This window comes from Anomaloglossus baeobatrachus, chromosome 6 (genome assembly GCF_048569485.1).
Source record: "Anomaloglossus baeobatrachus isolate aAnoBae1 chromosome 6, aAnoBae1.hap1, whole genome shotgun sequence".
NCBI lineage: Eukaryota > Metazoa > Chordata > Amphibia > Anura > Aromobatidae > Anomaloglossus > Anomaloglossus baeobatrachus.
Genome location: NC_134358.1, coordinates 75,206,053 through 75,494,410, shown reverse-complemented (window position 1 = coordinate 75,494,410; position 288,358 = coordinate 75,206,053). Strand labels below are relative to the sequence as shown.

The 288,358-nt window shown below is 47.7% G+C and overlaps 1 protein-coding gene across 2 annotated transcripts; it reads right to left on the bottom strand.

Moving 5' to 3' along the window:
• Positions 1-88,060: 88,060 nt before the first annotated feature.
• On the bottom strand, positions 88,061-197,883 carry ESRP1 (epithelial splicing regulatory protein 1). 2 transcript variants are annotated; one of them, XM_075353047.1, is made up of 16 exons: positions 197,576-197,883; positions 197,277-197,405; positions 175,332-175,445; positions 151,903-152,017; positions 129,821-129,919; positions 124,508-124,562; positions 122,357-122,467; positions 121,613-121,745; positions 121,487-121,529; positions 119,463-119,764; positions 118,592-118,810; positions 114,341-114,539; positions 105,622-105,793; positions 97,473-97,626; positions 91,573-91,681; positions 88,061-89,830 (listed from the first exon to the last, which is right to left on the bottom strand). In XM_075353047.1, the coding sequence occupies exons 1-15, from the start codon at positions 197,708-197,710 to the stop codon at positions 91,598-91,600; spliced, it is 2,064 nt and encodes a 687-aa protein (XP_075209162.1). In that variant the 5' UTR covers positions 197,711-197,883; the 3' UTR covers positions 88,061-89,830; positions 91,573-91,597. The 2 variants fall into 2 exon arrangements, with proteins under 2 accessions (XP_075209162.1, XP_075209163.1); XM_075353048.1 differs by having other exon boundaries at positions 114,353-114,539.
• Between the last annotated feature and the right edge of the window lie 90,475 nt (positions 197,884-288,358).

The following is a 288,358-nucleotide window of genomic DNA, read 5'->3' as shown; positions in this document are numbered from 1 at the left end:
GCCGGAGGAGAAGGTTCGTGATTTGAGGGCCGCGGTGGCAGGGGTGAAAGCGGCAAAGAAGGTGCGGCTTAAGGTGGTGCAGTCCTTGCTTGGGAAATTGAATTTCGCTTGCAGGATTATGCCGATGGGGAGAGTTTTTGCGAGACGTTTGGCAACGGCGACGGCAGGTGTGCGGTCGCCGACACCTTTCGTGCGAATCACGAAGGCGATCAAGGACGATCTTTTGGTATGGGATCAATTTTTGCAGTGTTTCAATGGCCGGGCCCTGGTGATGGAGAAGGTGGCGTCTAACGGGGTGTTACAGCTGTTCACCGATGCGGCTGGGTCGGCAGGGTTTGGGGCCGTGTTTCGAGGTCACTGGTGTGTGGGTCGGTGGCCACAGGCGTGGCGGGAGAGCGGTTTGGTCAGGAATTTGGCTCTGTTGGAGCTATTTCCTATCGTGGTAGCAGTGGAGCTGTGGGGGTCGTGTTTTGCCGGGAGGAAGGTTTGCTTCCATTGTGATAACCAGGCGGTGGTGTTTGCTATTAACAACTTGTCTGCTAAGTCGGAGCCAGTGGTGGTGTATTTGCGGCATTTAGTGTTGAGATGTCTGCAGCTGAATGTACAGGTGGTGGCAAAGCACGTTCCGGGAGTTGACAATGGGGTGGCTGACGCTTTGTCTCGTTTTCAGTTCAGCAGGTTTCGGGCGCTATTGCCTTGGGCGGACGAAGTCGGAGTGGAGTGTCCCGTGGAGTTATGGAATCTGGTGAGGCGGTGATTTCAGAATTGATTCGGAATTCGGTGACTGAGGTGACTTGGTGCCGATATGCTAAGGTGTGGGCTGAATGGGAGGAGTTGCTGGGTCGGATGTTTGATGGGGTAAGCGTGGATTACTTGGTGGCATTACTGGCGTTGGTGAGTGTGGATTTCTCGGCCGGGCGATCGGCGTCGGCCGTGGCGCATCGGGTGGCGGCGGTGGCGTTTTGGTTAAAAATGAGAGGGGAGCAAGATGTTTCGCAGGATTTTCGGGTTCGACGGGCCTTGCGGGGGTTCCGCCGCGGTGTGCGGGAGAGGGACAAGAGGCGTCCCATATCGTTTGGTTTGTTGAGGCGGTTGGTGGGGGGGCCTGAGCGGCATTTGTGAGTCGGTTTACGAGACTGTTTTGTTTACAACGGCTTTCGGTCTTGCTTTTTATGGAGCTTTCCGGATTGGTGAGTTGGTAAGCCCGTCCAGGGTGACAGGCGGCGGGTTGCTGCTTGAGGATGTGCGAGTGGGCGGTGATCAGGTGGAGTGCCGGATTAGTCGGTCGAAAACGGATCAGCTGGGCCGGGGTAGGTTGGTGGTGTTATACACGGTCCCGTGGGAGGAGTTGTGCCCAGTACGTTTGGTGGAGCAATTCATGGCCGTGAGGGGGGGTTTACCGGGCCCATTTTTGCGGCACGTGGATGGGTCCTTTTTATCAAGGTTCCAGTTTGTAGCGGTTCTGCAGCGAAGTTTGCGGAACGTGGGGGAGCGCCCGGAGGATTTCGGGTCGCATTCCTTTCGGATAGGGGCAGCTACGGAGGCCGCTCGTTGGGGGCTTGGAGAGGAGGTGGTAAGGCGTATTGGTAGATGGGAATCTTCTTGTTTTCGGCGGTACGTGAGGCCGCAGCTGTTGTAGCATTATGGTAACTTTGGTCTAGGTACAGGTGGTCTGGCGGTTTGGAAGTGGTTTCTATATAAAAAAAAAAAAAAAAAAAAAGAGGGGGTAATGTACAAGTGTTAGAGGACGGAGGTAGAATGTGTTTTCTGAGAGGCGTTGATGGTGGTGATGTTATTGGTTTTTAATTTCTGTTTTCGTTGTCTTTCTTTGTTGTAGGGATGTGCCTAATCTGGATTCTGGGGCATTCCTTCGTGTTCTGGGGTGCTCGGCGGGCGGCGGTTCGCCCGAATGGTCGGCAGCTAGGGCTGGATCGTGGGCAGGCGACTGTTCGGTGGATCGGTGTTCGGGGCATGGAGTGGGGCAGGGTGGTCCCAGAATTTGGTTGTTATTGTAAGGTTGACCGGCCTCCGGATGTGCTGGTATTACACGTGGGAGGTAATGATCTGGGAGTCCGGGCGTCACGGGATCTGATCCGGGATATAAAGATTGACTTACTGCGGTTGTGGAAGCAGTACCCGGGTTTGATTGTCGTGTGGTCAGACATAGTGACCAGGTTGTCGTGGAGGGGGGCTCGGTCGGTGGAAAAGGTCAATAAGGCCAGGGCCCAGGTGAATCGGGTGGTTGCCAGGTTTGTGATCAGGAACGGTGGGATTGTGGTGAGGCACAGGGAGTTGGAGCCGGCAGATTGGCGGTTTCGGAGGGGTGACGGAGTGCACCTCAACGACATTGGAGTGGATTTATGGGCATTGGGCCTGCAGGATGGTGTTGAGCGAGCTTTTGGTGTGTGGCGGGTCCAGGCCACGTAAGGTGTCACGTGGTCTGTCCTGTGGCGGGGGGGTAGGTCTGGTCCAGAGGTTGGAAGTGACTGGTAACTGGACCGGGAGTCATTGTCTCGGTATGGTGGCTCTCGGTTCCGGGATGTGGCAGGCACGGGGTTCTGCCAAAGTGCGGGGGTGTCAATCCGGGGGTGATTGGCACCTCGTCTCTGGGTCGGTGTGTTGCGGCCAGGGGCAAGGGGTGTAGTAGTCATGGACTGGGCCTGCCCCCGGGAGGGTCATGTAATTGGCATTGTCTATTGTTATCTGTGTGTTGTTTTGGGTCGCCCGTTGGACGGCGTCCCTAAGGTGCTTAGTTTGTGAACAATAGGCAATAAAAGGCTGCTGTGGCCATTTGAACCAAGTCGCATGCAGTCCGTGTGTTTATTTATAGTATAAGGGGTTTGGTAACACAGACATCACGACCGGAGAATACTCCCTCAGCTGGTCATGCAAAAGAATTGTTCCACTGCTGTGCAGTGCCAGAAAGTGAGGGATCCTTGGAAGAGAAATGTTCAGTTGATTGTTTACTTAATTTCAACACAACTAGGAGAAGTCCTGGTCAAGTGCAGACCATTATAGCAACAAGTTATGGGAGCCAGACAGACTGGGTATATGTGAGGCCCTGGACCAGCCAGGTAGTCACAGATAGAGCCCCGCACTACACCAGTCCCCTAACAAGGTGTCATCAGCCCAGCATTAAAACCCTAGTCACCCCCCTCAGTGCTTGATGGACATGTCGCGGGCGGAGGAGGGGACGCCGCGCTCTCCCACTGCTCGGGTCCGGCTGCCGCTGCGGCTGCTGCGGCCTGCTGCTGCTCGGTGGCTCGAGCGATGGGCCGGATCCCGGGGACTCGAGCGGCGCTCCTCGCCCGTGAGTGAAAGGGGATTGGTTTTTGGGATAGTTTATTGTCCGTGACGCCACCCACGGTTGTGGTGATTTGTTGACACCACCGCTGCTCTGTATGGGGATCCCGGGGACTGATGACAGGGAGCAGCAAAGTTGTTGGTTCTCCCCTCCGTGGGTAGGGGGTAGTTGTCCCGGGGCCCAGTGATGAGGTGGGTGATGAGGGATGGCGGGGCCGGTGCAGGGCTTGGTGGGGTGCAGCGCTGTGCCTCACGGCACTGTGGTACTCACTCAGCCTGAGACAGGGACACAGTTCTCGGTAAAACACACGGCTGGAAAGACGGTTCCCACGGACGGCTGCACTTGCTGTTCCCCAGTAGTTGACGGTAACGGTCCATTTTCCTGCACCTGAGATGATGATGGTAACGATGAGTTCCCACCGGTAACCCGCTCCCCGGCTTGGATATGGGCCGGAGGAGCCCTACTTTCCCCGCAGGCGCTGGACCTGAGAAACTGGTGCCCTGGCAGTGGCGGTTTCTCTCTCCAACGGTTGGACTGTTGCCTTCAATCGGGACTTGGTTGTTGGGAGACCCAGAGGTCCCCTTCACTAACGGATTTGGCAAATTCACGGCGACTCCTAGCCTTGCCGGGATCCGAAAGGCCCCTGCCACTGGTGCTGGCTTCACTTTGTATACCGCTCCGGTACCGCCGGGCCACCACCCGTCCGCGGTCCTTTCGGCAACCTCCGGTCAGCCGCTCCTGCGGACAGTCACCGCCGTCTGCTGACCTTGCTGTCTCAGTCCGGGGCACACACCCGGACCAGCTTCAGGCTTTACAAACTGTCACTTTTTACTCCTTCTTTCAAGCTCCTCTACTACTTCTCTTCCTTCTACTTCCACTAACTTTTCTTATCTGCCTGGTTCTCCCACCTCCAGGGCTGTGAACTCCTCGGTGGGCGGAGCCAACCGCCTGGCCCACCCCTGGTGTGGACATCAGCCCCTGGAGGAAGGCAACAAGGATTTTAGGTTAGCCTTGGTGTTCCTAACTGGGGTGTAGGGTGTGGTGGTGTTATGACCTGTGACCCCTGGCTTGCCCAGGGCGTCACATTCCCCCTTAGCAAAATGCAGACCGTCCGCGGGCTGCCCGTCCAACACCGGTTTTATTTTCTGAAAAGATATAAAAAGACATGACATACAAATAGAATAACTTCATCCCACATCGGGAGGTTCATTTCTTAAACGTTGAAAAACGGTAACATTAAAACGGTTGCGGCTGCCTCTCTCTCCCACCCAAGTAACCTGGCCCTGATGCTGCCCCTAAAACCCAGGCAGCACCCCTTGACCCCAGTCCTGAACCAGTTACCCGAGCGTGATCTGTCCTTCCCCTCCAGAGGGTAGCCACCGGTTCCTGTGGTGGCTGGGCCCCAGCCTGCTCCACTGCGGGCCCTCCCTCCAACCTGCCTCTCCGGAGGCGGTGACGGTTAGCTGCAACAACAGATTTTTATATACAACCCACTTAACGTTTGTGGTTGCCCTGCAAGTTCACGGGCTTGTCCATAGAAGTTCCTATGCAAAACTTTTTGAAGGGTCCCCACGGGGACAACAGTGCCGGCAACGGCCGGTTCCCAATCACGGTAGACAATCAGGTTACTGTTCGGTAATCAATTTTTTCATTTTTGCAAAACTTTTTAAAACTTGTAAACATACTGACTGTTGGTCCCAACGGGGACAGTGCAACGGTGCTCCGCTGCCATCACTCTGAGTCCTCGACATCACCTGAGGGAGGGGGCGCGGCGCTCACACGGGACTCCTGGCTGCCCCTTAACTTAGCATCCAGCGCGAACCACCCCCTCTCCCCACAGTGCCGGGTGTACTGCACTATGTCGCCCGGCATCAGGTTACGACCGGGATGCTCCTCTGGCAGGTGAGCATTCACATCCCGCCGGGCTATAAACACTTCGGCCTCCAGGCCCGGCTCATATATAAATCCATAGCCCCGGCGGACATCAAACCGCCTCACCTGCCCTTCGTACAGCGGGCCCCGGACACGGAAAGTTGCCTGACGGAGGTTCTCTTTTTCCCGGATTGCACGGGCCACCAACTCCGCCTTCTTTCTTTCCCTCTCTTCAATCTCCAGGCCCAACGGTACCGGCTCCCTGTCCCAGTACGGCGCTGCTGCGAGCTCCGGCGCACGGTGACTTGGCCTTAGATGCTGCTTTGCATCGGCAACCCGGCGCAACCTCAGCCGAGGTGTGGGGGACGGGCACAGGGGCTTTCCGCGGTTGGGCCTTCGGCACGGAGCGGGTCATCGGCTCCGGCTCGGGGACTTTCTCGGGGGACGCCTCCGGTTCGATTTTCGGGGCTTTCCAGGGCAGCACCTCCGGTCGACTACGGGCTCCGGCTACAGGTCGGCCCGCCTGGGCGGGCATGCTGGGTATCGCTACCGGTTGCGGTGGTAGCGGGCCTAGTGGCGGGGTCACGGCTTCCGAGACGGGTGGCGAGGAGGCAGCAGGGGGAGAGGGTTTGGACCGGGTCCCGCAGCCGCGATGACCGGCCCTTCAAGAGAATCGGGGCGTGGGTCACTCACCCTCCCATCCTCCGCTTTCTCCTTGCGTCTCCGCACGGTCGCGATGACGTCCGCCATGTCGGTCTCCCACTCCTCCATGAGGAGCTGCATCTTGACCTGCAGCCTTTGGTAGAGCTGCGCGGTCCGGATCTCCACCCACGCCGCGGTTCCAGGCGCGGGGGCTACGGTGCTGCGGGACGGCATGAGCATGTTGCTGGCGGCCTCTCCCAGGAACAAGATGGCTGCAGGGTCCTGGCGTCCCTGCTTTTATAGCCGCGCTCACATGCAGCTAGCCGCCATTCCGTCTCCCTCAGCCTCTTTCCGGCCCCTCCTCTATCGGGGCGGGGTCTTGGCCTTCGCGCCTCCACTACTCGAGAAGACGCTCGAGCGGGAACTTTTCGCGCCAAAGATGGCGACGTCTGAAATTTTCTGGCCGGACACCTCCGGCGGTCACAAGGCGTACCTCTACCCAACGGCAGAGCGGTAAGATCCTGTTCGTGACGCCAAGTTGTCGCAGGCGGAGGAGGGGATGCCGCGCTCTCCCACTGCTCGGGTGCGGCTGCTGCGGCCTGCTGCTGCTGCTTGGTGGCTCGAGCGATGGGCCGGATCCCGGGGACTCGAGCGGCGCTCCTCGCCCGTGAGTGAAAGGGGATTGGTTTTTGGGATAGTTTATTGTCCGTGACGCCACCCACAGTTGTGGTGATTTGTTGACACCACCGCTGCTCTGTATGGGGATCCCGGGGACTGATGACAGGGAGCAGCAAAGTTGTTGGTTCTCCCCTCCGTTGGTAGGGGGTAGTTGTCCCGGGGCCCATTGATGAGGTGGGTGATGAGGGATGGCGGGGCCGGTGCAGGGCTTGGTGGGGTGCAGGGACGCGGGGGCAGCGCTGTGCCTTGCGGCACTGTGGTACTCACTCAGCCTGAGACAGGGACACAGTTCTCGGTAAAACACACGGCTGGAAAGACGGTTCCCACGGACGGCTGCACTTGCTGTTCCCCAGTAGTTGACGGTAACGGTCCCTTTTCCTGCACCTGAGATGATGATGGTAACGATGGGTTCCCACCGGTAACCCGCTCCCCGGCTTGGATATGGGCCGGAGGAGCCCTACTTTCCCCGCAGGCGCTGGCCCTGAGAAACTGGTGCCCTGGCGGTGGCGGTGTCTCTCTCCAACGGTTGGACTGTTGCCTTCAATCGGGACTTGGTTGTTGGGAGACCCAGAGGTCCCCTTCACTAACGGATTTGGCAAATTCACGGCGACTCCTAGCCTTGCCGGGATCCGAAAGGCCCCTGCCACTGGTGCTGGCTTCACTTTGTATACCGCTCCGGTACCGCCGGGCCACCACCCGTCCGTGGTCCTTTCGGCAACCTCCGGTCAGCCGCTCCTGCGGACAGTCACCGCCGTCTGCTGACCTTGCTGTCTCAGTCCGGGGTACCCACCCGGACCAGCTTCAGGCTTTACAAACTGTCACTTCTTACTCCTTCTCTCAAGCTCCTCTACTACTTCCCTTCCTTCTACTTCCACTAACTTTTCTTATCTGCCTGGTTCTCTCGCCTCCAGGGCTGTGAACTCCTCGGTGGGCGGAGCCAACCGCCTGGCCCACCCCTGGTGTGGACATCAGCCCCTGGAGGAAGACAACAAGGATTTTAGGTTAGCCTTGGTGTTCCTAACTGGGGTGTAGGGTGTGGTGGTGTTATGACCTGTGACCCCTGGCTTGCCCAGGGCGTCACAGACACACCAGGGGGCGGAGGCAGGTGGTTGGCCACGCCCACCGAGGAGTTCAGAGAGCCTGGGGCGGGAAAAGTAAGGAGTTTAGTTTGAGAGTTCAGTGGAGGAGGTCAGGCCGGTGTGACAGGCCTGTAGCAGACTGATAGGTGCCAGGGTTGGAGCCCGGGCACCTTTGGCTAGGAGGCATACGGAGGCCTCTGCCTGCAGGAGCCGGGAAGATGGCTCGGTGGAACCGTGGTGGACCGGGACAGGGTAGTGGCTTGCCGGTACCAACCCGGGGACCCGACTCGGAAACCGGAGCACAAAGGGTGGTACTCAGACCCTGAAGCTAGGTCCAGAAGCCACTGGGGGCTAGCTAATTAACTGATTGCGGCCAGGACTATAGGTTCTGTCCCACCCAAAGTCCCGACTGAAGACAACAGCCCAACAAGGGGGATAGAAAGCCACCGCCACGGCAGAGAGATCCCACGGGCCAGCGTCTGCGGGCAAAGGGCTCTTCCGACATCTACAAGCCGAGGAGCAGACTCCTGACGCTGCAGGCGCAGGTAGTCCACCATCACACAAACAGGTGCAGGAGAAAGGCAGAGACCACCAACCAGGTGGGGGACCAGACTGCAGCTGGCTGTGGGCACCGACCACCATCACCTTGGTTTACCAGAGACTTGTGTGTGTTTATAATCGTGAGTACACCAGTGCCCTCCGACCGCCCATCTCCCTGCACCACCAAACACCCCCAACTGGTCCCTGGGCCACCATCCCTGCCCACGGAGGGGTAAACAACTTGCTGCATAACATCTCCCCCGGGTGCCCCATAACTGCAGCGGTGGTGTCCATCTTCATCACATCCCGTGGGTGGCGTCACAAACTTAACCACAGCTCCGGCCGTACACCGACGTCCCCTAAACCGCCAGCCCCTTTCAGGTCGGAGTGACCACAGGACCACCGGGTCCAGAGACGCTCGAGCCACCCACCAGCGAGCCTGGATCCGAGCGTCTCGGCTGCGGCCAAGCACGGGGCGGTACATATATATTCAAAAACTTGTGAACAATAAGGGGTATTTACCATGTTTTTAGAGTAAAACTACTGCACCACAATTGTGAAAAAGTATACACTTTTTATTATTACAAAAAATACAAAATATTGGAATCACATGTCATGGCAGTTAGTGGTTACACATACATAGTTAAAATCCAATTAGATGAGACAGAGAGAGAGAGGTCCCAGGGAGAGAGACAGGCTACCCCTTAGCTTCTAGACGGGGAACAAGATAGTTTTATTATATCCCAGATGGACATGTAAATAACCAGAAAAAGCAATGGTATATCCCCTAAGTTAGTGGAGTAATGGAATGCCTATACATTGAAAAGTAACCAACAGGATAAGGTCCAAATCAGGGCCTGAACACAGTATGTAACACCACCAGAAAGTACATAGCATGATCTCAGACAAGAAAAAAGTCATACAATGGTGGAGATTGGCCCCTGAAGGACCTACCTGTGGTATGTATAGCACCCAAGGAGGGGAGTCTGTCAGACTTACATGTGGACCCAATCCCAACACGTGGTTCGCATGTGCTTCAAAGGGAGACCGTCAGACTGGGCAGTAGCAGTAGCAAAACATTAAAATCTGCCCCGATGCAGGTGATGCCACCACTACTGACTAACCAACCAACTTGTGCTCAGTTGAACTGAAAATTTAAAGACTGAGAGTTCACTGAAAGTACATGTGTGGTCTGAAAACTTTAAGCGCATATAAGAAAAGTGTGAAAAGAATCACTATTGCCAGTGGGACTTGAAATGAGCGGACAGGACCATGCTCAGGTGCTCGGTACACGTAACTAGTGATGAGCTAGCACTACCATGCTCAGGTACTCAGTACTCGTAACTAGTGATGAGCTAGCACTACCATGCTCAGGTGCTTGGTACTAGTAACTAGTGATGAGCTAGCACTACCATGCTCAGATGCTCAGTATTCATAACTAGTGATGAGTCGGCACTACCATGTTTTGGTGCTCGGTATTCATAACCAGCAGTTGGATGCTTGGATGGGAGGGCATGACTCAAGTACTCGAATATAATGGAAGTCAATGAGGAACCCTAACATTTTTCCAGTAACTCTTATGGAAAAATGTTTGCGTTCCCCATTGACTTCCATTACACTCGAGTACTCAAGTCACGCCCATCCAAGCATCCAACTGCTGGTTACGAATACCGAGCACCCGAGTAGGGTAGTGCTCACTCATCACTAATTACGAATACCAAGCACCTGAGCATGGTACTGCTCGTTCGCGGGCGGGGAGGACGCCACTGTGCTGCGCTCGCTAACGCTCGGGTCCGGCGCTGCTGCGATGGCTGCTCGGTGGCTCGAGCGGTGGGCCGGATCCGGGGACTCGAGCGGCGCTCCTCGCCCGTGAGTAAAAGTGGTGGTTGGTTTGGGGGATTTAGTCCGTGACGCCACCCACGGGTCGTGGTGAAGATAGGCACCACCGCTGCTGATGACGGGGATCCCAGGAGCGATGGTAAGGAGCAGCTGGGATGTTGTTTTCCCCCTCCGTGGGTAGGGGTCGATGGTCTCGGGGCCCTGTGATGTTGTGACGGGGAGGCATGGTTGGCGAGGTGCAGGGTTGCAGGGACAGCGCGGTGCGGTACCGGATGGCACGGGTGTACTCACTCAGCAAGAAAGGTACAAAGTCCTCGGTAAACTAAACGGCTGGATGGACGGGTCCCGCAGCCGGCTGTAGTGTTTCTCCCCGGACAGGTGATGGCGGCTGTCTTTCCCTGCACCTTGATGTTCTCCTTCTGACTACTATGGATTCCCAACGGTAGTCCGTTCCCCGGTGTATGGGTACCGGAGGAGCCCGTTTGCCCGCAGGCGCTGGCCCTTGGGTCTCTAGCCTTAGGCGGTAGCTGTATACCCTCACGATGTGGGCTGTTGCCTTCAATCGGGACTTTTGCTGTTGTGAAACCCCTGGGGCTCCAGTCACATTCGGATCTGACTATTGACGGCGGCTCCAAGCCTGGTCGGGGTCCGATGGCCCTGCCTGTGTGTGCTGGCTTCACTTCGCTCCCCGGTCGGTACCGGCGGACCGTCGCCCGACCCTGGTCCTACGGTTCCGAGTTGCTCCACCACTCCTGCAGAAGGCCACCACCGTCTGCCAACCTTGCTGTCAGTGCCTGGGCCACAAATCCAGACACCCAAGTGCTTACTCCTCACTCCTGAAACTCCAACTTCTAACTGTCACTTTTCCCGCCTCCAGGCCTGTGAACTCCTCGGTGGGTGGGGCCAACCGCTTGGCTCCACCCCACCTGGTGTGGACATCAGACACTGGAGGGAGGCAACAAGGATTTTTGTTTGGCTGGTGTCCCTGTCTAATGGGGGTGGGGGGGTGTTTGTATGTTATCTGTGATGACCTGGCTAGGCCAGGGCGCCACATTCCCCCTTGGTGAAATGCAGACCGTCCGCGGGCTGCCGGTCCATCACCGGTTTTATTTTTCTTTTCAAAAACTGTAGAAATATAAATAACATATAAACATTTTCAAACATAAGCATTTTTGTTAGGACACTTGAACGTTGCACATATATAAAACATTTTTAATAATAACGGACGGACGGACATCTTCCGCTCTCCCACCCAAGCAACCTAGCCCTGATGCTGCCCCTAAGAAGTGTGCAGCACCCCTTGACCACAGTCTAGCTTCAGGCTGCCCGAGCGGGAACGGGTACGGTTACTCGCACCCGGCTGTCATTTCAGGGGACCCCACGTCCTTGGGGGACCCCTGACCCCCGGAGGATGGCCACCGGTCCTGGTAGTGGCCGGGCCCCAGCCTGCTCTGCTGCAGGCCCTTCCTCCAAACTGCCTCTCCGGAGGCGGCACCGACGGAAAATCACCCCTCAACTTATTTACAAGCCCACAAGTTCGTGAGTGGCCTGCCAGTTCTCGGCCATGTCCATGAGTAGTCTCTCATGCAGGGGGGGGGGGGGGTAAAAAGCACACAGGGTCCCTCCGGGGACAACTTGCCGGCAACGGCCGGAATAATCACACAGATAATCAGATGAAAACTCGGTTTGATTTGTGTTCATTCAAAGTGCTGAGGGTCCCAACGGGGACAACTACTTTTTTTTTTTTTTTCCTCATCTTTAAACAGCAATCCCGCGGCACAGCTGCCGTTGCTGCCGCTCCCGGTGTGGAGCACCTTCTGCTTGCTCCAGTTCAGGCGGTGTGGGGGATGGGCCCAGACAGAGTCCCTCCGTGCCGGCTACGACCAGTACCTTCGATAATGAGGGACCCCGCTGTGATGTGGCCTGCTCTGCCTCCTGGCAGCTGCATCCCCGCCGTGCCTCAGCCGAGGCCCGGGGTCTGGGAGCGGTTGACGGGACTTGCGGTGCTGGCCTCTGGTCGAGGATCGCCTCCGCTGCGGCCGGGCGGACTGCCGGGGCCGTCGTCATCTCCGTCGCAGTCAGGATGGAAGCCGGGACGGGTGCCAGGGCGGTGACAAAGGTAAGGCCCAGGGGTCGCAGGTCTAGGCCCTCTCCCTCAGACGCTGCCGGCTCCGCTACCGGTGACAGGTGTAACGGGTTGGTCGGGGCGTTGGCCGCGGGCATGGGCAGTGAGGGAGGTAGCGTGGTGGAGGGCAGCAGGCCGGGCCCCTCAGCCGTATCGACCGATCCCTCGGGGACATAGGGGCGTGGGTCGCTTACCCGCTCCTCTGAGACCACCTCCACTTCGGATGTCCAAACGGTTGCGGCCAGGCCCTTAATCTCCGACGTCCACTTCGCCAGCATGAAGTGGACTTGGGCCTGGCGCTCCTGGCACATCTTACTGCTGGTTCCAGGAACGTGTTTCGGCAGAGTCCTGGCGTCCCTGCACGCTGCAGCGTTAGTTACATGCCGCCGCGGCTGCGACCGCCACTTCTCCAACGGCTCCGTCGGGCACAGACATCTTCTTCCCGTCCCCCCTTGGTTCTTTCTAGCACTTCCATTTGTTGGGGGTGGGGTTTCGCTTTCACACCTTCCCTGCTCGGAGAAGATGCTCGAGTGGGAGATTTTCGCGCCAAGATGGCGGCGCTTCAAAATTTTCGTCCGGACACCGCCAGCGGAGATCACAAGGCGCACTTCTACTGGTAAGTAGAGGGGTTCAATCCTGTTCATGACGCCAAGTTGTCGCGGGCGGGGAGGACGCCACTGCGCTGTGCTCGCTAACACTCGGGTCCGGCACTGCTGCGATGGCTGCTCGGCGGCTCGAGCGGTGGGCCGGATCCGGGGACTCGAGCGGCGCTCCTCGCCCGTGAGTGAAAGGGGTGGTTGGTTTGGGGGATTTAGTCTGTGACGCCACCCACGGGTCGTGGTGACGATAGGCACCACCGCTGCTGATGACGGGGATCCCGGGAGCGATGGTAAGGAGCAGCTGGGATGTTGTTTTCCCCCTCCGTGGGTAGGGGTCGGTGGTCCCGGGGCCCGGTGATGTTGTGACGTGGAGGTAGGGTTGGCGAGGTGCAGAGTTGCAGGGACAGCGCGGCGCGGTGCCGGATGGCACGGGTGTACTCACTCAGCAAGAAAGGTACAAAGTCCTCGGTAAACCAAACGGCTGGATGGACGGGTCCCGCAGCCGTCTGCAGTGTTTCTCCCCAGACAGGTGATGGCGGCTGTCTTTCCCTGCACCTTGATGTTCTCCTTCTGACTACTATGGATTCCCAACGGTAGTCCGCTCCCCGGTGTATGGGTACCGGAGGAGCCCGTTTGCCCGCAGGCGCTGGCCCTTGGGTCACTAGCCTTAGGCGGTAGCTGTATACCCTCACGGTGTGGGCTGTTGCCTTCAATCGGGACTTTTGCTGTTGTGAAACCCCTGGGGTATTCGGATCTGACTATTGACGGCGGCTCCAAGCCTGGTCGGGGTCCGATGGCCCTGCCTGTGTGTGCTGGCTTCACTTCGCTCCCCGGTCGGTACCGGCGGGCCGTCGCCCGACCCTGGTCCTACGGTTCCGAGTTGCTCTACCACTCCTGCAGAAGGCCACCACTGTCTGACAACCTTGCTGTCAGTGCCTGGGCCACAAACCCAGACACCCAAGTACTTACTCCTCACTCCTCAAACTCCAACTTCTAACTGTCACTTTTCCCGCCTCCAGGCCTGTGAACTCCTCGGTGGGTGGGGCCAACCGCTTGGCTCCGCCCCACCTGGTATGGACATCAGACACTGGAGGGAGGCAACAAGGATTTTTGTTTGGCTGGTGTCCCTGTCTAATGGGGGTTGGGGGGGTGTTTGTATGTTATCTGTGACGACCTGGCTAGGCCAGGGCGCCACACTCGCTCATCACTAGTTACCTGTACTGAGCAACTGAGCATGGTAGTGCTCACTCATCACTAGTTACGAGAATCGAGCAACCGAGCATTGTATTGCCCGCTCATCACTAGTTACGAGTACCGAGCACCCGAGCATGGTAGTGCTCACTCATCACTAGTTACGAGCACTGAGCACCCGAGCATGGTAGTGCTCACTCATCACTAGTTACGAGCACTGAGCACCCGAGCATGGTAGTGCCCGCTCATCACTAAGGACGACCATTTTATGTTCCTGACTCGCCCACCCCAGGGCTATGGGACACCCGGTGCCGGGCCGGACTAGTCCGTGGGTCGTCAGTGGTGGCTGGGCCCGACTCCGTGGCCCTGGTGGGTGTCAATTAAATATGGCTGGTGAATAAAGTTTATGGTTGTCGTGACACCACCTGTGGTCTGCGGCTATTAAGCCGCCGCTGCTGTATGGGGCCTCCGGGGTGATGGAATGGCAGCAATGGTGGTACTGCTCCCCACAGGTGGAGCAGTGCCCCAGGGCACAGTTGGTGCTTGTAAGAGTCTATGGTGTGATGGAAGTCTATGCAGGTGACAATAACTGAGACAACACCAGAGGGTGCAATTCCAAGGTCTTTACTCACATTTCCTGGGCTGCAGCACACTGGTGCCTTTGGGCGGCTGGAACCCACTGTCAGGGACCCCCGCCGATCCTGGGTAGATCATGGAATGAAAGCCGGTACCCTCTTCTAAAGTGTCTCTGTCTTCAGCTGTCTCCTTAAGCTTTGCCCTTGTAGGATGAACCTGGCTCGGCCTCCACTACAGCCTCCGGGCCAGGGGCTCGCCTGTCGGTGATTTACCCCCTTTCTAGAGGTTCTGCTGTGGGCTGTGGCCCGGGGAGCTTGCAGCTTTCCCTGGGCCTCGGTTTTTACTGTTGGAGATGATTTTTCACTCCTCCGGTTTCTAGGGACCGTCCCCTGTTTGCAGCTTGATCCCTCCACCAATGTTCCTGTGGAACAGGCCACCAGCTCAAAAGCTATCTGTGGCCCTGGAATCCCTTCTTTTCTCTGCTTGGTGTCACCTGGACCCTCTGAGTCCCAGGATCTTCACCAGGAAGCGTCTCTTTCTTTTTTTGCTCCTGTCTGACTAGAGCTCTATCCTCAGCTCCCTTCGCTGCCTCCCGCAGCCTCTCTCTCCTATTACTCACTACACTAGACCTCCCTTTCTCTGTCTGTCCTCTGGTGGCTCCTCCCACCTCCCCAGTTGCTAAGCTGTACCCTATAGGAGCAGGGATGGGTCTTACGGCCCCTCCCAGCATGCAGCATGGGCGGGTTGCTGCCACTGTCCCTGGTCCCAGTGTGTACCTAACAATGGGTGTAGTGTAGATTTGCCTGAGTACCGGCGTTCACTCCTTTCCTTACCCAGAACGGGACATCACACCGCTGGCTGGGGTGCAATGTTCCTGTGACGACGGAAGCCTCAGGGGCGCCACACTCCCCTTGCGTAAGACACATTGTGGTTGTTTAGGTGAATGTGTCAGAAAGTGTTCTGCTGTTCTGTGATACAAGACACTGAGCCCATATTATCCGAGAAGCTGCAAAGCCGTGTACAAAAATCCCTTTTTGCACTATTTACACTGCTGCTGCGAGTTTCAAAGCTTCTACGCCGTATATAATGTACCCCAAGTGGAAAGCACACATGGCACTCTGTATAATGATAGGTAGAATATGTTTGTCATGGAGGTGGTATACAAAGTGCTTATTGCTATGTAATATTTACCTTTCATAGGAAGCTCAAGCTGTCATCAGAATATAACCTATTGGTTAAAGGACATTTGTCATGTGAAATAATGCTATTAACCTGCAGATATAGGATTTTTCTGCCGGCACTAAGATCTGCTGCCGGCACCAAGAGCTCCACTGCCGGCACCAAGAGTTCCACTGCCGGCACCAAGAGCTCTACTGCTGGCACCTACAGTTCCACTGCTGGTACCAAGAGCTGTGCTGCTGGCACCAAGAGCTCCACTGCCAGCACCAAGAGCTCCACTGCCGGCACCACGAGCTCCACTGCCGGCACCTACAGTTCCACTGCCGGCACCTACAGTTCCACTGCTGGCACCAAGAGCTCTGCTGCTGGCACCAAGAGCTCTGCTGCTGGCACCAAGAGGTCCACTGCCAGCACCAAGAGCTCTACTGCCGGCACCAAGAGCCGGCTCCTACAGTTCCACTGCCGGCACCAAGAGCTCTGCTGCTGGCACCAAGAGCTCTGCTGCTGGCACCAAGAGGTCCACTGCCAGCACCAAGAGCTCTACTGCCGGCACAAAGAGCCGGCTCCTACAGTTCCACTGCCGGCACCAAGAGCTCTGCTGCTGGCACCAGGAGCTCCACTGCCAGCACCAAGAGCTCCACTGCTGGCTCCAAGAGCTCCACTGCCGGCACCAAGAGCTCCACTGCCGGCTCCAAGAGCTCCGCTGCGGGCACCAAGAGCTCCGCTACCGACATCAAGAGCTCCGCTACCGGACCTCTGGTGACAGGAGAAAATTAACTTTATTCCTCCCGGCAGCCTCGGTTTTTGGTCACAGGCAGCACTGGTGGCTGCAACCTCGTTCCCAGCACTGACTGGCAGCCCACTTTAATCTGATCAAATCTAAACAATAAGTCATTGTGAACTCATTGTGTTCTATTGTTTTTCTACCTACCTGCAATGCAAATTAAATAATTACGATTTTAATCGGATTAAGGCCCTATGTGCACACTATATTTTTTTCTGCATTTTTTGGTGCAATTTTGAGTGCAGTTTGTTGTCCTAAACTGCATGCATGACCTTCCCCAGCAAAGTCTATGAAAATTCAGAAAGGCTGTGCGCACGTTACTTCTTTTTTGCCTGCAGTTTTTGTTATAGAAAAAAGAAGCAGCATGTGACTTGTTTTCTGAGTTTTTCCCTACATTTTTCCATTGAATATAGTGGTTTGATTACAATAAGAAATATTTTATTTTTAACTGGAATTTTCCTGTTAAATGTTCATTAATTGTTCTGATTGTCGCATACAATATTTAACCTGTGGATATTTCCTACCTACGAGAATAGAAATTAGTCGTGTAGAAAGCTCAACATGCTCGACTTGTGCTTTCCCCATATTTGTCAGTGGAATAGACACTGTCACCCCTGTAGACGTTACATTCATCTAATGTATAGGAGGTACGGAAAGTATTCAGACCCCTTTAAATTTTTCACTCTTTGTTCCATTGCAGCCATTTGGTAACTTAAAAAAAAAAAAAAAATTTCTCATTAATGTACACTCTGCACCCCATCTTGACAGAAAAAAACAGAAATGTAGCAATTTTTGCAAATTTATTAAACAAGAAAAACTGAAATATCACATGGTCATACGTATTCAGACCCTTTGCTCAGTATTGAGTAGAAGCACCCTCCTTTTGAGCTAGTACAGCCATGAGTCTTCTTGGGAATGATGCAACAAGTTTTTCACACCTGGATTTGGGGATCCTCTGCCATTCTTCCTTGCAGATCCTCTCCAGTTCCGTCAGGTTGGATGGTGAATGTTGGTGGACGCCATTTTCAGGTCTCTCCAGAGATGCTCATTTGGGTTTAGGTCAAGGCTCTGGCTGGGTCGGTCAAGAATGGTCACCGAGTTGTTCTGAAGCCACTCCTTTGTTATTTTAGCTGTGTGCTTAGGGTCTCTTGTCTTGATGGAAGGTGAACCTTCGGCCAAGTCTGAGATCCAGAGCACTTTGGAAGAGTTTTTCTTCCAGGATATCTCTGTACTTGGCCGCATTCATCTTTCCTTCAATTGCAACCAGTAGTCCTGTTCCTGCCCCCATCACATGATGCTGCCACCACCATGTTTCACTGATGGGATTGTATTGGGCAGGTGATGAGCAGTGCCTGGTTTTCTTCACACTTACCACTTAGAATTATCACCAAAAAGTTCTATCTTCGTCTCATTAGACCAGAGAATCTTATTTCTCATAGTCTGGGAGTCCTTCATGTGTTGTTTTGCAAACTCTATGTGGGCTTTCATATGTTTTGAACTAAGGAGAGGCTTCCATTGGGCCACTCTGCCATAAAGGCCCGACTGGTGGAGGGCTGCAGTGATAGTTGACTTTGTGGAACTTTCTCCCATCTCCCTACTGCATCTCTGGAGCTCAGCCACAGTGATCTTGGGGTTCTTTACCTCTCTCAACATTCTCCTCTCCCACAATTGCTAAGTTTAGCTAGAAGCCATGTCTAGGAAGAGTTCTAGTGGTACTAAACTTCATCCATTTAAGCATTATAGAGGCCACTGTGCTCTTAGGAACCTTGAGTACTGTAGAAATTCTTTTGTAACCTTGGCCAGATCTGTGCCTTGCCACAATTCTGTCTGAGTTCTTTTTGGGCAGTTGCTTTGACCTCATGATTCTACTTTGGTTTGACATGCACTGTGAGCTGTGAGGTCTTATATAAACAGGTGTGCGCCTTTCCAAATCAAGTCCTATCAGTTTAAGTAAACACAGCTGGACTCCAATGAAGGAGTAGAATCATCTGAAGGAGGATCACAAGGAAATAGACAGCATGTGACTTAAATATGAGTGTCTGATCAAAGGGTCTGAATACTTATGACCATGTGATATTTCAGTTTTTTCTTGTTTAATTAATTTTCAAAAATTTCTACATTTCTGTTTTTTTTCTGTCAAGATGGGGTGCAGAGTGTACATTAATGAGAAAAAAATGAACTTTTTTGAATTTACCAAATGGCTGCAGTGAAACAAAGAGTGAAAAATGTAAAGGGGGTCTGAATACTTTCTGTACCCACTGTATATGGCCGCCTTTAGACCTGGTTGATTCCATAACACATACGACAATAAAATGATGACCAACCCTACTAGAAACCAAAGGCACCCTATTGTAAGTCAATGGCGTTTGTCTGGCGCTGATGGGATCCTTCATGTAACAGAGCCACTCCTGTAATTACCAATATGGAACAAAATAAGGACATTCTGATCCCTGATGTGAATCCGGCCTATAGGGTGTGTTATTCCCTTTTAGAATATTACCTTTATGAAAATACTTTTGTCTTTTTTTGGGTATAAAAGTATTTCAGGAGTGATGCTTTTCTTCACTTACAAAAAAAATTATCTTTGCAAGCTTTGAGAGCAACAGAGGCTCCTTCTTCAGGCTGGTTTACAAAATGATTTTGTAAGGCTTTGCTTGGGTTCAGTAATGTTCTGTAATGATTTTAGAGGATGAGGGAAAACCATACAGTGATGAAATTGCTTCAATAAAGGTCAGGCTCAATAATTAGTGTCAGGCAAGGTAGTGACCTAATCACTTCTCCGGCACGTGTGCTCCTCTTAAGAAGCTAGAGAAGAATCCTGACTGTAAGGGGCTTGTGACGTGACTTTGATTTGCTGCTATTACCTGAACAGTTCGGAGAAGCGTTGGCGCACACTTTACACGGCTAATGCCCCCTTCCTTCCTGTGGTCAACTTTAATACCAATCTGCTGTGATGGGTTTCAGCTCTAATTAGAAGCTACAAGCCTGCACAATTGGTCAGGAGAATTGCCAAACTCTGAACATATCTGGGATACCTCGGGGCGACCGTAGAGAGTGACAATCATGGTGGCAAATCAGAAGAATAACAGAAAAAAATAGCAAAAGCAATACCCAAGGCACAAGCCACTTAGCACTGACAAGGGATGTGAGCTTAAAAGTTTATCCTGCAGTTGATGCTATTCTTCATGCTTTAGGAATAATGAAATTCATTGGCAGAAACGTCAACACCCCCTTCCCCTTCAACGTTGAAATTACATTTTCTTGCCAGTTTCAAGTATGAAAAATATGGTTGTCCGCCAACATTTACCATTAGGAAAAACAAGGATTGGGCATATTTAATTCCAACATGCCTCATCCTACGGAGTCAATGACCAGGACAAAGCTAGTGGATAAGAAATTTCATAAGTTAAGTTGGTAGCACAAATACAAAATAACGTTTGGAACTCCATTCTATGTCTGAACTGGGTGCAAAAACCTAAAAAAAACATCACTATGGGGAGATAAGGTATGCACACCAGTGACTATGTAAGGGGAATACATGGAATAGCAGAAACTGCTGTGTGAATACTGACATGAAAAATTCAATAGCTGTATGTAAGGATGAAATGTGAAAAATGGAACCTGCATTACTGCCATGAACATATGAATCAAGAGAAATTTAGCTACTGAATTGATCAATGCAATAGAGCCCCAACACTACGCCAAAGTATTTCTCTACGTTGGGGTCCCTAGCTTGTGTGTGTCCTCTCATGCAGTTAAAAAACTTACCACGGGAAGCTGAGACCCAGGCTATATATACGATGTGGATTGGCAATAGGTGTGTATGGGGAGGGTTCACAAACGAAAAACTACTAACAAATACAAAATAACGTTTGGAACTCCATTCTATGTCTGAACTGTGTGCAAAAACCTAAAAAAAACATCACTATGGGGAGATAAGGTATGCACACCAGTGACTATGTAAGGGGAATACATGGAATAGCAGAAACTGCTGTGTGAATACTGACATGAAAAAATCAATAGCTGTATGTAAGGATGCATACAGCTATTGAATTTTTCATGTCAGTATTCACACAGCAGTTTCTGCTATTCCATGTATTCCCCTTACATAGTCACTGGTGTGCATACCTTATCTCCCCATAGTGATGTTTTTTTTTAGGTTTTTGCACCCAGTTCAGACATAGAATGGAGTTCCAAACGTTATTTTGTATTTGTTAGTAGTTTTTCGTTTGTGAACCCTCCCCATACACACCTATTGCCAATCCACATCGTATATATAGCCTGGGTCTCAGCTTCCCATACACGGTAAGTTTTTTAACTGCATGAGAGGACACACACAAGCTAGGGACCCCAACGTAGAGAAATACTTTGGCGTAGTGTTGGGGCTCTATTGCATTGATCAATTCAGTAGCTAAATTTCTCTTTATTCATATATTCATGGCAGTAATGCAGGTTCCATTTTTCACATTTCATCCTTACATACAGCTATTGAATTTTTCATGTCAGTATTCACACAGCAGTTTCTGCTATTCCATGTATTCCCCTTACATAGTCACTGGTGTGCATACCTTATCTCCCCATAATAAAGTTGGTAGCACAGAGAGGTAGAGACGGGTTTTTCATAAGCTGCGCCAATGATCACCGATCAGAAAGATAGGATTAATGTATCTTTATTTTGCACAGGTCGACGCGTTTCTGGAGGCTCAGCTCGCCTCCTCAGGACCGTCAGGCACAAGAACACATCAACATTGAGATTTGATGTTTTCTTGTGCCTGACGGTCCTGAGGAAGGGACCTGAGCCTCCAGAAACGCGTCGACCTGTGCAAAATAAAGATACATTAATCCTATCTTTCAGATCGGTGATCATTGGCGCGGCTTATGAAAAACCCATCTCTACCTCTCTCTGCTATCTGCTGCTTGGGTTGCTGCTGCCGTGATCAGGATTTTCAAGCTTGTACAGTAGCTGTGACTTTCACAACTCCATCTGGTGAGTAGTACTGCTCATTGATCGCACCCTATATATATTGGGGTAAGACCCTATTGCGCTTTTTTTCCACAGCTTCTTCACTTATAAGTTAAGTTGGGGCAATGGTGGCTTCGTATGACAGTGCCATGTTTAAAGTCACTAAGTGTTTCTGTATACACTGGCACCAAGGTTAGTTTATGAAGATCACATGGATCTCTGTAGCTTTTTGCGATGGATGCTTCTCACCCACCTATTTTAGTGGGGTGACCAAATGACCAAATACTTTTGCTTATATATGTTACTGCACTATAGATTACTCTGTTTAATGGGCACGTGTCTGAAGAAAACATGATGCTGCTGCCCATATTCCTCACAAGATACCACAGATACCACAGCTGTTGGTGCACATATATAATATCTAATATATAAAGCGCAGTGTATGTATGTGTGTGTGTATGTCCGCTAAAGGAATTTGCACCTTCACATTTACAATCATGAAATTTTGCACAGACGCCCCATGTGGCCCAAGGAACGTCATAGACTATGTTTTGACAGGAAAAATTAATCCTGCGCTTTACAGTTACTCTCAAAAATCCTGCCTCCATTAAACTGAATAGGTGGTAGCTGCAGACTATTAATAGCAACTGTCAGTGGTTGCTATAGGAACAAAATAAACTGTTAGTATAAGAAGCTTATGTGTGAGGTAATAAGATGTCGGTGGTGAGACAGATAGAAAGAGACAGAAAGAGACAGATGTCGAAAGAGACAGACAGAGACAGACCTGGAAAGAGACAGACCTAGAAAGAGACAGCCGGACAAAGAGACAGATGGGCAAAGAGACAGCCGAGACAGACAGAGACAGACCTGGAAAAAGACAGACCTGAAAAGAGACAGACCTGGAAAGAGACAGCCGGGCAAAGAGACAGCCGGGCAAAGAGACAGCCGGGCAAAGAGACAGATGGGCAAAGAGACAGCCCTGGAAAGAGACAGCCCTGGAAAGAGACAGACGGGCAAAGAGACAGACGGGCAAAGAGACAGACGGGCAAAGAGACAGCTGAGACAGACAGAGACAGACCTGGAAAAAGACAGACCTGAAAAGAGACAGACCTGGAAAGAGACAGCCGGGCAAAGAGACAGCCGGGCAAAGAGACATCCGGGCAAAGAGACATCCGGGCAAAGAGACAGCCCTGGAAAGAGACAGCCCTGGAAAGAGACAGACGGCCAAAGAGACAGACGGGCAAAGAGACAGACGGGCAAAGAGACAGACGGGCAAAGAGACAGACGGGCAAAGAGACAGACCTGGAAAGAGACAGACGGGGAAAGAAACAGACGTGGAAAGAGAGAGACAGATAGACACACACATAGAGACAGACAGAGAGATAGAGACAGACAGACACAGAGATGGCGACAGATAGACTGATACAAATACATCCAGAGAGATAGAAACAAACAGAGACATAGACACAGCAGACAAAAAAAGGCACAGACAGAGAGACAGACAGACAGTGACACACAGACAGAGACTGGGAAAGAGACAGAGAGACAGTTACTATCCTGGTCAACGCCCGGGTACTACAGCTAGTACATATATAATGTCCAGATATTGTCACAATTTTAAAGGATAATTCAAATCTCCAAGATCCTATCCCAATATGTAGTAGGTGTAATAATAATATTATTACAAATACCTCCAATTAGAAATGTAGTATAGTTCTCCTGATTCGCTGTCTCTAACCTCATGAACAGGAAATTACAGTAGCTTAGGCACCCATGGTTACGTCTACTGGCATCTAATTAACTGCCACTATATGTGAGGTCGTAACTATGGATACCTAAGCTACTGCAATGCCCTACACATGAGCGTAGAGACAGGTCTATATCTGGAGAACTACACTGTGTGCAGAATTATTATTAGACAAATGAGTATTTTGATCACATGATACTTTTTATACATGTTGTCCTACTCCAAGCTGTATAGGCTGAGAGCCAACTACCAATTAAGTAAATCAGGTGATGTGCATCTCTGTAATGATGAGGGGTGTGGGGTAATGACATCAACACCCTATATAAGGTGTGCTTAATTATTAGGCAACTTCCTTTCCTTTGGCAAAATGGATCAGAAGAGAGATTTGACAAGCTCTGAAAAGTCCAAAATTGTGAGATGTCTTGCAGAGGGATGCAGCAGTCTTGAAATTGCCAAACTTTTGAAGCGTGATCACCGAACAATCAAGCGTTTCATGGCAAATAGCCAACAGGGTCGCAAGAAGCGTGTTAGGCAAAAAAGGCGCAAAATAACTGCCCATGAATTGAGGAAAATCAAGCGTGAAGCTGCCAAGATGCAATATCCACCAGTTTGGCCATATTTCAGAGCTGCAACGTTACTGGAGTATCAAAAAGCACAAGGTGAGCCATACTCGGGGACATGGCCAAGGTAAGGAAGGCTGAAAAACGACCACCTTTGAACAAGAAACATAAGATAAAACGTCAAATATGGGCCAAAAAATATCTTAAGACTGATTTTTCAAAGGTTTTATGGACTGATGAAATGAGAGTGACTCTTGATGGGCCAGATGGATGGGCCAGAGGCTGGATCAGTAAAGGGCAGAGAGCTCCACTCCGACTCAGACGCCAGCAAGGTGGAGGTGGGGTACTGGTATTTGCTGGTATCATCAAAGATGAACTTGTGGGACTTTTCGGGTTGAGGATGGAGTGAAGCTCAACTCCCAGACCTACTGCCAGTTTCTGGAAAACAACTTCTTCAAGCAGTGGTACAGGAAGAAGTCGGTATCGTTCAAGAAAAACATGATTTTCATGCAAGACAATGCTCCATCACATGCATCCAACTACTCCACAGCGTGGCTGGCCAATAAAGGTCTACTAGATGAAAAAATAATGACATGGACCCCTTGTTCACCTGATCTGAACCCCATAGAGAACCTGTGGTCCCTCATAAAATGTGATATCTACAGGGAGCGAAAACAGTACAACTCTGGGAACAGTGTCTGGAGGCTGTGGTGGCTGCTCCATGCAATGTTGATCGTAAACAGATCAAGCAACTGACAGAATCTATGCATGGTAGGCCGTTGAGTGTCATCATAAAGAAAGGTGGCTATATTGGTCACTAATTTTTTGGGGTTTTGTTTTTGCATGTCAGAAATGTTTATTTCTAAATTTTGTGCAGTTATATTGGTTTACCTGGTGAAAATAAACAAGTGAGATGGGAATATACTCACCTACTGTATCCTCACCTATCCCTTGTAGACTGTGAGCCCCCGCGGGCAGGGACCTCGCTCCTCCTGTACCTGTTTGTGTCTTGTATTGTTTATGATTATTGTACTTGTCCCTATTATGTACACCCCTTTCACATGTAAAGCGCCATGGAAGTGATGGCGCTATAATAATAAATAATAATAATATATTTGGTTTTTATTAAGTTGCCTAATAATTCTGCACAGTAATAGTTATCTGCACAAACAGATATCCTCCTAAGCTAGCCAAATCTAAAAAAAAACCACTCCAACTTCCAAAAATATTAAGCTTTGATATTTAGGAGTCTTTTGGGTTGATTGAGAACATAGTTGTTGATCAATAATAAAAAAATCCTCTAAAATACAACTTGCCTAATAATTTTGCACACGGTGTATACTACGAATCAAAAGAACTCTGGTGGTATAATTCTTCTGATACACTATGTCACTTACCTCATGTTCAGGGCATTGTAGAACTACGCATATAGTCACAATTAGTTATTTGCTAGTGGTCATAACCATGGATACCTAAGGTAATGCCCTGCACATGAGGTAAGAGACATGGCTATATCATAAGAACTATACTACATTTCTACTAATTAGATGTATTTGATATTATTATTATTATTATTATTCCTACTGCATACTGGGATAGGATCTTGACCTCTCATCACTACAGCATTGGAAATAACAGAGCAGAGATCCTGCTTCTCTCATCTGTGACAGAGCAATCACCTCACATCACATCTACAATGGTGACACATAGAGAGTTGTTACATGTTCTTCACCCCTTATAGATAAATGAATACCGTATAATGAATACTATATATAGCATCTAATATGAGTCTATATTAGATATATACGCCATGTATGGAAGGTATATGTGTTTGTGTGTGTGTATGTATGTATGTATGTATGTATATATACAGTCATATGAAAAAGTTTGGGCACCCCTATTAATGTTAACCTTTTTTCTTTATAACAATTTGGGTTTTTGCAGCAGCTATTTCAGTTTCATATATCTAATAACTGATGGACTGAGTAATATTTCTGGATTGAAATGAGGTTTATTGTACTAACAGAAAATGTGCAATCCGCATTTAAACAAAATTTGACCGGTGCAAAAGTATGGGCACCTCAACATAAAAGTGACATTAATATTTTGTAGATCCTCCTTTTGCAAAAATCACAGCCTCTAGTCACTTCCTGTAGCTTTTAATGAGTTCCTGGATCCTGGATGAAGGTAGATTTGACCATTCCTGTTTACAAAACAATTCCAGTTCAGTTAAGTTTGATGGTCGCCGAGCATGGACAGCCCGCTTCAAATCATCCCACAGATGTTCAATGATATTCAGGTCTGGGGACTGGGATGGCCATTCCAGAACATTGTAATTGTTCTTCTGCATGAATGCCTGAGTAGATTTGGAGCGGTGTTTTGGATCATTGTCTTGCTGAAATATCCATCCCCTGCGTAACTTCAACTTCGTCACTGATTCTTGCACATTATTGTCAAGAATCTGCTGATACTGAGTTGAATCCATGCGACCCTCAACTTTAACAAGATTCCCGGTGCAGGCATTGGCCACACAGCCACAAAGCATGATGGAACCTCCACCAAATTTTACTGTGGGTAGCAAGTGCTTTTCTTGGAATGCCGTGTTTTTTTTGCCTTCATGCATAACGCCTTTTTGTATGACCAAACAACTCAATCTTTGTTTCATCAGTCCACAGGACCTTCTTCCAAAATGTAACTGGCTTGTCCAAATGTGCTTTTGCATACATCAGGCGACTCTGTTTGTGGCGTGCTTGCAGAAACGGCTTCTTTCGCATCACTCTCCCATACAGCTTCTCCTTGTGCAACGTGTGCTGTATTGTTGACCGATGCACAGTGACACCATCTGCAGCAAGATGATGCTGCAGGTCTTTGGAGGTGGTCTGTGGATTGTCCTTGACTGTTCTCACCATTCTTCTTCTCTGCCTTTCTGATATTTTTCTTGGCCTGCCACTTCTGGGCTTAACAAGAACTGTACCTGTGTTCTTCCATTTCCTTACTATGTTCCTCACAGTGGAAACTGACAGTTTAAATCTCTGAGACAACTTTTTGTATCCTTCCCCTGAACAACTATGTTGAATAATCTTTGTTTTCAGATCATTTGAGAGTTGTTTTGAGGAGCCCATGATGCCACTCTTCATAGGAGATTCAAATAGGAGAACAACTTGCAAGTGGCCACCTTAAATACCTTTTCTCATGATTGGATACACCTGCCTATGAAGTTCAAAGCTCAATGAGGTTACAAAACCAATTTAGTGCTTTAGTAAGGCTAAGTTCACACTTCCGTTGTTTTGCATCAGTCACAATCCGTAGCCTTGAGGAATTACGGTATCCTGCAAAATATTTTGCAGGAATCCTGTTTTTCCCCATAGGCTTCTATTAGTGACGGATTGTGACTGATGATGCTGCGTTGCAACCGCTGCGTCGCGGTCAGTCGTTTTTTAACTGACTTCCGGGCGGGAGCAACGCAGCCTGTAACGTTTTTTGAGCAGCGCGATCCGTAGGATTTCACTGCGCATGCGCTCTCTGGCTCCCCGCCCCCGTAACCAGGATAAATATCGGGTAACCAAGCAATGCGCTTTGGTTAGTTACCCGATATTTACAGTGGTTACGGGTGCAGGGAGCCCGCGCTAAGCTGGTATCCAAGATAAATATCGGGTAACCAAGCAAAAAGTGCTTTGCTTTTAGTTACCCGATATTTACCCTGGATACAGTGTGCAAGGAGGCCGACACTTCACCACTCGGCTCCGCCCCCTCCCGCACTCCGCATGTGTACACACACACTCACACACACACACACTCACACACACTCACTCACTTGTCCCCAGCCCTGCAGTCCCCGCGGCACTGATGTCCTCAGCTCCATGGCCCCGATCGGCTCCGCCCCCTCGCGCTCCGTCACCTCCTGCACTCCGCATGTACACACGCATGTAGACACACACACACACACATACACACACACTCACTCACCTGTCCCCAACCATGCAGACCGCGGCACTGACGTCCTCAGCTCCGCCCCCCCGAACTCCGCCCCCCGAACTCCGCCCCCCGCAAACAACGGAGTCCGACAAAGAAATTCTTTTCTTTGTCACCGTTGTCATCCGTTGTACAACGCATCAGTCACATGCGTCAAGCAACGCATGTGACTGATGCAAAACAACGGAAGTGTGAACTTAGCTTAAGTCAGTAAAAGTAGTTAGGAGTGTTCAAATCAAGAAATTGATAAGGGTGCCCATACTTTTGCACCGGTCAAATTTTGTTTAAATGCGGATTGCACATTTTCTGTTAGTACAATAAACCTCATTTCAATCCAGAAATATTACTCAGTCCATCAGGTATTAGATATATGAAACTGAAATAGCTGTTGCAAAAACCCAAATTGTTATAAAGAAAAAAGGTTAACATTAATAGTGGTGCCCAAACGTTTTCATATGACTGTGTATATATATATATATATATATATATATATATATATATACAGTTAGGTCCAGAAATATTTGGACAGTGACACAAGTTTTGTTATTTTAGCTGTTTACGAAAACATGTTCACAAAATACAATTATATATATAATATGGGCTGAAAGTGCACACTCCCAGCTGCAATATAAGAGTTTTCACATCCAAATCGGAGAAAGGGTTTAGGAATCATAGCTCTGTAATGCATAGCCTCCTCTTTTTCAAGGGACCAAAAGTAATTGGACAAGGGACTCTAAGGGCTGCAATTAACTCTGAAGGCGTCTCCCTCGTTAACCTGTAATCAATGAAGTAGTTAAAAGGTCTGGGGTTGATTACAGGTGTGTGGTTTTGCATTTGGAAGCTGTTGCTGTGACCAGACAACATGCGGTCTAAGGAACTCTCAATTGAGGTAAAGCAGAACATCCTGAGGCTGAAAAAAAAGAAAAAATCCATCAGAGAGATAGCAGACATGCTTGGAGTAGCAAAATCAACAGTCGGGTACATTCTGAGAAAAAAGGAATTGACTGGTGAGCTTGGGAACTCAAAAAGGCCTGGGCGTCCACGGATGACAACAGTGGTGGATGATCGCCGCATACTTTCTTTGGTGAAGAAGAACCCGTTCACAACATCAACTGAAGTCCAGAACACTCTCAGTGAAGTAGGTGTATCTGTCTCTAAGTCAACAGTGAGGCTGGGGCCACACGGGGACTACTGCGATCCACTTGCATGACACTCGGCTCGTGCTGGCAGTACAGCAGAGCCGAGTGTCATGCGTGTGTCCTTGCAACTGAGGTCCGTTCGTGCGAGCAGACCTTAGCTGCGGGGGGCGGGCCGGCAGTCAGGAGGGGAGGGAGGGATTTCTCTCCCTCTTTTCTGCGTAGCCGGCTATTGCCATTCTCGCACTGCACTAGCGGTACACCGGTGTACCGTGAGTGCAGTGCGATTTTTCTCTCACCCCATTATCTTGAATGGGTGCGAGAGAAAGAGACACGGCTTACAATCGCAGCATGCTGCAATTGTTTTCTCAGTCCGATTAGGGCTGAGAAAATAATCGCCCATGTGTGCTGACACACAGGCTAGAATTGGTCCGAGGGGAATGCGATGTTTTATCGCACTCCACTCGCACTGTTTTTCTCGCCGTGTGGCTTAGGCCTAAAGAGAAGACTCCATGAAAGTAAATACAAAGGGTTCACATCTAGATGCAAACCATTCATCAATTCCAAAAATAGACAGGCCAGAGTTAAATTTGCTGAAAAACACCTCATGAAGCCAGCTCAGTTCTGGAAAAGTATTCTATGGACAGATGAGACAAAGATCAACCTGTACCAGAATGATGGGAAGAAAAAAGTTTGGAGAAGAAAGGGAACGACACATGATCCAAGGCACACCACATCCTCTGTAAAACATGGTGGAGGCAACGTGATGGCATGGGCATGCATGACTTTCAATGGCACTGGGTCACTTGTGTTTATTGATGACATAACAGCAGACAAGAGTAGCCAGATGAATTCTGAAGTGTACCGGGATATACTTTCAGCCCAGATTCAGCCAAATGCCGCAAAGTTGATCAGACGGCGCTTCATAGTACAGATGGACAATGACCCCAAGCATACAGCCAAAGCTACCCAGGAGTTCATGAGTGCAAAAAAGTGGAACCTTCTGCAATGGCCAAGTCAATCACCAGATCTTAACCCAATTGAGCATGCATTTCACTTGCTCAAATCCAGACTTAAGACGGAAAGACCCACAAACAAGCAAGACCTGAAGGCTGCGGCTGTAAAGGCCTGGCAAAGCATTAAGAAGGAGGAAACCCAGCGTTTGGTGATGTCCATGGGTTCCAGACTTAAGGCAGTGATTGCCTCCAAAGGATTCGCAACAAAATATTGAAATTAAAAATATTTTGTTTGGGTTTGGTTTATTTGTCCAATTACTTTTGACCTCCTAAAATGTGGAGTGTTTGTAAAGAAATGTGTACAATTCCTACAATTTCTATCAGATATTTTTGTTCAAACCTTCAAATTAAACGTTACAATCTGCACTTGAATTCTGTTGTAGAGATTTCATTTCAAATCCAATGTGGTGGCATGCAGAGCCCAACTCGCGAAAATTGTGTCACTGTCCAAATATTTCTGGACCTAACTGTATATACATACATACATACATACTGTATAGCTGAAATAAACACTGGAGCGGCACCAAAACGTTTTAGCTCCGGAGCTGCTCCATCAACTGATAGTGGCCGAAGCCAGGTCCTGCACATCCGCATCCCATTCAAATCAACGTGCAGTACCCCGCCACAGCCAATTTTAGAAGATGCTGCCGGGTTGAGAAAGAGAGTTTAAAGAAGTTACATGCTCAATCTTTCAACAGTTTCCGCTCGGAAGCCGCCCGCTCTCAATACTCCCACATTATATGGTAATGTCGCTACTGAGATCGAAGAGAAAAGAAATGTCCAGCATCCAATTTCCTTAAAAATAATCTTCTTCTTTATTGTAAAGATTACAAAAATTCCATTTCCAAGGGTAAAAACAATGCATTGTCAGCACAGGTTCAAGTACACGTTTCGGATGTTACACATCCTTAATCTGAAACAAACGCGAAACGCGTACTTGTACCTGTGCTGACAATGCATTGTTTTTACCCTTGGAAATGGAATTTTTTTAATTTTTACAATAAAGAAGAAGATTATTTTTAAGGAAATTGGATGCTGGATATTTCTTTTCTCTTGGATCTCTACACACACTGTCTGGCTGAAGCTGTCCATGAATCCGTGCACCTTCCTGGAATAGATGGTGGTCTCCTAAGTGGCTGAGCTGGTTCAAATTTTTCCTTCCTTCTCTTCGTAAGGTCGCTACTGTCTGCAGGGACAACGGCAAAGCTAGGTCGTTTTCCTGAAGTGGCTTTGCCTGGGAAGACTCAACGGCTGCGCCATGTGCACATAGCCTTATAGCTGGGTTGATACATGAAGATGACGGCTGTGTGGTGGTTTTTTCATGGCGTCATATTACGGATATATTTTCTTCTAGATATAATGCTCCTTTTATAAAGTATTATGGATGGAGTAGAGTAATTTTCTTTTGACACTTGAGCCATGCAGAGGGTGGTGTAGTATTGTTCTCTGCGCCTCTGGCCAGGCTCCATGAGGATATACAGTTTTGTACTGTCATTATGCAGTAACTTTACACTGGAAATTGCAAATAACTATCAGTAATTTTCCTTGCATTTTGTATATAGTTTTACCTCAAGAATTTTAAAGGTCATGACCGCAGTTTTTCTAGGTACCTTGCAGCAACATCTGTTGTCCACAGTCTTTGATGTGTGCAATTATATCCTTAAGCCAGATTCCAGACACTGAAAGATATATATCCCCTCCAACAATGATGTAAACATGGGCACTCATCGGTCAGTATACCACAAAACTCTCCACGGTTTGGTATATTTTGTTATTGAGAAGATGATTATCAAAGAGGTCTCCACCTTGGTGAAGCCGCCGTACACATTAGATATCAGATGTCTCTGGAGGGTCCCACACACAGGAGCACTCCAGTGTACTCTGAGAGGGAGATGTTGCCAGACTCCTGTGTCAGTGGATTATCTCCTGGAGAAGAAAATGATCATTTGTCAGATCTCCAATATGTTGGATCCTTCTCTCCCCTGACTTCATCTGTCGGGGAAGAGTTGGGACGCCCTATACAGATTAGGTTGTTGACCAACCCAATGATATTGGTGGATTAGGAAGACTATATTCTAATGTGCATGGCAGCCTTTAGAAGGGTCTGTTGAAGAAGTGATGTGGTCTGCTAGGACCCTCAGTGATCAACTGTAACCTATGGGGAAACCTGCCAGCAGGTGGTCAGTTTCAATGCAGTACCACCATACTGCAGGACAGGCAGGGGCATAATGACCGCGGTCGCAGAGATCGCAATTGTGACCCGGCCTGGCAGGGATAGGGGTATGGCACCCACCCTGCAGAGAAGCAGCTGGCCCCACTCTATGAGAGAGGAGCTGCATTGTTCAGTGGCAGACCATTCGGCCACTATGGGGCACGTGAGTCAGGAGGGCCTGGTGCCAGCAGGCTGCATTATTATATATGAAGGGTTATGTGGAACCCACTATACCAGTCATGGCAAACCTTTTACAGGCCGAGTGCCCAAACTGTAGCCCTAAACCCAATTTTTTTTCCGAAGTGCTAACCAATCCTATTATGTAAATAATTGATTGTAACCTTACCTTTGCAGTCTTCTCTTCAGCAGGGGGCATCACACTCATGCCTGCTTACCACACAATGAAGCTGAGCCCTTTCCAGACACAGCAGTTGATCTTTCTGGAAAAAATTGCAGCATATTAGACAGAGGTTTTAGCCTGGAATGCAATCAGATGTCACCCTGTAATCCACATCTACATTTCAAAGTCTGAACATCTTGAAATCCCATAAAGATGTACGAGTTGCTCCCCTCCCCTTTCATTGTGTAGTTATGTCCCCTTCCTGGCCACTTCCTGGTAAACATGTCCCCCATCCTTATATATATTTCCTACATTCTGGTATATTTGTCCCCATCATGGCCCCATCCTGGTAAATATACCTCATCCTGGTAAATGTCCTCCATCCTGGTAAATGTACCTTATTCTGGCATGTTCCCCCATGCTGGTATATGTACCCCATCCTGACATATTGCCCAACCTTGTAAATGTTCCTCCATCCCGGCATGTACCCCATTCCTGGTAAATGTCCTCCATCCTGGTAAATGTTCCCAATCCTGGTTAATTTACCCCCATCCAGGTAAATGTACCCCCATCCAGGTAAATGTCCCCCTTCCTAGCATGTACCCCTTCCTGGTAAATGTACCCTATCGTGGCATGTTTCCTCCATCCTGGCATGCATGTTTCCTCCATCCTGGCATGCATATTTCCTCCATCCTGGCATGCATGTTTCCTCCATCCTGGCATGCATGTTTCCTCCATCCTGGCATGCATGTTTCCTCCATCCTGGCATGCATGTTTCCTCCAACCTGGCATGTATGTTTCCCCATCCTGGCATGTATGTTTTCCCCTTCCTGGCATGCATGTTTCCTCCAACCTGGCATGCATGTTTCCTCCATCCTGGCATGCATGTTTCCTCCATCCTAGCATGTATATTTTCCCCATCCTGCCATGGATGTTTCCACATCCTGGCATGTATGTTTTCCCCATCCTGGCATGCATTGTTCCCCATCCTGGCATGCATTGTTCCCCATCCTGGCATGCATTGTTCCCCATCCTGGCATGCATGTCCCCCCCCCCATGCTGACATGTGTGTTCCCCTGCATGCTGGCATGTGTGTTCCCCCTACCCCACCCCATGCTGGTGTCGCGGGCGGGGAAGGATGCCGCTGCGCTGCGCTCGCTAACGCTCGGGTCCGGCATTGATACGATGGCTGCTCAGTGGCTCGAGCGGTGGGCCGGATCCGGGGACTCGAGCGGCGCTCCTCGCCCGTGAGTGAAAGGGGGTAGTTTGGTTTGGGGATTTGGTCCGTGATGCCACCCACGGATTGTGGTGAGGTTGGGCACCACCGCTGCTGGTGACGGGGATCCCGGGAGCGATGGCAGGGAACAGCTGGGATGTTGTTTTCCCCCTCCTTGGGTAGGGGTTGGTGGTCCCGGGGCCCGGTGAGATGACGGGGAGGCAGGGTTGGATGGGTGCAGGGTCGCTTGGACTGCGCAGCGCGGTGCCAGACGGCATGGTAGTACTCACTCAGCCACAAAGATACGCAAAGTCTCTGGTAAACCAAACGGCTGGATGGACGGGTCCCGCAGCCGGCTGCTGTGGCTTCTCCTGGACGGTTAGTGGTGGCTGCCTTTCCCTGCACTTTTGTGTATGTTCGGTCCCGATGGATTCCCACCGGTAGCCCGCTCCCCAGCGTGTGTATGTGCCGGAGGAGCCCTTTTGCCCGCAGGCTCTGGCCCTTGGAACTCTAGCTGTGGCGGTAGCTGTATTTCCTTTTGCTGGTCGGACGGTTGCCTTCAATCGGGTCTTGGCTGTTAGGAAACCCCTGGAGTTCCGGTCACTGACGGATTTGACCTCTAATGGCGACTCCAAGCCTGGTCGGGGTCCGTAGGCCCTGCCTGTGTGTGCTGGCTTCACTTTGCTCCCCGGTTCGGGCCACCGCCCGTCCTCGGTCCTACGGTTCCGCGTTGATCTGCCTCTCCTGCAGACGGCCACCACCGTCTGCCAACCTTGCTCTTGGTGCCCGGGCCACACACCCGGACACAGTCAGTTTGCTCCTCTCCTACCACTTCCCTAACTCCACTCTCTACTCCTCACTCTCTGATCTCAACTGACTTCCTTTTCCCGCCTCCAGGACAGTGAACTCCTCAGTGGGTGGGGCCAACCGCCTGGCTCCACCCCACCTGGTGTGGACATCAGCCCCTGGAGGGAGGCAACAAGGATTTTGTGTCTGGCTGATGTGCCTATCTCAGGGTGGTGGATGTATGTTGTAGTACCTGTGACGACCTGGCTAGTCCAGGGAGCAACATTCCCCCTTGGTTAAATGCAGACCGTCCGTGGGCTGCCCGTCCATCACCGGTTTTATTTTTTTCTTTTCAACTGTAAAAATAATAAATACCATGTAACGGTAAACATTAAGCATACTTCAGGTCATCTTGAACGTTGCAAAAACACATATATTTACATTTTTAATAACAATGCACGGCTTCCGCTCTCCCACCCAAGCAACCTAGCCCTGATGCTGCCCCTAAGAAGTGGGCAGCACCCCTTGACCCCAGTCCAGATCCAGGCTGCCCGAGCGGGAACGGGTACGGTGCCACGCACCCGGCTGTCACTTCAGGGGACACTACGTCCATGGGGGACCCCTGACCCCCGGAGGATCGCCACCGGTTGCGGTAGTGGCAGGCCTGGGCCATTACTTTCCTCCAGACCCATCCTCCAAATCAGCCTCTCCGGAGGCAGCAACGGAAACATGCCCCAACATATTTACAATCCCACCAGTTCGTGGGTGCCCTGCTAGTTCTCAGGCATGTCCATGAAGAGTTCATCATGCCAACGGTACAAAGGGTCCCTACGGGGACAACTTGCCGGCAACGGCCGGGTCAATCACGGTGTCAATCAGGTTACTTTCTCGGTTGATTCATTCATTTACTCATTTACACATTCAACATATAACACCCCTAAATGGTAGTTTCCCTGTACCTAAGCAGGGGTCGGCCTAGGTTGGGGCGTGTGGCCCTTCGGGACCCACTGTTAGTGGGGACAGGCAGTGGGGCGGAGGAAACAACTGGTTCCTCTTCCCATCTATCGTGTGGGGCAGGCGGAGACACAGGGGAGCTGGGTACAGGTGCATCCCTGGGCACTGGTTCATTGGCGGCTACTTCCATCTCTTTTTCCTCCACAGGTTGTGGGAACAGTAGCACGGGAAGAATCACTGCGCCGTTCTGGGTAGGCCAATCTGCCGGGAAATCGCCCATCATGGTGTGGATTACCTCTTTTTCTTTCTCCCCAGCCGGTCTGGGGGCCGGAGCTTCAGTTGCCACCCTCAACGGTGGTGGGCACCTCTTCAGGTGGTCCCTGGAAACCATGGCCGAAGTCTTCCCCTGGTCACGACTGGTCTGGTAGGCCTTCCCGTTCTCCCATTCAGTGGGTTGTATAACATACGGGGTCTTCTCCCATTGGTCATCCAGCTTATGGGTTCTTCTCTTTCGCTTCAGTACTACATCCCCAGGCTGAAAGGGCCCTGCAGGGGCCTTCCTGTTGAAGCACTGTTCTTGCTGTCCCCGACTCCGGCACAAGTTCTTTTCTATGTATTCTTGGACTTGTCGGTACTGCGCCCTCCGCCGGGCGTCCCAGTCAGCAGTGGAAGGAAGGGCCTCTGGAGCCTCCAGAGACCATTTCTAGGTCCACCGGCAACCGGCCTGGTCGGGCTCTCATTAGGTACGCGGGCGTGCACTTGGTGGAGCTGCTAGGAATATTATTGTACATGTCTACCAGATCGGGCAGCTTTTCCGGCCATAAGTTCCGCTCTTCCAACAGCAGGGTCTTAAGGAGGTCCAAGACCAGATGGTTCATCTTTTCACACATGCCGTTAGTCTGGGCGTGGTACAGGGTGGTCCGGATCTTTTTACAGCCGTATAACTGGCAGAATTCCTGAAACACTTCTGCTTCGAAAGCTGGACCCTGGTCGGTCAGCACCCTCTCCGGGTACCCATGTGGTTGACAAAAGTAGGCCTGGAAGGCTCTGGCTGCAGTACGCCCGATCAGATCTTTAACTGGGACAACCACCATGAATCTCGAATAGTGGTCTACAATGGTCAGAGCGTAGGTGTACCCACTTCGGCTAGGGGTGAGCTTCACATGGTCGAGGGCGACCAGCTCCAGCGGTAGGGGGGGCCTTCTGGCTAGCTTCGTCCCTTCTTCTCAGCGTGCAGGGACCACACTCCCGGCACCAGGCCTCTACCGACTCCCGCATCCCACGCCAATAGAACCGTTCCCTTAACAGCATCTCCAGCTTCTTCCACCCAAAGTGCCCGGCACCGTCATGGTATGCTTGCAGAACAGTGGGCACATTAGCCTGGGGAACCACCATCTGGCGAACCTTCTCATGGGTCTTGGGGTTGATCAATTCCCGATACAGCTTCCCCTGGTGCAGGTACAGCCAGGCTCGTTCTCTCCACAGTCGTTGGGCCTCGGCGGGGACGGCAGGGTCTATTCCGGCAGAGCCTTGTTCCACCAGGGTCTTGACCAAGCGGACAGCAGGTGCCTGGTCCTGGGCTTCTTGACACCCTTGGCTGGGCAGCGGATCTAAGTTCACTTGTTGTTGCTGGACATGCAACTTCTCAGCTGGTGGCTGGTGGAATGCAGGCAACTCAATTTCTTCGAGGTCATCATCATCCGGCCCCTCTCCCAACAGGTGGGCCATCCGGGAGAGTGCATCTGCGTTAGCATTTTTTCGGCCGGCTCGGTACTTGATGGTGAAGTCATAGTTAGCCAACCTGGCCACCTACTGCTGCTCCAATGCACCCAGCTTAGCTGTATCCAGATGGGTTAGCGGGTTATTGTCCATATAAGCAGTGAACTTGGCTGCCACTAGGTAATGGCGGAATCACTCGGTGATGGCCCACACCAGTGCTAAGAGCTCAAGCTTGAAAGAGCTGTAGTTATCAGGGTTCCTTTCTGTAGGTCGGAGTTTCCGGCTAGCATAGGCGATCACCTTCTCCCTTCTGTCCTGGACCTGGGATAAGACTGCTCCCAAACCTACATTACTGGCATCGGTGTAGAGGATGAACGGGAGACTGTAGTCGGGGTACGCCAGGATTTCTTCCCCGGTCAAGGCCGTCTTCTGCTGACGGAAGGACTCTTCATGCTTTTCTTCCCACGCCAACGGGGTTCCAGGGGACCTGCCACCCTTGGTCTGTCCCACGAGGAGGTCTTGCATGGGGGCGGTCATCTTCGTGTACCCCTTAATGAAGCGGCGATAGTAGCCCACCAGACCCAGGAACTGTCTCACCTCTCTCACCGTGGTCGGCCTCGGCTAGTCCTGAATGGCAGTGATCTTTTCGGGGTCTGGGGCGACGCCTTCCGCGCCCACCACATGTCCGAGGTACTGCACCCTGGGCTTCAATAGATAGCACTTGGAGGGCTTCAATTTCATCCCGTACTTGGCAAGGGATGCCAACACCTCAGCTAGGTGCTCCAGGTGGGTTTCATACGTCTGTGAGTATAGAATTACATCGTCCAGGTACAGCAAGACGGTCTCAAAATTCAGATGTCCCAGACAGCATTCCATCAGCTGTTGGAAGGTTCCAGGGGCGTTGCACAGCCCGAACGGCATGCTGTTGAATTCACAGAGTCCCATGGGTGTACTCACTGGTGAGGTCCAGGGTGGAGAAGTAGTTAGCGGTTATCAGTGCGGCCAGTGACTCTTCAATACGGGGCAGAGGATAGGCATCTTTATGCGTTATCTGGTTAATCTTTCGGTAATCCACACACATCCTCATGGTGCCATCCTTTTTCTTTACCAGCACCAGTGGGGCGGCCCAGGGACTGCAGCTATCACAAATAACCCCCGCCTCCTTCATGTTCCTGAACATGTCTTTGGCGCATTGGTAGTGTGCGGGTGGGATAGGTCTGTATCTCTCTTTAATGTGGGGATGCTCGCCGGTGGGGATGTGGTGTTGGACCCCTTTAATCCACCCAAAAATCTAGTGAATGTTTGCTGAAAACCTGCTCGTACTCCTGTACCACCCGGTATACCCCTTCTTTGTGATGTGTGGGGGTAACATCAGTGCCTACATGTAACTCTTGACACCACTCATCTAACCGCTCAGTGGATGTGTAGTGACTGGCAGAAGGCGGTGAGGTCGGGGGAACGGCCTCCTGGATGGTGTGGGGGTCCAGGGTAAGCAGCTTGGCAAGGGTAGCGTACCGGGGAAGCCTGACCTCCTCCTCCCCACAGTTTAACACCCTTACGGGCACTCTCCCCTTCTTAACGTCTACTACCCCTCGGGCGGCCATTACTGTGGGCCAGTGTTCGGAGGGCATGAGCTCTACCATGGCTGGGTAATCACGCCCCTGGGGACCTACCCCTGCCCTGCACCAAATCATCATTTCACTCCTGGGGGGCACAATCAAAGGGGCCGCATCCATCACTCTCACTCCCACAATCTCCCCTCCTGTTGAGTTCACTTGCTGCCGATACAACAAGGCCCGGATCTCACGCTGCACAGCCCTCTGTCGGCCTCCTGCTGTGGTGGCGGCCAGCTGCTGCAGGAGGGTCAGCACCTCACTCATGTAGTGCTCCATCACATTAGTCCCTAGCACTACCTTCGGGTTATGGTCGCTGGGTTCCTTCATTATCACAATCATTCCCTGGTGCTGCAGTTCAGCCCGTCCCACGGTCATGGCCACTTGTTTGTATCCCACTTGGGTCAAGGGGAGCCCATCAGCTGCGATCAGTGTCATGCTACCATCTGGAGGGGCAAGTTCATCATCCCCCCAATACCGCTGATACAGTGTGTATGGTATCGTGGTTACCTGGGATCCAGTGTCCAGGAGTGCCATCAGCGGGATGCCGTCTACTGCCAGAGGGATGATGGGACAGGCTCCAATGTACCGGTCCCGCCAGTCTGGGGGGCCACTGGGTTCTACTCCTGAGGATTGGCCCTTGGCCCCAGGGGTTGCTCGTTTAACGGACACCGTCGGGAGTAGTGGCCGGGCTTGCTGCACCTGTAACAAATTGGAGGTCCATACCGTGAGTCATTGGCCCTTCTCCGCTGCATCCAGGGGACGTCCTCCGGGCTGTCGGCGAGCTGCATTCTCCCCAGGGGCTTGGATCTCGTCGGAGGCTGGAGTGCGGCGAGGATCTTGGCGAGGTCTCCATCCATGCAACGGACCTGGGCAGCCAGCTCCTCCATCATTCCACCAGGGGTTGCAGGGGCCGATGGAGCTGGGAGAGGAGGGGCTACCAAGATGGGAGCCGTCTCAGCTGTCCATGGTCAAAATTACAACATTGCACTCTCAAGAGCAAAAAATGAGGAATGAACAAGGTTTGTTCTTTGCAAAATTCTTGTAGTTTTATTTTTATTGAAATGTGACAGGGGAACGTTTCGGCCAAATAAACGGCCTTTCTCATGCCTAGTCACTTCCAGTGGGAGATTTGGCTTTTGTAAAGGAGATTCTGCAGGTGCAGGGATAAGTGAAATAGAGGTAGTCCACCAAGAATATAGCTGGGTTGAGTTCACAGTGAACAATTTCTGTTTTGTTACCCATAAAAGGGGTTGTACGTCCTTGAAGATATATGTAGAAATTAAGAGGATATTTCTTACGTTGTGCCTTAAGCTTGTTGAGAATGAAGAAATTTGTTTCTAGTGTAGCTCTAGCTATATAGCACAAGGAATTTCCATCTGTGGCTTGTTCATCAGGGGTTACAATGCAGTGGTGGACTGAGGCCTCTTGCTGCCTCCTTCCCAGGATGTGGCCGAATGCAAAGTCCATGGGGCCGCTTCAGGGACGTCGGACGCTGGGGGCTGCAGAGCTTTGATGGCCCGTTCTTTCAGCACGGCAAAGTCCACGTTAGGGTGTTCTAGGGCCCACAGCCGGAGCTGCTTGCGGTCCTCCGAGGATCCCAGCCCCTGCACGAACTGCTCGACTAACATTTTGTTGCTGTACGCATCGTTAATGGTATCCACCCGCTTCAGCGTACGGAGGGAAGTTTGCAGGCGCAAGGCATAGTCTCTACTATTATCTGCAGGACGCTGTCGACATTGATAAAACTGTATCCGCAGCTTGGCTTCGGTGCGGGTCTCGAAGGCAATCTGAAGCTTTTCAAAGTAGTGGCCACGGAGGACCGGTCCCCCTCGGTCCAGGTCTCCGTCTCCTGCTCAGTCGCGCCGGTTAGCTGCCCCAGCACTACCGCTGCACGTTGCTTATCGGTCAGAGGATACAGTTCAAGGACCGGGTTAAGCTTCTTCCGAAAGACCTGTAAAGCATCAGATTTCCCGTCGTACTGCGGCAGCCAGGTAGCTCCGGGCACATAGGGCAAGGAGAACGGCATCACCTGAGCAATGGCGGGGGCCACGGCCTCCCCTGCTCGTGCGACCGGAGCATGGGCTGGCCCATTTCCATCCACGGGTGCCGCTGCGGCTGAGACCGCCGCTCCTCCAGCGGCTTCGTCGGGCGCAGACATCTTGTTACCGCCCCCCATTGGTCTTTTCTCGGCACCTCCTCTTCAGGGGCGGGGCTTCGGCTTTCGTGCCTCCACTGCTCGAGAAGACGCTCGAGCGGGAAAATCTTCGCGCCCAAGATGGCGGATTCTGAAATTTTTCGGCCGGACACCGCCAGCAGGGCACAAGGCGCACTTTTACCAGCCGGCAGAACGGTAAGATCCTGTTTGTGACGCCAAGTTGTCGCGGGCGGGGAAGGATGCCGCTGCGCTGCGCTCGCTAGCGCTCGGGTCGGGCGCTGATGCGATGGCTGCTCGGTGGCTCGAGCGGTGGGCCGGATTCGGGGACTCGAGCGGCGCTCCTCACCCGTGAGTGAAAGGGGGTAGTTTGGTTTGGGGATTTGGTCCGTGATTCCACCCACGGGTTGTGGTGAGGTTGGGCACCACCGCTCCTGGTGACGGGGATCCCGGGAGCGATGACAGGGAGCAGCTGGGATGTTGTTTTCCCCCTCCGTGGGTAGGGGTTGGTGGTCCCGGAGCCCGGTGAGATGACGGGGAGGCAGGGTTGGATGGGTGCAGGGTCGCTTGGACTGCGCAGCGCGGTGCCAGACGGCACGGTAGTACTCACTCAGCCACAAAGGTACGCAAAGTCTCTGGTAAACCAAATGGCTGGATGGATGGGTCCCGCAGCCGGCTGCTGTGGCTTCTCCTGGACGGTTAGTGGTGGCTGCCTTTCCCTGCACCTTTGTGTATGTTCGGTCCCGATGGATTCCCACCGGTAACCCGCTCCCCAGTGTGTGTATGTGCCGGAGGAGCCCTTTTGCCCGCAGGCTCTGGCCCTTGGAACTCTAGCTGTGGCGGTAGCTGTATTTCCTTTTACTGGTCGGACGGTTGCCTTCAATCGGGTCTTGGCTGTTAGGAAACCCCTGGGGTTCCCGTCACTGATGGATTTGACCTCCAATGGCGACTCCAAGCCTGGTCGGGGTCCGTAGGTCCTGCCTGTGTGTGCTGGCTTCACTTCGCTCCCCGGTTCGGCACCGGCGGGCCACCGCCCGTCCTCGGTCCTACGGTTTCCTCGTTGATCTGCCTCTCCTGCAGACGGCCACCACCGTCTGCCAACCTTGCTCTTGGTGCCCAGGCCACACCCGGACACAGTCAGTTTGCTCCTCTCCTACCACTTCCCTAACTCCACTCTCTACTCCTCACTCTCTGATCTCAACTGACTTCCTTTTCCTGCCTCCAGGACAGTGAACTCCTCAGTGGGTGGGGCCAACCGCCTGGCTCCACCCCACCTGGTGTTGAAATCAGCCCCTGGAGGGAGGCAACAAGGATTTTGTGTCTGGCTGATGTGCCTGTCTCAGGGTGGGGGGTGTATGTTGTAGTACCTGTGATAACCTGGCTACTCCAGGGCGCCACACTGGCATGTGCGTTCCCCCACCCCATGCTGGCATGTGTGTTCCCCCTCCCCCACCCCACGCTGGCATGTGCGTTCCCCCACCCCATGCTGGCATGTGTGTTCCCCCTCCCCCACACCATGCTGGCATGTGTGTTCCCCCTCCCCCACCCCATGCTGGCATGTGCGTTCCCCCACCCCATGCTGGCATGTGTGTTCCCCCTCCCCCACCCCATGCTGGCATGTGTGTTCCCCCTCCCCCACCCCATGCTGGCATGTGCGTTCCCCCACCCCATGCTGGCATGTGCGTTCCCCCACCCCCACCCCCACGCTGGCATGTGCGTACCCCCACGCTGGCATGTGCATTCCCCCAACCCATGCTGGCGCTGGCCACCTCATCCCCACCTTGGCACAGCCGCACACGAGTTATAAAAAAAAAAAAAAAGCAACACACAATTTACCTTCCTGCACTAGCTCCCCCGCTGCGCGCCGCTGGGTTATCAGTTCCCACGCGGCCAGAAGACGTCATTACGCCAGCGCCGCTCTCTGACGCTCCTCCGTCTCCTAGGCAACACACCTGCAGCCTGGGGGAGGAGGAGTGTCAGAGCGAGGAGAAATGTCTCCTACGCTCCAACACAGCTTTGATCTGCCAGCGCAACTGCACCAGCAGATCAAACCAGCAGGATCAGGCGACAGCACGCGTGCCAGCAGAATGGGCTCTGTGTGCCCCTGGTGGCACGCGTGCCATAGGTTCGCCATCACTGCACTATACTATATGGAAGGTTATGTGGAGGCCATTATAGTATTTGTAGAGCTATATACGAGAGGAGGACAAAGATATAAGCATGGGATTGGAAAGTTTTGTGCTGAGGGAAAGAGGCTCTTTCCCATGCTCTGCTATACATCTTTGATATCATGGGAAAGCAGGGTGCTGAGGTAAAGATGAAAGCTGTGAATATAAGAGAATGAGGGCAAAATGTGACCAATAATTAAGGCATCGACAAGGACTACACCCTATTATTTGATATAAAGACAAGAGGACTATGGGAATAGTAGTCATGAGGTCATGGGAAGACCAATTCAAAATGACAACAATTACTGCTTTTTTGCAAAAATATAACAAATATTTTATTAATATAATAAATAGCAAAAAAGTGACATGACACAATAACAACAGCATTAGACAAAAATCAGGCTTCAACAAGGAGATGTCACTGACGCAAAAGGACCAGGAGTCCACCGTTCATTGGGGAAGCAGAGTCACCACGGCCCCCCGAAGAAGACATCGAAACGTGCGCGTCGGGGCACGTTTTACTCGGGTTCTACCTTCCTCATTATGGGTGAGTGCAGCACAGGGACTTTGTTTATGTTAATATGATGCATTTTTGACTAATGCTTGTCTCTGCTATAATTGCGGTGTGGTAAATGGTCCGACTTTCCGGATATTGGACCCCCTATGTATGTTATTCCCTCTTGGTGCACACTATAATAGGTGTGCGCATTGCGGACCATTGGTGTTTATTTGGGCCCATTATCCATTTGGTTTGTCTGGCCATATCCCACCTATTATTTTGGTGACTCTGCTTCCCCAATGAACGGTGGACTCCTGGTCCTTTTGCGTCAGTGACATCTCCTTGTTGAAGCCTGATTTTTGTCTAATGCTGTTGTTATTGTGTCATGTCACTTTTTTGCTATTTATTATATTAATAAAATATTTGTTATATTTTTGCAAAAAAGCAGTAATTGTTGTCATTTTGAATTGGTCATCCCATGACCTCATGACTACTATTCCCATAGTCCTCTTGTCTTTATATAAAGATGAAAGCTGTATAGCAGAGCATGGGGAAGGTGAGTGCTGAGGACAAGATGGATATCACAACTTAGGAAAGCTGGATGCTGATATAAAGAGGGATTTCAGATCATGGGAAACTTGAGTGCTGAGGGAAGGAGCCAAGTGTCCTGTACCCAAAGTGCTGGCGTCATTATCCCATACCCTGTGTGTTGGTGTATGGTTGGGGGGGCCCAGGTCCAAACTTTCCACAAGGGCCCATCAACCTTTAGTTACGCCACTGTTACTTTGCCAAGTGGTTAGGATCCTGAACTAATCACAAGCCCTGTCCCTCTCCTACTTGTCAACTCAGAAGTCTCTAAGGCTGGGGCTCTATGGCTACTTTTGCCGCTACACAGGCCAGACAGCCAAATATCACTGTAGCGATAGGTATGCATATCAACCTCTAGAGTAATGAGAACGCAAGTTGCAAAATTTTGAAGAAGTTTTACTTTTTGTAACTTGCTTGTCACACATACGGATGTACGGTACCCTAGGGGTCGCAATACCACCACATTCACCTCCATTATGCTGCGACATATAAGGAGTATAGAATGATTTTTGGCTATGATTCCAAGGTCATGGAAGACTGCAGTGCTAACCACTGAGCCACTGTGCCACCCTTTATCACATTAGAGGACACCAGGATTATAAATGATATGTGGGGTGGCTATGTTTGGCATTGGAGCTTTAGTTTACAGCTGTGGTGGTAAATTGGTCTATAGTAGCTGATGGACTGTCCACCACGTAGTTACATAATGCATGGTGTGTGCAGGCGATGTCAGATATGTGGCATCTGAGCGGGAGTTACAAGGCCCAGATCTGGAGCAGTTCACCCATGACAAACATGCCTCGGAGCCAACATTGATAATTGTCCAGTAGCTGGATGTCTGTGCCGTGCCCGGAATAGCACGTGGCCTCTTCCCCCGCATGATAGAAACAGCTTGTTTTGCTTTGTGTAGTGTTGAATCCTGGAAAACATTGAAAACTCTAAAAACTATTAAAAAGTAAAATTGTGTTTAATTTGGTGTCCCCCAATTAGAGCTTTCTGGCATTGGTGCATTCAGTATATAAATCACACATTTAGGCAGTGGTGCAGCAAGGAGCGGCAGCATTGCCGCAGAAGGAGAGATTGCTGTTATCTGCAGTTGTCAGTATTTCTGATATCTACTATGGGAAAAGGGAACATGAAGTAACTTCTAATATTTTCTTTGTAGATGCCCCAGAATGTCAATGGCAGAACGCGGTGCGCATTACATGTAACCCGCAGTAAGATCCTCAAAGACTTCACCTTCTTCTATTTCAGTTTTTGGTATTCTAAATAGATATTCTATAGTGGCCCGAATACAGATGTCATAGATATCTGCCAGTCTGGAAAGGGTTACGAGGCCACTACTAAGAGCCACAGTGACAGTCATTATCTGTAAATGGACAAAACTTGGACCTATGGTGACCCAGAGGTGGCAAGAATTTAGTTGGTGCCTCCACTTCAAAGCAGTTTGAGTAGTCGTCATATGACCAATCATTCATATGTGATTTGCACACTTACCGTGATGTGCCGACGAACTGCTCTTCCTAATTTTCTCAATGTTGAGTGGTAAACTAAGAGAAGCATGAAGAAACACCAGTTGTTATATGACCATAAGTAGGTGTGGCGCCCTGGACAAGCCAGGGGCCACAGAGAACACCACCCACACACCCCACACTCCCGGTCAGGCACACCGAAGTCAGACACAAAACCCTTGTTGCCTTCCTCCAGGGGCTGATGTCCACACCAGGGGGTGGGCCAGGCTGTTGGCCCCGCCCACCAAGGAGTTCACAGTCCTGGAGGCGGGAAAAGTAAACAGATTAGTTTTGGAGGTGAAAGTGGAAGGAGGTGAAGTGGTAGTGGAGCAACTAACTGACGGTGTCCGGGTGTGTGGCCCGGGCGGTACAGCAAGGTTGGCAGACGGTGGTGACCGTCTGCAGGAGTGACCGATCGGAGTTTACCGTAAGGACCGTGGACGGGCGGTGGCCCGGCGGTACCTGACCAGTACACAAGGTGAAGTCAGCACCATCTGGCAAGGGTTTACGGACCCTGACAAGGCTAGGAGTCGCCGTGAATTTGTCGAATCCGTCAGCGAAGGGAACCTCCTGGGTTCCCCAGCAGCCAAGTCCCGACAAAAGGCAACAGCCCAACTGTGAGAGGGAGACACCGCCACCGCCACCGCCAAGGCAATTGTTTTCCAGGGCCAGAGCCTGCGGGCAAAAAGGGGCTCCTCCAGCCCATATCCAAGCTGGGGAGCGGGTTACCGGTGGGAACTCATCGTAACCATCTACCGTACATAGGTGCAGGGAAAGGCAGTCACCATCAACCTGTCGGGAGCAGAAACCACCGCAGCCGTGTGTGGGACCCGTCCATCCAGCCGTGTGTTTTACCGAGAACTGTGTCCTCATCATTGGCTGAGTGAGTACCACCGTGCCGTGCGGCACAGCGCTGCCCCCGCGACCCTGCACCTCATCAGGCCCTGTAACCCACCTGTCATCCATCCCTACCCCCATCACCGGGCCCCGGGACAACCAACCCCCTACCCACGGAGGGGAGAACTAACAACAAAGCTGCTCCCTGTCATCGCTCCCGGGATCCCCGTCTAGAGCAGCGGTGGTGTCACCAATATCACCACAACCGTGGGTGGCGTCATGGACAATACTCAAATCCACCATCCAACCAATCAAATCCCCTTTTCACTCACGGGTGAGGAACGCCGCTCGAGTCCCCGGGATCCGGCCCACCGCTCGAGCCACTGCCGAGCAGCGGCAGCAGCAGCCGGACCCGAGCAGTGGGAGAGCACAGCGTCCCCTCCTCCGCCCGCGACAACTTGGCGTCACGAACAGGATCTTACCACTCTGCCGTCTGGTAGAGGTGCGCCTTGTTACCGCCGGAGGCGTCCGGCCGGAAAATTTGTGAAGCCGCCATCTTGGGCACGACGAATTCCCGCTCGAGCGTCTCCTCGAGTAGTGGAGGCGAAGGCCAAAACCCCGCCCCTGTAGAGGAGGAGCCCAAAAAAGACTAAGAGGGACGGAAGCAAGATGTCTGCGCCCGACGGAGCCGCTGGAGGAGCGGCGGACGCAGCCGCGGGAGCACCTGTAGATGGAAACGGGCCTGCCCAGGTCCCGGCCGCGCTGGCGGGGGGCGCCGCGGCCCCAGCTCTCGCTCAGGTGATGCCGTTCTCTTTGCCCTATGTGCCCGGAGCTGCCTGACTACCGCAGTACGATGGGAAACCTGATGCCTTGCAGGTTTTCCGGAAAAAACTCAGTCCGGTACTAGAACTGTACCCCCTGACTGATAAGCAATGTGCAGCGCTAGTGCTGGGGCATCTAACCGGCGCGGCTGAGCAGGAGGCGGAGACCTGGGCCGAGGGGGACCGGTCCTCTGTAGCCACCATATTTGAAAAACTGCAGACTGCATTTGAGACCCGTACCGAGGCCGAGTTGCGGATGCAGTTCTATCAATGCCGGCAACGGCCCGCAGATAGCATTCGGGACTATGCTCTGCGCCTGCAAACCGCACTCCGCACACTGAAGCGGGTGGACACCATCAACAGTGTGGACAGTAACAAAATGTTAAGTGAGTAGTTTGTGCAGGGGATGAGGTCCTCGGAGGAACGCAAACAGCTTCGGCTGTGGGCCCTGGAACACCCTGTGGACTTTGCCGTATTAAAGGAACGGGCCATCAAAGCTCTGCAACCCCCCGCAATTGAAGCTCCTGAGCCAGCTCCGTGGCCGGTCGAGACTGCTCCCGTCGTGGTGGCCCCTACCCCATCAGCACCTCCAGTGCCTGCAGCTCCAAGCGGAGCGATGGAAGAGCTTGCTGCTCAAGTTCGCCGCATGGATGGGGACCTCGCTAAGATTATTGCCGCACTCCAGCCTCCGACCAAATCCCAGGCCCCGGTGAAGATGCAGCTCGCCGACAGCCTGAGGACGTCCCCTGGATGCAGCAGAGAAGGGCCAATGACTCGCGGAATGGACCTCCAATCTGTTACAGGTGCAGCAAACCCGGCCACTACTTCCGACGGTGTCCGTTAAACGACCAACCCCTGGGGCCACGGGCCAATCCTCAGGAGTAGAACCCCATGGCCCCCCAGACTGGCGGGACCGGTACATCGGGGCCCGGCCCATCATCCCCGTGGCTGTGGACGGCATACCGGTGATGGCTCTCCTGGACACTGGATCACAGGTAGCCACCGTACCATACACACTGTATCAACGGTATTTGGGAAAAGACGAGCTGGCTCCCCCAGATAACAGTATAACACTGATTGCTGCTGATGGACTCCCATTGACCCAAGTAGGGTACAAACAAGTGGCCATGACTGTGGGGCGAGCTGAACTGCAACACCAGGGTATGATTTTGATAATGAATGAACCCAGTGATAATAACCCAAAGGTAGTGCTAGGGACCAACGTGATGGAGCACTGTATGAGTGATGTGCTGACCCTACTGCAGCAGCTGTCCGCCACGGCGGCGGGGAGCCGACAGAGAGCTGTGCAGCGTGAGATTCGAGCCCTGATGTACCGCCAACATGTGAGTTCGAAAGGAGGAGAGATTGGCGGGGTGAGAGTGATGGATGTGGCCCCTTTGATTGTGCCTCCCAGGAGCAAGATGATGATTTGGTGTAGGGCAGCGGTAGGGCCCCAGGGGCGTGACTACCCCGCCATGATAGAGCCCATGCCCTCTGAACACTGGCCCACAGTAATGGCCGCCCGAGGGGTGGTAGATGTAAAGAAGGGGAGAGTGCCCGTGAGGGTGCTGAACTGCGGGGAGGAAGAAGTCAGGCTTCCCCGGTACGCTACCCTTGCCAAGCTGTTCACCTTGGATCCCCACACCATCCACGAGGCCATTCCCACAACCTCACCACCTACTGCCAGCACTCACCCATCCTAAGGGGAGTTAGACGAGTGGTGCCGACAGCTACACGTAGGCACTGACGATACCCCTGCACATCACAAAGAAGGGGTATACCGGGTGGTACAGGAGTATGAGCAAGTTTTTAGCAAGCAACCCCTAGACTTTGGGCAGATTAAAGGGGTCCAACACCATATCCCCACCGGTGAGCACCCCCCTATCGAAGAAAGGTACAGGCCTATTCCCCCTGCACACTACCAATGTGCTAAGGACATGTTGAGGAACATGAAGGAGGCAGGGGTTATTAGAGACAGCTGTAGTCCCTGGGCCGCCCCATTGGTACTGGTTAAGAAGAAGGATGGCACCATGCGGATGTGTGTGGATTACCGAAAAATTAACCAGATAACACATAAAGATGCTTACCCTCTGCCCCGCATTGAGGAGTCCCTGGCTGCGCTGAGAACCGCTAACTACTTCTCCACCCTTGACCTCACCAGTGGGTACTGGCAGGTGGCTGTGGCACCAGAAGACCGAGAGAAGACTGCATTTGCTACCCCTATGGGGCTCTGTGAGTTTAATAGCATGCCGTTCGGGCTGTGCAATGCCCCTGGAACCTTCCAACGGCTGATGGAATGCTGTCTGGGGCATCTAAACTTTGAGACCGTCCTGCTGTACCTCGATGATGTGATTGTGTACTCCCAGTCATATGAAGCCCACCTGGAGCACCTAGCCGAGGTGTTCGCGTCCCTTGCCAAATATGGGATGAAGGTGAAGCCCTCAAAGTGTCATCTGCTGAAACCCAAAGTGCAGTACCTAGGGCATGTGGTCGGTGCAGAGGGTGTCGCCCCCGACCCTGATAAAATCACCGCCATTCAGGACTGGCCAAGGCCGACAACGGTGAAGGAGGTGAGGCAGTTCCTGGGCCTGGTGGGGTATTACCGTCGCTTCATCAAGGGGTACACGAAGATGGCTGCCCCCATGCAAGACCTCCTCGTGGGACAGACCAAAGGTGGTAGACCCCTAGGAGCTCCATTGGTGTGGGAAGAAAGGCATGAGGAATCCTTCCATCAGCTGAGAGCGGCCCTGACCGGAGAAGAAATCCTAGCATACCCTGACTACAACCACCCCTTCATCCTTTACACCGATGCCAGCAATGTGGGCTTAGGGTCAGTCCTATCCCAGGTCCAAGACGGGAGAGAGAAAGTGATTGCCTATGCGAGCCGAAGGCTTCGACCGACTGAGAGGAACCCCGAGAACTACAGCTCTTTCAAGCTTGAACTCCTTTCACTGGTGTGGGCTATCACCGAGCGGTTCCGCCATTACCTGGCAGCGGCTAAGTTCACCGCTTTCACGGATAATAACCCGCTGACCCACCTGGACACCGCCAAGCTGGGCGCGTTGGAACAGCGATGGGTGGCTAGGCTAGCCGACTACGATTTCACCATCAAGTATAGGGCCGGCTGTGTCAACGTTAATGCCGATGCACTCTCTCGGATGCCCCACTTGTCGAAAGAAGGGCCTGAAGACGACGACCTCGAAGAAATTGAGCTGCCCGCATTTCATCAGCCACCGACTGAGAAGGTGCATGTCTATCAACAACGGGTAAACCTGGACCCGCTGCCCAGCCAGGAGTGGCAAGAAGCTCAGGACCAGGCACCCGCTGTCCGCTTAGTCAAGATCTTGGTGGAACAGGGTGCTGCTGGGATAGACCCTGCCGCCCCAGATGAAGCCCAATGCCTATGGCATGAACGGACCCGGCTGTATCTACACCAGGGGAAGTTGTACCGTGAGCTGATTAGCCCGAAGACCCATGAGAAGATCCGCCAGTTGGTGATTCCCCAAGCTAACGTGCCCACTGTCCTGCAAGCATACCATGATGGTGCTGGGCACTTCGGATGGAAGAAGCTAGAGATGCTATTGAGAGAGCGGTTCTATTGGGGTGGAATGCGGGAATCTGTAGAGGCCTGGTGCCGAAAGTGTGGCCCTTGCGCGCTGAGAAGGAAGGATGAGGCCAGCCAGAAGGCGCCCCTACACCCAATTGTTACACACCAACCGCTGGAGCTGGTTGCCCTGGACCATGTAAAGCTCACCCCCAGCCGAAGTGGGTACACCTACGCTCTAACCATTGTAGACCACTATTCAAGGTTCATGGTGGTTGTCCCAGTCAAAGACCTAACTGGCCGTACCGCCGCTAGAGCGTTCCAGGCCTATTTCTGCCGACCACATGGGTACCCGGAGAAGGTGCTTACTGACCAAGGCCCGGCCTTTGAAGCGGAGGTATTCCATGAATTTTGTCAGTTGTACGGCTGCAAGAAAATCCGGACCACGCCTTACCATGCCCAAACCAACGGCATGTGTGAAAAGATGAACCACCTGGTCCTGGGCCTCCTCAAGACGTTACCGCTAGAAGAGCGGAACCTGTGGCCGGAGAAGCTGCCTGACTTGGTCGATATGTACAACAATATCCCTTCCAGCTCAACAAAATGCACCCCAGCATACCTGATGAGAGCACGCCCCGGTCGGCTACCGGTGGATCTGGACACGGGATTGGAGGCCCCAGAAGCGCTCCCTTCGACAACTGAATGGGACACTTGGTGGAGAGTGCAGTATCGACAGATTCAGGAGTATGTTGAGAAGAACTTGAGTCGGAGTCGGGAACAACAGGAGCAGCGCTTTAACCAGAAGGCGTCTGCTGGCCCTTTCCAGCCTAGAGACATAGTGCTGAAACGAAAGAGGAGGACCCACAAGCTGGATGATCAATGGGAGCAGACCCCATATGTCATACAGCCCACAGGATGGGAAGATGGGAAGGCCTACCAGATCAATCGTGACCAAGGGGACACTTTGGCCACGGTTTCCCGGGACCATCTAAAGAGGTGCCCACCAGCATTGAGGGCAGCAGCTGAAGCTCCGATTCCTAGACTGGCGGAGAAGGCAAAAGAGGTAATCCACACCGTGATGGGTGACTTTCCAGCGGACTGGCCTACACAGAATGGCGCGGTGATTCTTCCAGTGATACTATTCCCACAACCCGTGGATGAGGAAGTAATGGAAGTGATCAACCATGAGCCAGTGCCCAGGGATGAACCTGTACCCAGCTCCCCTATGCCCCCGCCTGCCCCACACGATAGCAGGGAAGAGGAACTGATTGTTCCCTCTGCCCCACTGCCTGCCACCACTGACACCGGGCCCCGGAGGTCCACCCGTCCCAACCTAGGTAGACCCCCACTTAGGTACAGGGAAACTGTTCTTTAAAAAAAAAAAAAAAAAAAAAAAAGGGGAAAAAGTGTGTGTGTGTTGAAAGTTTTAAAGTTTTGAGAAATAAGCAAATGATTTACCGAAAAGTCACCTGATTTACTGCTTGATTGAAACCGGTCGTTGCCGGCACCGTTGTCCCCGTGGGGACTGTCTACAAGAGTTGCATAAGGGACTCCTTATGAACAGGCCCGAGAACTAGCAGGGCAACCACAAACTAGTGGCATGTAAATAATGTTGTTGTGGCTTCTACCGTGACCGCCTCCGGAGAGGCAGATTGGAGGAAGGGCCCGCAGTGGAGCAGGCTGGGGCCCAGCCACCACCGTAACCGGTGGCAATCCTCTGGGGGTTTCAGGGGTTCCCCATGAACGTGGGTCCCCTGAAAAGGACAGAACCCGCTCTGGCAACTTGTGCTGGACTGGGGTCAAGGGGTGCTGCCTGTTTGCTTAGGGGCAGCATCTGGGCCAGGTTGCTTGGGTGGGAGAGAGCGGAAGCTGTAACCGTAACGTTAAAGTAAGAGTACCTCCCGATGTGGGAAGATGTTAATATAATTGTAATGTGTTACCGTTTTACCTTTTCTATTTTTCAGTTGTGAAAATAAAACCGGTGATGGACGGGCAGCCCGCGGACGGTCTGCATTTAACTAAGGGGGAATGTAGCGCCCTGGACAAGCCAGGGGCCACAGAGAACAACACCCACACACCCCACACTCCCGGTCAGGCACACCGAAGTCAGACACAAAACCCTTGTTGCCTTCCTCCAGGGGCTGATGTCCACACCAGGGGGTGGGCCAGGCGGTTGGCCCCACCCACCGAGGAGTTCACAGTCCTGGAGGCGGGAAAAGTAAACAGATTAGTTTTGGAGGTGAAAGTGGAAGGAGGTGAAGTGGTAGTGGAGCAACTAACTGACGGCGTCCGGGTGTGTGGCCCGGGCGGTACAGCAAGGTTGGCAGACGGTGGTGACCGTCTGCAGGAGTGACCGATCGGAGTTTGCCGTAAGGACCGTGGACTGGCGGTGGCCCGGCGGTACCGGACCGGTACACAAGGTGAAGTCAGCACCATCTGGCAGGGGTTTACGGACCCTGACAAGGCTAGGAGTCGCCGTGAATTTGTTGAATCCATCAGCGAAGGGAACCTCCTGGGTTCCCCAGCAGCCAAGTCCCGACAAAAGGCAACAGCCCAACCGTGAGAGGGAGACACCGCCACCGCCAAGGCAACCGTTTTCTAGGGCCAGAGCCTGCGGGCAAAAAGGGGCTCCTCCAGCCCATATCCAAGCTGGGGAGCGGGTTACCAGTGGGAACCCATCGTAACCATCTACCGTACATAGGTGCAGGGAAAGGCAGTGACCATCAACCTGCCGGGAGCAAAAACCACCGCAGCCGTCTGTGGGACCCATCCATCCAGCCGTGTGTTTTACCGAGAACTGTGTCCTCATCATTGGCTGAGTGAGTACCACCGTGCCGTGCGGCACAGCGCTGCCCCCGCGACCCTGCACCTCACCAGGCCCTGTAACCCGCCTGTCATCCATCCCTACCCCCATCACCGGGCCCCGGGACAACCAACCCCCTACCCACGGAGGGGAGAACTAACAACAAAGCTGCTCCCTGTCATCGCTCCCGGGATCCCCGTCAAGAGCAGCGGTGGTGTCACCAATATCACCACAACCGTGGGTGGCGTCACGGACAATACTCAAATCCACCATCCAACCAATCAAATCCCCTTTTCACTCACGGGCGAGGAACGCCGCTCGAGTCTCCAGGATCTGGCCCACCGCTCGAGCCACCGCTGAGCAGCGGCAGCAGCAGCCGGACCCGAGCAGTGGGAGAGTGCAGCGTCCCCTCCTCCGCCCGCGACATAGGAAAATCGCATATGAGTGGTCATGTGCTGACTGCTGCAACAAGTAAGCAGAGCTGAATCCTGAGTATATTACACATTGTTAAGATTGGGTATGCTACATGAATTCATTTTATAATTAAAGTGCTTATGTGCCGCCCCCATGCCAGCAGCCGGTGCTGCTCGGATCCGGACCCACTGTGTGGCTCGGGGGATCCTCTCCCGACCGGGGGTCACGCGGACACGTCGAACGAAAAGGGGGACATAGTTGTACGTCCTTGACCGTATTCGGTTTGTGACGCCACCCACGGTGTGTGCTGAAGTGGGACACCAACGCTGCTGTTTTGCGATACCCGGGGGAGATGTAATGGCAGCCGGATGTTAACCCCTCCGTGGGTAGGGATGGTTGCCCCGGGGCCCAGTGTCTCTATGCAGGGAATGGCATGCACACCCGGACGTACCAGGGGATGTTTGGTTACTCACAAGTAAATGAATCACACGAGTCTTTTGGTAAACCAATGTGCTGGTGGCCGGCCGCCTCGGCCAGTTGTACTGTGGTCCCCCACCCGGGCTGGTGGTCGCCGTCTCTTCCTCTGCACTGGTTGTGGTTGTGTGGTTGGACTTCCCGGTATGGAGCACGGGAGTCCGCTCCTGGTTTTCTGTGTGCCTGAGGAGCCGTGCCCGCTGACGCTGATCCGTGGAATCTATGGGCCCTGGCAGTCGCCCTATCCCTATCTGTGGGTGGTTGTCTGCTTTTGGGACTTTGGTTGGGACAGGACCTGTAATCCTGCCCTCAATCGGTTGATTAGCTAGGCCATTGGTTCCGGTCCTGGCTTCAGGGTCCGAGTACCCCCTCTGTGCACGGTTTCCGGTGGGGTCGCCGGTGTCGGTACCGATGGGCTCCAACCCTGTCCCGGTCCTCTTCGGATCTGCCGAGCCATCTTCCCGTCTCCTGCTGACGGAGACCACCGTCTGGCACCTAGCCAAGGTACCAGGGCTCCGACCCTGGCACAGTTCAACTTGAACTTCTCCTCCGCTGGAGCTACACCTAGCTCCAGACTCCACTCCTCTCAACTTGAACTACAACTCAATCTCTCTGTTTGCTTTCCCGCCCAGGGCTGTCTAGACCCCTAGGTGGGCATTTCCTAACCACCTGGTCCGTCCACTGGTGTGCCTGTCTTGCCCTGAGTAGGGTTTCAGGTCGGCTGTATGTGACCTAGGTGAGGGAAGGTGTTATGCGGGTGGGATACGAAGATTTCAGCCTCCAGGCCCGGCTCATATATAAAGCCCCATCCTTTCTGGGCATTAACGTGCCGGACCTGCTCTTGATAATTTGGGCCCCGCATCGGAAGGTGGCATTCCGGAGGTGATCCTTTTCAGTGTAGGTTCGGGTCAGCACCTCCGCCTTCCTCTTCTCCTGGCTTGCGATCTCCTTTCTCAGCTGGCGCCGCTGCTGCTCCCGGTACGGGGCTCCAGCCTCGCACTCCGCCTCCACCTGCGTGGGGGCCGAGCACAGCCGGACACCCTCCGTGCCGGCTACAACCGGCACCACTCGCAATGGAGGGTGCCGCTGTGTCGTGTCTCGCTCTGCTGCCCTGCAGGTGCATCCCGTCTGCGCCTCAGCTGGGACTGGGAACTGGGGAGTGGTTGGCGTCTCAGCCTCTGACGACTTCCTGTCGGGCGCCGCCTCTGCTGCGGCCGGGCGGACTGCGGTGGCCGTTTTCAGGGTTGCGGTCTGACTCGGGACCGGAGAGGACGTCTTCTGGGCTTTAGTCTGGCGTGGAGCTGGTACGGGTGCTGGGGCGGTGCTGTGCTCAAGGCCTGAGGATTCTGCTGGCGGGTCCTCACGGGCAGGTGGAACTGGTACCGCTGCCGTGACTGGTGGCAGCGGACAGAGCGGGGTGCCGGCCACAGGTACGGGCAGCGAGGGAGGCGGCGTGGCGGACGGGGGCAGACCGGGCCCCTTGGCCTGATGGGCCGTTCCCGGTGGGACATAGGGGTGTGGGTCACTTACCCGCTACTCCGAGGTCGCCTCCACTTCACGGGCCCAAACGGCTTCAGCCAGCTCTGCCATCGCTTCAGCAAGAAGGTAGCCTGAGCCTGGATCTTGCGGCACATCCGTTCGGTCTGGGCTTCCACCCAGTCGACTGTTCCGGGCACGGGTTCCTCCACTGCTGGTTTGCCAGACTGGTCTGCCATGTTTCGCGGTCGGTGTTCAGGAACAAAAAGGTAGCAGAGTCCTGGCGTCTCTGCCCTTTATCTGCTCGGGTCACATGCTGCAGACTCTTCGCCCGCCCCCCTTGGTTCTTTGCAAGCACTCCCTCATGCGGCAGGTTAGTTTCGTTTTCGGCCTCAGGGTCTTGGATCCTTCCGGCCGTGTTCTCAGGGGGCGGGGCTGCAACTTCGCGCCCTTTCTCGGGGGAGAAGATGCTGGGCTGTAGTTTTTCGTACCTACAAATGGTGGAAAAAATGGTAACTTCTGAAAACTTTTCACGGATCACCGCTGACTGTCCAATTCAAGTCGCACTTCCACCAGGTAGGTAGATGGGTTTGAATCCTGTTCGTGACCCCAAGTTTCGGGGTGTGCCGCCCCCGTGCCAGCAGCCGGTGCTGCTTGGATCTGGACCTGCTGTGTGGCTCGAGGGATCCTCCGGACTCGGGGGTCACGCGGACACGCCGAATGAAAAGGAAGACGAAGTTGTACGGCTTCGTGATGCCACCCACGGTGTGTGCTGAAGTGGGACACCACCGCTGCTGTTTTGGGATACCCGGGGGAGATGTAATGGCAGCCAGATGTTAACCCCTCCGTGGGTAGGGATGGGGGCCCAGTGTCTCTATGTAGGGTATGGCGATGGCAGGGGCCTGTGCGCCTGGACGTACCAGGGGATGTTTGGGTACTCACAAGTAAATGAATCACACGAGTCTTTTGGTAAACCAAGGTGCTGGTGACCGACCGCCGTGGCCGGTTGTACTCTGGTACCCCACCCGGGCTGGTGGTCGCCGTCTCTTCCTCTGCACTGGTTGTGGTTGTGTGTTTGGACTTCCCGGTATGGAACACGGGAGTCCGCTCCCAGCTTTCTGTGTGCCTGAGGAGCAGTGCCCACTGACGCTGACCCGTGGAATCTATGGATCCTGGCGGTCACCCTATCCCTCTCTGTGGGTGGTTGTCTGCTTTTGGGACTTTGGTTGGGACAGGACCTGTAATCCTGCCCTCAATTGGTTGATTAGCTAGGCCGTTGGTTCCGGTCCTGGCTTCAGGGTCCGAGTACCCCCTCTGAGCACGGTTTGCGGTCGGGTCTCGGTGTCAGTACCGGCGGGCTCCAACCCTGTCCTGGTCCTCCTCGGATCTGCCGAGCCATCTTCCCATCTCCTGCTGACGGAGACCACCGTCTGCCACCTAGCCAAGGTACCAGGGCTCCACTCCTCTCAACTTGAACTACAACTCAATCTCTCTGTTTGCTTTCCTGCCCCGGGCTGTCCAGACCCCTAGGTGGGCGTTTCTTAACCGCCTGGTCCTGCCCACTGGTGTGCCTGTCTTGCCCTGAGGGGGGTGACTAGGGTTTCAGGTCGGCTGTATGTGACCTAGGTGAGGGAAGGTGTTATGCGGGGGCCTATTGTGTGACTACTTGGTTTTGCCAGGGCGTCACACTTATGCAGGTTTGTGATGAAAGTCTGCAGTCGGTGTAGGCTTCTGAATCCTCACAGGGCATGCACTGCACACTTTTAGGATTCTCCTGTGTCGGTGGCAAGAGTGGACGGTCATGTAAGTACAAGTATGTGATTTGCACACTTCTGGCAATATTCCAACTAGACGGGTCCAGTGCTACTCAATTTACTTCTATTAAGTGAGGCATGTCTTATTGGTACGCGAGCGCATATATTTAAATTCCATACTTAGGCTATGTGCGCACGTTGCGTTTTGAACTGCAGCGTTTCAGTGCCAAATTGCATGCGTTCTGTTTCCCCAGCAAAGTCTATGAGAAGTCCAAAAATTCAATGCGCACGCTGCGTTTTTAAACGCAGCGTTTTGGATGCCGCAAATTGCTGCGGAAAAAACCCCATCATGTCACTTCTTTTGTGCATTGTAGCTGCGTTCTCCACCCATTGAAATCAATGATGTGGGTCAAAACGCAACCAAAATGCTCTTGGACTACATTTTTGTTGCGTTCCGCATGCTTTATTGACAAGCAAAACGCAGGTCTTTTCAGTCTCTCTCTGTCGATGTCGGTCAATCTCCCTCTGTCTGTCGGTCGGTCTCTTTCTCTGTCAGTTGGTCGCTCTGTCTGTTTCTCTCTCTGTCCGTAGGTCGGTCTCTCTCTCTGTCCCTCTCTCTATCCGTCGGTCGGTCTCTCCCCCTCTCATACTTACCGATCACTAGCACACCGCTGCACGGCTGTCACAAAGCTCCGGGCAGCTTTTCCTCTTTTGAAAATGCCGGCCGCTCATTATTCCATCTCGTATTCCCTGCTTCCCCCGCCTACCGGCGCCTATGATTGGTTGCAGTCAGACACGCCCCCACGCTGAGTGACAGCTGTCTCACTGCAACCAATCACAGCTGCCGGTGGGCGGGTCTATATCGTGCAGTAAAATAAATAATTAATAAAAAACCGCTGTGCGGTCCCCCCCAATTTTGATACCAGCCAGGGTAAAGCCACGTGGCTGAAGGCTGGTATTCTCAGGATGGGGAGCTCCACGTTATGGGGAGCCCCCGAGCCTAACAATATCAGCCAGCAGCCGCCCAGAATTGCCACATCCATTAGATGCGACAGTCCCGGGACTCTACCCGGCTCATCCCGAATTTCCCTGGTGCGGTGGCAATCGGGGTAATAAGGAGTTAATGGCAGCCCAAAGCTGCCACTAAGTCCAAGGTTAATAATGGCAGGCGTCTCCCCGAGATACCGTCCATCATTAACCTGTAAGTTAGAGAAAATATACACATACACCCGAAAAAATCTTTTATTTGAATAAAAGACAAAAAAAACACCCTCTTTCACCACTTTATTAATCTCCAAATACCCCTCCTGGTCCGACGTAATCCACACAAGGTCCCGCAACGCATCCAGCTCTGCTACGTGAAGCTGACAGGAGCGGCCACAGACCATGACCGCTCTCTGTCAGCTCCACGCAGCAACTGAAGTGAGACGCACAATCAGCGATGATGTCACTCAGGTTACCCGCGGCCGCCGCTGGATCCTCCAACTGTGACAGCAAGTCGCCCAAGTGACTGAAGTGATCAGCGGTGCCGTCACTCAGGTTACCCTCGGCTACCGCTCTCAGGAGGAGGACTCCAGCTGTGGCCGCGGGTAACCTGAGTGACGGCACCGCTGATTGCGCGGCTCACTTCAATCACTCAGGGGATTAGCGGTCACCGGTGAGTCCTTCACGGGTGACCGCTAATCAGGACGTGACACACAGACAGAGCCGGGGGATGACAATGAAGTCGGGTGAAGTTCATCCGAGTTCATTCTCATTGCGCGACTGTCTGTGTCTGCTGTCAGTGAGCAACTAAAGACACTGCTGTCAGTGGGCATGTAACAGAGCTGAATTGCCGGGGGGGAACGCACTGTCAAAAATGCTTCCAAACGCATGCAAAACGCATGGAAAATGCATCCAAAATGCATGTGTTTTGGATGCATTTTTTTCTTACAGACCCAGTGTTTACATTTTTCCAGTCTGCCAGAGAGTGCGTTCTTTTCCGCACTGCTCAGAACGCAACATGCGCACATACCCTTACAGTTTTATTACCTCCCACTCTTACCGCCGGCACCGGAAAATCCTGCCAGTGTGCAGTTCAAAAGCTGCAAGATTTACAAACTTGAACAATCATTTCAATGCTCATGATATAAATAAAAAAAGATAGTGACTCATAACTTGTCAGATGGCACAACACTTGAGTAACATAGCAATGAATCATGTAATCTTAGGATCAGAACCAATAACACAAGAGTGCATCACCAAAACCACCAGCAGTACAGAACCACAACATCAAAACCCTCATCAGTACTGAAATACATCACCAGCAGTATCAAAATACATCATTAGAAGCCCCATAAGTACAGAAATACATTACCAGAACCACCAGCTGACCAGAAATACATCATCAGAACCTTCAGTAGTACAGAAAATCATCATCAGAACCACCAGCAGTACAGAAATACATCACCAAAACCACAAGCAGTATAGAAATACATCAGTAAAACCCCCATCAGTACATAAATAAATCACCAAAACCAACAGCAGTACATAAATGCATTACTGGAACTCCCATCAGTATAGAAACCCATAACTTTCATTAGTACAGAAATAACCATAGCAAAAAGGCATGGGTAGTTACTAGACAAGGTCAAAGAAATAAATGCAAAAACACAATGCAGCAGACTCCTTTATTAAAGGAGGTAACACAGGGGCAAAATACTAATGAAACAACCACTCTCTACCTACCAGACCCTGTTATTAATTTCGCTATTCTTTTTATTTTACTTCAATACAGGAATACATCATCAGAACCAACATGGATACATGAATACATCACCAGGACCACCTTCAATACAGAAATATGTAATCAGAACCATCATCAGTACATGAACGCATAACTGAAACCACCATCAGTACAATGACACTACTTCAGGACCACCATCAGTACAGAAATACATCACCAAAACCACCATCAGTACAGAACTACATCACAAGAACCACCATCAGCCCAGGAATATAGATCACCTAGACCATGATTCCGCAATATGAAAGGAACTGGGGAAAATGGCATCTAGAGGAGAGGCACAAACCACTGCTCACCAAAAAGAACACAACAGCTCGTTTTGCATTTGACAAAAAAAAAAAATCTTATTATTGTGTGGACTGTTGAGTCAAAACTGGACTTTTTTTTACATCTCACATAAAGGTAACACTTCAATCTTACCAATAGTCAGACATAGTGGTGGTCGTGTGATGATGGGGAGTTACTTTGCTTCAACCTAATTGTTGCTGCACCCTTTGTTGAAAGAGTAAATTTGCAGTAAAATTCAGAAGCTTATACAGTATTTCCACAACAAAGAGGAGAAAAAAATATTTTAGTCATTGCATGAGCCCCTTTATGGTGAGGAAGCAGGGTTGCCAACTTGACTTGTTATTTTGTTTGGACAGCTTATCAAAAAATCATGGACAGACAATATTTTTTACAGACACGTTGTAAAAACATAATAAATCATTATAATATTTATTCACTTATATAGCACCATTAATTCCACAGCGCTTCACAAACATAAGCAAAACTGTCCCCATTGGGGCTTACAATCTAAATCTATCAGTATGTCTTTTGAGTTGTGTAGAAGCTGTAGAATTCGGAGAAAACCCTCGCAAACCGGAGAACAAACGAACTCCTTTCAACTCTTGTCCTTGGTGGGATTTGAGCCCAGGACTCCAGCGCTTTCCTCACTTATTATTTACTTTTCTGCCCCATGTGCGGATCTTTTACTTTTAAAAATATTCAAGCCTCATAGACTTCACTGATGACCTACAGATAGGTCATTAATATATTAGTCTCAGACAGCAGCTTTAATCAGCAGGCCAGATGTATGAATTAGCAGCAGGAGAGTACAGTTGCAATCAAAATGATTCACCCTCGTTGAAAATTAAATTTATTAGCAAAATACGCAATCAATCTGGTGTTCGCAATAAACCAATCAAATGAAAATATTTTAAGTAGCGCAACACAACTAATAAGATAAGCCGTTTCTCCAAATTCTACAGAAGATGTCACTTATACTGAATAGTGCAGTCTCTTCACGACAAGCATCTTTAGTACTTAGTAGAGCCCCTCTGGCTGTTATGACCTGCTGCAGATGTGATGAATAGCCTTCTTATTCTTGAGGCTTATAAGTTGCCTGCACCGTGCAGTGCACTCCCTGTATTTTCTTTCATGCAGTCTTCTCTTTATGGTAGGTTTGGATATTGATACGCCGAAATCCTGGAGAGCGTTGTTCACTTGGTTGGATGTGTCGCGCCCCTGAGGCTTCAGTTGCCACAGAGGTACTGCACCTCAGCGAGAGTTCTGGTATCCCATCCTGGGTATGGAGGAGGTCATCCACTGGTGTGCAGTCAAAACACACAACACCTCAGTTAGCAGCGCCCCACCGGGTCAGGATTAGGGCTTGGTTCCATTAATGTGTACTACTATGTTCCACTATGTATAGCCACCACTGGTGATGTTTCCTCCCTCCCCCTAATCCAACAGGGCCTGGGGGTGGAGTCTAGTGAGCTTGGACACTGTAGTGTGAGGAGTCGAGTAGGAGCAGTGGAGGAGGAAAGACCTGTGGTCTGGAGCTGGCGCAGTTCGACCAAGGCGCAAGACAGAAGGGGTCCTAGAGACTACGGGAAGTGCAGCATACTGTTGTGGCTTCGTTCCACATACAGCAATAGAGTGGAAGGGACTCTTGGCCGCAGATTGGGGACTGGTCCCTATACTAGAGAAGAAAAACCAACGTGCTCCGCTAGTAAAACCAAAGGCTGAGGACACATTTAGTACCAAAGCCAACTCCGCACACGAATATGCTGGAAGGTGACCACATGGGGCCACGGGATAGAGCTTCAACCCACCCGACAGGGCCTGTGGACAATGGCTCAGTGAACTGTGTGCGTAGGCGCGGGACAGGTGGGAGAGAAGTCAGCGCAGGAAGACGACCAGGTAAGGAACACTAGAAGGGTGCACCGGCCTTGACCTCCGAGCTACCCGGCTGGAGACCATCACAGTGAAACCCCAGCACTCCAAAGGCGGTCACTGACGTTGTGTTACCTTGGAACCTGCTACAGTGAGTAAAAACCTTGAGACTGCATCCCTGTGCCGCTCCATTATTCGCCTGCGCCTCCGGCCTGCACCCCCGCCATCAACTACTACTACCTTTATCCGCCCTGGGGCCCAACTCTGCCTGTGGGGAGCTGCACCATGTAAGCTGCGCCACCATCTTCCCCAGAGGTCCCCATCCCGCAGCGGCAGCACCTAACTTGCCGCATACCACAGGGGACGTCACTAATAACTGTCATCATCACATTTCTACTTTAACTGACACCACTGGGGTCACAGAACCGGGCCTCGGCTGCAACGTTTCAGAAAGAGAACCGCGGCCCGGTAACGAGTGCCCCACGGCCCTGGTGCAGGCGTGTCAGATGTTGTGAAGCGATTCCTCTTCACCATGGTAAATATTCTGCGATTATCCACCACTGTTATCTTCTGTGGACGTTCAGGTCTTTTTGCATTGTTAAGGTCACCGGTGCTTTCTTTTATTCTCAGGATGTACCACACTGTAGATTTAGACACTCCAATATTGTAGCAATTTCTCAGATGTTTTGTTTCTGTTTTCGCAGATGAAAGATGGCTTGTGTCACCTGCATGGAGAGCTTCTTTGACCGCAGGTTTACTTCTCAGCAAAAACTTCAAAATGCAAGAACCACACCTCTAATCAACTCCAGGCCTTTTATGTGCTTAATTGAGAATGGACTAACAAAGGAATTGCCCACAAGGCCCATGAAACAGCCGGAGAGTCAATTGTCCAATTACTTTTGGGCCCTTTAAAACCAGGGGGGCCCATGTAAAGGAGCTGAAACTCCAAAACCCTTCATCAAATTTTAATATGAATACCCTCAATGAAAGCTAAAAGTCAGGACTTTATGTCCATGTCCATTATATAACTATAACTTGAATATGTTTCAATACATTAAGAACATGTGTGATAATAAATAATATCAAAAGTACAATATATAAATAAATTGTATCTTATTTATACATAGTATATATGGAGATACAGTAGATCACAAAAGTGAGTACACCCCTCACATTTTTGGTAAATATTTTGTTATATCTTTTCATGGGACAACACTGAAGATCTGAGCCTGTGATACAATGTACAGCGTCAGTGTGCAGCTTGTATAACAGTGTAAATTTGTTGTCCTCTAAATAACAACACACAGCCATTAATGTCTAAACTGCTGGCAACAAAAGTGAGTACACCCCCTGAGTGAAAATTGTTAAATTGTGCCCAATTAGCCATTTTCCCTACCCGGTGTCATGTAACTCATTAGTGTTACAAGGTCTCAGGTGTGAATGGGGAGCAGGTGTGGTAAATTTGGTGTTATCGCTCACACACTCTCTCATACTGGTCACTGGAAGATCAGCATGGCGCCTCATGGCAAAGAATTATCTGAGGATCTGAATAAAGAATTTTTGCTCTACATAAAGATGGCCTAGGTTATAAAAAGTTTGTCACCACCCTGAAACTGAGCTGCAGAACGGTGGCCAAGACCATACAGTGGTTTAACAAAACAGGTTCCACTCAGAACAGACCTCGCCATGGTCGAACAAAGAAGTTGAGTGCACGTGCTCAGCATCATATCCAGAGGTTGTCTTTTCAAAATAGATGTATGAGTGCTGCTAGAATTGCTGCAGAGGTTACAGGGGTGGGGGGACAGCCTGTCAGTGCTCAGACCATACGCCGCACACTGCATCACATTGGTGTACATGGCTGTCATCCCAGAAGGAAACCTCTTCTAAAGATGATGCACAAGAAAGCCCGCAGTTTGCTGAAGACAAGCAGACTAAGAGCATGGATAATATGGATTACTGGAACCGTCCTGTGGGCTGATGAGACCAATATAAACTTATTTGGTTCGGATGGTGTCAAGCATGCGTGGTGGCAACAAGGTGGAGGAGGACAAAGAGAAGTGTGACATTCAGACATGGTGGTGGGAGTGTCATGTTTTGAAAAATGAATGAGTGCTGCCAGGTGTGGGGGCTACAGTTCATTGAGGAGACCATGAATACCAACATGTACTGTAAACAGAACATGATGACCTTCCTTCAAAACTAGGCCATAGGGCAGTATTCCAACGTGATAACTACCCAAACACCTCCAAAATTACCACTGCCTTGCTAAAAAAACTGATGGTAAAGGTGTTGGACCAGCCAAGTGTAGTGCCCTTGAGCCACTCAGGGCACTACTAGGAACTGCATCCTCACCAGGATGTAGGTCCTACCACCTGGGATCTGAAACACCAGTGCCAGCAACACCTAGACACACCAAAATCCTAATTACCACTCCACACCAGGGGTAATTGGCTAGTCGGACACCAGGGGATGGCCACCTAGAGGGCAGAGCCAGACCAGAGGGACTAGACAGCCTGGTGGGATAACACAGAAGTCGGTGCAGTGATGTAGTAGAGAGGGAAGTATAAAGACGTGCCTGAGAGCTGGATTGTGTAACGGTGACCTGGGGGCACAGGAGAGTGGTCGCCAGGGCAGGTACACCCGAGTACCACTGGGACCAGAGCATCGATGGAGCACAGAGCCTTAGGTCAGACGTCAGTTTCATACGGTCTGACAAATATCTGTGTGACGCCCTTAACTATCAGGTCGTCACAGGGTATTGTGCAATCTGCCCTTCTGTGCAATATCCACCTCCTCCTTGGTTATGGGTCCCCAGCTATATGGTGTTGCTTACAACAGCTAGTAAAATCCTAGGTACACTCTGCACCACACCCACAAGACACACCAGTGGACGGCCTGAGTGGAATAGGGTCGCCATCTTGGGGGGTTGGTAAGGGGAGATCAGGAGTGTTAGGAGTCAGTCAGTCAGTGAGTGAAAGAGAGTGAAGTGAGGAGGTCAGGAGCCGGGCTCCTTGGAAACAACTAGGTAGCAAATGGTGGTCTGGGCCTAGTAGGAGCTGGACCCATGGTCGCAGGGGATCATGACAAGGGGCACGGAACTGTCGAGGAGGAAAGCCGGCGGCCTTATACCATCACTGGGCTGGGGCCAGGGCACGACGGGGTACGTGGACCCTAGGTCAGGGAGTAGCTTCAGGCAACCTGACAATTTACCCGACGAGAACGGAACCTTCAAGATCCGCTCTCCACCTGCTCCAAAATCGGGATACTAGCGCAACGAGGGGGATGGGACTTTCCACAGAAACGGTCCAGAAAATCCCAAGCGTGAACCCTGAGAGCAAGCTCCCACAGTTAGCCACACTGGGGAGCGGACCCGACTAGTTCTATACTACCGGGACCAACAAAGAAGTGAACTAAGTGCCAGGAGGAAGGTCACAGATCACCAGGCAGCACCATTTGGGGACTAGCTCCCCTCAGCAGCAGCGGTGTGCAGAACTTTGGTTTATCCAGTTGTCAGTGTCAGCTTTTTGGACTGAGTGAGTACACAAGTGGCCCCTTCACACCCAACGGCACTCCCCAAACACCATCACCGAGTCCCGGAGCATTCCTCCTACCCGTGGAGGGTTCCAACACCTAGCTGCCACACTCCATCGCCCCCGGGTACTCCCAACTGCAGTGGTGGTACTCCATATTATCACACACCACGGGTGGCATCACGAACTCTAAATATACCATCCCCTGTAAATACCCCTTCACTTCTGTGGTCGCATGACCCCCGGGTCCGGACGCCCCTCGAGCCACCGCAGATCCGGATCTGAGCAGCCTGGCTGCTGACACGGGGGCGGCATATCTCAAATTCCTGGCATCACAAACAGGATACGAGCAGGACCCACTTACCTGGGTGACGTGCGCCTTGAAGACTGAAACCGCGAGTCAAAAACCCTGTTTCCTGCCAATTCCGCCATCTTCCGCCATCTTTTGGCACCAAAACGCCGTCTTCCCCACAAAAGCGCGCGAATCAGAAGCCCCAACCTTCGTCCTGAGAGTGAGGCCAGAACCGGAAGTTCCCAGAGGGCCACAGCATCGCGGAGAGTGCTGAGTGAAAACCGAAGGGGCGTGATGGCATGTAGCAGCAGCGGAAGAGAAGCAGGGATGCCAGGACTCTGCCATAACGTTCCTGGAAAGCGCAGAGGCAAGATGGCGGAGCGGAGCTGGTCACCGGAACGTGCTGTTCCCGGGACCGAAACCTGGATTGAGGAAGAGACGGAGCAGCTTTGCAGGAGAATGCGGACGTAGTTCCTGTTTATACTGGACCACTGGAGGGAAGAGATGAGGAGGCTGGCGATGGCAGTGCAAGCCCGTGAGATTGAGATCCCACGTGAAGAGAGGGAAAGCGTTTACCCAGTCCCTAATGATTACCCCAATCTGGCCGATGCGGCTGAGGAATCCGAACCCCCCCCGCTCCCGGTGAGCACTCTGCCACCACCAACCCCATCCTAGGCGAACGCCGAGCTGCCTGCTCCCACCATGGCCGCGGAACCTTCAGCCCCAGTATGTGATGATGCAGCTGCAGAACCCCCGGTACCGTCTCTCGACCCGGGCACGACAGCGGTAACCCCGAGACTGGCCAGACCAGACCCGGCCGCATCATCGGGCCCGTCCTTAGAGGCGGAGCACTCGGACTCTGCAACCCCAGCTGTGGAGCAGTCGGTACATCTACCCGATGTAGCGGAGGTGGAGCCTGAGGAGCTGCCGGTTTCACCGCCGCGCGGCATTCCATCGGCTGTTGGGGCCACAAGAGTGCACATAAAGCTTATGCCAGCTAGGGAGCCGAGGCTGGACGCTGACGCCCCCTACTGGGAACTACACCACTAGAAGTTACAGATGGAGATAATGACCCGAGAACGGTGACGACGGGAGCTTGCCACCCGTACACATCAAGAGAAGGAGCAGGTGAGGAGCGTTGCTTCCAGAGTCCGCGGGCCATGGTGCCGTGGGCTGGTGGATCGGTTTGACCCTGTGCAAGGATGGGGGTTCATCCGGGAGGCAGGCCTCACAGCCGGGGTGTTTGTGTCTCGACGTGATGTCGCACAGCACCTCCCCAGGGGACATCCCGAGCGGATTCTAGGTCCCGAGGATATGGTTACCTACACCCGTCATTGTGGAGAGTGGGGCTGGTATGCCCTGGAGGTGACCAAGCACGCGATGCTGGAAGAGGAGTTTGTGCCGGCGTCGGTAGTATGTAGTCGCAAAGAAGCATGGCTACGGGACCCGGTAGTTCAGTAAAATGTATAATGTTATAGCAGAACTGTTAGATATCTGTGTTTCGTTTATTATTTTCCTAAGTTTATTTTTCTTATAGAGAATGTTAGAAGATAAGTGTCTAATCAACAGGGTCTGAATGAAAAGAGTAAAAGTTACCTGATTTACGAGAAGATTTTTATAGTGTGTACACCCGGTACATGGACTTCGTTATATATATAGTAGTAAACATGGACCATGGTCACAGGACTGGTTGTGACCAACACAGACTTGTGTTTTTGTAAATAGTTGCACCTCCTGTGCCCACCAGAGTCGTCTATTAGAACACCTGGGACCTTAATGTGGTCACGGACCCACCATAGGTATGCAGCGGGTCAGGTTGTTTGGGTCGCGGATTAATGAGATCCGGGACATTGGGACTGGACTGTTACAGGAAGAGGCTGCAATGGAGCAGGTTGAGCCTCTGCTACTAACTAAACCGGTAGCATTCCATCGTTGGAACGATGAACTCTAAAGTTTAGCAACGTTCAAGTATCCAGCCTCCCTAATGTGGGAAGTATTTGTAAATAAAAATGTTCCTTTTTCCAGGTAAAAGAAAAAAAAACAAACCTCTGATGTCCTGTAGCTTGCGGACGAGCTACGTTTAACCAAGGGGTAATTTGACGCCCTGGACTATCAGGTCGTCACAGGGTATTGTGCAATCTGCCCTTCTGTGCAATATCCACCTCCTCCTTGGTTATGGGTCCCCAGCTATATGGTGTTGCCTACAACAGCTAGTAAAATCCTAGCTACACTCTGCACCACACCCACCAGACACACCAGTGGACGGCCTGAGTGGAATAGGGTTGCCCACTTGGGTGGTTGGTAAGGGGAGGTCAGGAGTGCCAGGAGTCAGTCAGTCAGTGAGTGAAAGAGAGAAAGTGAAGTGAGGAGGTCAGGAGCTGGGCTCCTTCGAAGCAACTAGGTAGCAGACGGTGGTCTGGGCCTAGTAGGAGCTGGACCCATGGTCGCAGGGGATCGTGACAAGGGGCACGGAACTGTCGAGGAGGAAAGCCGGCGGCCTTATACCATCACTGGGCTGGGGCCAGGGCACGATGGGGTACATGGACCCTAGGTCAGGGAGTAGCTTCAGGCAACCTGACAATTTACCACACGACAACGGAACCTTCAAGATCCGCTCTCCACCTGCTCCAAAATCGGGATACTAGCGCAACGAGGGGGATGGGATTTTCCACAAAAACGGTCCAGAAAATTCGAAGCGTGAACCCTGAGAGCAAGCTCTCACAGTTAGCCACGCTGGGGAGCAAGACCCGACTAGTTCTACACTACCGGGACCAACAAAAAAAGTGAATCTAGTGCCAGGAGGAAGGTCATGGATCACCAGGCAACACCAATGGGGACGGGACCCAAACTAGCTCCCATCAGCGGCAACAGTGTACAGAACTTTGGTTTATCCAGTTGTCGGTGTCAGCTTTATGGACCGAGTGCCCCAAATGCTCACTTTGTCTAGCAGGACCTGTGGTGAGGTCATACCCATGTGACCAGAAGGGGCAGGGCCTCAGCCACCAAAGCTGGATACCAGGTCACATGAGTATGACCTCACACAGTGCCTGCAACAGACAAAGTGACTCGTTTGTATTATACTTATGCTAATTCTAACAGGGGGAGGGGATAACTATGAATATATTATCTGCTCCAGTGCAACTGTCACTCAACAAGCAGCTCATTTTACAAACTTCTCTTTCTTGGATTTCAAAACCTAAACATCAGAGCTGATCACTACAGGTATGTATAGACTCAGCCTGATAGTGCCAGTATAGCACTGGCTTTACGTTATACACGAAAATCCTGGTGATTGGTTCCCTTTAAGGCTGTGCATGAAAATAATGGAGGCCACACAAAATATTGACATTTTGGGCACAATTTTGATTATGCCATTTTCACTTAGGGGTGTACTCACTTTTGTTGCAACCAGTTTAGACATTACTGGCTGTGTTGAGTTATTTAGAGGGCACCAAATGTACACTGTTATACACGCTGCACACTGACTACTGTACATTGTATCACAGGGTCAGATCTTCAGTGCTGGTCCCATCAAAAGATTATAAAAAATATTTACAAAAATGTGAGGGGTGTACTCACTTTTGTGACGTACTGTGTATTAAATGTAGGAGATCCCAGGATAAGACAAATGTGTGTAAAGAGAAGAAAGTAAAGAGTAAGAGTGAATTCTTGAAGAAAACAAGAATAATATTGTGAAAAAAAGTATAAAAAAAATGACCAGTGTATAGTGAAAAAGGTGTCTTGTAAGTGAAAATGAAAACTCAGAATACTTAGGTTAAAAATATAATACTAGCATATATATAGTATTGTGAATTTATATGTGTTAAAAAATTATATAAAATGTGAAAAACAGTGTGAAAATGAGGGACACAATGAAATAGAAAAGGAAAATAAAAAAGTAATAAAAAATTTAAATAAAAAAACTAATAAAATAAGAAGGGCAAAAATATAATAAATAAATGATATTAAGGAAAATTAATAGTGAAAAATATTACAAAATTATACACAAATAAAATAATTAAAAAATAAATAATAAAAAATATATAAAAAGCAAAGAAAAATAAAAAATTAACTTGAAATAAAAAAATGAAATAAAATAAAAATAAAGAATAAAATGAATAATGAAAATAAAAAATAAGTGAAAAATTAAGATAAGTAGAGAAAAATTGTATATAAAACGAAAATGAAAAAAAAAGTGAGCGAACAAATAAATGATGTAGTCATGAAAATAAAAAACAAAAAACCACCAAAACAACCAACAAAAAAAGGAAACAAAAAGATACTCCGACCACAAAAATTATAGATAATTAGAATATACACCCACAGTTTTGGATATACAGTATAGATAGAAAAAGAACACAAATATGCCAGGTCAAATACTCGAGAATTGTTATAGTGAAATAGTGACCTCTTGTGGTCAAAATAGTGCAGTGCATGATTCAAAATGTTTATTAAAAGGGGTTATCCAGGATTATGTTAAATTTTTATGATGAGCCTAAAAACTAACAGGTAGTTTGCTAACTACTAGAGTTGAGCGAGTACCTAACTATTCGTGCTCATGATACTCATAACAAGTACTATCTAATACTCACGTATTCATTCCGAATAGTGTGTGCAATGCAAGTCAATGGGGAAAACTCGCAATGTAATAAGTAATCCGAATGCCGCACTATTTGTGTGAGTAGCGAATAGTGAGTGCGGCATTTGGGTTACTCATTACATTAGGAGTATTACCCATTGACTTGCATTGCACACGCTATTCGGAACGAATATGCGAGTATTAGACAGTACTCGTCATGAGTATAGCGAATAAGTTAGGTACTGGCTCAACTCTACTAAGTACCCGCCTGTCGTACCATCGCAGATCCCTGCCAGCACAGAGCGGATACTGACACCTCCTGCCACCGATTCTGCGCCTTCTGTTGATAGGGGGAGCTGCTACTGTATTTCTGATTGACAGCATCTCCCCGCTGCATAATTACTGTCAATCAACATGACATTGGCAGTCATGACCCAACGATTGTCATGCGGTAAGAAAGTATAAAAAGGAATTGAGGCTCTTAATTTGGCCCTCAGGCTAGGCTGCGCTAGTTGTCCCTGATGTAAGAGATACCTCTGATGGTGAAGATGTCTGGGCCGCCTTTGTTATCCTGCACGTGGAAAGCCCTGATCTAATACCCCCACTCCCCCATCCCAGGGGAGGGCCAGGACAGGAGTGGTTGAACTCACAGATATGGACAAATGGGGAACCCAAAACTCTATAACACTGCAAGCACACATGGGGATATAAGACAATACGTGATAAGGAGGAAATAAAGAGCAGGAAGGAAATAATCAGATGATGAGAGGGTTTACATAGTACACAAAGCAGTATGCAGTAAATCACCAGCAACTGGAACACAACAGCACATGGACCAGATTAGCAAAAGCTATAGTTGGCATGGGAAATCAGATTCCTCCATCTTAAAAAGGCAAGGAGTAATTGTGATAGGTCTCCTGGAACATGTGATCCAAAAGGTAACCAGCAGGCTTGCAGAAATTAACTCCTGCTAGCCTGATCACTAATGAATCCTCAGCTTGTTGACGCCTGAGCCTGTCTGTGTAACTCAGAAGCACCAGAGAAAGCATAGTGTGGAGTGTCGGAGTGTCGGAGTGTCGGAGTGTCATAGTCTGTAGTCTGAACAGCATCTGATGCTGCCATCACACACATCAATAGAGCAAACTGGAAGAAGCAGGGCTGCTCTGTTGACTTGTAGCAGCTGTACCTAACTGCTGAAGCTAAGTGGTAAGCAATTACATGCCTGTTAGGCTTTTAACCCATGGTAAAAAAAATATAATTTAGCCCTGGATAACCCCTTTAACTTTTATGTTTTTGGCATCTTTTACTGCTTATTACCTATATAATTCAATACCCATATATATGTTGACATAATGAACCTTTCCGTTCCTCCCCCACCAAAAAAAAAATATTTTATGGCATTGGTTCTGCATTGATTAGATCTTGTACATTATTGAAACACTGCAGCCAATCCCTAGCTTTAGTGTTGATATTGGCATATATGGTACATGACCACTCAAGTGAGTGGCTAGTTTACTTGGTCATGTTACTCACCATGTAACTGATCCAATGCATGGACACCAGAAAGCCTTATCAGTAGTCATTTTGGATTCTATAATTACTTAAAGATATATCCTTGGTGGTCTAGAGCGGTGCGGCGGTATATTACATGTCACTTATATAGGTATGTATATATACCCTGCATTGCAATGCACACGAGCTCCTGATTAAGCTGTGCCGAGCGAAACACTCCCTTAGGTTTCTGAGACTAGGGTACGCCTTCCATTCTGTGTCCACAGGTGTAATATACTTATGTAATTTTTGAGCAGTATAGGTTTATCAGTCCTGGTGCTGTAGGTTGTGAACTGTTTATTTGATTATTTGCTACATTTGTCATGTATTTTCACCCCTCTATAAATGTTATTTCTAATGTAGTGTGTGATATCACTCACAACTCATAGAGCTCTGCTGCCATCTGCTGCTCAATGCTAGTATTGCTTACTTTTTGTTACTCTTTTCTGATATTGTATCCCTAGGTTTTATTTTGTGATAAGTTTTATTTGTGATCTTTATTTATAAAGCGGAAGTTTCTCTCTTATGTTCTTATTTGTTCATCTGTCTTGTCATTGGTACCACTCTGAATTATTGTCTGCGGAGACATGGCATTGCACTCTTCTTGAAGATCGTCCCTCAGGTCCTTGAGATTCTGAGGTATAGAGTTATGACTCAGCTAATCCCATAGGTTTTCTATGGGATTTAGGTCTGGAGAAAGTGCAGGCCACATTATTCCAGGTACCCCAGTCTCCACAAAAATGTTGCTTTAACCCCAAATGTTTCATTTTTACTAGAGTAACAGAATATAATGGACCATAGAATTTGTTGCACAATTTCTTCAGCATTCATCAATACCCCCATATGTGGTTGAAAAGTACTTTTGAGGCACAATACAAAGTGAAGCAGTGCCATATTACAGTTCAGATTTTGCTGGAATGGTTTGCAGGTCCATGTCACATTGGCAAACCTCCTCAAGCGACCACACCTTAGACATTACACCCCACTGGAAATTAATTTACGAGTGTAGTGACGATTTATTCTCTTGAAAACACCCATGAAGTCAAACATAGTGAATGTTGTGGAATTAAAAATTGCTAATAAGCTCTTGCAATGCTCAGTACATTGTAGTGCCCATATTTTGTGCCCACTTCTTGCCTCTGGAGAAACACACCCTGTAAATAATTAGGCGGGCTCGCCTCACTACAATAATGCCAAACGTGGACGTTAACTGTGGTTTAGGCACATTGTGGTACTCAGAAGTAAGGGATCATTTGGATTTAAGAGTAAAATTTCCTGCATTTCTTTTTTGGCATTTTTGGATTTTTGTTTTATAGCATTTTTTTTTTCCAGAGCATTTGTGCTACCAGTAACATTGAAGCCCCAATATTTCCGTTAACAGATGCTGGCTCTGAGTGGGTACTTGTGTTTTTGTGGGTCAAGTTGAATGTTATTGGTGGCAATTTGGGTACAGAACATTTTGGATCAGTTCACATTTGTCCAGTGCTCTAAGCTGAGCACTTACATCTGGGTTTCCAGCTTCATCTCCAAAAAGCGGAATGCATGTGAAACCCTCGATAGATCCATTCACTATAACGAGAAGGCAGCAGTGTTACTCCAGACTGCGTTTGGGCTCTGTTTAACGATAGTCTTTTCACAGGTGCACAAAATTGTTGTTGACCAAACTTTTGTGCATGTGTAAAAAGATAGACTCCACCGGACCACAGGCCAGACAGGAGTTCAACGTTACCCTGCCGCATTACTCTGAATTTTTCTTTTGGGAATTTTGTCTGAATCACGTTTTCAGAGATTTACACTTAATCCCCGATGTAAGCGCGCAGGATAAATGTGAGCAGAGCCTTACTGCGATCGTTTGGAGGCCAAATAAACAAATCAATAGCAGTGGAAGAATTGCCTTCATTATTTTATTTTATTTTTTTATGCCATTCTATTTGTGGTATAAGTGATTAGGCGGCTGTATTCCTTCAGTCAGTGCAATTCCAGGTTTATATTGCGATTAGTTTCGGCTACTATCCTACTAAAACACTTTTTTTTTTATAAATGTTTTATTGCATCACTAAATTTTGAAGGCTATAGCTTTTTTTTGTTCCTGTCAAGTCATGTGAGGGCTTTTTTTGCTGGATGATTTGGAGTTTTTATTGGTACTATTTTGAACAACAATTTTTTTTGATTGCTTTCTATTCCACTTTGAGGCAGAATCAAGGCAACAGTAATTTAGGTTTTGTTATTTTTTTTGTTTTACACTGTTCAACTGTTTTAAAAGTGATAAGATCACTTTATTCTTCAAGTCAATATGATTACGACGATAACACTTCGTTTTTATGGTGTAAATGCGGCAAAACATTGTCTATTTTATAGACAAAAAATGATTTTGCATCGCTGTATTCTGAGAGCTATAGCATTTTTAATTTTTCACTGATGGAGCTGTGTGGCAGCTTGATTTTTGTGGGATTACGTTTTCAGAGGTACTGTTTTTAATTCTATATAAATTTTTAATCACGTTTTATTCCACTTCTTTGTTAGCTGTATGATGGAGACAGTTTATTTTTTTTATGTTCACGGAAAGGGTTAACTAGTGTTACAAGAGTTGTTAGAGATACCAAATGTGTACTTTATTTTTGGACACAGAGACACACACACACACACACACACACACACACACAGTCCCTATATGAGACATCACTTGATTGCTGATCAAATGTATTGCAATGCAACTGCATTACAATACATTAGATCTGTCAGTGCAGAACTGACATAAGGCTCTGCCATGCTCCTGGCATGATCCCAGAGGCTTTCTGTAGCTGGGTGACCCAAAGGTTGTCATGACGACTTCAACACTGTATTAATCCGACCCTCGCGATATCACAGGGGCACCAATCGGAAGAGAAAGGGAGCGCACTCCCTCTCCCAGCCCTCTAAATGCTACGATCAATGGCGATCGTGACATTTACAGAGTTTAACAGCCAGAGACTGAGCGGGGACAGTCCTTAGCTGTGAGAGCTGGGGCTAATATGTCATGAAAGCTGAAGTCTCGGCGGCGATCACAGCTCCTGTGCCCGCATGGTTGCCAGGATGTACTGGGTATGTTCAAGATTGGGATGTCCCTGACATGCAAGACGTACCCAGTACTTCCAAAGCCAGGAGGGGGTTTAACACAATCAGCACAACAACAAAAAAATATATATAAATATATTTTATGATCATCTCATTATTTTATAGTTGTCTTATAGGGGCAAAAAAAATATAAATCTGACTTTCTTCACCTCTAGGAATAGAGGTACAATGCTACTTACAATGTATCTGTATGTAGCTGAATAATCTTGACCACTGAGGAAGGATTCTCCGGTCGTGATGGTTACTATACCCCCAAACTTAACCTAAAAATAACACACCGACTGCATGCGACTTGGTTAAACAAATTGGCCACAGCAGCCTTTATTACCTATTATTGACATACTAACACAAGGGGGCGCCGTCCAACGGGCGACCCCAAACACACAATAATAGGTAACACATAATAATAATAAACGGTACATGTGTAAGGGGTGGACGGTCCCCTTACAAAGAGGAGTAGTTTTCCCCCCCCTGAAGATACCCCATGCTGGGGTAGATAAAGTTGTAATGTTAATGTTAATGATAAATTGTGTTTATACTGTTTTAGTGGGTTTCCCCTAGTGGCCGGGTGGGACGGCTGTCCCCATAGAAACAGTGCAGGAGAAAGGAGGAGCCGGCAGCAGAAGGGGGAGGGAGAGAGAGTGGTAGAGAAAAAGTTTGAGTTTGTGGCAGTCGAGTCCGGGACAGGAGAGAAGGAGCAGCGGGGGCAGGGTGTGGGAGCTAGGTGAACAGCGTGAACAGTGTCCTCTATGGTGAAACAGGTTTGAGTGGGTCAGGTCTGCGGTAGCCGGAGTGGGAGCCCAGGTGAAGTAGAGTAGCCGGGCACATCCCCACGAGAGGAGACGACAAGAAGAGGTGTTCCCCCATCAGGAGTTGTGAAACGACGCTATCAGCTTACTGCCACTGTTGTGAAGATGTGTGCAATAAACGTGCCTTCTGATTCAACTGATCTTCGTCTGCAAAGTCTTTATACGTCTGACAGCGTTCTCTGTATCACCACACTCTGCCCCACCAAACAATCTCCTGTCCCAATAGTGACGGCGGAGCCGGGGGTTAGCTTGAGAGAAAAAGGGGCCACGACTACAACCCCCGAGGCACCCCTGGCACCCCGTTACACATGAAACCCTATGTAGGCCCAGTCCAGAAACCCTTTCCTACACCAAGGTCCCTGGCCGCAACACTCCGACCCAGAGATGAGGTATTAATCACCCCATGGATTGATACCCCCCAAACTTTGCAGAACCCCGTGCCTGCAATTTCCCAGAACCCAGAGACACCATACCAAGACAGTGCCTCTCGGTCCAGCTACCAATCCCTTACAACCGCTTCTGGACCAGACCTACCCCCGCCACAGGACAGGACACGTGACACCTTACGTTGCCTGGACCCGCCACACACCCAAGGCTTGCTCCACACCATCACGCAAACCCAGGGCCCATAAATCGGAACCAATGTCATTAAGATGAACCCCATCACTCCTCCTAAACTGCCACTTCGGCGATTTCAGGTCCACATGCCTCACCACCACACCGCCGTTTCTCCGCACGAAACGCGCAACCACCCTGTTCACTTGTGCCCGGGCGTGATTAATCTTCTCAACCGACCGAGCCCCCCTCCACCATAATCTGGCCACAATATCCGACCACACCACTATCAAGCCCGGATACCTTGCCCATAAACGCAATAGGTCGATCTTAATGTCCCTAATCAGATCGCGGGATGCCCGTGAACCCAGGTCATTCCCCCCCACGTGTAAAACCAACACGTTCGGAGGTCTGTCCATCCTGCAATAATATTCAAATTCCAGCACGACCCTGCTCCATTCCATGCCACGCACTCCAATCCACTTGACCGACGCCAGCGATCTGTCCACACCCAACTGCCGACCATTTGGGCGAGCGTCGGCCCGACGGGCCCCCCAGAAAACGAACGAGTGCCGCAGGATCCAGATCAGCCACACTCCTACAATAAAGGAAACAATTTTAACAAACAACACCAACATTCCAGATTGCAACAAAGAACAACAAAACCCAACGGCAGAACAAACTCTAACCAGAGCCCTCAACGAGATAATAACTGTGGGCGCACATAACCACGAAAACGAGAGGACTCCTACCGACCAATCCGTCTCACCATGTCATCTCCAAGGCCCCAACGAGAAGCCTCGGTAGCCGCCCCGATCCTGAAAGAATGGGACCCGTAATCCTCTGGGCGCTCACCCGCCCAGTGCAGGCAACTCCTCAGCACTGCCACAAACTGGTAACGAGACAACCAAGCCCCGTCCTCGTGACGTAGCAGCGGGCCCGGAAGACCGCCCCGCAGACCACAAAACTTACTCACCACCCGCACTGGGCACAAGCCATCCCCTTGCACCGCATACAACACTACTAACCTGCCTCGACCCATCTGGTCCGTCTTGGACCGCCGAAGCCGACACTCCACTCTCTGTCCCACTACCGACACATCCTCAAATAGCAAACCACCCTCACTAACCCTCGACAGGCTCACCAATTCCCCTATCCGAAAAGCCCCGAAAAAAGCTAACACAACAGCAGTTTCAAACAACACCGTCTCATACGCTGAGACACAAATCCCCCGCATATCATCCACCAAACGCCGTAACAAGTCCAACGAAATGGGCCGCCTAGTGTCCCGCACCTTCACCCCTTTCCGAAAACTTTTCAATACCTGCCTTACCCGGAAATCTCGTGAAACGTCCTGCTGACCCCTAACCTTTAACCAAAAGGCCACGGCCGCCACCCTAAGCGCCACAGCCGATGCTGACCTCCCAGCCCTAAAATCCTCACTCACCAATGCCAAGAGCGCCAATAAATAATCCACTCGCCCGTTACCAAACATCTTACCCAGCACTGCCTGCCACTCAACCCACACTTTAGCATAACGGCACCAGGTCACCTCGGTCACCGAATTCCTAAGCAAACCCGCAATCACTGCCTCACCAGGCTCCACAATTCCTCTGGGCACACCGCTCCGATCTCGTCTGCCCCCAGCAGTAACTCCCGAAACCTGTGGAACTGAAAACGAGATAAAGCATCAGCCACCCCGTTATCAACCCCCGGCACATGTTTTGCAACCACATGAATATTCCACAGCAAACACTTGAGCACCAAATGCCGCAGATATGCCACTACCGGTCCAGATTTCGCTGACAAGCTGTTTATTGCATGCACAACTGCCTGATTATCGCAATGAAAGCACACTTTGCGTCACGAAAATTGCGACCCCCACAACTCCACCGCCACCACGATTGGAAACAACTCGAGCAGGGCCAGATTTTTTACCAGGCCACCCTGCCGCCAATCCTCGGGCCACCTCCCCACACACTAATGACCCTGAAAAATGGCGCCGAAACCCGCCGACCCGGCCGCATCGGTATACAGTTCCAGCGCATCATTGGGCACCACCTTCTTCAACCACAAAGTGCGGCCATTAAAATGCCGCAAGAAGACGTCCCAAACCAACAAATCTCCCTTGATCTCCCGCGTGACCCGCACAAAATGCGCCGAGGACCGCACGCCTGCCGTAGCTGTCGCCGACCTCCTGGCGAAAACACGCCCCATCGGCATAATCCTGCATGCAAAATTCAGCTTTCCAAGCAAAGACTGTACCACCTTAAGCCGCACTTTTTTTGCTGCCAGCATTGCTGCAACTGCGCTCCGCAAATCCACAATCTTGTCCTCCAGCAACCTACATTCCATGGCCAGCGAGTCGATTTCAATCCCCAGGAACCGCATAACCGGCGCCGGCCCGTCCATTTTTTCCTGCGCCAAAGGGATCCCAAAACGATCCGCTACTCTCTGCAAGGCGAACAACAAGCCAGTGCAAACCATGGAACCCGCCGGACCAACACACAGAAAATCATCCAAATAATGAATAATGGATGACAAGCCGGACACGTCCCGCACCTCCCACTCAATAAAGGAACTAAAAGCCTCAAAATATGAACAAGAAATCGAACAGCCCATGGGCAAACAACGATCAACATAAAACTTCCCGTTCCACCAGCAACCCAGAAGGTGCTGACTCTCCGGATGCACCGGCAACAAACGAAACGCCGACTCTACATCCGCCTTTGCCATCAATGCACCGCGTCCTGCCGCCCGTACCAAGTCCAGCGCTTTGTCAAACGAGACGTAGTACACCGCCGACAAGTCCGGCGCAATGCCGTCATTCACAGACGACCCCTCCGGAAATGAAAGATGATGAATGAGCCGAAATTTATTCGGCTCCTTCTTTGGCACCACCCCCAGCGGGGACACCACCAAATTACTGCACGGAGGGCTCTCAAATGGGCCCCCCATCCTGCCCAGCTCAACCTCTTTACCCAACTTCTCACCCACAACCATAGGGTGATCCCTTGCCGACCGTAAATTGCGACAAACCGGAGGTAATGCCTCAACCGTCGACAGAATCTGAAACCCGTACAAAAAACCAAACCGCAAAAGCGACGCCGCTGCCCCATCCGGATACCTATTTAAAAACGGCGCCATCGCCTCTACTTTCACTGGCATCCTCCCTTTTACCAGACCCATCCCCGGCCTTGCCTCTCCCTTTCTTAAAACATTTTGACAAACTATGTCCCCCCCCGCAGCCGGAGCACTCATGCTTGAACCTACATGCTGCACCAAATTTGCACTGGCCTTCGTTAAATTGCCAGCACAAACCCTTTTTCTGGATCCCCGAGGGCCCGGCTCCCGTTCCCCCGACACCGCCACGAAAGGGCCGGCTCGGGGCCGCCATTAAACGCATCCATAAGGAAATGTCCTTATGATCCCACCGCATGCCGGGCCGCAACGCCTTCCGCTGCCTAAACTGCTCATCATACCGCAGCCATGCCAAGCCCCCGTACGTGCGATACGCCTCCCCGATTGCATCCATATAGCCGAATAGAGCCGAGCAGTGCTCCGGCTCCTTTTCCCCTACCACGCTAGCCAAAATTGCGAACGCCTGCAACCAATTGGAAAAGGAACGAGGAATGAGCCTATAGCGGCGTTTTTCTTCCTCCTCCTTTTCCTTCTTGGAATCGCTCGGCTTCACCTTGTCTAGGTTAAATTTTTCCAGGGGTAGTAAGGAAAATATCTCCACATACTCCCCTTTCCAAATTTTTTCCCTCACCTCTTTTTTGAGGTGCGCCCCTAGTGGTCCCTCAAAGCACACATACACCTCGCTCTTAGCCCTGTCATCCAGCCGCACCACCTCATCCTCCTTTTCCTTCTCCTTTTCTCCCGCTTTATCACCTGCAGGCTCCACTACTCCGCTACCTACACCCGCCCCCACCGGCGCCTTCTCGCCGCTAGCCGCCGCTGCGCCATCCACCGCCGACCCCGTCCAGGCCGCCGCCGGCGCTCGCGCTAAACCCTGCAAAAGCCCCAGCAACTGGCTAAGCAAAGCTGACCCCTCTGGCGCTGCCGTGCCCGCAGCCGCCTCCCCAGCACCAGCACCCCGCGCCGCAAGCAATGCCGAATCCACGGCTAGCTCACCCGACCGTGACGCGGAGATGGAATTCGATACTGCGACGTCGTCCGCCATCTGCTCCTCTGATTCATCCCCCGACCTGAGGGCTCCTTCTTCTTCCTCACTGTAGACGTCCTCCACTGTCCCAGCTCCAGAGGACGCAGCCGATGCGTCCCCTCCACCACAGCCGCCCTCCTGGGCAGCCGCGTGGGCACTGGCGGTGGGCGTTCTCTGCTTTCTGTGCGGTGACAGCCCACAAGACCGTCCTGTCCCCTGGGCCGCCGCCGACCGAGTCCTCTTCCTGGAGGAGCCTCTCCCCGAGCTCAGGGGGCTCCCCACCGCCGGGTTCCTGCCCTCCAGGGCCTCCGACCGAGACCTCCCGCTGGGTCCTCCCCCGCCCGAGGGAGACCGCGGCCGCCGGGCGCAGTGCTGATGACCTGAGGGACCTGGCGGTCCCTGCGGGGCTCCCGCCGTCCCTCCTGCTCTCCGCAGCCGTACAGGTATCCGGGTGGCGCCTGCCACCGGTCCCCCTGCTGGCTGCCTGCGCCCGGCCCCCCCACCGTCCTCGGGGGGTACTGCTGGCCTCCATCATCAGCCGGGCACGCTCCTGTACAGAAGCAGCCGCCGGGAAGTGCCCCACCGCCGGGGGCCCGGCGTCCAGAGCAGGCCCCAGGCTGGACACGCCCCCTCTCCGTGCCTCCGTTCCGGGCTGCCGCCGGCCTGCAAAATTGAGCCCGCGGCCTGGGACCAGAAGTAGGCCCCAGGCCGGGCCCACCGCTATCCAGGCCGCCGCTGGCCTCAGTCCGTCACCGTGCTCACTCCCTGCCGGGAGACGCCGCTGGGCTCCGTACTCCAGCCCAATGCCTGAGACCGGAAGAAGGCCCCGGGCTGGCCACGCCCCCTTCTCGGCCGCCGCGGCCTCGCCGGAGATTCCTCCCGGCGGCCGGAGCGGACGCAGGGAGCTGCCGCTGCCCGCCCCGCCGCGGAGGGTCCAGAGGGGGGGCTCTCACTGGGCCTCCTCGCTCCCCCCGCGCCCGGAGAGTACCTGACAGGGGGCCTGGAACGCCGCCCACGGCGAGGGGGGGAGCAAGGGGCAGGTGCCGACGGGGAAACCCAGGCAGCCCTGAAGTGAGACTGCAATGCCTGGGCCCCGTGCACCGCCATCGCCGCTCGGATCATCCGATCCAGTTCCTGGAGGTCCGCCATGAATCCTGGAGATGGCTATTCAGTCCTGGTCTTGGTCCTAGGTCCGGTCAGAATCTGTCGCCGTCCAGAGTCCAAAAGGGAGGTAAGACCCTCCCTAATCACTTATATACTCCCCCCCTCCCCTACAGGGACACTTTTTCCACCAATCCCCTATATCTTCCCATAATGCCCCTCATTATAACTTTAACCCCTCACTCCCTCCCTTCCCTCTGGTCATGTCGCCCCTCCCCCCTATGGGATCCATGGCTTTCTGATTCTGGGTTCCCTGCCTGCAGTACAGGTCAAGATAAGCGATGTGTGGACCTGCAGATATACAGGATAGGTGGGTGCAACCGGGTTTAAAAAAAAAATAATAATAATGTGTTTACCTTGCCTTGATTCCTGGAAGACCATCATGCTTTTTTTTTCCCAGAAAATGCTTGTAGTTCCCCACAGATTTCCATTATACTTGGTACACTAGTCAAGTCCATCTGACAGCTCGTTATAAGTACAAAACACCCTATTGTGGTCATGCTCGTTATCACTAATGCTCCTTCATTTTAAAGGTTTGATGGGAGGTTCCTATGAATATGCCATTGTCGCGGGCGGGGAGGGGACGCTGCGCTCACCACGCTCGGGTCCGGCGCTGCTGCTTTGCTTGCTGCTCGGTGGTGGCTCGGGCGGTGGGCCGGATCCCGGGGACTCGAGCGGCGCTCCTCGCCAGTGAGTGAAAAGGGGAATGGTTTTGGGGATTTATTGTCCGTGACGCCACCCACGGTTGTGGTGAGGTTGTGACACCACTGCTCTGGACGGGGATCCCGGAAGCGATGACAGGGAGCAGCTCGGATGTTGTCTTTCCCCTCCGTGGGTAGGGGGTTGGTTGCCCCGGGGCCCCGGTGAGGGAGGGATGGCAGGCGGGTTACGGGGCCTGGAGAGGTGCAGGGTCGCGGGGGCAGCACGGCACAGTGGTACTCACTCAGCCATTGATGAATACAAAGTCTCCGGTAAAACAAACGGCTGGATGGATGGGTCCCACAGATGGCTGCGGTGGTTCTTCTCCCGGTAGGTTGGCGGTGACTGCCTTTCCCTGCACCTGTGTTATGTTTTCGGTTCTGGTGGCTTCCCACCAGTAACCCGCTCCCCAGCTTGGATAGAGGCTGAGGGAGCCCCTTTTGCCCACAGGCTCTGGCCCTGGGAACTGTAGCCTTGGCAGTGACTATATTTCCCTTCACAGTTTGAGCTGTTGCCTTCAATCAGGTCTTGACTGCTGGGAAACCTCAGAGGTTCCCTTCGCTAAGAGATTTGACTGGTTTTACGGCGACTCCTAGCCTGGTCGGGGTCCGTAGGCCCTGCCGTATGGTGCTGGCTTCTCTTCGTTCCCCGATCCGGTACCGGCGGGCCACTGCCCGTCCCCAGTCCTTACGATTCACGTCAATCAGCCCCTCCTGCAGACGGTCACCACCGTCTGCCAACCTTGCTGTATGTGCCCGGGCCACGCACCTGGACACGGTCAGTCTCCTCCACTACCACTTCACTCCTCAAACTGATCTCCACTGAACTCCTCTCCTTTTCCCGTCTCCAGGACTGTGAACTCCTTGGTGGGTGGGGCCAACCACCTGGCTCCACCCCCTGGTGTGGACATCAGCCCCTGGAGGGAGGCAACAAGGATTTTTGTTTGACCTAGATGTGCCTAGCCGGGGTGTGTTGTTGTTGTAGTACCTGTGCCGTCCTGGCTTGTCCAGGGCGCCACACCATCACTTACTAACACAGGAATAAAGACCAGTTTCCAAATAGAATATTAAATGTGCAGTTTGTTATATGGTTCTGACATTTGGGTTGTTACATGTACTCCAATATAGCCTGCATTTAGCTTTACAGGTCTCGCACATATTTATCAGTCCAGACCAATATACAGCATGCCTCAATCTACATATGGATCACAATACCCAAACTGACTGCATGTCTCCTGCCCCAAACAGACACACAAAGCTGCAAGTCCAGGTCAGGATACCCACGGACAGTCCATACATTGTTGTCCATATACAGACCATAAAATATGCCTGTGTGAACCTGGCCTTTGACATTCCACAGCGTAATGTGGCTTCACTAGAATGGGGTATATGCTTTATTATGAAACATCATCTGCCTTAGGCTATGTGCACACGGAGTTTTTTGCACGTTTTTCAGGTGCATTTTTGGCCTCAAAACTGCATGACTTTGCTTCCCCAGCAATGTATATGAGTTTTCATTTTTTGCTGTCCACACACAACTTTTATTTTTAAGCTACATCTTTGAGCAAAAAAAAAAAAATAGACGTCATCAATTCTTTCCTGCGTTTTTCTGCATTTTCCCCCCCATGCAATGCATTGGAAAAACGCAGAGATCAAAAACGCAGCCAAAAACACACCAATACGCAGTAAAAACACGAGTTTTGCCGCGGGTACATTTGTGCGTTTTTAGCAGCCAAAACCGCACAAAACCACTGCGTCAAAAACGCAGCGTGTGCACAGCCTTACAGTGTGCTAAAATTAGAGCGCAAACTTACAGCAGAAATCAAAGCAAGTTTTGTTTCCTTTAAGCTTACACAGCCTAACAATGCACCACACGAGGAAATTTGGTTGTTAATAAATTTGAAAAGTCACAATATTCAGACATTACATCACGCCTTAGGTGTTCTACATAAAATGTATACCTCTCCTTTCAGTGGAATCCACAGACAATATTAAAGTAAGATTCTTTTTGATCATTTAGCAGGTCAGACTGTTTTTTTTTTTCCTAACAGTAAAAAACAAAACTAGACTATCCACTTTACATTTCTATAAAAAAGGGAATGGCAGCAGGGTTTTGCTTTGTAATATCAAGATATCAAAAGATAAGTGATATATGGCTAAAACTTTCAGTTATCAGGCTGTGAGGGTTTGATCACCATGTGATATCACTGCTGGACTACAGCTCACATGCCTGCTAGACAGACCACACCCATCCTGTGATAAACAGCTCATTGTCTATAGACATTGTACACATAGCCTGGTGTGGGCAGGGTAGCTATCTGAACTCTGCTACAAAGTACTCAGATTACGGCAACCAATTGTGACAATGTAAAGGCCCCGTTACACGCAACGACTTATCTAATGATATATTGGCAAGGTCACGGATTCCGTGACGCACATCCGGCACAGTTAGCGACGTCGTTGCATGTGACACGCACGAACCACCGTTAATGATGGAAAATACTCACCAAATCGTCCATCGTTGACACGTCATTTATTTTCTCTCACACAAAAAAAAAAAAAAAAAAAAAAAAAAAGCTGATTGTTGAGGGCGCAGGTTGTTAGTCGTTCCCGAGGCAGCACACATCGGTGTGTGTGACACCTCGGGAACGACGAACTACAGCTTACCTGCGGCCGCCGGCAATGCGGAAGGAAGGGGGTGGGTGGGTTGTTACCTCTGCTTCTATTCTATTGGGCATTCGCTTATTGACTCCGCACGAACCACCCCCTTAGAAAGGAGGCTGTTCGCCGGCCACAGCGACATCACTAGGCAGGTCACTAGGCAGGTAAGTCCGTGTGACGGCTTCTAACGATATTGTGCACCATGGTCAGCGATTTGCCTGTGACGCACAAACGATGGGGGCAGGTGCTTTTGTGACGCCCTGGGCAAGCCAGCGGTCACAAGTCACAACACCACACACCCCACATTCCCTGCAGGTACACACAAAGTCAAAACTAAAATCCTTGTTGCCTTCCTCCAGGGGCTAGTGTCCACACCTGGGGGTGGGCGCGGCGGTTGGCTCCACCCACCGAGGAGTTAACAGCCCTGGAGGCGGGAAAACCAGGCAGTTTAGCTCAGGCAGAGCTTGAGTGAGGAGTAAACAGTTGCAGATGAGTTTTAGGGTATGTCCGCACGTTGCTTTTTACCTGCTTTTTTGCTGCTTTTTCTTCTGCGCTGTTTAATGCCAAAATGGATGTGTTCTTCTATTCAAGCAAAGTCTATGGGAATTTGGGTTTCTTGTTCACACTATGTTGTTCAAAATGCTGCCTTTTTGTGGCAGAACTTTGGTCAAAAACTCAGCTTTGCAGTGCAAAACCCAAATGGCAAAAACAATTGACATGTTGCTTCTTTGAAAAGCTGAGGTTTTTGACCAAAGTTCTGCCACAAAAAGGCAGCATTTTGAACAACATAGTGTGAACAAGAAACCCAAATTCCCATAGACTTTGCTTGAGTAGAAGAACACATCAATTTTGGCATTAAACAGCGCAGAAGAAAGAGCAGGTAAAAAGCAGGTAAAAAGCAACGTGCGCACATACCCTCAGAGTTGAAAGTGTGAGGAGTAAACAGTGGAGTTGTAGTGAGAAAAGGAAGAAGGAGAAAGAGAAAAGTGACAGCAAGAAGCCTGAAGTTGGTCCGGGTGTGTACACCGGACTGAGACAGCAAGGTTGACAGACGGCGGTGACCGTCTGCAGGAGAGACTGCTCGGAGGTTGCCGAAAGGACCGTGGACGGGTGGTGACCCGGCGGTACCAGAGCGGTATACAAAGAACAGTCAGCACCAGGGCAGGGGCCTTTCGGATCCCGGCAAGGCTAGGAGTCGCCATAATTTGCCAAATCAGTCAGTGAAGGGGACCTCCGGGTCTCCCAGCAGCAAAGTCCCGATTGAAGGCAACCGTCCGACCGTGAAGGGGAGACACCGCCAAGGCACCAGTTTCCCAGGGCCAGCGCCTGCGGGCAAGAAAGGGGCTCCTCCGGCCCATATCCAAGCTGGGGAGCGAGTTACCGGTGGGAATCCATCGCTACCAAAGAACCGTACTTAGGTGCAGGGAAGTGACCGTCACCGCTAACTGCAGGGAACATCAGCACCGTAGCCGTCCGAGGTACCCGTCCAACCAGCCGTTTGTTTACCGTGAACTGTGTCATCATCCTTGGGCTGAGTGAGTACCTCCGTGCCGTGCGGCACAGCGCTACCCCTGCGTCCCTGCACCTCCACAGGCCCCATAACCCACCTGTCCACCATCCCAACCCCATCACTGGGCCCCGGGACCACCAAACCCCCTACCCACAGAGGGGCAAAGCAACAACTAGCTGCTCCATATCACCACTCCCGGGATCCCCAGACAGAGCAGCGGTGGTGTCCACACAATCACCACAACCGTGGGTGGCGTCACGGACAATAAACTATCCCAACAACCAAACCCCTTTCACTCACGGGCGAGGAGCGCCGCTAGAGTCCCCGGGATCCGGCCCATCGCTCGAGCCACCGAGCAGCAGCAGGCCGCAGCAGCAGCGGCAGCCGGACCCGAGCAGTGGGAGAGCGCGGCGTCCCCTCCTCCGCCCGCGACACTTTACACGCAGCGATATCGCTGCGTGTAAAGCCCCCTTAAGGCTGGAGTCATACTTGTGAGAGAATCACGCAAGTCTGACATCATCCGGCACAGCCGCACACACTCCTGACATGAGCAGGTCAGCTGCATAGAAATACATGCAGCTCACCTGCTGTTGTCAGCAGAGCGTGCAGCCCTGCCGGATGATGCGATGCGAGACTTGTGCGATTCTCTCACAAGTGCGACTCCGGCCTTTGTGATCCATCGTTGGAATCAGGGGTCAAATACAGCAAAGACCTGCTGACAGATTACCTTTAATCATCTCTTTGGTCAATAGTTGTATAGAATCTCATTGAACAAGATCACAAGGAGTGCCGAGGACCCAGGAGTATTTGGACAAGCAGAGAAAAAGCATTTTATTATTATGTGCACATGTAAACAGTTTATTCACAGACATTTTTTTTCTTATTTGTTTGCAGTTTGTTTGTGCAATACAGCATTAATAAAACAGTCATGTAATCGGTACACAGCTAACAGAAACAAAACTACTTTTTAGAGCACAAACTATGATAAACTTATCTAGACATGCAATGACACAAATTTATATATATAGTCACTTAGAATTGGTCACTTTTTTTGCCATGAAACCATCTGGTCAATGTTCTCACTGATGGTTTTGCAAAGTGGCGTAAATGTGACAAGAACATGTAAGTAAATAGCTTCCAAGTCTACAAGACGACCGCTTCAGATCAGATGTAGACACCATTGGGTTCCATTGGCTTCACACCTTGCAAGGATGCCAGAGACAGGAAATCTGCTTTGTGGCGTGTCCATGTATTCGCAAAGTCTTGGTTTGTATAGACCATCTAAATCTCAGCATCCACTAAATCATTGCTCCGTGCAAACCCAAAGAGCTCAAGTAGTGTCCTGCTTAGGGGAATAGTTACATGAAGACCATCCTGCGTAGGGGAATCTTTACATGAAGACCATCCATACAGTATTGTATATACACACCCGCCTCTCCTATATTGCTGGACCATGGTGTCTTCTTACCATGGATGTATGTGGGGAGCACGGACCATGAAAATGTTAAAGAAAAAAAAAAATTCAGAGGAAGCGCAATGGTTGTTCCGTGGATATGACTCCGCACAGAATGATCCAAATATCACATGGCCATTAATAGGTGCATGAGGGGTTTTTTTTACGGAACCCATGGAAAAATAATAATATTTGTTTTTAGACAATTATATTAATAAAAAAATTTAAGTGAATAATTAAAGCGCTAATTCATACTTAAGCAACTTTACTATAATGTTCACAAGAGGTTCTCAAAATATATACAAATATTTAATATATAAATGTAACAAATAGTGTTTGACAAAAGCAAAAATAAATGATGGGAGTGCATCATGCGAGGGCATTTGCATTCACAGGTAGAAATCTGCTTCATGTTGCCAGCACACAAAATTTTTTTTTTTTTTTATTTTTCGTATTTAACTTTTTTTTCAACTTTATTTTTTATTATCATAAACTAAAAAGGTTACATAGAATATCTCAAAGCTTTTAGAAATTTTAAATTCTAAAGTAAAAAAAAAAAAAATATAATATATGTTGCATCATATACAACACACAATGTATGCAGTTATGGAACAGCCAGCCAGTGTTATCTGAGCAGGGCAAATGGTCTTATTCTACAGAATGTGAACCTCTGGTTTCATTATTCAAACAAATAAAATATACATAAAAAATATCATCACCCGCTGTATTAACACTTTTGGGGCAGCAGTGGAATAGACTTATCGGGAAGTTCAAAAATAAAGTTTTGGGGGTTCTTTTAGGTGTAGAAATTTCTCATACTTGGTCGTTAGTGCTGCTTTTCAACGCATCAATGAGGTCAATAGAGATGTTATCCACGAGGCCATCATAAAATGTCTGATCTCATCTCGGGGTTGAACCAACTCAATGGAAGATCTGTCCACCCACTCGGTCTATGTTAAATATCCCGACATCAAATCTCACAGGAATAGGCTGGTTTTTCCAGGAGCCATTCTGCCCAAAGTTTCTTTTTTCTGGCCGGGTTTAGAAATAAAAAAAAAAATGGCCAGGTGCTTCCTGCTTAGCAAAGTGACAATGTAGAATTAAACTGGTTGAGGAAAAACCTGTAGTAGAAAAATGAAGATGGTTAAGAACATGTCAGGACAAAGGACAAAGGGATATTCATTGAGAACGTTTACCAGAGTTTACCCCCTTCTTTGGCCTTGGAATATGGGCCACTTGTCAGGACTACAAAAGTAGTACAACATACAGTAATAATTCTTGAAGCACGTCAGCCAAATGCAAAAATCTCCAACAGGTCCCCCAACTATAACATTTTTTTACCCTCCCTAAGGCATTAGGGCACAGGTGTGACTGCAATCCCTGGACACAATTACACTGAAATAATGGATGCTCCAGATGAAGCCTTGGCTAAACACATGTTGGCTGCGTTTTCTGCACAAGATGGTTTATAGATACCTGTCCATCTCTTGCACCAGATAAAGGAAGAGGACACTACATGTAATGTGAACGGGGGAAAGGGAGTAGAATTGCGTATTTATTTTTTTTATATTTGTTGGAGAAGAGCCGCAGAAGACTGATATATTACTGGAAGGGGCACAGGATGGGGGATATTATACCAGGAAAGAGACATTATACCAGGAAGAGACCAGGATGGAGACATTACAGAAAGTTGCAAGGATTGGGGACATTGTTACATGAGAAACCAAACATTTCTCCACAGGATCAAGAATTCTACAAGTGCTCATATCTGACAGACTTGAGGGTGAGAGCCCAGATCCAAATTTTGCACTAGGGCTGTGGACTCGTTAGTCCACTAGCGACAGAACTAGGGATTCCAGCCAGTCTCCCATGCTGGTACTTGCCAGGCCTCAAATTAAAGTAACTTCTGCGATCTGACGAGGCCAGGCACAATGAGTTTAGCGTGTCGACGGCCATGCTGAACTCATTGTGCCTGCCTTACTCCACTAGCGGTAGATCACAAGGCCAGTACAGGGCCTCAACTCCCAGCGTCTGGATTTCAATGGTATTTTCAAAGGTGAACTACTGCCTTCCTCCTCTGATATTTAGCTTGAACGTCTGAGGATCAATGCAGGAGCGCAATGTCGTCACCAAATCATGCCTGCCAAGTGGAGGGTCAGACCTCACGCTGCACAGAGCAAAGCATTGGGGGAACTTGGCAAAGTTGTTTATATATTTGTAAGTCATTACTTATGGAGGCCAACATTGATGACTTCCTCTAGGCAATAACCGTGGGAGGGTGCTCACTTTAGGGACATTATACTTTACATACCAACTATGAAATGTGTATCATAATGGGTGAAAAACACTAAGGAGCTTCAGTAGGGGCACAATTACTGGGAACATGCTGCAACACATGTCCATCTCCTGCGGCCAGTCTCCTCCACAGCAGCATTTACTCTTCTGAAGGCAGCTACGCTCTCATACAGGCTTTATTTCCTGCAGGTCGAAGTTTTTTTTTTCTCTTTCCCATCTTAGTGTAAGCGTGTCCTTACATATTGCTGTGGGTTTTGTCTACACGTAGCTTAGTCCAGCACTATGGTGCTTTAATGAAAAGCGTCCACTTTTGTGTGTAGGCCATGTTGTTCATTATAGTCATGCTTTGTAAATACAATTTACATTTTAATATTCCATTTGGGTATATAATCTGAGGTTACTGCGTTTTCCACACTTTGCATTTAAGGAATATTCCATGGATTTATAATTTCTAATTTCTGCCATCCTGTCGAGAAGCTTCACCACTTATGATATATAAGTGGTGAAGCTTATCGACAGGATGACCTAAATTACACACATCACAGTTTAGCCTGATGATTTAACATACCTCTTTATAAGCGCTGAGAAGGCCTCTATATACAGACCCATTCTTTTGGGTGGGTGATCAAGGTCCTGGCTTGGTCAGTGACTGGGAGTAGACCTTCCTCCGGAGAGTACTAGGGTAAAAGGAGACGTACAATTGAATATACAATTTAACATCATAAGGAAGTGGACTGGGTGATGCCACGTTCCTACCCTTGAAGGCATCAATTGGGTTATTGCATTGTCATGTAGTGTGAATTGTGTCTTGTGTAAACGTACCATGTAAACTATGATAGGCAAACTTCACATCACATTACGATATGTTGAAATTCAATGCACATGTTTATTGTAATGTGTTCATGTGTAATGTAGAGCAGGACTATATGTAATAAAGTAACAGGTTATGTATATTGTATAGCACTTGTATAGGTAGTACCACACCGTAGGGTAAGGGATAGTTAAGTGTTGGGACTAGCCCACAATGGGAGGGGTTAGCTGATGGGGGGAAAAGACTGTTCCTTCAGGAAGAGTTTATGAAGCCCAGTATGTAATGGATAGTCTGTAGATCAAGATTGTATGCAGTGGATGACTTGTAACAGGAGGAATAAGACTGGATCAGAGATGGCGCGATCCTCGATTGTTGACAGAGACACAGAGCAACATAGAGGCTAGAGAAAGACTTTGAACAGAGTGGAATCAGACAATACAGTCATGGCCAAAAGTTTTGAGAATGACAGCAAAATTATATTTTCACATTATCTGTTGCCCTCTGGTTTTTAATTGTGTTTGTCTGATGTTTACATCACATACAGAAATATAATTGCAATCATATTATGAGTACCAAAAGGTTATATTGACAGTTAGAATGAGTTAATGCAGCAAGTCAATATTTGCAGTGTTGACCCTTCTTCTTCAGGACCTCTGCAGTTCTCCCTGGCATGCTCTCAATCAACTTCTGGACCAAATCCTGACTGATATCTGTCCATTCTTGCATAAGCAATGCTTGCATTTTGCCAGAATTTGTTGGTTTTTGTTTGTCCACTCGTCTCTTGATTGCCCACAAGTTCTCAATGGGATTAAGATCTGGGGAGTTTCCAGGCCATGGACCCAAAATCTCTCTTTTGTTCCATGAGCCATTTAGTGATCACCTTTGCTTTATGGAAAGGTGCTCCATCATGCTGGAAAAGGCATTGTTGGGCGCCAAACTGCTCTTGGACAGTTGGGAGAAGTTGCTCTTGGAGGACATTCTGGTACCATTCTTTATTCATGGCTGTGTTTTTAGGCAAGACAGAGTGAGCAGATTCCCTTGGCTGAGAAGCAACCCCACACATGAATCGTTTCAGGATGCTTAACAGTTGGCATAAGACAAGACTGGTGGTAGCGCTCACCTCTTCTCCTAATAAGCTGTTTTCCAGATGTCCCAAACAATCGAAAATTCATCTGAGAAAATGACTTTACCCCAGTCCTCAGCACTCCACTCCCTGTATTTTTTTGCAGAATATCAGTTGGTCCCTGATGTTTTTTCTGGAGAGAAGTGGCTTCTTTGCCGCCCTCCTTGAAACCAGGCCTTGCTCAAGCAGTCTCCGCCTCACAGTGCGTGCAGAAGCACTCACACCAGCCTGCTGCCATTGCTGAGCTAGCTTGACACTGCTGGTAGTCCAATCCCACAGCTGAAACAGTTTTAAGATCTGGTCCTTGCATTTGCTGGTCCTTCTTGGGCGCCCAGGAGCCTTTTTGGCAACAATGGAAGCTCTCTCCTTGAAGTTCTTGATGATGCAATAGATTGTTGACTGAGGTGCAATCTTTGTAGCTGCGATACTCTTCCCTGTTAGGCCATTTTTGTGCAGAGCAATGATGGCTGCACGTGTTTTAGAGATAACCATGGTTAACTGAATAGAAACAATGATACCAAGCACCAGCCTCCTTTTAAAGTATCCAGTGGTGTCATTCTTACTTAATCATGACTGATTGATCGCCAGCCCTGTCCTCATCAACACCCACACCTGTGTTAATGGAACAATCACTTAAACAATGTTAGCTGCTCCTTTTCAGGCAGGAATGCAATGATGTTGAAATGTGTTTTGGGGGTTTAAGTTCATTTTCTTAGTCAATCTTGACTTTGCAAGTAATTGCTGTTAAGCTGATCACTCTTTATGACATTCTGGAGTATATGCAAATTGCCATTAGAAAAACTTAAGCAGTAGACTTTGTAAAAATTAATATTTGTAGCATTCTCAAAACTTTTGGCCATGACTGTACAAACAGGACAATAAGACTCGTGGTCAGGCCCCTAATCATCAAGGTAACACGTTTAAAACGTACTGGTGCGTCAACGAACTTAGCTTACTTGGCTTACTCTGGGAGATTCTTCCTAAATGTCTGAAGATAATAAGTCTCTGGTCTTGACACTAGTAACTATTCTTGTACCCCCTTCCTCGTACAAGGAGAATAAAACGAGGAGCTGTAGAAAGTGAGGAATTTGACTTATGTTAAGTTGGGCTGTGCTGGGACTCAGGACCAGCACGATCGAAAGCATTCTAGTGGGAACTGAGACTAAATATTCTTTGTACAAATGGGCCCGCTATCTGGTGTGAAGTTGCTATTGAGGAATTGTTATGCAAAGCGGCGTTGAAGACGAACTGCTGGTCTGTTTGTGGAAGAGTTGTGATTTGATTCCGGCCAGCCGACACCAACATGGAACCTGCTCGTGCGTACAGTCCACAAGATGCAAATCTACCTATACAGCCAGCCAGGACTATGTCTTGTATGTGCTTGCCAGGGTGTCCAGAGTCAATCCCTCGACCACAAACTACTGTCCTGCGCTGCTCTACAGCATCACTAATCTTGTGTCAGCCGCATAGCAGGGACTACTTTGTGGGCAGGAAATATCCCAAAATTGCTATTAAAAAAGGCTTTGCTTGACACTAAACATAAAAATCAGAGTGCAGCGCGAAACCAACAGTCAAAATGCAAAGAGGAAAAAAAAAATCCCTTGTGGCATCAATTCAGGGAAGTAGTCCGTCCTGCACGAGTCCGAAGGATTCTTTCCCTTAATATGGAGCCATTAGTGTCGCCCCAGATGAAGGCAAAACCACCATGGGGCAATGTTATCCTGTAGGTTGATCTTGATGGACTGAAGTCTACCTTCAACCTTAAAAACTTAAGCTTTTAAAATTATTCTTCTTTAACAGAGTTGGTCCCTGATCACTGGGGGCCTGACAACTTTGTCCCCAGCGATCCCAAAATCTGGGCTATGGAACTCAGGAACCTGGCTCAACGCCCTGTACTGAATGGAGCGGCATTGTGCATGCTTGATTTCCTTGGCATACATTGTGTATGGGGCTGAAGGAAATTTCATAGCACTGCTCCAGTCATTGTGTATGGGAAGTCTCAGTGCAGAGGTTAAGCACATGCAGTTCTTCTACATTAAAAGACAGCTTTGCAGAACCAGGGGTGCAGAGTTTCCTGCAGTTGGACCCTCCAGCGATCAGCAAATGATTTTTTTTTCTACAGAGAATAAATATTTCAAGATTAACCCTTTTAATACAAATATAGCATCAAATAAACATCAATAGGAAGTGAGTGACCAGCTGCGAGACCGGTCCGGAGACCTCGAGCCACAGCGAACCCAGATCCGAGCAGCTCGGCTGCTTCCACAGGGGCGATACACTTCAGTAAAAGCTCCCTGTCCTGTCTCTGGATGATTATTCCCTGCTGCGCCATCCTTACCTGAACATCCCCAGGCCCCAGTCCTAGTTGGGAGGGGGGGGGGGGCGAGGGGACATCCCTCTGGCACTGTGCATCGCCACCTAACTCCTATAGCCTCCAGCAGTGCCCGGCCATCCCGAAGCCGAACATCCCAACTGTCGTCAGGAACTGTTTATTTTTCTTTTCTCTCCCTTAATATTTTTTAACCCCATCACAAAGCCTGTCACACATCACCACTCTGTGACCCAGCTCAGAGGCCTACCAGGGGCGGCACACAGACACCGCTGGAACAGTGCCACCAGAGGTATATCTAAGTGTTTGTTTTTAAATAGGGGCAAATACTTATATTGCGAAGGTGTTGTCGAGTAGTGGACAACCCTTTTAAGCTTGATTTACATGAAACCAGAACACTCAAAGGCATTTATTGAGATCAGAAATCCACCAGATGACCACACTTATGGGATTATTGGCTCTATGCATCGAGAAAGGCCAGAAGCATCACACAGCGGTCCATGCAAGCAAAAGTGCAAAACTCATGCCTAATATACAGATGCCCAGTGGAACAACATAAGCAACCACACAATACCTACGGTAGTAGCATGTAATTATTTGTGCTGCAGTGCAAAACCTATTGCTTCACATGAAGGGTATATGCCCCTATGTTTGCAGCAATTCCAACCTGTTAGGATGCATTGAATGAATCTTCATTTGCAGAAATGTATGCATAAAGCTGCAAAAAGATTATTTTAAAAAATAGGCTCCTATTGCATTGAAAAACCATGAATAGTTGCATGTACCTGCCCTGATTTTTCAAACAATCCACAAAATTTAGGTCATCTGGGACAGAAAGGGAAGGGAGGAGAGGGCGGAGGAGGTGGGGGGAGGTTGGTGTCTTCTATAAATGTGGCGCCCTGGACAAGCCAGGACGTCACAGGAACTGCAACAACACACCCCACACCTCGGCTAGGCACGTCTAGGTCAAACAAAAATCCTTGTTGCCTCCCCTCCAGGAGCTGATGTCCACACCAGGGGGTGGAGCCAGGCGGTTGGCCCGACCCACCGAGGAGTTCACAGTCCTGGAGGCGGGAAAAGGAAGGAGCTCAGTGGAGAGTTGAGTTTGAGGAGTTGAAGAGTGAAGTGGCAGTGGAGGAGACTGACCGTGTCCGGGTGCGTGGCCCGGGCACATACAGCAAGGTTGGCGGACGGTGGTGACCGTCTGCAGGAGGGGCTGATTGACGTGAACCGTAAGGACCCGGGACGGGCGGTGGCCCGGCGGTACCGGATCAGAGACCGAAGAGAAGCCAGCACCATTCGGCAGGGCCTACGGACCCCGACCAGGCTAAGAGTCGCCGTAAAACCGGTCAAATCCGTTAGCGAAGGGAACCTCCGGGGTTTCCCAGCAGTCAAGACCAGATTGAAGGCAACAGCTCAAACCGTGAAGGGAAATACAGTCACCGCCAAGGCTACAGTTCCCAGGGCCAGAGCCTGCGGGCAAAAGGGGCTCCCTCAGCCTCCATACAAGCTGGGGAGCGGGTTACCGGTGGGAAGCCACCAGAACCGAGAACATAACACAGGTGCAGGGAAAGGCAGTCACCGCCAACCTACCGGGAGAAGAACCACCACAGCCGTCTGTGGGACCCTTCCATCCAGCCGTTTGTTTTACCGGAGACTTTGTATTCATCATTGGCTGAGTGAGTACCACTGTGCCGTGCGGCACCGCGCTGCCCCCGCGACCCTGCACCTCACCAGGCCCCGTAACCCACCTGCCATCCCTCCCTCACCAGGCCCCGGGACAACCAACCCCCCTACCCACGGAGGGGAAAAACAACATCCAAGCTGCTCCCCGACATCGGTCCCGGGATCCCCGTCCAGAGCAGCGGTGGTGTCACAACCTCACCGCAACCGTGGGTGGCGTCATGGACAATATCCCTAAACCAAACCACCCCTTTCACTCACGGGCGAGGAGCGCCGCTCGAGTCCCCGGGATCCAGCCCACCGCTCGAGCCACCGACCGAGCGAGCAGCAGCAGCCGGACCAGAGCAGTGGGTGAGCGCAGCGTCCCCTCCCCGCCCGCGACATAAAGACCACCCAGAAGTTGCTGTTACAGGAGAGAGATGGTTGCAGGTGGGTGTTAAATCATCCCTATCAGCCAGCAGAAATGGATGGAAGTATGTGGAACTAGTCAAGATATTAGTTGTCTTGCTCATTGCCGCCTACCTGATATCCTTGGAAGAAATTCAAAATCTCTTTTACGCCAGAGTTGTAGGCCAGTCCTTGCATACGCACGACCGCAGCTCCACCATGAGGGGGGATACTGCTGGCACCAGCCGTGGTCGGGAAGAACCCAAGATTGCTTGGAGAACCTGGAGGGCTGAAAAATAAAATATATCACGAGTGAAAAAAAAAAAAAAAAAAAAAAAACACCACACTCCAAAAAACCTTATTTGACATAACACTTGCATTCATTCTGTATATTCACAAATTAGAATTTGCCAGTCCTAGAGGGACAACACTGATAATTTTCCTACAAATGAATTGTGAAGGGGTCAGATAAAAAAAAAAAAAAAAAAAGGGAAGCCCCAGCGCCCATTCCTAGAATGCTGGGCTTTAAACCATATAAAGCCCTGTAAGGCCCTTGGTCATCCTGGAAATCTCAGTTACTATTCAACAGCAGCAGATCCTGATGTGCTGCCATATTCTAACAGGGAAAAAAATCCTTCGTGGCCACTAGGGGGAGCACACTGACTATGAATTTAACTACGGTATTAAATTCCGTGGTGGAGGTGCTTACTGCATAGGGACGTATATGGCCAAATGGCGGCAGCAACTAAATAGAAAGGTTATTGTGTTATTTCAGGCTGTAACCCCTATAAATAAATTTTATAATTCAATAAAAATCAAAAGCTTTGTAATTTTTTTTGCTGCTCTAATCAATTTCCATTCTAACATGAAAAAAAACCATTTTAAATCAATGATGAAGGGAATTTTGTTTACTTACCGTAAATTCCTTTTCTTCTAGCTCTAATTGGGAGACCCAGACAATTGGGTGTATAGGCTATGCCTCCGGAGGCCGCACAAAGTATTACACTTAAGTGTTAAGCCCCTCCCCTTCTGCCTATACACCCCCCGTGCTCCCACGGGCTCCTCAGTTTTGGTGCAAAAGCAAGAAGGAGGAACAGATTATAAACTGGTGTAAAGTAGATTCAATCCGAAGGAATATCGGAGAACTGAAACCAAACATGAACAACATGTGTACACAAAAAAACAGGGGCGGGTGCTGGGTCTCCCAATTAGAGCTAGAAGAAAAGGAATTTACGGTAAGTAAACAAAATTCCCTTCTTCTTTGTCGCTCTATTGGGAGACCCAGACAATTGGGATGTCCAAAAGCAATCCCTGGGTGGGTAAAATAATACCTCGTAAGAGAGCCGTAAAACGGCCTCTTCCTACAGGTGGGCAACCGCCGCCTGAAGGACTCGTCTACCTAGGCTGGCATCCGCCGAAGCATAGGTATGCACCTGATAGTGTTTCGTGAAAGTGTGCAGGCTCGACCAGGTAGCCGCCTGACACACCTGCTGACCCGTAGCCTGGTGCCTCAAAGCCCAGGACGCGCCCCCGGCTCTGGTAGAATGGGCCTAGAGCCCTGAGGGAACCGGCAGCCCGGTAAGCTTCGAGAATTGGTTCCTTGATCCACCGGGCCAGGGTTGATTTGGAAGCCTGTGACCCTTTACGCTGGCCAGCGACAAGGACAAAGAGTGCATCCGAGCGGCGCAGGGGCGCCGTACGAGAAATGTAGAGCCTGAGTGCTCTCACCAGATCTAACCAGTGCAAATCCTTTTCACATTGGTGAACTGGATGATGACAAAAAGAGGGTAAGGAGATATCCTGATTGAGATGAAAGGGGGGTACCACCCTTGGGAGAAATTCCAGAACCGGACGCAGAACCACCTTGTCCTGGTGAACACCAGGAAAGGGGCTTTGCACGACAACATTGCTAGCTCAGACACTCTCCGAAGTGAAGTGACTGCTACTAGGAAAATCACTTTCTGCGAAAGGCGTGAGAAAGAAATATCCCTTATTGGATCGAATGGTGGTTTCTGAAGAACCATCAGCACCCCGTTCAGATCCCAGGGTTCTAACGGCCGCTTGTAAGGATGAACGATGTGACAACCCCCTGCAGGAACGTGCATACCTGTGGAAGTCTGGCTAGGCGCTACTGGAAAAAACACAGAGCGCTGAGACTTGTCCCTTAAGGGAGCCGAGCGACAAACCCTTTTCCAGTCCAGATTGAAGGAAGGACAGAAAAATGGGCAAGGCAAAAGGCCAGGGAGAAAAACCTCGAGCAGAGCACCACGACAGGAAATTTTTCCACGTCCTGTGGTAGATCTTGGCGGACGTTGGTTTCCTAACCTGTCTCATAGTGGCAATGACCTCTTGAGATAATCCTGAAGACGCTAGATCTAGGACTCAATGGCCACAGTGTCAGGTTGAGAGCCGCAGAATTCAAATGGAAAAACGGCCCTTGAGACAGCAAGTCTGGACGGACTGGTAGTGCCCACGTTTGGCCTACCGTGAGATGCCACAGATCCGGGTACCACGACCTCCTCGGCCAGTCTGGAGTGACGAGGATGGCGCGGCGGCAGTCGGCCCTGATCGTGCGTAACACTCTGGGCAACAGTGCCAGCGGAGGAAACACATAAGGGAGTTGAAACTGCGACCAATTCCGAACTAAGGCGTCTGCCGCCATAGCTCTGTGATCGTGAGAGCGTGCCATGAATGCCATGACCTTGTTGTTGTGCCGGGACGCCATTAGGTCGACGTCCGGCCTCCCTCAGCGGCAACAGATCTCCTGAAACACGCCCGGGTGAAGAGACCATTCCCCTGCGTCCATGCCCTGGCGACTGAGAAAGTCTGCTTCCCAGTTTTCGACGCCCGGGATGTGAACTGCGGAGATGGTGGAGGCCGTGGCTTCCACCCACATCAAAATCCGCCGGACTTCCTGGAAGGCTTGCCGACTGCGTGTTCCGCCTTGGTGGTTGATGTAAGCCACCACTGTGGAGTTGTCCGACTGAAATCGGATCTGCTTGCCTTCCAGCCACTGCTGGAACACTTTTTAGGGCAAGATACACTGCCCTGATCTTCAGAACATTGATTTGAAGCGAGGACTCTTGCTGAGTCCACGTACCCTGAGCCCTGTGGTGGAGAAAGACTGCTCCCCACCCTGACAGACTCGCGTCCGTCGTGACCACCTCCCAGGATGGGGGTAGGAAGGATTTCCCATGCGATAATGAAGTGGGAAGAAAGCCACCCCCTAAGGGAAGCTTTGGTTGCCTGAGAGAGGGAGACGTTCCTGTCAAGGGACGTCGGTTTCCTGTCCTATTTGCGTAGGATGTCCCAATGAAGAGGACGCAGGTGAAACTGCGCGAAAGGAACTGCCTCCATTGCTGCCACCATCTTCCCCAGGAAGTGCATGAGGCCCTTCAAGGGGTGTGCTTGACCTTGAAGGAGAGATTGCACCCCTTTCTGTAGTGAACGCTTGTTGATCAGCGGAAGCTTCACTATCGCCGATAGGGTATGAAACTCCATGCCAAGATATGTCAGCGATTGGGCTGGTGTCAGATTTGACTTTGGAAAATTGATGATCCACCCGAAACTCTGGAGAGCCCCCAGAGAAGCGTCGGGGCTGTGTTGGCATGCCTCTTGAGAGGGTGCCTTGATCAGCAGATCGTCCAAGTAAGGGATCACCGAGTGACCCTGAGAGTGGAGGACCGCAACTACTGTAGCCCTGACCCTGGTGAAAACCCGTGGGGCTGTAGCCAGGCCGAACTGCAGTGCCACGAACTGCAGGTGTTCGTCTCCTATGGTGAAGCGCAAGAAGCGTTGGTGCTCTGGAGCCACCGGTACGTGGAGAAAAGCATCTTTGATATCGATCGATGCAAGGAAATCTTCTGGGGACATTGAGTCGATGACGGAGAGGAGGGTTTCCATCCGGAACCGTCTGGTCTATACGTGTTTGTTGAGCAGTTACGGGTCCAGGACAGGACGGAAAGACCCGTCCTTCTTTGTAACCACAAACAGGTTGGAGAAAAACCCGTGACCCTGTTGCTGAAGAGGAACAGGGACCACCACTCCTTCTGCCCTCAGGGTGCCCAGCGCCTGCAGAAGAGCCTCGGCTCGCTCGGGAGGCGGGGATAACCTGAAGAATCGAGTCGGGGGACGAGAGGCGAACTCTAACTTGTAACCGTGAGACAGAATGTCTCTCGCCCAACGGTCTTTTACCCTTGGCAGCCAGGAGTCGCAAAGGCGGGAAAGCCTGCCACCAACCGAGGATGCGGATTGAGGAGACCGAAAGCCATCAAGAAGCCGCTTTGGTAGCGGCACCTCCGGTGGTCTTTTTGACTTAGACCGCCATGAATCGGAGAGCCCTTGATCTATTCAGAGGCCTTTTGGACGAGGAGAATTGGGACCTGCCCGCGCCCCGAAAGAACCGAAACCTCGACTGCCCCATCCTCTGTTGGGGTATGTTCGGTTTGGGCTGGGGTAAAGATGTATCCTTTCCCTTGTATTGTTTGATGATTTCATCCAAACGTTCGCCAAACAGTCGGTCGCCAGAAATTGGCAAACTGGTTAAACGCTTTTTTGGAAGCAGAATCTGCCTTCCAGTTCCGTAGCCACAAGGCCCTGCAGAGTACCACCGAATTGGCGGTAGCAACCGCCATACGGCTCGCAGAGTCCAGGACAGCATTAATAGCGTAAGACGCAAATGCCGACGTCTGTGTGGCTGCGTCAATTTGCGCTTGACCTGCTGAGATAGCTTGTAGCACCCATACGGCTGCAAATGCTGGTGTAAAAGAAGCGCTGATAGCTTCATAGATGGATTTCAACCAGAGCTCCATCTGCCTGTGAGTGGCATCTTTGATTGATAGACGCTATAAGATCGTTCACTATGGCGTCCCCGTCAGGCGTATCAAGATTGAGAGCGGCCTCAGGATCAGAATCCTGATCAGCTGTCTCCGCTTCATCATCCAGGGATTCCCCCCGCTGAGACCCTGACCAATATGAAGATGTCGAGGGAATTTCCCAGCGAGCTCGCTTAGACGGTCAGGGGATGGGGTCTGTATCAGAGACCTCACTCTGGGATCTATGAGACACCCCGGGGAGACCTCTGGTCCAACTGAGGTGGGCCAGGGAGCAATGATTCAACAGTGCCCCTGTGCTGAGATACCGGTCTGGATTGCTCAGTGGATCCTGCCGGCAGAGGGGTCGTACATGCGGCGCAGGCAGCATAGTAAGCCTGTGGTTTGGCGCTCCTGCCTTTTATGGGCGCCATGCTGTCGACTTCCCTGAGCAACACAATATCTATACAGAATCAACTGTGCACCCTACAGTGTAAAGCATATCTTATAAACATATGATTTAAAATTACACTCCTGCACAAATGTGGCTAGCACCACAGATGCTGCATACCCCCCCGCATAAAGCGGTTGTGAGGCCACCAGGGTCCCTGCCTGGGTCTGTCAGAATTTGTCCCCCTCTGCAGCATTCAAGGAGCTGACAGGAATGGCTGCCGGCTTCTGAGGAGAGGACAGTGAGGGGGGTGGAGTATGCAAAGCATGCTCCAGCCCTCAGTGCTGCTCATCCTGTGCAGCGTCCCGCCCTTCCCCTGCTTGTCAGGGCTGTGGGCGGGAGGAAGAAAGACTAGGCCGCAAAAGCCGGGGACTCGAGTAATAAACGCGGCCGCCGTAAAAGCGCGGCCGCGCGGAAGTCCCCGGCGCACTACAAGTCCCAGCCGCGCCTCAGTGTTAAAAACATGGCGGCGGCGGGTAGTACGGTAGTCCCCCCTACATAAACACACTCAGCGACGCTGAGTGTGTAATGGCACATTAACTCGGTCAGCGCCGCGGTCCCCGGTGCACTAGCACACCCAGCAATGCTGGAGTGTTGCTGTGCGCGGTCCCCACAGGGACACAGAGTACCTTCAAGTAGCAGGGCCATGTCCCTGAACGATACCCCGGCTCCTATCCAGCAGAGTCTTAGGAGCTGTGGATGGAGCACGGTCTCAGTGCCTGGAGACCGGTAAGATCCCACTTCACCCAGAGCCCTGAGGGGGATGGGGGAAGGAAAACAGCATGTGGGCTCCAGCCTCCGTACCCGCAATGGATACCTCAACCTTAACAACACCGCCGACAAGAGTGGGGTGAGAAGGGAGCATGCTGGGGGCCCTATATGGGCCCACTTTTCTTCCATCCGACATGGTCAGCAGCTGCTGCTGACCAATCTGTGGAGCTGTGCGTGCGTGTCTGACCTCCTTTGCACAAAGCAAAAAACTGAGGAGCCCGTGGGAGCACGGGGGGTGTATAGGCAGAAGGGGAGGGGCTTAACACTTTTAAGTGTAATACTTTGTGCGGCCTCCGGAGGCATAGCCTATACACCCAATTGTCTGGGTCTCCCAATAGAGCGACAAAGAAAATTAAATTTATTTAAAAACAGTTGAGCGGTCTATATAAATTAGAGGTGTCTATACGATAATGTGCTGGGAAACGACCCTTTAAAATGCCCTGGATACAGAATATGAAATTTGGGGGCTTAACGAGTAACGCAAAAACCTACCTATCTAGGCTAAAAACAAAAAAACAAAAAAAAAAAAAAAAAAGAAGGGCAGGCTTCACTAACAAAATACACATACCAAAACACAAAAATGAGATACAAAAGGGAAAAAAAAAAGCCCTAGGACAATCTAACCTCAAAGTCAGGGCGCAAATACCACAAATATTCACAAACCAGTCCACACCACCGAGCACACAGCCAGTGATAAGTGTGAGAATGTTATTTTGCCTCCAGTCAAATGACCCATGTGCATAAAAAGGTGCAGACGAAAACAAATCTAAACCCATCGGTTGAGATTGTTTGACTGTAACGTGAATGGTGGACACAGGGGGCCTCACAAAAATATTTCGGAGAACATAAAAGAACAGGTAGATGGAATTCAATCACCAGGTCCTTCTGTTTGCTGGGGAGGTACGCCGCTGCAATGGATCTCCGAATATAGGAATGCTCGGCTATACCAAAACCATATGAGTAGGGGAAATTGGGAGCGTTAGCCGTCAGCCCAGTGATCTGCTGTCAGCTTTTTATGACAGAGGTAGGGATAACTCTGCCCAGCCTCGCAGATCTAATAGTCTCACCTCAGGTGGCAGGAGCTGATGAGTATAGCCCTTTAATACACAAAAGGTTTATTAAAATTTAGTCATCTAAAAATACTCCAATAGGATATGTGCGCACGTTGCAGAAATTTTTTTTATATCAAATCTGCACCTTCTGGGGGAAAAAAAAAAACCCACAAAAAACCACGCACCAAAAAAAAAAAAAAAAAAAATTAATTTTTTGGGTGTTTGTGCCACACTTCTTAAAATCAAGTGGTGGAAAAGTCATAAAAAGGCCGTTAAAAACAAAACAAAAAAAACTTTGACATGTTGCAGATTTTCTGCAACAGACCTGCAGAGAAAAAAAAATAAGCAACGTGTGTACAGCACTTCACAATTCTCATTTGTTTGCTAGCATAAAGATAAGCATGCACATTTGCAAATTACATAAAAAAAAAAAACAAAAAAAAAAAAAAACCACAAACATTGTGTGCACACCGCCTTAAAAGGGATTTTAGAGTTTCAGCAAAGGGTTCAATTGATATAATTTTCCAGAATTCGTCATTGTATATTTTCTGAAGTTCTCCGCTTGCTGCCACTAAACATGAGCCTTTATCGTTCACCTGTGTGCCCCACCAGAGCTGTATCTTGTAAGGAGCCTTGCAAAAAAAAAACAGTGAGCCGTCCCATATGGCAAGTATATACGGTATATTACAAAAATGTTTCAAATTCTTCATTACGCAACAAATAAGTGATTATTTGCTGAACCTGTAATACCTCTACAGAGTGCAGCACCAAATGTAAAGGTCTACCGTGTCCTGGAGGTCTACCACGCCCCAGGAGCTTGAGAAACCGTCTCCTACATAGGTAGCATTCTTCGCTCTGTACAGAAGCTGCAGACCTAAGAAACAAAGCCTGACCTTGCACACAACTATTTTAACTCCAGGGCAACAATTTGGCAGGTTGAAAGATTTCTACTCGTTACAGAAGCCTTTACTGCTAGAGATTTATTGCGGCTCACTCACCCATTAACCCTCACTGCCGCCTCGTGCCCTTGAATTTAGCCCTCCAGCGTACCTCCCACTGCCTGCACCCGGAGGCCTCTGCTACGGTGGGTGCACAGTTATGGGTTTACGCACTACCAGTCTCAGAACCGTGATTGATCAGTGGTACCCATACCCACCATGCCATCGGTGCCAGTTCTTACTGTTCCTGGCCATTAATACCTTGGGTAGTAAGCAGTGTAGTTCATGAAGAGCTGTGCGCCGGCTGGGTAATACGCTGGAGATGGTTGCAGGGCGCGTGGATTGAGGAGTAATGAAGGCTGATAAATGGCCGCTGCTTCAGTAGGAATGACGGCGGTGGTTGCTGGAAAGGTGTATGATGGTGGGGACAAACCTAGAGGAAGAGAAATGCATCAATGAGAAAAGAATCCAGACACAGGACCTCTTCATTCCTGTAGAGACGGCCCATAACATTTAAATAGTTGCCCAAGCAGATTAAAGGGAATCTTTCAGCAGGATTTGTCATGTAATCCGAGAGCAGCATAAAAGAACGGGGCTGAGACCCGATTCCAGTGATGTATCACTTACTGGGCTGCATACTGTCATTTTTATACAACTTACTCTGCTGCAGGTGTATTCAGATCTGAATGCTGAGCTCTGTACAACCCTATTCACTTCACAGCTGTCAATATACAATGTACACAAAAACCTGCCAATAAGCTGTGGGACGGGTTACACAACAGTTGACTAGGAGGCTCCTAGTGATAATCTCCTGCTGATAAAACACGGATTTATTGAAACCACAAAACAGCCTACTAAGTGACACATCGCTGGTCAATGTCCTTACATCATGCTACTCACATTTCATAGCAAAAACCTGCTGACAGATTAATTTTTTTACTTTTACACACACACACACACACACGATGTGAAGAACTTGTGAAATGTCCAAATATCTCACTGTACAATACTCTACATGGAAGCTGCTCAATTGCCTTAAAGGCTGATTATTTAAAATACATGTATATGGGGCTTAAAGAACAAACAAAAAAAAACCCCTCTGCAATTGGATTTCATTAAACATTTTGCACCATTTGACTGTTACTGGCACATTCCACTTGGATGTGGTCAATAAGATGAGGAGCTCAGAAAACGACATGAAAGCATCAAACTGTCAGACCACCATGGCGAATGATCTGATCGGCTCTCCATTAAACAATCCTACAGCCAGCAAAAAAAGACTCACAGGAGGCGATAAAAACTTTGCAATTTGGGTTTTGTTAGAAGGCAAATCTTGGAGAGGATAACCCAGTTTACATGCATATATAAAAAAAAATTAATAAAAAAAAAGTAAATTTTTGAATGTTATATTCACACTGTTTTTACGGATGTTAAAACGAAAACAGGTCTTCAGTTTTGCATCTAGTTTTTTTTTAACTTTTTTTATTCAGTTTTTAAATTTTTTTTTTTTTTTTTTTTACACACACACCAACACTTTGCAGTGGGTGAGTTAATAGGAAATTGATGTAAAGACAATGTTTGTAGGATCCCCCTGGACCTGGATGTGAGGCTGATCCTCAAAGGCAGATTATTATTGGACATGCACAGAGTTATTAAAAAATATTAGCCAGCAGTAGTCTGCTTTACCTTTTCTGGTTACAAAAATGCAACTAAGCCCACAATTATTTATTTTATTTTTTTTTTAAATAAACTATGCTAAACACCCTTTAGTGCCACCTGAAGGGCACTAAAAGGGTACAAGTATATAATATGCAGGGGATTGTGACATTTCTGCAGGATATCTTTATCTAGCCTAATGTATTTCTATAATTATCTAGCAATATCTTTGTTTTTCTGTGTCTGTATATATGTGTTTGTGTGTATTGGGACACTGCTGGTTATAGTGTTTTGAAAAAGGTGAAAGTTCTAACCATGCATGATTTTATATTATTATAACCTGTAATAATCTTGTTTATGTGATATGGGCATCTTCCCATTTGCTCTGTTGCCTGTGTTAATCAACTTTGAAACAAAAATAAGTAATAAACACCCTGCACATAAACTAAGGTGCAGAAATGCTTCAGAAATTATGCACTCAAACACTGATCGTGGGAATGTACTCAGTTTGGGCAGTTATTGCGTTTGTCTTGGGGGGGGGAGGTTTTTAAAGGCTTCCCAACATTCTAATTAAAAAAAAGGCCAAGAAAAACAAGCAGATTGCCTGAGAGGCCATTTTTTTTCCACTGACCCATAGAACTTGTCTGACGGATCCAAGTCTTGGATCAATCTCACTAAAGTGAGATACACTTTTTTTTTTTTAAATAATATACCCGCTATATACGTGGCCATCATTGAGGAAGTGAAAGAAGTTACCTCTCCTCCTCCACCTCTGAGATCTAATGGTATAAAAGTATGAAACCCACAGGGCACAAACACTGGAACCTAAGCAGGCGTCAACTTGCTTAAAAACAAATGTCAGACTTCCAGAAAACGTCCACTGCTCTGCTTAAATTTACAGTCCTACATAATTTTGAAGCCTCCAGACACAGAAGCGTATATACAGATGAGCACAAGTCCTGGAGCATCAGGGGCCATTGTCTGAGGTCACCTAGCTCAACGGCGATCAGGAAACTAATAATATAAATATAATATATATCTCCTAATATTTTAAAACTGTATTGTACAAAAAGTGTTAGTCAGTGACTCCTTATTTGTCATTGGCAAATCAACAAAATCAATCATACATTTTTCCCAAATATTCATTTAAAACATTCAGTTGCATTGGGCGTGTAAATGATAAGAAGATCTGTTACCGCTCCCCACATGTTTATTTTAGGAAATACCCAAAAACAAATCCTGGCGTATCTCCCCCCTGACCACCCCCCCCCCTTCACCACCCCATCACTCGGCTTTGTGCTATTCTTCTTATTCCTTCTGATCACTCAAACTGACCACTGAATGTTTCCATTAATTTTGTCTAATACAGATTGTACAGTGATGGGTGCACAGGGGACAACCCCCCCCTCCCCAGCTGGTAAAAAGCCAGTTGTCCACTAAATAAAAAATATTTGTAGGAGGAATAACCGGAACAGAAATCGTAAAATAAAAATAAAAAAAAAAATATTTGCGCCAAAAAATTAGTTCCTGGGAAAAAAAAAAAAAAAAAAAAAGACATTTGCTAAGATAATCATATCAGGATTAGTAGCAGATCCGTGTTTTAATTACAAAACAACAACAATGGCTATACACATTTTGGTGGCACAGCACAACTTTTCGCTCCCAAGATCAGCAATGAAGATAAGTAGAAAAAAAGTAATTTATACAAGAAAAATCAAGGATGCAGTTTTGACTCCGCTCTGGGTGAAAGCGTTAACTAAAGTGACTTAGAGGGGAACTAAATGCAAACAAAATACTACATGTAAATTGAAATAAAAAGACCACACTTAAGGGGATCCCCTGTTTATATTTAAACAGGGCACCAGGTCATAAAAATGCAATAAGAAAATTACACATAGTCAGGGTCCATCAATAAAGCAGTGTATGGTCTGCAAACGAGGGCCAGGGGTACGCGTTGACCTTTACCCCAATCTTGATGGGCTTCCAGGGAAATTCCGGGACATGAGTTTTGCCATGAATCTTTTCCATTTATTGCAGCCATGAAAAACAAATTATCGGAGGCATGTCAAGTAATTTGATTACAGTTGCCTTAGGCTAGTTTCACACTTGCGTTGTGCGGCATCAGTCACAGTGCGTTGTGTGACGGATGTAACGGATGCGTTGCATATAGTGGCAAAATTGATGCGACGGATCGTGCAAAACGGAATCCGTTTTAGCTTTTTTCAGGAATTTACTCAACTGAGCATGTGCAGTTGTGTAAAGAAGGATCAGTCACAGGAATTCGTCAAATGACGAAATCCGCCACCATAGGCTTCCATTATAAAAATGACGGACGCCGAAGGAATCCTGCACATTGTGTTTTGACACTCTGGGAAGTGCAGAAAAACGCTACATGCTGCGTTCTTTCCGCCTGGTGGGTGCAACGCAGCGTCAACCGGTGGATACAACGCAAGGCCATCCATTGCAATGAGTCATCAATACAAGTCAATGGGAAACAGTGCACATCAGTTGACGGAATACGTTGTTTCCCAAAGCGGCGGATTGTGACGGCTGCCAAACAACGCAAGTGTGAAAGTGCCCTTATTCTAAGACCCATAACTTTAGGTCAGAGCTGTATGGGGAAAACTGTAGTTTTTATTCTTACATTGTGAGGTAAATATTAACCTTTTTATTCCATTTTTTGGAAGGTGATGTGACCAGAGGGGGAGGAGGTTGGAAGTTCTAACTACAGTATTTGATTTTTTTTTTCTCCTCATTCTGGTGTTTACTATATTGTAGAAATATTGGATATATTTTGATTGGGCAATTGCGCACTCAGCCATACTGAGTTACTAAATTTTATTTTTATTCTTTCAAGCTTTTTATGCATTATAGAAAAAGGGGTAGAATTATATATATTTTTATTTATTTCTTCTTAAATATTTTTAACTCCTTTACGGGACTTGAATCAATAATTACCTATACAATGAACTGCAACACTACAGTATATTGTATTATTACTGCTCCCATATGATGCCCAGCCATAGGCTTCATAGGCATAGTAACCCTGCAGGCCAGGGCCTTATGCAGACCCCAGCTTCTATGGAAACGCATCAGGAAGCCATAATCACATCATAGGGGGGACAAGGCATCAGAAGTCACGCACGCCTCTACCCTCTTGCTTTTCCTAAACTGCTAAATGTAACTGAAAACTGACTGGGATGGGAGCGTATGGCAGACGTTACTCTGGGAGTGCCGGCTGTATATTCAACTGCACTGAATGGCATGGGATCAGCTCCATTTAGTGATTGAGCACCTCTGCCATATAGCGTGAATTGCCTAGGGGTAAAAGGGTAAGGGGTATTATGGTTCTGGCAAACATTTTATATAATTAAAAGTTAAAAATCATATTTTAATTAATTTTCAAGATCTCCACTTTTAGGCCCTGTGACCACGCTGCGGATTTTGATGCAGATTTTCAGAAATCTGCAGCAAAATCTGCATGTCCATTATGAAGACAGTAAAGTCTATGAGAATTCAGAAGTGCTGTGCCCACGTTGAGCGTTTTTCCCTTGTGTAATTGGTGCAGATTTCTTTTTCTACACCAAATCTGCAACAAATATGTAAGGGAAAAATAAGCATCGTGGGCACAGCACTTCTGAATTCTCAGACTTTGCTGGCTTCACAATGGGCATGCAGACTTTGCTGCAGATTTCAGAAAATCTGAGTTAAAATCGCGTCAAAATACACAGCGTGGGCACAGAGCCTTAGGCTATGTGCGCACTGGGCGTTTTTCGGGTGCGTTTTTTGGTCTTAAAACTGCATGACTTTTCTTCCCCAGCAAAGTCTGAGTTTTCATTATTGCTGTCCGCACAGTGCAGTTTTGTTTTAGGTGCGTTTTGGTGGTGACCAAAGATGCAACATGTCAATTATTTCTACGTTTTTGCCAGCGTTTTTCATCCATGCAATGCATTGGAAAAAACGCAGCAACGCAAAAACTGCAAAAAAATTCAGTAAAATGCGCAAAAACGCATGAGTTTTTTTACTGCTGGTGCGTTTGTGAGTTTTTTAGTGGCCAAAAACGCACAAAAAACTCTGCATCTTTGTGGTCAAAAAATGGCAACGTGTGCACATAGGCTACATTTACACGATCAGTTGCGTTTTTGACGCTGCAGAATTTCTGCGCCTTAGTTTGTCTTTTTCATGCACACTGACACTCCTGTTTGGGGTGTCATCCTTTAAAAAAGCGTTAACCTCATCTCCAAGATCCTATCCAAATATGTAGGTGTAATAATATTATAAAAAACACCCAATTAGAAATTTAGTATAGTTCTCCTGATTCACTGCCACTTATGTTTAGGGCATTACAGGACCTTAGGTATCTGTCGCGGGCGGAGGAGGGGACGCTGCGCTCTCCCACTGCTCGGGTCCGGCTGCCGCTGCGGCCTGCTGCTGCTCGGTGGCTCGAGCGAGGGGCCGGATCCTGGGGACTCGAGCGGCGCTCCTCGCCCGTGAGTGAAAGGGGTTTGGTTTTTGGGATAGTTTATTGTCCGTGACGCCACCCACGGTTGTGGTGATTGTAGGAACACCACCGCTGCTCTGTATGGGAATCCCGGGAGCGGTGACAGGGAGCAAAGTTGTTAGTTCTCCGCTCCGTGGGTAGGGGGGGTGGTTGTCCCGGGGCCCAGTGATGAGTTGGAGGATGAGGGATGGCGGGGCCGGTGCAGGGACGCGGGGGCAGCGCTGTGCCGCACGGCACTGCGGTACTCACTCAGCCTGAGACGGTGACACAGTTCTCGGTAAAACACACGGCTGGAAAGACTGTTCCCACGGACGGCTGCTGTTGCTCTTCCCCGGTAGTTGACGGTGACTGTCCCTTTTTCTGCACCTAAATCTATGTTGGTAGCGATGGGTTCCCACCGGTTACCCGCTCCCCGGCTTGGATATGTGCCAGAGGAGCCCCTCTTTGCCCGTAGGCGCTGGCCCTGAGAAACTGGTGCCTTGGCGGTGGCGGTGTCTCTCTCTAACGGTCGGACTGTTGCCTTCAAATCGGGACTTGGTTGTGGGGAGACCCGGAGGTCCCCTTCACTGACGGATTTGGCAAATTCACGGCGACTCCTAGCCTTGCCGGGATCCGAAAGGCCCCTGCCAATGGTGCTGGCTTCTCTTCGTATACCGCTCCGGTACCGCCGGGCCACCACCCGTCCACGGTCCTTTCGGCAACCTCCAAGTAGCCTCTCCTGCAGACAGTCACCGCCGTCTGCTGACCTTGCTGTTCTCAGTCCGGGGCACACACCCGGACCAACTTCAGGCTCTCTCAACTGTCACTTTCTCTGTCACTACTCTCACTGTCCTCCTTCTCCTTCCTTTCTTGCTCCTCTACCACTTCACTGTTTACTCCTTCACTTCCACTCTCTAACTCTCTCTAAACTGATCTCTATCTGCCTTTGAAATAACAGAAGGAAAAGTGCACAGCACTTCTTACCCTTTCAAGAGGTAGTGAGATGATCCCGTTTCACCACTAAGCAGTGTGGTTGTTGCTTTGTGACATCGGGCACAATCCTGAAAAAATTCCTGGTATGATGGAAGCTGCTGTCTAAACCGTGGTGCTATTGCCCAGACGAAGCCATCAATTCATAGAAAATAAAGGAGCGGGCAGCACTCTGCAGGTAGCTTCAGACAGCTTTATTTTTCGATGCTGACAGGTGTAACAGACATGAGGGAGTGGAGGGAGGGGAGCACGAGGACGTCGGTACCGTTTGGCACCTCTAGGGGCGCTTTCGGGTATGGACCCGTGAAAGCGCCCCTAGAGGTGCGAAACGGTACAGTCGTCCTCGTGCTCCCCTCCCGCCACTCCCTCATGTCTGTTACACCTGTCAGCATCGAAAAATAAAGCTGTCTGAAGCTACCTGCAGAGTGCTGCCCGCTCCTTTATTTTCTATGATCTCTATCTGCCTGGTTTTCCCGCCTCCAGGGCTGTGAACTCCTCGGTGGGCGGAGCCAACCGCCTGGCCCACCCCCTGGTGTGGACATCAGCCCCTGGAGGAAGGCAACAAGGATTTTTGTGTAGCTTTGGTGTACCTATCCGGGGTGTAGGGTGTGGTGGTGTGATGACCTGTGACCCCTGGCTTGCCCAGGGCGTCACATATCCATGAATATGATCACTAGCAACTAACTGGCTGTGACTGTGGTTGTAACCATGCATACCAAAGGTCCTGCAATGCCCTGTACATGGAGTAAGCGACATAGTTCTCCTGATTCACTATGTTGCTTACCCCATGTACAGGACATTGCAGGACCTTTAGTATCAGTGGTGACAACCACACAGTCACAGCCAGTTAGTTGCTAGTGATCATATTCATGGATAACTAAGGTCCTGTAATGCCCTAAACATGAGATAAGCGCCCGTGAATCAGGAGAACTATACCTCATTTCTAATTGAAGGCATTTACTAATGTTAGCACATCTACTACATATTAGGATAGGATCATTGAGATGGGCATACCCCTTTCAAGACAGTGTTTTTTTAAACTTCCTGATATTGACATTAGGTGCGGATTACATGGGGGGGGGGGGGGTGTGCATTTCTGCAGTGTAAACTCACCAAAAACACGTGTCTTTATATGCGGATTTTCCACATCTATTGTAAGTCTATGGGGAAAATCCGCACAGAAAAATGCAGTGTTCCCGCAAGAGAAATGAACGTGTTGCGACTTGGATAAACTGTCTAAATTTATGCAGCGTAAAAAAAAAGTGGACAAGAGATTTCAATTAATCCCATCCACTTTCCTCGTACTGTAAATGCTGCGTTTTGGATGCAGTGAAAATACTTAGCACCAAAAACGCAACTAACACTAATCATGGGAACTTAACCCCTGATAACTGGACTGTAATGCCATCAGCCATGTACAAGCATTTCTCTACATTTTTACAGTAGAAAACAATGAAAGTTCTTATTGAATGACAGCAAGTGGAGATCTTACATGTCATAGGTACAATATACGCAATAAATTATCTGAGCTTCTATTATTCCCATTATATTATTCTCCGTTGACCGACTAGAGAAGCGCAAGTGGAGGCTTCATACTTTGGAGAGTTTTGCTTTAGTTCCCCTTTAAGAAAAATACAAAAAAAAAAAAATAAGATAAAAAGATAAAAGGCTGCATAAACATCCCACTGATGCCCAAAAATCTCATTCACCAAGATATTGCAGACGTTGATTTGTTTTTCCCCCTTTTATGAACACTAAGTACAACCGGCCAAATCCCCACAAAAGAAGGAAGCAGTTCCAGCACCTACCAGCTCGAAGCGCAGAGAAGCGGCAACACCCTCAGCCCAAACTTACATGGTAACTTACATGGCGGTGGGGACAAGCCATTGCGATTTAAAGTTCCCCCCATTAAGACAAAGTTCATCTCCTCTGCAGAACACTGAAACACCTCCACATATCTGTCCTTCATGGTCTTCTTGTGACACTTCTGTGCGGCCAGAAAAGCCCTCTCTGCTGACTTCATCTGAATGAATGAGTCTCCCGATGGCCGCCCCTGGGGGGGGGGGGGGGTTAAAGAAAATAAATATTACAAGGGGCAGTAATTTATGACAATCACTTTTGCTAATGGAAATCTAACAAAGTTGGAGAGAAGGGCTTTTAACCCCTAAAATGTAACAGGCTAAAAATGATATATTATATGTACACACACACACACACACACAAAATAACATCCAATATAAATACATCTGAGTAGCAAAAGTATGTGAACCTAAAGAATTTGCAGATAATTTGAAGGTGAAATTAGAGCCTGGTGTCTTCAATCAATGGGATGACAACCAGGAGTGAGTGGGTGACCAGTTTTATTTAAAGAACAGATACATCTAAATCTGATCTTCACAAAACACAAGTATTCTATACAAGTATTACAAGTTCTCCTCTAGCTTCCCTGTTCTAAAAAGGTCTGCTGATTTAGGTGGACATGAGTAGACCTGTGCATCACCTTCCACCAATTAAAAAAAACCAAAAACACTGAAGATTGCCAAAATCGGGAGGCAACAGTGGTCCGGCCAGTTTCAGAGCAGTGCTTAAAAGCTCCATTAGAAAATGCTTGTAAGCACAGTGCACTTCAGCCAGTGCTGCTAAACTGCAATAATGGATGGTTCCCCAAGAAGTGAGAAGTAAACTTTACAAATACTCTCCGATCTTAAAGGGAAGATGTCCGCAGGTTTTTGCTAGCTCATCTGACAGCAACATAATGTAGGCAAAGAGATCCTGAATCTAACGGTGTATCACAGATTACTGGCTGAAACAGTTATGAAACGGCCAAAATTTAGATTCAGGATCACAGCAGAGCTGCCCCCGCCACACCAGGCTCTCAATAGTGATTGCGCATTGACTGAAGTGTCGATCACAGCAGGTGGCATGCTGGACTGCCAGGGGTGCCAGTTTTTAGTCTTGCAACGTTAACCACAGGGTAATAAACTGCTTTATTCCAAGCAATTGCGCGCGCGCACACACACACACTTTTTTTTTAACCATAACAGCATGTGGTCCTCAGCTTGCATAGCAAAATCCTGCTGACAGATTCCCTGCAAGAGTTGAGCGATTTTTAAATTATAGAGTAGATTGAAAAGTAAGATTGTTTTTACAAGCACTTTGTTTAGAGTGTTATTGCCTTTTACATTAATAGGTATAATGTACATTTGTGTTTTATGCCGCATATTGTAATGGAGAGTGCCACAGTCCTGGTGGGTCACAATATGCAGAGCCGGTTTCTTGACCGGTTACGGTAGCGGCCAGTGAGAATGTGGACTTTAGCGGTCAGCTACAAGTAGCTGGTGCCATACCACATTGACTTGAGGTCTCCGGCGTTGGCATCGACCTACCTAAAGTTGCAATGGGTTTATAAAGTGTGAGTAGGTTTTTCTAACCTGGAGTATATAGTTACTGGTACTTTGAGTTTATTGGAAAGATATAAGATGCCAGATTCATAAACTCAAGATATGCAGAGAATCAAGGCTGCTTTGAATGACTAGCATGCTTTGTAGGTTACAACGCAATAAAAACCCAATAAAACCTATAATTTCCTTGTAGTAACCCACAAACCTCTTCCCTTCATAAATGTGAGCAAGCTGGGGCCACATTTCCAATAAGAAGTGGTTACAATCACCCAAGAGGCGCACGTGCAGATCAATCTCTCCAAGATTTCCATCTGTCACCGCTCCTTGGAATTCAGCCAACAGGAAACCCAATCATGCATCTATGTCACAATCTACACCTTACATAACAGCACAACTGTCCGCCAGTGCAGAAACTAAAGTGTTAAGTGTGGGAGTGCGCGGAAGTAATCATTAAAAGCATTGTCATTAAGTAAATGGGAGGTGCCCAATGGGAACAGTCTCTGCTTGGTGACCTTGGATAAGTCATTATTACAGAGTGAGTGAAGAATGTCTAGATTCAGTGTATAGAAGGGAAGCCGGCTCTACACCATCATACCGCACACTGCAAGTGATCCATAAATACATAGTGATACATAAATGGACAATTAAGTGTTCGTATCGGATTCTATCATCATGCATAACATATACAATAAGATTCAATAACTTAGTTTTGCAAGCTATTTCAGCAAATTGTATTCCCTACATTCTGGTAGCAATTTTATACCATTCCTCTGTTTTCTGTGGAAATATGTGAATAAATGGAGTTTAAGCAGGTTCTTATACTCACTGTCCAATCAGAGCTGATAATCAGTAAGGACACGCCTTTTTGACAATAGGAATGCAACACCCTGTTGTCACTATATTCATAAATATCGATCAGGAATTACAAAGGAATAAGTCGGTATTTCAGGAGTGGTGACAGGTCCTGGAATTCTAGTAACAAAAAGGAGACCGTTGCATTTTGTAGTACTAAGATATGGGAATATAGAATGCTATGAAAAACATGTAAAAATGTATAGATACTTCGCAAACAAAAATGACTAGCTTTATGTGAGCCCAACAGCAAACGTCAAGGTGACCTCTTGTTGTTGAGTCACTATCAAACTAATGCCCCCGCTTTGGGTCAAAAAAACTTACAATTTATGGGTGGACAGGAACAGACAAGGCAATCAACAAAAAAAAAAAGGTTGCCTTGCCGTTGGTCAGTTTTGTGTGAGCCCAACAGCCAGGCAACCTCTTTGTTGGGTTGCCTTGCCTGTTCATGTCCACACAAATTGTAGGTTTTTTGACCCAAAGAGGCATTAGTTTGATAGTGACTCAACAAAAAGAGGTCGCCTTGACGTTGGACTCATGTAAAACTGGCCATTTTTGTGTGCGACGTATCTAAATTTTTGCACGTTTATCATAGCAGTAATGCATGTGTATTTTCCCATATATTCATTGTTCCACATCTTAGCACTACAGAGTGCGACTGTCTTTTTGTTACAATGTTTCATGTTCAGTTTGCACCTGTTCACATTAGAAAGGTAGGATGTGCCATCAGTATTTTAGATTACAAAGTCTCGGAATTCTGGCATAAATTGCATCAAACTGTTTGTGAATTTTGTTTTTTTTTTTTTAAAAACCAACTCGTAGTTCAACAAAAATCTTGCGCCTTTTCCCATTTGGTCCGCATGTTTTCGCTAAGCGAAACCGAGGACGGGTTGACCTGTCTCAGACATTACTACAACCATAATTTGCAGGAACATGTCTATAACACGTTTATGTGGAGTCATCTACACAATGCCCTTTTTGAAATGCGGCTGACAAGCACAGCACAGGAGGGAGCTGAATTGAACCATATAATGTCCATATACATAAATAATAACAGGAAACAAAGGAACTGGTTTACTTAAAGCCATCTGACATGAGCTGGCGTGTAGAAGTGGTTATACTGGTTATGTCCTTGTTTGAGCAAACACCAACCATATCGCAAATCCGACATTCAGATAAATATTTCCTGGAAATCTTTTGTTATAAATCTTCTAACTTTGCCATTTCAATGAAACCCTTGCCTACTTTATGTCACCCTGATCTTATTACAGAACTCGCAAAAAGATAATCATATAAAAATCAGAAAAAAAAGGTTATGGCTACTTTAAGAGATTTCTTTGTATGTGTTGGTTCTTGTCTTTTACCGAGTGCACCTCTAAAGTTGTGGTCACTCCGCATAAAGTCTGGCAGCATAGAAAAATATGAAATGTCACAGGATTAGGAAAGGGGCTGGTGTTAAAGCCATATACACGATCGATCAGCCGACAGCCATCTTCCCCCCCGAATACCCAATACACTCGACTACGGTCTATGTGCAAGCAGCTGCAAAAACTGGGGGCGGCTTATGGCCACAAATAAAAAAGGATCAGCCATTGGACTTTCAATCCGTCTGTCCCCGGTCATCAGCCCCCTTTATTTTCGGGTCTAAATGTTAGGACCATGGCATGAAATGAAACTTTAGTAATTCGGGTCAGGAATTTTTGGGTTCTCATCCTTACAGACCTGCAACAATGATTTCTAAAACGGTCTTCATGGTATGGTACGTCTGATACTAGTGCGGCGAGTGTTCACTTTTTTTCTCGTGAATCCAGCCTTAGAATTTTAATTTTCCCTTCAGGTTCACAGAACTTACCTGGTGGTTGAGCACCATGTGGACTCCATGTGTCCGGATATCAACCGAAAATTCACCAAGAAACTCCAAAATATCCTCTATGGTTGCAGCATATGGAAGCCCTCGAAGACGTATGCAGTCTCTGACATTGACCGGAGGAATGAACGGTTGAGGTAGTACAGGGATGATTGGGGGTGTCGGGAGTGGGATTAGAGGTGTAGACGAGTATCTGTTCAGAACCTGCAGGGACAGTATATACACTAATCAGATTAACTCAGAAAATAAAAAGCTGAAATTTAGGACAACATGAAATTGTTCTTGAAACAGAGAACCTGAAATGCCATGTTACTGAACCATTGTTCTATTTTAACTAATTATATCACTTCTTTCTACCCTTGAAAACAATTGTTGGGTTTGGCTGAAGGGCGTGAAAGGTTTCAACAATTGTGACAGGTTTTGTATGGGACGCAACATGCTGTATCTCCAGTGTGCTCAGCGTACGGCACCAAGGCTGGGAACAATGGTGCATCTGAAGGTTGAAGTCACACATTGACCGTGGTTATTCAAGGTTCCTCTATGGCTCCTGTATTATAAAGGGCACCTGCTGGGTGAAGGGGACCTCTTGTAAACTGGAGTCCAGAAGCTTCAGATTACATACAAGAAGACTGTCAGTTTGGTACTTTATTTATAAAGGTACTGGTCATATATTAGTCCACTATGTATAAAATGAAGAAAAATGGAAGAGGTGCAGAAAATAGGTACCCGGTCTTCCAATTTGTGGACCTTATATTTTGGTGCACCCCGGCCCAATGGCTTTTACAGCTCACATCATAGTAAAATCAACTCTATAGAAGCTTCAGATGCAATAAATCAGAAAATAAAGCAGACAAACCTGTTGCACCTCGGCTGCTGTGCTCCTGAACAGCTCAATATATCGCTTGCCCAGCAAGTCCTTGTGCTTCTTTAATGCATTCTGTGCATATTCCTCACAGGCAAACAACACAAATGCGTCTCCTGTCGGCCTGCCGTCAGGGTAAGTAACAAACAAAATCCCTTCTTTGCCTCCAGTGACGGGACAGTGTTGGCCAAAGAACGTCAGCACTTCCTCCGCGGTGGCAGTAAACGGCAGCCCCCTCATGCGTACAATCACCTGGTTCTCTTTGGACAGAAACTGAGCAACTTCATTGGATGTGCCTAAAGAAAGAAAAACGAGGAAGATCTTTATTAAGAAGGACTAAATGTCAGCAATTTATTTGCATCAAAGCCCTGGACGATCACCTCGATTGTTATTGATAACGATAATGGATCTCAGGCTACGCTCTGCTAGACTAAAAGCCAGTATAATATTACTTCCATACTGGTAACAGTGGATCTGGGAAGCCCCATCATGGTCATCTTATGGGAGAGCAACTGAGAAAATATAAGACATCTTAGGGGATTGTCTAACAAAAGGGCTTTCTTCCATCCCCCAGTAATCTCGCCACTCGTCAGCCAATTTTAGCAGGATAGGCAAGTTTTTATCTTAAAGAGGACAACCACCATGATTTTACTATATAAACTAAAGCCAGTGCTATACTGGCGCTATCATGCGGATTCTAAACATACCCTTAGTTGTGAGATCGGATGTATAGTTTCCGAAATACAGGCAAGTAAAATTTGTGAAATGCACCATTAATTTATGATAGGCGCAACGGAATATCTAATAGGTGGGTCGGGTTTAGCTAGTTATTCCCGCCCCCGTCTGCTGCCTGTCCTTCCTCCCCCTGTAATAACAGATGGGGAAGAAGGACAGGCAGGCAGGCAGACAGGGGCAGGAATAACCAGCAAAACCCGACCCATCTATTCAATTATGCAGCACCTATCAAGTAACAGTGCATTTCACAAACTTTACTTGCCTGTATTTCAGAAAGTATATATCCGATCACACAACTAAAAGGTATATATAGATTCAGCATGATAGCACCAGTATAGCACTGGCTTTAGTTTATATAGGAAAATCCTGCTGGCTGGTCCTCAAAGTTTACCCTAAAAAGAGGTTTAAAAAAAAAAAGAAAAAAAATTAAAGACCCCCATACATTAAAAATTAATTGGTTGGGCTTAAATATTTGGTATAAGGTTTTATTACATTTTTTTTTTTTTTTTGCATAGTTTGGCTTTTAAGCCAGTTTCCTAAGTAGTGGTTGTCACTGTCCCTCAGCCAGCCAGCAAAGTAAAAGGTAAACAGCCTTGTTAGTCAAAAATGAAAAAAAAACAAAAACAAAAACAAAACAGCAACTAAAAAAAAAAAGAATGTAGAAAGTCTCGCTGTTCACATGTTCGATCTTTTGAGAGTCTTAACCAAAAGGTAATTACATACATACATACATACATACATACATACATACATACATACATATACATACACATACATACAATGATCTAACCACTCTAAAGGTCCCGATTTGATGATTGAGGTATGTGCCCACAATCAGGACTCGCTGCGTTCAGAACGCAGCGAGTCCTGAATGGCGGGGCCACATATCTCCTCCGCAGGAGAACGCAGCTGACTGTTGCTCGATCAGGGTTCAGTGCTCTGCGGTCTCTCGCTTGTGTTCTCCCTATTTAGGACGCAAGCGATTCCGCAGCAAACAATTGACATGCTGCGGTCTGGAAAGACGCTCCTCAGGTTAGTGTTTGCTGCAGAAAAAACAAGCACAGTGGGCACGGGATTTCTAGAAATCCCATCCACTGAACACCACAGAGTTTTGGACGCAGCTGAAGCATCCTGCGATCAAAATGGTGAAAATACCGATTGTGGGCACGCACCCCTATACTTTACAATAAAAGGCAATGGAATGGCCTACACCAGTCTTTCCATCTTTGAGAATTCTGCAGTTTCGCCTTCCTGCAAAAAGTGTCTTAAAAGTGATTATTTACCTCCAGCTATTTTCAGGAAATCTTCCCCAGTTGCTTTGTACACCTAGAATAAGAAAAGTAGTTTGGAAAGGTTTAAAAAGGTTTCTATAGAAATAAATTTAGAAGAAATGAAATCTGGCGGCATACCTCAATGTATCTGTTGCCCATGTGATGTTTGTGTCTCTGCAGCGCCAGATCTCGGTGTTCCTCGCTGATGAATCTGACCAAAGCTTCGCCATTTCTTCTTCCCTGGGCATTGAGACAGAGCGCAGCTCCACCCCTATACATGCATTACACAGGAATTATACATCGGGCGCACATCCATTACAAAGACCCCCTTTGAACCGTGCAAATCTGTTAACCCATATGAGAAGTGGACGAGAATGTGGAACAATTAGCTCAAATTTGAAGACCACAGTTCACATTAAAGAAAATAGGCAACCCTCTAAATCAAAAAGATCCAACCAGCAAAAATAGTTTCACAGCAAACTAAAAAAAAAAAATGTAAGTTATTACATGCAGAGATCAAATAGATCATACCGTAGTACTGTCTACAAAATTACGCCAAAAGGAACAATAGAATAGAATTTAAAACCATACAAAACACTGCTACCAGAAAAAGTGGAGAAGGGGTGGAAAACGCACACACGCCGCTGAAATACCAGTAAGGCATCCTGTTTAGCGAAGACCATAACCTGCCTTGTAACCTGCACTAATCTTACCTTATGTAACGCAGGGTGTATACAAACCACCCATTTAAGATATGGCAATTTCCCAACTGGGAAAAACAAAAAACACAAAATAACTAAATCACATACACACAGCATAAAATACAAAAGGAATTAAGGACAGAAGTAAATGAGGAGGGAACGGAAGGTGCAAAACACTCACTTTGCGATATTTAAACCCTTGAAGAAACGGGCAATGTCCTGGTCGGATGACTGCCATGGTAAACCTCGCGCTCTGATTATGGTGTTATCATCAATTACCTCCATCTTGCTGCTGCAAAAATGGTGAAGAAAAAAAAAAAAAAAGAAAAAAGTTCAGAATCAGAGTTGCCAACTTGACTTTTTATGGACTATTTAAAAAAATAAAATAATGTTTTTTTTTTACTGACATCACATTGGAAAACCCCCCATAATAAATCATTTAATAGGTATTTACATCTCCAAGATACTATCCCAATATGTAGTAGGTGTAATATTAGCAATTACCTCCAATTAGAAATGTAGTATAGTTCTCCTGATTAGTTATGTCGCTTACCTCATGTGCAGGGAATTGCAGGACCTTAGGTGTCCAAGGTTATGACCCAAATAACTAAGGTCCTGCAATGCCCTGAACGTTAGGCAAGAGACATAGCTCATCAGGAGAGCTGTACGACATTTCTAAATTGGAGGGATTTGCATTTAAAAAAATTTAAAAAAAAATGTCCTACTACATATTGGGGTAGGATCTTTGAGATGGGAGTACCCCTTTAAGTGATCCATATCTATAGCTCAAAATTCTGATAAGATATCCGCATTCTCTGTAAAATTATGATCATTATAGTCAAAACCTGTAGGTGATCCATCAGCTTAAATAAAGATGGGGCAAAAAGTGCCCTACTCCTACAGACTGTCCAAAAACTTCTGCATGGTTGGAAAATAAATAAGCAGCCCCCATAAGCCGTCCTTATTAGCCACACAAACTTAACGACTTTCCTTGCTGCTATTACCAGACAGTTTTTAATTTTTACTAAGCGGCTTATGACATAGCAAACATAGGATTCGGGGCAATTGGTAAAAACGGATAGATTTTTGTTAGCTGGCTTTTGGATTTTAAGGCTATTGGGTCTGATTACTCAAAGCCAAAACTTCGAGGACCTGACACTTGTCATAAATATGATTTTTTTCGGTACCTGGTGCAAATGCCGCTGTTTTCCTAAACCCGGTATTGATGTTTTGTTCCTGCGCCTTCTTGTTCCCGAACTATGGCTCCCCTTTTGTTCCTGCGCCTTTTTGTTTTAGCGATAACGGCTCCCCCATTTGTTCTTGCGCCTTGTTGTTCCCGAGATGTGGTTCCCCCATTTGTTCTTGCGCCTTGTTGTTCCCGAGATGTGGTTCCCCCATTTGTTCTTGCGCCTTGTTGTTCCCGAGATGTGGTTCCCCCATTTGTTCTTGCGCCTTGTTGTTCCCGAGATGTGGTTCCCCCATTTGTTCTTGCGCCTTGTTGTTCCTGAGATGTGGTTCCCCCATTTGTTCTTGCGCCTTGTTGTTCCTGAGATGTGGCTCCCCTTTTTGTTCCGGTGCCTTGTCGTTCCCGAGATATGGCTCCCTTGTGTTCCTGCGCCTTTTTTTGTTCCAGAGATACGGCACCCCCATTTGTTCTTGCGCCTTGTTGTTCCCGAGATATGGCTTCCCCTTTTTCTATAAATTTATTATTGCTAAGCCTGTAGGTGTGGCCCTCAAGACGACATCTACAGAACAGCTGGAGATTATGTCCACTTGGCCACCAAACACTAGTTTTATATACTGGGAAGTGAAGACCATATCTCAGGAATGGAGGCACGCTTTTGCACCAAGGTAAAAAAAATAAATAAATAAAACTTCCAGCAAGGGACAGTTTCACTTTTAAAGAAAAAAAAAAAAAAAAAAAAGTCATCTAGTGCTGCTCACTTCCATTTGGAAATGTATGGTGCTGCTAACATTGTGCCAACCGCTGCCTGCACACCTGACTAGCATTGTGCACCTGGCCTGTTCCTTAGAATAGGATGTGCGCACAATACTTGTCCTCCAGGCAGGAGACCTGGCAAGAGTCCATTGATTCAATATCAGCAGCTTCTCTCATTTCACAGCGTAAAACTAAGAGGTGCTGGATAACCCCTTGAAGGATACCTCCTAAAGGCAACTTTACGTTAGGCAATTGTGCGTTAGGTAAAAAAGAATTTCTGAAATCCAATATGACAGCAGTGTTATGAGCAGCCATGTGATTTAGATATGTTTGGTTCACTAATATAAGAGTTTAATAATAAATAATATTAGTAATAATAGAATGAGGACTCACCAGGTGCCAGACTCAAATTTGTAGTTTACTCTTTCAGGGTCTGAAAATTTATGACCTAAAATTTTAAAATACACAACTCGTGAGAAAATTTGATATGAGCGAATTGAAAGAAATTACAGAAAAAGGGTTCACAAAACATTTAATGTAATTCCACCACTTTGATGAATACCAGAGAGATTTGGCAAATGAAAGAACAAGTCTTGTTTCGAAAACTCTTCTTCGATTCCCCTTTCGGGAATTTTCAGTGATTGATGTCCTCTGTTCAGGATCCTCATGCACAAAGGTTTTGGTTTAGGAGGACCCGTCATCTCCCCATGCACCAAAGATCAGCTGTCTATAATGCTCAAAAAGGATCAAGGATCTTTCAAAATCGGTCACCAGATTAGACCATCTGATCACTAATAGGGCCAGTGTACAGATCAGAGCTAGCGCAGCTCACAATGCTCATCTTAACCACCACAATAAATTAGCCAGCTATTCGGACACAGATTTTCAAATTACAAAACACCAGCCTCATCGGGTCCAAGATCTTTTTAAATGTTGTATACAATTTGTATTGTTTAATCTTGAGATGGACCCATTATAAATTTCAGCAGAGGTGCCGTAGATGTATTAGAAAGGCGGAGTTGTCAACAATAATGGTTAAAATTGCAAAGTGCTAGTAAAAACAAGCAACTTTACAATTTTAACCTTATTAAACAAGGAGAGGATTTTTAATAAGGGAGGGATAGTGCAAATCTATTAGATTACCAACCACAGCTACAGTCTATGTCTATGTGCGCACGTTGCGTACAGTCACTGCAGAAATTTCTGCAGCGATCTGAAGAGCACACGTGCGCTTCCAATCGCTGCAGAAAATGTCCATAGTGAAAAAAAAAAAAAAAAAGCCGATTCCATGCGCTCTGACTACAGCTCCTCCCGTAGACAGAGCAGGGGCTGCAGGCAAAGCGCACGGAAGAAGTGACATGTCACTTCTTAGAACGCGCGCTTCGAGCAGCAGCCGAAGCGCTGCGCTCTAAGACGCCACGTGCGCACATCTGCTGCATAATCTCCACAGATTATGCAGGAGACGCAGGACGCATGCAGTTACGCTGCGCTACAAAGCGCAGCGTAACTGCATGTAATTACGCAACATGCGCACATAGCCTATCCGTGTGGCTGAGCATGTGCAGAGCTTACACAGTGGTTTTATTCCCCAATAGTGGCCTGTAAGCCCTGATCTAAAGCGGACAGGATCATCGCAGCACATCAACTTTAGCATCCCTGCCCTATTCCAATGATTAGCACAATCCAGACTGGCGGTACAACCAGGCTATTGGTCCAAACTATAAGGCTTTGTACAAAGTTTTTTTTTTCTTGCAGATTTTCAGAAATCTGCAAGGAAATCCTGAGGCCAAAGTGTGAAAATTTTGAAGTGTTGCGCACACAGTCAGACATTTTTTTTCCTTGCAGAAGAAAAAAAAAAAAAAACGAACAAAACCAAAAAACACGTCAAAAAGGGAATACTATATAGCACGATACTCAAAAGCACCCCTCAAAGCGTCAATAATCTCTATAGCAAGAGTGGACCATTCATATTACAGCATGAAAAAATATTAAATATTAAAATATAACTTAATAGTGCTTGTTAAAAAATGATAATCTTAATAAAAATGTGAATATAAAATGAATTACTTAATCCCCAGGTCACCAAGCTCAAGCGGACCACGGAATCAGGTACGACGCAAACCACTTCCTCTCTAGGTCAGGCTTATTGCCAATATTCCCTAGTTGTCTCAGAGATAGTTATCACAGGGAACCCGCCCTCCACAATCCATCTTAGAAACTTTCCAATTTCAGAGGAAAAATAGTGAGATAACGTACCATTGCTTATACTCATGTCATTTACCACAAAATGATCATTGTAAAAAAATGGAACAATCTCACCACAAAGCGGGCTTATTCAAAATTTCATCAGACGTGGAGTACATACTGATAAACCTCCTTAGGTAGCTTATCGCTCAATCCTCCAAATAATAAACCAGGCAGACATCATGTAACTCCCAACGAGTTTCTTTTTCACTTGAAAATCATCAGGGGAGCATGTGTTACTTGGATTCTGCACGTCTGGTTAGCCACTAGTTAATTCCACATAATGGCTCATTCAGAAACAAGTGCCCATAACGGACCTAACGTGTCCACAGATATTCATATTCCTAGTGAATGTCAGTGGACACGTTATGTCCGTTATGATGTCTGCCTGGTTTATTATTTGGAGGATTGAGGTATGAGATACCCAAGGAGGTTTTTCCTCTTAAATTGTAAAGTTTCTAAGATAGATTGTGGAGGGCGGTTCCCTGTGATAACTATCTGAGACAACTAGGGAATATTGGCAATAAGCCTGACCTAGAGAGGAAGTTGTTTGTGTCGTACCTGATTCCGTGGTCCATTTCAGCTTGGTGACCTGGGGATTAGGCTACTTTCACACATCCGGCTTGAGCCCTGCGGCTCAATCCGGCTGTGCAAGCTATGCAACGGATGCGGTGAAAACACCGCATCCTTTGCATAAGTTTTTCCCATGCGGCCCGCCCGGTTTTTGCGGCATGCTACTGAGCATGCGCAGTGGCAAAAACCGCATGCGGCGGCCGAATGCGGTATTTGCCGCATCGCGCCGCATCCAGCCGCCATAGGCATGCATTGAGAGATGCGCCGCATCGGCCGAATGCGGCGCGATGCGGTTTTTTTTGCCGCACGAAAAAACGTGCCAGGCAACGTTCCATCCGGCCACCGCATCGGCTAAATCTGCCGCATGCGGCAAAAACCGGATGGAACGCAAGGCCATGCGGCACAATGCGGCACTAATTAAAGTCTATGCAGGAAAATCGCAACCGGCAGCAAAAAAAAACGGTTGCGATTTTCCTGCAAAGTGCCGGATTGTGCCGCAGAAGAAAAACCGGAGGTGTGAAAGTACCCTTAGGCAATTCATTTTATATTTACGTTTTTATTATGATCATCATCATTTATTAACAATTACTATAAAAAGTTATATTTTAATATTTTTTCATGCTGTAATATGAATGGTCCACTCTTGCTATAGAGATTATGGACGTCAAAAAAGAAGATGCCGTCACGCACAACTTGATTACCTGGTACTGTGGTTGGGGAACAAACAGAAGCTCCTGAGTAATGCAGGATCTTTGACTTGTAAGGCCGGTTTCACACATCCGGCTTTTTGCCGTTTTACCGGATCCGGCGCTCTCCCGTACAGATAATACAGTACAATGACAGCGCTGTAACTTCCGGGTCACATGCGCCGGTCACGACAGCATGTGACCGGCCCTTGTTGCTCTGTCATTGTACTGTATTAACTGTACGGGAGAGCGCCGGATCCGGTAAAACGGCAAAAAGCCGGATGTGTGAAACCGGCCTAAGGAGAAACAGTCCAGAGGTAATCCAGTGAAAGAAGAGAAGAAAAAAAAAAAAAAGCAGCTTTTTGGAGGTAATCCAGTAAAAAAAAAAAAAAAAAAAAAAAAAAAAAAAAAAAAAGAAGAATCTGCAGCACACCACTTTCTGCATTTGTACCATTGAACACAATGAGAAAAAAAAAAACCAAAAAAAAAAAACAAAACACCACACTTTCCACAAGTGTTTTTCCTGCCATTACGTGCAGATTTAGGTGCCGATTGTCTGCAATCAAATCTGTAACGTGTGCACATCGCCTTAATGTTCAACTACAGAGGCAGTGAGCGGTGTGTTCAAGATTACACCTGAGAGCAACCCTTTAAAAATAAAAAAAAAAAAAAAAAAAAAAAAAAGGGACTGTCAGCACAGAATGACTGTTCAAACCAAGTACAGACAGACACTGCGCTAAGTGGGGCCAAACATTTAAATACAATTTCCCACCTTGTTTTGCCTCCTGTCTCCACCCTTCTACGAAGAGAGACTTCTCAAAGGAATGGAAAGGGTGGAAACAGATGGAAAGCAAGAAGGTAGATTTAAAGGATGCACAGAGCACCTGTGCTTGGTTTGAACAGTCATGCTGACAGAGGGACTTTAAAATACTAGCTGCAGTATTCCTTTATTTGATTGTAGCTTATCAGTGCTTCTCCAAACAGCTGGATATCCGGTTATCAGTTTATTGACAAGCAGATTTTTAATTGTGAAAGTTGAGAACCCAGTTAAGGCTGCTTTCACACATCCGGCTTGAGCTCTGCGACTCAATCCAGCTGTGCAAGCTATGCAACGGATGCGGTGAAAACACCGCATCCTTTGCATAAGTTTTTCCCCATGCGGCCAGTCCGGTTTTTGCCGCTTGCGGCATGCTACTGAGCATGCGCAGTGGCAAAAACCACATGCGGCGGCCGGATGCGGTTATTGCCGCATCGCGCCGCATCCGGCCGCCATAGGCATGCATTGAAAAATGCGACGCATCGGCCGAATGCGGCGCAATGCGGGTTTTTTTGCCGCACGAAAAAACGTGCCAGGCAACGTTCCATCCGGCCGCCGCATCGGCTAAATCTGCCGCATGCGGCAAAAACCGGACGGAACGCAAGGCCATGCGGCACAATGCGGCACTAATTAAAGTCTATGCAGGAAAACCGCAACCGGCTGCAAAAAAAAAACGGTTGCGATCTTCCTGCAAAGTGCCGGATTGTACCGCATTGCAGAAACCGGAGGTGTGAAAGCAGCTTAGAGAACTAGTCAGAACAGAATGACTGTTCAAGCCTAGTAGAGCCACTCAGTGTACCCTTGACATGGCCACATATTTAAGTCCACCTGCTGACCTACTTAAGTCACCCCCCCCCCCCATCTTCTCCACCCTTCTACGAATGCCGAGCTGTCAAAGTGGGGAGGGTGAAGATTGAGGGAAATCAAGCAGATGGAAGTTGCACATAAATGTTTGGCACCACCATGATGCACTGAGTGACTGTACTTCGTTTGACCAGTCATTCTCTGCAGAGTCCCTTTAACTTCTAAACATTTTTATTTAACTTTTTACAATACTCCACGGCTTAAATTAACAGGCTTGCCTACAGTATCCCAAAAAAATCTCATCAACATTAGGGGAGCTACTGAGATGCATCATTGACATGGCCACCATTTTTTTGTCCGGTATCTGAGCATGTGCTCATTTGGAGCTTGTAGTTAACAAGGTGTTTGAAAAGTTAATAGAAAGAAGTTATCCTCCTGTAACAAAAAAATTCCCTTGAAATGCACTAGCAGGGAAAAGCAACTTCTAGAAATCCATGCATATGCTGCAGGAGAAACTCTACTCATATGTATGGAAGAGATTTAGAAAGACAAAATGTGAAGGCAATGTAGATCATTACTTACTGTAAGGTTGGGAGATCAGCGTCCAAATAATGTTTCCCATAGCTTCCACCTCCGAGGCTCCATGTGACAACAGCTTGTCCTCTCTTTCCAGATCAAAGTCTGAAGATATCGGGTTAAGGAGAACTAGGCAGAAAAAACTGCAATAACCTGTTATTTTATAAATCGGTGATGGGATAAGGCAAGTGGCTCCAAAGTGGGATCAATGTCTGGAGCAAAAGGAGTTGAAGTAGCCACAGTTTATGTTTCCCAGAATAAGTGATAAGTAGAGGTGAACATTATTAAAAAAGACCCACAACTGTAAAAAAGCCCTTAAGTACAATCCATAATAAGACCCCACGTAATAAGTGCCATTTATGAAACTCCCATAACAACAAGGCCTTTCGGCTCATTAAAACACGGCCAGGGCGGGGTCAGCACCAGCGCCCCCTTGCAAAACGCTGGGGCCCCCGACTGCCGCAGGGGCCCAGTCGCCGGAGTAAGCGGTGTTGATATATGCAACAGATGAGGACTTCTATGTCTGTGTGAAAGAGGACTTTATGCTGATCTAACAGTAGATGGCGATGTGTAAAGTTTCCTTACTCACTGTATTGTAAAAAGTCTCTTGTTTTTCTTGGTTTTTGTTTCTCTTCCTGATGCAATGCTGTATGACTATTTTTACCTCATATTCTGAGAAGTAAACAGCTTGTTATCCCATGTAATCTGCTCTGTGAACTTTCTTCTGCAACTGGGAAGCTAGAAGCTTTGCAACAAGCGGCAGTGATCAGCGGTCTCCGGGCCAAGTTCACCCGACCTGTATGAGGCATTCTCCAGAGCAGTATGGGCCCCCAAAGCAGTAGGAGCCCCTAGAGCAGTAATGGTACACCCCCCAGAGCAGTATGGGCCCCCAGACCAGTATGAATCACCCTCCCAGAGCGGTATGGCCCCCCCAGACCTGCATGAGCCAATCACCAGAGTAGTATGGGTCCCTAGAGCAGTATGGCCCACCACAGAGCAACATGGGTACTACCTGTGCACTCCTTGTACAGACTTCACAAACTAGTTCAAGATAAACCTTTCAGTAGAATGGTTATACAAGTTTGCAAAGGTTGTCCTTGGGCCTTTCAGCATTCTATAGTCACAGAATACAGGGATCTTAAAATTTGCAGATTGCGTTGGGGAAAAAGGTAGCAAGGAACTTTAACCACTGTCGACTGACTTAGTTTGGGCTAACGTCTTAAGGCTCTATTCACAGTACTGTCATTGCACAGTGGCTTTCAAAGAAGGAGTCAATACATATGTGGCACCCCTGAGGCTTCAGTCGCCACAGAGGTACTGCACCTCAGCCAGAGGTGTGGTATTCCATCCAGGGTATGGAAGAGGTCACCACCGGTTCACACAAAAGCATGACACACTTGTGGCGCCCCTGAAGTGTCAGGTACCACAAGGTATTGCATCTAGTAATAGGTGCAGTGCTAACTTCAGGTTCCTGGAAGACCAATGCCGGTAAAACACCAAACACACACATTCATGACCTTTTTTCCTTACAGACTGGGTAACAAGCTAGAGATGGACCTGGTGGATAGCCAGTCCAATCCGCTAGTCAGAAACCAGGGAAAGGAGAGGGGCTAGAAAGTGCAGTAGGGAATTGACGGAGGACAGCAATGGAGAAGGAAGTCTGAAGTTGCCGTGCAGACCCACAGCAAGTGTGGAGTGTGCCTGGGCGACAAGGAGACTGGTCGCTGGGAGAGTACTCACAGGACAAGGCACCGGCGGGGTGCAGAGCCCTAGTTTAGAAAGACGCTTTATGCTCATCGGATAATTCTGCCCGGTGAGGGAATCATCACTGTTCCTCACCAACTTTAGTGTCCGGAGCACAGCAGCAAAGAGGGAACCCAGGGAGCTGAGACAGAGGTCCAACCCAGAGAGGTTCAAGCTGCCTGCATATCGGCCAAGACTGAGACCAGGAGGGAACCCCAAAACACTTCAGGCTACAGGGAGCCACCAACTAGAGACGGGTGCAAGGAAGTAAAGCTCACCAGCTCACAGAACCGGCACTGGGACAAAAGGAATACCGAAACCCCATTTGGGACAGACCAGCATCGGTTGGGCTGCAGCTCACAGAACCAGTGAATAAACGAGAAGTTAAACCGCAGCGCTTGTGTGGTCTGAGTTCTACACGTACCTGTTGCACCTGTCCCTATACCACATCTACCATCATAGTTCCCCTAGGGCTCATCCCTACTTGCGGAGGGCCCATTACATCCAAGCTGCTAAAACACCATCAGCCCCAGCAGTGAGACTTTGCAGCGGCGGCCTTCCTCACCTAGCCGTATACTGCAAGTGGCGTCAAGAAAAACATTTTATTATTATTATTTTTACATTATACTTTTCCCCCTTTTTAAGTGACCCCCAGGGTCACGTAACCGGGTATCGGCCAGTAACCATGACGTGTCCCTCTGATCCCAGGGCCGAGTACCCCACGGCCCTGGGGTGAGTCACACTCACTTAGCAACACCTCACCAGACCCGAAGCCAGACAGGGGAGGGGAAGAGTCAGTTGAGTGGCAACAGAGGTGGAAATGTGGAGAAGGGAGAGTTCATTGGAAAGGAGCAGTGGAGCAGCAAAGACCCGCGGCCTAGAGCAGGTACCGCTCAGACGGACACAGACAGAAGGGGTCCTAGAGACCGTGGGAAGTGTAATGACCTGTGGCCTTGTTCAACATATAATCCACGGGTGGAAGGACTTTGTCGCACACGGGGACTGGTCCCTAGGCTAGCGAAGAAGAACCTACGTACTTCCATAGTAAAAGCATTGGCTGATGTGACGCCAAGCACCGAAGCCGCCGCCACCACCACCACCACGAATTCACCTGGAAGGTGACCGGACCAAGGGATCGAGCTTCACGCCACCCCACAGGGCTCACTGGCACGGATACGGGGGTTCAGTGAGTGGGAGTGCAAAGTAGAAGGGAGAAGCAAGTGCAGGAGATGGCCAGGAAACTGTACACTTAAGAAAGGTGCACCGGACTCTACCTCCGAACTACCCAGGATCGACTGGAGCCCATCACAGTGAAACCCCAGCACTCCGAAGGTGTACACTGGTATGTCGTGTAACCTGGAACCGGCTACAGTGAGTAAAAACCCTTGACACCCCATTCCTGTGTCGCTCAGTTATTCACCTGCGCTCCCGATCCTGCAAACCACACCATCTTTAACTACTACTCCCATCTGCCCTGGGGCCCAGCTCTACCTGTGGAGAGCTATACCAACCAAGCTGTGTCTGTGGCGCCCGAGGCTTCAGTCGCCACAGAGTATTGCAATGCTAAACTCTGATCCTGAGGAGATCAGTCCCGGTTTCATCACTTACCGTATTTTCAAACTAAAAGACGCACCCCCCCCCCCAAATGTCGGGGGAAAGTGGGGCGGTGCGTCTTATAGTCTGAATGTAGGGCTGTGGGGAAATTAGGGTGCTGCGGTGGAGCAGGTCATCGGCGGCACGAGCAGGCTGTAGCAGAGCCTACCGTGACCACGTGGGCCCACACATTTCATATGCACGCCCATCATCTCTCAGCGCTGAAGCCGGTGCTAACAGGTGGGTGGATGATGGGCGGGGGAGCCGGCCCACGTGATCATCCCTGGCAACTACAGCCTGGAGTGATCATGTGCAGCTATATTCAATGCCCCCCCACACATCATCAGCGCGGGGGGCAGAGAATAAGTATGGTATACTCACTGGTCCCTGCAGCATCGTGATGTCCTTCTGTCTGTCGGCCAGCTGATCTGTGTAGAGAGCAGCAAGCACAGCGATGATGTCATCGCTGTGCTCACTGCTAGTCCACACACACACACACACACGAGCCGGCAGACAGGAGGCCATCGCGATGCTGCAGGGGGAACGGCTCCACACAGGTCAGCGGCGCTGCTGCTGACAGAGCAAAAGATTATCGATGCTGCTGGAGTGAGGAAAAGTGAGTATAAATGTTTATTTTTTCTGTGCCATAGGGTACAAGCCATATAGCAAGATTGGGGTATATAGCAGGATGAGGGCATATACCAGGATGAGGGACATATATACAAGGATGGGGGATCATTACCAGGATGGGGTACCCTAGTAGAGAATTTGAGGACATTACCCCCATAACCGTGTCAGCAGCAGATCCTCACCCCATAACTGTCATGACCACTTTTTTTGCTTAAAATTTTTCCTATATTCCTCCTCTAAAACCAGGGTGTGTCTTATGGTCCAGTGCATCTTACAGTCCGAAAAATACGGTACACTCAAATACACAACAGGTTGCCCTGTTCCCACTGGGGACTGGGCTAGGGTCGGGTAATAAAATGGTTGCCTACAGAGTGGCACTTACAGGATGCCCTCATACAGGAGCTCCACAGTCCCACTAGCTTAGAACCTGGGAGGGGGGGGGGGGGTGCAACCAGCAGGGAGGAGTCAGGAGCCATTACAACAGTTAGGGAGTTCTCCAGCAGGAGAGCAAATTGAGCAGTCACATTTAATAGGTGCTCCGGTGGGAAGGAGGAGAAGCACAACGGTTGCTGCGAGGAGAGGGATCTCTGCTCCCCACGGAATCGACGCCACACAAGGTGCAGAACCTTCGGGAAGATTACTCTCCACGAGGTCTTCCAGAATCTGCAGGCACAGTGAGGTTTCAAGCCTCCTGTCTACAAAGAACCCAAAAGCACATTGCCAAGATATGATCCAGGGACAGCACCAGGCCCCACAGCGGACCCACGGTACCTGCAAATAAGGACAAGAGTACTAGTTGAGACGAACTGGGGTCCCCCAGTAGCTTCAAGCCACGGGGGATCCAATACACAGGCGTTAGAAGGAGGTGACCCACCGAACTTCTCTAAACTGGTTCGACGGAGCCCATCATAGCAAGTGACTGGTATTACCGGGGTGAGCACAGCACAAAGTGAGTAAACAACCTGGAACCTGTCTTTGATTGCCGGTGCTGCCCTGTGCCTCGGCACCCACCATTACTACTCCCATTATCACCCTCCCTGGGTCCCGCTCCACCTGTGGGGCGCGATACCATCCATAGCTGCTACCACCATCCTCCCCGGAGGACATGACAGCAGCGGCTGGGGATTCCTTGGCCGCATACCACAGTCATCACAATGCCACTCCAAAGCTAAAAGCACTGACCGAGCCGAACACTTCGTGTCAGATTTGTTGCCCCTGTAGATGTTCCACAGATCTGCAGAATGTAGGTGACCAAAGCTGTATTCCACCTCCATTGAGGCAGAGCGTGGGGACTCCCGACCCAATTTTAGATCCTGTGGATAGGTAGTTATATTTTGGGTGGGGTAGCCCTTGAACAATGGTGTTACATAGGACTGCAGGTAAAGCTACTACATAATCCTAATCAGGTCACAAATTCTCTGCTACATCAAAATATAAAACTCAGCAATTATATAATAAAAAAAAAAAATAAAAATTTGTGCGCAACTCGTCAGGAATGTCAATTATGAATCTAATTATTTTTAGCACTCCTTTTATCCACATTTTAGATTGAAAGTAAGAAACCAAGTAGAAGATCTGGTGGGAGTGAAGCGCCCGAGACGAGCTCTACCCAGACTTGTTCTCGGCATAACATTAGCCTGTACCCAGCCCTTCCCATTATTACCACCACGGATCTTGTCACTGCCTGCACAAGTCAAACACATCAATTGGTTTTCAGGACATTTGTTGTGCAATGATGCAGATAAACAAGTTTTTTCTATCTTCATCATCATCTGGCAGCTTAACGAAGAGCTAACAAGTTAATCTTGGCTGTGAGAATAAAAACCCAAGTGCAGCCAGAGATGCAACAGAGATTGGGGATATTCCATCCACTGAATCCGTTCTGTTCACCTGAAAGTGGTCGTTTTGGTGGTACACAGATTTACCGTTGTGCACCCTTCTGCCATGTGGCTACAGTTTATGTTGCGCTAACCTTTGACAAAGATCCTAATCTCCAGATGTGTAAGAAAAACAAAAAAAAAACTACTACTTCTAGCATGCCCTGGAAACTTACAGCACATCAGCACTCTCAGTCATGGACCACATTGCTGAACAACATTACATGGTGCAAGCGCAGAATTAAAATGCAGAAAATAGAAAAAAAGTAGTTCAGCTCACCCTTTCTAAAGTCCAGGTCAGGATCAATGTTGGTGCACGGAGCTGCCCTGGCCTCAGGCAGAACACAGACAAGGAAACTAGAGTATGATCTCCAGCACTTCAAAGAAGGTTAAAGATATTTATTGGAGGTTCTATTAAAAAAAGATCCATCGATCATGAAAACAGTGAGGGGGGACAGATTAAGAGAAATCCAACATGTTTCAGCTAGTAGAGCCTTATTCAAGGATTGCACTTGCATGTCTATTGTGCACACAGATATACTGAAAAGTTTCACTTGGAATGGAAGGGAACCTGGAAACAATTTCCAGTAATTGCTAGTAGAAAAGTATCTATAGCAAGCACCTGAAAAAATGCATGTATGAAACACCCAAGTAAAGTGAACAGGTGCATATAGGTGCGTGCACACAGACAAGAAAAAGGATGTATATAAAATAAAAAAATACCAAAAATTAGTACAGATAAAAACGAAACATATATAATACAATACAAAAAATACATTCAGTTATATTGCAAAATGAGATCCGGCCGAACATTAAGACCTAGGGGTTGGCGTGTAGCTAGTTTAAAAATCCAGTAAGATTCACGATTTAGTATAGTTCTATGATAATCTCCACCTTTGGCTGATTTGAAAACTTTCAATACCTTGAAATTTAAAAGGCAGAAATATCACCCCAGTGTACATTAATGAAATGTCTTGATACTGCTGATACATTAACAGCTTGCAGATTACAGGCATCAGATAAATGCCTTCTGATGCGCTGTTTTAGTGGACAAATAGTACATCCTACATATTGAATGTTACATTGTATACATTGTATCAAGTAAATGACTCCTGCAGTGTTACAATTAATGTAACTTTTCATAGAAAAACTCGTGTTACACAGGAATGAAATGTTTTAGATTTGATCACATATTTACAAGAGAGACATATACTGTGTCCACAATTAAAAAAACCTATGCAATTGAGCCATGTAGGTCTTTTGGGAGAAATTTCATTTCATTTGCTTGGTGCTAGTAGATTGGATAGTGTAACTGCCTTTTTGGCCACACATTTAATTGTATAAGTTTGTAAAATTTGATTCAGTTTATTGTCTTGCTGTAATAAAAGGTATTTATTAATAATACCGGTTATGAATTTGTATTGTGGAGAATATGCAGTGGAGAAAACAATATTTGTGTAGTAGATGTATACTTGGATTTATCCAGTAAAAGAGTTGGTCTATTTGTATCCAGGTTCCCTTCCATTCCAAGTGAAACTTTTCAGTATATCTGTGTGCACAATAGACATGCAAGTGCAATCCTTGAATAAGGCTCTACTAGCTGAAACATGTTGGATTTCTCTTAATGTGTCCCCCCTCACTGTTTTCATGATCGATGGATCTTTTTTAATAGAACCTCAATAAATATTTTTAATCTTCTTTGAAGTGCTGGAGATCATACTCTAGTTTCAAAGCGCAGAATTAAAGCAGCTTTACACGCTACGATTTATCAGACGATCTCTTAAACGATGTGACACGCTCAGATCGTAGTTACAATTTGCAGAGATCGCACATAGGTAGTTAATTTGCAGTCACATGCAACGATGTCACAAACGACGCAACAGCGATCAGCAATATATTGGTTGGCCAAGGCGGTCGTTTGGATGTTAGTCATTGGCAGGGTGTCAAACGTAGCAATATGTCTGCTGCGATCCAAACGACGAACAATATTTTGAAATTTAACGACGTGTCAACGATAAATGATTTTCAACCTATTTGCGATTGTTTGGAGTCACATGTAGGTGTCACACGCAACGACGTCGCTAACTATGCCGGATCTGCGTCACAAAAACCGTGACCCCGACGACATATCGTTAGATAAATCTTAGTGTGTAACGCCGCCTTTAGTTTTACATTACAAAAAAAAAGCAAAAACCTTTAGGATGGATGCAGAGATTTTAACCCAATCAGCAAACAATTTGATAATCAGATTAATTGTCCCCAAACTTTCAAAGGTATCTTTTTACAATCAGCACTGTGACCCTATGAAAGGTTAAAACGATATTAACTATAAGGACAATTGTGGAAAATTTCTCACATTTGCCTTTATAGGTATTATGTCTCTAGCTGCTGGTTGATTTCACTGAAAATCCATTAATGAGCTCGTTATGACATTTATATTTGTAATTCTCATCTTTTTTTTTCTGAGCTTTTCACACAAAATTAAAAACAAAACAAAAAAAAAAACCCACATAAGAAGTTCTGCTCAGCTTCAATGTGTATTGTCCAGAAAAAGATTAAGCATTGCAAACGCTCCTATAAAGATTGAGCTCAGATAGCAGATTCTGTAGCCAGAGCAATAGACTACTTTAAAAAAAAAAAATCTTTAAACTAAATAGGCACACACACACACACACACACACACACACACCTCAATAAATTAGATTGTAATCAAAAAGTTAATTTCAGTAATACAATAAAAGGGAAACATTAAAGTCATTACACACAGAGGGATCTATTTCAAGTGTTTATTTCAGTAATGTTTATGATTATGGCTTACAGCCAATGAAAACCCAAAAGTCATCTCAGAAAATTAGAATATATAAGACCAACTGAAAAAAAATATTATAAACTCAAATGTTGGTGCCTATTGAAAAGTCTGTACAGTAAATGCCACAATACTTGGTCGGGGCTCCTTTTGTATGAATTACTGCATGAATGCGGCATGGCATGGAAGCAATCCTATGGCACTGCTGAGGTGTTATGGAAGCCCAGGTTGCTTTGATAGCAGCCTTCAGCTCGTCTGCATTGTTGGGTCTGGTGTCTCATCTTCCTCTTGACAATAGACTCTCTATGGGGTTTAGGTCAGGTGAGTTTGCTGGCCAATCAAGCACAGCTATACTGTGGTTATTAAACCAGGTATTGGTACTTTTGGTAGTGTGGACAGGTGCAAAGTCCTGCCGGAAAATTAAATTTCCACCTCCAAAAAGCTTGTCAGCAGAGGGATGTATGAAGTGCTCTAACATTTCCTGGTAGACAGCCGCGCTGACTTTGGTCTTGATAACACATAGTGGACCTACACCAACAGATGACATGGCTCCCCAAACTATCACTGATTGTGGAAGCTTCACACTAGACCTCAAGCAGCTTGGATTGTGGCCTCTCCACTCTTCCTCCAGACTCTGGGACCGGGATTTCCAAATGAAATGCAAAATTTACTATCATCTGAAAAAACACCTTGGAACACTGAGGACAGCCCAGTTCTTTTTCTCCTTGGCCCAGGTAAGACGCTTCCGTCATTGTCTATTGGTCATGAGTGGCTTGACACAAGGAATGCGACAGTTGTAGCCCATGTCCTGGATACGTCTGTGTGTGGTGGCTCTTTAAGCCCTGTCTCCAGCAGCAGTCCACTCCTTGTCAATCTCCCCCAAAATTTTGAATGGCCTTTTCTTAACAAGGCTATCAAGGCTGCGGTTATCCCAGTTACTTTTGCACCTTCTTCTACAACACTTTATCCTTCTACTCAACTTTCCATTAATATGCTTGGATGCAGCACTCTGAACAGTTGGCTTCTTTAGCAATGACCTTTTGTGGCATACCCTCCTTGTGGAGTGTCAATGACTGCCTTCTGGATATTGTCAAGTCAGCAGTCTCCCCCCATGATTGTGTAGCCTACTGAACCAGACTAAGGGACCATTTTAAATGCTTAGGAAGCCTTTGCAGGTCTTGTGGTAAAAAAAGCAAACTGTTGGGTTTTCATTGGCTGTAAGCCATAATCATCAACATTAACAGAAATAAACACTTGACATAGATCCCTCCGTGTGTAACAACTATATAATATATGCGTTTCACATTTTGTATTGAATTAGTGAAATAAATTAACTGGGGATATTCTAATATACTGAGATACACACACACACACACACACACAGCTTTGGTCTGATGAGTCCAAATTTGAGATCTTTGGATCCAACCACCGTGTCTTTGTAGAAATGGTGAACGGATAGACTCTCTATGGCTGGTTCCCACCGTGAAGCATGGAGGAGGTGTGATGGTGTGGGGGTGCTTTGCTGGTGACACTTCAGGATTTATTAAAAATTAAAGGCATACAGAACCAGCATGGCTACCACAGCATCTTGCAGCGGCATGCTATTCTATCCGGTTTGCGTTTAGTTGGACCATTATTTTTCAACAGGACAATGACCCCAAACACATCTCCAGGCTGTAAAAGGGCTACTTGACTAAGAAGGAGAGTCATGAGGTGCTACGCCAGATGACCTGGCCTCCACAGTCACCAGACCTGAAGCCAATCAAGATGATTTGGGGTGAGCTGGACCGCAGAGTGAAGGCAAAAGGGCCAACAAGTGCTAAGCATCTCTGGGAACGCCTTCAAGACTGTTGGAAAACCATTTCCGGTGACTACCTCTTGAAGCTCATCAAGATAATGCTAAGAGTGTGCAAAGTAGTAATAAAAGCAAAAAGGTGGCTACTTTGAAGAATCTAGAATATAAGACATTTTAAGTTGTTTCACACTTTAAGTATTTCATTCCACATGTTTTAAATTCATAGTTTTAATGCCTTCAATGTGAATCTATAATTTTTAGAGTCCTGAAAATAAAGAAAACTGAATGAGGTGTGATCAAACTTTTGGTCTGTACTGTACATACATACACCTTAAAGGTTCCCATACGTTGTAAATAAGGTTATTGCATTATTTCACTGCAGATTTTTCAGAAGCAGTATTCACACCCTGGGTCCTGAAGCTTGTGGTGGACCAGAAGACTACTCTGCCATAAAAATAAAAAAAAACACATACACCTAAATAAGTGAGCTTGCAAGTGAACCTCTGCACCCCCTCCAAAATTCTCAATTAAAATCCATTAGCGGTACTAGCCATCTCCATTCAGCCAAATCTGCAGACCAGCTAACGATTATGGGGGGTTGGATGCTGTCCTAACTCCCCCCCTCTACATAGGGGAAACAAGGATTGGACAGATTGATTTCCACATGCACATACTTTTGTTCTCCAGGAGAATATAGTCATCCCCAGAGGAGTATGGTAGCGACTTCTTCCTATTGAGAACACGTACTCTGCTCTGAGCCAAGCATGTGTGTATGGATGAGGAAAGGAGGGGGGAAGGGGAAGACTAGCCACCAACAGAAAGCGTTCACTGGAAAGCCTTCTGATGTATATGGTCACCTTTAGCCTCAAAACAAGAAGCTTCAGTGGGACACCAAAAGGAGAGAAAATAATTCTCACATCTGCTGATGCTGTGAATAAATTGGGTGGATCACAGGGATCCAATTACGCACTTAGACATTTTTTTTCTTCAGGGAAAGGCGGTTGCAAGCTAGGTGGAGTGACTCTCAGGAGCAGCCAAGAAAACTCCACTCACCCCGCCACAAGGCATCTATAAACAAACCAAACTGGCTCAGCAGGCTTCACATATATAGGATCTGTCATGTTGAAGGCTGCGCTGTCCCTACCCAAGTGTCTCCAATAATAATCCATCTAACAAGAGCACCTGGAGGGGGTGCAAGAAATTTACCCCCCTTCACATAAAATGTGACACTGCATGTCAATTCTAGTACCAGAAGGATCTTGACCCTCAAAACCAGATTAGAATTGATGACCAGTTATGGCTGGATTTAAAGCACAATATGCGGCACAGAAATACACAGTACATATGTCGCGGGCGGGGAGGACGCCGCTAACGCTCGGGTCCGGCGCTGCTGCGGCAGCTGCTGGTGGCTCGAGCGGGTGGGCCGGATCCGGGGACTTGAGCGGCGCTCCTCGCCCGTGAATGAAAAGGGTGGTTGGTTTGGGGGATTTTGTCCGTGACGCCACCCACGGGTTGTGTGAAGATTGACACCACCGCTGCTGGTGACGGGGATCCCGGGAGCGATGGTAGGGAGCAGCTGGGATGTTGTTTTCCCCCATCAGTGGGTAGGGGGTCGGTGGTCCCGGGGCCCGGTGGTGGAACGGGGAGGCAGGGTTGGTGAGGTACAGGGTTGCAGGGACAGCGCGGTGCCGGATGGCACGGGTGTACTCACTCAGTAAGAGATGCACAAAGTCCTCGGTAAACCAAACAGCTGGATGGACGGGTCCCGAAGCCGGCTGCAGTGTCTCTCCCCGGAAAGGTGATGGCGGCTGTCTTTCCCTGCACCTTTGTGTACTTGTTTGACTACGATGGATCCCCAACGGTAGTCCGCTCCCTGGTGTATGGATGCCGGAGGAGCCCGTTTGCCCGCAGGCGCTGGCCCTTGGGTCTCTAGCCTTTGGCAGTGGCTGTATACCCTCACGGTGTGGGGCGGTTGCCTTCTAACGGGTCTTTGGCTGTTAGGAAACCCCTGGGGTTCCTGTCACACTCGGATTTGACTGTTGACGGCGACTCCAAGCCTAGCCGGGGTCCGATGGCCCCGCTTGTGTGTGCTGGCTTCACTTCGCTCCTCGGTCGGTACCGGCGGGGCCAACGTCCGACGCCGGTCCTACGGTTCCCGCGTTGATTCACCACTCCTGCAGACGGCCACCACCATCTGCCAACCTTGTTGTCAGTGCCTGGGCCACAAACCCAGACACACTCCACTTCACTCCTCTCACTTCAACCTCCTTCACTGTTGTCCTCCAAACACTTTTCTCGCCTCCAGGCCTGTGAACTCCTTGGTCCAACTGCTTGGCTCCGCCCCACCTGGTGTGGACATCAGACCCTGGAGGGAGGCAACAAGGGTTTTGTGTTTGGCTAATGTTACTGTCTAGTGGGGGTGAGGGAGTATGTATGTAAGGCTAGTTTCACACTACGTCTTTTTAACATCCGCTGAAAACGTTTTTTTTAGCGGAAGTACGGATCCTGCTTTTACAGCAAATAACGTATGCAAACGCATATGTTATTTTGCAGGATCCTGCACTGGATGTTTAGGGGCGGGCATTGGAGTCATGTGATCGGGAGTGAGGGGAACTAGACTGGGAGGAGGCTTCTGACAGCTGAAGACGCTGGTAACCAAGGTAAACATCGGCCTTGGATACCCGATATTTATCTTGGTTACGAGTGTCTGCAGCTGCTAGGGAGCAGGGCTGGCCTGCACGCGTAACCAACGTAAACATCGGGTAACTAAGAAGTGGTTACGCGATATTTACCTTGGTTACGAGTGTCCGCAGCTCTCAGGTGGGGGAGAGAGAGGGAGGGAGGAAGGGGGAAAGACAGATAGAGAGAGAGAGGGTGAGGGAGGGAGGAGGAGAGAGAGACAGATCACGCGAGACTGGTTCTGGGCATGCTCAGTACTTTCTGGGCATGCTCAGTACAAAAGCAGGATCCTGTCTATCAGCACGCCAGCGTTTACCTGCGTTTGCGTGCGTTATAGTCAGGATCCAGCAATTTGCAGTATTTGGACGGAGCTCAAAAACGCTACAAGTAGCGTTTTTGAAACATGTTAAAAAACTGCAAGTCACTGGATCCTCACTATAACGCAGGCAAACGCAGGTGAACGGATGTTAACGCGAGTCCATTGCAAATGCATTGAAATGAAAACGCATTTGCACTGGATCCGCTTGTCCGCTAAAAAAACGTTTTCAACGGATGTTAAAAAGACGTAGTGTGAAACCAGCCTTACCTGTGACGACCTGGCTAGTCAAGGGCGCCACACATACCCCCCTTCCATAGTTTTTGTTCCACATACTAGTACCCTGCTCACAGCAGAGCAATAAAACAGAAATGGGTTTCTTTCTTGCGGGCAAAAAGGGGCAAAAAGGGGCAAGGGAAAGACAGAAAGGAAGAAAAGAAAGCTGTAGTGGTGGTTTAACTGAAGTAGAAACACGTTGCACTATTTCTCCTGCCTTTCTGCCAGAATTTACACCCCTATACAAATATATACAAATTTATACGTCCTATACAAATTGTTTATTTATGGAGATATTTTGGTTCAGCCCTGATTTACAATCACTAGTGCCACCTTTACCCGATATTTCTTTCGATCTGCTAACATTTGCCAGGCACAACAAATATTAGAATGATCAACATTCATCTTCCTTACAGTGACACTTTTTCCACCACCTGTATAATGAAAATACAGAAGTCTGTAAGGGCCAAAGTTGAACTGCAATCACCAAACCTGAGAACATGGAAGACCTACGGTAGATGTTAAAAAAAAAAAAAAAAAAAAATAAGTTACTTGGGGATGGAGATACGATGGAAGTTTTTTCTAGGACTGACCTCTTGTAAGGTTTTCTTTTTAAAAGCAAAAAAACTTAGAGAAAAAGAAAAAGAAAAAAACAAAACACCACACCACACAACCTAAACTGTAAATGGAAACTCAAACTGAAAAACAAAAACTGTTAACATTAGGCAGGGATGACAAACGTGGAAAAATTAGATTTACTTGACGATTAACTCCGAAAAGTAAAACAGCATTGACACTGCAGCACTTTTTTTTGTGTGGAAGTCACCCGGAACATTTCTCAGCAGAACACTCACTGTGCAAACAAAGAGCCAACACATCCGGGATGTGTCAACCTAAAGCATTTATACATAAAGACACCAATAATACTCTGCACTAACGCTTCGAGTTATAGGAAGGACAATATTCATTCACAAATGCATCTCTAGTGTGAGGACAACAGGAAAGATGTGAAGGTGAAGACCTGCAAAATTACTTGGTTGAAATAACAGAAATGACTAATTTCTATACTTCTGTCTCATATGACATATCAATACCTGAAAGACAGGCCCGATCGTCTATATAGAGGCGTTAAAAAAAAAAAAAAACTGATCGGCTCCAGGGTAAATACCTGCTGCAATAACCAACTCTGCCAAGAGATAATGCAATAGAGGTAAAGCAAATATAATCTCAAGGTGTGGATTTTTCCTGCAGATTGAGCTTCTGGAAAAGAAAAAAAAAACAAAAAAAAAAACTGGGTGGATTTTCTCAACGTTCCTTCTTTCATGTGGAGGACAGATCATAATACTGATGAGCGGGCACTACCATGCTCAGGTGCTCAGTACTCGTAACTAGTGATGGCACTACCATGCTCAGGTGCTCGGAACTGTTGTATGCTTGGATGGGCATGACTCATGTACCCAAATATAAATGGAAGTCAATGGTGAATTTGAGTACCAGGAAAAATACTCAAGTTTCCCATTGACTTCAATTATACTTGTTACTCAATTTACACCCGTCCAACCGCTCATTATGAGTGCAGAGCTCATGCATCACTACACAGTCCTCTAAACGTTGACTCCCCGACCTGCATTTTATGCTCTCAGTATGATTATTTTAACGATTATTCTGTGGGCATTAAAGTGTGGTCAGCCAGATGGGGGGGGGGGGGGGGTTGGGGTTGGGAAGGTATTAAAACGACAAATTGCCAGATGTAATCGTGTATTACACGACATTTTCTGTATACAAGTATAAAATAAGTTACACTCCGGGAATTTAGGCCTTCGGCATTTCTTGAGATTACTTGATAGAAGCCCTTTAATACAGTTCGGTCCAGAAATATTTGGACAGTGACACAAGTTATTTTAGCTGTTTACAAAAACTTGTTCAGAAATACAATTCTATATATAATATGGGCTGAAAGTGCACACTCCCAGCTGCAATATGAGAGTTTTCACATCCAAATCGGAGAAAGGGTTTATGAATCATAGCTCTAATGCATAGCCTCCTCTTTTTCAAGGGACCAAAAGTAATTGGACAAGGGACTCTAAGGGCTGCAATTAACTCTGAAGGAGTCTCCCTCGTTAACCTGTAATCAATGAAGTAGTTAAAAGGTCTGGGGTTGATTACAGGTGTGTGGTTTTGCATTTGGAAGCTGTTGCTGTGACCAGACAACATGCGGTCTAAGGAACTCTCAATTGAGGTGAAGCAGAACATCCTGAGGCTGAAAAAAAAAGAAAAAATCCATCAGAGAGATAGCAGACATGCTTTGAGTAGCAAAATCAACAGTCGGGTACATTCTGAGAAAAAAGGAATTGACTGGTGAGCTTGGGAACTCAAAAAGGCATGGGCGTCCACGGATGACAACAGTGGTGGATGATCGCCGCATACTTTCTTTGGTGAAGAAGAACCCGTTCACAACATCAACTGAAGTCTAGAACACTCTCAGTGAAGTAGGTGTATCTGTCTCTAAGTCAACAGTAAAGAGAAGACTCCATGAAAGTAAATACAAAGGGTTCACATCTAGATGCAAACCATTCATCAATTCAAAAAATAGACAGGCCAGAGTTAAATTTGCTGAAAAACACCTCATGAAGCCAACTCCGTTCTGGAAAAGTATTCTATGGACAGATGAGACAAAGATCAACCTGTACCAGAATGATGGGAAGAAAAAAGTTTGGAGAAGAAACGGCACATGATCCAAGGCACACCACATCCTCTGTAAAACATGGTGGAGGCAACGTGATGGCATGGGCATGCATGGCTTTCAATGGCACTGGGTCACTTGTGTTTATTGATGACATAACAGCAGACAAGAGTAGCCGGATGAATTCTGAAGTGTACCGGGATATACTTTCAGCCAAATGCCGCAAAGTTGATAGGACGGCGCTTCATAGTACAGATGGACAATGACCCCAAGCATACAGCCAAAGCTACCCAGGAGTTCATGAGTGCTAAAAAGTGGAACATTCTGCAATGGCCAAGTCAATCACCAGATCTTAACCCAATTGAGCATGCATTTCACTTGCTCAAATCCAGACTTAAGACGGAAAGACCCACAAACAAGCAAGACCTGAAGGCTGCGGCTGTAAAGGCCTGGCAAAGCATTAAGAAGGAGGAAACCCAGCGTTTGGTGATGTCCATGGGTTCCAGACTTAAGGCAGTGATTGCCTCCAAAGGATTCGCAACAAAATATTGAAAATAAAAATATTTTGTTTGGGTTTGGTTTATTTGTCCAATTACTTTTGACCTCCTAAAATGTGGAGTGTTTGTAAAGAAATTTGTACAATTCCTACAATTTCTATCAGATATTTTTGTTCAAACCTTCAAATTAAACGTTACAATCTGCACTTGAATTCTGTTGTAGAGGTTTCATTTCAAATCCAATGTGGTGGCATGCAGAGCCCAACTTGCGAAAATTGTGTCACTGTCCAAATATTTCTGGACCTAACTGTAGTTAGGCATTCATATATTCAATATTTAATCTGCAAAGAGGAAATAATAATAATAATATTATTATTAATATGAACTCCAGGAATTGGCCAATGCTCAATGAGAACAATTGTGCAACACTTTAAAAAAAAAACAAACAAAAAACACAACAACCAAAACACTTTCCTCTACCATTTTAAAGTAGCTCATATACTGCAAACAATACAATAAAAACAATCTGAAATTACTGCACTTAGGGAATCAGGGATCCTTTAGTGATGCAAAAAAAAACAAAAACAAAAAAACATTTTCTCAGGTCAGTTGGTATTTTTGCCTCTGATGAATGACAGATTGGCTTTTTTTTTATTATTATTGTCTACAGTGTAAGGAGCCTTTACTTAAAAAGCTAATGGCAAATAGGTATAGGCAGGATTTGAGAAAAATGTGCCATAATTTCTATTTTCTCATCCAAACCATCATATATGTCAATTTATTAACAACCAAGTCACCAAGCCACTCTACCATGAGAAAATGTCAACTATTGTACTGCGTACTGCTAGGGGATCATCAGCCACTCCACCAGTAAGACTGATCACAGCTCTGGATAGCAACAATAAGATAATGAACAAAAGAAAAAGGCACGGCTGATCCCGCTACATATGTGGCGCCCCTGCGGCTTCAGGCGCCACAGGGTACTGCACCTCACCGGAGATGCAGTATTCATCTCTGATACGCAGGTAGTAACCAGTAACTACCACCAATACACCATCCAACACAAACATGGGGGGAGCTCTTCTACTGGGACCGGGCTAGGGTAGGTGCTGGGGTGGCCATCATGAGGTATGGGACCTCTTGCCCACTAGTTCAGGAACCCGGGAGGCGGGGCACCAACAGGGGAAGTTAGGAGCCATTTCACACACGTCAGTCAGAAGTTAGCTCTTGATGCAGCAAGCGTCAGGAGGGACTCAGGAACAGGCAAGCAAAGCCACGGATAGTTTGGGGCCCGTGGTCTGGAGCTGGAGGCTCGACCTGGGTTCTTAGGAAAGAAGGGGGATCCCAGGGTTCGCAGGGAGTGCAGAAGGCACCTGTGACCCATTCCATGTCCCAGAAGCTGGGGTGGAGGGAAACAGTCGAAAGGTAATGCACAGAAGTTAACACCGGACTTGACTTCCGAAGTATCCGGGATCAGCTGAAGCCCATCACAGCATAGCCCAGTGCTCCAACGAAGGTGTGCTTCCAGTTAGGAAAAGAAGATGGAGTCTCTAAATGTGTGTGTGTGTGTGTGTGTGTGTGTGTGTGTGTGTGTGTGTGTGTGTGTGTGTGTGTGTGTGTGTGTGTGTGTGTGTGTGTGTGTGTGTGTGTGTGTGTGTGTGTGTATATTTAAAATAAAGTATTTCTCTTTGTGGTGTCTTTTTTTTATCCCTTTATTGAAGATTCTTAATGGCTGGGTCAAACTTGGCCTGACATTAAGAATCTTATGCTTAATACCAGCTGGTAAAACAAAGCTGGTATTAACCCCTTATTACACACCATCCCACCCGGTACCAGGGTCGATGGAAGAGTTTGCTACAGCGACAGAAGATTGTGCTTCTATGAAAGCGCCATTTTCTGGGATGTCTGGACTGCAATTCACAGCAGTGGGGGAAAGCAGAAAGCTTGGGCCAGCCTGCACTGAAGATTTCAATCCCCAGCTGCCTCGTTGTACCTGGCTGGACCCCCCCCCCCGCTGCCAATTGCAGTTCTTAGCAGCCTCAGAAAGTGGCGCGTTCATAGAAGCGCCATCTTCCAGTGCTGTACTTTTAAACAATAGCTAATGCAGCTGTAGAAAAAAAATAAAAATAACCCACACACACTATACACCTCTGTGCAGACTCCTATCCGATCGCTCCAGGACCTGCTGGTAATTAGCTGATGCGGTCACCTGACGGCAATATGCTCGATCCGAGCATCGAGCACCCAAGCATTTTACTGCTTGCTCATCTCTACTCAGGGGATATGCGGTCATTGGTGAGTCCTTCACCTGTGATCGCAAATCAGGCCGCGGCACAGAGCTGCGCGATGACAATGAAGTTGGGTGAACCTCATCAGAGTTCATTCTGATCACGCGGCTGTCTCGCAGCCAGCCATGGTCTATGGCAGTGTTTCTCAACTCCAGTCCTCAAGACCCACCAATGGATCACGTTTTCCTTAAGGTTGCAGAGGTGATAGAATTACTCCCTGTCTAATATCGAGGAAAACCTGAAAGCATGATCTGTTGGTGGGTCTTGAGCACTGGAGTTGAGAAACACTGCTCTATGGGGATGTAGCAGACCCAAGTGGTCCTGCACTGTCAAAAGTGCATCCAAAATGGATGCTTTTTGAAACGCGTATGCAGTGACAAAACGCTGCTTTTTATTTGTCACGCCAGAACGCAACGTGCACACATGCCCTTTATTAGTTGGATCTACGAACGCTCTCCCGCACACAATACAGTATCTACACCACCAGCTCTCTATGACTGCGTGTTCACAAAATGGCCGCTTGCTTATATAGCCCCTATGATGCTGTGCGGCCAAGCCAAATCACAGTAACACAACAAAGATGGGTGAGGCGTTACTGTGAGGGCAAGCAATGTCACATGTTTTCATTGGCTGGAAAACAGGCGCCAGGAAGTCAGAAATGAAAATGAAAGTATCCGAGTGCATACGGTTTTATCTGTCGGATACCGAATTGTGGTGTATACATTCACTCATCCCTAATAAGCCCAACATTACCAGCTTGTTCTGTGTAAAAGGACATTGTGTGACGGCTCGATAGATTTTTGTTTGGTAGCCACTGGTCGCAGTAAAAGCACTGGTATGTGGAAAAACCGGACAAAAATTCTAGTTAGAGACTTAAGCTGGGGTCACACTAAGCGACAGCGACAACGACGTCGCTGTTACGTCACCATTTTCTGTGACGTAACAGCGACCTTGTAAGTCGCTGTTATGATCGCTGCTTAGCTGTCAAACACAGCAGAAGCAGCGATCATAACGTCGCTGTGCTACATGTGCAGAGAGCAGGGAGCCGCGCTTAGCGCTGGCTCCTTGCTCTCCTAGGTACAGTACACATCGGGTTAATTAACCCGATGTGTGCTGCAGCTACATGTCACACTGCAGAGAGCAGGGAGCCGCACGCACTGCTTAGCGCTGGCTCCTTGCTCTCCTTGCTACAGTATACATCGGGTTAATTACCCGATGCGTACTGCAGCCACATGGGCACAGAGCAGGAGCCGGCGCTGGCAGCAAGGGCGGAGGCTGGTAACCAAGGTAAATATCGGGTAACCAGGGAAAGGGCTTCCCTTGGTTACCCGATGTTTACGCTGGTTACAGCTTCGCAGCTGCCAGACGCCGGCTCCTGCTCGCTTCATTTCGTCGCTCTCTCGCTGTCACACACAGCGATGTGTGTGTCACAGCGGGAGAGAGTGACGACCAAAAAATGAAGGTGGACATTCAGCAACGACCTGCGACCTCACAGCAGGGGCCAGGTCGTTGCTGGATGTCACACACAGCGACAGCGACGGGACGTCGCTGCAACGTCACAGAAAATGGTGACGTAGCAGCGACGTCGTTGTCGCTGTGTGTGACACCAGCTTTAGTGATGACAGCACTGTAAATTACCCTGAAGGCAGAAATTTAGGCATAGATTTTTTGGGGGTTTTTTGCTACAAGCCAAAGGCCTAAATACCATAGATGCTGCAATAATCTGATGCTTTAAGACAAAAAGCCTGACCCTAGCGAGTCTCAATTACTTTTATTGGATGGTGAGAACCTTTGAAGGATCCACCTCTGAACGCAACACATTACTAGGAAAAAAAAAAAAAAAAGTTCAGAATTCACAGAAGGGGGCAACGAAAGTCCTCCCTTCTATACAGCCCCCTGTAATAAAAATTACATTTACTCCAATATGGCCTATGGTAGCGCTACAAAAATTAAAAAAAACTGTCCTTTAAGAAATTTACAAACTATGCCCTATATAAACGTAGCTGCGGCACATACAGCCGAGAAGTTAGAACGTTTGAACCTCGATTGTCAGAATTCCTGGTGTTTTAGGGATTTTTGCCATTATCCCCACCTTTAGGTAGCAGTCAATGGTGCAGTACTTTCATCTATTTTCGCTGGCTTACTAATATGAACCATTTCATGAATTGAAAATAAAAGTATATTATACGCACACACACACACACACACACACACACGCACGATCTGCGAAAGTAGGAAAAAAAAAAATAAGCAGTGCACCTTTGCAGGACAAAGCACACGGATATAGCACATGACAAAAATCAACAGAGGAGTGTCGGTGCTGAACTCCTGTTACAGGCTGTGAACACGGCACTAACTTTCCAGATATTCACTAAATTAGAGATTATAAGTGCAAACAGATTACTTGATAAAAACACTTGGCTACCTGTTCATTTTTTTCTGTTAAAAACTTATATGGGGCCAATATTTACGCTTTGAAGATTGAGGGTTATGGTGTAAAATCTGTGCTAGTGCCTCTTTGAATGTCCTCTGCTATGACACACAGGGGCCAGACATACACCAAATATCTGTAGTGCCCTCACGAATGTAACACCACTGTGTCCAAGGTTTTAACAGGTTAGACGTCATCAACGCATCGTCCATTTAGGACATTGTGGTTCTCTTATATGGACTATATCATAGATGGACTCTAGTTCACCAAAGCGAGAGCCTCTGCCAGTCAATGGCACAAAAAGCTGGTGGCGATGGGCAGCCATCAGATATTTGTTGCTGAAAACTGTGCTATGCCTATAGGAATAACGCTACTGTCAAACATTTTCCCTCCTTGACAGCCATCATCAAGAATAAAATCCACTATTTTCTGGGGGGGGGGGGGTTAGAACTCTACGCATAAAGAAAAGGATACAACTTTCCATTGCTGTAACATCGACTTCACTTGTTTCACCGGATCCCGGGCAGCATTTCATGAATTCTTTCCTCAAGTCAAAGAAGGAATAAAAACATTCAGGAAGAAGGATGTTCTGCAAAAGGAAGAATAGAAAAAAAACAAAAAACACAACTTTAAATAAAGTAGACTCAAATTACGCATGTCTCCACACTGCTCATTCCAGTCTCAAGACTTGTGCCATAAATTGTCCACACGAGACCAACGCAACCTAAGGCTTCTACAATAAAATGTGGAGAAGCTGTCTGAGCTATTGTTCCCAGGTAACCGCCATTTAGAGCAAAGTGTGAACAACGTCCCACGATCAACCTCCAAAGGCATGGAATGGTAAGGTCACCGTACCAAACCTTAAAAAGACCTTGCCTATCTTAGGGAAGATGAGCTGAGATCAGTCACCTATTGTCATATTGTCAGTGATTGAAAGCGTGATATTAGGACTGATTGTGTGAAAGTGCACATTACCAGGATGTTATTTATATATTTACATTCATTCATCGTATTTGTGTGTGGAGGGGGGGGGGGGGGGTAGTTTTTTTCTTTTCTATTGAGGAAAAAAAATAAAAATAAAAAAAAGATGCAGAATACTTAAGCTTTCAACTGATTATAGAAATGTAATACAGTTGGTAATTTAAAAATATTTTTTTATGTTATATGACAGACCAGTAATATTTAAGGATCACACACACACACACACACACACACACACACACACAACTTTTTTAAAACAAATTGCAAATTGACCATGTGTAGTAGATCAGCCACAATTTGTCTGTGCGCACACTGTAGGCCAACGTAGCCTCTTTCGTACATTTACATGGAATATAAATGTACTGAATGTGTGAATGTGGCCTTAGACTCCACATGTGCATGAGAGTACAGTCCATACACCGTTCTAGAAAACCGATACGCCAGTGCCTGGCTCCTTTCACATGACAGACAAAGCGCCAGTTAAGAAAAACGAGTTATAAAATGCCAAATACTCAACATTTTTAGGGAAAGTTTATTTTTCTGCCAAATCCCTCTTGATTGTGGATTAATACAGCACACCTCTGATCTTCTTCTGGCACATGTGAATTACAACAAACAAAAAAACAAAAAAAGACTGACTAACCCTGTAACACAGGTCTCTTTCTCAGCACAAGTCTATGGAGCCTCATATTTACTCTTACAGCCTTTCATTTCGAAAGCAGCAATTCCCCATACAGTAGAGGCTGGCAAAACCTAAAAGTGGTTATGCGTGTCCAAAAACCAACCAAAACTTGGAAACTATGAGATCTTTAAGTATTTTACTATACTTTGCAATATTGTTTTTCCTCCCTAATACTTGCAATGATTTTTTTTTTTAATTAGACCCTACGACTTTAACACGGGACTTGCAGATTTACATCAGGTTTCTGGATTCTTTGACAGCAAAATAGAACCGACTGCAGAGATAGAAACTCTGAACAGAAGCCGACGCAGAGTAGAGTGCACCGAGAAACAATTACATTTCTACAACTGATTGGAGAGTCACATTCAGCTGGAAAATCCTTCTATACACATCGTGTAACTATAAACCATGTTTGGCCGGATAAACTTGGCTCACATTTTCACAAGTGTCACAAAGACAAGGCAAGGTTACTGGACTCCTGGAACATGGAGGACCTGACTGAAAAGAGCAGGGGGAAAGAAGTGACATCACTTGTTTAATTTTCCATACTTCATGGAGAAAGTATACATTCAAAACGGAAGCATGTTACAGAGAGGACGTCCCGCAGAAGCAATGTTTCTAAAGAAGTCATCCTCCTGAGCCGATAGTTCCCTTTGCAAAGTTCACAATTCAAATCAAGAGTAAAATCTGCATTCAGAGAAGACAATACATTACTGAGATAGGAGATGGCAGTTGGTGCCAATAACATTCTATGCAGACAAGAGGGGCTTTGCCTCTAGCTCCTCCCCCTCTACATAGAATCTTATCAGACACTTCCTGCTCCTATAATGTAACTACACTGAATACATATTGTATCTATGAACTGGGAATGTATTATCAGTCCTGCCAGAGAAAGAAGCCGATTACGTTTATAAAGCTATATTATAAAGCTCCTTATTTTCATATGTACTATTGATCTGTAATATAAAAATGTAAACAAAGGTAACTTAAAGTGTCTTTACATCTTTCCAAATCAGAAACTAAAAATTGTACAGACCACATAAAAGTTTTGCTGCCGTGTCGAAATATACCGGTATACATTTCAATCCGTTTTGCATTAAATAATTTTTTTTTTTTTTTTTTTTAGAAGAAAAAAAAGTGTTCATTCAGTATTTTAATTTTCCATGTAATTAAATTTTAAATACAAAAAAAACAAAAACACAATGACAAACCAAACATTTGGTTACAAAAATAAATCAATCAATCTTAAGCAAATCTAAATAATATCGGAATACAGTTTGTGCTATTCAGGTGTATATGTCCTGTAGGACGCCCTGTATAAATATATGGGGGACATTTAAGATGGTACACAGGTTAAACATAATATATAATGTATTATCACTGACACCAAAATACACATTTTCCATCCATCCTTTTGATGATGATACTTTTTGTGCATCAACCTCTAAAATTAATATGTCGCATACCCCACCCCATCTCCGGTAGATTGCTCATTTGCTTCCATGCATCCTCCACCCACATTGTCCACCAGCTAGCCCTGGTCACAAGACCTTAGTATTTCACAATTTAATCTCATCTACCCAAGAAGGAAAAAAAAACAGTAATATCTTCAAATGTATTCAGGCAAGTACGGTATTATCCACTGACAGATCTGTGAATTTGAGTCACCATGTATTCCACCACACCCTACATCCCATAAAAGCTAGATAAAAGCTTTTCCACGCCTACACCTTACATTATGTGCACAGGAGAGGGAGGGAGGGGGGGGGGGGGGAAGTAATATCAAAAAGCATGTATAAAAAAAGTTACTGATTGAAACAAAAAAAAAAAAAAAAAACAAAAAAACTGTATAAAAGCTTATGGGTTACTGAAATATATAAAAAAAAAAAAAAAAAAAAAAAAAAGCTTGTTTCAGATACAGTAAGCAGCTTCTCAGCCACAAGGAAAAGGAAAAAAAGAAGAAGCTTCAGACCTAAAATTTGTTGCACAATTATTGAAAGGGGAAAACAAAAGGTTCCCTCCTAGAAAACATCACCAAACAGGAGTTGACATGCAGACAGGTCTTTCGAGTTGTCACTTAAGGGATATTCCAGCACGTGTCTAATAATTATGGAGTGTAAAGTTTAATATTGGGTTTTTCTTAGTTTTTATTGTCTTGCTCCAGGACAGCGGAATAATCAGCACAGATTGGCTGGAGTCTCCTCTGCATCAGCTACAGATATAGAACAAACCTTTTGTGTCGGTGGCGTTTTCAGGACGTAAAGCTGATTCTAACACTGCGCCAAGCAGAGAAACCAGTCATGCTTGTCAGACTCGCTCGGAACATCTCACTTTCTGATGCACCCGAGTGGCCAGAACCAGGGAAATACCGCTATGGCTTACATCCCCATGTGTGAGTCTCTGGTTACATGGACTATCCTCACCAGATGTATCTATACTTGATATTTACCAGGCTGGCAAACCGATGGGGGAGGAAGGGGCTCTGCTAAAAGGTGTGCAGAGATTTAAGTGGCTTTCAGTTGCTGGAACCTGAGGGGCCCCAAAATGCCCCTCTGTCACATGGGCAAATCCTAATTGGTGGGGGGAGGGGAAAAAAAAAAAAAAAAAAAAAAAAAAAAAGGGATTCTGTCTGTAGGTACAAAAAAAAGTTTGAAAAAGGTACCTTTCATTTTACATTTTTTATATGTTTTACATACTTTAGCATGCTGTCGATCTGTGGAGGTTCAGGTCCCCGGACCCCTATTGAAGTCCCTTTACTGATGACCACAAAAATCAAAAAAACACAAATAGCCAGCTCACCATGTCCAAACGAGCAGGAGTATCACATTGTCCACAAGGAAAGACCCAGGCACGGGTTTAATAGACTCCAAGAAGAAAGGAACAAAATCCATGAATAAGACATTACTTTTTTTTGTTGCAACGCGTTGGATCATCCATCCCGTGAGATCTGTAGGTGCCTATACCGATGTGACCATTTTTAAAATATTGGAATAAAGACGAAAAGTTTTATTTATCCTGCCTTTGTTCGCTGGATGTTCCTTTCTTCTTGGGAGTTTACTGAAGACCGTGCTCTGATGGGTTTTCTCTTGAGTGAGCCTCTGGAGAAGGGGAATGGGGTAGTGAAATCTAAAAATTGCCCAAATACACAATTTACAGAGTGGAGAAACCTCCAATTTTAGGAATATTCGTTCATGGAACCCAAAAGGAAAGCAGTCAGCATGATTTTACTACTGAAACTATATTCCCCTGTGATCAAGCAAGGCGAAGAGAGAATCAGGGCGTTCCACAATCACAGGTCTCGTATGGATATTTTGCCAAATAGTCAGGATATAGCTATTAAAATAAATAAAATCTTCAGAATTAGGTTATTACATGATAGAAAGGGCTTACTATCTACAAATACGGGTTTAATGCTCCATATGGTTAAGTTTTAGGTTGTTCGTACATGGCAACGTGTGTCTAACACCAAAATCACAGCAACACAATGCAACATTGTATTGTTGCATTTCCGGGTCACAACGCAACACTGTAGGAAATTACATATAGTCACATATTTCCAAATGTGTTTTTGGGTTGTGACAAGTGACTTTGATGCATGTCAATGTTGTGTAATGGGAATTTAGAATATTACTCATCAATAAAGAGCAATTTGTATATATTTTTGATGTCCAAATTTTTTAATTTGTTTGTTAGAATCATCCTAAAATCATTGGCTCTTTTCCTACAGGTGGTTGGACAATCATAGGTTGTCCTACTGAATCTAGTTGCATGGCTGGATAGGATATACAGCAATAATAGTCTTGTTCTTCGATGTGTCAGACTCCGTGCTGAGAAATCAAGCTCCAAAGCCACATGAAAATTAGCCTGTAAGCACCTATGAAGTGTCAATGCTGTCATGGTGCACCGACACTACCCCAATGCAAGTCTAAATTAATCTGCATGTGGCTGTAAAGCACAATTTCTCAGTAATGACCATTAGATTGCTAATAGTCAAGGATTTTTTTGTTTTACCATTGCTCTATGAACTATACTGCTATAAGACGGCTGACAGGCTGCCTTTAAAAAAAGAGTTCTCTAGATACTCCATGATGAAAGCCTATAGAAAACCCCGATAATAGGCAGAACACATTCATATACCTTTCCAAAAAAAAAAAAAAAATAAATAATTGCTAGAGCAAGGTAAATAGTTTTGCATGGAATGTGCAAAAGTATAGACCGTGTTCAGACATGAAATTATTTCTGCTGGCTACATGCATTATATATATCAAAAAGGACCTAAGGGCGAGCTCTGAGAAGGGTAAAAAGTGGAAGTGATTGACCCCTGAGTAATGCAAAGATAAAACGCAGGACAGTCGACAATCTGAGGACAGAAGGACCATAAGAAAATGAGCCTGGAGGATACAAATCAAATTGGGTGGTGTTGAGGGGTGACATCCGAAATATCCAATATCATTTATTAGATTAATCTACTAGATAGCAGCCGGTATACTGATTACAGCTCCCGTTTATATCTCTGGGCTCTTCTGCTCAGGGTCATGACCGTTCAGGTTTTAGACAGGGGAGGGGTTGCAGGGTCCCAGTGCTGCGGCACCCAAGAGGTGAATAAGTGCTGTGAGCGAAGAACAAGTATACAGTCTCCTCCGACGTCAAATGAATAAGTGTGGGTCCAGAGTTTGTTAATATAGAAGAGCCCTCTAAATATAAAAGGGAACTAATCTGAGATCAAATACCTGGGGTCTGACTTTTTTTTTTTTTGCGTGGATGATAAAAAGAGAAGTCCTTAAAGACTGGATCCAAAGTATGCATTTTTATTTATTTTATTTTGTTAAAAGCACCACTCCTTTTTGTTATTTTACCATTAGAGTGGTGCTTAAAATTTAAGTCCCCTGCCCCTGGTGTTATACTAACCCCTTTGGGTCTTCATCTGTTATTGCCATCATTCCGGTCGGTCTCCTATAATTTGTGACCTGCAGACGGCTCCAGTGTTTCATAGAGCGCGCAGGAAGTTAGAACTCAATGCAAGTCTAGGAGAGCCTCGGTCTGGCTCTCAGACTTATATTGAGAGTTTGTGGATTAACTTTTGGCTTCTGGCCAGTAAAACGTTACAGGCACAAGATGGTGCAGAGGGACTGGAGCGGTGCTGGAAAAAACCCAACACAAACGCACGCTGGAGTGGGGAGTTAATGTATTTTTGGTATAGCTAAAACCGTGATGAACGCTAGGATCATTTTTCATGCACCCCTTCCTTGGCATCCAGAAAAAAAAAAAAAAAAGGCAGGGAAGACTGCACTGCCTAAAATAGGAAGTTTAGTTTAGACCCATTTCCATGAAAACTACATACACCGGGAGTAAGCTGTGTGTTATTTGTAGCTGTAAAAGGCTCAAGTATTGAAATGGGTGGATGCTGTACATTATAGAATTTTACGCCTTGAACTCTGCTTTACTTTACAAAAAAAAAACAAAAAAAAAAAAAACACTGAAAAGTCAAGAGCTGAATGTTTATTGCTTCATGTAAAATACAGTAATTAGAAATGTTAATGATGAGAAAAAAAAAATTGGATAAAATCATCACCAATAGGATTAGATGATAAATGTAGAATTATTGAGCGACTATAAACAAAGATCATGTAACATCTCACGGGGACCGCTGCCTTGTAATAAATTATAATTAGAGATTCTATTTTAAGCATTTCATGTTGTCAAACACCTAAAAATGCCGGATTTATCCAGAGCACTGCTCTTCCAATTAACTAAACTGCTGATTCTAATAAGAAAAAAAAATAAATCTGCGCAGATCTGATAATTGTGAGACCCTGGGGAGAGTCCGATTACAGTTACTACATACTGAGGGGTAAAGCCCACCTCATCAGCTGGTCAGATTTTAAACACAATTTCACATTTGAACCTTCTGCTATACAAAGTGCATCGCAATACATTAGAATATCCTCAAATAGTTAATTTCAGTAATTCAATACAAAAAGGGAATATATTATATAGTCATTACACACAGAGGGATCTATTCCTATACATTATATAGAGTCATTACACACAGAGGGATCTATTCCTATATATTATATAGAGTCATTACACAGAGTGATATATTTCAAGTGTTTATTTCTGTTAATGTTGATGATTATGGCTTACAGCCAATAAAAACCCAAAAGTCATTATCTCAGAATATTAGAATATTATAGAAGACCAACTGAAAAAAATATTTTAAACTCAGAAACGTTGGCGTCTACTGAAAAGTCTGTACAGTAAATGCCTCAATACTTGGCCGGGGCTCATTTTGCATGAATTACTGAATCAGTGCGGTGTGGCATGGAGGCGATCAGCCTGTGGCACTGCTGAGGTGTTATGGAAGCCCAGGTTGCTTTGATAGCCGCCAATGAAGCCCAGTGATATTGTGGTTAGTAAACCAGTTATTGGTACTTTTGGCAGTGTGGACAGTTGCCAAGTCCTATTGGGAAAATTAAATTTCCATCTCCAAAAAGCTTGTCGGCAGAGGGAAGCATGAAGTGCTCTAAAATTTCCTGGTAGACGGCTGCGCTGACTTTGGCCTTGATAAAACACAGTAGAGCTACACTAGCAGATGACATGGATACGCAAACCATCAATGATTGTGGAAGCTTCACACTAGACCTCAAGCAGCTTGGATTGTGGCCTCTCCACTCTTCCTCCAGACTCTGGGACCGCGATTTCTAAATGAAATGCAAAATTTACTTTTCATCTGAAAACAACACCTTGGACCACTGAGGACAGCCCAGTTCTTTTTCTCCTTGGCCCAGGTGAGACACTTCCGTCATTGTCTATTGGTCATGAGTGGCTTGACACAAGGAATGTGACAGTTGTAGCCCATGTCTTGAATACGTCTGTGTGTGGTGGCTCTTGAAGCACTGTCTCCAGCAGCAGTCCACTCCTTGTGAATCTCCACCAAAATTTTTGAATGGCCTTTTCTTAAGAATCCTATCAAGGCTGCAGTTATCCCGGTTGCCTGTGCACCTTTTTGTCCACACAACTTTCTATTAATATGCTTGGATACAGTACTCTGAACAGCCAGCTTCTGTCAATGACTGTCATCTAGACACCTGTCGAGTCAGCAGTGTTCCCCATGATTGTGTAGCCTACTGAAAGACTAAGGGACCATTTTAAATGTTTATGAAGCCTTTGCAGGCGTTTTGTGTTAATTATTCTAATTTTGTGAGATTACTTTAGGGTTTTCATTGGCTGTAAGCCATAAATCAACAAAAATAAACACTTGAAATAGATCACTGTGTAATGTTATACAATATATGCATTTCAACTTTTGAAATTAATTACTGAAATAAATTAACTATATTCTAATTTATTGACATGCACTAGTGTCGCGGGCGCAGGAGGGGACGCTGCGCTCTCCCACTGCTCAGGTCCGGCTGCTGCTGCTCGGTGGTGGCTCGAGCGATTGGCGTATCCCGGGGACTCAAGCGGCGTTCCTCGCCCGTGAGTGAAAAGGGGGGGGGAATTTGATTGTGGGGATTTGATATTGTCCGTGACGCCACCCACGGTTGTGGTGAGATTGGTGACACCACCGCTGCTCTGGACGGGGATCCCGGAAGAGATGACAGGGAGCAGCCTGGATGTTAGTTCTCCCCTCCGTGGGTAGGGAGTTGGTTGTCCCGGGGCCCAGTGAGGGGGTAGGGATGGATTGCTGGTGGGTTACGGGGCCTGGTGAGGTGCAGGGTCGCGGGGGCAGCGCTGTGCCGCACGGCACGGTGGTACTCACTCAGCCAATGATGAATGCAAAGTCTCCGGTAAAACAAACGGCTGGATGGACGGGTCCCACTGACGGCTGCGGTGTTTCTCCTCCCGGCAGGTTGATGGTGACTGCCTTTCCCTGCACCCAAGTAGTGTGTACGGTTCCAATGGGTTCCCACCGGTAACCTGCTCCCCAGCTTGGATATGTGCTGAAGGAGCCCCTTTTGCCCGCAGGCTCTGGCCCTGGGAACTTTAGCCTTGGCGGTGACTGCGTTTCCCTCTCTCGGTTGGACTGTTGCCTTCTGTCGGGACTTGGCTGCTGGGAAACCCAGGAGGTTCCCTTCGCTAACGGATTTGACAAATTGCACGGCGACTCCTAGCCTTGTCAGGGTCCGTAAGCCCCTGCCGGATGGTGCTGGCTTCTCTTTGCGTACACCGGTCCAGTACCGCCGGGCCACCGCCCGTCCACGGTCCTTATGGCTAGCTCCAATAGGCCTCTTCTGCAGACGGTCACCACCGTCTGCCAACCTTGCTGATCCGTCCGGGCCACACACCCGGACCAACTTCAGGCTCCTAACTGCCACTTCGCTCCTCTCACTTTCACTTCAAAACTCTCTGCCTGCTTTTCCCGCCTCCAGGACTATGAACTCCTCGGTGGGCGGGACCAACCGCCTGGCCCACCCCCTGGTGTGAACATCAGCCCCTGGAGGAAGGAAACAAAGGTTTTTGTCTCACTTTGGTGTGCCTGACCGGGAGTGTGGGGTGTTGGTGTAGTGCTTGTGACAACCTGGCTTGCCACTAGTATGTCATGACATCCTAGAAGGTCAACACACACACACCTTAATCATTTGCTTCCTAAATGCAAAACTACACAAATTTCTTAGTCTTCATTAAGGCATTTCTAGTGTTTTGTTGTTAGAGGATCTACAAGTTATCTAGCTTAGTGATCTGTAAAAAATGTTTGGAGTCCATTAGATCCCAAGCTCCTGGTTCTGACCATAACTCTCCACTTCAATTGTTGGAGACTGCAGCAGGGATAAGTGGTACTTTGGGTTTGCAGAGCATAAAAAAAAAAAAAAAAAAAAAAAAAAAAGAAGTGCAGGATAGAAGCTGTGTTAATACTTCCTTGTTACACAGAGCTCATATCCAGCCTATATTACAGGGAGGGACACTCCTACAAGAGAAAACTACGAAACCCGGATCAAACTGCTTATCAGGGTATCTGAAAATGAATGACTGAAACTTGTGGACAAACTTCATGCAGATTTAATATAACAAATGTAAAATTTTTCCTGAAGGTGTCCACATCCTTTAAAGCTAACCCATCACCAAGATTTTCCTATATAAACTAAAGCCAGTGCTATACTGGTGCTATCATGCCGATTCTATACATACCTTAAGTTGTCAGATTGGATGTATAATTTTTGAAATACAGGCAAGTTACAGAAATGTGCAGCTTTTTGATTGGCAGCAGCTGCCGAATACCTAAAATGTGGGTGGGGTTTTGCTATCTATACCCGCCTGTCTGCTGCCTCACCTCCGTAGATGCTAGACTGTATGGGCTCCTTTTAGGTAGGAGTCATTTCTGGCACGTGATAGGGGAGTGTTAGAAATGCAGCCCATACAACATCTACAGAGGCCAGGCAGCAGACAAAGGTAGGAATAGATAGCAAAACCCGACCCACATATTAGCTATTCGGCAGCTGCTGCCAATCAAAAAGCTGTACATATCTAACTTTACTTGCCTGTATTTCAAAGAAGGGAATTTTGTTTACTTACCGTAAATTCCTTTTCTTCTAGCTCCAATTGGGAGACCCAGACAATTGGGTGTATAGGCTATGCCTCCGGAGGCCGCACAAAGTATTACACTTAAGTGTTAAGCCCCTCCCCTTCTGCCTATACACCCCCCGTGCTCCCACGGGCTCCTCAGTTTTGGTGCAAAAGCAAGAAGGAGGAAAAGAATTAAAAACTGGTTTAAAGTAACTTCAATCCGAAGGAATATCGGAGAACTGAAACCATTCAACATGAACAACATGTGTACACAAAAAAACAGGGGCGGGCGCTGGGTCTCCCAATTGGAGCTAGAAGAAAAGGAATTTACGGTAAGTAAACAAAATTCCCTTCTTTGTCGCTCCATTGGGAGACCCAGACAATTGGGACGTCCAAAAGCAGTCCCTGGGTGGGTAAAATAATACCTTGTAAGAGAGCCGTAAAACGGCCTCTTCCTACAGGTGGGCAACCGCCGCCTGAAGGACTAGTCTACCTAGGCTGGCATCCGCCGAAGCATAGGTATGCACCTGATAGTGTTTCGTGAAAGTGTGCAGGCTCGACCAGGTAGCCGCCTGACACACCTGCTGAGCCGCAGCCTGGTGCCTCAAAGCCCAGGACGCGCCCACGGCTCTGGTAGAATGGGCCTTCAGCCCTGAGGGAACCGGAAGCCCAGCCGAACGGTAGGCTTCGAGAATTGGCTCCTTGATCCACCGAGCCAAGGTTGATTTGGAAGCCTGTGACCCTTTACGCTGGCCAGCGACAAGGACAAAGAGTGCATCCGAGCGGCGCAGAGGCGCCGTACGAGAAATGTAGAGTCTGAGTGCTCTCACCAGATCTAACAAGTGCAAATCCTTTTCACATTGGTGAACTGGATGAGGACAAAAAGAAGGTAAGGAGATATCCTGATTGAGATGAAAGGGGGATACCACCTTAGGGAGAAATTCCGGAACCGGACGCAGAACCACCTTGTCCTGGTGAAAAACCAGGAAAGGGGCTTTGCATAACAGCGCTGCTAGCTCAGACACTCTCCGAAGTGAAGTGACTGCTACTAGAAAAACCACTTTCTGCGAAAGGCGTGAGAGAGAAATATCTCTCATTGGCTCGAATGGTGGTTTCTGAAGAACCAGCAGCACCCTGTTCAGATCCCAGGGTTCTAACGGCCGCTTGTAAGGAGGAACGATGTGACAAACCCCCTGCAGGAACGTGCGTACCTGTGGAAGTCTGGCTAGGCGCTTCTGGAAAAACACAGAGCGCTGAGACTTGTCCCTTAAGGGAGCCGAGCGACAAACCCTTTTCCAGTCCAGATTGAAGGAAGGACAGAAAAGTGGGCAAGGCAAAAGGCCAGGGAGAAAAACCCTGAGCAGAGCACCACGACAGGAAAATTTTCCACGTCCTGTGGTAGATCTTGGCGGACGTTGGTTTCCTAGCCTGTCTCATAGTGGCAATGACGTCTTGAGATAACCCTGAAGACGCTAGGATCCAGGACTCAACGGCCACACAGTTAGGTTGAGGGCCGCAGAATTCAGATGGAAAAACGGCCCTTGAGATAGCAAGTCTGGTCGGTCTGGTAGTGCCCACGGTTGGCCGACCGTGAGATGCCACAGATCCGGGTACCACGACCGCCTCGGCCAGTCTGGAGCGACGAGGATGACGCGGCGGCAGTCGGCCCTGATCTTGCGTAACACTCTGGGCAACAGTGCCAGCGGAGGAAACACATAAGGGAGCTGAAACTGCGACCAATCCTGAACTAAGGCGTCTGCCGCCAGAGCTCTGGGATCTTGAGACCGTGCCATGAACACCGGTACCTTGTTGTTGTGCCAGGACGCCATGAGGTCGACGTCCGGCACCCCCCAGCGGCAACAGATCTCCTGAAACATGTCCGGGTGAAGGGACCATTCCCCTGCGTCCATGCCCTGGCGACTGAGAAAGTCTGCTTCCCAGTTTTCTACGCCTGGAATGTGAACTGCAGAGATGGTGGAGGCCGTGGCTTCCACCCACATCAAATCCGCCGGACTTCCTGGAAGGCTTGCCGACTGCGTGTGCCGCCTTGGTGATTGATGTATGCCACCGCTGTGGAATTGTCCGACTGAATTCTGATCTGCTTGCCTTCCAGCCACTGCTGGAACGCCTTCAGGGCAAGATACACTGCCCGTATTTCCAGAACATTGATCTGAAGCGAGGACTCTTGCTGGGTCCACGTACCCTGAGCCCTGTGGTGGAGAAAAACCGCTCCCCACCCTGACAGACTCGCGTCCGTCGTGACCACCTCCCAGGATGGGGGTAGGAAGGATTTCCCCTTCGATAATTAAGTGGGAAGAAGCCACCACCGAAGGGAAGCTTTGGTTGCCTGAGAGAGGGAGACGTTCCTGTCGAGGGACGTCGGCTTCCTGTCCCATTTGCGTAGGATGTCCCATTGAAGTGGACGCAGGTGAAACTGCGCGAACGGAACTGCCTCCATTGCTGCCACCATCTTCCCCAGGAAGTGCATGAGGCGCCTCAAGGGGTGTGACTGGCCTTGAAGGAGAGATTGTACCCCTGTCTGTAGTGACCGCTGCTTGATCAGTGGAAGCTTCACTATCGCTGAGAGGGTATGAAACTCCATGCCAAGATATGTCAGCGATTGGGCCGGTGTCAGATTTGACTTTGGAAAATTGATGATCCACCCGAAACTCTGGAGAGTCTCCAGGGTAGCGTCGAGGCTGTGTTGGCATGCCTCTAGAGAGGGTGCCTTGATCAACAGATCGTCCAAGTACGGGATCACCGAGTGACCCTGAGAGTGGAGGACCGCTACTACAGTAGCCATCACCTTGGTGAAAACCCGTGGGGCTGTTGCCAGGCCGAACGGCAGTGGCACGAACTGCAGGTGTTCGTTTTCTATGGCGAAGCGCAAGAAGCGCTGGTGCTCTGGAGCAATCGGTACGTGGAGATATGCATCCTTGATATCGATCGATGCAAGGAAATCTCCTTGGGACATTGAGGCGATGACGGAGCGGATGGATTCCATCCGGAACCGCCTGGTCTTTACGTGTTTGTTGAGAAGTTTCAGGTCCAGGACAGGACGGAAAGACCCGTCCTTCTTTGGGACCACAAACAAGTTGGAGTAAAAACCGTGACCCTGTTGCTGAATAGGAACAGGGACCACCACTCCTTCTGCCTTCAGAGTGCCCAGCGCCTGCAGAAGAGCCTCGGCTCGCTCGGGAGGCGGGGATGACCTGAAGAATCGAGTTGGGGGACGAGAGGTGAACTCTATCTTGTAACCGTGAGACAGAATGTCTCTCACCCAACGGTCTTTTACCCGTGGCAGCCAGGTGTCGCAAAAGCGGGAGAGCCTGCCACTGACCGAAGATGCGGAGTGGGGAGGCCGAAAGTCATGAGGAAGCCGCTTTGGTAGCGGCACCTCCGGTGGCCTTTTTAGGACGTGACTTAGACCGCCATGCATCAGAGTTCCTTTGATCTTTCTGAGGCCTTGTGGACGAGGAGAATTGGGACCTGTCCGCGCCCCGAAAGGACCGAAAACTCGACTGCCCCCTCCTCTGTTGGGATATTTTCGGTTTGGGCTGGGGTAAGGATGTATCCTTTCCCTTGGATTGTTTGATGATTTCATCCAAACGCTCGCCAAACAATCGGTTGGCAGAAATTGGCAAACTGGTTAAGCGCTTTTTGGAAACAGAATCTGCCTTCCATTCCCGTGGCCACAAGGCCCTGCGGAGTACCACCGAATTGGCGGCTGCAACCGCCGTACGGCTCGCAGAGTCCAGAACAGCATTAATAGCGTAAGACGCAAATGCCGAAGTCTCTGTGGTTATGGACGCCACCTGTGGCGCGGACGTGCGTGTGGCTGCGTCGATTTGCGCTTGACCTGCTGAGATAGCTTGCAGCGCCCATACGGCTGCGAATGCTGGGGCAAAAGAAGCGCCGATAGCTTCATAGATGGATTTCAACCAGAGCTCCATCTGCCTGTCAGTGGCATCTTTGAGTGAAGCCCCGTCTTCCACTGCAAGTATGGATCTAGCTGCCAGTCTGGAGATTGGAGGATCCACTTTGGGACACTGAGCCCAACTTTTGACCACGTCAGGGGGAAAGGGATAACGTGTATCCTTAAGGCGCTTAGAAAAACGCTTATCTAGACAAGCATGGTGATTCTGGACTGCCTCTCTGAAATCAGAGTGGTCCAGAAACATACTCTGTGTACGCTTGGGAAACCTGAAACGGAATTTCTCCTGCTGTGAAGCCGACTCCTCCACCGGAGGAGCTGAGGGAGAAATATCCAACATACGATTGATGGACGCAATAAGGTCGTTCACTATGGCGTCCCCGTCCGGAGTATCAAGATTGAGAGCGGCCTCAGGATCAGAATCCTGATCAGCTGTGTCCGCATCATCAACTAGAGTTTCCCCCCGCTGAGACCCTGAACAATATGAGGATGTCAAGGGAATTGTCAAGCGAGCTCGCTTAGTCGGTCTGGGGCCGGGGTCTGTGTCAGAACCCTCAGCCTGGGATCCATGAGACACCCCAGGAGGACATTGTTGGTCCAACTGAGGTGGGCCAGGGGACAAAGATTCAACAGAGTCCCTGTGCCGAGATACCGGCCTGGACTGCAAGGCTTCTAGTATCTTAGCCATAGTCTCAGAGAGTTTTGCAAACTCTGTCCCCGTCACCTGAACAGTGTCAGCAGGTGGCTCCCCCTGGGCCCCCCTTAGCAGAGGCTCTAGCTGAGTAAGTGCCACAGGGGCCGAACAGTGCTCACAATGAGGGTCAGTGGAACCTGCCGGTAGCGGGGTCATACATGCGGCGCAGGCAGCATAATAAGCCTGTGTTTTGGCACCCCTGCCTTTCGTGGGCGCCATGCTATTATCTTCCCTGAGTAACACAATAGGGTATATAGCCAGAAATCAACTGTGCACCATACAGTGTAAAATATGTATACCATAAACATAATGTTACACTACTGCACAATGGGGCTAGCACCACAGGTGCTGCTTACCACCCGCTTAAAGCGGTTGTGAGGCCACCAGAGTCCCTGCCTGAGTCTCCCAGACTTTGTCCCCCTCTGTAGCGTCCAAGGAGCTGACAGGAATGGCTGCCGGCGTCCTGAGGAGAGGTGGGAGCCGTGGGCGTGGCTCAGAAAGTGCGGGAGCTGGTGCCTGCACTGTGCACAGTGAGGGGAGTGGAGTATGCAAAGCATGCTCCAGCCCTCAGTGCTGCTCGTTCTGTGCAGCGTCCCGCCCTTCCCCTGCCTGTCAGGGCTGTGGGCGGGAGGAAAGGAAACTAGGCCGCAAAAAGCCGGGGACTCTAGTAATAAACGCGGCCGCCGTAAAAGCGCGGCCGGCGCGAAAGTCCCCGGCGCACTACAAGTCCCAGCCGCGCCGCAGTGTTTCCCTGGCAGCGGCGGTTAGTGCGGCAGTCCCTATACATAAACACACTCAGCAGCGCTGAGTGTGTAATGGCACATATTAACCCGGTCATTGCCGCGGTCCCCGGTGCACTAGCACACCCAGCAATGCTGGAGTGTTGCTGTGCGCGGTCCCCACGGGGACACAGAGTACCTCCAAGTAGCAGGGCCATGTCCCTGAACGATACCCGGCTCCTATCCAGCAGTCTCCCAGGAGTTGTGGATGAAGCACGGTCTCAGTGCCTGGAGACCGATAGGATCCCACTTCACCAGAGCCCTGAGGGGGATGGGGAAGGAAAGCAGCATGTGGGCTCCAGCCTCCGTACCCGCAATGGATACCTCAACCTTAACTACACCGCCAAGAGTGGGGTGAGAAGGGAGCATGCTGGGGGCCCTATATGGGCCCACTTTTCTTCCATCCGATATAGTCAGCAGCTGCTGCTGACCAATCTGTGGAGCTGTGCGTGCGTGTCTGACCTCCTTCGCACAAAGCAAAAAACTGAGGAGCCCGTGGGAGCACGGGGGGTGTATAGGCAGAAGGGGAGGGGCTTAACACTTTTAAGTGTAATACTTTGTGCGGCCTCCGGAGGCATAGCCTATACACCCAATTGTCTGGGTCTCCCAATGGAGCGACAAAGAAAACTATACATCCAAAACCACCTCTAAAAGGTATGTATAGAATCAGCCAGAAAGTGGCAGTATAGTACTGGTTTTAGTTTTTAATTGGTAAATCTTGGTAATTGGTGCACTTTAAGTCTGCACAGAACCCAAGACTTAAATTTGGGTAACTTGTCCATGTCTCCCGTGGGTCCAGGATTTCAGGTGCTGTGCTGCTATATGCATCTGGTGCACCAACATGTAGCACCCCCTTGCCACACAACCTTCTAGAGCCCCCCTTCCTACATACAGTCTCTCTAAATGACATCCTTACAATCAGAATTTGATAAGCTTGACAACAGCACTTTGCAAGGTCTGTGTCTCCTCAAGACATGAAGCCCTTGCTTACAAGCTAGCCTTACCGAGCCCTCTTTTTTGTAATAGGCTTGATGCCATATAAATATATTTATGATTGTTTAAATCAAAACAAGGGTGGACATATCATTGGTACAGCCGCACAGAAGCCCAAGAGTTTAGGAGGCCAATTTCTAACTCCAACGCAGATGGAATTGTGCATTTCGATGAGTTTTGTGCAAGAACAATATATCAGACCTTTTTCAGCCTGTGTCCACCAGTGACCAGAGATATATGTATAGGTGATAAGCAAGTTATATTTGGAGGGGGGGAGGGGGGACAAAAACTAAAGAAAAAACACTAGCATCTTGTTTCAAGGTAGCATTCTATGCGTTACTCCCAATCATGGATAGAAATTATAAAAGTGTAAAATTATCTATATAGCGATTTTCAAGAATATATCAAAAGTAGTTTCTACTCTTTTACACAATCTCTTTTCAATCAACAGATAATAAATAATTGTATTCATTTATATAGCGCTGTTAATTCCACAACACTTTACATACATTGGCAACACTGTCCCCATTGGGCTCACAATCTAGAGTCCCTATCTGTACGTCTGGAGTGTGAGAGGAAACCGGAGAACCCGGAGGGGAAACATGCAGACATGGGGAGAACATACAAACTCCTTGCAGATGGTGTCCACTGAGCCACCGTGCTGAGGCATATGCACAATGAGTGTGTCTATGGGGTAAAGTACTCCCCATCCCTCACAAAGTGTGAGACTAGTTGTACATTCACAAATATCCTTTTCAGAATTGTACTAAATGTTAGGTCAGATACATCGATGATATCCTCATTTGAGAATCTGATGCATCTGACATACAATCATTTACAGATTACATCAACCAAAAATTTACATTTAATCAAATGACTACTATTGAGTTCCCCATACTGGAGGTTATTTGCTATTAATGTTCCCATTCACACAGGTTCTTTCAGAAAGGCCATGGTGGGGAACACCATCTTACAGGCAAATAGTCATCACCCTTCATACACTTTCAAGGCCATAACAGCAGCTGAATTCAATAGGGCAAACATATCTGTAAGGTTGTGTGCACGTGGAGTATTTGGTGCAGAAATTTTCTGCAACACATCTGCATTTTCTGGCGTAAAGACGCACCAAAATTAGGTGCATTTTTACAGTGGATTTTTTTACCGTGATTTGTTCATAATGAAATTAACGGGTGGAAGAGTTGAAACCCAAAGGGGGTAGCTAAAAAAAAAAAAAAAATAAATATCACACCAAGAATTAAGCTGCAGATTTTTTTTGCAGATTTGATGTAGAAAATAAACTCAAGAAACACAAAATAAGCAACGTGAGCATAACATTTCAGAATTCTCATCGACTTTGCTGGCATAAAGGATAGGCATGCAGTTTTGTGACAAAACTGCACCAAAAATAAAAAAATAAAACAAAAAACCTGCACCAATATCGAGAAGTCTTATCAAAATAAAATTAAATAGGAATCAGACTCAGGATATCAGAATTGGATATTAAAGTGAGCTGAAGTGGTGGTAGAATAAAAAAAAAAAAAAAACAAAAAACCCACTAGTTTTGAAATTTGACAAAAATACATTTGAAAAAGAAAAAAGAAAAACTGATCCTACAACATTGGTGTATAGTAACCAGTATTCCGCCATTTTTTTTTTGAAAAAAAACTGTCCATTCTCAGAACAAATTCCAATATTGTTGACAGACGCAGTCATGTGTAGAGAAAAGCTCCAACATTAGGACAGACCCTGTCCTCTTGTTCTACAGCATAAGGCTTTGTCTGTACTTTGCCTTTTACCTGCTTTTTTTGCTGCTTTTTCAACTGCAGCATTTAATGCCAAAATGGATGTGTTCTGCTTTTCAAGCAAAGTCTATGGGAATTTGGGTTTCTAGACCGCACTATGCAGTTCAAACTGCAGCCTTTTTGTGGCAGAAATTTGGGCAAAAACTCTGCTTTTAAGTGCAAAACCCAAATGGCAAAAACAATTGACATGTTGCTTCTTTGAAAAGCAGAGTTTTTGCCCAAATTTGTGCCACAAAAAGGCAGCATTTTGAACAGCATAGTGCGGACAAGAAACCCAAATTCCCATAGACTATGCTTGAAAAGCAGAACACATCCATTTTGGCATTAAACACTGCAGTTGAAAAAGCCGCAAAAAAGCAGGTAAAAAGCAAAGTGCGGACATAGCCTAAAACACACAAAAATAAAAATTTAGCAAGAACTGGCTCCCAATTCAGTGATTTCACAAATGTGGCCAATCATGTAATGTTTACCCCCATTACAAATGAATGCAATTTCTTGAACAGCACAAAATTAAAACAAAAAAAAAAAGCACATTTAAAATTTCTGAATTGCAATTCTAATGCTATCTATTAAATATAGAAAATGTAAAAATGTGGGCAGCACGGTCCATTTAAAACTAGAATTAAAGAACACATTTACATTTGGTGACCTCTAGATAACTCAAAGCCATTGACCCCTTCAATACCCAGTGATTTTCCATTTTGCTCTACCTTCCCTTCTTTCAAGAGCTATAACTTATCTCCCCCCCCCCCCCCTCTCCATTGACAGACATATCATTGCTTTTTTTTTGTGTACTTTTGAAACAAACCATGACTTTTTACCTTATAGCACACTGGAAAAAGGGGGAAATTACAATTGTGGCAAAATTGCAAAAGTGCAATTCCACAAAATGTTTTTACTTACCATGTTCACTATATGGTAAAGCTGATCTGGCAGGATGATTCCCCCAGGCCAGTACAAGTTCATAGATATCCAATATGTATAGTTTTTTTATGCAATTGAAGGGAAAAAAAAAATAAAAAAACCAAAAACAAAAAACACACCACAAGAAGAAAGCTTATTTTTTTTTCTATTTGTCCCCTTCGAGGACTTGAAGCTGCAATCTTCTGATTGCATGTGCTGTACAGAGCAGTGCATCAGCACCGCTCTGTGCAGCAGCTGGCATTCACAGGAGGATAGTAATGACAGACAGGGGTCATCAGCTAAACCCCGACTGTCATGACAACTGGTCGGCACCCCGTAATTACGTCACTGGGCCACCAATGAGAGCAGAGAATGGCGTGCTCCCCATCGCCATGCATGAAATTTCACTATCAAAAATTGATAGTGGGATTTAACTAAAAGGGGATCCACCCGGGCTTGTTAGAGGCACATGTTGGCTGATCAGATCGCCATGCTAGCACGCATGAGAGGGAGTTTGAGATCTAAACTGTTGGCAACAAAAGTGAGTGCACTCCAAAATGGCCATATTGTGCCCAAAGTGTCAATATTTCATGTGGCCATCGTTTTTTTCAAGCAGTGTCTTAACTCTTTTGGCCCTGAAGTTCAATAGTGCCACGGATCCTCTTCCATGAGGATATCACGGAGTTGGTGCATGTTAGACACCTTGCACTCCACCTTCTGTTTGGGGAGGCCCCACAGATACTCAGGGTTTAGGTATGGAGACATGCTTAGCTGGTCCAGCACCTTTACCCTCAGTTTCTTTAGCAAGGCAGTGGTCATCTTGGAGGTGTCTTTGGGCTAGCAATGTTGGAGTAATGTTTCCGAAGGAAGGGCGATCCTGCTCGGCTTCATTATGTCACAGTACATGTTGGCATTCATGGTTCCCTCAATGAACGGTAGCTCCACACAGCTGGCAGCACTCATGCAGCCCCAAACCATGACACTTCCACCACCATGCTTCACTGTAGGCAAGACATTAGTCTTTGTCCTCCTCATCTGACACACACACACACACACACACACACACACACACACACACACAGACAGAGGTATCTAGATCTCAGACCACACGGCATGGTTCAAGTAAACCTGCTCGTTTTTTTAGCAAACTGTTTCCAGGCTTTGTTGTGCATTATCTTTAGAAAAGGCTTCAACCATGGAGACTAATTTGATGCAGTGTGTGGAGTATGGTCTGAGTACTGACCGGCTGACCCACCCCCCACCACTGTAACCTCTACAGCACTCATGTCCATTTTGAGAAGAACCTCTGGCTAGGACACTGAGCACGTGTACTCAGCATCTTTGGTCAACCATGGTGGGGCCTGTTCAGAGTGGTCTTGTTAAACCATTGTATGGTCTTGGCCACTGTTCTACAGCTCAGTTTCAGGGTGCTGTCAATCTTATAGCCTAGTCTCTATCTCTATCTCTATCTCTTTTAACACTAAGGCATCACATGACACCAAGGAGGGAAAATGTCTAATTGGGCACAATTTGTCCATTTTCATTTAGGGGTGTACTCATTTTTGGTTGTCAGTTTAGACATTAATGGCTGTGTTGAATTATTTAGAGGGCACCAAATTTACACTGTTATACAAGCTGCACACTGACTACTGTACATTGCATCAAAGTGTCAGATCTTCAGCGTTGTCCGTGAAAAGAAAATATTTACAAAATGTGAAGGGTGTACTCACTTTTGTGGTGCACTGTATGACATTAAAAACAACAATGGAAGCATGTCACAGGCATCTCAAAATTGTATGAAATCATAAAAGGAAGCAAGTCAGTCATATGTGTATAGATAGAGAGTCCTGGTGGATACCATTTAAAAATTAGACACCAGAACACAGATGGGTCCCAATCTAAGAAAGGATATAATGCTGCATTATTTTTTGTTATGGATTCTGATATTAGGGAAACTGTAAACTAGAATATATTTATCATTGCTTTGATTCTGGGCATTTTTATCTTCTAGTACTGCACATACTCTCTTTAGTCTTTACACCATTTTTCGTGCACTTTAGTTTTCCATGGAAAACTAGTGTTTATGCAACATTTATACAAGATTATTCTGCTCTTTTGGGGATTGTATTGAATTGGAGAGTTCTTTATGTCTTGACTATGTGCTGGCCGTGTTCATATAGGTAGCAAAATTTTTAGTTTAATTGGATCACATGAATAAATGGTTAAAGCAGATTATTTACGTTATCATGACTAAGGGTGGCTCTCACAAGAAACTTTTAGATCTATAATGTTTTGTCTATGATTTATTTATGGATTTGCACGTCTGGATTTTAAACTTGATGGATTGTTTAACAAAATAAAAATAACCTTAGTTCATAGAGCTGGAATTTCTTCATTTGCATCTGGTTTCATATACACTACAGTGCAAAAGTTTAGGGTCACTTTGCTTTTTTTTTTCAAAAATAAGGATTTTTTTCAATTAAGTTAACAGTAAATTAAACAAATACACTATACATTGTTAAAGTGGTAAATGACTATTCTAGTTGCAAACGTTTGGATTTTAATGAAATATCTACATAGGTGTATAGAGGCCAGTTTCCAACAACCACCACTCCAGTATTCTAATAGTACATTGTGTTTGCTAATTGTTAGAAGGCTAATTGATGTTTAGAAATCCCTTGTGCAAGTATGTTAGCACAGCTGAAAACAGTTTTGCTGATTAGAGAAGCTATAAAACTGACCTTCCTTTGAGCTAGGAGATGTGTTTTTTTGGTGGGTAGACCAGGTTAAGCCACCATAATATGGACAGTAAAGAGATTAGCTAAATATAAAGTAGTATTTCTATTAGAGGTGGGCGAGCACTAAAATGCTTGGATGCTCATTAATTGAGCAGATCAGATGCTTTGAAAGGGCTCAACTGGAGTAACTAGTCTTAGGGAAGTCACTGATTGGGCAATTCTGCTCTCCACCCACATACAGCCATATACAGAGCATTTCGAGGGGAGGAAAGGCAGGGTTTTTGTTTTTCTCGGCGCACTACATCCAAAACTCTCTTTTTACCCCCGGGAGATCTATTCCAACTCTCCAAATAAGGCCAGAATCACACGTGAGAGACTCGCGCTAGTCTCGCATCGCCCGGCATGGCCGCACACTCCCCAGACAGGAGCGGGATGGCAGCATGTATTTCTATGCATCTGAGAAGTTCCTGTCCGGAGAGCATCAGGCCATGCCAGGTGATGCGATGCGAGACTTGCGCGAGTCTCTCACAAGTGTGACTCCAGCCTAAGTCTCACGAGGTACCGGCTCCCATCATTCAGTGAAGGGTGCCGGCTCTTTGTGTTCTTGTTTCACAGATGACACACCCGAGAACCTGCGATACTCGGCCAAGCACCGCAAGTACCCAAGCACCCCAACGCTCGATCGAACAGTGGCGAGCATGCTGACTCATCAATAGTTTTTATGATTGTTATTAGTGTGGGATCAGCTGCATAAAGATGTAATTATAGACTGTGGAGTTGGAAATCACACCTGGATACCAGGGATGTCTAAAGCAGATAATATATTTATTGTGGATATAAAATATGTACACAAATTAATAAAAACATACGGATGTACAGAAAGTGCAGATTACCTTTTTGGAGGCCTCGGGGTGTAACACTTGTCTGATGTGGAGCTGTCCATCAGTGCACAAGCAGAAAGAAGTCCCCACACCAATGTTGATCTCGTTTCCTACTGACTGGTTGAACTGAAAGGCAAGAAGAGCAAACGTTATATCCAGTAATTGAAAACTACAGGTAACAAGAACATTTTACTAATCGCAAAGTACCTACACTTTGTACTCACAGTCAGCTCCGACAAGGTGGGACTCCAATAGCTGGAAATCTACAATTTCCTGATGGCTCATGACCAGATTTGTAGTTTTGCAGCTGGAGAGCCACTTTACTAGAGACACATATTGGAGGACTATAATAAATAGTAGCATGTAGGATCAAGGTCATACTGAATATTAACAGTGGATGACCCCATTCTCAATCTTTAAGAAAACCATTCAAAATATGTTTATAAAGCATCGTAATTTAATGGTTCTACAAGGTCCATAGCCACCATCACAAGCGCAGACCTCCCCATTCTTCTATACACTTAGTTTGGCCATGCAGACATATGTTCTTCATTCGTTTTCCCTTGAAATGTAACTGATCAAGTGTTGAATTTCAACATCTCAATCCTTCTTTCCGACATCAGATTGGGGAGGTCTTCATTCACATAAAATTGGCAATTAGTCCAAGGGTTTAGCCGTCCTTTCCTACATATATGAGCAGCACCAGCAAGTCTGTATATAATACCAAAATCAATTAAATGCATCTCAGGTATCCCTGAAAGTGAAGTTGTAAAGTTATTACAGTCGAATTAATGTGACTTCATATGCAGAAGATTTGTTGCATAACTTATTGTACAAAACGCTATGCTATTCATATCTACGAAAACCCAATTTTTATGCCGAAACGTTTGAAATTTGCAACCAGTGAATACAACTTCAGATTGTAGAATATTACAACTTATCGCCGCATCTAAATGCAGCTTACAGCAGTATCCTCAGTCATATTAGCCTTGGTTGATTGGCAAGAGCTCCATAATTACGGCAACCTTGTCAGAAGAATGTGGAACGAATGTGTTTAGGGGTCATGGCCTTAATGTATATTTTGAGCATAAAGAAAAAAAAAAAACCAAAAAAAAAAACACCCAAAAACCTGTCTTATTCTTTAAAAAGGTTATGTTACACGTAAACACAAACGCTATTTCTATAAAATATGCCATATATAACCCCAACCTGTAATAAGATTTTCCGATCAGGTTTAAAAATCAAAATTACTCTGATCATTAATATAAAATATGCAGATTGTAGCATTTATTCACTACAAATACATTTAACCTAGATTCACTAAAGTGTTTACCCACCATGATGCATCTGAGACACCTGAACTAAGCATGTGGATGCCACCAATGTTATTACCGTCTGACCACTTAGACAAGCATGTACAAGCCAAGAAGCAAAAAGACCAGAAGCCTCCTAACGGTGCTGTTCCACTTGCGATTTTCATGTGCGATCCGATAACACATCGGATTGCACTCGCACCAGTGCAAAACTATGGGGCAGCATCCATCTGCGATTGATTTCTCATGCCACAGCAGCATGCTACGTTTGGCAGCGCGTCTCGGCTCCCAAGAATATGGGCACGTGTGAAACATTTCACTCATGTCATGCGACTGCAGTGGAATACACACAAAAACATGACAGCGGAGGAAATGGCGAGAAAGTGCTCCCTCCCTCTTCTGCACAACTGTGACCCGATCGCATCACAGTCGCATGACCCTCAGCTGATGCACACAGCAGAGGGTGATTAGCATATCACTTCTGATGCTCTCGCATCGGAAGTGGTACGCAAGTGGAGCCATACCCCGAGAGAGAGTAAATGAAACCCGTGTTAGAAAATTAAGAGTCTGGACAAACATACACAGAATTATCATTACCATTTTCATAATGGGTGCCACTTATTTACTGCATATATGAACAAGTGTACCATTGGAGGGTATAGATTTATAGTTTGGAGAGGGGGAAAGAAAAATAAAAAATGAAATATCTAACGTCAGAGACGAGTGCATGAGGGCCGGACTGGCCATCTAGCAATTCTGGCTAATGCAAGAAAGGCTGGCCTGGTCATAGACTACCTTGTCTGTTATGCTGTCAACAGTATCGGCACCCTCTGTTGTGATGAAGCCCAGAGACACCGCCTTCCCATTTGTGGCCTGTCGGCACCAAGCTGCAGATGTCAGTGGTATGATGACTTCACTGCAAGACAGGCTAGAAGAGGAAACTGACACTGGAGGGAGAGGAGTCTGTACTAGGTAAGCATTTTCTACTTTTGGGGTCTGTGAGATGGACATCATACTGTTCAAGGGTCTGTGGTGCACCGCATACTGTATATTGGGGGGCTGTGGTGACTATCTTATGGTGTTTGGTGGTATGGGGTCATCAAACTCTGGGCAACACAGTAAGACCACTTAGGGTCTTTAGCAGGGGCAAAATAACTAGTGCTACAATACATATCCTTGTCAGTTTCTTAAAATGTTTGGAGATATGCCCTTTGACTTGCGTGATAAAAATTTTTATGAGGCGCCTGTTAGTTCTATGTATGCCCCTTCTCAAGAGTCTTATTACAATTAAGCACCCAGGGTCAGCAATAAAAAAATAAAAAAAAATAAATAAAAAAAAAAGCACAAAGATTGTTATAGGAAAAGCAAGGAGAGGTATTACAAGGCAGCACAGGGGGCATTTTCTGCTTTATTATAAGGGGTCGGGGTGTTATTAAAAGGAGGCACAGGTGAGTTATATTATAAGACGGCACAAATTGTGGTCTGTAGATGTGGTGGAATGTCAGGAGAGTTCTTAAAAAAAAAAAATATATATATAAAAAAAAAAAAAAAAAAAAAAAGGCGCAGTAAGGCTACTTTCACACATCCGGTTTTTGCTCTGCGGCACAATACGGCGCTCTGCGAAAAACCGCAACCTTTTTTTGCCACCGGTTGTGGTTTTTTTTGCATAGACTTACATTAGTGCCGTATTGTGCCGCATGGGCGTGCGTTCGGTCCGGTTTTTGCCGCATGCGGCAGATTTAGCTGATGCCGCAGCCGGATGGAATGTTGCCTGCAACGTTTTTGCTCCGGCAAAAACGCATCGCGCCGCATCCGGCCGCTGCGGCGCATTTTTCAATGCGTGCGCATGGACGCCGGATGCAGCGCGATGCGGAAAAAACGCATCCGGCCGCCGCATGCGGTTTCTTCCACTGCGCATGCTCAGTAGAGTGCCGCAACCGGAAAAAAACGGACGGGCCGCATGTAAAAACTTATGCAAAGGATGCGGTGTTTTCGCCGCATCCGTTGCATAGGTTTCACAGCTGGATTGAGCCGCACTGCTCAAACCGGATGTGTGAAAGTAGCCTAAGAGTAAAGGAAAGATCACTGTGTGCTACATTTTGCAGTGATGAGCCCTGGATGGAAGAAGAGGTCAAGGAGGCCTGGGCCGAAAGAAAAAATGAATGACTTTGATTATCGAGTATGTCACTGGTGGGAAACTACACAGGACACACACACACACATGGTCTGCAGAGCACTGGTCTAAAACTGATATTACGATTATATGGTGCCAATATCAGTCTTGGTACAGTGGTCTTGGTTAAAGTTGTAGTGCATGCTTGAAGTTAGGCTGCAGGCTTCTGAATCCTCAGTGCTCGCACGCTGTGAGTATTCTCCGGTGGCGGCACTGGGAGTTTGTGATCATGCAATTTTAATACATGCTGACTAAAGATGCACTGGACAGCTTCACTCAATACAAGTGAATTCAGCAAAGCTGGGTGCGTTTAGTCACAATGTGGAAATTGTGTACGTGCGGTCAAATGACAGTGCGCTGCCCCATTCCATCACCCCCGGGTCCTCAACTGCAGCGGTGGTACTCCTAATTACCACATACCATGGGTGGAGTCACGAACTCTATAAAATCCCTTGTAAATACCCCCCTTCATTTGAGTGGCCGCACGACCCCCGGGTCCGGAGACCATCGAGCCACTGAGAACCCGGATCAGAGCAGCTCGGCTGCTGGCACGGGGGCGGCACTCATCATGCCCACAGGCTTCAGAAGGAGGATGAAGATGGCCGAAAGGAGGCGCTGGCACCAGACAACGGACACCCCCATATGACCCAACTCCACCGCAGCGACCGTTTGAGTATTATAAAGCGATTTTTATGTTCTACACAGCGGCCTGGGTTCTTCATGTTAGAATGCTGTATATAAGAACCCACTGGTGGTGGCCTCAACTTATAGGCCCGAGATCTGCTGACAGGTTCCCTTTAACCTCAACCTTTAATCATTAGTATGGTAATATTATCACTACTGTATATGCTGGTAATAGGGTTTGGTTATGGTTTGTTGATATCTGTCTGGTAAATTGCAATATTATTGAATCTTATATAGTGGTATTGGTATTTTTAGAAATATTGGTCTTGTAGTAAATCTTGATTTCCTCCAGGCTAGGTAATATTAGTAATAGACAGCCCCATCTGGGGCTCCGGGACGGCATGGGCCTGTGTGCTTCCAAATGCCAGGACTGAATGTCAGTTCCAGCCCGTCCCTGGTCTATATAACAAAGTAGAAAAGCAAGAGAAGAGAAGAGAAGTGCTGAATAAAAGTTGTTCTGATACATAAACAAATGAAACTTCAGCACCCTGGATACCCATAGAAATCATTTCCAGAGTGTATTGCTGGGAGAGACTCACTAATGAGAAAAACCTTACACTTTAAAGCAAACTGAAAACTATTAGGGGGTATGAAAAAGGAAAGAATGAAGATTTTGGACAAACTTTAGGCAATTTTTTTTTTTTTTTTTTTAAACGCAAAAGGAAACCTATTGCAAAACTACAAAGCAAAACGCCTTAGGAAAGACGGCAGACTTCTTCCTTTGCCTTGTAAAGCCTCAGTGGATCTTCCAGCATTTAAAGAGTCAGTTGACCATACTGGTCATGCAAATCTAGGTAATAAAAGTAAGAAAAAGTAGCCATAATAAAAAGGGAATGTTTGCACAGACATGTCTCTTGGGGGTTTAATTATTGTACAATACATTAACATGTCAACAATTCAGAGGGGGTCACACTGTGCGTTGCATTGTTAGAAAGTAAACGCTAATGACTTCCCTATTGTTCATGGCCTCTAACAGTAAGCAATCCAAAAGCAATGACTTTCTAACGACACAACGTAAAGCCACCCTATACCCAACCATAATAAGACTGATCTCGCTCAGCAGTGCACGTCACGTTAGGACTAACCGCCGCATTATACATTGTCAAAAGCACATCGGCCGTCCAACACCACATCTGTACCTTCTGATTGTTGAGCAACTTGCTCCAAAAGGGAGGACAAAATATGTTATAATAGCAGAATATTCTTATTTATATAAACCTCCAAAAGACAATCATGAACAATACTTAGCAGCAAGGTTTTGATTACAAAAATCTCCTAGGAGACACTAATATAAAACTTAACATTTAATAAAGACTGTATTAAAAAGTGAACAGGGGAGAGAAAATGCATACATCTAGTGTTTGATCACAGCCTTACAGAAACCATCGCAAAAGTGTATGATCTATGCAATAACACAGTCTCTGGCTCCGGCTACTCAGGGATCAACACCAATGTATGTGACACAAACATTGCCCATGTAATTGTAACTGGGTGCCGGGGGTGCCTCGGGGGTTGTAGTCGTGGCCCCTTTTGGCGACAGGCTAACCCCCGGCCCAGCCGTCACTATCGGGACAGGGGATTGTTTTGTGGGGCAGAGTGTGGATGAAGGGAGCACGCTGACAGACGCAGGAAAATTCCGCAGGCAGGCATCAGTTGAATCAAAAGGCATTTTATTGCACGTATCTTCACAACAGAGGCACAACTCTTGTAACGTCAATTCACAACTCCTGCTGGGGAAAACTGTTCCTGTCTTCTCTTCTCAGGGGGCCTTACCCGGCTACTCTAGTCTCCTTCACCCGGGCTCCCGCTCCGGCTACCGCAGACTTGACCCACACAACTCTGTTTCACCGATTAGGACACTTTCTTTTTCCTTTCTTTCGCTATCTGCCACCATAGCTCCCACACTGCCCCCGTTGCTCCTTCTCCCCGGTCCCGGAATCAACTGCCTCAAACTAAAACCTTTCTTTCCTACAGCACTCTCTCCCCCTCCCCCTAGACTGTCCGGCTCCTCCTCTCTCCCATACTGTTCCTATGGGGACAGCCGCCCCCTCTGACATCTAGGGAAAACCCATTAATAATATAAAAGCACAAAAACATTAACAACTTTAGCTACCCCCGGCGGGGCACCTTCAGGGGGAACTGCGCCTCTGTGTAAGGGGTCCGTCCACCCCTTACATAATGATGAAGTGACCAGCCAGGGAGGCCTCTGGCTGTGTAGTCGTGGCAGCACGGTGTTCAAGGCACATCCCTGGCTTTGGTACTTCTTTAATGTTGAGAAAGTGTGTGTCGGTATCTTCATCGGCCGATGCACAAAGAGTCTGCAGGCAAAAGTCCAGATGCAATAAAAACGACATTTATTCACAAAGATAAAACACTCCGGTCAGCAGATTCCGGCAATATTAGTGGAGCTGGGGACAACCTGCCCAAACGCACCCTCTGGTGGGGATATGCCCTAGATACTCTTCTTCTCCGGGCTCCCACTCTCCGGCCAAGCACGCACTGGACCCACACCAGCGGAATAGACCCTGAGGTTGCGTCCACCTCCTGTTCTCCGGTGTCCCTTGATGGTCCGCTCACACACACACACTTGCCGCCGCAGATGTTCACTGTCTGCTGTCCCGGATCCTCTCTCTCACACACCAGCAGACTTTGCCTAGATATCCGGCCGACTCCTCCTCCCCGGTGGCAACAGCCGTCCCACCCGGCCACTAGGGGGTGCCCTAACACATCACATAAAAATATTAAAACACTTTTAATAATAACTTTTCCGGGACTATCAGTAGGGGTTATGGCCACCCACTACAATGACATGGACAAAGAGACCCAGAACCTCTTGTTTAACAGCTCAAGAAACCACCCTCCTCACCAAGGGGTGCCACTGAAAAAAGGAAAGGTCTCACCAACTCTAGGCGGGCTATATTCATGCAGCAAACCTGGAATATCAATCCTCATATCTAGTATGCTTGCTTCCTCGGTTCACTTAATCATTACAGATGTATAACTTCCGACGCCTTTCATTATATTCTTCAGGGAAGTCAGTAATACTAATATTAGGGGTATTCCACATTCATAGGGGCAAACATCCCCAGTGGAAACCCAGTGCTGGACAAAAAAAACCAAGTCATCTAAGTCCTGGTGCTAGGCCACATTAAATGCCCATTTCCGGACGCACACAAGACACGTCCTCCATATGTGTATTCAATTTAAAATGTGCCGCGCATTTATTAAAATGTTAAGTTTTATATTACTGTCTCCTAGGAGATTTTTGTAATCAAAACCTTGCTGCTAAGTATTGAGGACAAAATATGGAATTGTTACGCTTTGCTGCTTCTCCACATTTCGTTCACAGAAAAGCTTCACACCATGATCAATCAGCAAGATCAGACATCTATATTGAGAACCATTTCCACTGGTCCTGGCCACATCAAAAGGGGCTGACCCAGATTATTCTTGGCACTACGCATTTTAGGAGGAGGTTTATCTTGGCATTCTCCAGATTTGTCTGTCAGATGAAGAAGCAGGTCTATAGAAGTATACTTACACTTGAGTCCAATCATGCAGATACTGGGCATGGAGATCTCAGGCTTGTATACAGCTGCCTGTCCTAGGAGACCTCATCCATGAGCCTCTTGACAAAGCTTAGTATGAAGCTCCGCGGTAGCACTAGGCTGCATGCACATATCTGTGTCTGACGGTCTGTGTTTGGACCACGACTTATTGACCAGGCACGGGTCTGCGAACACAAATATTCTCATTACTCGATTCGAGCTGGTCAGACACTAGGAGGAGGTTGACACAAGTAACAAGCATTATGTAAAGTCAATGGATTGTGCAGTTTAGGTCCCTGGCCATATAGAGACAGCCATATAGACAGCATTTCCAACAGGAGGGAGAATTATTTTTTAATTTTATTTTGGGAAGGGGCAGGGGTCAAACTACATCTGATAATATTGTTTTGTCCCCCATGAGAGCCAATCAGAGACGAACCACATTCTGTCAGTTCATGGAAATCGAACCACATAGAATGTCATCCAAAAGTGGTCCAATTTTTACCACAGATCTTTTGCCTTGCATATCCAAGTGTGATCTAATTTACAGAGGCAGATCTATATGGTGTCAATATATTTTTCCTTTGACAGATGCCATCCAAACAGAAGGAGAAAAAAAAACAAAAACAAAAACCATGACTTAGAACACCCATAGAGCATTGGTCCAAGTGTGTTCCGATGTTTTGTTGGATGGCACCTGGACCAAAAATACATTGATCCGTGAGCCCTTCACTCACTCCATTCATATGTATATCTTTGGAGATAACACATATGCATGTTTTTATTCACCTGTTAAACTGGGTAAGGCCAATTAAACAAACTAAAGGACAAGACCATATACATGAACGGCCCCGTACACATTAGGATTGAAGTTGGCCAAACGCTTGCTTGTTCTCCAGCTAGATAAGGGACCAACAGCAGCTTTCTCGCCTTCCTTCTATGAAATCGCATGAAGGTTTGGCAGAGAACAGGTGTTTATATGTATGGACCAGTCAGGAGAGAAAGCCAAACAAGGGTTTTACCAAGTGCAAATGTACCGCCCCCGTGTCAGCGGCTGAGCCGCTCGAATCCGGAACCGCGGTGGCTCGTGGGGGTCTCCGGACCCAGGGAGGGGTCGTGCGGACACTCGAATTTAAAAAGGGGGGATATGTACAGGGGGTGGCGGTGGTATGGCAGCAAGGTGTTTAACCCCGAAGGGGTGCCATTGGGGAGGAAAGGGTTTTCTGCGTACTCAGTCCAAGAAATTCTGACACTGACAACTTGTAAACCGGAATTCTGAGGGCCTCTGCAGCAGGGAGGGAGCACGCGTGGATCCGTGCCCCTTTGTGTTGCTTGTTGGCCTGTGACCTTTTCCGTGGCACTTTCTTCACTATTTGGACCCTGTAGTGTGGAACTAGTTGGGTCCCAGTCACCCGTATGGCTAACTGAGTGAGCTTGCTCTCAGGGTTCATGCTTGGGATTTTCTGGACTATGTTTGGGAAAGTCCTATCCCATCGTTGCACTAGTACCCCCAATTTTGGAGCGGGTGGAGAATGAATCTTGAAGACTTCACCCTTGTCGGGTAAATTACCAGGATGCATGAAGCTACTTCCCGGCCTAGGGTCCACATACCCAGTCGTGCCCTGGCCCCTGCCCGGAGATTGCTCAAGGCCGCCGGCTGCCCTCCTCGGCAGATCCGTGCCCCTTGACACGATCCCCTGCGACTGGGTTCCAGCTCCTACCAGGCCCAGACCAACGTCTCCCACCTAGTATTTACAGGGAGCCCAGCTCCTGACCACCTCTCTCCTGCTCCGCACACTTCTCACTCTCCCCTACCAACCCCCCAAGTGGGTGGCCCTATTCCCTTCAGGCCCTCCAATAGTGTGTCTGGTGGGTGTGGTGCAGTGTTCCTAGGGTTTTGACTAGCTCTGCTCTTAGCAACACCAAATGACCATAACCAAGGAGAATTTGGATTAGTGATGGGCAGTCCGGCTTTTTGGTGATCCGGTTCCCATGGCTCCATTCACCAAAAAGAGCCGGATCTTTCAGCTCGTTCTCGGCTCCTTATTAAATATGTGTTCACCCCAGGTGAACACATTTAAGATTATAGTGATGCTGTGAAAGCCCCGCCCACCCGCGGCTAAGCCCCACCCACTTACAAGCGACCAATTATATTGCCGAGTAGGCGGAGTTTAGTCGTGGGTGGGTGGGGTTTTGACGGCGAAAAGAGCCGTTTAGATATTTCAGCGGCTCACACAGATGATCCGGCTCCTGTCGTTCACAGCAGGGAGCCGGATCTTTGTGTCGGATCGTTCGCGACCGACATCACTAATTTGGATACCGTGCAGAAGGACAGATTGCATAATACCCTGTGACGACCTGATAGTCCAGGGTGTCACACAAAGGCCTTATGTAACTCCCTTTATTGTAATATTGTAAGGAGGGTAAAAATTAATGTGAACACAAAATGGAGAATGAGGGGGGGGGGGATAATGAGAGATTTGAGGACAGCATGGGGAGTGAGGGTGGGGTTGGGTGCAGACAGTATGGGTAACGAAGAGGGCATGTGTGAGGGGGGAACAAAGTGGACAAAATATGATGAGCTGGGGAGGGAAGAGGGAAATGTGTGAGGTGAATCATACAAAGAGTGTGTGTGTGTGGGGGGGGGGGGGGGAAGTGAAAGAGCAGAGAATAGAGACGGCAGATGTTAAGGATTCTCTGATGCCAGCGGTGGAAGGTCACTAAACTGCACATATGCAACTTGCATACATGTCGTCATGTGCAGACTAGACATGTGACTCGCCCACCCCAGGGCCTTAGGTGACTCGGTGTCGGGCCGGACTAGTCCGGGGTAGTCAGCGGTGGCGGGGCCCGACTCCGTGACCCTGGTGGAGTCTTTAAAATGTGGTGGTATGGGGGAGATGATAATACAGTTTACATAAGATTCGTGACGGCACCTGTGGTAATTTGCAGCTATGGAGCCGCAGCTGCTGGAAGGGACCTCCGGGGCTGATGTTATGGCAGCTGAGGTGTTTCTTACTCTCCACAGGTAGAGCGGGTACCCCGGAGCAACCTTTGGTGCTTGGTAAAGTCTATGGTGTTTGTGGACGAGGTGCAGGACAAAACAGACGAGACGGGGCTTGCAGTTAAGATGTTTACTCACTGTTCAATGTACAGTGTGGTAGCTAACCGGTTACCCACGGAATGCCAGGATCCGCTGTCAGGGACCTCCGCCGATCCTGAATAGTTCAAGGGTCAGTACCGGTGCACCCCTCTATGTGTCCTTTCTGACTGTCTCTTTAGCGCCAAACTGTGCTATGCTGTCTTGCGCCTCCACCACAGGGCCTGTACAAAGGTGGCTGACCTCAGTCGTATCTTGCTCATCTTTACCGGTGATGTGTGGTGGGTGGTGGCCCTGGGCGCCTGCAACGATCTCACAGGCCTTCCGTTTTACTGAAAAAAAAAAAAAAAATGTCTTTCTTTCAGTCTAGGGACCGTCCCTGTATTGCAGCCAGATCCCTCCACCCGATCTAGTGGAACAGGTCACGGGACAATTGCCCTTCCGTGGCCCTGGAATCCTTTCGTTCGGTGTCACCTGGGCATAACAAGACCCCAGGATCTCCACCAGGAACCTCCTTCTGTCTCCTTTCTGTCTGCTGTCCTCTCCTAACAGCGCACCTCCGCTCCTCACTATCTCTGACAGACTGCCTGAACTTGAATTTCCTGATTCCTCTTTCTACCAGCTGACTCCTCCCACACTCCCTCTGACTAGGCCCCACCCCTCACCATTGGGACCAGTGGATGGGACTTACGGCCCCATGACCAGATCATCTATGGGGGTTACTGCCACTATCCCTGACCCGGGTTTATGCCTACAAATTGGTGTGTGCAGGTTTTGTCTGTGAACCAGTAGATGACCCCATTCTTACCCGGGATGGGATACCACACCTCTGGCTGAGGTGCAATATCTCTGTGGCGACAGAAGCCTCACGGGTGCCACACATGCATGGCCTAGCACAGCACAAGTGAATTGAACAAGACTGAACACGTCTAGTTTGATTGTGTCCGGAAGTATATGTGGCGCCCCTGAGGCTCCATTCACCACAGAGTATTGCACCTCAATTAAGGTGTGGTATTCACCTCGGGTAAGGAGGGGGTTAATCACCGGTGTTCTACATTCACATTTTACATACAGCTTAGGAGCCTTCTCACTGGGGAGCTGTGCTAGGGTAGGCAAGAGGGGATTAGCCAACACAAAGCGTTGGACTTCCCAGTCACTAGGACAACCACCTGGGGAGGAAGGAGGGGGGGGGGGGGGCAAGTTCCACTTGGGGTAGAATTAGGAACAAACTCACAATCACCAGTCTACCCAGGGTTTCAGTTCTGGAAAACGACACCATCTTCTCTTCATGTTTTTCTTCCACGGGGCCTAGGCTTGGAGCGGAACGCTCAGCCTGGGTTTTTCACTACTGGAGATGCAACTGTGACGCCCTGGGCAAGCCAGGGGTCACAGGTCATGACACCACCACACCCTACACCCCAGATAGGTACACCAAAGCCAAACCAAAAATCCTTGTTGCCTTCCTCCAGGGGCTGATGTCCACACCAGGGGGTGGGCCAGGCGGTTGGCTCCGCCCACCGAGGAGTTCACAGCCCTGGAGGCGGGAAAACCAGCAATGAGAAGTTAGAGTTCAGAGTAGTGAGAGCTGAAGTGGAAGTGAAGTGGTAGAGGAGTAAAGTGGAAGAGACAGTGACAGTTAAGGAAGCCTGAAGTTGGTCCGGGTGTGTGCCCCGGACTGAGACAGCAAGGTCAGCAGACGGCGGTGACCGTCTGCAGGAGAGGCTGCTTGGAGGTTGCCGAAAGGACCGTGGACGGGTGGTGGCCCGGCGGTACCGGAGCGGTATACGAAGAGCAGTCAGCACCTTTGGCAGGGGCCTTTTCGGATCCCGGCAAGGCTAGGAGTCGCCGTGAATTTGCCAAATCCATCAGTGAAGGGGACCTCTGGGTCTCCCAACAACCAAGTCCCGATTGAAGGCAACAGTCCGACCGTTAGAGAGAGACACCGCCACCGCCAGGGCACCAGTTTCTCAGGGCCAGCGCCTGCGGGCAAAGAGGGGCTCCTCCGGCACATATCCAAGCCGGGGAGCGGGTTACCGGTGGGAACCCATCGCTACCAACATCATCTTAGGTGCAGGAAAAGGGACAGTCACCGTCAACTACTGGGGAAAAGCAACAGCAGCCGTCCGTGGGAACCGTCTTTCCAGCCGTGTGTTTTACCGAGAACTGTGTCCCCGTCTCAGGCTGAGTGAGTACCACAGTGCCGTGAGGCACAGTGCTGCCCCTGCGTCCCTGCACCCCACCAAGCCCTGCACCGGCCCCGCCATCCCTCATCACTGGGCCCCGGGACAACTACCCCCTACCCACGGAGGGGAGAACCAACAACTTTGCTGCTCCCTGTCACCGCTCCCGGGATCCCCATACAGAGCAGCGGTGGTGTCCACACAAATCACCACAACCGTGGGTGGCGTCACGGACAACAATCCCAAAAACCAAACCCCTTTCACTCACTGGCGAGGAGCGCCGCTCGAGTCCCCGGGATCCGGCCCATCGCTCGAGCCACTGAGCAGCAGCAGGCCGCAGCGGCAGCCGGACCCGAGCAGTGGGAGAGCGCAGCGTCCCCTCTGCCCGCGACAACTTGGCGTCACGAACAGGATCTTACCGCTCTGCCGTTGGGTAGAGGTGCGCCTTGTGACTGCCGGAGGTGTCCGGCCGGAAAATTTTGGAAGTCGCCATCTTTGGCGCGAAAAGTTCCCGCTCGAGCGTCTTCTCGAGTAGTGGAGGCGCGAAGGCCAAAACCCCGCCCCTATAGAGGAGGGGCCGGAAAGAGGCTGAGGGGGACGAAATGGCGGCTGGCCGCATGTGAGCGCGGCTATGGAAGCAGGGACGCCAGGACCCTGCGGCCATTTACTGGTTCCTGGAAGAGACCGCTGCTAAAGATGCTGAGTCCGACCGACAACACCGTGGTCCCCGCGCCTGGCACTGCAGCGTGGGTGGAAGTCCGGACCGTCCAGCTAAGCAGCCGTCTGCAGGTCCGCATGCAGCTCCTCCTGGAGGAGTGGGAGGCCGACATGGCGGAAGTGGTGGCGGCCATACGGAGACGCGAGGTGGAGGGAGTCTTTGAAGGGAGGGTAAGTGACCCACGCCCCTGTATCCCTAGTGGGTCGGTCATCGCGGCTGAGGGACCCGGTCCATACCCGCTCGCCCTGCTACCTCCCCTGCTACCCGTGTTGGCTGCTGCTGCCCCGCCACTAGGCCCGCTACCACCACCACCGGTAGCGGTACCCTGCCAATCCGCTCTGGCAGACCGACCTGCAGCAGAAGCTTGTGACCTCCCTGATCCGCTTCCGTGGAAGAAGCCGAAGGCGGAGGCAGTCAGCAAAGATGCACCGGAGGCACGGCGGGGATGCAGCTGCCAGGAGGCAGAGCAGGCCATGTCACAGCGGGGTCCCTCACTACTGAAGGTGCCGGTCGTAGCCGACACGGAGGGACTCTGGCTGGGTCCGTCCCCCGCACACGCTGAACCGGAGCAAACAGAAAGTGCTCCAGACTGGGAGCGGCGGCAACAGCAGCTGCGCAGGAAGATCGATGCCCGAGAGGGGTGTAGAGCGGATGTGCATGCCTGCATGAATATGGAGGAGGATGACCCGCAGCGAGCTACCATCGGGATCCACAGCGGTGCACCATGTGAAGGTGACACTAGAGCCCCGCGATTCAGGATGGACTATTAAGCCGGCGGTCCTCCGCCTAAAAGTTGTCCCCGTTGGGACCACCTGTGTGTGTTTAAAAGTTGTACAAGTTTAGTGTTTTAAAAGTTTGAAAAGTTGTGAAAATGAGAATAACCACCGAAGATTGACCTGATTAGCCATATGATTGAAACCGGTCGTTGCCGGCACCGTTGTCCCCGTGGGGACCATCTAGCTGCATAGGAACTTCTATGAACAAGCCCGAGAACTTGCAGGGCAACCACAAACGTTAGTGGCTTGTAAATAAAACTTGTTGTTGCAGCTAACCGTTACCGCCTCCGGAGAGGCAGGTTGGAGGGAGGGCCCGCAGTGGAGCAGGCTGGGGCCCAGCCACCACAGGAACCGGTGGCTACCCTCTGGAGGGGAAGGACATCCCGCTCGGGTAACTGGTTCAGGACTGGGGTCAAGGGGTGCTGCCTGTTTCTTAGAGGCAGCATCAGGGCCAGGTTACTTGGGTGGGAGAGAGCGGCAGCCGCAACAGTTTGAAATGTTACGTAACGTTTAAGAAATTAACCTCCCGATGTGGGATGAAGTTATTTTATTTGTATGTCATGTTTTTATATCTTTTCAGAAAAATAAAACCGGTGTTGGACGGGCAGCCCGCGGACGGTCTGCATTTTGCTAAGGGGGAATGTGACGCCCTGGGCAAGCCAGGGGTCACAGGTCATGACACCACCACACCCTACACCCCAGATAGGTACACCAAAGCTAAACCAAAAATCCTTGTTGCCTTCCTCCAGGGGCTGATGTCCACACCAGGGGGTGGGCCAGGCGGTTGGGCTCCGCCCACCGAGGAGTTCACAGCCCGGGAGGCGGGAAAACCAGCAGTGAGAAGTTAGAGTTCAGAGTAGTGAGAGCTGAAGTGGAAGTGAAGTGGTAGAGGAGTAAAGTGGAAGAGACAGTGACAGTTAAGGAAGCCTGAAGTTGGTCCGGGTGTGTGCCCCGGACTGAGACAGCAAGGTCAGCAGACGGCGGTGACCGTCTGCAGGAGAGGCTGCTTGGAGGTTGCCGAAAGGACCGTGGACGGGTGAAGTCCCGATTGAAGGCAACAGTCCAACCGTTAGAGACACCGCCACCGCCAAGGCACCAGTTTCTCAGGGCCAGCGCCTGCAGGCAAAGAGGGGCTCCTCCGGCACATATCCAAGCCGGGGAGCGGGTTACCGGTGGGAACCCATCGCTACCAACATCTTAGGTGCAGGAAAAGGGACAGTCACCGTCAACTACTGGGGAAAAGCAACAGCAGCCGTCCGTGGGAACCGTCTTTCCAGCCGTGTGTTTTACCGAGAACTGTGTCCCCGTCTCAGGCTGAGTGAGTACCACAGTGCCGTGAGGCACAACACTGCCCCCGCGTCCCTGCACCCCACCAAGCCCTGCACTGGCCCCACCATCCCTCATCACTGGGCCCCGGGACAACTACCCCCTACCCACGGAGGGGAGAACAAACAACTTTGCTGCTCCCTGTCACCGCTCCCGGGATCCCCATACAGAGCAGCGGTGGTGTCCACACAATCACCACAACCGTGGGTGGTGTCACGGACAATAAACAATCCCAAAGACCAATCCCTTTTCACTCACGGGCGAGGAGCGCCGCTCGAGTCCCCGGGATCCGGCCCATCGCTCGAGCCACAGAGCAGCAGCAGGCCGCAGCAGCAGCCGGACCCGAGCAGTGGGAGAGCGCAGCGTCCCCTCCTCCGCCCGCGACACAACTCTTAAAAATGGACACTTTCCAAACACCGGTGGCTTCTTCTAACTTATCTGAGGTTGACGGAGGCCATCACAGCGGTGACCAGTGCTACTGCAGCAGCAACTGGGCTACTTAAAGAACTGAGTAAAGACACCTGGAACCAAAGCAGCCGACTCGGACTCTTATTACCGGCGCCCCGTGCCTTGGCGCCAGACAGCTACCGCCGCCACTAATACTCCCCTCATCATCCTCCCCGGGGACAGCACCACCTGTGGGGAGCGACACCATCTCTGCTGCTTTTACCATCCGGCCTGGAGGACAGCGACAGCAGCGGCGGCTAATTCCTGGCTGCAAACCACAAATGGCGTCACGACAATCATCACCTCCTATCCCCTTTTATTGGTGTAGATCTCGGGGCATAAAACCGGGCAGGCCACCGTGACATCTCAGACCTCTGCACTGGCCCAGTGACAAGTGAAAACAGGTACAAGACCCGACCTGGACCCCCTGGGTGTAAGGCCTTCTTCACACACTGCGGTTTTACCCGCAGTTTTGCTGCAGAAGTTTCTGCAGAAAATGGTTGTAACCATTCTGCAGACATTCCCCAGCAAAACCTATGGAGGGGTGGGGGAAGGGGGGGGGGGGACAAAAAAAAAAAAAAAAAGCAGTTTTTTTTCTCAATAACATTGTTCCAACCTGCGGAAAAAACGCATTAAAAAAACGCACAAAACTGTGGTAAAAATGCATGTGGTTTTCAGTGTGGTATTGGTGCAGTTTTTGACCGCAAGTGCGGAAATCTTTCAGACAAGAAATTTGAGAAAAATCCTTTCTAGTGTGAACAAAGCCTCACATATGCAAGTCGCATTCTACACTACCATGACCGTCCACTCTTGCAGCCAGCATTGGAAATCAGAAAAGTGCAGTGCAGGCTCTGAGAAATCAGAACTTTGCAGTCATCCAGAGTGACTGCAGACTTCATAAATCTGGAAGAGTTCTTTAGTTATAAAATTAAGCACTATAGCATACCCAATATTAACAGTGTGTAATATACTCACTGTCAGGATTCAGCTGTTTCAAGTAGTCACTACATTTCCACTTACAAGTAGGTGACCTGTAGCTTTCCTTCCTGCTGTTCTCAATGAACCAGGAGCTGTGGTTTTCCAATGAACATAAAGAATTAGGACGAGCAGCTTGTTGGCACGTGACTAAGGCCTCACTCACATGAACGTATGAATCCAATGAGTGTAATGTGAGAAAATCACGTAAGATAAACAGCAAACAGATTCTGCAAAACTCAATTTTTCAAAACGAACAAAAAAAAAAAAAAAGTTGCTTACAGAATTTTTTTGCTGCCAAATCAGTTTGGACGGATGACTACTGGATATCTGAACTCAGCCCAATATGAATAGAACTAGTTAGGATTTATAACTATATATTATACACTTACACATATACAGTAATGACACCTGAATTCAGTCTTAATCAATATGCCAGATATAAGCCAATACTACGAGTGACACTTCAATCACCCGCACCTCTACACGGGCTTTATAAAATATCCATCAAAAAGGTAATTCTAAACACGCAGAGGTTTGACATTTCTCTTGCCTATAATCCCACAAAGAGTTAACATATCAGAAGTATTGAATACAATGAGACCAGGTAGAGTTACATGTTGGATGCCAGGTAGTTGCTCAGCACAACGTACAGTGTACCAAACAAAATACTGAGCACGTGCCCCAAACCCTTTCCTCTATGACCTCTTAACCATTTATATACATGGTAGATTCTCCGCATTTCTTGGCAGGGAAAAGGCAGCGCAAAAAATGGGCGTTTGAGGTGTTTCTCATTGCTTTAAAAAAATGAAAGATTCAGGCAAAAATGCAGAGAATTGACATGCTGCAGAATTATTTTCTGCACTATACAAGTTTCTCATCGACTTTGCTGGCATAAGTATTTGCAGTTTTGACACAAAACTGCAGGCAACAAAAAAAAAAAAAAAAAACACACTGAACGCAGCCTAAAAGGAAATTCAGAAGACGCCCTGATCAACCAAACCAGTTCCCTATGTAAAAAAAAAAAATAAAAAATTGTGATTCATTCTGCTTTCAACAGGAATGTTTATGGAAAGCATGTTCTCAGTACTGTCCGTATTGAGGGGGGCTGGCTGCTCGTTTCAATATCTTACCCAGCCTTATTCTCTGTCTACCCATTGCCTGTGACAGGAGGGGCTGGCAGAGCTACTGAGATAAGCCCCAGGCACCCTAGTGCCAAAGCATAGAAGAGCTCAAAATGAACGGTCCAGCCAGCCCCCTTCACAGAGCACAAAGCACCGCAGCCCTCCTGCATGGGACAACAAATATCAGGGATCAATGAAGCTCTGGCAATATAAGTGAATCAGCAAGAGCAACATATACATTTTTAATTTTTTTAAAAAATTTTTGCCCACTAATGAATTGCAAACTAAATGTCCTTTAGAAGCTGCCATAAATATAAACATAAATAGTGACTGTAGTGGGGACGAACAGTCTGCCAACAGGCAGTTGCAGTAGAAATTGGAATAGCCAGATGTTTTTGCATCCATATACACCTACAAGCCAATGATTACACAGATTTTTGCCTCCCCTCCCAAAAAAACCCCCACACAAATTGAACTGAAATTTGCTTGTGAATGTCAGAAGGATGCTTAGTCTGACTCACGATTTCTGAACGTCCTATTGATGATCCACATAAGAAAGCGGATGTCCATTTTGTGTTTAAAGGGAATCTGTCACCAGGTTTTGGCCACCTAATCTGAGTAGCACAATGTAGAGATGGAGACCCTGATTCCAGCAATGTATCACTTACTGAGCGGCTTAGTGTAGTTTTGGTAAAATTACCGTTTAAATCAGCAGTAGATCATCATTACAGGACTACTTGGCGTGCTGCAGGTAGTCCAACATATTCATGAGCTATGTATAACTGCTAGATCTGCAGCAGAGGAAACATTGATTTTTTCAAAATGACAGCAAACAGCTCAATAAGTGACACATCGCTGGAGTCAGGGTCTCTGTCTCTACATTATGCTGCTCTCAGATAAGAGCAAAAACCTGGTGACAGATTCCCTTTAAAGAAAACGGTAAACCGGGTGTTTTGCGGTGCATTTGTTTCCTATAAAAAGGAGCAAATTTATTTTGTAGGTTTTTTACATTTTTTTTGTTTTAAAGATTGCGAAGAAAAAATAAATAAAAACCTTAATATCTGCATCAAAAATACATCAAATAAAAAGGGGAAATGTGCAAAAAAAAAATTGTTAGTATGTATTTTGGTGCGAACACCTATAGAACATGTGCTGATAAACAGCATTTCATAGTAATTAAACTTGTAAAACGTGAATACATCCTTATCCCTGACCTGCAGACTGAACATAAAGGGCTGATTTTCATAGTGGTATTATATATCCAGTCCCTTGGAAAAGTCTTATGATAACAATGGATGACAGTTGTGAAAAAGATATATGTTTCTTGTCCTTTGTGCTTAAAGACACAAAAGGTAGAAGAGCAAATGGCGAGTGATCCGGCAGTCTATAAATGCAAAATGTTTTTTTTTAAATTGGAATTCCGTAAAATCGTGGTTAAAAACAAAATGCTTGAGGTCTGGTTAGAGGTAGTAGATATGGAGTGAATATATATTCTACAAACTGTAAATATATATGTATATTGTGCCATATTGTCGCACTAGAATACAAAGGATAACCCCCGGCGTGCCTCGGCGCCCACTACGAGAGAATAAAACCTCTGGAGACGTCGCTTCCCAGAGGTGTGACATTGTGATCCAGAATAATCCGTCCCACCTCCAGGAGAGGCACCGCCCGGATCTCTGCCCTTGTGCGATTACGAGCCACCAACAGACGGATTATGGGCGGACAACGCCACAGCTGTAGTTGTGCAAAGCCACCTGTTTAGTTAATGACTTTCTGTGGGTGGAATGACACTAAAGCAGGGAAAAAATAAAAAAAAATAAAAAAACCTGTTCAGTTGAGTGAAAAAACTGAGGGTGAGCGCTTCCTGATGTTAACTCTATAGCTAAAGTGAGGGGGAGGGGAGTCTGGGTTGGGGACACAATCCTATCTTCAGCCGTTAAAGAGTTAATTGCGAAGCACGAGTAGCAGACGGCCGCCATGTTCACGAGCTAACCTGCGCGTAGTCACAGCCTTCCAGCAGGGACAGGGTTAACGTGAGCACACAAAACGGGCTCACGCATTTCACTCACTAACAAGGAAGTTCTGACAACCGCCACGACCATGACATGCTGGATATACTGGGGTAGTAACAGTATAAAAAACGCCACATTGCCTGAAATGGACGCTTTTGTTAGTTACTGTGATGGGTTGGGGGGAACCCAAAAATAATGACGCTAAATTTGGCGCAAACCTCAAATTTGTCTGGCCATAAAAAAGAAAAAAAGTGTTGCATAAAAGCAAAACCATGGCAATATTTGGTGGCAAGAAAAAAAAAAAAAAAACAAAAAACCAAAAAAAACACCCAACACGTGTAAAATACCGCACTCATGGGCTGATGTGACTGAATTTTCACTTTTCGCCCTTTTCTTGTGAGCAGGCAGCAAACCTCAAAGTTTGGCGCAATACTACAAAAATCACAACACCGCCATATGTTTCATTTGGTAGATTCATGACCACTAACGATGATATGACCCGTCCGCCATCGCTGAGGACTTTACCTCAGGCTCTCTACAATGGAAAGAAGGGGGGCGCACGCATTTCATCTTTCTCCTCAAAGAACAATATTAAAACACTGTTTAACCACAACATGATAAAACCCCCATAAAATGTAATTCATTATGGGGGTCTTTATTTTATCCAAAGTCCTATATAGAAGCCCCTGTTAAATCACCCCAATAAAAAAAAAAAAGAAAAAAAAAAAAAAAACCACAACCAAAAAAAGAACCCCACACAAACCACAACAAAAAACCTATTTTGGCATAAGGGCCTCATTCAGACGTTATGTCTTTTGTGACGTTTTACATCCATTTTTGGGGGGCAGAAAAGGGAAAAAAAAAAATAAATAAAAACAGCACAGGTTCATTGATTTGAAGAGCGGGTTGGACTAGTGTCAAATAATTTTTCCCCGCCTTTGATCATTCTGAAACCCACAAAAAAATAAAATTAAAAATACAAAAAAAAAAGCTGAACTGCCCCCAAAAAAACAGCTGAACTGTCCCATAGGATTTAATGGGTACATTTTCTAACTGGAGAAAACTTGCACAAGAAGCACAGGCATGAGTCTGCATTAATGACAGGCGTTCCCAAAAAAATGGGGCAGTTTCCAAGGCTGGTGCCTGCAATGGCGGGTGCCTTTATTTTCTGGAGCCTCCAGGTTGATACATTGTATATATGGCGGATGCCTTTAATTTTCTGGTGCCCGCTATGGCTTGTGCCTGCTATGGCTTGTGCCTGCTATGGCTTGTGCCTGCTATGGCTTGTGCCTGCTATGGCTTGTGCCTGCTATGGCTTGTGCCTTCATTTTCTGGAGCCTCCAGGTGGATACATTGTATTGTATATATGGCTTGTGCCTGCTATGACGGGTGCCTTCATTTTCTGGAGCCTGCTATGGCGGGTGCCTGCTATGGCGGGTGCCTGCTATGGCGGGTGCCTGCTATGGCGGGTGCCTGCTATGGCGGGTGCCTTCATTTTCTGGAGCCTCCAGGTTGATAGTGTGTACATGGGGCAGATACAATGGAGCTGCCTGTGTGTCAGGACTGGGGACTCCTCACCTGCTGCAGGGCTTGCTCCAGCTGCGGGGCCAGGTACAGGCTCTCGGCCTCCAGCTTTGTGGCCTCCTTGCACTCCTCGGTCAGGTCCAGGTGCTCGGGGCGGACCGTCACGTCGTGCAGCTCTCCCACCTGTAAGAAAGCAGCACAGAGGGCTTCAGCAGAGCTCAGCCCGCACCAAGTATGGGCAGCAGGTCTGCCGGTGCATTGTGTCTCCAGCCTCCATTTTGCAGGTTTGGTGCCCCTCTCAGGTGTCCTTCCACCCCCTCCACCATGCACAGGACTCGGGGGGCTCCACTCACCTTCCTGTTGGCCAAATCTATGACTTTCCACAGCAGCTGGATGACCTCCTTCTCGTCGGAGCCCAGCTTGTCACAGTTGGCCCCCGCAGTGGTGGTGTACAGAATCACCAGGTAATCCGGGGAAGCCGCGGTCATGATGATTAACAAGTGGCAAAACAATTATGTACAAAAAATCTATATAAAAAAACATAAACTTTCACCTTCCCCCCAAAAGAAAGTGAAAGAAAAGCCCCCCAAATGCAGCACCACCCTACACCTTGAATCACCTCCACCTATAGATATGGAAGAGGACACCCTGGGGACCTGCACTCACTCTGCAGGAGGATCCAGGTGGGGGGGAGGGGAGGGAGAGGCCGGTTTTGCCTCTTTTTTGTTTTGCACTACTGGAAAGGAACCAATACAATGCAGGCTGCGCCCCCCGCAGGCGCCCAGCACTGGCTGCTGACTTGTCATTGGGATGGGTCGGCGCCGCCCCCTGCCCACGTGGTCTCAGGTAAGAGATACCTGGCCAGGTCGCTTCGGCTATTTCCGTGCATTGCACTCGGCTGTTCTCGGCCACAGTCTCTCTGGCTCCCCCTACAGGCACAGAGAATAATGGTTCTGCTGCCAATGTGAATAGTACACGTAAGACTAATGGCCATTGTGCAAAGGAGGATGAAGAAGAGGCTCTAATTATATTTATAGAGCAAGGTCCTATACATAATGTGCTGGTATCTGTGACTATAACCATCATTAGACATGAAGGGAAGTAGTCAGCAGTAAAAACAGTGTAATATTGGCCACTGGAGAATGGCATGGTATTATTTCTCTATTGAGTTTAATAAAATAAAGGTGCTATTGAAAAATTGTAAACTTAGGGAGTAACTAAACAATTACTCCCAAAAATTTTCGATTTTGTTCTATCCCTTTAAGTGCATTGAGGGTCCAGGTCCTTAGACTCCCCGGAGCCGCCCGATAGACCACCGGATAAGGGCGTAGCTCAGGAGACAGGGTCACCAGGGACGGATATATCATTAATGCAGCCTGTGCAGCCGCATAGGGGTCCATGAGCACCTCCAAAACAGTTGAAACTGTGCATTTTCATGAGCTCCTGGGACACAAAAGGCCCATATATTATTCTTTCACAGAAGCCCTTTTCTCTCTGAGTGCGCCCATGTCTGAGTGAGTATGGATTCAATAGAAAGCACAGATCACATCTGCAGGCACTTACAGGGACAGGAAAGTGTTAAATGTTTGTTAAATCGGATTGGACGTGCGCCGATCATTGTGATGTAAATTGGCCGATCAGGGGCGGACATATTTTTGCAACCTGTGCCCAAGAGGTAAGAGGGCCACTCCTACCCCCAAAGAAGGAGGATTTGTGCATTATGATGAGCTCTTGGGCTGCCAAGGGTCCATATATTGTTCTTGCATAGGGGTCGTTTTTTTCTGTGTCCACTACTGCGGCCAACTATCCATAAAGTCCTTAAAAATAGAGATTTTTTTTCATTGTCCAAAATAATAATAATAATAATAATGTGATTTTTGTGAAGCTGGAGGATCTGACACAGATTATTGTGATTGTAATGATCAAGTTTTTGCACTTTATATAGTAAGAGAAACAAATGTCGTACAGTCATGGGCATAAGTGTTGTCACCCTCCTTGAAATTGGTCCAGAAAATGAAGTATTTCTCCCGGAAAATTATTGTAATTACATATTTTGTTATACACATGTTTATTTCCTTTGTTTGTATTAGATCAACACAAAAAAAATACAGGGAAGAAAGGAAAATTTAACAACATTTCACACAAATCCCCAATAATGGACCGTGCAAAATTGTTTGCACCCTCAACTTAATATTTGATAGCACCCTCTTTGGAATAAATAACTGAAATCTATCGCTTCCTATAACCATTCTCAAGCTTCTTACACCTCAACTGGAATCTGGCAACTTTGGTAATTTTGCAAACTGTTCCCGATCTCTCATATTTGTTCTCCCAACAGCAATTTTAAGATTTATATCCGGACTCATTGCTGCCCCTTCAGAGCTCTCCAGAGCTTTGTTTCCATCCATTTCTGGGGGCTTCTTGAAGTATGTTTGGGGTCATTTTCCTGCTGGAAGACCCATGACCTAGGACACAAACCCAGCTTTCTCACACTGGACACTACATTGCAACCCAAAATCCTTTGGTAGTCTTCAGATTTCATGATACCTTGCACACACTCAAGGCACCCATTGCGAGAGGCAAAAAAACAACCCCAAAACATCTATAAGGCTCCACCATATTTGACTATAGGTGCTGTGTTCTTTTCTTTGCAGACCTTGTTACATTTTCGATACACAGTAGAATGATGTGATTTACCAAAAATCTCTATCTTGGTCTCATTTGTTCACAAAATACTTTTACAGATTTTGGCTTAAGCCTGCTTTACATGGTACGATCGATTGTGCGATTTCACAATCGATCGTACCCGCCCCCGTCCTTTCTGCGTCACGGGCAAATCGCTGCCCGTGTCGCACAAAGTCAGTAACCCCCGTCACACATACTTACCTCTCGTGCGACCTCGCTGTGGGCGGCGAACGTCCACTTCCTGAAGTGGGAGGGACGTTCGGCGTCACAGCGACGTCACACGGCCGCCGGCCAATAGAAGCGGAGGGGCGGAGATGAGCAGGATGTAAACATTCCACCCACCTCCTTCCTTCCACATAGAGCCGGCGGCGGCCGCGGGAGGCAGGTGAGCTGGTCATCGTTCCCGTGGTGTCACATGGAGCGGCGTGTGCTACCACGGAAACGATGATCAACCAAATTAAACGATATTATGGAACCTAACGAGCAGTACCCGACTCACGATTTGTGAGCGATACTGCGTCGCTAGGAGGTGTCACACAGGCCGGCATCGCCAGCGATGCCGGAGGTGCGTCACAAAAACCGTGACCCCGACGATCTATCGCACGATAGATTGTCTGGTGTAAAGCAGCCTTTACTCTTGAACATTTTGGCAACCTGCAGTCTAGCTTATTTATGTCTCTGTGTCAAAAGTGGGGTCCTCCTAGGTGCCAACACTTCTGGCCATGACTGTATATGTATGTAATCCTCTATGATTTATTGAGGTTTTTCTGTAAAAATTAATACTTGGTCATGATTTTTTTTATATCACTATATATATACAGTCATATGAAAAAGTTTGGGCACCCCTATTAATGTTAACCTTTTCTCTTTATAACAAATTGGGTTTTTGCAACAGCTATTTCTGTTTCATATATCTAATAACTGATGGACTGAGTAATATTTCTGGATTAAAATGAGGTTTATTGTACTACAAGAAAATGTGCAATCCGCATTTAAACAAAATTTGACCGGTGCAAAAGTATGGGCACCCTTATCAATGTCTTGATTTGAACACTCCTAACTACTTTTTACTGACTTACTAAAGCACTAAATTGGTTTTGTAAAAGTTGTCTCAGAGATTTAAACTGTCAGTTTCCACTGTGAGGAACATAGTAAGGAAATGGAAGAACACAGGTACAGTTCTTGTTAAGCCCAGAAGTGGCAGGCCAAGAAAAATATCAGAAAGGCAGAGAAGAATGGTGAGAACAGTCAAGGACAATCCACAGACCACCTCCAAAGACCTGCAGCATCATCTTGCTGCAGATGGTGTCAATGTGCATCGGTCAACAATACAGCGCACGTTGCACAAGGAGAAGCTGTATGGGGGAGTGATGCGAAAGAAGCCGTTTCTGCAAGCACGCCACAAACAGAGTCATCTGAGGTATGCAAAAGCACATTTGGACAAGCCAGTTACATTTTGGAAGAAGGTCCTGTGGACTGATGAAACAAACATTGAGTTGTTTGGTCATACAAAAAGGCGTTATGCATGGAGGCAAAAAAATATGGCATTACAAGAAAAGCACTTGCAGCCCACAGTAAAATTTGGTGGAGGTTCCATCATGCTTTGGGGCTGTGTGGCCAATGCCGGCACCGGGAATCTTGTTAAAGTTGAGGGTCGCATGGATTCAACTCAGTATCAGCAAATTCTTGACAATAATGTGCAAGAATCAGTGACGAAATTTAAGTTACGCAGGGAATGGATATTTCAGCAAGACAATGATCCAAAACACCGCTCCAAATCTACTCAGGCATTCATGCAGAGGAACAATTACAATGTTCTGGAATGGCCATCCCAGTCCCCAGACCTGAATATCATTGAAAATCTGTGGGATGATTTGAAGCGGCTGTCCATGCTCGGCGACCATCAAACGTAACTGAACTGGAATTGTTTTGTAAACAGGAATGGTCAAATATACCTTCATCCAGGATCCAGGAACTCAGTAAAAGCTACAGGAAGCGACTAGAGACTGTTATTTTTGCAAAAGGAGGATCTACAAAATATTAATGTCACTTTTATGTTGAGGTGCCCATACTTTTGCACCGGTCAAATTTTGTTTAAATGCAGATTGCACATTTTCTGTTAGTACAATAAACCTCATTTCAATCCAGAAATATTACTCAGTCCATCAGTTATTAGATAGATGAAACTGAAATAGCTGTTGCAAAACCCAATTTGTTATAAAGAAAAAAGGTTAACATTAATAGGGGTGCCCAAACTTTTTCATATGACTGTATATATATATATATATATATATATATATATATATATATATATATATATATATATATACACATATATATATATATATATATCTAATATATAAAGCTGAGTGTATGTATGTATGTCTGCTAAAGGAATCTGCACCGTTGCATTTACAATCACGAAATTTTGCACAGACGCCCCATGTGACTCAGGGAACGTCATAGACTATGTTTTGAAGGGAAAATTTAACCCAGCGCTTTTCAGTTACTCACCAAAATCCTGCCTCCATTAAACTGAATAAAGGTGGGAGCTACAGGCTATTAATAGCAACTGTCAGTGGTTGCTATAGGAACAAAATAAACTGTTAGTATAAGAAGCTTATGTGTGAGGTAATAAGATGTCGGTGGTGAGACGGATAGAGAGAGACAGAAAAAGACAGACAGACAGAGACACAAACAGGGACAGACGTGGAAAGAGACAGAGAGATAGAGACAGACAGAGACAGACGTGGAAAGAGACAGACCTGGAAAGAGACAGACAGTGAAAGAGACAGCCCTGGAAAGAGACAGACGGGAAAAGAGACAGACCTGGAAAGAGACAGATGGGCAAAGAGACAGACCTGGAAAGAGACAGCCCTGGAAAGAGACAGACAGACAAAGAGACAGACAGGGAAAGAGACAGCCCAGGAAAGAGACAGCCGAGCAAAAAGACAGCCAGGAAATGAGACAGCCGGGCAAAGAGACAGTCAGGAAAAGAGACAGCCAGGAAAAGAGACAGCCAGGAAAAGAGACAGCCGGGCAAAGAGACAGCCCTGAAAAGAGACAGCCCTGGAAAGAGACAGATGGTCAAAGAGACAGACAGGCAAAGAGACAGACCTGGAAAGAGACAGACGGGCAAAGAGACAGCCCTGGAAAGAGACAGCCGGGCAAAGAGACATCCAGACAAAGAGACAGCCGGGCAAAGAGACAGCCGGGTAAAGAGACATCCCTGGAAAGAGACAGCCCTGGAAAGAGACAGCCCGGGCAAAGAGACAGCCCAGGCAAAGAGACAGCTGGGCAAAGAAACAGACCTGGAAAGAGACAGACCTGGAAAGAGACAGACGGGGAAAGAGACAGACGGGGAAGGAAACAGACGGGAAAGAGACAGACGGGGAAAGACAGAGACAGACAGACACACACATAGAGACAGACACAGAGATACAGAGAGACAGACAGACACAAAGATGGAGACAGACTGATACAAATACAGACAGAGAGATAGAAACAGGCAGACAGAGACATAGACACAGACAGACAAGGAAAGAGATAGACAGAAAGCCAGACAGACAGCGACACACAGGCAGAGACTGGGAGAGAGACAGAGAGACAGTTACTATCCCGGGCACCGCCTGGGTACTACAGCTAGTATACATCTAATATATAAAGCTGAATGTGTGTATGTATGTGTGTGTGTATGTCCGGGATTGGCATCTGCACCGTCGCAGCTACAGCCACAAAATTTTGCACACTCACACTTCTGGACCCACGAGAGCGTCATAGGCTATGTTTTGAGGGGAAATTTTAACCCTGCTCTTTACAGTTATTCACCAAAAAACCTGCCTCCATTAAAGCGAATGGAGCTGGGAGCCACAGTGCAGCCAGAACTTCAGAACAATGCGCAGCCACGCCCTTATATGGAATGTTGGCGTGTCACAATGCAGCCAGGGAAAGAGACAGACACAGACAGGGAAAGAGGCAGACACAGACAGGGTAAAAAAACAGACATAGACAGGGTAAGAGACAGACACAAAGAGACAGACACAGACAAAGAAACAGACTGACAGGGAAAGAGACAGACAGGGAAAGAGAGGGAAAGAGACAGACAGGGAAAGAGAGGGAAAGAGACAGACAGGGAAAGAGAGGGAAAGAGACAGACAGGGAAAGAGACAGACAGGGAAAGTGACAGAGATAGATAGACAGATAGGGAAAGAGATTGAGACAGATGGAGAAAGAGACAGAGACAGACAGGGAAAGAGACAGACAGACAAAGAGATAGAGAGAGAGACAGAGAGATATATGCAGAGGGGGAGACAGACAGAGAATGGGAGAGAAACAGAGAGACAGTTACTATCCCGGGCAGCGCTGGGTGCTATGTTGTGAGACGAAATTTTAACCCCGCGCGTTCCAATTTACCAATCAATTTTGCCCCTATCTACATAATGGGGAAAAAGTGAAACGAAAAGTGTTGGGGGCAAATTGACAGCTGCCAGATGTGAACAAGGAGGACTTAAAGAATGAGAGCGATGGCGCCAAAGAGTATATACCGTACAGTTGCTAAGGTGGGGCCCCGACATGGGATTCTCACCACACTCGGGGATATGAACACACACACAAAATGCGCCACACACTAACACGTACTTGAACACATATAACACCCTCAGCACACATCTCACCACACATACACCAACCTCACCACATAATCGCCCTAAAACACACACAAGTCTGGTATTATCCTTCAAAAATAAAAATCTGATTAATAAGCAGCCAAACTACAAGAACAACAAATGTACCACATAGGAAATACGGCAGCTGTCAGTCACATGACCTGTCTATATGTGTATGTGTGAGCTAATGTATACTGTCAAGGGGGAGGGCTTTCTGTTGCCTGGAGATTTATCAGGCTGCCAATAGCAACCAATCACAGCTTAGCTTCTATTTTGCTACAGTTAATTAATCTGAGCTCTGATTGGTTAATATAGGCAACAATTTAATAATTACATTTCTATCTATTTGTTTTGTGGTTTTTGTGTGCAGATTACATTTTTGTTAATACATTCTATTTTGTTAAAAGCAGTTATTAACCCGGGCGAAGCCGGGTAGTACAGCTAGTATATATATAAAGCTGAGTGTATGTGTGTGTGTGTGTGTATGTATGTATGTATGTCCGCTAAAGGAATCCGCACCGTCGCATTTAAAATCACGAAATTTTGCGCAGACACTCTATGTGACTCAGGGAACGTCATAGACTATGTTTGGGCGGGAACATTTTTAGAGAGTTTTCCCATGGTTTTTGTGAAGTCTTTTTTTGCTGTCATTTTCAAGTTGTTGTGTTTTGGGGTTTTTTACTCCTTTGAATAATGGCAAAACGCTTCAAAAATGTCTGGTTATCTACTGAGTATCTTTTCAGTTTTCCCATTAACTTGCATTGTAACGTAGAGTACATTCTGAGCTGAAAACGCCAGAAGACAAAACATGTCACTTCTTTGTAACTCCTTGGCATTTTTAAAAACCTGAATGGGTTAAAAGGCTTATGTTCATTCTTTTGAACATTTTTGATAGTTTTTTTTCCTGTGGCGGTATTGGCCTGAAAAGGACTTTGTGTACACATAGCAAGCATTTTTTAAGGAGGACTTTAGAGCAGATTTATTTAAAAAAATTCTTCAAAAAACTCATTGTGAACATAGACTTGGGCGGGCTTTGCACGCTGCGACATCGGTAACAATGTGTTACCGATGCTGCAGCGATAGTCCCGCCCCCGTCGCACGTGCAATATCTAGTGAAAGCTGCTGTACCGATTATTATCGCTACGGCAGTTTCACACGCACATACCTGCCGTGCGACGTCCCTCTGGCCGGCGACCCGCCTCCTTCCTAAGGGGGCGGGTCGTGCGGCGTCACAGCGACGTCACACGGCAGGCGGCCAATTGAAGTGGAGGGGCGGAGATGAGCAGGATGTAAACATCCCGCCCACCTCCGTCCTTCTCATTGCAGCCGGGAGGCAGGTAAGGTGATGTTCCTCGCTCCTGCGGCTTCATACACAGCGATGTGTGCTGCCGCAGGAGCGAGGAACAACATCGCACTTGTCGCTGCACCGGCATTATGGAAATGTCGGAGGCTGCAGCGATGATACGATAACGACGCTTTTGCGCTCGTTCATCGTATCAAAAAGGATTTACACGTTGCGATATCGACTGCGACGCCGGATGTGCGTCACTTTCGATTTGACCCCATCGACATCGCACGTGCAATGTCGCAAAGTGCAAAGCCGCCCTTAGGCTATCAATGGAGTGGAGGCCGAGCATACGCACTACTGCTCCATTCTAATGAGGATAAAAGTGCTCCTCTCTGACCATCAGTGGTGGTTCCTGTGTTCTTTCCTTGGACTATGTTCACAAGGAGTTTTATAATGAGTTTTTAGAAGTGGATTTATAAAACACTTTGAAAAATCTTTGGGTATGTGCACCCAATGTCTTCTTTCAGGCAGATTCCGCATGAAACCTGTCGGAAAAAGCTCTTAAAAACTGCTAAAAAGAATTAACATATGCACAACAATATCAAAATGACTTGCAGTGCCCACGCTCAGTCTTTTTCAGCTTCTTTTAACCACTTCAGGCTTCGAAAACCATCAAGCGGTTAAGATAGATATCTGGCCATTCTTCAGGCAACCTCTGTTTGGAAGCCACTCACTAGTTTATATACACAGTTGAAAAAAAAAGTTGCTGACAACAAAGCCACGCATAAACGTTGGTAGTAAAGATGGTTGAGGAATAATAACACCGCTGCCCTTTTCCTAAAGCATCTGCTTCAAAAGCTCAGTACGTCAGGGTAGTGTTTTTAGAGTTTTTTCCCTAAGGTTTTAAAAATAGTCTGGTGGAGAAAAAAGTGCATGTCACTTCTTTGAAGTGGATTCTGATGGAGTCCATTCCCAATAATGTACCGTCCAATGAAATGGCTGAAAAAAAATACACCTCAGTAGAAGAGAAACGACCTCAAAAACTCTTCAAAAAAGAAGTTTCCTAAAGTGTGGTTAATATAAAGGACTGGCACATGACTTATTTCTTCCAAAGACAATACTGAGGACCAGGGGGCACTCACTGCGGGTGAAAGGAAAGCGATTCTGGCAGCTAAATAGGAAAAGGTCCTTTACAGTTAGAGCAGTCAGACTGTGGAATGCCCTACCACAAGAGGTAGTAATGGTGATACTATAGAAACTTTTATAAAAGGCCTGGATGATTTCCTCAGTACACACAACATTGTTGTCTGTATAATTGGTGGAGGAAGGTTGAACTAGATGGACCGAGGTCTTTTTTCAACCTATGTGACTATGAAGCAGCTTCCACTTGAAAAACTTGTTTTTGAACATCTCAGAAGGTTCCATGTGAACATATCCTTGCAGTGTAACTTCAGTGATACTGTGTCGCCCAGGGTTATGGGGTACTCGGTGTGTACCTGGGAGAATGTCACCGTTGCCCGGTTCCGTTCCCTGGGTACTTTTTAAAAGGGGTATATTTATAGGGGAATTCAATGAAAGTTTATCACGTGATGCCACTTGCGGGTTGCGGCTATGTGGATGGAGCCGCTGCTGCACAGTTCTCACTACTGGGGCTGGTGTTAGTGGCAGCTGGGATTTTAGGCCCTCCGCAAACAGGGCCAGGCCCCAGAGGATAGGTGAAGTAGATGGGTGTTGAAAGAAGATAGGCCACACAAGGGGTTGCAGTGTAACTGGTTCCTTTACTCACGGCAAAATGTAAACTGGTCACCCGAGGAAGGCTGGTGTTGACTGCAGGTCCCTTTAGTCCCAGTGCCGGTTTAGTGACCTGGTGGCTTCTTTCCCCTGCACCTCTCTTTGGTTGGTGCGTCCCCGTGGCTTAAAGCAGCTGGGGGTCCCCTTCTGGTAGTCTCTTAACGGCAATCCGTATGAAGGTAGCATGAACCCTGTGGGGTTGGAGCCTCTGGTCCTGTTCCCCGGTTCTCCTGTTGCTACTGAGTCCCGAACTTCAAGGCCAGTGAGGTCCTTGATGGTCCCCCCACTGTGCAGATTTTATCAGGTCTGCTTAGAGCATTTGCCTGACCTAGGATTTTGTACCCCGTCGGTGCTATGGTTCCAGGAGCACTCCACCGTACTCCACAGGCATCCAACCGCCTGGGCCCTCAGGTCACTGTCACACTCCTGTCAGTGCGTCTGCTCGCTTCCTCTCTCTGCCAGTGACTCCTGCAGACTGACTGTCTGACTGTCCACTGTCTGGCCCTCCCACCTGGTCGTCTAGAGTACTGGATCGGCTCCACCTCTAAGTGGCCATCCATTGGTCCAACCTAGTCAGGTACCAGTCTGATGGGGAATTTGAGGAGAAACAGGGATTAACTGGAATGTTTTTGTTGTTGTTCTTCTGGGTTCCTGAGGGGTAGGCTCTGCATCCTGTGGGGATGCAGTACCTTGTATCTCCCTTATGGCTTCAGGGGCACTACAAACTCTGCCAACATATCTGACAGTGGATGTGGAAAAATGCATGTGCGTGCTGGGCAGGACAGTCTGTATAACGTCACTACGTGGTTCGAAAACAGTGTATGTCAGCATGTACTAGTCCAGCAGAAGCCGAAAGTGCACATTTCTGGCCTCCAGCACTCGAATGGCAGCTGCTGTAGTGTTTACCAACCACAATGAGAAGACCTCAGCTACGTACAGCTTTAGGCCACATATTCAGTATTTGGTGAGTATTTACCTCAGTATTTGTAGCTGTGACGCCCCTGCGGTAACTAGGTGTCACAAAACAAGGTAATATCACTGTAACAGCTTGGGTCCTACATGACTGTGCCAGTCAGTACACACACTAGCACACAAGAATATTTACACTCACAACCAGGGTGGGAGACCCCCCTTAGAATCAGGTAACAGAGTTGGGCACTGTGAGCTAACAGGCAGCCAACTGGAAAGGGAGGGACCAGACCTGGAGGAGGAGCGAGTGACATTGGAAGTGTGGCTAGTCAGTGGAAGAGAGAGAGAAAGGAGTTGAAGGAGAAAGGAGTTGAGAGTTGAGGAGAGGAGTGAGAAGTGAGCGGTAGTAAAAGGACAGGTGTCAAGACAGACAACGGAATCTTGAGACACAGTGAAAGTAGCAAAGACCCCGCAAAGACCTGAGTAGAAAGATCGGCCACTCCGAGGAGAAAGTATCTGGAAAGCGAGAGAGCAAGCTCCAAGGACAGAGGGATCCTGTGGGGTGAACATCCAGGGCTCCCAGTACTTTGCACGCACGGGGTGCAGATCCCAGAACAGACCAGGACTTCAAGCCATCTGTTAACTCTGCCAGGCGGGTGGGTTTTCAGGACTCATCTGCCACCACTAATGTCCGAGGCAACAGCAGCAAAGGGAGGACCGGGACATATTCCCTTAAATAGTCCAAGCTGCCTGCGGCAGGATCCAGACACCAGACGGACCTCCAGGAGCTCCACGCCAGGGAGGACCGACAAATATACCAGAGTGCATCGGTGGGAGAGTGGCACCAGGTTGGCTGGCACAGCTATAGTGGACTCGGGCGCACCTGGGATCCAGCACGTCTCCAGGGTGCGAACCCAGTAGTAAGTAAAGGCAACTAAACTGCACTCACCTGTCTAGACTGATTTATTGCCCTGCACCTCCACGTTAACACTCACCTACCCCTGGGGAAAAGCCCTGCTCACGGAGGGCTCCACCATTCACGCTGCCCCCATCCATCATCCCCAGTGGGAACCCGCAGCGGCGGCCCTACCATCCCTGGCCGCACACAGCGAGTGGCGTAGTCAGACTATATCTTTCTTTTTCATATCTTTTTCTTTAAAACTGGTCGACGGTGCCCCCAGATCCGGAACCCCTCGAGCCACTGACCGTCCGATCCGAGCAGCCCGGCTGCCCCGGGGCGCTACATAGCCAAAACGAAGAGTGGGACAATCTGAGAAAAAGTATAATAGAAACACGAGCACCACTTCTGGATTTATCACCCACTCCTGGTTTTGGCTACAAATACTGAGGTAAAAAACCTCACCAAATACTCATCGTGTGCTCGTGGCCTTTGTAGCAGTGTTATGTACAGGAGTGATCCATAATCTCTGAGACCCATCACTTCCCTGGAGTTGGGTGTGGGCATTTTCCATGTATTGTAGTCAGATGTTCCTGACACGACTTTCATTCTCACTTTCGCTGGGCTCATTAAGTGCTTATGCCGATGAGCGGTACAATTGCTTTGAAAGGCTTTAGAGTTTCACAGTCTCCTGATAGAAGATGATGCTAATCATAGGGCTGGGCCCCATTACATTACCATTTTATTAAAGCCAGCATTGTAGTATATATTCTTGACGTGTCACCAGCATCAAATTGCTAAAGATCCAGTTGCTGGTGCGCCATTCATCAAGACCAACAGGTTCCTGGCCATCATTTACATTGGAGAGGTTTGGCGTATGAGGCTCCCTTTTCAATTAATATGAGGCCCATGTTTTGTGTGGAGATTCCAGACTACAACTAATTGTACAAGTTCACAAAAAGCTTATTGTGGGCATTTATATGGGATTCATAAACTGAAGGTGCCCACTGCAGTAAAAGTACAATGGAGGAAACTTATCAAAAGCGCTGCCAAGCAACAGTAGTTTGACCATCCGTGTGGCCATTCGTGTGTACGTACTGTACTGTATGTGTCATCCTTCTGTCATCCGTGTGCCATTCGTGTGTACGTATGTGCCGTCTGTGTGACATCCGTGTGACATGTACCAGAAAAAAACTCATTACACTGAAATGAATGGCTTTTATGCGTTAACTCCTTCCCAACATTGGATGTACCAGTGTGCCGGCCCCACGCATGTAGCAGCCGGGCTGCTCGGATCTGGACCCACTGTGTGGCTCGAGGGATCCTCCGGACCCGGGGGTCACGGGGACACGCCAAATGAAAAGGGGGAAGTAGTTGTACGGGCTTGGCCGTATTCAGTTCGTGACGCCACCCACGGTGTGTGGTGAAGTGGGACACCACCGCTGCTGTTGTGGGACACCCGGGGGAGATGTAGTGGCAGCTGGATGTTAACCCCTCCGTGGGTAGGGATGGTTGCCCCGGGACCCATTGTCTCTGTGCAGGGTATGGCGATGGCAGGGGCTTGCGCACCCGGACGTACCAGGGGGTGTTTGTTTACTCACAATTAAATGAATCACACGAGTCTTTTGGTAAACCAAGGTGCTGGTGGCCGGCCTCCACGGCCGGTTGTCTTTTCCTCTGCACTAGTTCTGTTGTTTGTTTAGACTTCCCGGCATGGAACACGGGAGTCCGCTCCCGGCTTTTTGTGTACCTGAGGAGCCGTGCCCGCTGACGCTGACCCGTGGGATCTATGGGCCCTGGCAGTTGCCCTATTCCTCTCTGTGGGTGGTTGTCTGCTTTTGGGACTTTTGTTGGGACAGGACCTATAATCTTGCCCTCAATCGGTTGATTAGCTAGGCCGTTGGTTCCGATCCTGGCTTCAGGGTCCAAGTTCCCCCTCTGTGCACGGTTTCTGGGTCGGTTCTCCGGTGTCGGTACCGGCGGGCTCCAACCCTGTTCCGGTCCACCTTGGATCAGCCGAGCCGTCTTTCTGTCTCCTGCTGACGGAGACCACCGTCTGCCACCTAGCCAAGGTACCAGGGCTCCGAACCTGGCACCTGTCAACTTGGCACCTCCAACTTGCACTTGAACGTTAACTAATCTGCCTTGGACTACTGTTTTACCCGCCCCGGGCTGTCTAGACCCCTAGGTGGGCGTTCCCTAACCGCCTGGTCCCGCCCACTGGTGTGCCTGTCTTGCCCTGAGGGGGGTGACTAGGGTTTCAGGTCGGCTGTATGTAACCCTGTGAGGGAAGGTGTTATGCGGGGGCCTATTGTGTGACTACCTGGTTTTGCCAGGGCGTCACACCAGTATGTCCTATTTTGCAGTGCGTTCCCGCAAATGGACATACCTGTACAGCTTGGTTATCGTGCGGGCAAGGAAGAAGTGCCCGCGCGATCGCCGCCTGGAGCTCGGCTTACATGACAGTCAAAACAGGGCAGGACGTGCTCGATCAGGTATAGGCAGGAACAGGACTGGAACCAGGTACCAACAGGGTAGGACGGGGTGCAACCAGGTATAGGCAGGAACAGGACAGGACCGGGCAAAAAGCACAGGACAGGCAGGTGACCTGACAACTAACTAGACACAATACAACTGAGGTTGTTGATCAGGCACCTCCCCTAGTGGGAGTGTGCCTTAAGTACCCAGTGCCTCACAGCGATAGGATGAGAGGCATTTCCTTTAAGCAAAGGGCAGCAGCGTGCTCACATGCCCTGGGAGACTCCTGGAGGCCCTGTGCTGCATGCATAGGCCCCAGGAGGTGGGAGGAGGAGGCACCCACGTGGAGGAGCGCAGGAACGTCGGGCAGCATGGAGGGAGCTGGCTGCGGCGTTTACTGACAGGTCGTCCCTGCAGGATGAGAGAGCAAGGAGTGCAGGGTCGCATTACACATTATTTTATAAAAAAAAACGTTTTTTAGTGTGATAGTAGCTAAACCTAAAAAAATACTTTATAAATCTGGTATCACTGTAGCAGTACTAACCTGAGGATATATCGTAATGTGAGTGACATAAAAATATATAAATAAAGCCAATTCAACTGCTGTAGATTTGTTCAATACACCTCGCAAAGATCGCAGTAGGACCCACATTTATCCTGCGCTCTATGCTGATCGCTTATGTGTCGCCCAGGGATAGGGGGTACTCAGATCCAGGCCAAGGGGTCACTTTTGTAGGTGTACGGTGGCGTGACCCGGTCTGTGATCCCAGGCTCCACAGCAAAAAGGGGGCTTATATACAGGGGAGATTTGGTAGTCTATGTTCCATGACGCCACCCGTTGTGTGCAGTCAGGTAATGGAGCACCGCCGCTGCCGGTCACAGGATCCCGGGGATGGTAATGGGCAGCAAGGTGGTGATTTTCCCTCCACGGGTAGGGTGTTGATGTCCCGGGTCCCCGGTGTGATGGATGGGGTAGTAACGGGTGCAGTCCATGGCTTGGACCGGGTGGTGCAGGAGTACTCACAGTATAAGGCAATAACTGACACGAGTCCAGGAATTAACCAAGTTGCTGGTAACTGGTGCCCACGGCTGCTGTGAGGACGGGTCCCACACTCGTGTGTTTAATTCGGGTGTTTTTCTCCTGCCTGTTGTCTGTGTTTGTGTCTGCTCCTTACACAGGAAGCGGCTGGCCTATTCCTGAGGCCCTCACTGCCACTTCTCCTAGCCCCACACAGAGCCTGCTTCCAGCCCTCTCTCCTCCTGCAGACTGACTGAAACTACACTCTGCTCTCCCCAAGCTCCTCTCTCCCCCTACAGTTTTCCTGAGGAGGGGGCGAGTGGGCCTGATTGGCTGGTGTGTATTGGTGTCGGAAACTCCCCAAGGGAGAGTGAGCTCTGCACCATAAAGATGTATGCAGACCTCTGTGACACCCTGGTTTTGCCAGGGCGGCACACTTACACCAGGGATTACATGTAAATCTCTGAAAAACGTGATTCAGACTAAATTCTCAACAGTTTCCCCCAGTCTGTCTTTCTGTGTGGGATTTACCACTCCAGTCACGGCCCTCTCCTGGTTTGGTACTGAGGGGTATTAGTCCTAGGGCTGATCAGGAGTAAGGGCTACGCTAGCGGTCCAGACCTCTTCATCTTCAGAAATACCTCTGGGATAAGGGACAGTGTAGGAGTTTCTAAATTGAGGGTCAGTTTAGGAGCCCCTATTTCCAGCTATTACATTACCAACATGACACTATTCTAGGAAAATCTGTGCTGAAAGAGTCAAATGGTGCTCCTTCCCTACCAATCCCTGTGGTGCAGCTAAACAGTACTGTACAGTCATATGTGGGGTATTGCCATGTTTAGGACAAATTGTATACTACATTATGAGGTCTTTTTTTACCCGTTCCCATTGTAAAAATTTAAATTCTGGGGCTAGGTGATTGTCTTATCATGCCAGACATCCCCTTTAAGGACATGATCACATCAAATTATGCCAAGGGCATCATTCACCCCACTAAGGCCAAAACGGTGTCCTTTTAGTCTATACTAGTCTCACACCATGCAGACAATTTTCAGTTTTACCCTTTTGTTTTATTCCTAATCATCTTCCAAGAGCCATAATTTCTATAATTTCTGCATCTACATGGCCATATGAGTTTTTGAGGGAGGTGCCCATAAGAAAAGGTAATTCTGACATATTGATTTGCAACTATTTGGCTTGGGGATATCATGGTTATAACATCAAGTACTTATTTTGTCAATTGTCACTTATGTTGTGAATTGTGACAACAAAATTGCCTGGTAAACCTTTATCATACAAATGCAAAGTTTTTGGAGCAAGAGACTAATTAGCTGTCAGTCAGGTCTATTTGAGGTGAGGTGAGCAGATTCCACTTTTCAAAGTGAGAAGTCTTTGTGTTGATTGTCTTAACCCATGAATAATTTGCTGGCATACTGTACAGCTTGTATTTTCTGCTGGGTTCAGACTGGAAATACTATCATGTTTACACTTTACTCTTCCTTTGAAATTCTATTAACATCAATTAGTGATTATTTTTTTCCCTAAACAGCCACTATGATAATTATATGAGTGCACGAGTTGGCCCTGTGGTGGTGCAGCACAAGAGTTCACAAACGTAACCAATTTCAAAGCTACCTTTTTACTCCCACCCAAAGGAGTTGCTTCAAAAAGGAAGAAAGTTAAGAAAATAGATGGAAGTCTCTATAACTGTAAGCCCAGAGCTTGAAGTCACAAAGTTTGGTTCACACAAGATGTAGGCCTAACTAACCTCTTTTGGAGCCAAACTCTAAGTCCACGTGCATGCATCCACCAGGATCTCTGTGGCGGGGCCTGAGCTCAGGACTTACCGACTGTAAACTGGTCACTGCTGAGTTTGTTGGTTGTACGATCAGCTGTCAGCTCAATGGCTGAGCCAGGGGTGATGGACTTGCCTCTTGAAGTGTTGTTCAGATGCTAGATGTCAAGGAGGACTTTATCACAAATCAAAACTGATGTCTGCTGCATTTGGGGTTTAGGGATTTTACCTCAGGGTTACCTGGCTGTTGAAGAAGTGGCTGCTTCCTTGCACTTGCATCTCTTCCTGGATTTGTGGGGTACTCACTAGACACTGAGCCAGTATGGCTTTTAGCCGTTCAGCCCTTTCACAGGACTTAGCCACACCAATGCAGATCTCTTGACCTTTACTTCAGTTTCTGGAGCCCCAATAACTCTCTCGGTCAAACCGCTCAGCCTCACCTCAACATGAGGGCCAGCATTCCCTTCCACTCCTCCTTAATTCTCTATTCCGTACCATCGGCCGTCACACTGCAGCAACAAGTTGTGCTCTGCCATTGTACTCCCCTTCCTCACCTTACAAAATGGTGCCTGCCTGCTCATCTCAAGGTGTTCCCTGTTACAGCTCTGCCTTCTGCGAGGTGGAGGCTCCTCCACCACATGATTTCACTTTGCTGGAGTTTCCACCCATTCTCTGCTGTTGCGTAGTAATAGGCGTGGCTTCCTCCAGCGTCCCCTCCAGGGGTGAGCACTGTTCAACATGGGCCAGCATCTCCAGGCATGGTTACTCCTCCTGTAGGCATAGCCTTTGGAGGGCTGCACTGACCTTGGCGTGCTTTCACTCTGTTGCTGAGGTCTTCTTTTAGAGTGGCATCATCATCCACCATCTTAGTGCCTATGCCATTTTCAACCAAGGAACGGTCACAGTTCTTCCTGTGGATTGAGCCTTCCTCGTATCATGCTGATTTTCCTGAAGCAAGGTACGATCCTGCTAACTATGCCACTTGTAACGAGGGGACACGGGGTGGAAGCCGCGGGTGAGGAATTCCGTCTGGTAGGCTCCCTGGCTCCACTTCACTTGAAAAGTGTTGTGGCACTGGATTGGTGTGTGGATAGGTGCGGTGCTGTTCTAACCTTTCAGGAAGCCACATGATTCCGCTGTTTTTGGCAGGCCAGGACCGAATTGTGGAGGCAATGGAGACTGTGGCTAATAGCTGTTTACTATGCAGACTCTGGTTGATGATTATACACAAGATGTAGCGGAAACACTTTTTATTGGACGTTTCTTGTACAGAGTACCAATAGACACATTTCGTTCTCCAAGTTCACCTCAGTTATTATTATTGTGCATGTTCCCGGATCTTCTGCCACCACCCAGCTGAGCATAATAGAACGGCATGTAAAATCCAGTCTTGTCCACCAGCGGCTCTGTGTTCTACCAGCTACAGGGAGTAATGACGCTCTAGGATCTGCCGCACAGGACTGCATACTCCTTTCACGACCAACAATGTTCTGGCCCATTATCTCTCAATTTTAAGCTACTCAGGGCCTGCTACTAAGCATCTGTTTTTAGACCCTATTCACAAAGGCCGTGTTCGGCTTCTTTACTAGTCTTGGGTTTAGTTGCAGTTCTCTGATCTGGGTTACAATCACCATCTTTGTCTCTGTTTGTTCCCACATGCTACTATTGTTTGATGTCAACGTTGCATCATCCACAAGTCACCCACAGAATGCGGCCAAAACATGACTCAACAGTCTGTATGCCCATTCTACTCACTAACCGTTTCCTATCTGAAAACCACTAATTTTCTCAGCTGTAGCGCCACCACCTTAGGCTCTTGCCAACTGTCCATGGGCTATTGCCAGGCAGATTTGACCTTTCACCTACATTACCTTAATAGTGGTATGTATTAAATATTATTAAACCTTATCATTTCTTACACTGTGCATTAAACCATACTTTCCTACATAACAATACTCTATAATTTATCACAATTATTTATTTATATTTCAGAACATTTTGGTGTTTTCAGGGGTAGGAACACGAACACATCTTACAATTAAACATCATGATTATTGCATAGGTGTGTCTTAGGCTGGCCACAATAAGAGCCCACTATAAAATGTGCAGTTTTTACAGTGTTGGGGAGTCCAGGGATCAGAAAACTAGTCGGTATCTGGTGTGACCATTACAGTGTTGGAGAGTCCAGGGATCAGAAAACTAGTCAGTATCTGGTGTGACCATTACAGTGTTGGGGAGTCCAGGGATAAGAAAACTAGTCAGTATCTGGTGTGACCAATACAGTGTTGGGGAGTCCAGGGATCAGAAAACTAGTCGGTATCTGGTGTGACCACCATTTGCCTCACGCAATGTAGCACATCTCCTGAGCATAGAGTTGATCAGGTTCTTGAGTGTTTCTTGTGGATTGTTGGTCCTCTCCTCTTCAATGGCTGCAAAGTTGATGCATATCGGCAGGAACGTGAACACGCTGTTATATACGCCGATCAAGAGCATCCCAAACATGCTCAGTGGGTGACAGGTCCGGTGAGTATGCTGTCATGCAAGAACTGGAGTGTTTTCAGCTTCCAGTAATTGTGTACAGATCTTTACTACATGGGGCCGTACATTATCATGCTGCTACATGTGGTGATTGTTGTAAATGAATGGCACAACAATGGCCTTAGGATCTCGTCATGATATCTCTGTGCATTCAAAATGGCATAAATAAAATGCACCTGTGTTCGTAGTCAATAACATACTCCTGCCCATGCCATAACTTCACAGCCACCATGGCCACTCAATTCACAAGGTTGACATCAGCAAACCACTCACCGACACGATGCCATACACAGTCTGTCATCTGCCCTGCACAGTGAAAACCGAGATTCATCCATGAAGAGAACACCTCTCCAACGTGCCAGACATCATCACATATGGGCTTTTGCCCACTCAAGTCGGTTACTACAATGAATTGCAGTCAGGTGTAGACCCCCGGTCAGGATGACGAGCAACAGATGAGCTTGCCTGAGATGGCTGCTGACAGTTTGTGCAGAAATTCTTTGGTTAAGCACCGATTGTTGCAATTGCTGTCCAGGTGGCCGGTCTCAGATGATCCTGGAAGTGAGGATGCTGGATGTGAAGGTCGTGGGCTGCTGTGGTTACACGTGATCTGCGGTTGTGAGGCCGGTTGGATGTACTGCCAAATTCTCCCAAATGTCTTTTCGGAGATGTCTCCTGGGATGGCTTATGGTAGCAAAATGAATATTCAATTCACAGCCAACAGATCTAGTGGACATAAAAAACACCAAAAAAAACTGAGCTGTAACAAAAAAAAAACAGTAAACATGCAACATTACAAGCATGTAAATGGCAGCCTCTAGACAAGAAAAAAAACAAAGAAAAATTGTATGAAAAATACCCTGAATAATAATGGATAAAATGCAAGTGCTTAATAGCAGGGTACTTAGTATATACATTTTTGCAAAAAGGTAAGAAGCCATCCCACCTCGTCAAGGTGTACCCACCTGGGACGGTTCCTAACCAACTAAACTTAAAACCATTATATATACCTGACTTGTGTCTATCAAAACTCCAACATGAATGGTAACAAGTGGTCAGCATCTGGGGGACATTTCTGCAGTCAGCATGCCAATTGCACGCTCCCTCAAAACTCACAAAATTTGTGTCATTGTGCTGTGTGATAAAACTGCACATTGTAGAGTGACCTTTGGGTACACGCAGACAATGAAAAAAGGAAATCTAAACTGATGTCCAAAAAGTAGAAATCTGCGGCAAACACCAGCAAGTATTCCAAAGTGCTTTATTCCATCATAAAGTGCAGGACCCGTTGAAGCACAAGAAAGTGCGAAACGCCATCGTCCATAAGGCTCTCTCCCCGCTACTTTTAACTACTCATGGAATAAAGCACCTTGGAATACTGGATGGTGTTTGATATGCTGGACCTGTGAGGTGAATGGATTATCTTGGCAAAGGAGAAGTGATCACTAACACTGATTTAGACAAATTTAGACTAAAGCCTAGGTCACACGTAGCGACACAGAAGCGATCACGATGACGATCTGACCTTATCAGGATCGCTGCTGCGTCGTTACATGGTCGCTGGTGAGCTGTCAAACAGGCAGATCTCACCAGCGACCAGTGACCAGCCCCCAGCCAGCAGCGATGCGTGGAAACTATGCTGCGCTTGGTAACTAAGGTAAATATCAGATAACCAAGCAAAGCGCTTCGCTTGGTTACCCGATATTTACCTTGGTTACCAGCACACACCGCTTAGCGCTGGCTCCCTGCACTCGTAGCCATAGTACACATCGGGATAATAAGCAAACCGCTTTGCTTATAGTTACCCGATGTGTACCGTGGCTACGTGTGCAGGGAGCAGGGAGCCGGCTTCAAGAAGCTGCGGACGCTGGTAACGAAGGTAAATATCGGGTAACCAAGCCTTTGCTTGGTTACCCGATATTTACCTTGGTTACCAGCGTCCGCAGAAGCCGGCTCCCTGCACATTCAGTTCGTTGCTTTCTCGCTGTCACACACAGCGATGTGTGCTTCACAGCGGGAGAGCAACAACCAAAAAATGGTCCAGGACATTCAGCAACAACCAGCGACCTCACAGCAGGGGCCAGGTCGTTGCTGGATGTCACACACAGCCACATCGCTAGCAAGGTCGCTGCTATGTCACAGAAAATGGTGACTTAGCAGCGACGTTGTCGTTGCTGTCGTTGTGTGTGACATGACCATAAGGATTGGCTGCTCATGGGCCACTGCTGGTTGTTTGCCCCCGAGGCTAATATTTGCCAGCCAGTTCTTGATCAGAGTCCTTTATACAATCAATTACATGGGTTTGTAGCCAAGGTACTTGTGTTCGTAGTGTGCAAATTACGTCATCTGCAATTGCGAGCAGCTGCCTTGTGGGCATCCTTCATGTAAGCAGGCTAAACATAGGCAAAACTTGTGTGGCACCCCAGGGTTGCCACAGTAACAACACAAAGGGTTAACTCCCCACTCACAACACCAAGACCTCCTGGCCAGAAGGGGGAGACCAAGCTGCTTCCCTGTATATTCTGGTGGGGAGAGGAAATGGTCAGGAGTTTCAGTTTGTTTGTTTGTGCAGAGAGTGCAGTTCAGTGCACTTGCAGCTGCAGCTCAGTTCAGTGCAGAGAACTGAGGAGAAAGGATCTGCAGGTTGGAAGCTGGCTTTAGCTCACCTCAGGATCCACTGACCAATTCCAGGCCTAAGCCAAGGGCCGGAGGAAAGGAGACAGATTACACAGAGGAACATTCCTGGGAGACAGAGCATTGCAGAGCTCACCCCAGTGGAGCACACAGAACGGATGCTGGATCCGAGACTGCAGGTTACATACTGCACAGTTACCACCAGAGAAGTGAGGATTCCACATTCTCTATCTGTACCACAGACACAGCAACAAGCGCAGAGTTCAGGAACATACTAGGAAGGACTCGAATTGCCTGTCAGGTCGGTACCTAGGAGCAGAGCAGAGCAGAGCCGGCTGCATAGTTCACACAGCAGCAGGGCCACAGACACACAGTGCAGGCAAGGAAGCCAAAACGGCCCGGCTGGGTGGGAGAAACCCTGAACCCCTCACAGACTCCGTGGACAGTACTCTGCTGAATATCATCATCAGTAAATGACAAAGAAACTGCAAAACTGTGAGTCTGCCTGTTTATTGTGCTCGTGTCCTGCACTCCCCTCGTAGACTAAGGCAGGCTTTGCACGCTGCGACATCGGTAACAATGTGTTACTGATGCTGCAGCGATAGTCCCGCCCCCGTCGCACGTTCGATATATAGTGAAAGCTGCCGTAGCGATTATTATCGCTACGGCAGCTTTACACGCACATACCTGCCGTGCGACGTCCCTCTGGCCGGCGACCCGCCTCCTTCCTTAGGGGGCGGGTCGTGCGGCGTCACAGTGACGTCACACGGCAGGCGGCCAATTGAAGTGGAGGGGCGGAGATGAGCAGGATGTAAACATCCCGCCCACCTCCGTCCTTCTCATTGCAGCCGGGAGGCAGGTAAGGTGAAGTTCCTCGCTCCTGCGGCTTCACACACAGCGATGTGTGCGGCCGCAGGAACGAGGAACTACATCGTACCTGTCGCTCCCCCGGCATTATGGAAATGTCGGAGGCTGCAGCGATGATACGATAACGACGCTTTTGCGGTCGTTCATCGTATCATCTAGGATTTACACACTACAACATCGCAAGTGACGCCGGATGTGCGTCACTTTCGATTTGACCCCACCGACATCGCACCTGCGATGTCGTAGTGTGCAAAGCCGCCCTAACACACTGCCCCGGGGAAAAGGCTCTACCCGTGGGGAGCCGTCCCATCTCAAGCTGCCTTCCATCACCCCGGAGGTTCTGCAGCAACGGTGGTCATCTCTGATCACATTCCACGGGTGGCGTCACGAACATAACCCCCCTTTTTATTGTGGAACCAGGGAGCACAGACCGGGTCACGACACTGTGATCCCCTTTCCAGAAGCGACCCCTTGGCCCGGTTCTGGATATTCCCTTAACCCCTGGCGACACACTTGTGGGTTCAACTTTTCTACTATGAAAAAAAGATATCCTGAATAATGTCTACAAATAGGAACAAAATTAAGATCGTCATCAGCGAGTCAAGACCCTAAAGTGCAACTGACTGTTCATTAGGCAAGAAATACTATCAGTCGTGTTGTGGCATCTAAACACTAAATAACAATGACAAACCAAAAACACAATAAACATAAAAGAGCAATTGAAAACACAACAAAAAGACAATTTAGGCCATCTAAATAGCAATAGAACTTTTAAATTACAGTAATTGGCAACTCTCTGAAAGTTAATTGTAAACTTAACTGGACATACATAAAAAAGGAGTGTATGACCCCAACACAATGATGCCCGTAACGCAAAAAAAACTCCATCTTTTATTACCGTAGAAGACAAATATTACCAGTGAATCTGGTTTGGTATCTGATTATTCTTTGGATTAAATTAAAGGGAACCTGTCACCAGGTTTTTCCCCTGTATGCTGTGGCCACCACCAGTGAGCTCTTATATACAGCATTCTGGAATATTGTGTATAAGAGCCCAGGCCACTGTGTATAACGTAAAAAAACACCAATACTCACCTAGGGGGCAGTCCGATGGGTGTCACTGCTCTCCGACCCGATGCCTCCTCATTCTTGTGGGATCGCTGTCCTCTTGACAAACCCCGTGTGCATAACGCATCCTGCGCCATTCTGCACAGGCGCACTTTGATCTGCCCAGCTGAGGGTGAATCAAAATACTGTAGTGCGCATGCGCGGGTAGTCTTTTACATTTTCTTGTGCCCGCACATGCGCATTACAGCACTTTCATCTACCCTCAGCCAGGCAGATCAAAGTGTGCCTGCGCAGGAGCACAATAAATTAAATGCCTTTCTGTGAATGACAAAGGATGCATCATGTCCCCAGGGCTGGGCAGGAGGATGATCTTACAAGATGGAGGAGGCACTGGACCGAGACCATCAACAGCCATCGGTGTCAGGTGACAGGTTTAATAAATCATCAGAACAGATGAACTGCAGGTGATTCTTGACTGCTGATTGGCTGCAGCAGTCACGTGACCCATCAATGTCACATCCCCAGCCGGTAACAACAGCGGCGACATAACGGGAATGGCATCGCTGTTGGAATGGCGGGCCTTAATTGATTAATCTGAGATTGTCTTTCCAGTAGTAAATAACCATTTAATCTCTTCACTGTCCCTGTTTTACTATAACGTCATGGGTTATGGAGCATGTCAGGGACTTTGGAGCGGGCTTAGAAGCAAAGCCGGCTCCACAGAGGGCAGATGCCGGTTATATTATATAGCTGACATCTGCCTCTAAAGAGAGCGATTGTCAATCCCAATCACTAAAAGCAGCATTTACAGTGCCTTCAAAAAGTATTCATACCCTTTGAACTTTTCCACAGTTTTTGCTGTTATACCCACAGACTTAAATGTATTTTATAGGAATTTTATGCAAAATATCAACACAAAGTAGCAAATATTTGTGAAGTGTAAAGCAAATAATGCATGGTTTTAAAAATATTTTAAAAATATAAATCTAAAAATTGTGACATTTAAGTTTGTGGGTGTAACAACAAAAAATGTGGACAAGGCCATGAGTTATCAATTCTTTTTTAAGCCACTGTGAGTGCCATGATCTAGGCATGTGTTCAGGCGTGCAATGGCCACCCAACCGTAGGAACCCCGATGGGTTGCTATGAAGGCGCTCATGCCTGCCGTTTGATCTTTTTTATGACATTCAGCCTGTGGCATAGAAGACTGTGATTTTCATTATGTTCAGCAATATTTTGCTATTGCTGTAAATACAGTTGAAACCAGAAGTTTCCCTCTGCTCTCTATAAAGACACATCTGCAAGTTTTTCTCACTATCTGACATGAAATCAGAATAAACCTTTCCCGTTTTAGGACAATTAGGAACCAAAATGATTTATGTATGCCAAATGCCAGAATAATGAGAGAGAGAATGTTTTAAGGCATTTTTATTACTTTCCGCAAAATCAAAACTTTACATACACTAAGATTACTATGCCTTTAAACAATATAGGACAGCCCATATGATGATGTCATGTCTTTGGAAGCTTCTGATAAGTTTATTGGCAACATCTGAGTTAACTAGAGACACACCTTTGGATGTATTTTAATGCACACCTCAAATAATAATATAATAATATTTATTCACTTATATAGCGCCATTAATTCCACAGCGCTTTACATACATTAGCATCACTGTCCCCCATTGGGGCTCACAAACTAAATTCCCTATCATCCCGATCACTATGTCTTTGGAGTGTGGCAGGAAGTCGGAGAACCCTGAGAAAACCCACGCAAACATGGGGAGAACACACAAACTCCTTTCAGATGTTGTCCTTGGTGGGATTTGAACCCAGGACCCCAGTGCTGCAAAACAACAGTGCTAACCACTGAGCCACTGTGCTGCCCTACACACTGCTTCTTTGTGTAGCGAAGGAGAAGGAGCGCCATATTGGAATTCAGATTTAGTTGGAATGGATTGGGTGTGCCATATCACATTGGCAGAGCCCCCCACAAGTGATCCCATTTTACAAACTGCACCCCACAAAGAAGTCATCTAGGTGCAGTGAGCATATTGACACTACAAGAGTGTCACAAAATTTTATACTACTGGGCAGTGAAGAAAAAAAATACATTTTTAGTACTAAAATGTTGTTTTAACCACTGATTTTCCAATAATTAAAAAAGACCCCATAATGTGTTACACCATTTCTCCTGAAAGTGGCAATAACCCACATGTGACTGTACAGTGCTGTTTGGCCACCCCACAGGGCTCAGGAAGAAAGGAGCACCATTTGATTTTTGAAGTACAGGTTTTTCTAGAATAGTTTGTGGACTCCAGTTGCAGAGCCTCTAAGTGCCTGAATGGCAGAAACCCCCTCAAGTGACCAAATTTTGAAATTACGCCCCTATGGGAATTCATCTATGGGTGTAGTGATGATTTTGTCTTTGAAAAATGGCCATGGAGTCAAACATAGCGGATGTTGCAGAATTAACAATTGCAAATAAACACTTGTAGTCCCCAGTACATTGTAGTCCCCACAAATTGTGCCTAGCTCATGCCATGTGATGTTTTTTGATCACTTTCTATTCTACTTTTTTGAGGAAGAATCAAGAAGAAACAGCAATTTTGGAATTGTTTTTTTTTATGCCATTCAATGAGTCATATAAGTGATGATATTTTAGTTTTTGGGTCAGTGCGATCACAACAATACCCCATTTATATTTTTTTCTATGTTTTCCTGCTTTTACACCATGAAAACAATTTTATGCAAACATTTTTTTTTTGCTGTATTCTGAGAGCTATAGCTTGACGGAGCTGTAGGGCAGCTTGATCTTTACGGGACAAGATTATGTTTTCAGAAATACCAATTTTATTTGCATGCGACGTTATGATCCACTTTTTGGGTGATATGATGTAAGATTATATATATTTTTATTTTTATTTTTTACTTTTTTCCTTAGTCCCTCTCTAGAACATTAACTTTTATTACTTTGATCTCTGGTATAATCCATTGCTATTCACCAGCATTCAAATTGATTATACCTGTCAGGTTTGCACTGACAGAAGCCTGTGAGACCATGCTCTTGGCATGCTCTCAGAGGCTTGCTGTAGCTGGGTGACCTGGAGGTCGTTGTGCCAACAATCAGGACCCTATGATCACATCGCTGGGTCCCAATCACTTGGGAGAGGGAGCACACCCTCCTCTTCCCTATGGGCTGGTTCACACTAAGCGACAGCGACAACGAGGTCGATGTTACGTCACCATTTTCTGTGACGTAACAGCGACCTTGTAAGTCGCTGTTATGATCGCTGCATAGCTGTCAAACACAGCAGCCGAAGCAGCGATCATAACCGCGAGAGCAGGGAGCCGCGCACACTGCTTAGCGCTGGCTCCTTGCTCTCCTAGCTACAGTACACATCGGGTTAATTAACCCGATGTGTACTGCAGCTACATGTGCAGAGAGCAGGAAGCAGCGCACACTGCTTAGCGCTGGCTCTTTGCTCTCCTAGCTACAGTACACATCGGGTTAATTAACCCGATGTGTACTGTAGCTACATGTCCAGAGAGCCGGAGGCGGCAGCACAGGCAGCGTGAGAGCTGCGGAGGCTGGTAACTAAGGTAAATATCGGGTAACCACCTTGGTTACCCGATGTTTACCCTCAGTTACAGCTTACCGCAGCTGCCAGATGCCGGCTCCTGCTCCCTGCTCGCTTCATTCGTCGCTCTCTCACTGTCACACACAGCGATCTGTGCTTCACAGCGGGAGAGCGCCTTTGAAGAAAACGAACCAGGGCTGTGTGTAACGAGCAGCGATCTCGCAGCAGGGGCCAGATCGCTGCTCATTGTCACACACAGCGAGATCGCTAATGAGGTCACTGTTGCGTCACCAAAACCGTGCCGTAGCAGCGATTTCGGTAGCGATCTCGCTATGTGTGAAGCACCCCTATGTCCTAGGAGATAAGCCATGGCTACAGATCCTACAAGCATTAATGGGTTTTCAATGCGATGGGCGGAGTAAGCAGCTGCAAGACAAATAAAAAATAAAACAAGTAAGTAGACAAGTAAAAAATAAAAAAAGTACATATTTAGTATTGCTGCATTTGTGAAATTTAGATTTATCAAAATATAAAATTGTTTACCCATAGAGTAAAAGTAAAAAACAAGCCCTTTTATGGCTCTTACGTCAAAAATGAAAAAAAAAAACAACTTATCAGCAGATTTTTGCTATGTTATCAAAAAGCAGCAGGATGCAGGGGCACAGACTGTGTTTTGCTTTTTCAATACAATCAGTGTTTTATCAGCAGGAGATTATCACTACAGGGGACTAGATTCCATGTGCTTCCTATTCAATTGCTCTGTATAACCCACCCCCACCACTAAATGGTAGCTTTCTGCCTAGTGACTGTATCAAAAAGACAGCAAGCAGCCCAGTAAGTGTCACATAGCTGGAATCAGGATCTCAGCCCCTATATCATGCTGCTCTCATGTTACATAGCAAAACCAGGTGACAGATTCTTTTTAGGGGCTTAAGCCTGCTTTACATTAGTCGATCTCTCGCGCTATAGCACGAGCGATTGTACCCGCCCCCGTCGTTTTTGTGTTACGGGCAAATCACTGCCCGTGGCACACAAACTCGTTTAACCCCCGTCACACACACTTACCTTCCGGACGACCTCGCTGTGGGCGACGAACGTCCACTTCCTGAAGTGAGAGGGACGTTCAGCGTCACAGCGATGTCACACGGCAGCCGGCCAATAGAAGGAGGAGGGTCGGAGATGAGCGGGATGTAAACATCCCACCCACCTCCTTCCTTCCACATAGCCGGTGGGTGCCGCGGGACGGAGGTAAGTTGCTGTTCATCATTCCCGGGGTGTCACACAGAGCGGCGTGTGCTACCCCGGGAACGATGAGCAACTGGCGCCATTTTAATTAAACGAGATTATGAAACCGAGCGACGAGTACACGACTCACGATTTGTGAGCGATACTGCGTCACTCGGTGTCACACAGCCCGACGTCGCAAGCGATGCCGGATGTGCGTCACAAAAACCGTGACCCCGACGATCTATAGCACGATAGATCGTCTCGTGTAAAGCAGCCTTAAAAGGAGTGTTAATTGTCAGAATAGCAAACAATAGAGGCATGAAATGATCATTAGCTGTATTTTACAGGTTTATGGAATGAACAGACATAGAGACAAGCCTAATATACCCAAAATTGTCTGAGCTGCCTCCACCAAAATCAGATGTTTATGACTCCAGCGTATGGCAGGTGTGCACTACTCCCTCACATCCAACACGTTTATTCATGTTTATAAAAGCATGTGCGCAGAGATTCACAGAACATTCTTGCAAAAACACAAAACAAAACAGGCAACACACCAAAAACTGTCTGCAAACGTAATAACTAATGTTATATAAAGGTAATCACATCACAATACAGATCAGAAAAAAACACAAGGGGTGCCCGAAAGACCTGATAGGGATGACCCCCACCGATGTAGAGAACTGAGGTCTACTGGTTTCTGTTTTGTAAGGTGAGGCCTACAAACAAAGCCCCATCTGCTGAACAGGGGTCAGGGACCTCCCTTTATAATGACAGGTGGGGTCCCAGAGGTAAGTATTGACTTAAAGGGGTCTTCCCACAAACAAAATTAATTTCAAAGTTGATTTTAATCAATCCAGTTTAGAATAACAATAATTTATACACCTGGATGCACCGTAATTTTCGTTTTATAAGATGCACCCCAAATTTAGAGAAAAATAGGTAATAAAAAATGGGGTCCGTTTTATAATTTGGTGGTGTCTTACTGGGGAGGCAGCAGCGGTAGTGGAGGGGGGTCACAGGAGGAAGGGGCGGTGGTGGAGTAGGACGATGCTACGGGTGCTGTGAGGCAGGAAACATCCAGAATCTGTCAGCGGTGCAGGCTTCAAAGAAATGGAGCCCAGAGTCGGCGCATGTGTGTCGCCCTGGACAAGCCAGGGGCCACAGAGCACAACACCAACACACCCCACACTCCCTGCAGGCACATCAAGGTCAGACACAAAACCCTTGTTGCCTTCCTCCAGGGGCTGATATCCACACCAGGGGGTGGAGCCAGGCGGTTGGTCTCCACCCACCAAGGAGTTCACAGTCCTGGAGGAGGGAAAAGGAGCAGTTCAGTTTTGACAGTGAAAGTGGAAGGAGGGAAAGTGAGCAGTAGTGAAGTGGCAAGACAGCAGACTGAAGTGAGTCCGGGTGTGTGGCCCGGACGGAGCAGCAAGGTTGGCAGACGGTGGTGACCATCTGCAGGAGTGGCCGATTGGAGTCTACCGTAAGGACCGTGGACTGGTGGTGGCCCGGCGGTACCGGACCGGTCCACAAAGAGAAGCCAGCACCAGTGGCAGGGGCTCTTCGGACCCCGGCAAGGCTAGGAGTCGCCATGAATTTGCCGAATCCGTTAGTGAAGGGGACCTCCAGGTTTCCAAACAGTCAAGTCCCGACAGAAGGCAACCGTCCAACCGTGAAGGGGAGACACCGCCACCGCCAAGGGCAACCGTTTCCCAGGGCCAGCGCCTGCGGGCAAAAGGGGCTCCTCCGGCCTACATCCAAGCCGGGGAGCGGGTTACCGGTGTGAACCCATCGGAATCAACATAGAACATAGGTGCAGGGAGAGACAGTCACCGCTAACCTACAGGGAACAACAACACCGCAGCCGTCCGAGGGACCCGTCCATCCAGCCGCTTGTTGTACCGTGAACTGTGTCATCATCATTGGGCTGAGTGAGTACCTCCGTGCCGTGCGGCACAGCGCTGCCCCTGCGACCCTGCACCTCATCAGGCCCCACAACCCACCTGTCATCCATTCCTACCCCATCAACGGGCCCCGGGACAACCAACCCCCTACCCACGGAGGGGAGGATTAACAACCAAAGCTGCTCCCTGTCACCGCTCCCGGGATCCCCGTCCAGAGCAGCGGTGGTGTCCACACAATCACCACAACCGTGGGTGGCATCACGGACAATATCCCCAAAACCCAAACCACCCCTTTTCACTCACGGGCGAGGAGCGCCGCTCGAGTCCCCGGGATCCGGCCCATCGCTCGAGCCACCGAGCAGCAGCAGCGGCAGAGCAGCGGCAGCCAGACCCGAGCAGTGGGAGAGCGCAGCGTCCCCTCCTCCGCCCGCGACAACTTGGCGTCACGAACAGGATCTTACCGCTCTGCCGTCTGGTAGAGGTGCGCCTTGTTACCGCCGGAGGTGTCCGGCCGAAAAATTTCAGAAGCCGCCATCTTTGGCGTGAAAAGTTCCCGCTCGAGCGTCTCCTCGAGTAGTGGAGGCGCGAAGGCCAAGGCCCCGCCCCTGTAGAGGAGGAGCCGGAAAGAGGCTAAGGGGGATGAAATGGCGGCTGGTCGCATGTAGCCGCAGCTATAAAAGCAGGGACGCCAGGACTCTGCGGCGATCTTGTTCCTGGGAGAGGCCGCCAGCAGGATGTACATGCCGTCCCGAAGCACCGTAGCCCCCGCGCCTGGAACCGCGGCGTGGGTGGAGATCCGGACTGCGCAGCTCTACCAGAGGCTGCAGGTTAAGGTGCAGCTCCTCTTAGAGGAGTGGGAGACCAACATGACGGAGGTCATAGCGACCGTGCGGAGGCGCGAGGAGGAAGTAGCGGAAGGGAGGGTGAGTGACCCACGCCCCGGAACCCCAAAAGGGTCGGTCATCGCGGCTGCGGGATCCGGTCTGAACCCCCTCGCCCTACTGCCTCCCTCGCCACCCGTCCCGGCTGCCGTGGCCCCGCCATTAGGCCCGCTACCCCCGCAACCGGTAGCGATACCCAGCATGTCCGCCCAGGCGGACAGACCTGTAGCCGGAGCCTGTAGCCGACCGGAGGTGCTCCCATGGAAAGCCCCGAAGCCTGAACCGGAGGCACCCCCTGAGAGATTCCCCGAGCCGGGGCCGAAAGCCCGCTCCGTGCCGAAGGCCCAGCAGAGGAAAGCTCCTGTGCCCATCCCCCACACCTCGGCTGAGGTTGCGCCGGGTTGCCGCTGCAAGGCGGCGTCCAAGGCCAAGTCACCGCGGGACCTTCCGCCCAGATCACCAGCAGTGGGCAGTATCCAAAAGGTCTCGCGGGGCCCGACCCGTGCGCCGGAGCTCGCAGCAGCGCCATATTGGGATAGGGAGCCAGTACCGTTGGGCCTGGAAATCGAAGAGAGGGAAAGGAGGAAGGCAGAGATGGTGGCCCGTACAATCCGGGAGAAGGAGAGCCTGAGACAAGCGATCTTCCGTGTCCGGGGCCCGCTGTATGAGGGGCAGGTGAGGCGGTTTGATGTCCGCCGGGGCTATGGATTCATTTATGAACCGGGCCTGGAGGCCGAAGTATTCATAGCCCGGCGGGATGTTAATGCTCACCTGCCAGAGGAGCACCCAGGCCGCAACCTGATGCCGGGCGACCTGGTTCAGTATACCCGGCACTGTGGGGAGAGGGGGTGGTTTGCGCTGGATGCCAAGCTGAGGGGCAGCCAGGAGGCCCGGGTGTCCGCCGCACCCTCTCCCCCAGCAGACACAGAAGAGTCGGAGTAAGGGCAGCGGAGTACCGTTGCACCATCCCCGTTGGGACCACTACTGTTTAAAAGTTTTAAAGTTTGAAAATGAAAATGAATAATTGCTGAAAAGTCATCTGATTTACTGTTGATTGGAACCGGTCGTAGCCGGCAACTGGTCCCCGTTAGGACCCCCTTCACCTTACATAGGAACTTCTATGAACATGCCTGAGAACTTGCAAGGCAACCACAAACTTAGTGGCTTGTAAATAAAAATGTTGTTGCAGCTTCCACCGTTACCGCCTCCAGAGAGGCAGATTGGAGGGAGGGCCCGCAGTGGAGCAGGCTGGGGCCCAGCCACCACCGGAACCGGTGGCAATCCTCTGGGGGTTTCAGGGGTTCCCCATGGACATGGGTCCCCTGAAAAGGACAGAACCCGCTCGGGCAACTTGTGCTGGACTGGGGTCAAGGGGTGTTGCCTGTTTGCTTAGGGGCAGCATCAGGGCCAGGTTGCTTGGGTGGGTGAGAGCGGAAGCCGTAACCGTTACCGTAACGTTTAAGTAAGAGTACCTCCCGATGTGGGAAGATGTTATTATACTTGTATGTGTGTTACCGTTTTACATTTTTATATTTTCCAGTTGGTGAAAATAAAACCGGTGATGGACGGGCAGCCCAAGGACGGTCTGCATTTTGCTAAGGGGGAATGTGTCGCCCTGGACAAGCCAGGGGCCACAGAGCACAACACCAACACACCCCACACTCCCTGCAGGCACATCAAGGTCAGACACAAAACTCTTGTTGCCTTCCTCCAGGGGCTGATGTCCTCACCAGGGGGTGGAGCCAGGTGGTTGGTCTCCACCCACCAAGGAGTTCACAGTCCTGGAGGAGGGAAAAGGAGCAGTTCAGTTTTGACAGTGAAAGTGGAAGGAGGGAAAGTGAGCAGTAGTGAAGTGGCAAGAGAGCAGACTGAAGTGAGTCCGGGTGTGTGGCTCGGACCGAGCAGCAAGGTTGGCAGACGGTGGTAACCGTCTGCAGGAGTGGCCGATTGGAGTCTACCGTAAGGACCGTGGACGGGTGGTGGCCCGGCGGTACCGGACCGGTACACAAAGAGAAGCCAGCACCAGTGGCAGGGGCTTTTCGGACCCCGGCAAGGCTAGGAGTCGCCGTGAAGTTGCCGAATCCGTTAGTGAAGGGGACCTCCGGGTTTCCAAACAGTCAAGTCCCGACAGAAGGCAACCGTCCAACCGTGAAGGGGAGACACCGCCACTGCCAAGGGCAACCGTTTCCCAGGGCCAGCGCCTGCAGGCAAAAGGGGCTCCTCCGGCCTACATCCAAGCCGGGGAGCGGGTTACCGGTGGGAACCCATCGGAATCAACATAGAACATAGGTGCAGGGAGAGACAGTCACCGCTAACCTGCAGGGAACAACAACACCGCAGCCGTCCGAGGGACCCGTCCATCCAGCCGCTTGTTGTACCGTGAACTGTGTGATCATCATTGGGCTGAGTGAGTACCTCCATGCCAGTGCGGCACAGCGCTGCCCCTGCGACCCTGCACCTCAGCAGGCCCCGCAACCCGCCTGTCATCCATTCCTACCCCATCAACGGGCCCCGGGACAACCAACCCCCTACTCACGGAGGGGAGGATTAACAACCAAAGCTGCTCCCTGTCACCGCTCCCGGGATCCCCGTCCAGAGCAGCGGTGGTGTCCACACAATCACCACAACCGTGGGTGGCGTCACGGACAATATCCCCAAAACCCAAACCACCCCTTTTCACTCACGGGCGAGGAGCGCCGCTCGAGTCCCCGGGATCCGGCCCATCGCTCGAGCCACCGAGCAGCAGCAGCCGCAGAGCAGCGGCAGCCGGACCCGACCAGTGGGAGAGCGCAGCGTCCCCTCTTCCGCCCGCAACACATGCACAGGATGTGCTATCGGCTCAATGACAAGCAAAAATCCCATATGCGCACGTGTGCCGCAGAGCACATCTTGAAGACTCCGTCCTCGTCGGGTGAATTACCAGGATGCTTGAAGCTACTTCCCGACCACGTACCCCGTCCTGCCCTGGCCCCTGCCCGGGGATGGCACAAGGCCGCCGGCTGCCTTCCTCCGCAGTTCCGTGCCCCTTGTCACGATCCCCTGCGACCGGGGTTCCAGCTCCTACCAGGCCCAGACCAACGTCTAACACCTAGTAGTCTCAAGGAGCCCTGCTCCTAACCTCCTCCAACGCTACACCTCCACCGACTCTCTCTCCTTCTTTCTTTCTTCTGACACTCCTGACTCTCCCCAACCAACCCCCTAGTAGCCAGCCCTATTCCTTTAGGTCAGCCACTGGTGTGCCTGGTGGGTGTGGTGCAGAGTGTTCCTAGGATTTTCATTAACTTGTTCTTAGCAACACCAAAGGTCAGGGGCCCGTAACCAAGGAGGATATGGATACTGTGCAGAAGGGCAGATTGCACAATACCCTGTGATGACCTGATAGGCCAGGGCGTCACACACGCACCACCTCCGGGCGCCATTTTCCTTAAGTCCACTGCTGGGAGATCAATGGACCAGAGGCAGAGTGTGCGCAGATGAGGCCTTGAGTGGAGAGCTTCATCTGCGCTTGCGCTGACTTCAAGCGCCATTATTTGAAGCCCGCACCGCCGACATTTTCAGGATAGCCGCTGTCTCACCCTCACTGCCCACAGTGAGCACCAGCACAGAGAGCACCAACACAGCGCCCCCAGCACAGCACCCGCAGCACAGCACCCGCAGCACAGCACCCGCAGCACAGTGCCCGTAGCACAGCAGTTGTCGCGGGCGGAGGAGGGCGCAGCGCTCACCCACTGCTCGGGTCCGGCTCTGCTGCGGCCTGCTTGCTCGCTGCTCGGTGGTAGCTCGAGCGGCAGGCCGGATCCCGGGGCCTCGAGCGGCGCTCCTCGCCCGTGAGTGAAAAGGGGATTGGTTTTGGGGATTTGATATTGTCCGTGATGCCACCCACGGTTGTGGTGAAGTTGTGACACCACTGCTGCTCTGGACGGGGATCCTGGGAGCGATGACTGGGAGCAGCTTGGATGTTGGTTCTCCCCTCCGTGGGTAGGGGGTTGGTTGTCCCGGGGCCTGGTGAGGGGTAGGTAGGGATGGATGGCAGGCAGGTTACGGGGCCTGGTGAGGTGCAGGGTCGCGGGGGCAGCGCTGTGCCATACGGCATGGTGGTACTCACTCAGCCAGTAATTCACACAGAGTCTCTGGTCAAACAAACGGCTGGATGGACGGGTCCCACAGGCGGCTGCAGTTGTTTTTCCCCTGACCCAGTTAGTAGTGTAAGTCCTTTCCTGCCCCTTCGTGTTCGCTCCTCCTGCGCTCCGGTTTCCAGCTGGCTCCCTGATTCAGTACCGGTGGGCCACCGCCCAGCCCCGGCTACCTACGGTTCCACCAAGACTGTCTTCCCGGCTCCTGCAGACGGCCACTACCGTCTGCCCCACTGGCTACACGAGGGACCTAGGCCCCAGTCTGCGTCTGCCTCTCTGCAGACCTCCTCTCTCTTCCTCTGCCTGCACTTGTCTGAACTTGTTTCCTGCCTCAGGCCAGCTAAACTCCTCGGTGGGCGTGCCCATCTGCCTGACTCCGCCCACCTGGTGTGTCTGCCTGAACCCGAGGAAGAAATCAGGTCTCACTGGGGATGTCTGCTGTGACCGGCTGGGGGTGAGGGTGTGTGTTGTTACCTGTGGCCCCTGGCTTGTCCAGGGCGCCACACACTCACAGCACCCACAGCACAGCACCCACAGCACAGCACCCGTGCACAGCGCCCACAGCACAGCGCCTGCAGCACAGCGCCCACAGCACAGCGCCCACAGCACTCACAGCACAGTGCTCACAGCAGAGCGCCCGCAGCACAGCATCAGCAGCACAGCAACCGCAGCATTGGTCCTGCCTCCTGTGACCATTCTTCACCACCTCCAGGTAAGCTACATTCAGATTATAAGATGCACCCCTCATTTTCCTCCCAACTTTTTGGGCCGACAAGTGCATCTTATAATCTGAAAAATACGGTATTTAAAAAAATGTTCCTGTGCTGAGATAATCTTATATGTGTTCCTGCTGTGTACTGTGTAATGGCCGTGTCTGACCGTACAGGGACATGTTCTGATCATACACAGCTCCTGGGTCGGGGAGGACGCAAAAGAGAGTATACAGATAGCACACCACGGGATCATATCTGATTCTTTTTGTGAGGTAGAACATTTCGCTGCCTGTTTTGAAAAATATTTTATCTTATAAAAAGAATAATTTGCAATCCCAAACTGTAATGTTTGTATAATTTATTACTTCCTCCCATACCCAGGAGCTATGGTTACTTATGATCAGACCATGTGTGTCGGGTGGGGGCGCAGGCCACGACCAGTGGGGATCTACTCGACACGCTCGGATCCGGGATCGTGGCTGTGGCTCGAGTGGCAGCCGGATCCGGGGCTCATGCAGCAGCCCGCCGCCCACAACTGTAATAAAGGGGGGTTATTTACAGGGGGAGAGTTTGTCAGTGATGCAACCATGGGTTGCACTGATAGTTTGGTGACACCGCCGCTGCCTTGGTATGGGGGCACCCGGGGCTGATGGAGCGGGGCAGCAGGATAGAATCCCCTCCACAGGTAGGGGAGGTGTTGTCCCAGGGCCCAGGTGTAGGTGGAGTGCAGTGCTGGGGCGCCGTTTGCAGGCTGGACCAGATGACACCGGTGTACTCACTGTTGTTGAATAAACCACACAAAGTCCAAGTAGTAAACCAAGTGCCGGATACCGATAGCCTCCGGAGGGGTGTGCTCGGATCCCACACACCGGTTGACAGGACAGGGGCCCTTCCTTCTGCACTTTAGTGTTTTGTCTTGTGTGTTGACTAGTCCGCATGAAACGGGAAAAGTCAGCTCCTGGTGTCTTTGCTGTGGGAGCTGTTGCCCGCGAGATCTGACCCTTGAGATTTTTGCAGGCACTTGCAGACGTCCTATCCCCTGCGTTGGGCTTCCGTCCTGCTCTATCTCGGCTTGCTGGTGGGACAAGACATGGAATCTTGTCCCCTGCTGGCTAATTGACAAGGGGCTTGAAGCTGTCCTCGCCCTAGGGTCCAGGCACCCTGACTGTGCACGGCCTCCGGACCGGATTCCCGCTATCGGCACCGACGGGCTACAACCCTGCCCCGGTCCACTTAAGGTCTCCTGCGACCGGATCTCCATTGCCTAAGGCCCTGCTTTGCCGTCTGCCACCTAGTCGGCTTCAGTAGTCCGGTAGTCCGGGAGCTACAACCCCCAACTACCACTTCACTCCTCTCACTTCCTCTGTCTCAGCCTAACTGTCTTGTTCCCTCTTCTGACACCTCAGAACCCCTAGGTGAGCGTCACCATCTGCCTGGCCCCGTCCACTGGTGTGTCCCTCTTGTCCTTGGGGGGGTGACTAGGCGTTGTGGCTGGTGTTTGTACCTGTGTGGGATGAGTTGGTGGTGAGGAGGAGAGAGTCCTGCATCTGTAGGATGGATGCAGTCTCCTGTGACAACCTGGTTTTACCAGAGCGTCACACATGTCTCTGTACGGTCAGACACGGCCATTACACAGTACACAGCAGGGACACACCTATAAGATTATTTCAGTACAGGAACATTTTTGTAAACACATCCAATTGTATAAATGATTATTATTCTAAGATCTAATGATTAAAATCAACTTTAAAAGAAACGTTGTTTGTGGGAAAACCCCTTTAAGTTATGTGTCTGTGTTATGTTTATTTTGTCAAAATAAATTAGAAACATTTTATACCTTTTGACTTCTGAATATGCCGATGATCAAGCTGGAAAGAAATGCTTAACGTACGTGCAGGACACTGATATTTGATCTTCATCCAAATAGTATAAAGATTAATGTAAAAAACAAACAAAAAATACAGGTAATTTCTGCCATAGGCGGCAATACCACGTATTTCACAAAAAGAAATGGAATATTTCAGAATTGTGTAATACTTTATTGTAAAGTTGCATTTTTTTACGTCCATCAATCACAATAACATACACTTCTTATTTATACATTGTTTGAAAAATGATGAAATATTGTAATGTCTAAGAACCTGGAGGGAAAAACGAACATCAGACCCCTGTGTCCTAAAACAGCAAAATCTGACTCTACAAATATGGACATTATAATATTCCCTATACACCCCCCTCTCGTCTGTGATGTAAATATTGACCATTGTGAATCTTCTAAACTCCTAACCTTGTGACCAATCGGCAACGCCAAAGTCTTTCCCCTTTATTGTACAGGAGGAAAAAGCGTTTCCGTATTTCAATATCAGGCGGTTAATTTGGACTATTACGCCAATGCAGAGTATGGGAACCAAGATATGAGAAGAGCCCAAACCTCTGACCAATCTAAATATGGAGTGGAGTCTTTTAGGGTCTGTTTGCCCCAGTAAAATACATATATTTGGGGGCAATGTGTTTATTTGGGCAGTCTTCTAACACTGTGCATTGGGGGGCACTCTGGTTCTAAAAAGTAGACATGTTTGGTAAAAATCCTATCGGCACTTTGTAAATTGGATACATAAAAAATCACATATTTTTCATGCACTGTAGGTATGAAAGTAGCACCGTTCTTAGTTGGAAGCTCTGATTGGCCTGCGTTTCGGTGGCAGCGCGTTTCCATCTTTCTGTGCTGTGTGTAGGGTGCTGGCTGACTGCACAGTTAAGTACTTAAAAAGTAAACATTGTTTTACTGTAATTGTTGTTTAATAAATACATTTTATGAGCACCAACCGTCATCGCCTATCTCAGAAATGGGTGTGTAACGCAGCGTCCCTGCACTCCCCGGTCTCCCCCTCCCACAGGGATGCGCACTACTTACCGCCATGGCTGGCTCTCACATGTGTCCCGTCGTCTCCTCACTCCTCCACATGTGCGCTCTCTGCTTCCTCCTCCCGGGGCCTGTGCACACGGCATAGGTCCTCTGGGAGTATTTCTGGGGCATGCGAATGCTGCTGCCCTTTTCTTACAGGGCCAGCGCATCACTCCCAAGAAGTGTCTCTCAGCTTATTGCTGAGTGGCACTGGGTGCATAAGGCACTCTCCCACTAGGGGAGGTGCCTGATCAACTTGTTTAGTTAGTTAGTGTTTGCCCTAGCCAGCTAGTTGTCAGGTCCTCTTCCCACTGTGCTTTTGCTACACTGTACTACATCCCTGTTTGTCCCCTAACCTCTGTGGCTTCCTGTTTCTTTCTAACCTGGCGTAGCTCCAGCCTCAGCTACCCCAGTAGTCCTTGCTATACCAGAGACTGTGCCTGTCCATCCCGGCTGTGCCTTCAGCATCAGGTACCCTGTGGCCCTTGCAATACCGGTGCCTGTGCCTGTCCATACCAGCTGTGCCACCAGCCTCAGCCTGACTACTCCTCAGTCTGCCCTTGCCCTGGGGGTCAGCTGCAACAGTCCCGGGCTCTGCTCTCACGATAGGCGCTTAGTCAAGCCCCTCCCACGAAAAGGTAAGCCCGGGGTCCCCCTGTTGTCCAGTGGGTCTACTTTAGCTCTCCACTTCACCACCCCCCGGCGACTAGCCTGACAATGGGAAAGTCTATTTTCAGTGAAGACTGATTTTACCTGTGACCTGAGAATTTTGAGAAAGAATGAGATAGAATGATCTGACCAGGAGAAAGAAGATTTCTCTGATTAATAAATATTACAAGGTTTGTTATTTTCATATGTATTATCTACTTGTGGGGGTGTGTGGCGTATCAAAACAATAGTTTATCTTCTAAGCCAGACCCCTTCCTTATCTTTGCATAAATTATGGCACCTTTCAGGTATAAGTATTATTTGTAAGTTTACTAATTTTACTACTCTGTTTTTTGCAGAACAACAAACAAAAATTCGGATCAAGAACAAAAACAATCACTGAATGCTTGTGAAAGTGCCCTACGGTGTCAGGGGTGAAAACCGCACATTAACATTGATTTCAGTGAATCTGGGAGTGCCTGAAATTGCTGTGCAATGTGTAATACGCCTGCAGGATGTGTCCATGAAATGTGTGTAGATGTAGCAAGCATTATGAAACAAGTACCTGAAGAGAGGGGTAACGAGCTTCCTACATTTTAATGTCAGGGTTTTCATTAACATTTTTAAGATACCATGTACAGTGGATATAGAGTCTGCACACCCTATTAGAATGCCAGGTTTTGCCATGGAAAAAAATTATTTCCAAGAAGAATCATTTCAGAACTTTTTCTACCTTTAATGTGGCCCATAATCTGTACAAATCCATTGAGAAACAAACTGAAAGAATTTTAAGTGTTAAAATAAAAATAATAAAACTAAAATAGTGTGAAAATCCTGTTATAATTGGGGAAGTGGTTGTGTTCAGAATTAGACAATCACTATTACACCGCGTGCAGAATTATTAGGCAAGTTTTATTTTAGAGAATTTTTTTTATAATTGATCACCAACTATGTTCTCAATCAACCCAAAAGACTCAGAAATTTCAAATCTTATTATTTTTGGAAGTTGGAGTGTTTTTTTTTTAGATTTTGCTTTCTTAGGAGGATATCTGTTTGTGCAGGTAACTATTACTGTGCAGAATTATTAGGCAACTTAATAAAAAACAAATATATTCCCATCTCACTTGTTTATTTTCACCAGGTAAACCAACTGCACAAAACTTAGAAATAAACATTTCTGACATGCAAAAACAAAACCCCAAACAATTAGTGATTAATATAGCCATCTTTCTTTCTGATGACACTCAGCAGCCGACCATCCATAGATTCTGTCAGTTGCTTGTTCTGTTTACGATCAACATTGCGTGCAGCAGCCACCACAGCCTCCAGACACTGTTCCGAGAGGTGGACTGTTTTCCCTCCCTGTAGATCTTACATTTTATGAGGGACCACAGGTTCTCTATGGGGTTCAGATCAGGTGAACAAGGGGGCCATGTCATTATTTTTTCATCTTTTAGACCTTTACTGGCCAGCCACGCTGTGGAGTAGTTGGATGCATGTGATGGAGCATTGTCCTGCATGAAAATCATGTTTTTCTTGAACGATACTGACTTCTTCCTGTACTACTGCTTGAAGAAGTTGTCTTCCAGAAACTGGCAGTAGGTCTGGGAGTTGAGCTTCACTCCATCCTCAACCCGAAAAGGTCCCACAAGTTCATCGTGCTGATACCAGCCCATACCAGTGCCCCACCTCCACCTTGCTGGTGTTTGAGTCAGAGTGGAGCTCTCTGCCCTTTACTGATCCAGCCTCTGGCCCATCCATCTGGCCCATCAAGAGTCACTGTCATTTCATCAGTCCATAAAACCTTTGAAAAATCAGTCTTAAGATATATCTTGGCCCAGTCTTGACATTTTATCTTATGTGTCTTGTTCAAAGGTGGTGGTTTTTTCAGCCTTCCTTACCTTGGCCATGTCCCTGAGTATGGCACACCTTGTGCTTTTTGATACTCCAGTAACGTTGCAGCTCTGAAATATGGCTAAACTGGTGGCAAATGGCATCTTGGCAGCTTCACGCTTGATTTTCCTCAATTCATGGGCAGTTATTTTGTGCCTTTTTTGCCCAACACGCTTCTTGTGACCCTGTTGGCTATTTGCCATGAAATGCTTGATTGTTCGGTGATCATGCTTCAAAAGTTTGGCAATGTTAAGACTGCTGCATCCCTCTGCAAGACCTCTCACAATTTTGGACTTTTCAGAGCCCGTCAAATCTCTCTTCTGACCCATTTTGCCAAAGGAAAGGAAGTTGCCTAATAATTAAGCACACCTTATATAGGGTGTTGATGTCATTATGTCATTACACTACACCCCTCCTCATTACAGAGATGCACATCAACTGATTTACTTAATTGGTAGTTGGCTCTCAGCCTATACAGCTTGGAGTAGGACAACATGTATAAAAAGTATCATGTGATCAAAATACTCATTTGCCGCCTAATAATTCTGCACACAGTGTATACTTATGTTACATAGTAATTTTTATATTTCTGCCAAAGTGATTCTGAATAACCCCATATAACATTTAGCTGTTCAAGGTGTTTGCTGACATTTTCTTAGTTGCATTTTAGAGCAAAAGCCACAGTCAGTAAACAGCTTACAACACAGCAAAGGGATCTGAATGTTGAAAGTTATCATTCAGGAGAAGGGTACATTTTTTTTCCAATGCATTACATTTATCAAGGAACATTGTGAAGATGGTCATCAAGAAGTGGCTGAGATTTAACACAACAGTGACATTATCTAAAACTGGATGACCTTCAAAAAATGATGAAGAGACAAAAAGAAAATTGGTCTGGGAGGCTGCCAAGAGGCCTACAGCAACAATAAAGGAGCTGCAGGAATTTCTGGTAAGGACTGGTTGTTTACTGCATGTGACACTAATCTTGCATATCCTTTATATATCTGTTCTGTGGGGATGGATGGTAAGACAGGAGCAATTTCTTACAAAGAAAAATATCCATACCTGGCTATGTTTTGACAAAAACTTACATCAAGTTTGCCAAAAGAATGTGGGAAAATGTGTTATGGTTTGATTAGAACAAGGTTTAACTTTTTGGCTATAATTCCAAAAGGTGTTGTTTGCACAAGGCCAATCCTGCACATCACTAAAAGAACCAACACAACCCACAGTGAAGCATGGTGGATGTAGCATTATGCTTTGAGGCTGATTTTCAGCAGCTCAAACTTTAGAAAAGGTGGAGGGAATTATGAACATTTCGAAATTTCAGTCAATTTTGCAACCAAAGCTTCAAGCCTCTGATAAAAAGCTGAAGATGAATAGGAATTTCACCTGTCAGCACGAAATCCAGGCAATAATACTGTGGAATAAAGAAGCGCAATAGGGTCTTACCAGGTAGAGAAATCAAATAGGCAAAGATAAAGGTACACTCACTTTTTCAGGTTGTGAAAGTCACAACCCCTTTGAAACACGTGCAATAATTGTATCAGCTGCAGCCCCTAGTTATAAGACGTATAGTATAAAAGAGGAATAACTTGAGTGTATGCCGCGCTAATACTCAGGTCCAATATTAATGTAATTCCGTTATTTTTTGTACAGGTCGACACATTTCAGAGACATCCGTCCCCTTCATCAGGACATCAAAGGAACAATATCAGTACATAAATACATGGCCTGAAACACAGTCAATATATGAATATATCACCAAGACAACAACAAGACAATGCATGAATAATCATCAGAAACATCATCAGTAAATGAATACATCACCAGAACCACCATCAGTACATGAATAAATCACCAAAACCAGCATTAGTACATGAATAAATCTCTAGAATCACCACAATTAGATGAATAATTAACAAGAACCACCATCAGGACATGAATACATCACCAGGACCACTATTTGTTCATAAACTTGGCACCAGAACCATCATCAGTACATGGTGCATAAATTTAAATGTCAGGTCAACCACATATACATTTATATTACATGAACCTACAACTCCTTGCATGTCCTTAACAATGGTAAGGCGATACAGGGAGTTGTTGTTATTAGTTATCATTATTGTCTTTGATGAGATATAGTCAGTATCACAAATAAGCATTTACACCCATGTATCTTATAGACTATATCGTCTCTGATTGGAGTAATTCTCTTTCTTTTCTTCATCTTGTCAAGAACACCATGATGACTTTTCACATCCACAGCTTGTCTCCGCAGACTTCCATCTTCTTTGGTCTTCTGCAGCACATCCCAACACGGTCCCCTTAAAAATAACAGTATTATTATAATGCTCCTAATAATATTTTCCATATGCTGTGCTACTGAATAAATAATTGCCCCTCACTACATTCCCTATTCAAAATATGACATACTGTCCCCTGCATGCTATGGCCTCACACTGTCTACCCATGCTGCCCCCTCTCCATAGCGCTCAACCATACCCAGTTTCTATTTTGTGTCCCCTAACATTTTTCTCCCTACATACTGTCTACTCACACTATTCCCCTCAATAGTCTTCTCATACATTCCTACTCCCTCATGCTGGCTCCTCACACATTCCCCCCTCACCATATTGTTTCCTCACATACTGTATTTATCCCCTCACTCTCAATAACCCCTGCTCCCCATACTGTGTCCACACACATCCACACCGCGCTCACCATTCTGTGTTTGCATACATTCTCCCCTCACTGCCCATACTGTCTCTGTACCCATCCCCCTTCCTTGCTCCCCATAATGTGTCCTCAAATTTCCCCTCTCCTTCACTCCCTATACTGTGTCTTCATAAATCTCCACCCTCAACTTCTCATACTGTATCCACACCCATCACCCCCTCACTCCCCATATTGTGTCCTCAAAATCTCACTCACTCCCCATACCCCTTCTTCACTCCCCATACTGTGTCCTTTAATTTCCCCATTACCTGATTATGCTGCTAACCACACCAATGTACTTTGTGCCTATGCAACGCCAGAGGTTGACGATAGCAGCATGCAGAGATGACTTGATCATGCTGCTGATGTTGCCCTGACCTGTTTAAAGCTTCAATTGTACTTGTGCATGAAAGATGTGAGTACAATTTATTGCTAGGACCCAGCGTGTATCATCTTCTCTGAGTCGGCTGTTAGCTTGACAACTTGGACTGCCACTACAGGCAGCCTACGGCGCTCCCCTCGCGGTTGCTCCCAGGGCAAATGCGCCACTGGACCCCAAATCCAGATACGCTACTTGTTTTAGAATGACCCAGCCAGAACCCAGATCAGAATCAAATAGAACATCTGTTGGTGACCTGAATGTGATAGATTTAGAGCTACTACAGAGAAAAGTTGGCAAAGATTGCCAATCCTAGATATGCCATGCTGATAGACTTCAAGCCAAAAAGACTAAATGCTGTCATAAATTCAAAGGGCACTTCAACACAGTATTAGTATTAGGGTGTGAAAATGTATTCAACCACATTATTTTAGTCCTCTATTTTTCTTTTTCCACCCGTAAAGATTTCAGTTTGTATTCCAATTGATTTGTACAAATTCAGATGATTTCCTAAAAGCGGTTCCCCTGGGAAAATTTGGTGGCTGTACCAGTGATTAAAAAACACCAGTGCACACAGTTAAAGGCTATGGCCACAGAGTTTTTTTAAGAGGTTTTGGAGCAGGAACTATCCAAATCCTCTGCCAAATTTCAAAATTTCTCAAAACCTTTGAGTTGCCTCAGTTTTTGCTGTTAAAACTCAGCAAAAAAGTTTCTGCGCTTCCAATTACAATGTTTTAGTCAACTTAAAAGATATCACACCAACGAGTGAGCACTTTGCGGGTTTATCAGGTGATTGCTGGCCTGTTTAGATAGACTGATAATTGGGAAACAAGGATTTTCTAGACATACAAGTAATGGCCCTGATTCTTCATTTGCAGCTTTTATTAAGTCACTATTCTTATTTGTCTCATGGTATTTGCTGATGCTTTTTGTGCAAAATTTTTCAAAATGGTGCATGTAGATCATGAATTTTGCGCAAAGTCAAAAATAGTTTTCATTTCTTTAACCTGTATTGCAATTGTTTATAGTAAAAACTTGCACGTATTGCAAAATGGTCAAAAATTGCCCAAAATATCTGGCGTAAATAGAATCACTCCCAGGATGAACTGGAGTACCGTACATTTGTTCCAAATTTTCCAACTTTTTAAAAATTTGCAATTGATTAATTAGCTGAAAACATCTGGAAAGCCCACACTGTCCAGAATGCTGAAAATAAGTAAAAATAACAGTCGAACACATATGAAAGAGATTTTTAAAAAAGACACAAATTAAAAGTACAAAACAAGCGCAAATGCAAAACAGGCAAAACCCCCTCCCCCCACCGAACACTAGACAGAAAACAAGTACAAATGCAATAATGAATCGGCCCCAATAATTCTACGAATGGCTTTCTGGGTATTAGTAGTTAAGATTTAATCACTGTCACCCCTAAGAGCATGCTATAATATATCTTTAGAATTGATTGAGATCCATTTATCTGATAAAAATCATCCTCATAGTCATGGAGTTAAAGGGAACCAGTCATGAGGATTTAGGCTCCCAACATATTATCCAATGTGGTAGTAGGCTGACAACATTGTCTTTATATATTATAACAGAAGCACCATAATGTAGATATATAGAATCTTGAAAATGTGTGCGCTATATCCAAATTACTTGTAATGAGTAGAGATGAGCCACCCCCCTAGTGTTCGAGTTCGGTTCGTCGAACGGCGGCTTAGTTCGGCGAATGTTCGACGAACACCTTCGAACCCCACTGAAAACAATGGCAGGCAAACAAAAACACATACAAACACATTATACATTTACACATACAGTTAATAAACATTGACATTACACTTACAGGTCCCGCGACGCGTCCTGCACTCTGTATCCCACCGCTTTTCCTTCCCATCATCGCTGCGGCCTCCCGGTAACCAGCACTGATGATAGGACCTTCCGTGACGTCGTCATAGCATGTGACCAGTCACGTGTCTATTATCTCATTGGCTACAGACTGGTCACATGGCTAGACGTCATGCTAGGTCCTGTCAGTGCATCTCTCCGGTACGCGGTGCTCGTTTGAGCATCTCCGTGTACCGGCGAGATGCTTAGGCACATGCTTGGCTCCTCGTTCCTGCATGTCGGTGCTCTTTGCAGAGTCAGACCACATAGTTTCATAGTTTCATAGTTTTCATAGTTTCATAGTTTTTAAGGTTGAAGGGAGACTCTAAGTCTATCTAGTTCAACCCGTAGCCTAACATGTTGATCCAGAGGAAGGCAAAAAAACCCCAATGTGTCAAACAAGCTCCAATGGGGAAAAAAATTCCTTCCTGACTCCACATGCAAGGACTGGATGCCACAGCCGGTTACTATAGTTACGGTGGCAGCGGTGACGTCACCGCTTATAGCCCGCAGCCTCTGCTCACTCACTGAGTGAATAGACTGCACGGGAGCAGCAGCGTTCTTCCTCCCATGCAGTGCTGTCTGATGTAGCAGAGCTGTATGGGTTGAAGGAGAAAGAAGACAGAAGACCAGGATCGTGGAGGGGTGAGAGGGAGTAATAAACATGGAGTCTCTAAGTGTGTCTGTGTATTTATTTCTATTAACGCGTTGTATAATTAACCATATTTTAATGTACAAATAAAATATCTCTCTACTTATTTGTACATTGGTCCAGTCATATCATATGACCAAAAGACTGGTAATTGCCTTTGGAACTTCTTTCACTAAGTGGACCTGCTGGAGGGCTCCTCTATAGTATCCAGTGCGATTGCTGCATACTGCACCATAATCCTATTGGAAAGGGGATCAACTCCTTTTGGATTATTCCAGGCTTTCTAACCTCTGAACCAGGTGAGAGTTCCACTATTTCAACACCTTTATATATAAAAAACTCACTACACTCAGATTGGCGCCGCGTTTGTCTCTTTCTATCTTTCCCTGTCTCTAGGTTTTTTTTTCATTTATTTCTATTAAAGTATTTTTTCTCTGTGTGGTGTCTTTTTTTTTAACCCTTTATTGGAGATTCTTAATGGCCGGGTCAAATTTGCCTGACTTTAAGAATCTCTGGCTTAATACTAGCTAGTAAAACAAAGCTTATATTAACCCATTATTACCCAGCGAGCCACCATCACCAGGGCAGCTGGAAGAGTTGGAACAGCGCCAGATGATGGCGCTTCTATGAAAGCGTCATTTTCTGGGGCGGCTGCGGACTGCAATTTGCAGCAGAGGGGCCCAGAAACCTCGTGCCAACCTGTGCTGCGGATTCCAATCCCCAGCTGCCTAGTTTTACCTGGCTGGACACAAAAATGGGGCGAAGCCCATGTCGTTTTTTTTTTTTTTAATTATTTCATGAAATAATTAAAAAAAGAGCTTCCCTATATTTTTAGTTCCCAGTCGGGTACAAATATGCAGCTGGGAGTTGGGGGCAGCCATACCTGCCTGTGTCGCGGGCGGAAGAGGGGACGCTGCGCTCTCCCACTGCTCGGGTTCTTGAACGATACTGACTTCTTCCTGTACCACTGCTTGAAGAAGTTGTCTTCCAGAAACTGGCAGTAGGTCTGGGAGTTGAGCTTCACTCCATCCTCAACCCGAAAAGGTCCCACAAGTTCATCGTGCTGATACCAGCCCATACCAGTGCCCCACCTCCACCTTGCTGGTGTTTGAGTCAGAGTGGAGCTCTCTGCCCTTTACTGATCCAGCCTCTGGCCCATCCATCTGGCCCATCAAGAGTCACTGTCATTTCATCAGTCCATAAAACCTTTGAAAAATCAGTCTTAAGATATATCTTGGCCCAGTCTTGACATTTTATCTTATGTGTCTTGTTCAAAGGTGGTGGTTTTTCAGCCTTCCTTACCTTGGCCATGTCCCTGAGTATGGCACACCTTGTGCTTTTTGATACTCCAGTAACGTTGCAGCTCTGAAATATGGCTAAACTGGTGGCAAATGGCATCTTGGCAGCTTCACGCTTGATTTTCCTCAATTCATGGGCAGTTATTTTGTGCCTTTTTTGCCCAACACGCTTCTTGTGACCCTGTTGGCTATTTGCCATGAAATGCTTGATTGTTCGGTGATCATGCTTCAAAAGTTTGGCAATGTTAAGACTGCTGCATCCCTCTGCAAGACCTCTCACAATTTTGGACTTTTCAGAGCCCGTCAAATCTCTCTTCTGACCCATTTTGCCAAAGGAAAGGAAGTTGCCTAATAATTAAGCACACCTTATATAGGGTGTTGATGTCATTATGTCATTACACTACACCCCTCCTCATTACAGAGATGCACATCAACTGATTTACTTAATTGGTAGTTGGCTCTCAGCCTATACAGCTTGGAGTAGGACAACATGTATAAAAAGTATCATGTGATCAAAATACTCATTTGCCGCCTAATAATTCTGCACACAGTGTATACTTATGTTACATAGTAATTTTTATATTTCTGCCAAAGTGATTCTGAATAACCCCATATAACATTTAGCTGTTCAAGGTGTTTGCTGACATTTTCTTAGTTGCATTTTAGAGCAAAAGCCACAGTCAGTAAACAGCTTACAACACAGCAAAGGGATCTGAATGTTGAAAGTTATCATTCAGGAGAAGGGTACATTTTTTTTTCCAATGCATTACATTTATCAAGGAACATTGTGAAGATGGTCATCAAGAAGTGGCTGAGATTTAACACAACAGTGACATTATCTAAAACTGGATGGCCTTCAAAAAATGATGAAGAGACAAAAAGAAAATTGGTCTGGGAGGCTGCCAAGAGGCCTACAGCAACAATAAAGGAGCTGCAGGAATTTCTGGTAAGGACTGGTTGTTTACTGCATGTGACACTAATCTTGCATATCCTTTATATATCTGTTCTGTGGGGATGGATGGTAAGACAGGAGCAATTTCTTACAAAGAAAAATATCCATACCTGGCTATGTTTTGACAAAAACTTACATCAAGTTTGCCAAAAGAATGTGGGAAAATGTGTTATGGTTTGATTAGAACAAGGTTTAACCTTTTGGCTATAATTCCAAAAGGTGTTGTTTGCACAAGGCCAATCCTGCACATCACTAAAAGAACCAACACAACCCACAGTGAAGCATGGTGGATGTAGCATTATGCTTTGAGGCTGATTTTCAGCAGCTCAAACTTTAGAAAAGGTGGAGGGAATTATGAACATTTCGAAATTTCAGTCAATTTTGCAACCAAAGCTTCAAGCCTCTGATAAAAAGCTGAAGATGAATAGGAATTTCACCTGTCAGCACGAAATCCAGGCAATAATACTGTGGAATAAAGAAGCGCAATAGGGTCTTACCAGGTAGAGAAATCAAATAGGCAAAGATAAAGGGACACTCACTTTTTCAGGTTGTGAAAGTCACAACCCCTTTGAAACACGTGCAATAATTGTATCAGCTGCAGCCCCTAGTTATAAGACGTATAGTATAAAAGAGGAATAACTTGAGTGTATGCTGCGCTAATACTCAGGTCCAATATTAATGTAATTCCGTTATTTTTTGTACAGGTCGACACATTTCAGAGACATCCGTCCCCTTCATCAGGACATCAAAGGAACAATATCAGTACATAAATACATGGCCTGAAACACAGTCAATATATGAATATATCACCAAGACAACAACAAGACAATGCATGAATAATCATCAGAAACATCATCAGTAAATGAATACATCACCAGAACCACCATCAGTACATGAATAAATCACCAAAACCAGCATTAGTACATGAATAAATCTCTAGAATCACCACAATTAGATGAATAATTAACAAGAACCACCATCAGGACATGAATACATCACCAGGACCACTATTTGTTCATAAACTTGGCACCAGAACCATCATCAGTACATGGTGCATAAATTTAAATGTCAGGTCAACCACATATACATTTATATTACATGAACCTACAACTCCTTGCATGTCCTTAACAATGGTAAGGCGATACAGGGAGTTGTTGTTATTAGTTATCATTATTGTCTTTGATGAGATATAGTCAGTATCACAAATAAGCATTTACACCCATGTATCTTATAGACTATATCGTCTCTGATTGGAGTAATTCTCTTTCTTTTCTTCATCTTGTCAAGAACACCATGATGACTTTTCACATCCACAGCTTGTCTCCGCAGACTTCCATCTTCTTTGGTCTTCTGCAGCACATCCCAACACGGTCCCCTTAAAAATAACAGTATTATTATAATGCTCCTAATAATATTTTCCATATGCTGTGCTACTGAATAAATAATTGCCCCTCACTACATTCCCTATTCAAAATATGACATACTGTCCCCTGCATGCTATGGCCTCACACTGTCTACCCATGCTGCCCCCTCTCCATAGCGCTCAACCATACCCAGTTTCTATTTTGTGTCCCCTAACATTTTTCTCCCTACATACTGTCTACTCACACTATTCCCCTCAATAGTCTTCTCATACATTCCTACTCCCTCATGCTGGCTCCTCACACATTCCCCCCTCACCATATTGTTTCCTCACATACTGTATTTATCCCCTCACTCTCAATAACCCCTGCTCCCCATACTGTGTCCACACACATCCACACCGCGCTCACCATTCTGTGTTTGCATACATTCTCCCCTCACTGCCCATACTGTCTCTGTACCCATCCCCCTTCCTTGCTCCCCATAATGTGTCCTCAAATTTCCCCTCTCCTTCACTCCCTATACTGTGTCTTCATAAATCTCCACCCTCAACTTCTCATACTGTATCCACACCCATCACCCCCTCACTCCCCATATTCAAAATGGTGCATGTAGATCATGAATTTTGCGCAAAGTCAAAAATAGTTTTCATTTCTTTAACCTGTATTGCAATTGTTTATAGTAAAAACTTGCACGTATTGCAAAATGGTCAAAAATTGCCCAAAATATCTGGCGTAAATAGAATCACTCCCAGGATGAACTGGAGTACCGTACATTTGTTCCAAATTTTCCAACTTTTTAAAAATTTGCAATTGATTAATTAGCTGAAAACATCTGGAAAGCCCACACTGTCCAGAATGCTGAAAATAAGTAAAAATAACAGTCGAACACATATGAAAGAGATTTTTAAAAAAGACACAAATTAAAAGTACAAAACAAGCGCAAATGCAAAACAGGCAAAACCCCCTCCCCCCACCGAACACTAGACAGAAAACAGGTACAAATGCAATAATGAATCGGCCCCAATAATTCTACGAATGGCTTTCTGGGTATTAGTAGTTAAGATTTAATCACTGTCACCCCTAAGAGCATGCTATAATATATCTTTAGAATTGATTGAGATCCATTTATCTGATAAAAATCATCCTCATAGCCATGGAGTTAAAGGGAACCAGTCATGAGGATTTAGGCTCCCAACATATTATCCAATGTGGTAGTAGGCTGACAACATTGTCTTTATATATTATAACAGAAGCACCATAATGTAGATATATAGAATCTTGAAAATGTGTGCGCTATATCCAAATTACTTGTAATGAGTAGAGATGAGCCACCCCCCTAGTGTTCGAGTTCGGTTCGTCGAACGGCGGCTTAGTTCGGCGAATGTTCGACGAACACCTTCGAACCCCACTGAAAACAATGGCAGGCAAACAAAAACACATACAAACACATTATACATTTACACATACAGTTAATAAACATTGACATTACACTTACAGGTCCCGCGACGCGTCCTGCACTCTGTATCCCACCGCTTTTCCTTCCCATCATCGCTGCGGCCTCCCGGTAACCAGCACTGATGATAGGACCTTCCGTGACGTCGTCATAGCATGTGACCAGTCACGTGTCTATTATCTCATTGGCTACAGACTGGTCACATGGCTAGACGTCATGCTAGGTCCTGTCAGTGCATCTCTCCGGTACGCGGTGCTCGTTTGAGCATCTCCGTGTACCGGCGAGATGCTTAGGCACATGCTTGGCTCCTCGTTCCTGCATGTCGGTGCTCTTTGCAGAGTCAGACCACATAGTTTCATAGTTTCATAGTTTTCATAGTTTCATAGTTTTTAAGGTTGAAGGGAGACTCTAAGTCTATCTAGTTCAACCCGTAGCCTAACATGTTGATCCAGAGGAAGGCAAAAAAACCCCAATGTGTCAAACAAGCTCCAATGGGGAAAAAAATTCCTTCCTGACTCCACATGCAAGGACTGGATGCCACAGCCGGTTACTATAGTTACGGTGGCAGCGGTGACGTCACCGCTTATAGCCCGCAGCCTCTGCTCACTCACTGAGTGAATAGACTGCACGGGAGCAGCAGCGTTCTTCCTCCCATGCAGTGCTGTCTGATGTAGCAGAGCTGTATGGGTTGAAGGAGAAAGAAGACAGAAGACCAGGATCGTGGAGGGGTGAGAGGGAGTAATAAACATGGAGTCTCTAAGTGTGTCTGTGTATTTATTTCTATTAACGCGTTGTATAATTAACCATATTTTAATGTACAAATAAAATATCTCTCTACTTATTTGTACATTGGTCCAGTCATATCATATGACCAAAAGACTGGTAATTGCCTTTGGAACTTCTTTCACTAAGTGGACCTGCTGGAGGGCTCCTCTATAGTATCCAGTGCGATTGCTGCATACTGCACCATAATCCTATTGGAAAGGGGATCAACTCCTTTTGGATTATTCCAGGCTTTCTAACCTCTGAACCAGGTGAGAGTTCCACTATTTCAACACCTTTATATATAAAAAACTCACTACACTCAGATTGGCGCCGCGTTTGTCTCTTTCTATCTTTCCCTGTCTCTAGGTTTTTTTTTCATTTATTTCTATTAAAGTATTTTTTCTCTGTGTGGTGTCTTTTTTTTTAACCCTTTATTGGAGATTCTTAATGGCCGGGTCAAATTTGCCTGACTTTAAGAATCTCTGGCTTAATACTAGCTAGTAAAACAAAGCTTATATTAACCCATTATTACCCAGCGAGCCACCATCACCAGGGCAGCTGGAAGAGTTGGAACAGCGCCAGATGATGGCGCTTCTATGAAAGCGTCATTTTCTGGGGCGGCTGCGGACTGCAATTTGCAGCAGAGGGGCCCAGAAACCTCGTGCCAACCTGTGCTGCGGATTCCAATCCCCAGCTGCCTAGTTTTACCTGGCTGGACACAAAAATGGGGCGAAGCCCATGTCGTTTTGTTTTTTTTTAATTATTTCATGAAATAATTAAAAAAAGAGCTTCCCTATATTTTTAGTTCCCAGTCGGGTACAAATATGCAGCTGGGAGTTGGGGGCAGCCATACCTGCCTGTGTCGCGGGCGGAAGAGGGGACGCTGCGCTCTCCCACTGCTCGGGTCCGGCCGCTGCTGCTGCGGCTGCCGCTGCTGCTCGGTGGTGGCTCGAGCGGTGGGCCGGATCCCGGGGACTCGAGTGGCGCTCCTCGCCCGTGAGTGAAAAGGGGATTTTGGTTGTGGGGAATTATTGTCCGTGACGCCACTCATGGTTGTGGTGATATTGGTGACACCACCGCTGCTCTAGACGGGGATCCCGGGAGCGGTGACAGGGAGCAGCTTGGTTGTTATTTCTCCCCTCCGTGGGTAGGGGGTTTGGTGGTCCCGGGGCCCGGTGATGAGGTAGGGATGGACGGCAGGCGGGTTACAGGGCCTGGTGAGGTGCAGGGTCGCGGGGGCAGCGCTGTGCCGCACGGCACAGTGGTACTCACTCAGCCAATGATGAGGACACAGTTCTCGGTAAAACACACGGCTGGATGGACGGGTCCCACAGATGGCTGCGGTGTTGTTGCCTCCCGGCAGGTTGGTGATGACTGCCTTTCCCTGCACCTATGTTCGGTAAACGGTTCCAATGGGTTCCCACCGGTAACCCGCTCCCCGGCTTGGATGTGGGCCGGAGGAGCCCCTTTTCCCCGCAGGCGCTGGCCCTGAGAAACGATTGCCTAGGCGGTGGCGGTGTCTCCCTCTGTTGGTTGGACTGTTGCCTTCTGTCGGGACTTGACTGTTTGGAAACCCAGGAGGTCCCCTTCACTAACGGATTCGGCAAATTCACGGTGACTCCTAGCCTTGCCGGGGTCCGAAAAGCCCCTGCCAGATGGTGCTGGCTTCTCTTTGTGTGCCGATCCGGTACCGCCGGGCCACCGCCCGTCCACGGTCCTTACGGTAGACTCCGATAGGCCACTCCTGCAGACGGTCACCACCGTCTGCCAACCTTGCTGATCTGTCCGGGCCACACACCCGGACGCTGTCAGTCAGTTGCTCCACTACTACACTTTCCTCCTTCCACTTTCACTGTCAAAACTAGATTGTCTGTTTTCCCGCCTCCAGGACTGTGAACTCCTCGGTGGGCGGGACCAACCGCCTGGCCCACCCCCTGGTGTGATCATCAGCCCCTGGAGGAAGGCAACAAGGGTTTTGTGTCTGACTTCGGTGTGCCTGCCGGGAGTGTGGGGGTGTGGGTGTTGTGCTCTGTGGCCCCTGGCTTGTCCAGGGCGCCACATTCCCTCTTAGTTAAATGCAGACCGTCCGCGGGCTGCCCGTCCATCACCGGTTTTATTTTCACCAACTGAAAAATATAGAAAACGGTAACAGACATACAATTATAATAACATCTTCCCACATCGGGAGGTACTCTTACTTAAACGTTTCGTAACGGTTACGGCTTCTGCTCTCTCCCACCCAAGCAACCTGGCCCTGATGCTGCCCCTAAGCAAACAGGCAGCACCCCTTGACCCCAGTCCTGCACAAGTTGCCCGAGCGGGTTCTGTCCTTTTCAGGGGACCCACGTCCATGGGGAACCCCTGAAACCCCCAGAGGATTGCCACCGGTTCCGGTGGTGGCTGGGCCCCAGCCTACTCCACTGCGGGCCCTTCCTCCAATCTGCCTCTCCAGAGGCGGTAACGGTGGAAGCCACAACAACATTATTTACATGCCACTAGTTTGTGGTTGCCCTGCTAGTTCTCAGGCTTGTTCATAAGGAGTTCCTTATGCAACTTGGTGAAGGGGGTCCCAACGGGGACCAGTTGCCGGCAATGACCGGTGCAAATCACGTTGACAATCAGGTGAACAACAGTGCTTCGTAGACAATGGGCTACCACAAACAAAACTGTAGGATCCCAACGGAGACTTGCCGTAGGGTCCCGACCGGGACCGTCAGCTGGGTCCCAGGGGCCATCCACAACACCTGGCTCCGGTACAATTTCCTCCTGCAGCTTTCCACAGTCCACCATCAAACAGCACGAGCCCCCAACGCCACCCACACACAGGGATGACACTGCCCCACAGGACTCCATTTTCAGCTGCCGATGATGCGGGTACGACTGCTCCTCCAACCGGACTCCTTAGCCTTGAGGGTCGTCTGGAATGTCAGCAGAGTCCCAATGGGGACCGACAGCAAGGTAACCGGGAACCGCTGACCTTGAGGCGGCTACCACCGCAGGGGGTCGGCCCACTCAGGGACTGGGCGGTACATTGGATTCTCTTTCCATTGGCAATTCATTTTTTTTAAATCAGATACTTTTTTATTAAAACAGAGTACATACAACAGAATAACAAATCGGCATCCAAATTAAATTTATCACATCTATTACCCCTTTAACTCCCCCTCCCGCCCCCTCCACCACCCTGGCAGCAACACTTCTCCCCGATACTACATCCCATTTAGTACACACTTAGGATACCCTTCAACTGTAGTATAGCAACCATCCCGTTGTGCAGGAGGAACAACTAGTAACACAAATAAAACAAAACACACACATCAGAGGTCTCAGACGGCCATCCCGGTCCCAGACCAGTTTACTGGTCCATCACTCGTCTTATTCGCATTGCAGCCAAGGAGACCAGAGCTTCTCAAACATTTTAACATTCCCCCTTCTTTCATACACTCCCCGTTCCAGCTGAAGAATACATTCCACCCTTTTAATGTACTCTCCCCTGGTCGGGGGGTCTTTTTTAATCCAGGACCTGGCGATTAGCTTTCTTGCCGCATACAGCAGCCTAGCAATGACAATTTTCATAGTATTTTCCACCCCAAGCTCCTCAACATATCCCAATAGGCATAGCACTGGTTCCCTGGGGAGGACACACCCATATGTTCTTCCTATCTTGTGGATAACCTTAGTCCAAAAGGAGACCAGTCTCGGACAAGACCACATCATGTGAAAAATACCTGCGTCAGATCCCTGACACCTTGGACACTCCGAATTCCTTTTCAACCCCATTTTAAACATCAGTAAGGGAGACCTATATACCCGGTGAATCACGTATAGGTGAGACAGTCTGGCCGGTTCGCTCATGGAAAGTTTAGGGACATACTCCAGGATACTCTCCCACACCTCCTCCGTTATCGGCCCAACTTCCTCCTCCCATTTAGATTTAGTTTTAATTGGGTATTCTAAAAGAAAGGTATGTAGTATATCTTTATACGTGCCAGAAATGATCCCTTTAGTGCTTCCTCCGCCCTTCCACACATACTCCAGTACCAGGTCAGTCTGTATGGCCACACTTTGTTTAGCCGCTTGGGCTGCAATCGCATGTTTTAATTGTCTGTAGTGGAGCCAGCCGGACGCCGGTAACTGAAACTCACTCTGTAACTGCGGGAACGATTTCACAATTCCTCCGTCCAATATCTGATGCATGTATATCACACCCTTGCGTCTCCACTCCTCAATATTCCCCATTTTCTGAATCTCCGGGAGATTACTGTTATCCCAGATAGGTGTAAACTTAGTTAACCGGGTCACCCCTCTCACCCTTTTCAGCCTATCCCAGGTCTTATTTATAAGTGCCATTGTAGGAGATGTTCTACCCAGGAGCCCCACCGCACCATCCTCTAGTCCCATTACCAATGGTTCCATTGGCAATTCAGCCCAGAACCACTGACGGCCGTTAGGAACGGTGGCGGGGACAGCGTGCTCGGGACCCCCTCCTCCATCAACGGCATTCTTTCTGGGCCTCCAACTGCGATGCCGGTCCCCGGCTCCCACTCAATCAGGGGTGGTTCTGGAGTTTGGGTGGCCTGGTCGCGGTGCTGCACGGTTGCGGCGGCCCCTTGCTCACGGGCCCCTACTACGGCAACCATTCTGCGCATCTCCGCCTTCCAGTCCAGCAACTGCTGCAGGCTCTGCGCCCTCACCTTCAAGCAGAACCGGCCCAGTTCCCGTTCCAGCCATGCCGCGGTCCCGGCGGGGAGGTCACCCTGGCCGCAGTCTTCAAAAGCTACTCCTCCTCGGTTCCCCCAGAGCTTAGACGCCCCAGTGGCAGGTACTCCCGCGCTCTAGTTCGAGGACGCCGCCATTCCTCCATCCGCGTCCCCCTTAGCCTCTTTCCGGCTCCTCATCTCTCGGGGCGGGATTTAGGCCTTCGCGCCTCTACTACTAGAGGAGACGCTCGAGCGGGAACTCTTCGCGCCCAAGATGGCGGCTTCACAAATTTTTTTCGGCCGGACACCTCCGGCGGTCACACAAGGCACACTTCCACCAGTTGGTAGAACGGTAGGATCCTGTTCGTGACGCCAAGTTTTCGTGGGCGGAGGAGGGGATGCTGCGCTCTCCCACTGCTCGGGTCCGGCCGCTGCTGCGGCTGCCGCTGCTGCTCGGTGGTGGCTCGAGCGGTGGGCCGGATCCCGGGGACTCGAGCGGCGCTCCTCGCCCGTGAGTGAAAAGGGGATTTTGGTTGTGGGGAATTATTGTCCGTGACGCCACCCACGGTTGTGGTGATATTGGTGACACCACCGCTGCTCTAGATGGGGATCCCGGGAGCGGTGACAGGGAGCAGCTTGGTTGTTATTTCTCCCCTCTGTGGGTAGGGGGTTTGGTGGTCCCGGGGCCCGGTGATGGGGTAGGGATGGACGGCAGGCGGGTTACAGGGCCTGGTGAGGTGCAGGGTCGCGGGGGCAGCGCTGTGCCGCACGGCACAGTGGTACTCACTCAGCCAATGATGAGGACACAGTTCTCGGTAAAACACACGGCTGGATGGACGGGTCCCACAGACGGCTGCGGTGTTGTTGCCTCCCGGCAGGTTGGTGATGACCGCCTTTCCCTGCACCTATGTTCGGTAAACGGTTCCAATGGGTTCCCACCAGTAACCCGCTCCCCGGCTTGGATGTGGGCCGGAGGAGCCCTTTTGCCCGCAGGCGCTGACCCTGAGAAACGGTTGCCTTGGCGGTGGCGGTGTCTCCCTCTGTTGGTTGGACTGTTGCCTTCTGTCAGGACTTGACTGTTTGGAAACCCAGGAGGTCCCCTTCACTAACAGATTCGGCAAATTCACGGCGACTCCTAGCCTTGCCGGGGTCCGAAAAGCCCCTGCCAGGAGGTGCTGGCTTCTCTTTGTGTGCCGATCCGGTACCGCCGGGTCACCGCCCATCCACGGTCCTTACGGTAGACTCCGATAGGCCACTCCTGCAGACGGTCACCACCGTCTGCCAACCTTGCTGATCTGTCCGGGCCACACACCTGGACGCTGTCAGTCAGTTGCTCCACTACTACACTTTCCTCCTTCCACTTTCACTGTCAAAACTAGACTGTCTGTTTTCCCGCCTCCAGGACTGTGAACTCCTCGGTGGGCGGGACCAACCGCCTGGCCCACCCCCTGGTGTGATCATCAGCCCCTGGAGGAAGGCAACAAGGGTTTTGTGTCTGACTTCGGTGTGCCTGCCGGGAGTGTGGGGTGTGTGGGTGTTGTGCTCTGTGGCCCCTGGCTTGTCCAGGGCGCCACACCTGCTGTACCTGGCTAGCATACAAAAATATGGCGAAGCCCACGTCATTTTTTTGGTGGGCAAAAAACTCCTGCATACAGTCCTGGATGGAGTTTGCTGAGTCTTGTAGTTCTGCAGCTGCTGTCTGCTCTCCTGCTCTCCTGCATACACTAGTGAATGGAGCATGCTGAGCCTTGTAGTTCTACAGCTGCTGTTTGCTCTCTTGTATACACTAGTGAATGGAGCATGCTGAGCCTTGTAGTTCTGCTCCCCCTGTCTCTCCCTCCAGCATACAGTCCTGGATGCAGCATGCTGAGCCTTGTTGTTCTGCAGCTGCTGTCTGCTCTCCTGCATACACTAGTGGATGAAGTATGCTGAGCCTTGCAGTTCTGTTCCCCCTGCCTCTCCCTCCAGCATACAGTTCTGGATGGAAGATGCTGAGCCTTGTAGTTCTGCAGCTGCTGTCTGCTCTCCTCCATACAGACAGCAGACAGCAGCTGCAGAACTACAAGGCTCAGCATACTCCATCCAGGACTGTGTGCAGGAGTTTTTTGCCCCCCAAAAAAATGACGTGAGCTTTGCCATGTTTTTGTATGCTAGCCAGGTACAGCAGGCAGCTACGGGCTGCCCCCAACCCCCAGCTGCCTATTTGTACCCAGCTGGGAACCAAAAATATAGGGAAGCCCTTTTTTTTAATTATTTCATGAATTTCATGAAATAATTAAAAAAAAAATGACATGGGCTTCGCCTAATTTTTGTGTCCAGCCAGGTACAACTAGGCAGCTGGGGATTGGAATCCGCAGTGCAGGGTGCCCAAGATTTCTGGGCACCCCTGCTGCGAATTGCAGTCCGCAGCCGCCCCAGAAAATGGCGCTTTCATAGAAGCGCCATCTTCTGGTGCTGTATCCAACTCTTCCAGCTGCCCTGGTGACGGGTGGCTCGCTGGGTAATAATGGGGTTAGGGCTAGCTGTATATTATCAACTGGCCCTAAGCCTGAAATTCATGGTGTCACGCCAATATTAGACATGGCCACCATGAATTTCTAGTACAGATAAAAAAAACACAACACACAGAAAAATATTTTTATTAGAAATAAAACACAACTCAATTAGTGACTCCATCTTTATTGAAATAAAGAACCCCCTCTGCAGTAATCCAGGGTCAAGGGTCCCGCGCCGTCCAATCCGGATCCAATATCATCTGATCGGTTTGCTGGAAGGCTTGATTGATACATATTATATATATATCAATCACTAGAGGATGGGGTTATTCAGGACCTTCTCTCACCTTTGGTTTGGCACCTAATTTCTCTATATACAGATGCAATGTTTTACCTATCTGGGGATAGCTAGTCTCAATTACCTGCTCACATACAGTGTTCGAATGACCTTAAAGGCCCCGTTACACACAACGACGTATCTAACGATATATTGCCGGGGTAAAGGATTCCGTGACGCACATCTGGCATCGTTAGCGACGTCGTTGCATGTGACACCAACGAGCAACTGTTAACGATGGAAAATACTCACCAAATCGTCCATCGTTTACACGTCGTTCATTTTCAAAAAATCGTTGATTGTTCGTCGTTTCCGTGGCAGCACACATCGCTATGTGTGACACCTCGAGAACAACGAACTACAGCTTACCTGCGGCCGCCAGTAATGAGGAAGGAAGGAGGTTACGGCCGCTCATCTCCACCCCTCCGCTTCTATTGGGCAGCCGCTTAGTGACGCCGCTGTGACGCCGCACGAACCACCCCCTTAGAAAGGAGGCGGTTTGCTGACCACAGCGACGTCGCTAGGCAGGTAAGTCCGTGTGACGGCTCCAAACTATATTTTGCGCCACGGATAGCAATTTGCCTGTGACGCACAAACGACGGGGGCGGGTACGTGTGACGGGGTCTTTAGACTTTGATTAACATAATTCTTAACTCCATTCATAACATCCAGCCTAATAGGCCTCCATAGCTGTCAGACTCAGAAGCCATTGTTAGATGGAGGGTTTACATGGTAACCATCAGCATTCCATAGTTGCATAACTGGAGGGGACGATGAAGGTACAAAGGGAGACCCATCAATCTGTCAATCTGTCAACCATCTAGATGAAGTGGTTAGTATTGAGCTGAATTTAAAAGGTTAAACTGTAGTTGTGTCGCCCCTACAAACGGTTTAAGCATGCTATGACTTTAAAGGATAGCGCTCCCCTGTGTGTTGTGTTCTATGAACTGGCCAGCAAAGACTGCTCTCCCCTCTGAACTGTGCAGTTGGACTAATGCTGCCCAAAAAGTGCGGGAAGCAGAGAAAGAGTGGGAGAGGATCTTAGGACAAGAACAGAAGAAGTTGGGTGGCCTGAAAGAGTGAAAGAGAGGAGAACCTGAGAAGTATCTGAGAATGATGGTTTGGGAAGAGGCACGGTGCAGGCTGTCAGAGAGACTGTGAGTCAGACCATGAAAGAGCCTTGGTAGCCGCAGAGCGAGTATCGGACTGTGAAGCTCCTTAAGTCAGCGATTCCGAACAAGACAAGAGATGTGATCTGGAGGACCTAAGAGATCCCGAGTCCATGGAAGAAGTAGAAGAGTCAATAAAAAAGGAAAGACCTCGCTAGACAGGACGAGCGATTCACCTCTGCGGCACCACAGACTCATGTCAGCTACCTTAATTCCCTCCATGCCCATGGACTTTTTCTCCAGGCCATACCTCTGAGGGTACTAGGTAAAGCAACAATCAGACTCATCACCCTGATTGCAAACGTGAGCCCTGGACCCTGTCCCTATACTACAGGAGCTGCACCCTACATGACTCTCTCATGATTACTAACCCTACGGACCTTCCTCCTGGCTATACCACTGAAGTCACTAGCCAAATAACAATCAGGCATAATCCCCTGATTCCTAGCATGAGCCGTGGACCCTGCCTCCATACCACAGGAGCTGCCCTCGATAATCCCAAGAGACTAACATCTCTTGAGTCCAACGGACCTCATACCAGACCATAGTACCAAAGTCAATCGGAGCTACCTGACCTCTGGTTGGTTGCCATACTTTCCAAATACCTGCTCCAACAAGAGACATATACTACTACTGAGATCTCCTCATTAGAAGCCACACATATTCTTAGGGTCTGACCCTGTACACCGGCATCACCAAGGGACCCCATAGAGGTTGTCTCCGCACGGAGGTCTCTATATGCCTGCAGCCATCTTACATATTCACCAGGCTATTATTCCAGTATAGGTCAAGCCTGTCCGACCTGATGAAGGCTTGTTAGCCGAAACGTCGACACCTGGCGGACAATTGTACAGCACCTTTTTTCACGTTTTGCACTAACAAAATAAAAGAAAGAGATTTTGATATCCAACTACTGCGTTCATTTTTGGTCTATTGGAAATTAATAGTGTGCCGGAGTTAACCTTCTAGTGAAGTAGAAGAGTCTTCCCTCCCGCTCTGCAAAGCGAAGTGCACACTGATGAGTGTGGCGCCCTGGACTAGCCAGGTCGTCACAGGTACTACAACATGCACCCCCACCCCGAGATAGGCACATCAGCCAGACACAAAATCCTTGTTGCCTCCGTCCAGGGGCTGATGTCCACACTAGGTGGGGTGGAGCCAGGCGGTTGGCCCCACCCACTGAGGAGTTCACAGTCCTGGAGGCGGGAAAAGGAAAGCAGATCAGTTAGGGAAGTGGAAGAGTGAGGAGTAAAGTGGCAGTGGAGGAGCAAACTGACTGTGTCCGGGTACGTGGCCCGGGCACCGAGAGCAAGGTTGGCAGACGGTGGTGGGCGTCTGCAGCAGAGGCAGAAAGACGCGGAACCGTAGGACTGGGGACCCCGACAAGGCTTGGAGTTGCCGTTAAATAGGTCAAATCCATCAGTGACCGGAACCCCAGGGGTTTCCTAACAGCCAAGACCCGATTGAAGGCAACCGTCCAACCAGCAAAAGGAAATACAGCTACCGCCACAGCTAGAGTTCCAAGGGCCAGAGCCTGCGGGCAAAAGGGCTCCTCCGGCACATATACACGCTGGGGAGTGGGTTACCAGTGGGAAGCCATTGGGACCAAACATACACAAAGGTGCAGGGAAAGGCAGCTACCACCAACCGTCCGGGAGAAACCACAGCAGTCGGCTGTGGGACCCGTCCATCCGGCCGTTTGGTTTACCAGAGACTTTGCATCCATTTGTGGCTGAGTGAGTACTACCGTGCCATCCGGCACCGCGCTGCTCAGTCCAAGCGACCCTGCACCTTGCCAACCCTGCCTCCCCGACACCTCAAAGGGCCCCGGGACCACCAACCCCCTACCCACGGAGGGGAGAGAAACATCCCAGCTGCTCCCTACCATCGTTCCCGGGATACCCGTCAATAGCAGCGGTGGTGCCCAACCTCACCACAACCCGTGGGTGGTGTCACGGACCAAATCCCCAAACCAAACTACCCCTTTCACTCACGGGCAAGGAGCGCCGCTCGAGTTCCCGGATCCGGCCCACCGCTCGAGCCACCGAGCAGCAGCAGCGCCGGACCCGAGCGGTCATGAGCGCAGCGCCCCGCCGCCCGCGACAATGAGCATCACAGCATCGAGGTCCCAGGAGTGGACTTGTTACCCCTCAACAGTACTGTAAGTCGTTTACCGGTGTGTATACTCAATAAGGAGTAGTGTAGGCTTCAGTACCCAGAGCGCAGTATCCGCGCAGCCCATGTAGGTTGTTAACTGTTGTATATCAACTTGTAGCAGTTGGGGTAACTTAGTGTTGGAGCGGCCCAGCTAGCAACTGCATTGTTTGTTAAACTTTACCATTGCCACATTATATTCTCCGCTGACTTGCATATACATATGTGTTCTGCCTGTTAAAAAAGTTGTTGCATTGTTTCTGCACCCTCATCTTGTGTTCTGTAATTGAACTCTGCATAGTGGTGGTACCTCGGCCATCGCTTCAAATCTTATATATAGTATGTATTTTTGGCTTGCACTCATATATATATATTAGTGCTCACTTCAGTTATCCTATTCAGTTATATGTAGTTTTTTTTCTGAATGTGAACACAGCTCCGCCCCTTTCGGCCATGTTTTTTCCATCTCCTATATAAGAAAGTCCTTAGTTACCCCTCTCCACCCATAGCAGTTTTTAATTGCAATGAGATGACACACAGTTAGGGTCACAGAGCTAGGGACCCCAATATAGAGATATGCCTTGACGAGGCCTTGGGGCTCAGTTACATTGATCAATGCGATTGCTAAATATCTCCTTTTTCCTAATATTCATAGCAGGTATGCAATTCATTATTCACATGTTCAAATTAGCAAGCAGCATTTTTCATTGTATATTCCAATATTTTTCCATATGCTTGAGGCATTATACCATTATCTAAGTTTGATGTGCAGCCTTATTCTTATATATAGTATGTATTTTTGGCTTGCACTCATATATATATATTAGTGCTCACTTCAGTTATCCTATTCAGTTATATGTAGTTTTTTTTCTGAATGTGAACACAGCTCCGCCCCTTTCGGCCATGTTTTTTCCATCTCCTATATAAGAAAGTCCTTAGTTACCCCTCTCCACCCATAGCAGTTTTTAATTGCAATGAGATGACACACAGTTAGGGTCACAGAGCTAGGGACCCCAATATAGAGATATGCCTTGACGAGGCCTTGGGGCTCAGTTACATTGATCAATGCGATTGCTAAATATCTCCTTTTTCCTAATATTCATAGCAGGTATGCAATTCATTATTCACATGTTCAAATTAGCAAGTAGCATTTTTCATTGTATATTCCAATATTTTTCCATATGCTTGAGGCATTATACCATTATCTAAGTTTGATGTGCAGCCTTATTCTTATATATAGTATGTATTTTTGGCTTGCACTCATATATATATATTAGTGCTCACTTCAGTTATCCTATTCAGTTATATGTAGTTTTTTTTCTGAATGTGAACACAGCTCCGCCCCTTTCGGCCATGTTTTTTCCATCTCCTATATAAGAAAGTCCTTAGTTACCCCTCTCCACCCATAGCAGTTTTTAATTGCAATGAGATGACACACAGTTAGGGTCACAGAGCTAGGGACCCCAATATAGAGATATGCCTTGACGAGGCCTTGGGGCTCAGTTACATTGATCAATGCGATTGCTAAATATCTCCTTTTTCCTAATATTCATAGCAGGTATGCAATTCATTATTCACATGTTCAAATTAGCAAGTAGCATTTTTCATTGTATATTCCAATATTTTTCCATATGCTTGAGGCATTATACCATTATCTAAGTTTGATGTGCAGCCTTATTCTTATATATAGTATGTATTTTTGGCTTGCACTCATATATATATATTAGTGCTCACTTCAGTTATCCTATTCAGTTATATATCGCTTCAAAACTGTCAGAATCAATTTTAGCAGTTTTTCAGTATACTATATAGTAAACCGTTTGGTGTAATTTTTTTGATCTGTAAAACGAGCCCTAAAAAAAAAAAAGATGACTCTTGGAAAAAGAGAGAAAAAAAATGAAGGTGCAATAGAAATTAGTTGCTTCAAGAAGAAGTTAAGAAACACCTTAGCTTAGAATTTTGGACCATTTATAGTAAAACAAATAGATTGTCCTATATATTTTATACCATTTATATAAACTCAAAAATGGCAAGTTGTTTGCACAAAATTATCTAGTTCAGTAGTTCAGACGTTTTAGCTTGGTCTTGGGAAATGCAAAATTGCTGTTGCCCTGAGGGAGGTATTTAATGAAAACCTAAAACTGCTGATCAGGCACAAAAGTTAGCGAGAGATAATATTACAGTATATTAACTATCTGGAGAAATTTCACATAATTCTATGTTTATCAGTAAGGCAAAGGCATATCTAGGGGGGTTCTAGAGGGGCATTTTATATTGATGACCTATTTTTAAGGTTAGTCATGAATATTAGAACAGTGGAGGTCTGACGCAACACTGCTGTCAATATGCTGTTTGACAGGACCACAATGTGCTGGTGGCCGTTGCACCTCTTCATTCATAAGGGGGCTTTACACACAACGACATCGCTAATGAGATGTCGTTGGGGTCATGGAAATCGTGATACACATCCGGCCTCGTTTGCGTGTAAAACGTACGAATGACTGCTAACGATCAAAATTACTCACCAAATTTTTGATCGTTGACACGTCGTTCTAATCCCAAATATCGTTGCTGTTGCAGGACGCAGGTCGTTCGTCGTTCATGAGGTAGCACACATCGCTACGTGTGATATTCCAGGAACGAGGAACAATACCGTACCTGCGTCCTCCGGCAACGAGGTGGGCATGTCTGTCTTCCGGCTGCTCTCCGCTTCTCCGCTTCTATTGGACGGCTGCAGTGTGATGTGGCTTTGACGCCGCACGAACCGCCCCCTTAGAAAGGAGGCGGTTCGCCGGCCACAGCGACGTCGCTAGGCAGGTAAGTATGTGTGACGGGGACTAACAACATTGTGCGCCACGGGCAGCAATTTTCCCGTGACACACAACCTTCGGGGGCGGGTGCGATCGGCAGCGACATTGCTAGCGATGTCGCTGCGTGTAAAGTGGCCTTTAGTCTCTTCAAATAGTTTAATGGCTGGAGTGCCAAGAGTTGGATCTATTGATTTCATGCTGATGGCCTCAGGGGTGTATCTAGGGGAGCACATGAAACATTTGTCCCAGGTGCAGCCGGTGGGGGGCACCATAGGGCCACATGATGCAACTGTCTGAGGTGTCTCCCTGGCAGCTGCAGTTTGCTGCCCAACCCAGAGTGGGATTTGGACATTCTCTGAGCCGGCAGTCAAACTGATAGCTGGCTTAGAGAAGATGCAACACGGTGGCTCCCAAATCAAATGTACTTGCGTCTTTCAGGAGCGAGTAGAATTGAAGCTCTAACTGGGTTAGGGTGACGTCAGCAGCATGATGAGGTCATCTCAGCACACTGCTGACGTCACCCTCTGGTGCTGCATAAGCGCAGAGTACATTGGTATTGTAAGCACTCCAATGGAACTGATGAAACCAAACATTTATTGTTATTGGGTGAGGGAGGAATAAGGAAACAGTATAGAGAGAATGGGGAGCTGTAAAAAAACATTATGGACAGTTAGAGGGGAAAGTGTTTGTCAAAACAGTATGGTGAACAAGAGGGGAATGGGTACAGAAACAGTATGGGAAGTGAGGAATATGTCAGGAATGATGGGTGGAATGGGTGCAAAAACAATATGGGGGGGTTGTAGGAAAAGACAGTATGTAGAGCCACAGAGAGCATGTTTGAGGAGACAGTATGGAGAGCAAGGGGAATGTGTGAGGAAACAGTATGGGCAGGGGGATTCATGAAGAGACAGTATGGAGAGCGAGCGGGATATGTTTGAGGAGACAGAATATTGAGCAGGGAGGGATGTATGAGGAGGCAGCATGAGGGAGGGGGGGAAATGTATGAGGAGAGAGACTACTGAGTGGAATAGTGTGAGGAGACAGTATGGGGGAAGAGAGGTGTGAGGGGGCTTAGAATAAAGACTGGGTAGTGTGTGTTGGGGGTGGTATAAAGAGGGAATAGCATGGGGGAAAGTGTAAGGGCACAGAAAAGAGGAGCAGTGTGATGAAGGGAAGGCCAGTATATGGTGGACACAGTGTAAGAGGGCAGTGTAAAGAGGGGCCCAGTTAGGAAAAGAAAAAGGCAGTGTGGAAGGGAACATAGTAAGGGGCAATTATTTATTCAGGGGCACAGTGTAGGGAAGATATTTTTCTTTCAGAGCATTATAATCATGCTGCTATTTTTAAGGACATCATTTTGCGATGTGCTGCAGAAGACCGGAGAAGATAGAAGTGTACAGAGCACTGGCGGACACAGACAGAAAAGGGCCCCAGTGCACAAAACATACAGGGGGCCTTTGCAGTCCAAAAGCTCATGAAAAGGCACAATTTTACCTGCTTTGAAGAAATAAAAATGGGCCCCCTTACTTCTTGGGCCCCTGTACAGCCGTACAGGTTGCACCAATGATATGACCACCCCCTGGTACAGAGACAAGCTGTGAATGTGAATAGTCATCATTGCGTCTGGATGAAGAAGATGTACTCTATAAGGTACCCGGGTGCAAATGTTTATTTATGATACTTACATTCTCATCAATACTGTGGTTCCTTAATAGTTCCTAGTCTGATGATGACTGATAACAACTCCCATTATCTACTTACCATTGTTACGGACATACTGGGAGTTGTAGGGTTATGCAATACAACTGTATATGGGACTGTCCTAACATTGCAATTGATGTACTACGTACTGATGTTGGTTCTGGTGATCTATTTATGTAATGATGGTGGTTCTGGTGATTTATTGATGTAATTATGGTGGTTCTTGGGATGTATTTCTGTACTGATGGTGGTTCTAGTGATGGTTTTCTGTACTGATAAGAGTTCTAGTGATGTATTTCAGTACTGCTGGTAGTTCTGGTGATGCATTCTTATGCTATTATTAGTTTTGATTTTGTAAACATGTAACAATCCACAATTTATAATATTATGGGATACATGTTAATAAAGTGTTGTGACGTCTGACACGTTAAGGGTTATTATGTTTTTATTTATGTTAGGAGCTATAAACTGGTTGTCCAAGGTTGTGACTATGTGACTGCAGAGTTTTGAACACTCACAGTATGTACAGTGCACATGATGATGCAGACCACGGGCCACCATATGATCCGGTGCGGCCACTTACACCGGGCCCCCTGCCATACCATGGCAGGGGGGCTACTCGAGATGCTCGGATCCGTGGCTGTGGCTCGAGTGGCAGCCGGATCCGGGGCTCGTGCAGCAGCCCGTCGCCCACAACTCAATAAAGAGGTTATTTACAGGGGAGAGTTTGTCAGTGACGCCACCCGTGGGTTGCGGTGATAGTTGGTGACTCTGCTGCTGCATTGGTATGGGGCACCCAGTGCTGATGGAGCGGGGCAGCAGGATAGTATCCCCTGCACGGGTAGGAGGAGGTGTTGTCCCGGGGCCCAGGTGTAGGTGGAGTGGAATGCTGGGACACGGTCTGCAGGCTGGACCGGATGATACCGCTGTACTCACTGTTTTGAATAAATCTAGATAGTAAACCAAGTGCCGGATACCGGTAGCCTTCGGAGGGGTGTGCTCAGGTCCTGCACACCGGTGAACAGAACAGGGGCCCTTCCTCCTGCACTCTAGTTTGGTGTCTCGTGTGTTGACTAGTCCGCATGAAACTGGTAAAGACCACTCCAGGTGTCTTTGCTGTGGGAGCTGTGGCCCGCGAGATCTGACCCTTGGGATTTTTGCAGGCACTTGCCCTATCCCCCGCGTTGGGCTTCCGTCTCGCTCTATCTGGGCTTCTAGTGGGACAAGACTTGGAATCTTGTCCCCTGCTGCCTAATTGACAAGGTGCTTGCAGCTGTCCTCGCCCTGGGGTCTAGGTACCCCGACTGTGCACGGCCTCCGGACCAGATTCCCGCTGTCGGCACCGGCGGGCTACAACCCTGCCCTGGTCCACTTAAGGTCTCCCGCGACCGGATCTCCATCACCTGTGGCCCTGCTCTGCTGTCTGCCACCTAGTCAGCTCAGGTAGTCTGGTAGTCCGAGAGCTACAACCCCCGACTACCTCTTCACTCCTCTCACTTCCTCTGCTATGCTCTTTCTGTCTTGTCGCTCATTTTTTTGTGTTCAGCCAGGTACAACTAGGCAGCTGGGGATTGGAATCCGAGCGCAGGGTGGCCCAAGCTTTCTGGGCCCCCCGCTGTGAATTGCAGTCCACAGCAGCCCCAGAAAATGGCGCTTTCATAGAAGCGCCATCTTCTGGCGCTGTAGCCAACTCTTCCAGTGGCCCTGGTGGCAGGTGGCACGCTGGGTAATAAGGGGTTAATACCAGCTATTTTTTACCAGCTGGTATAAAGCCCAAGATTCTTAATGTCAGGCCAAGTTTTACCTGGCCATTAAGAATCTCCAATAAAGGGTTACAAAAAAAAAGACATCACACAGAGAAAAATACTTTATTAGAAATAAATACACAGACACAGTAGGGACTCCATTTTTATCACTCCCTCTCACCCATCCACGATCGAGAGATTTCTGTACTGACCATGCCAGGAGAGAGAGAGGGAAAAGAGAGAGAGGGAAAAGAGAGAGAGAGGGAAAAGAGAGAGAGAGAGGGAAAAGAGACAGAGGGAAAAGAGAGAGAGCAAGGGAAAAGAGGGGGAGGGGGGGCAGGTGGGGAGGGGGGAAGAGAGAGAGGGAAAAGAGAGAGAGAGACAGAGAGGGAAAAGAGAGAGAGACAAAGAGGGAAAAGAAATAGCGAGAGGGAGGGAAAAGAGAGCAAGAGGGGGGAAGAGAAAAGGGGGAAGAGGGGAGGGGGAGAAGAGAGTGGGGGAAGAGAAGAGAAGGGGGAAAGAAGAGAGGGGGGGAGAGGTGCTCTGTCACCAACTTGCTCCAGTCTGTGACTTGTGGTGCAGGTGAGAGAGTGGAGACAGTTGGTCCCATGCAGCAGGACAGGTGACAGAGCAGAGCGGTGACATGCTCTGCTCTGACACATGCGGTGCTGCATGTTACCAGCTTGTCAGTGTCTTGCTGCGTCCTGTAGTGCTGGTGGGAGGAGCGCACATGATCACACCGCCCGTTCTCCTGACATCGCAGCAGAGCGGGCGGGTGGAGAGTGAGATCACATACTTACGTGACAAGGGGGGATTTCATCTGAAGAACCCCCCTGTACTCCACACAGGCGCCCTGTGCCTCACCATCTGCCGGACGCTAAACTATCTTCACCGCTCCACACTGTGCCAACCTCCGTATCCTCCCCTCGATGCTGGGCTGTGATGTGCGGTAGTCACTGCCCACAGCCCTGTCAATCAATGTGAGTGGCGCCAGCATCCTCTGACGTATCCGTCAAGTATGAGAGCCCGGAATTGATGGGACGTAAGAGGATACCAGCAGCCGCAGCACCAGGGGGTCATGTGACCGGCACTGAGCGTGCAGGATAGCGCCGCTCAGTGCCAGAACTGGAAATACAAGCCAATGAAGAAAACGCCTATAATGGTAAATGGAACTCATAGAGAAAATAAAAAAAATTGGTGAACCACCCCTTTAAGCCTGCTTTACACGATACAATTTATTGTGTGATTGCATTTGCGATCACACCCGCCCCCATCGTTTGTGCAGCACGGGCAATTTGTTGCCCGTGTCGCACAATGTTGTAACCCCCCGTCACACGTACTTACCTTCCAAACGACCTTGCTGTGGGCGGCGAACATCCACTTCCTGAAGGGGGAGGGACGTTCGGCGTCACAGCGACGTCACACAGCGGCCGGCCAATCGAAGCGGAAGGGCGGAGATGAGCGTGACTTAAACATCCCGCCCACCTCCTACCTTCAGCATTGCCGGCGGCCGCAGGTAAGCTGCAGTTCATCGTTCCCAGGGTGTCACACGGAGCGATGTGTGCTGCCCCGGGAACATTGAACAACCGGACGTTCGCTATTTAGAAAATGAGCGACGTGTCAACGATGAACAAGAAGGTGAGTATTTCTGCTCGTTCATAGCTGTCACACGCTACGATATCACTAACGTGCCGGATGTGCGTCACTTACGACATGACCCCGCTGACATCTCGTTAGATATATCGTAGCGTGTAAAGCCCGCTTTAGACAATGTAAAGAGTAGTGAGACCATCTAAGGCGCAGTGGGGTCCCAATATTCAGATGTGACACCCTGGACTAGCCAGGTAGTCACAGATTGGCCCCCCGCACTACACCTGTCCCCCAATAAGGTGTCATCAGCCAAACTTTAAAACCTAGTCACCTCTCTCAGTGCTTGATGGAGACACCAGGGGGTGGAGCCAGGCAGTTGGCCACGCCCACCGAGGAGTCCAGAGGGCCTGAGGCAGGAAATACAGTCAGTTCTGTTTTAGTGTTGAGCAGTGGAGGAGGTCAGGCCTGTAGGACAGGCCTGTGACAGTCTGACAGGTGCCGGGGTTGGTGCCCGGGCACCCTTGACTAGGAGGCAAATGGTGGCCTTAGCCTGCAGGAGCCGGGAAGACGGCTCGGTGGAACCGTGGTGGACTGGGACAGGGTAGTGGCCCGCCGGAACCGACTCGGAAACCGGAGCATAAAGGGGGGTACTCAGACCCTGAAACGAGGTCCAGAATCCACTGGACTGAGTTAATTAACTGATTGCGGTCTGGACTATAGGTCCTTTCCCACCCAAGTCCCGACTGAAGACAACCGCCCACCGAGGGGGATAGAAAGCCACCGCACAGGCAGAGAGATCCCACGGGCCAGCGTCTGTGGGCAAAAGGGCTCTCCCGACATCTACCAAGCCGGGGAGCGGACTCCTGATGCTGCAAGCGCAGGCAGCCCAAGTACACAACACGGTGCAGGAGAAAGGCCAAGACCACCGAACCGGGTGGGGGACCAGATGCAGCCGGCTGCGGGCACCGACCACCATCAACTTGGTTTACCAGAGACTTGTGTGTGTCAATAACTGTGAGTACAACAGTGCCATCCAGCCGCGCACCTCCCTGCACCACCTAGCTATCCCCAACGGGTCCCAGGGCCATCATCCCTACCCACGGAGGGGTTAACATCTTGCTGCACTACCATCTCCCCCCGGTGCCCAGTAATTGCAGCGGTGGTGTCCAACTTCACCACAACCCGTGGGTGGCGTCACGAACTCAAACACGGCTCCGGCCATGCACCTACTTACCCCCATCCAAAAGCGCCAGGACCCCTTTCAGAGCGAAGTGACCCCGGGTCCGGAGGCGCTCGAGCCACCCACCAACGAGCTCGGATCCGAGCGGCTCGGCTAGGGCCGAGCACAGGGTGGTACACAGACTCTCACTTGCCAGCAACTGTTCAGGTATTCTGTGGATAGGTGTTTAGTTGCAATACTGGGCCAACCCCTTCATAGTAGTTTTCCGGGAATTACGTTGTTAATGTTGTTGGCGTGATGGTGAACGATTAACTATTAATGTCCTATCCTAAGGACATATCCACAGAATGTTAATTTCAATTGGTATGAAAAGCAATTTGCTCATGTACAGTATCGTATATAACTATGGGCATCAGTTAAGGCTTACCTGCTGAGATGGTAAAGCCATGGTTCCTGATCTGCAGCAGACACTGGACGCATCAGTACAGCATGGGACAGGAGAGCTGGATGGCATTCTGGGGCAGTGTGGAACAGCCGAGGTGGATATGATGGATGGCAAGTGAAGCTGCCTTGCTCTGCAAAGATGGATATGCTGCACCTCACATAAAAAAGTGAGGAACTGTAGAGCTGGATATACTGGATGATATTCTGGATCAATGTGGAACAGCAGACCTGGATAGGCATGATGGTAAGTCAGCAGTATTCGACTGTAGAGATGTCTATGCTTAATGGCAAATGAAACCTCATGGAACAACAAAGCTGGATATGCTGGACGGCACTTAGATAAGTGTGGAACAGCAGAGCTGAATTTATCAGGGAACTTACTTAAATCATTGCAGCAGAATCCAATAGAACAGCAAAACTGGGTTTGTCAGGAGACTCAAGTAAATCAATGCAATTGAGCCCAGCAAGGCAGCAAAGCTAGGCTAGTCAGAAGTCTCACTTGAATCAATTCTTAGGGCCCAACAACAAGGCACAGCTTAGTTTGTCAGGAGGCTCAGTTGAAGGAAGTGGAATAACCCGGGGGCGTAGTTGTAGCATATGTCAAACTACCTGAATACTCAGGCAATGTGCCACCGCATGAGCTGGCGTCAAAAGGCTTAGGAGTCTAATATCAAAGGTAAGGGCATACATATGTGATGCCCCTGACTCTATCAGGGTGTCACAGGGAACTGCACTCCTGTCTCTCATGGTGTGGAACCCACCCTCCATGGTTCTGGGTTCCTACACACTAGTATTGCTTCCATCAGCACTCAAATCCTAACCACACCTCACACCACACCCTGTCAGGCACACCAGTGGGTGGTTTAGCTGGAATAGGGCCACCCAGCATCAGGCAGACTAGTGGGAGAGAGGAAGTCAGATCAGTAGTAGCCCTCAGAGAGTGAGGAGCTGAGGGGGTTCTAGCTCCCTGTGTGACCTTGGTTGGGTCGCAGACGGTGGTCTGGGACCAGAGGAGTCGGAGACCCGGTCGCAGGGTATTGTGAGAGGGTGCCCAGACTTAGTTTTGGAGAATGGTTGGCACCAGAAGTCCAGTAACCGAACCGGTACCGAAACAGCGGGCTACAGGACCCTAGATCAGGGAGTAGCTTCACGCAACCTGATAATTCACCTGTGGACTATAGTCTCTTTATGAACTTTCCCCTATAGCTCAGAGATCGAAGGCATCAACGCAACGATGGGGATCGGGCTTTCCAGCTATGCAGCTGTGCCGCCCCCACGCCAGCAGCCGGTGCTGCTCGGATACGGATCTGCGGTATGGCTCGAGGGACTCTATCGGACCCGGGGGTCACACAGACACTTTGAATAAATGGGGGACGTATTCGTACGGGTGGTGTTGAAAACTGTCTGTGAAGCCACCCACGGTGTGTGGTGAGGTGTAGCACCACCGCTACTGCTGTGGGACTCCCGGGGGCGATGGTCTGGCAGCTGGATGTTAACCCCTCCGTGGGCAGGGATTGATGCCCCGGGGCCTAATGTCTCTATGCAGGGGATGGTAACGGCAGGGGCCAGCGCACCCGGTCAGGGCGGGGATGTTACTCACGGTTGAATAAATCACACAAGTCCTTTGGTAAACCAAGGTGATGGTGGCCGGCTGCTGCGGCTGGGGTGTATTTCGGGCTGGTGGTCAATGCCCCTTTCCTCTGCACTCAGTGTTTTCTGTAATGGACTTCCCGGTGTGTAACGCAGGAGTCCGCTCCTGGCCCTTTGGTTGGGAGCCGCGCAGGTCAGATGTTGACCCGTGGGATCTACCGGGCCCTGGCGGATGCCCTATCTCTCTCGGTCTGTGGTTGTCTACTTTTCGGGACTTAGGTTGGGACAGGACCTAAAATACTGCCCTCAATTGGTTAATTAGGAAGGCCGTTGGTGCCGGTCCTGGCTTCAGGGTCCAAGTACCCCCTTTTGTGCACGGTTTCCGGGTCGGTTCTCCGGTGTCGGTACCGGCGGGCTACAACCCTGCCCCGGTCCACCTCGGATCTCCGGCAGCCATCTTCCCGTCTCCTGCTGGCACTAACCACTCTCTGACACCTAGCCAGCATGCCAGGGCTCCAACCGCGACGCCTGTCAGCTTGAACTTCACTTCAACTGACTGCGCTTAACTTTCTCACTCCTCCTCCACTACTCCTCCAAATTTGACTATTCGTTTTCCCACCCAGGGCTCTCCAGACCCCTAGGTGGGCGTTCTCCTTCCGCCTGGTCCCGCCCACTGGTGTGTCTGTCCTTCCCTGAGGGGGGTGACTAGGATTTTGTCGGCTGGTTTAACCCTGTGTGGGAGAGGTGTTATGCGGGGGCCTAAACTGTGTGACTACCTGGTTTTGCCAGGGCGTTACACAGCCCACTGAAATCCCAAGTGTCAGCCATCGAGAGCACAGCTCCACTATTTCAATATAGGGAGCGGGACCCTGACAGCTTCAGGCCGAAGGGTCACTCAGGAACATCTACACAATTATGCATGGAGGCAGGGTCCGGACCACTAAGCAATACCAGCAGGGACAGACACCCGGACGGGCTCCCCAGAGTGGCAATGGCAACCAGAGACTTGGTTTACTCCTGTGTCAGAGTCTTCTTAATGATTACACCAACATCTTCACAGCCTGAGTGAGTACACTGCTCCCCCTGAGTCCTGCCTGCCCACATAGCCTGCACAACACTATCCGCCACCTTCTTACAGAGTCCCGGGGCCTCCCCTACCCGTGGAGGGATCACCATCTGGCTGCCCCACTCCATCTTCCCTCGGGTACTCTCATCGGCAGCGGCGATACTCCCCTTACCACGAACCACGGGTGGCGTTACAAACTCTCCATTGTATATATCTCTCCTTTTAATTGAGTGGCCGCTGAGCCCCGGGTCCGGGGACCCTCGAGCCACAGCAAACCTTGGATCCGAGCAGTTCACCTGCTCCAAGGGGCGGCACACATAGAAATCAGGGGGTCCCATATCAGAGTTTATAAATGGAGCCCCCTCAAAAAATAAAAAATATTTTTGGCTGAATCACATAAGAGCATATCTTACAACTTTGCAGCCCTTACAAAGTAATTTTCCTCCTACTGAAACCCACAGATTTTGCTTTCATTGCACCCATAAAGTGTGATGCCATATAATAAAATGGGCCTCACATACTCCTCCATATAGTATAATGCACACCTATAGTCCTCCATATATTATAATGCATCCCCATTGTTACATCTCGTGGCTCTCCTGAGGCAAGGACTGAGGCAGTCTCCCATTCCTTGCCTGCCACGAGCACTCCTGCTCAGCAGCGCCGAAGGTCTGCCAGACTGCGCAGTGTGCAGGAGATGCCTTCTCAGAGAGGCAGCAGAAGGGTGACACCTAGTGGTTCTCCTGTTACAAGGAGTGAAGCGGTCTCCCATTCCTGGCCTGCCGCAGACTCTCCTGCTCAGTGGCCCCGAAGGTCTGCGAGGCTGCGCAATGTGCAGAGGTTTACTGCTCAGGGAAGCAGTGAGATTCCCGTTATCTCTGCACATTGTGAGACCGAGGATCCCGCCTCTATTTCCCAGAGGCAGGAGGGTGAGCATGTGCAATGCGTGGTGGGTCCTGATTCGCTCACTGAATTCACACGGCTTGATGACAAGGCTGGTGACGTGGTGAATCCTGACTGGCCAGGCTGGGACGTCGTGGACCCTGATTGGGTCAAGTCCGTCATCTCCGCCTCGCGCCCGCCCTCGGGTGGAGCTGCACCTCCTTAAAAGCTCCCCCTGCCATCATGGCGGCGCGCGACCGTCCTTCTATGTTTGGATGTCTGGCAGCGTGCTGCCACGCCACTGCTCAGGCATTACTGTCTCTTGTGGGCTTGGCCCTTGCTGCTCCGGCAGTACCTCGTTTGCAGGCCGTGTTCCTGCCTTGCTGCTCCGGCAGTACCCCCGTCAACAGGCCGTGTTCCTGTCCCAGGTGAGCTCCTCAAGTCTCCATTGGACTCACCTGGTTATTGAAAGCACACGTGCGTGGGCACCTCTGTGCTACCCTCGTGCCATATTCTCGTGACTTCCACTGGCACACGTGCGTGGGCACCTCTGTGCTTCCCCGCGCAACAGGTACACCGAGCCGTGAGATCTGTGCCATACAACCCTCAGGGGTTAGGGCAGATCGGTGTACATAGATCGTCTGTGACATTCCAGACGATCGCTAGCAGCAACCCGCTCACTCTTCACCCACCATAGCGGCGGTCCCTTACACCGCACAGTGGACCTTGACCGGCGGAAGCAGTCCATTTCCCATCTTGGCACGCTTCCCCGGGTCCCCCTCGTAACACCCATAGTATTCCATATAGTATAATGCACCCCATAGTCCTCCATATATTATACTCTACCCCCATAGTGTTCCATATATTATACTGCATCCCCATAGTCTTCCATATAGTATGATGCACACCTAATAGTCCTCCATGTAGTATAATGCCCACCCTATAGTCCTCCATAAAGTATAATGCACGGCCCATAGTCCTCCATATAGTAAAATGCACACCCCATAGTCCTCCATATAGTGTAATGCGCACCTCATAGTCCATCTCGGGACAGCAGGCGTGCAGTGACGTAATTGTGCCTGCTGCGCTAAGACATCATAGCGCAGTCACGGCGGGATAATAATGGAAGGAGCTGAGCTCTCCCTCTTTCATCATTGCTTACAACACAGCAAAGTTAAAATTGCGATGACAGGAGGGGGTGAGTGGTGTCGCCGCTGCTACCTGGCCCCCTGACTCATGGGCCTCATAGTGGAAACGTGGTCTGCTGCCATTGGCGGTACTCCACGGATCAGAGGTGCGCACTGGCTTACCATAGTAGAACAGAGAGCCTGGTGGTGGAACTGGAACAGGTGAATAACATCATACATTAAATACCTGTTAACCAACAGCTACAAGTGCATCTAAGTAAATTAGAATATCATCAAAAAGTTAAAATTATTTCAGTAATTCAATATAAAAAGGGAAACGCATATACTATATAGAGTCATTACACACAGAGAGATCTACTCCTATATATTAGGCCTATGCCACACTCACGTGGAAATCACGCACGTGCCGAGAGACACGTATTTCCCCTGCGTGTTGCGTGCCTCTGGTACGTGCGGGCCACGTGTGTTCTACGTGTGCTATCCGCAATAGCACACGTAGAACCGGTAATTTACATACTCACGTGGTCCTTCCTTCTTTCCGTGGTGCTGATCCTCGGTCTCCAGCCCACCCGTCTCCCCGCTGCTGCTGCTGCCAGGCAGTGAAGTGAATATTAAATGAGAATAATGAGCGGCGGTCGGCAGCAAGTGACAGCAGCGGCAGAGACAGGAGGGCTGGAGAAGGTGAGTAAATGTTTTTTTTTTTTTTCACTGACACGTGTGTTTTCTCTGGCGCGTGTCACACGGGACCGCATCCACACTACACCCATGTGGCACAGGTGCGGGCCGTGTGACACCCATGCTGCCGGAGAAAACATTGACATGTCAGCGTGCAGGAAAACGCACACACGTACAAACGCACACGGACACACGTTCCGTGTGGTTTTACGTGTGTGTGTCTGCTACAATAGGGTAGCATTGCTTAACGTGTCTCCGTGCCTTCGGTACGTGTAAAAAATGACAAACACGTGCCGGCGGCACGGATGTGTGTCACAGGCCTAATATAGAGTCATTACACACAGAGTGATCCATTTCAAGTGGTTATTTCTGTTAATGTTGATTATTATGACTTACAGCCAATGAAAGCCTAAAAGTCATTTTCTCAGAAAGTTAGAATAATTACCACAAAACACCTGGTCCCTTAGTACGCTTCATTAGGCTACACAATTATGGGGAAAACTGCTGACTTGATAGATGTCCAGAAAGCAGTCATTGACACACTTGACAAGGAGGGTAAGCCACAAAAGGACATTGCTAAAGAAACTGGTTATTCTCTGTGCTGTATCCAAGCATATGAATGAAAAGTTGAGTGGAAGGAAAAAGTGTGGTAGAAAAAAGTGCACAAGCACCCGGGATAACCGCAGCCTTGAAAGGATTGTTATGAAAAGGCCATTGAAAAATTTGGGGGATATTCACAAGGAGTGGACGCTGCTGGAGTCAGTGCTTCAAGAGCCACCACACACAGACATATCCAGGTTATCGGCTACAACTGTCGCATTCCTTGTGTCAAAGAAGAAGAAAAAAAGCACCGGTATAAAGGGCGCTGCTCACAAGGGAGATAGGAGATAAATAGTGATGATTTATTTGAGCTACAACGCGTTTCAGGGATACAATAAAACAATAATAATTTCCCCCTTCCTCAGGTAGCATCAAGTGTCAAGCCACTCATGACACTCATGACCAATAGACAACGCCAGAAGTGTCTTACCTGGGCCAAAGAGAAAAAGAACTGGGCTGTTCTCAGTGGTCCAAGGTGTTATTTTCAGATGAAAGTAAATTTGGCATTTCATTTGGAGATCAAGGTCCCAGAGTCTGGAGGAAGAGTGGAGAGGCCACAATACAAGCTGCTTGAGGTCTAGTGTGAAGTCTCCACAATCAGTGATGGTTTGCGTATCCATGTCATCTGCTGGTGTAAGGTCCACTGTGTCTTATCAAGACCAAAGTCAGCGCAGCTGTCTATCAGGGCATTTTAGAGCACTTCATGCTTCCCTCTGCCGACAAGCTTTTTGGAGATGGAAATTTTATTTTCCAGCAGGACTTGGCACTTGTCCACACTGCCAAAAGTGCCAATACCTGGTTTAATAACCACAATATCACTCTGCTTGATTGGCCAGCAAACTCACCTGACCTAAACCCAATAGAGAATCTATGGGGTATTGTCAAGAGGAAGGTGAGAGACACCAGAGCCAATAATGCAGACGAGCTGAAAGCTGCTATCAAAGCAACCTGGGCTTCCATAACACCTCAGCAGTGCCACAGGCTGATTGCCTCCATGCCACGCGACATTGATGCAGTAATTTATGCAAAAGGAGCCCTGAGCAAGTATTGAGGCATTTACTGTACAGACTTTTCAGTAGTCGCCAACAATTCTGAGGTTAAAATAATTTTTTCAGTTGGTCTTATATAATATTCTAATTTTCTGAGATAATTACTTTTGGGTTTTAATTGTCTGTAAGCCATAATCATCAACATTAACAGAAATAAACACTTGAAATAGATCCCTCTGTGTGTAATGACTCTATATAATATATAAGAATAGATCCCTCTGTGTGTAATGACTCTATATAATATATAGGAATAGATCCCTCTGTGTTTAATGACTCTATATAATATATAGGAATAGATCCCTCTGTTTGTAATGACTCTATATAATATATAGGAATAGATCCCTCTGTGTGTAATGACTCTATATAATATATAGGAATAGATCCCTCTGTGTGTAATGACTCTATATAATATATAGGAATAGATCATTCTGTGTGTAATGACTCTATATAATATATAGGAATAGATCCCTCTGAGTGTAAGGACTCTATATGATATATAGGAATAGATCACTCTGTGTGTAATGACTCTATATAATATATAGGAATAGATCACTCTGTGTGTAATGACTCTATATAATATATAGGAATAGATCATTCTGTGTGTAATGACTCTATATAATATATAGGAATAGATCCCTCTGTGGTGTGTAATGACTCTATATAATATATAGGAATAGATCCCTGTGTGTGTAATGACTCTATATAATATATAGGAATAGATCCTTCTGTGTTTAATTACTCTATATAATATATAGGAATAGATCACTCTATGTGTAATGACTCTATAATATATATAGGAATAGATCACTCTGTGTGTAATGACTCTATATAATATATAGGAATAGATCCCTCTGAGTGTAATGAGTCTATATAATATATAGGAATAGATCACTCTGTGTGTAATGACTCTATATAATATATAAGAATAGATCCCTCTGTGTGTAATGACTCTATATAATATATAGGAATAGATCCCTGTGTGTGTGTAATGACTCTATATAATATATAGGAATAGATCCTTCTGTGTTTAATTACTCTATAATATATATAGGAATAGATCACTCTGTGTGTAATGACTCTATATAATATATAGGAATAGATCCCTCTGTGTGTAATGACTATATAATATATAGGAATAGATCACTCTGTGTGTAATGACTCTATATAAAATATAAGAATAGATCACTATGTGTGTAATGACTCTATATAATATATAGGAATAGATCCCTCTGTGTGTTATGACTCTATATAATATATAGGAATAGATCACTCTGTGTGTAATGACTGTATAATATATGCGTTTTCCTTTTTGTATTGAATTACTGAAATAACTTTTGGATGATATTCTTATTTATTGAGTTGCACTTGTATATCTTATTCCTCTACTTGCTAGGGTTAACAGAATATTTTTCAAAAAAGAAAAAGGAATAAGCCGTAGTCTCGTTCTGTTTAACATTCTCAAAAGGAATTGGCTGCAGCAGTCACATGGGATGTGACTGCTGCAGCCAAGGTAAACAGAAGACCAGTGAGGAGGATAGGGACTCCGGGCTCGAATTATGCTGAGTAGTTAGATTGGGGGCAGTTGTTTAAACATCTCAGAAAATAATATAAAAATTTTGGATGATGTGAGCTGTGATGAAATTATATGCTACAAAAATGTATAGAAAACATGTTAAATAAAAAAAAAAACATAAAATAAACCAGAAAACCTTTACCGGCCAAATACTTTGTAGCACTGACTTCATGTCCCAGGCAGGAATCCATGGACTTTGACCTCCCAATGTTGACATTTTGCTGCATTGTTTGTGCCTCCTAAAACATTCGGCTTGGACCGGACACTTGTGTTTTGTGCCCAGTAACGTGGCAGCTTTCACTACATTGTTGCAGATTTTTTGTTTTCTACTTTCTTTACTTAGATGATGATTAAGGTCAAAAGGTTGGACGAAGGAATTGCAAGTAATGCTTTGAGCTAAAGGGTGTGGATCACCTGTAAAGAGCCGGAAAAACCAACCCAACAACATTGTAGTAAGGTAACTTTTTTTTTGGACAGTGAGTTTAATTTGTTTCTGTGGTGTTAGGTTTCAAGGAGGGACACTTTATTCGCAGACGACACACCCCGGCCAGCCTTAAATATCCTATGATTGACATTAGGCAAACGAGAAGACCTTTTACTAGATTTACACTGTACTTTACGTCTATAGTGTTCATGACTATGGTGTTTGGAGATATCTCTTGAGAAAGTGGCAAAAAAGCGATCTAGACTAAAATATTCCAAAGTACATTACCGATGCATGCATATTGTAATTTTCACACTGCAATGACCACTGGGGCTTCTTAGACTCATAATTTCTGTCCCTACAGGAAGAATTTTCATCAGGTTCCTTATCATCACAGGCAGGATTACAAATACAGCTGATAACACAGGATCCACCAATCCAAACAAGTGATATCACAGCTCTCCTGCTCCCCCTTCCTTCACAATGACTTTTGCACATAGGGTTGGGGTCTGACCATTGTGGCTAATGTGCATGTTTTTTGAAATAACAGGAATTTCAAGTGTAAAGAAGCCTCCGAGGCCGGTGGAAAAAATTGCAAGATTTCTATTCGTATTTTTAGCATAGAATGTGTAATGTTAAAAAAAACCTACATTTAAAAAAAAAAAAAAAAAAAAATACATTTTAACACTAAAACCTGATTTAAGGGGAACCTATCACCAGGTTTTTCCAATATAAAATACAGCCACCTTCTCAGTTCTATTATTTACTGCAGTCCATCGATCTGTATCTAAGCCCAAATTCTGTATGGAAAAAATACCGTATATACTTTTGGTCCAGTCCAATGGGCGTCTGTTTCTTTACTCTGTGCCTCCTCAATCCCTGCAGGTGCTGCCATCTTGGCTTGGTTGATGTGGATGGCGCGTCCCATGTCTTCCACAGATCGCCATGAATCATGTACCTGTGCAATTGGAGCGCAGGGTGGCGCAGGCGCTCTATGCTTTACACTACTAAAGGTAGAGAAAAATCCTGCACTGCACATGCGCCAAAACAGACTTCTCTTCCAGGCGAATAGATACTGGCACTGGCGCATTATAGAATTTTTCCCTGCCCTTAGTAGGGTAGAGCAGAGCTTCTAGCGCTTGCACAGGCCTGCGCTTCAACTGCGCAGGTACAATATTCGCAGCAATCTGTGAATGTTAGTCATATAAGACAATGAGAATAATCCCTTAACCCCTCAATGAAGTAACGGTACGTCCTAAGCAATACAGTTGTAGTCACCGGTGGCTTCTGCGGGCAGCTTCCAGTAATTTGCACACATGTCAGCTGATTTGAACAACTGACATGTTTGCCTCACAGGCACGGGTGGATCCACGATCCACCTGCGCCTGTTAACCCCTTAATTCACACTGTCAAAATGTGACAGAGCAATTTAAATCCCCACCGCGGTAAATCATCACTTACCCGGCTTCCTGGCGCCGTGACATGATCATTGTGAGCCGATGGTTGCCATGGTAGCACAGGATCATGTAATGACTCCTGTAGTTCACATGACTCACTTCCTGTTTCCCCCGACCGAGTGCTGCTTGTAACAAGAGGCATTTCTGGTGATCACAGCTGTGTAGCTGTGATCAACAGAAATGAATGAGCGATCAGACTGCTGATCCTTATAGTCCCCTAGGAGGACTAGTAAAATAAAAAAGTAAAAAAAAGTTTAAAAAAATGTAAAAAAACAAAAAAATAACCCTAAAAGTTCAAATCACCCATCATTCACCCCATTGAAATTTAAAGGGTTAAAAAAAAAATATATACACACACATTTGATATTGTTGCATTCAGAAATGCCCGATCTATCAAAATCTAAAATCAATTAATCTGATCAGTAAATGGCATAGCAGCAAAAAAAAATTACAAACGGCAATATTACATTTTTTGGTCGGCGCAAATTTTGCGAAAAATGCAATAAGAAGCGATCAAAACGTAGTATCTGCGCAAAAATGGTATTATTAAATACGACAGTTTGAGACTCAAAAAATAAGCCATCACTGAGCCATAGATCCAGAAAAATGAGAACGCTATGGGTCACGGAATATGGCGCAAAAAGTGTGCCACTTTTTTTGGACAAACTTTAGAATTCTTTTTAACCCCTTAGATAAAAGTAAACATATACATGTTTGGTGTCTACAAACTCGTATTGACCTGAGGCATCACACCCACACATCAGTTTTACCATATAGTGAACACGGTGAATAAAACATCCCAAAACCCCTCATGCAATCACACGTTTTTTGCAATTTTTCTGCACTTGGAATTTTTGTGCTGTTTTCCTGTACACTATATGGTAAAACGTATAGCTTCAGTTAAAAGTACGACTCGTCCTGCAAAAAACAAGCCTCATATGGCAAATTGTGCTACAGCTGGTAACAGACTGCAGTCTTTCCTGCTTTGTTTGTCCTTTATTTTTAATAGCATACAATCAGCAAGCAATAGGATATCGATGAGAGGAAATATAGCAGCAGGAACAGACTACACAGCAGGTCTGATTGTAGTCTGTAACCATGGAGACACACAGGTCTACACTAGGGAGGTAGATGCAAAACAGAAGGAATTTTTATATTTGGACTACACCGTGTGCAGAATTATTAGGCAAGTTGTATTTTAGAGGATTTTTTTTATTATTGATCAACAACTATGTTCTCAATCAACCCAAAAGACTTTTGGAAGTTGGAGTGGGGTTTTTTAGATTTGTCTATCTTAGGAGGATATCTGTTTGTGCAGGTAACTATTACTGTGCAGAATTATTAGGCAACTTAATAATATATTCCCATCTCACTTGTTTATTTTCACCAGGTAAACTAATATAACTGCACAAAATTTAGAAATAAACATGTCTGACATGCAAAACAAAACCCCCAAAAAATGAGTGACCAATATAGCCACCTTTCTTTATAATGACACTCAACAGCCGACCATCCATAGATTCTGTCAGTTGCTTGATCTGTTTATGGAGTAAAGACAAAATCCCTTTCGGCGCTTCCGGAGGATAAATGGAATATCAGTGCAAGTTTGCAAAAACTTCAAGAACAAGGGTTTATTAAGGGTTCAATAAAAAACGGACAATTACGGACAACGCGTTTCAGCTAACAAAAGCCTTCATCAGGTGTAGTCTACATTGCTGGTTTTAAGAAAATCTAATTTATAGACTGATCTGTCTATGTGTATGATGTAGGCGGGTATGAGGAACATGGGTGTGTACTTCCAATTAGATTATCACTCAACCTCAAGAGGTAAATGGTGGTTCTTGTGCTGAAATCCTTATATGGATCATGTGTAGGGGCAAGCAAATATTGCTGCTATGCATGAATGATACAATTTATGAATGAAAAAGAATAAAAATTCTAATTGTTAATAAGGAAAATGTTGGTGTTTAAAATATGCGGTGATATAAAACACATAATAAATTATTCAGATTAAAAACACCTTTTTTTTTTTCTTCTCCTTTCCCCCTTTTGCTCTCTCCCTTTCCTTCCCTTTTCCTTTAGAGAATAGTTTAAAATTCATGCACTTATATAAAAATCACTTCCAGATATATTGCACTTATTTATAAGAGACAAAGAAAAAAAAATAAACATATACATTTAGACATTCTCTATCACATCGTTCAAACCATCTGGGTATAAGGTTTTCAGCTTAAAAATCCAATAGGACTCCTTCCTATTTAATTTTTTAAAACTGTCACTATCGTCCTCTGCAATTCTCAAAGGATATTGATCTGTTTATGATTAATATTGCGTGCAGCAGCCTCCACAGCCTCCAGACACTGTTCCGAGAGGTGTACTGTTTTCCCTCACTGTAGATCTCCCATTTTATGAGGGACCACAGGTTGTCTATGGGTATAACAGAGAGGGACAGAATAAAGGACCATTGCCTCCTATTAAGGGACTAAACCCATTACAATATCATGTCACTAAGCAAGGATGTTCTCTATGGGGTTCAGATCAGGTGAACAAGGGGGCCATGTCATTATTTATTCATCTTTTAGACCTTTACTGGCCAGCCACGCTGTGGAGTAGTTGGATGCATGTGATGAAGCATTGTCCTGCATGAAAATCATGTTTTTCTTGAACGATGCCGACTTCTTCCTGTACCAATGCTTGAAGAAGTTGTCTTCCAGAAACTGGCAGTAGGTCTGGGAGTTGAGCTTCACTCCAACCTCAACCCGAAAAGGTCCCACAAGTTCATCTGTGATGATACCAGCCCATACTAGCACCCCACCTCCACCTTGCTGGTGTCTGAGTCGGAGTGGAGCTCTCTGCCCTTTACTGATCCAGCCTCTGGCCCATCCATCTGGCCCATCAAGAGTCACTCTCATTTCATCAGTCCATAAAACCTTTGAAAAATCAGTCTTAAGATATTTCTTGGTCCAGTCTTGACGTTTTATCTTATGTTTCTTGTTCAAAGGTGGTCATTTTTCAGCCTTCCTTAGCTTGGCCATGTCCCTGAGTATGGCTCACCTTGTGCTTTTTGATCCTCCAGTAACGTTGCAGCTCTGAAATATGGCCAAACTGGTGGCAAATGGCATCTTGGCAGCTTCACGCTTGATTTTCCTCAATTCATGGGCAGTTATTTTGTGCCTTTTTTGCCCAACATGCTTCTTGCGACCCTGTTGGCTATTTGCCATGAAACGCTTGATTGTTCGGTGATCACGCTTCAAAAGTTTGGCAATTTCAAGACTGCTGCATCCCTCTGCAAGACATCTCACAATTTTGGACTTTTCAGAGCCCGTCATCTCTCTCTTCTGACCCATTTTGCCAAAGGAAAGGAAGTTGCTTAATAATTAAGCACACCTTATATAGGGTGTTGATGTCATTACACCGCACCCCTCCTCATTACGGAGATGCACATTACCAGATTTACTTAATTTGTGGTTGGCTCTCAGCCTATACAGCTTAGAGTAGGACAACATGTATAAAAAGTATCATCTCATCAAAATACTCATCTGCCTAATAATTCTGCACACAGTGTATATGGAGAGCTGCTTGATTTTTCATTTTAGATGCATTGGAACAATAATAACTAGGTTGCAGAGAAATGATCAAATCTAATGAATTTGTCGAAGTACAAAGAGCGAATACAATTATACCCATATTTCTTTAGAGCTAAGGGGAGATTGAGGCCATTATAACTTTGTAAAGGGGGACTATCAGGATATTATTACTTTATAAGGGGAGATCTCAGGCCATTATTACTTAATGGGGGGCACTTAAGTCATTATTACTTTACAGGGGGTGCTGAGGCCATTATTACTTTATAAGGGGGCTCTCAGGTCATTATTACTTTATAAGGCTGCTCTCAGGCCATTATTACTTTATAAGGGGGACTCTCAGGATATATTACTTTATAAGGGGGTTCTCAGACAATTATTACTTTATAAGGGGGCTCTCAGGCCATTATTACTTTATAAGGCTGCTCTCAGGCCATTATTACTTTATAAGGGGGCGCTCAGGCCATTATTACTTTATAAGGCTGCTCTCAGGCCATTATTACTTTATAAGGGGGCTCTCAGGCCATTATTACTTTATAAGGGGGCTCTCAGGCCATTATTACTTTATAAGGCTGCTCTCAGGCCATTATTACTTTATAAGGGGGGGCTCAGGCCATTATTACTTTATAAGGGGGCTCTCAGGCCATTATTACTTTATAAGGCTGCTCTCAGGCCATTATTACTTTATAAGGGGGCTCTCAGGCCATTATTACTTTATAAGGCTGCTCTCAGGCCATTATTACTTTATAAGGGGGCGCTCAGGCCATTATTACTTTATAAGGCTGCTCTCAGGCCATTATTACTTTATAAGGGGGCTCTCAGGCCATTATTACTTTATAAGGGGGCTCTCAGGCCATTATTACTTTATAAGGCTGCTCTCAGGCCATTATTACTTTATAAGGGGGCTCTCAGGCCATTATTACTTTATAAGGGGGCGCTCAGGCCATTATTACTTTATAAGGGGGCTCTCAGGCCATTATTACTTTATAAGGCTGCTCTCAGGCCATTATTACTTTATAAGGGGGCTCTCAGGCCATTATTACTTTATAAGGCTGCTCTCAGGCCATTATTACTTTATAAGGGGGCGCTCAGGCCATTATTACTTTATAAGGGGAGTTCTTAAGTCATTATTACTTTATAAGGGGGGTCTCCCAGACAATTATTACTTTATAAGGGGGCTCTCAGGCCATTATTACTTTATAAGGGGGCTCTCAGGCCATTATTACTTTATAAGGGGGCTCTCAGGCCATTATTACTTTATAAGGCTGCTCTCAGGCCATTATTACTTTATAAGGGGGGGCTCAGGCCATTATTACTTTATAAGGGGGCTCTCAGGCCATTATTACTTTATAAGGCTGCTCTCAGGCCATTATTACTTTATAAGGGGGCTCTCAGGCCATTATTACTTTATAAGGGGGCGCTCAGGCCATTATTACTTTATAAGGGGGCTCTCAGGCCATTATTACTTTATAAGGCTGCTCTCAGGCCATTATTACTTTATAAGGGGGCTCTCAGGCCATTATTACTTTATAAGGCTGCTCTCAGGCCATTATTACTTTATAAGGGGGCGCTCAGGCCATTATTACTTTATAAGGGGAGTTCTTAAGTCATTATTACTTTATAAGGGGGGTCTCCCAGACAATTATTACTTTATAAGGGGGCTCTCAGGCCATTATTACTTTATAAGGGGAGCTCTTGGGCCACTATTACGGTACTTTATAAGGGGGCTCTCAGGCCTTTGTTACCTTTATTACTTTATAAGGGGCTCTCAGGCCTTTATTAGTTTACAAGCAGGGCTCTCAGACTATTATTATTTTATAAGGGGGGCTCTCAGGCCATTATTAATTTATAATGGGGGTTCTCTGGCCATTATTACTTTATAAGGGGGGGAATCGTTGGCCATTATTACTTTATAAGGAGGGCTCGTTTGCCATTATTACTTTATAAGGGGAGCTCTCAGGCCATTATTACATCACAGAGGCACTAACGTCATTACTACTTTATAGGGGGCAGTCAAATAATTATTACTTTACAGGGGGGCACTTAAGTAATTATTAATTTATGGGGGGTACTCACACCATTATTAATTTATAAGGGGTCACTTAAGTAATTATTTCTTTATAGGGGGGTACTCAGGCCATTATTACTTTATAGGGGGCACGCAGGCCATTATTACTTTATAAAGGTGAATTTGCAGCATTAGTACCTTATAGGGACACTCAAGCCATTATTACTTTACAAGAGGGCACTCACATAATTATTACTTTATAAAGAGGCACTCCATAGTATTACTTTATAATTGGCACTCAGTAATATTACTTTTTAGGGAGGCGTTTACATCATTATTACATTATAAGGGGGCACTCAGTAGTGTTACTTTATAGGGGGCATTTGGTAGTATTACTTTTTAGGGGAGCATTGGGATCATTATTACTTTATAAGGGGGCACTTGGTAGTATTACATTACAGGGGGCATTCGAAGCATTTTTACCTTATAAGAAGGCACTCAGGGAATTAGAATAATCAAAGGAGCACACAAGGGTCTACTATGATTTCTTCACATCATATGTGGCTCACAACCATCTGTTAGAGCTAAATGTGTCTCTTCAAGGTAAGAAAGGTTCAGGACCACTGTTGTAGATGAGAATGGGAATAATTTAATTCAGTAACAGCAAGCAAACATCTTAAAGATGGTGAGACCCCGAAACAAAGAATATTAAGTTGGATCCATTTGCATTATACAATGGTGAGCTGGGATGTCTCATTACCAC

Coding starts and splice junctions, on each gene's coding strand:
- ESRP1 (XM_075353047.1), bottom strand. CDS start 197,710: ATGACCGCGGCTTCCCCGGATTACCTGGTGATTCTGTACACCACCACT. Junction 121,530..121,612: donor TGGGCAACAGATACATTGAG/GTATGCCGCCAG, acceptor TTCTTATTCTAG/GTGTACAAAGCAACTGGGGA. Junction 119,765..121,486: donor TTTCCTGAAAATAGCTGGAG/GTAAATAATCAC, acceptor TTCTTTCTTTAG/GCACATCCAATGAAGTTGCT.